This window comes from Grampus griseus (genome assembly GCF_964374135.1).
Source record: "Grampus griseus genome assembly, chromosome: 14".
Taxonomy (NCBI): domain Eukaryota; kingdom Metazoa; phylum Chordata; class Mammalia; order Artiodactyla; family Delphinidae; genus Grampus; species Grampus griseus.
The window spans coordinates 39,149,554-39,430,552 of NC_139008.1; the positions used below are offsets into that span (position 1 = coordinate 39,149,554).

The window sequence follows — 280,999 nt, forward strand, 5'->3', positions numbered from 1 at the left end:
GGGATACGGGTTTGTGCCCCGATCCAGGAGGATCCCACATGCCGCAGAGCGGCTGGGCCCGTGGGCCATTGCCGCTGTTGGCCTCATAGAATGAATTGGGGAATATTTAATCATTTTATATTTTTCAGAAAGGGTTGTGGATTAGAATGGTCTGTTCCTTTAAAAAGTTGGGTAGAAAACCAGTCTTTCACCAATAAAACTAGGTGGGCCTGATGCATTCTTTGAGGAAAAATTTTTAAATAAGATTTATTAATACCTTGATGCTGGTGCATAAAACCCCAACATATTAGAGGAGGAGGGGACAGAGGGAAACTTCAGATACTGAGGTGACGTTTTGGGTAATGTCAACTGAAAAAAAACACAACAAACCACACACACAACATGAGAGCTGTGAGTTCAGTTTTATTTGCGGCTTACTGAGGACTGTAGCAGGAGAGACAGCCGGTCAGTGAGCTCTGAACTTTGGAATGGGGCAGGGCTGGGGGGCGGGGTCAGTATATATTATGTACATGCTTTTGGTGAGGGGAGTAATGTGCAATCAAGCATACATCTTGGTAGAGGCTGCTGCTAGTCATGAGGGGCAGATGTCTCTGTTAATTATTTTACTGCTTTTCTAGGTATGAAAAGATGCAAGAAATTGGGTTCATAAAGTTTTGTAATGAAAATACCTACCTATCTGAAGGCCTGTTCTGCCAGTTTTCCCAGAGCACAGAGGGCCTTGTTCCTGATCTTGGCCCTGAACTTCTTTCAGGGTGTGTTGAAGGTCAGCAACTGCAGTGGCTGGTCACCTAATCATTGTAGAGCCAGATGGAGAGCAACATTTTTTTTTTTTTTTTTTTTAATTTTGGCTGCACTGGCTCTTAGTTGCGACATGCGGGATTTGTTTTTCTTTTTCTTTTTCTTTTTTTTTCAGTTGCGGCATGTGGACTTCTTAGTCTTATCCACTGAGCCACCGGGGAAATCCAGGCTTAAGGCTTTTAAAGACTGATAGCATAAGTCTGGTTTTTGCCCCAAGATGGATGACACTTTAAATTTTTGACATTTCTGACTTGCTGTTCTTAAAATGAAGCACAATAACAGCCTTTTGACTCTTGAGAAAAATTATAATTTAGAGAAAGCAAAATAGAATTTTCCCTAGCATACAAGTGTGTGTTTTTTTCCTTTGTACTTTCACATACATTGTAATATTTAGAGTTAGAGCTTAATTTTATTAAGTGTATCTTAGTGTTTTATTTGTTTTTTCCATGGTCAGCAGTCTCCTCCTCTCTGGGGGTCTTCTTTCCCCTCTTCCTAGAGCTGCAGTAAGACCCCACTGTGAGAAGGCTGGACCAACGCTGGCTGCCTCTGCCTACCTGCTCCTGTGGACTGTCAAGGTCTCTCCTAGGCATCACATGAACCTGCTGGCCATCATCATTCTCTTCTTGCAGTTCAGATGCTTTTTCAGCCATCACACAAACTGCTGCAAGGGGCCTGAGAAAGATTTAAAATTACTCTTCTAGTTTATTTAACAATTACATGGCAGTTCTGACTTTATTGTTATTATTGTGTCCATTTTAATATTATATTTTTCCAGGAATTTTCCATTTAATACAAGGCTTCAAATATAGTGGCATAAAGTTCATAGTGTTCTCTTAGTTTTTAATTCCTTCTCTCATTGTGGTTACACTCCCATTTTATTCTTTGCTTTGTGCTATCTCTCTCTCTTCTTTTTTTTTCATCAGTTTCACCAGAAGTTTGTCTATGTTGTTAGTCTCTTCAAAAAACCACCTTTTGGGGCTTCCCTGGTGGTGCAGTGGTTGAGAGTCCGCCTGCCAATGCAGGGGAAACAGGTTTGTGCCCCGGTCCGGGAAGATCCCACATGCCGCGGAGCGGCTGGGCCCGTGAGCCATGGCCACTGAGCCTGCGCGTCCGGAGCCTGTGCTCCGCAATGGGAGAAGCCACAACAGTGAGAGGCCCGCGTACTGCAAAAAAAAAACCCAACAAACCCCCCCCCACCTTTTGGGACTTCCCTGGTGGCACAGTGGTTGAGAATCCGCCCGCCAATTCAGGGGACACGGTTCGATCCCTGGTCCGGGAAGATCCCACATGCCGCGGAGCAACTAAGCCTGTGAGTCACAACTACCGAGCTGGCATGCCACAACTACTGAAGCCTGTGCGCCTAGAGCCCTAGAGCCCGTGCTCCGCAACAAGAGAAGCCACCACAATGAGAAGCCTGTGAACCGTAACAAAGAGTAGCCCCCACTCGCTTCAAGTAGAGAAAGTCTGCGCGCAGCAACAGACCCAATGCAGCCCAAAGAAAAACCTCAGAAAAACAAAACACCACCTTTTGGCCCAGTTGATCCTTTCTATTGTATGTTTGTTTTCTTTTATGTTGATTTCTGTCTTCTTTTAGTAATCTCCTTTCTGCTTTATTCAGTCATGTTGTGTTTTTCCTTTTCTAACTCAAGTTGAATGCTTGTTAGGTCATGAAATTACTGCCTTTAAAACAATATTTTAAGCATTTAAGACTATACATTTACTTTTTTTGGGGGGTGGGGTGGGGGTGCCGTACCACGCAGCTTGCAGGATCTTAGTACCTTGACCAGGGATTGAACCCTGGACCCCTACAGTGAAAGTACCTCCACTGGACTGCCAGGGAAATTCCCTACATTTCCTTCTTTTTTAAAAAAAATACATTTATTTATTTTTGGCTGCATTGGGTCTCGTTGCTGCACGCGGGCTTTCTCTAGTTGCAGCAAGTGGGGGCTACTCTTTGTTGCAGTGCACGGGCTTCTCATTGCGGTGGCTTCTCTTGTTGTGAAGCACGGGCTCTAGGCGCACAGGCTTCAGTAGTTGTGGTGCATGGGCTCAGTAGTTGTGGCTCACGGGCTCTAGAGCGCAGGCTCAGTAGTTGTGGCGCACGGGCTTAGTTGCTCTGCAGCATGTGGCATTTTCCCGGACCAGGGCTCGAACCTGTGTCCCCTGTGTTGACAGCAGATTCTTAACCACTGCGCCACCAGGGAAGCCCCCTACATTTTTTTAAAATTGAAGTATAGTTGATTTACAATGTTGTGTTAGTCAAAACACTTTAAAAGGTGTATATTGAAATCCACTTTTGTGATGGTGTATTTGTTTTTCCTGCAGTTCTGTCATCTTTTGGTTTGCATTTTTTTTTTTTTTTTTTTTTTTTTGCGGTACTTGGGCCTCTCACTGCTGCGGCGTCTCCCGTTGCGGAGCACAGGCTCCGGACGCGCAGGCCCAGCGGCCATGGCTCACGGGACCAGCCGCTCCGCGGCATGTGGGATCTTTCCAGACCGGGGCACGAACCCGTGTCCCCTGCATCGGCAGGCGGATTCTCAATCAGTGCGCCACCAGGGAAGCCCTGGTTTGCATATTTTGAGGCTATTTGATTAGATGCATGCAAGATTAAAATAGTTGAATCTTACTGTGAACAAAACCCTTTTCAATACAATGACTTCTCCATACTTAATATTTTTTCCTTTAAACCTTATACTGTAACTATATCAGCTTTGTTTATGTTGGTGTTAGCCTACATATTTTCCCACACTTTTACTTTCAACCTTTACACGTCTTTGTATTTCAAGTGTATTGCTTCTAAATAGCATAAAAATGGATTTTCATGAAATCCTATTTGATTTTCTCTTTTAACTAATAAATTTAATCTCTTTATAGTTATTGTGACAATAACTTGTTTGAATTTGTTTCTACATACTATTTTTAAAATAAATTTTAATTTTGGAAAGATTTTAGATTTACAGAAAAATTGCAAAAATAGTACAAACATTCCCATATACCCTTACCCAAGATTCTCCTTGGGTTCATATCTTACATAACTATGATACATTTGTCAAAACTAAGAAATTAACATTAATACATTGTTATTAACTAAATCACAGACTTTTTTTTTTTTTGCACCATGCCGCATGGCATATAGCATCTTAGTTCCCTGATCAGGGATCAAACCCGTGTCCCCTGCATTGGAAGTGTGGAGTCTTGCCCACTGGACTACCAGGGCAGTCCCACCTTTTGACTTGCTTTGACCAATAGGTAATGGTAGAAGGAGAGTTCTGGGGGTCTCAGCCTAGGCCTTAAAAGGACTGACAGCTTCCACTCCTTCCCCTGGGGCAGCCAGCTGCCATACTATGTAGTAAGCTAGGCTAGACTTCAGAATGTTATGATGTCATGTACAGATACAGAAGCCACATGGAGAACCACAGAGGGGCCAGATCATCAGTGTAGCCTTTTTGGATCTTTGCTCAGCCCAGTTTCATACAAGCAATTTTGTGAACCAAGCCAAATCACCTAGAGCAGAGAGCCCAGGGCCCAGCTAAGCCCTGCCTGAACTCCACAGAATAATGAGAAATAATAAATCATTTTTGTTTTACACCACTGAGTTTTGAAGCAGCTTGCTACACAGAAATAAATAATTGACCTGCTTTACCATAAAATGGATTTCTTTATATGAGACAAAGTTGTGCAGGATTCCATGTCAGTAAATCAGGCATCCTGCAGACCTTTGGGTGTGAGGGCACTGCAGTCGGAACAAGCAAATACACATCTGGATATGTGGGCAGTTCCAATGGTATGAATCACGGTCCCCTACTGTCCGCTGTACGCATGTGTCAGAGGCTCATTGTCAGTCTCGGAAGTGGCCAGGGCTAGAGCAGTCTTGGTGGATGGCAGACTGTGAACTCAGGGACCACCACCAAGTAGTAGTCACAGAACCTAACAGGAACTCCATGCTTCATTTAACTTTCACAAGTCATGTGACAGGCACCATTTTCACAGGTGTAAAAAAAGTCTGAGAGTAGCTAAAGGATACATTCCCAGTTTCACGGCTAGAAAGTAAACACGGGATTTATTTCCTTGTTTTGTTTTGTATTTTTTGCGGTACGCGGGCCTCTCACTGTTGTGGCCTACTCCCGTTGCGGAGCACAGACTCTGGACGCGCAGGCTCAGCGGCCATGGCTCACTGGCCCAGCCGCTCCGCGGCATGTGAAATCTTCCCGGACCGGGGAACGAACCCGTGTCCCTGCATCGGCAGGCGGACTCTCAACCACTGCGCCACCAAGGAAGCCCTATTTTTTTGTTTTGTATTGTCTACACTTATTTCACTTTATTGCGGTTTAGCCTCAGCGGAGCACGTAAGTTTTGGGATCCACACTAAAATCAGGGTTGGGACTTTGGCCCCGCCCCTTGCACAGCTTGCTCGTTCATCGGAGACTCTGGCTCCGCCCCTAAACTACATTTCCCAGCAGGCCAAGCGCCGGCGCCGACGCAATTCCTCCCGGCGTGCCTCGCGGCGGGAAGAAGCCGAGCGGGTTCGAGGCCGACGCGACCCTTCTTCGTTGCCGCCGCGCTGCCGCCGTCGCCCCCGCCGCCGCCGCTGCCGCAGTCTGAGAGAAGCCGTCGCGGCCGCTCCTGCCGCTCCCTCCGGCCACCATGTCCGCCCAGGCGCAGATGCGGGCCCTGCTAGACCAGCTCATGGGCACGGCCCGGGACGGTGAGTAGGGGCGGCCGGCCAGGCGGGGGCTGGGGCGGGAGCGAGGCGAGGCCGCCGGGCGGCCTGAGGCGGGGGGCCGCGACCGTCTGCGCCTGCGCGGGCGTCCTCCCCTCCCCCGCGCGCCGACCGGGGGCGCCGGGCCTTTGTTTGAGCTCTTCCCGCAGGCTGGGTCCCCGGCGGGCTCCTCCCTCGGAGCCCGCGTCGTCGGTGGGGCGCCAGCCCCCTCCCCGCTGACCTTCCTGCGATTTCTCCGCCCCCCCTCCACCCCCGCGGCCCCCGCCGCCCCTCGAACCGGGAGTCGGCGAAGGGCTGCAGCCAGCTGGGGCTCTGGGCGCTGGCAGCGGGCTGGCGGAGCTCCTCCGCGCAAGGGAGCCGGATGGCCTGGAAACCCTGGCCGTCTTGTTCTGTACCGTTGCAAGGGGAGCCGTAAATTGAGCTTTTCTAACGTGGGTTCCTGCCGCGTGCTTTTCCAGCCCCCTTTTCCTCTAGCCACACAGGAGAGCCTCTGTTTAGCCAGTGCTTGGCAGTCGTTAGGTAGGTTGTACTGTAGGGAGGAGCGCAAGATCTTGATGGTTGTCTCAGGAGAAAGCGGTTGCATCTTTGCAAAACTATATACCTGCTGTGGTTTGTGTTTTCTTTTCTACCGAAGTAATGAAGTTGTAAGTTCACACTGGCACATTCGCAGGGCTGTGCAGATTGCTTGCACTTTATTTCATGGGCGAATAAGTGCTTTTTAGCTTTCTTTGTATATTGAGTTGCTTTTGAATTGCTTCCCATATTTTTATTTCATACAAACTGAACAATTGTGGCCCCTCTATTTTATTTATAAAGGTTCAGTGTATCTTTGCCTGCCTACATCAATCTGCAAGGGAGTTGCAGAAAAGCCTCATGTTCATCGAGCCGTGAGTCACAACCAATTTCTAAGCTGTTATAACAAAAAAGTGTTTGCTTTTTTTCACAAGTAACTTTAAAAGTGTAGTTTAGAAAGAAAACATTTTCAATAAAAAGACACTACATTAATCCTGGATGCTTGCAAATCCTAAAATATATTCCTCCTTTAGTATTACACAGCTCTGTGTCATATACACAGATTAGCTTTAAAATTTGTCACATTCCACTTTGCCTTTACTTTTATGTATCATTCCCCTGACTTCCTTACTGCAGGTTGGGCAAGAAAACTTTTCCTTTAAAACTTTTCAACAGCGGGCATAAAATTCTGCAGCTGAGGTCTTGAAGAATGCAGATGGGTACAGTATGTGTTGGAACTCACAGTGTGTATTGACTAACCTAGTTCCTTTTTTGCCTTTTTTTTTTTTCTTCTTGGTATTGTCTTGTTAAAAGTGACTCTCAGGTGCCAACTGTCTTTTTTAAGGGTGGGGGTTAAAGGGGGATAGGTAGACTAGGTTCAGATTATTTATCAGTCAGTAGTAGAGAGAGAAAGCTTTCTTCATATAATTTTGGCAAAATACTGCCTATACGTTGGTCTATAGCAAAATGATTAGACTAATAAATAGCTTTTGTTGGAAACTACCAGCTTTAAGTCATACATGGTGATTCATCGCCCTCTGATTAGCATGGGTTTTGGTATCTCATTGCCCACATGTATGTGTGGGGCTAATGGCTGTTTGGTGCTCAGCATTTTCCTTCTGACTCCTTGACTTCCTTGGCACAATGACGGAGTCAGATCTCTTTAAGTGTGATTCTTCATGATATATTTAGCATCAAAAATCATCTGTATTTCGTTCCAGTTGTAAATACCTCTAGATCAGCTTTTCAGTGTATTTGGTAGTCTGCAAATCATCCAGGTGAATTGTACCAGATATGCTTTTGTGCTTAATGTGATAATATTGTCTTATTTAAAACCACACATGAATTTCAGGAGACGAAACCAGACAGAGGGTCAAGTTTACAGATGACCGTGTCTGCAAGAGTCATCTTCTGGACTGCTGCCCCCACGACATTCTGGCTGGGACGGTAGGTACATTTGGGGGGGATGTCATAAGACACTCAGACATGGATGCTGTGTAGGCACTGAAGGTTTTTCAGGTTGAATTCTGTTTTTTTTTACCAGGCAGAAATTACCTACTGCCCTTCAAGTGATAGGTTCTGTTAGTGGGGTGGAATTTTATATAATGACATATTTCACTTCTATAAAATTCTCTTTGTAAAGTTATCAGGTTTTTGTAGAGTCATTTATACTGAGGTATTCACAGCTAAGTAGTGCAAATACTAGTCTCCTTTGGCTTTAGCAAAAAGTGTACTTCAGGTCAGCCTGTAGCTCTAAGATTCTGGGTTGGTTTGTTTTCAGGTTAAACACATGTTAGACTTTTGATCTAACGAGGTATGTTTCTTCCCCAGATTTTTAGATTTTTGAAAAATCAGGACTAACATCGATTTGCAATTTTGTGTTATGCCACCCTTTCAAGAAATCAATACATGATCCAATAAGTATAGACCTCTCTACTTCTAAGTAAAGTGTAAAATTCTAAGTGAAACTTTAAGTTCATTTCAGATGAAGCAAACAGATAAATGCTAGTTTTGCAGAATGTGCATTTATTCAAAATTAGGTAGGATTTAAGAAGACTAAAGAGTGTGGATTATCTACGGTGATTCACTTACAGAAAATTAGTTTTGTAAACACCATCAGCATTTTCAGATTTCACAGCTCCCTCCTGGAATGTCTACTCATTTTAAGGGTCACATGTGCATGTGCTGGGGAACGTTTTCTTCATAATTAATTGTTGCTTTTATTATTACCATTTTGGGGGAGCAGCGTCTGGCAAACTGCACAGGTGTATTGAATCTTCTCAAGCTGACTCTTCTGACAGCAAATAGGAAATGAAAGCCAAGCCTTGTGCCTTTGTTAGCTGGGGTTTTGCCAGTGGTTGACCTGGTATAGGAAAATATTATAACTACTGTGTGCTCCAGATTGTTGTGGGTGCCATCACTGTAGACTACTGGCTTCCACTGATCATAAGCAGTCAGTGGTAGGATACTCCTGTATGAGGCATCATAACCTGGAATTGCTGGTAGGTCTTAGTGGAAGAAGTCAAAGGGAGTAGAGGGACATGCACCAGTGTGAAGCAGTTCAACCATATTTTTCTTGATTGGATCCCTATGTAGCATTGTTCCAGAATGCTGGTGAATGAGGGCATTTCCTACAAATGTTTATTGTGTTAGGTATAGGTTCATTTGCCAGATATTTGTTGGACACATACTCTGTGCCAGGCACTGGGGATGTGGTACCAATAAGACAAAATCTTTACTCTCATCTAATGGAGGAACAGGACAGACAGTAAATAATGAATGAGTAGGTTCTGGACTGTTGGATAGGGTGATAAGGAAAGGCCTCTCAGGAACATGGGAGCAGAGACCTGAATGGTGAGAAAAAACACACGTGTGCGTTTGGGGGATTAACGCTCCAGGTGGATGCTGGAGCAGAGGGAAGCAGGGGTGCCTCAGGTGCCTCTGGGCTGGTGTGCTTCAGGGGGAGGGAGACAGAGGCTGTGGAACCAGAGCAGTGATGAGAGGCCAAGTACTGCTCAGCATCACTCCGTCCCGCGTGGGTTACAGGGCAGCTCAGACTGAGGAGGAGGGAGCCCAGGAGACCCATGTTCATGTGAGGGTGCCGTGAACAATTGTGTGGGGTCGTGAGGTCAGTTGAGGTGAGGGTTGGGAACTTGGATGGTGTTGTAAAGGTTGAGCCTTAACTGGTGTGGGCTATGTGGAGGTGGCAAGTGAGAGGTAGAGTTTGTGTTGTGTTAAATTGGAATGAATATAATTCTTTAGAACACAGCTGCAAGATGAAAATGGTTATAACCCTCAGCTTGCCAAAGGCTGCTCCATACCCAAATCTTTGCTCAAAACCGTCTCCTGTCAGTAGGGGTGAGACAACGGAGGAATGGAAGCAATCGTTTTATTGAGGCTTGATGGGAAAATGTATTGATTAGTAAGAGCGGAGGGATAGCTGGAGGGAAGGTAGTGTAACTTGTCTTGTGGTAGAACTTTGGTTTCCTGAAGGTTCTAGAAGGAGCCTTTATTTGCCCTTCCCTGTCTGCAGTGTGAGACCACTGGAGAGTAGAGAACACAGATGTTTGTTCAGTAAAAAAAAAAAAAAAAAGGGGGGGGGGGTCTGACATGCTGGATTTGACAGCCATTTGGAATATTTTGGAAGAAGTTTATGAGTGTGGTATTTCAGCTGTGCTTGGTGTTTGGCTGCTAGGGGAATTGGCCAGTACTTCCTTGCCTCCTTGGCAAAGCTGAAAAGCTACCTCCAGAGTAACCATGGAACCCCAGGCCTGTATTCCACTTGCTTTAGCTTGAGAGCTCCCACCTGAAGGAAGGTAATGGTGAATTTTGCTTTATATGTGGTTCCCTAATGTCGAAATTTTCTTGACAGTTGAAGTTTTTAGAATGGAAATTGATTTGCAGTTAAAATTATAGTACTAAGCGGTTTCGGTGCTTGCTTCATCTGGAGGTGGTTTTTCTTTGAGTAACAGAATTTTGTTAGCTTTTAAATAATTTCTGATAGCTATCTCTCATTTTTCAGCTGTTGCACTTAGTTTTGTTTGTGGAAGCTATATATTTTTAAAGAATTATACTTGCTATTTAAAAGAGTGAAGGAAGCAAAAGTTGTCAGCTTTACAGTGATAGCAATTTTAGCTGCAACTTTGGCTTTTGGAACTTGTTTCCCTACCTCTGGATTCCCCACGTAACCAACATGTGTAAACTACACATGACTTCGGAGTAAGCATAATGAAGGAGAAAAGAGCTTTTGGCATGTAGCCTTCAGTCAAAATGAAGATAAACTCCACCCTAGACAGTCCTCTCATGGCTCTGTCACTGGGATACTGAAGGAAATTTTGTTAAGAGCATGGCTGCACTTTCTGAGATTCGGACCCAGGAGTCAGGCACTGCGAGCCTCTCTCATGTGCCTAAAAACTAAAATGTTGAGGGTTTTGTAACCCATGAAGATTTTTTTGATCTCGTTTTGAACACACTTGTAGTTTGAGCTTAAAGGAGTTCCTGAACTCCATCATTCTTTGTTTGCTAGTCGTACTTGTGACCAACAGCTTGGGTTCCCAAGGTGTCTCCTCATTGGGCTGTTGGGTTTTCTTAACTTGCATTCTCTGACTTATTAGCCTGACCCTCAGCATCCAAACGTCCCTGTTGCTGTTTAGATGATCAGAGGCAAGGGTGGGGGTGGGGGTGTCCCTGTACAGGATCCTCTACTTAGGATTTAGATGAGAAATACGCACTGCTAATTGTTCTGTACATGCTCACAACATGTAATAGCACATCAGGCGAAATCTTACTGGTAACACAAATAATTTGTTTTGTTAAAAGAGCCTTTTGTTTTTCAAATGGGGCAAGTGAATGGTCCAGTCTGTGTTCCCAGTTACGTGTCCAGAGCCATTTAGCAGGTTAGGAGAATGTTTGGAGAATTGCTTTGGCTCTGAATCAGCCTGTTCTGCTTTATTTCCTTTGGTATACAAAGAGCTACACAAAGCCAGGTGTTAGGTTATGTTGTAATTTCCAAAACCTCGTTTTTCTCTGTTCTTTCTTTTTCCTCTTTTTGTCTCTGTAGCATCTTGAGTAGTCGTGGCTGCAAGAAGGAATGCATGGAAACTTGCTGCTATCAGTGATACTTTTGTTTCCTGGCCTCTTCCTTGCCACCCTCTCACCCCTCATGTTGCTATTCACCGAATAAACATTTCTTATGTGACTAATGCAATAATAAAACTGGCAAAAGCTAAATAATGAAAACATTACTAGTCTATTTCTGGTTCTGTAAGAGATATAAATCATTACACTTAAATGCACCTGTTCTGAGTGTCATATAGTCATGACGGTATCAATAAAAGGAAAATAAGTCTTCTTAGCCATATTATTTTTAAATTTTCTTATCATAGTTAATATCCAAAAAAGTTCTGTTTATTTTGATGACAGCTAAAACACCAGGTCACAGTGCTTCCTACAAATGGGTAGATGTTCATGTGTAAATTTTTGTTTCTTTCTCACAGCGCATGGATTTAGGAGAATGTACCAAAATCCACGATTTGGCCCTCCGAGCAGATTATGAGATTGCAAGTAAAGAAAGGGACCTCTTTTTTGAATTGGATGTAAGTTTTATTTTGTGTTAATTATTCCCTACTGTGAAGAGCCAAATACTGCACCAACAAGAATAATGTAACCTTTGTAAGTTATGAAGCAGAATAATGAAATAGATGTCATTCCACCGCTCTCTGGCTGGGAGCTAGAACGTGGCCAGTACTGATTTGTGTCTGTGTGTCTATCATCCCTATTCGGTTCTATGTTTTGTATGTATCATTTTCTTTAAAAATGTTTCTTATTACATATTTTATGATTCCTTGAACATTGTGTTTATTCTTCTCTTTGAGTCTTATAAAAATGGTTTCATAGCATAGGTAATCTTTAATAACTTTTTTCCTTCAGTATTATGTTCCAGTTTACATATTTTGTTGAGTGTGGTTTGTTTGTTTTCATTGCTGCTTGAGTATTCCCCAAACTATCCATTTTGTGTTCATAGACAATTGGGTTGATACTAGTTTCATTTTAATTTTTTATTCTTAAACTGTTATGAACAGTGTTATAAATGTTCTTGAATATCTTCTTGGTGCACGTGTACAACGGTTTATCTAGGGTATATTCCTAGGAGAGGTATTGCTGGATTGTAGGAGAGGCACGTTTATTCTTGAAAGATCTGTAATGTTGTCTTTTTCTTTTTTCTCCCTGTTTGAGAATGTGTATCAGTTTACAGCCCTAATAGCAGTGTACACATCCTCACTAACATTTGGTATTGTCAGACCATTAAATTTTTGCAATTTAGTGGTTATAAAATGTCATTTCATAACTTTATTGTCATTTTTGCCTCCCAAAGGAGCCTTTTTTAGACCTTTTCCCATAATTTGTCTACTTCCCCGCCATGAAATTTTGATACCACAGATACCCAGCATATCAGTTTATGTGATCCTTTCCGGGCCACTAACCATTGTAATATCTTAAGATTTTTTTCACTCTTCATGACAAGATTTCATCCCTGTCCCCATTGAGAATGCATGATTGTCACTCCATTCTATTTATTTATTTATTTAGATTTTTTTTTTTTGCCGTGCTGTGTTGCTTGTGGGATCTTAGTTCCCCGACCAGAGATTGAACCCAGGTCCCCTGCAGTGGAATCACCGAGTCCTAACCACTGGACTGCCAGGGAATTCCCATGGAGTCACTCTGTTAGTTTTTTCTTTTTCCAAGTCCTCCATCCCTGGTTTGACCAGAGGTCAGTGAGGGGTTTGATGCCATTCAGGTTCCTCAGTGAAGACTGGGAAGGCACTGAGCTTGGTGGGAGGAAGTCAGAGAAAAGCAAAACCAAGGAAAGACTTTTTTTTTTTCTGCCAATGGACATTTTAGAGATATATTATAGCTAGAGTCAATTCTACTTAAATCAGTAATCTTAAAAAGTGATTAAAATTATCATTTCTTTTTCAAGTACAGTCTTCAACATCAGCGTTGAATCTTTGAATTAACTAAAAATGCCTTTAGCAACAAACAGCTCAACTAATAGATGGGGCTTGGAGATGAAAGTTTTCTTTATTGTGAGTTTAAATTCTTCAGTACCTGAAAAACGCTTATGTAAAGAGACCATTACCTTGGGATATCAGAAAGAGTTAGATACACAGATGTATAGGTTAAATTTTCAATTTTAGTAACATAATTTTTTTGGATCACAAATCTAAGCATTTCTGCTACATGAGAATGTCAGTGTACTTTTTAAATGCCCTGATGAATTTATGCTGAAGAATAGATGAATAGAAGAAATTTAGACTACAGAAAGACTGAAACATATACGGTAATTTAGTATTTTATGAAAGGCATGTGTTCAGCCACTGTGGAGATGAGTTTTTCAATGAACACTATTAGGAACTATGGATTAGCTAGTTGGGGGAAAAACCAGGTTGGATCCCCCAAAAGAGAATTTTGTTCTGTCATCTTGACATGTTATAAAGCCTAGAAGCTATAAGGGAAAGATGGATACATTTTTCTGAGTAGGCACTTAAAAATATTAGCATATCAGAAATTCCTATACATAAAATAAGAATTCAACTGGGACAAAATATTTGCAGCACATATGACGAAGGGCAAGTATCCTTTGTATATAGAATTCATCATGATTGAGAAGAACTGTAACAATAGCTGAATAGAAAATGGGCAAAGGATAGAAAAGGACACTTTCTGGTAGGCATCTAATCCTATGGCAGATACTCACCCTCACTCAGAGCTAAGGAGATGGAGAGTTAAGTAATCCTGATACACCTCCTGGATAATTGAGCATCTGAAGGTGTGAAAGCACATCCCAGCAGTGCTAGTTCTGAGAGTATATCTGACCGATACTTTTGCATATGTACAAAGATAAATTTGCTCCAAAATATTCCTGCAGCATTAGAACTGCAGAAAGCCAGAACACTGTAGGCTTCTTCATTGAGGGCTTGGCTAAGTCATTGCTCTTCTTTACAATGGAATGATGTATAGCTATGGAAAGAGGATTGAGTTCAGTGTGGTTCAGTGTATGTTGTTGTGAAATTATCTTCAAGATAAAGAGGAAAAGCGAGTGTGATACGATGGCTTCTGTAGTGTGATTTTTAAAAAGGAAGGACATTTATACCCATTGACGTACCTAGATGTACAGAGTAGTTTTAGAAGAAACCAAGAGATTATGAACATTCTTTTCGTAGTTGGAGGGCTCAAGTGGGTCACGAGACCTTTTTGTATTGTGAAAATTTACCATTTGCAGGAATACCTTTTCCTGTTAAAGAGGTAACCACCTGTCCTTTCAACTCCTTAAAAATCATATTTGACCTAACAGATGGCTCATGTTGAAATGTTTCATGGCTAGTGCTGTAAACCTACGCAGGAGGCCTCCTGTCCTGAAGAACGAAGGGTGACTTGGAGCAGCTGTGTTTGTGGGAGGGCAGTCTTGTCAGGTGGCTCTCAGCATGTCAAATGCTTGTATACACTTGTTCCAGAACTCTGCTGGGACTGTATCTTAGTGATATGTGTTAATGGGTACACAGAAAAGGTGCCCATTGCAGCTTTTTTTGTGAAAGTAAAAGACTGAAGTAAAAAGAGGAGGATGTACTGGAAATGTTTTATTAGTGGGGGCTACTTGCGTAAGGTATGGTCCTGCCACACAGTGAGTGGTGCTTTGTGGAGCGCTAAGCAGGTACCTCTGGGTGTTAGGGAGAGTTTACCATAAAAAGTTTTTTTAAATAATGGCTTTAAGATACAATTCACTAGCCATAAAATTTACCCTGCCTTAAAATTTTTAACATATATATATATCAGTAGTGTTTAGATGTGCATGGGTTTATTTATTTATTTTTTAATTTTATTTTTGGCTGCGTTGGGTCTTCGTTGCTGCGTGAGGGCTTTCTTTAGTTATGGCGAGCGGGGGCTACTCTTCGTTGTGGTGCACGGGATGGGTTACTTTGATAGAGGTAAATGTGGCCTGACTTTAAAATACCAAACTAAAATAACTTTTTTTTCCCTTAGTTATGCAGAATAAACTTAGAAGGAAAAAATAAAGTGCTTTTCCAGAATATAGATTTGTTAAAAGATTTTGATAAAAATCCAATTTTTAAATCTCTTCGGTAGGAAACGTAACTGTTACAGATTCCAGGTGAAAAGTCTTCCCTTTCCACGTGACTAGCCATCCAGTACCTGTCTTCAGAGGTCACTTGTATCTTTCAAAGACAGGCCATTCAGGATGAACAGATATATATATATATACATATATATATGTATATATGTATAAATATATATATATGTATGTATATAGGTATATATGTGTATATGTCAGAAAGGCTAGTTGTGATTTTTCTTGTCAAAATTGCAATTTTGATAAATCAGAACACCTCAGAAGCTTTTCGGCCAGATGTGGCCAGTGGGCTGACTCTTGCTATCACTGACCTGTTGCTGCCTCCTGATGACCTGCTGTTGGTGCTAGGCTCCTAGCCTTCCACATATGTAGCCTGTGGACTGTTCAGTTCCCAGGCGTGGGACCAGCAGCTCCCATGTTGAGGTTGGTTTCTGGAGGGACTACAGTGTAGTCATCGCTATTGGAAGATGGACACAGGTTTTGTTTTCACAAGTTGTGAACCATCGCTAAATCATGACTTGTTCTGATTTTTCTTAATAACTTGTATTTATGTATCTCACCAAGTATTTTGGTAGAATATCTTCACTGTTGACGATGAATCTGTGAGGTGAGCCAAACATTTATCTCCAAAGTCTCTGAAAGTATAATAAGATTGATGCCAGAATTAATGCAAGCAGCATCAAATGACGCTGGGAGAGGAGTCATTCCGTTTAGCAGATCAGTCAGGGATATTTAGGAGCTATTTTTATCTAGGTTGTGTTAGAAAGACAGCTGACAAAAAAAGTACAGCATTTATTTTGTCTTCATGTTGAAAAAATTAAATATATTATTAATGTAACAGGCATTTGAATTATATTTTAAGCCATGTTTATCATGCAGGTTTTTTTAAAAAATTGATTTATTTTTGACTGCGTTGGGTCTTCGTTGCTGCGTGTGGGCTTTCTCTAGTTGCAGTGAGCAGGGGCTACTCTTTGTTGTGGTGTGTGGACTTCTCATTGCAGTGGCTTCTCTTGTTGCGGAGCACGAGCTCTAGGTGCATGGACTTCAGTAGCTGTGGCTCGCGGGCTCAGTAGTTGTGGTGCACGGGCTTAGTTTCTCCACCGCATGCGGAATCTTTCCAGGCCAGGGCTTGAACCTGTGTCCCCTGCATTGTCAGGTGGATTCTTAACCATTGCGTCACCAGGGAAGTCCCTCGGTAAATCTTTTATAAGAGGTCATCAGCCCTTTATACTACTTTCAGATATTTATAGACTTTGAGTCTCCTCTAAGCAATTTGTAAGAAATTGTCCTAGAAGAATAATTGCCTGTGTATGAGAAGACTTAAGATGTTTATTGCATCATTTTGGATTAGTGAAAAGTGAAAAATTGCAAATGTGTATTCATTGTGGAATGGTTATAGTTGTGTTGAAATACAGTGAAACACAGCTATAGATACAGAAGATGCGTGTATTGATGTGAAAAATGAAAAAAGCTTGAAAAACTCCTAAGTGGAGTAAAAATTGTTTGCTTTTATATGCGTTTTGATACAATTTTAAAAGGTATATACCAAGCTCTTAAGTGATTATTTCTTAGGGGAGGAGAAAGAAATATGCTTTCTTTTTTTTCTTTTTTGACTCATGGTGTTCAGGATCTTAATTCCCCAACTAGGGGTGGAACCAGTGCACCCTGTAGTGGAACCACGGAGTCCTAACCACTGGACCACCGGGGAATTCCAAATTATGCTAAGTCGTGAAAAGTTATTAGGTCCAGTCAGGTTGCTAAAATAGTAGGCAGAAATGAAAATTTAAAGGTATTTCTACCTTGTAACTTACTTCTACAAATCTCTTATCTTAAGGAAGTACAGTGGCCTCTTAAACAACACAGGTTTGAACTGTGTGGGTCCACTTACATATGGATTTTTTTCAATAAATACATACTACAGTACTACACAATCCATCGCTAACCCCCTCATTGTTCAAGGGTCAACTGTGATTGAAAACACAGGCAAACACTGGTACACAAAGATGTTTGTGGTAGCTAGCATTGTTTATAAGATTGAAAAGTTGGATGCAACAAAAAAGGCTCAATGATGAATGAACAAATTATGATACACTCAAATGGTAGACTGTGCTCTTGAAACTTTGTGACACCTGTTCAATGACTTAAAATTCCTTAGGAAATCATGAGAAAGACAAAGATAAAATTGTGTATACTGAAGATTTCTGTGTGCTCTCCTTGGAAGCATGTGGCTGAATCAGAATTCATTGACTATCACGGAAAACGCCAAAAGCCCCCTTTCCCTGTGCCCCTCCCGCTCCCTGGAGGCAGTCCCTTACCACAGCTTTAAGGTGGAAGGAAGCAACAGCTTGCTGCTCAAATGCTACAGGCTGACCTTGGATGGTCAGGGTTTTTTGTTTGTTTGTTTTACCATGGAGAATCTCATACATCAAAAGGAGGTGTAACAGTATAATGAATCTCCATGTACCCATCACTCAGCCTCAGGAATGATCAGCTCAGGACCAACTGTGTTTCATCTTTGTGTACCCACTTCTCACAAATCTCAAAACAAACCTCACACATCCTGTCATCTCATCTGTAAATATTTCAGTGTTGCCATTGGCTTTTGAAGTTCTCTTTACTCTGCATACAAAGATCTGGTATTATATTTGGTTGTGACAGAATCTCCTTACTAGCATGTTGTTTGTTGTTTTTTTTTTAACTGAAATATAGTTGATTTACAATGTTGCATTAGTTTTTTGTGTACAGCAAAGCGATTCAGTTATACATATATATAAATTCTTTTTCAGATTTTTTTCTATTATAGTTTATTACAAAATACTGAATATAGTTCCCTGTGCTGTACAGTAGGACCTTGTTTGTCTATTTTGTATATAGTAGTTTGTATCTTATTAGCATTGTTTCTAAAAATACATTGAGGAAAAATTTAAACATGCAGAAGTAGACAGAATAATATAATGAGATCTCTGGGTTTCATCTCCCAGTTTTCAGTGATTGTTGACGTGAAGACTCTTATTTCATCTTTATTCTCGTCTTTCCACACTGGATTATTTTACAGTAGTTCCTAGACATAGAATTTCATCTGTAAGTACTGCAAATAGTACATCTAGAAGATAATTTTATTTAAAGTATTGGTAATTTAAGAAATAATTTTTTAACATTATCTAAGTCCTCAAATTTCCCAGACTATCTCAAAAAGTATTTTTTTTACTATCATTTGTTTGACTCAGAATTCAAAATAAGAGCCACACATTAGGATGTATTGTAAGTCATTTTAAATCTGTTTGTTTGAAGAAATTAATTTTTAAGTCTCTCATATCCTGGATTTTGCTGATTGCATCCTTATAATGCAGTCTTTTTAATGTGTTTTCCTTTATCTTTGAAACTTCCTATAACCTGGGAGTTAGATCTGGAAGCTTGACGGTCAGAATCAGGTTCTCGTTTGACAGAGTAGTGCAGGGGCCGGGACGGGCACTGGCTGGTGCGTCACCTTGGGTGGCAAAACGTCAGTGGAATTGGGTGGCACAGGCAGCCTGACCTGGTTGCACAGGCCCCCATCAGCCTTTGGCCTCATGCTTTAAGCAGCAGTTGAGGATTATTGCCTAGATCAGTTATGTCACTAGGGTTACTGCTTGTCAGTTGTTTATTTATTTATTTATTTGGCTGCATTGGGTCTTAGTTGCGGCACACAGGATCTTTCCTTGCAGCGCACGGGCTCTTTTTTGTGGCACATGTGTTCAGTAGTTGCAGCACACAGGCTCAATAGTTGCAGATCGCAGGCTCTCCAGTTGTGGCATGCAGTCTTAGTTTCCCCACAGCATATGGAATCTTAGTTCCCTGACCAGGGATTGAACCTGCATCACCTTCATTGGAAGGCAGACTCTTCACCACTGGACCACCAGGGAAGTCCTGTCAGTAACTTAAAAACATGTAAAACACTCACGTGGTTAAGAGTTTGAGATATGAAAGGTATGTTGTGAAGCCTGCCTCCTTCTCTGGTCTTTAGCCCCCTGGTTGGCCCCAGAGGTAACCAGTTGTTCGGTTTCTTCTCTTTCCTTCAGAGATTACGTGGATACCTGAGGGACATGTATCTCTACTTTCTATTTTATTTTATTTTTATAAATTTTATTTATTTATGGCTGTGTTGGGTCTTCGTTGCTGTGCACAGGCTTTCTCTAGTTGTGGTGAGCGGAGGCTACTCTTCGTTGCGCTGTGTGGGCTTCTCATCACAGTGGCTTCTCGTTGTGGAGCACAGGCTCTAGGTGCGCAGGCTTCAGTAGTTGTGGCACGTGGGCTCAGTAGTTGTGGCTTGCCGGCTCCAGAGTGCAGTATCAGTAGTTGTGGCACATGGGTTTAGTCGCTCCGCGGCATGTGGGATCTTCCCGGACCGGGGCTCAAACCCGTGTCCCCCGCATTGGCAGGCGGATTCTTAACCACTACGCCACCAGGGAAACCCTCTTTTTTTTTAAACACAAATAGTAGTCTGCTGTACACGTGCTCTATATCTGCCCCCCTTTCCCTTTTTTTTGGTTTAAGTTTTCAGCATATCTTTGAGATTATTTCCTATTGTATAGTGTACTTCATCCTTTTGTGTCTACATAGTATTCCACAGGATGTGTGTCTGTTTTATAGGACCATGCCCTGTTGATGGTCATAGTGCTGCATTGCACATTGGCACATTGTGAGTGTATCTAGGAAAGATCCCTAGAAGCGGGACTGTTGGCCCAGAAAGGATGTGCTTTTGTCGTTTTGGTAGTTAGTGTCACGGAATTCTCCAGAGGGGTGAATGATCCCACCAGTGATGTGTGAGAGTTCCCATTTTCACATCTTTACTAACAGAGCAGCGAGTTACCAAACTTTCAGTTTTTGCCAGTCAGAAAGGTGTAAAAAGGTATTTCTTTGTGGGCCTGACAGGGTTGTCATAAAGGTGTTTCTTTGTGTAGGTGTTCACTGCCTAGACCCTCAGCTTGGGCTGATGGCTGGGACCTCTGGCACTTTTCCACCCCAAATTCAGGTTATCTGGGAGAAAGTGCCTCACCATTGGCTCCTTCTAGCCCAGTACAGCCTCATTCTGACTGCACCAGGGCCAGGCCTTGATTTCTTGAGAGTGTTATGGAATTCCCTAGGAGAGGGAATTGGTCATCTCTGTAAATACATCTCAAGTTTTTCAACTTGAACACAGACACACAGAACATTAAGGTTACAGGACAGCCCATTTCTTCAGTGTTCACATGTGGAAAATGTAAAGATTTGCTTCTCTCTAATTCAGTGAAAATATGGTTCACTTTTCCCCCACATTGTCTTGCTTTGTGATGTTTTATTTGACAGGTTTCCAGAGCAACACACCATATCAACTAATGGGACCGGTTCTGCTTACACCTGGTCTCTGTAGGTGTGCAGTGTGACAGTCACGCTTTCCCAGTCAGGTCCTGGGTGAGAGTCCTTGTGTGACCCTGGGCAAGTTATTTTGCCCTTTTCTATTTTCTATAAACTGGGCTGGTGAAAACTGCCTCAGAACTGTGAGGACTAAGTGTAGGTACTTTGGAGTCAAACCACAGGGGGCTTTGCATCCTGATGCCATCACTCAGGAGTTTGGAGACTGTGCCTCCATTTCTTCATCTGAAAATTGGGTACCTTGAGAGCCCCTGCGTGGCTTTATTGAGGCACACGTTTGCTGTGACTGTTCTGCTGACAGCATGGGCTCCTCAGGCTCACTGATGCTGCTAGGCAGGCAGGGTCAGGGAGAGCACCTCATGGTCCTGTGTGTGGACGGACAGCCTCCAGCGGCAGTGAGACCTGTGTGCCCCCTGTGCCAGTGGTGTGCCCAGGCCCCCTGAGTAGTTCATGGTTCATCACACCACCCCTGAATTACAAAGGTGGATAACTTCCTAGTAAGTGGTACCTTGTGATTAGGACTTAATTTTTAGATTTGAGTACCTTTTTTTTTTTTTAATCATTTAAACCTGCTTTTTTTTTGGCTGCCTTGGGTCTTCATTGCTGCGTGCAGGCTTTCTCTAGTTGCGGCGTGAGGGGGCTACTTTTCGTTGCGGTGCATGGGCTTCTCATGTGGTGGCTTCTCTTGTTGCAGATCACGGGCTCTAGGGGCGCAGGCTTCAGTAGTTGCGGCTCGCAGGCTCTAGAGTGCAGGCTCAGTAGTTGTGCATGGGCTTAGTTGCTGCGTGGCATGTGGGATCTTCCCAGGCCAGGGCTTAGACCTGTGTCCCCTGCATTGGCAGGCGGATTCTTAACCACTGTACCACCAGGGAAACGCTAAACCTGCTTTTTGATTTAGGAACCAATCTGGAATTGAGAAGCACATTGAAGAGAGGGAGGGGCAGTAGGACAGAGCCATCTTTTAAAGAACATGGCAGTTAAGAGACGTCTCTGCAGTATGTCTAGTCTGTGTTGTGAAGTTTACCATTTAATTTTTAGCTTATCAGATGTCTGAGTCAGTTTATATTTTGCTTAGATGCAGCTGGTTGCCTTGATTGGTAAAGGCACTGGCAGAACTGTCAATGTGTATTCCCCACTCAACCCCTGTTGAGCAGATCCCTGGCTGTGTCAGGTGTGAGATCCCTCTTTTTGGGTAGACAATAGAGGAACTCTGCATCAGAGTCTCAGCACGTGTGCATGCATGACCCTTGCACCTCTCAGGCTGGTCTGTTAGGAGCTGTTGTTCCAGGTGAGCACAGATGGTACATGACCCGAGTCAGCTCACTGGCGCTCTGATCCTGGCAAGTCCCCACCTTGTCAGCAGAGCTGGTCAATTTGACATACTTCCAGGAAATGCAGTGCATGCATGCAAACAAATGCCAGTCATTGGCTTTCCTGCTCGTTTGATTTGAACATAGTGAAATGTTTATTGAGAATATTTGGGGACCAATGACAGGAAAGAGGTCCTGAGTTCCAAGTGTGTAGAGTGAAATCTGGGAGTTGGCCTTGTGGGCAGTGGGGCTTGGCACCATCACGAGCCTCTTCCCTGTCTTGACCTACTCCCAAGTATGCATTCATTTGAAAAGAGGGGACTGTAATCCTCTCCAGTGTCCCTACTGTCCATTCCAGTGTCACACCAATCCTTGAGGAGTGCTCTCTCCTGACCATATTTGGAGGAAGAGACATAGATTATCACTCCTTGGTCCGTTGGCCTAACTTTCACCTGCCTTATTATCATTTCCAGCCAGAACTTTCCTTTCTCTATTTTTCAGCGGTGGATCATTCACCCTGTCTAACCTGGTCATCCACTGCTAACCTCACTTGCTGTCTATGTAACATGATGCTGACTTCAGCAACTTGGGAGGTGCTACTTATCACTGGTCCTAGCCTGACAGTTGGGAAAGTGACGTCCTGTTTGTATGTTTATCTGAAGTTATGTTGGGGCCTTTGACTAATTACAGCAAATTAAGTGCTTAGCATATGTGACTGCTTATTAATTGGTATTTTATTGATTCCCACCAACTCTTTTCAGAGTGTCTTTTCCTTTACCTTTTTGGGTAAGTAGTAACCAGTTTTCCCGCTACTTTAGACGGTGGGCAATAACTAAACGTGTTCACAGCTCTCAGTAACATTTGTTCTATTGTTTTGTTTTGAGGTGGAAGGGGGAACTCTACCCTCAGAACATGAGGGAATAATATTTACGTGGCTCACAAAGACCAGTGAGTACATCATCTGCATCTCCCACGACTCACCAGGAGAGGGCCTCTGACATTAGCTCAGTCCAGCCTTTTCTGACCCTCAGAGACCACTGTTAGTTATGGCCAGGTGTTTTAATTTTCCTCAGAAATTTCTTGGAAACATTGTTGAGGGATGGGGGTTCTTTTACAAATTTTGGAAATAAATAAATCAGATGAGAAGACATGCTTTTGAGTGGTCATTTGGTTTAACAGAGCCCCTTAATTGAATGTGATTGTGGACATTTTAGCTGTAGTGTAGCTTCAGATCTTCCCACTGAACCTACAGGCTTTAAGAACCAACCCAGGACTGTTATTTCCTATCGAACACGTGAGTTCTGAGGTCGTAGGCATGTCACTGACTGTAGCTCTCTGCCTCTCCTGAGCTAGGCGATGGATCACTTGGAGTCCTTTATTGCTGAGTGTGATCGGAGAACTGAGCTTGCCAAGAAGCGGCTGGCAGAGACGCAAGAGGAGATCAGTGCAGAAGTTTCCGCAAAGGTATGCTGGGGAGGCCTTCGCCTCACATTGTTGTCCTAAGAACTGGTCTGCCACCGGGCTAGCAGTCACGGTCACTGCTGAGGGTGCATCTTTGGGATGGATGGTACCCACTGCCTTGGCTGTTCCCAGTGAGGAGGGAAGGCCGTCGCTGAGCTCTTAGCCCCTCCCCACACTGTGCGTGTGGGTTTTTTTGTTTGTTTTGTTTTGTTTTTTGTGTGTGCGCGCGCGTGTGCGTATGTTTTAAAGTTTCTTTTTTTATTTTTTTTTTAACATCCCTACATAAAACAGGAAATGAGAAAAGTTAGCAGGGAAATGGTTAAACTGTGGTGCATCCATATCATGGAAGAAGAAAGTAGATCTGTGTGGAATTGGCCTGTGTGTCATCTGGATGACCCTTGTCTCCTCTTCAGTGGAACTCTCTTCAGTGTCTTTTTTCCTTTCAGTTTTATAAAAGCATTTCTTAGGAAATAGACAGTTGCAAACTGGATCAACGGTGCCGTTTTATTTCTGAAAGCAAATCCCAATAATTAGGCATTTTGCTTACAGTATAAGTGTATGCATTTAGACCCATGCATTTTTTTACCCTTACCCAGAAGATTGAACTGTAATAGAAGGCATAAAAAGAGATGGTCTAGAAGCTGACCCACATGATGGTCCTTGCAGCCTGTTGGCAGTAACAGCGGTGCTACTGCTTTTATTGGAACGTGGTGCACAGGTCTAGTTATGATCAGTCTCAGTGGTGGCGTTAAGGATGTCGTAATTGTTAGAATTCACATGTCATCAGTGAGGGTTTCCAGCTGTTCTAATATTTTCAGTGGAACAGACCAGAAATGCAACAAGAGAAACACTCGTTTTCTTTGCATTAAAAAATCTGTTGTTTTTAGATGTCTCCTTACCTGATTGTTTCTCTCTCCTAGGCAGAAAAAGTACATGAGTTGAACGAAGAAATAGGGAAGCTTCTTGCTAAAGCTGAACAGCTAGGAGCTGAAGGAAATGTGGATGAATCCCAGAAGATTCTTATGGAAGTGGAGAAAGTCCGTGCAAAGAAAAAAGAAGCTGAGGTTGGTGACAAAAATGTCTTAGAGAGGGAGGAAGTAGTAACTCCAGAGTTGACCTTTTGGGCTAAGATTAAGCCATGCCTTCTTTTTTTGTATACATATTGGGAAGAAGTTGGAAATAACGTGGTATATTGTCAGGATTATACGGTTTAGAGTCAGCACACACTGGGGTTTGTGTCTTCACTCTGCCCCTGTGACCCCGTGTGGCCTCAGACTAGGCACTTGCCAGCTCTGCGCATTATTCCCACGTGTAGAGTGCGTCCTGAGTATAACAGTCAGCGGAGGAGTGTTAGTGAGCACCTGCCGTCTGTCCATCTGGCTCCCAGGGAGGGGGCAGCATGGTGGGTGTTCACCTGGTGTAATTGGGCCAGACTTGCATTGCAGATGCTATGTACAGTGAGGCCTGGTGCTTAGTGACACTGTGTCCTCAGTAGAGAGACCCGTGCAGGTTGCGGGTGGTACCCAGGTGGTGTCCGCTAGGCTGCCAGGCCAGGACACACTGCTGTGTGGTGGAGAAGCTGAGTCAGGGACTCAATGTCTGTATCCGTGACAAGCGTTTTCCTCCTAGATGATTTCCTCTGTTGCATACTCCCTGGTTCTCAAATCTCACTGCTGGAATCAGAGATGGCTTGGGTAGGCTTCGAGAACGGTGGGAATGGTAGTCAGAGGAAGACGGGGCGGGTGTGTTCCTTTAGTAAGTGCTTGTCAAACTCCAGCTATGGGCCAGGCACTTCTCTAGTTGTGAGCAAGCCGGAAGACTCCCTCTCCTGTTGGAGATGATACTGCTGTGGAGAGGGGGGCCAGGCAGAAAGGAATGTGAGCAACGGATAAGATTAATTCTGATGAAGATGGGTGCACTTGGGGGGTGCAGGGCGTGTCCAGGTAGGACAGAGGGACCCTGGAAGGCCCTTAGCTGAGACCAGATGAGAAGGTTCTCAGAATGGTGGGTAGAGGTGAGATGGTGGGGTGGGCGGTGCCCCAGTGCAGGGCTGATTTTGGTTGTTGCTGCACCCCCGGCTTGTCATGGTGCCTGATACATAGTAGCAGCTCAGCGATGACACGACGATTCTCAGCTGAATACACGAATACTGCTGACTGCCTGTGGGTGTTCGAGCGAGGCCCACTCAGGCAATGACGTGTGCATGAAGAGTCGCAAGTCCTGCGTAGAAATCCTACATGGCTGTATACTAAACCCCTGTGTACTTAAATGGGAAATTTATGTTTACATGTAAAAAAAAAAAGTCAGGCTCCCTCGGTTGCTGACAGCTCCAGCAGAAAGGCCAGAGGGTCAGGAAGGAAGCTCTGCGGCCTCTTAGCGAGTCCTGAGACCAAGCCTTCCTGCTTTGAAGAGCAGAGCAGACACCAGAAACCCGTGAGATGGCTCCGAGATTTATGCATAGGCTGAATGATTGTAGATGTGGGGTTCACCACTTGGATGTCTGCAGACAGCCAAGAGGGCAGCAGGATAGGGGACCCATGGCAACTTGTGCCCAGGACTCCAAGCATCCTTGCTAGAAGGCAGGTGCAAGGATGCTCACAGCAGAACTGGTAAAATGAGCAACCGTCAGTAACCTGGAAAACCACCCATGGACAAACAGCCATGTGCCCCTGAAATGGAGTCCTGCAGCAGTGAACGAACTGAACACATCTGCCTGCAACATCCTGGAGAGAGCTCTCCAGCAACACAGGTGGGAGAAAGACCTGTAGTGCTGACGCAGGACTTCTAAATGCCCCAGGTGCACACATGGTTTATGGGTCCACATGTGCAATGAAGTACAGAGACAGCACTGAAGATTATGCTGAACGCACACGAATGCCTCTGGGGAGGGAGAGAACAGACACTAGAGAGGGAAACATCAGGAACTGAATTTCCATCATAATGTTCTATATCTTTCATTAAAAGAAAAACAAAAACCTTAAGCAGAAGTGCTGAATATGGTGGGTACACTATTTGTGATATTATTCTGCCCCTCTCTGTAGTTGTAAAACTTTGAATGCCTTCCTCTAATCTCTTTCAAAATCAGTTGTAATTATTCTGAGTGAAAAAAGTCAATCCCAAAGGGCTATGTGGATCTGTTATATAACATTCTTAAAATGACCAAACCATAAGAATGGAGAGCAGATTGGTGGTCACCAGGAGTCAGAGAAGTGGGTGTGGCTGTGAAGGGGCAGCAGGCAGGACCTGTGTGGTGATGGATGTTCTGAACCTTGACTGTATCACTGTGTTCTTTCTGTGATGTTGTGCTATAGTTTTTAAAGATAGAACCATTGGGGGAAACTGGGTAAAGAGTACGCAGCACCTCTCTGTATCATTTCTTAGGATGACGAGACAGCCTTGCCTCCTGCTAAGGGGAGGAAGAGCACCCTACCCCATCCTGTTCTGTCCTGTTCTGAGGAAGGCCTATGGGGGGCACTCAGGTGATGAGGATGGGGACAGTGGCCGGAGTAAGGACAGTGGGGGTCCTGGGCACTAGAGTGCCTTTCTGTACCTTTGCCGGTTTAGTGAGTGATGTGATGTCTTATTTTGATTTGCATTTCCTAGGGAACATTTTGAATGTGTGAATTAATGGAAGATTACTACATTCAGTCTTCCCTTTAAGGGCAAATGATTATTGAAATGCATTTCTTAAACCTAGATTTTGAAGGAATGTTTTAACTTGAGCACAAGCGGCAGTAACCATGTTCTGGTTCATTTTCTTTTGTGTTTCGTGTATTTTGCTTTGAAGCCGAGTGACTTTTTTTTTTTTTTTAATTAATTTTTGGCTGCATTGGGTCTCTGTTGCTGCACGCAGGCTTTCTCTAGTTGCAGTGAGTGGGGGCTGCTCTTCATTGCAGTGCGTGGGCCTCTCATTGCAGTGGCTTCTCTTGTAGTGGAGCACGGGCTCTAGGCGTGCGGGCTTCAGTAGTTGTGGCGCACAGGCTTAGTTGATCTGCGGCATGTGGGATCTTCCCAGACCAGGGCTCGAGCCCATGTCCCCTGCATTGGCAGGCGGATTCTTAACCACTGCACCACCAGGGAAGTCCCTAGTGACTTCTTAGGATTAGACTCAGACTGCACTGGCTGCAGGAGGGAGTGTGCTTTGTTCCATTTGGCACACTTCCTCCTTTGAAGAGAGTGTCTAAAGTATTTGTCCTTCCAAATTTTAGCTTTTGGAGCTGTGTTGGGATACAGTTTCCTGAACATTGGGACAATCTCCGTAGATACTCCTGTGTTTTTTGCTTGTCTCTTTGGTTTAGGTTTTTTGTTTGTTTTTTAAGACCCCTGTTGAAGATTCTCTCCTCTTGTTTCTTTGGTCTTTGCAGAGCTCTCCACCATAGCAGGGACTCACCTTCCCTGCTAGCCTTTTAGCACACACAGCATCCTGTGTGTCTGAGTGTTCTGAATACCCCTTGTTGCTTTGAAATCATGACTGGTAGTTCATTTCTTAAACAATTAAAATTGGGCTGGTTACAAGAATCTGAAGCTTTGTAAACGATTCAGTTTTTATGTATTTGAAAGTCATCTCGGACTTCCCTGGTGGTGCAGTTGTTAAGAATCCACCTGCCAGTGCAGGGGACACGGGTTTGAGCCCTGGTCTGGGAAGATCCCACATGCTGTGGAGCAACTAAGCCCATGCGCCACAACTACTGAGCCTGCATGCCACAACTACTGAAGCCCGCATACCTAGAGCCCGTGCTCCGCAACAAGAGAAGCCACCGCAACGAAGAGTAGCCCTCGCTCGTCACAACTAGAGAAAGCCCGCGCAGCAACGAAGACCCAACACAGCCAAAAATAAATAAAACGTTAAAAAAAAAAAGTCATCTCTAGGGAATTCCCTGGTGGTCTAGTACTTAGTACTTGGCACTTTCACTGCCAGGACCCCTGGGTTCAATCCCACATGCCACGTAGCCAAAAAAAAAGTCATCTCTGTAGTCCCTTCACATACTTCCATTTTAGGGGCTGAGTAGACAGTGACATTTGACTCTCACTCTCTTCCCATTCTCCAGGAAGAATACAGGAATTCCATGCCTGCATCCAGTTTTCAGCAGCAGAAGCTGCGTGTTTGTGAAGTCTGTTCAGCCTACCTTGGTCTCCATGACAATGACCGTCGTCTTGCAGACCACTTCGGGGGCAAGTTACACTTGGGGTTCATTCAGATCCGTGAGAAGCTCGATCAGTTAAGGGTATGTTAATGTGTTGCGTTTCTGAAGAAACCCGAGAAGTTTTCTGATTGTCTTCACATCTCTTTGCTTTTAGAAAACCTTGTGTTCTTTTTTGTTTTGGTTTTTTTTGGGGGGGGGGGTTGGTGGAGGTACTGAAAACCTTCTGTTCTGATTCTAAGATCATGCCTTGGTTTTATACTTGAGTTTTACAGTGAACTACTCAGATTTCATCCATATGTTCCCACAAGAGATCTAAGATCTCAGAATCCAGCAGAGCCTGGGATATTTATTTAGTCTGCTACCCCTTGTTTACAGAGGAAGATGGCAGAATTCAGTCCCACGGTACAGAGAGTTCTCGTACCCCTCTGAAAACACTTCTGTTGGTGATGGGAAAGAGCCAGTAGTCTGCAGTTTTTTTTCTTGGACAGAGGCGGACACATGGAGGGTGGTCTGGCTGGAAGGATGAGAAGGTGATGGGGCATTTTCTGATAGCCCTGCCCCACTGTTGGATGCCTGTGTCCCTTCCTCGGGGCTCCTCATTGTTCTGGGTTAAGCTCTACAACATTCGACATCTTGGGTACAGAATGCCAAGGAGGAAGATTAAATAAGTTTGTGATATTTTGAATTGTCTTCTTCAAATGGATGGTGCTTTCCCTAATTGTGTACTGGGACCCTATGATGGGATGCTGGGAAATGTGCAGGCCTTTTATCCAGACACCTGAAATCTATTGGAAGGACAGACACATGGCACCTGACTGTAGGACACCACAGTAGTCAAGGCCTTGGGCCTTGTGTGCCCCCAGGAAGGAGCAGCGGGTGGCAGAGCCCTGCATCCAAGGACGGTCCCCCATAAGTGATGTGTGACTCGGCCCTGGGAGAGGGAGCTGGGTGGCAGTCTCAGCACTGTTCTTGAAACATTTGCTCCTGTGCTCCCAGTAGAATTTTGAAAAATGATATTCTTTGTCACACATTTTTAAGTTGGAATTTTTTTCTTATAAATTTATGGGTATAAAACACATAAAAATATTTTATATGTAGTCAGTAGAATGTAAATAACAATTTGGTGTCAACTACCATCCCCATTAAAAATCTGCTCCTTAGGGAATTTCCTTTAAATTGTCTTCCCATTCCATAACGCCCCAGAATTTTGTCCTAATGTTTCTTATATCTGAAGCCTTTTGTTTTTTTCTTAAGATGTACCTTTGCTTCAGAATACATTGAAACCTTTAGAATTTAAGTATTCACTTGATCTAGAAGTCATGTATTGTCATTGCAGTTATGAGCAGTATATAGTTGATAGAACAATCCAACTAAGTTACAGATTTTGATAAATAGCTGTTAAACTATCAACAGAAAATGTATTTGGAAGTGCACCTCTTAACGATAAGGAAGGTGGGAGTTGTGTGCCCTAATCAGAGATGGGTTCACTCCCAGTGGTACTGGAGGTGTGCACCTGCCCTGGGCTGTGCACCCCCTGGGCCATGCTCCAAGGTGGATGCAGGGTGAGAAGAGTGAGGACTTTCCTCAGGTGGGGGAACCTAGTGTTTTAGGGAGTGGGGAGGGTTTGGGAAGGAGGTGATGCCAGCCCACAGGCCGGTTCTCGGCCTCTCCTTGTCCTGGCCACGCCTTCTCTTCCTGGGGCCTGGCTCCCATCCGAACTGAGATTTAAGGTCACCCTTTATGCCCTCTCGGGCCTTTGTCTCCTGGCTCTAAGTTCCTCCCCCTCAGGGCCTTCCCTTCAGCAGCGTGAGGAGGGGCATTGAAAGGCTCCGAGTTGATTTTGGGGTGCTCTGAGCTAGCCAGTGGATAGTGCTCTGGCAGGGGGGTTGCTAGGCCACCTCCTGCCTGTCTGCCTTCCTTGTCCACTGTGCTCACCATGACCCAGCCTGATGGGACGTGTGGAGCTTGCTGTTCCCAGGAAGCCCCGCCAGCACCCCGGGGCAGGCTGCAACTTGGCAGGGCAGATTGGCTCCCGCAGCAAGATGGATTCGGTCAGATACATGTTTTCTCTTTTACATGAAGTTTGTGGAGTCTCCTTGGAGTAAAAAAATTAAATTTATGGATTGATTTGAGCAATATGATAAAATTTCTGTGACTTAGATGTACAGCACTTAGGTATGTAGTTTGTCACTGAACTTGTAAAATGATAAAGGGTTTTTTTTTCCCATGTATTTTCCATTGTTTAAGAGGTTTTATGAAGAATGTGTTCCTGTTTCCTGAGTTTCTCTTAGGTTCTTAAATTGCCAGTATTGAGGTCACATAAAGGTGCTTTGTTCAATAATGTTCACTCTAGTGTGTGACTTGTTCCTCCCCCATCTTCCAATTTTTTGTTTATTTAGAAAACTGTGGCTGAAAAGCAGGAGAAGAGAAATCAGGATCGGCTGAGGAGAAGAGAGGAGAGGGAGCGGGAAGAACGACTGAGCAGGAGGTGAGCACGTGCGACCTGAGGACACCCCACTTCTTCCTGGCAGTACTGCGTATTTACTGCCCTTGACAGTTGAGGTCTGCCAGTTACCTGGGTGGCTCTTAAAAGAAAAATAAGCAAACACATAGCACGTTCGGTCAAGCGAGGTTCTGGCTGGTCCAGGAGGACCTGTGTGCACAGCTGTGTGGTGTGGACAGGACACCCAAGCCGCTCGAGCAGCTGTGGCCACCTGATGCTTACCTAGAAAGATGTGGACTCCCTGGCAGGAGTGGAGGGGGACCTGTCACAGCACCTCCTGTGGAGCAGCCCTTGACCAGCAGGACAGGCAGGAACTGGGACACCAGAGAGGAACATGCTCTCACGCTGCCATGCCTGCTGTGGGCAGGACCCACCAGGGACGGGCTCCGGTGTGGGCCCAGGCTCGTGGGTGGTAGGGTGGAAGCAGAGAGAACGTGAGCTAGCTGGGGTCCAGGCCAAGGAGGTGGCATTTCGAACCCTGTGAGGGCCAGGAGGGAATGATGTGTTCTGGGGGTGGAGCTGATAGGATTTGCTAGTGGACAGAGCGAGTTGTGCAAAGGGGGAGTGGAGCTGGCTCAGGGTTTCTGACCAGGAGTGGCCGCTTATGGCGGTGGGGAGACTGGGAATGGTGTGTTGGGATGAGGAGGAGGTGGGGAGGAGAATTTGGCTGTGGCTGTATTTGAGCCTAAGAGACATCCTTTCAGCCTAAGAGACATGCAGGTGGAGACAGTGGGTCTGGTCAGAGTTCAAGGAAGAGGCTGGAGCGCCGAGTAACCACGCTCTCATATTGGGCACAGAAACTGGGCTTTCCTGGAGGAATTCCTTAGTGAATAACTCAGGACAAATAATCCTTTATTGTATCTTTTGTGTTTCTTTTCATTATTTTAACTATCTAACAGATTCTGATTATAAATAGACTCAAAACAGTGTAAAAATATATTAAGTAAAAAGACACAGAGGTGACGACAGTCGCTGGACATGTTGTGTGCATGGGTATATGTGGGACCCTCCACATGTGAGACCTTCCCATAGCAGCTGTGCTCTTGAAGGCTACACAAAGTCCCTACTATGATGCTGTAATTAACTATATCCTTTTATTCTCCCACCTTCACCCCTTTTGTCCACCCCCATTTCCCTACCTCTGGCAACCACCAGTCTGTTCTCTGTATCTATGGGTTTGGGTTTTTTTCGATTTCACATATAACTGAGATCATACAGTATTTATCTTTTTCTGTCTAACTTATTTCACTTACCATAATGCTGTCAAGGTCCATCCATATTGTTACACATGGCAGGATTCCATCTTTTTTGTGGCTGAATAACATCCCACTGTATACGTACAACCACATCATCTTTATCCGTTCATCTATCAGTGGACACTTAGGTTGTTACCATGTTTAGGCTACTGTAAATAATGCTGCAGTGAACATGGGGGTGCAGCTATCTTTTCAAGACTGTGATTTCATTTCCTTTAGGTAAAAATACCCGGAATTGGAATTTCTGGATATTGTAGTTCCATTTTAATTTTTTGAGGAACCTCCTTTCTGTTTTCCATAGTGACTGCACCAATTTACATTCCCACCAACAGTGCACAAAGATTCCCGTTTCTCTGCATCCTCACAAACAAGTGTATTTCTTGTCTTTTTGATGACAGCCATTCTGACAGGTGTGAGGTGATATCTCATTATGGTTCTGATTTGCTTTTCCCTGCTGAATAGTGACGTTGAGCAATTTTTTATGTGCCTGTTGGCCATCTGTATGTCTTCTTTGACAAAATGTCTATTCAGGTCCTCTGCCCATGTTTTTACCTTTTTTTTTTTTCCCCTTCTGTTTAGAGTTCTTTTTGTGTTTTGGATATTAGCCTATTATCAGATACATGAGTTGCAGATATTTTCTCCTGTTCAGTAGGTTGCCTTTTCATTTGTTGATGGTTTCCTTCACGGCGCAGAAGCTTGTTAGTCTGATGTAGTCCCACTTGTTGACTTTTGCTTTTGTTGCCTTTGCTTTTTATGTTTTTTAAAGCCTTTGCTTTTTTTTTTTTTTTTTTTTTTTTGCGGTACGCGGGCCTCTCACTGTTGTGGCCTCTCCTGTTGCGGAGCACAGGCTCCGGACGCGCAGGCTCAGTGGCCACGGCTCACGGCCCAGCCGCTCCACGGCATGTGGGATCTTCCCGGACCGGGGCACGAACCCGCGTCCCCTGCATCGGCAGGCGGACTCTCAACCACTGTGCCACCAGGGAAGCCCAAAGCCTTTGCTTTTTAAAAAAATTTTTTGATTAAGTTTTTATGAAACTATTTTTGAACAAGTAATCTAGTGACCATCTTTGTATGAGTTTGAGGGTTTATAACATTCCTTAGAATTCCTGGGATAAAGGAATATAATATATAAATATTGGTAGCTGTTACAAAAATTGCTTTTCAAGAGGCTTTGTCACATCACCCTCCAGACATAATGTGTGAGCATCTTTTGTCACTTCCTCCTTGAGCACACGTTGGTGGTGATCTTGTAAATTTCTGCTTGGAATGAAATGAGACCTCATTGTAAAGTGCATTTCTTAGTTGTTGGTTGTATAATGTTTCCCAGGGAGCTCATGTGACACTCACTGGCAGTGAACCTGTGTTTGCAACTTGGGTGTCCTGCCCAGCCCTGCACCTGCCATGTGACTATCTGTGTAGCTGAGGTGGTGTCCACTGTGAAGAGTTTGCAGAGCCACTGGTTCAACTCAGTGCAGCATGGACCCCTGGGTGCTGGTCTCTGCGTTCTGCCTCCAAGCAGCTGGGGCTGGAGGCGGGCCTTATAGCAGGTCCTCTGGGAAGTCGGCCCTCCTTCACCACGTGAACTTGAGGCACCTCCCCTCAGCTGTAAGGGATGGAGCTGTTTTGGGAAAATTGTTCATCTTTTTTTCCATTTTAGGTCTGGATCAAGAACCAGAGATCGCAGGAGGTAGGTTTTCCATTTATGTGTTCTCAGTGAGATGTTCTTTTCTGTATGCACTTAATACTTAACCTTTATAGCTTCACAGTTATTATCTGGTGGTCAGGTCTGGCTCATGAAGGGCACAGGACGTGGGTGAGACTCCAGTCCCGTTTGTAGCTGGCATTGGCTGGGGCTTAGTGCAGCGTGGGAGTGGGGACCCACTGTCAATGAGAGGGACAGTCAGGGCGCTGCTGGGGCCTGCTGGGCAGGCGGGAGTTTCCTGGCCAATGTACAGGAAGCGTCAGCGGGAAGGGTCTGGCCGTAGTTACCAGAGAGTAGTTGGTGGGATTATTGTGAACCCAAGTTGTAAGTTTGTGGGAGGAGGGGAGATAACAGTAAAGCATCAGCAGAACATCTGCTGCAGGTCGCGCTCCCGGGACCGGCGTCGGAGGCGGTCAAGATCTACCTCCAGAGAGCGGCGGAAGTCGTCCCGGTCCCGGTCCCGAGACAGACACCGGCGCCACCGAAGCCGTTCCCGGAGCCACAGCCGGGGCCACCGCCGGGCATCCAGGGACCGGAGTTCGAAATACAAGTAACTACTCTGACTCCTTCAGTAGCTGCGTCCAGGAGTGAACCCTTCTTTGTGTGCCAGGGTCTGGGGGTCTGTCATCTGTGGGACAGAGTGTTAGGGCCTTGAGGAGTCCTGAATGGGGCCCAGGGCACTGAGAGCCCTAAGCCGAGGGCAGCAGATGGCTTCAGGGCTGGGACGGTTGAGAGACTGAGGAGGTGGTCGCACGGGGCATGGCCATGCTCGGGCTGCACACTCACTGTCACTTTGGTACACAGAGCCCCTGACTAGGCCCTGCTTACCTCTGTTGTGGTTTTTTAAAGGAAAAACAGCAACAACAAAAAACACCACTAATGATCATATTCAGAGACGACCACTGTTAGCTTTGGTATGATGAATTTTAAATATCTTTTTTTCCATTGTGTTTTTACATAATGGATCGTATTCCATGTGTGGACTCTTGTCGTATTTTCCTTTGCAGTGTTCACATTATAGTGAAAGCTTTTCCTGTTACTAGAAACCTTTGCAGATGTCACTTTCTAGTGGCTGCCCAGCCCTCCCTGGGCAGTGGGTTGGGCACAAGATGGCAGGCCTGGCACCGTCTGGTCTGCTAGGGCCCTTCCAGCCGTGGTGGGTCCTACCCTTACCTGGCCTGATGCTGAGGGTCCAAGGTGTCAGTGCCTGAGGAGCAGCCAGGAGGGAGGGCCAGCCCTTGCTGAGCCTCTGGTTCCTGTTTCCCAGGTTCTCCAGAGAGCGGGCCTCAAGGGAGGAGTCCTGGGAGCGCGGGCGGAGTGAGCGGGGGGCCACCGACTGGAGGCTCGAGAGCACCAATGGAAAGACTGCGTCACGGAGGTCGGAGGAAAAGGAGGCCGGCGAGATCTGAACCCACGCCCAGGCGCTGTAAATAGTCCGATACATGTTTGACACAGCCTAACGTTACCCTTTATATTTGCTGAATACAACTCATCTTTTGTAGTTTACCATTTCTATTGTTTTGGAGCTAGCTGTGAGTTTCTCGAGATGTACAGAGTTGCTCCTGTGTTCTGGGTTATGTCAAGTGGGAATAAATAGCCTGACAGACTGCTTCCTGACGGCCGCGGTGCAGTCTCTCCTGTCCCCAGTTGTGCTAGACTTCGCCGTGGCTTCCGCAGGTTGGGGGACACACCAGGGGTCATCTGACTTGAGCTTAGAAATGTGACTTACGTTGGACTCCCCTTTGACTTTTGGCATATGATTTGCTGTGCACCTCCAACACCCAGACTGGCTGGGGCCGGATGTGCCCGGCCGTCTGCTCTGTGGGCTCCACATGTCTTTCTGAAGTCTGAGCTGCCCTCTTACCGAGGACTGCCTGTCTGGTTTGTGGTAAGCAGCCTCAGCATGGCACTCGAGCTCAGATGAACTACAGTTCCCCCTCTCGGAGTTACTTAGGGCCAAGAAAGACCCGTGCATAGTATCTGCATGACAGCCACGAGGTCTTCAGAGGGGGGCGTGCTGACTTTGGGGTCAGGTGTGGTTTGACTCACCCTTGGGGGGCCTGGTGGTGTTACCCACTCTCCCTCAGCCCTTTTGCACGTATTGCTAAAGTGAGCCCTTCAGAAAAGTATAACTGGGAGCTCTTTTCTTGTTTTCACTTTTGTGGGGGTATTTTTGGAGGGAGCTTCTGGCTGGGCCAGAACATGCTGGAACATAACCCTGCTCACAGTGGGAGACCACTGGGAAGCCAGGGGTGAGTATCTGTCTGGTAGGTGGGTGGAGGTGTGCCCTCCCAGGTGGGAAGTGGATACAAGTTGGCAGAAAGCCTGTGTCGGGGGCGGGGCAGGGGGTGTAAAGGTCTCCTGGGAGGGGAGAGGCAAAGGGGGTGAGGGCTATGGTCATGGGTTCCCGACTCAACGGTGTAGCCTGGCCAGTGACGGCGGGGGCTGGACTGAGCGGGAAGCCAGGGGCAGGGCTGCACAGCTCCTCACACCTCCATTCGTCACCTCCGGAAGGGATGTTTTGGGGTTTTGTCCTGTTTCTATTGTCGTGCAGTACATATACATTTACCACTGTAACCATTTGTGAGTCTACAGTTGAGTGGCAATCACTGTGGTGGCCACTGTCCGTAGAGGGGTGGTTTTGAAGAGGCAGAGGGCAGATGGTGTCCCTGTACTTAGGAGGCCTGGGGTCCCAGCCAGAAAGCAAGGTCAAGACGCCCAGGAGGGCCTGGAGGGCGGCTTCTGCTCCCCTTACACCTGGACGCTCACCAGTCAGTCCAGGACGAGGCAGTGGGAGCCCTTGCTACCTGGCTCTTCCAGCCTCAGTGCTGGAGGCACCCGCCTGCCCCTGGCACATCACAGGGCCTGAGAGCCTGGTTTCCCTGACCCCTGAGCCTTGGGTTCTCCGTGTTGGCCCAACTCCTGGGCACAGGAGTGCAGCAGACCGGCCGTGGCCCTCTGCTCTGGATGGGCAGAGGAAGAGGTCAGACTGGTGGGGGCAGTGCACAACCCAGGACACCGAGACTGCTCTGAGGACGCCACAGCGCACCCTGGGTGGGTTCCAGCAGAGGGCCTGGTAGGTGGGTGGAGGACCCGGAGGGTGCTGAGAGGAGGGGACTGGGGCCGGAGGGGGCCACCTACCTGAGCCCCCTCACTCCTTGTTAAAATACTGATGTGGGGAATCACTTATTTAACAGGGAAGAGCAGGGATGGAGGTAGGGAGGTGATTGCAGTCCTAGCAGAGAGTTGGGTCGGCCCAGCCAATAGGTGCAGATGCTTCCGGTGCCCATGGTGATGGTGGGCCCTAGGCCCCTGGGGTCAACCCCAGGGCTCTGTGGTGCCCTCAGACCCTCCCTGTCACCAAATTCTCAGGGACTCACACACACACACACACACACACCATGCTTCTGGCCACTGGCAGGGGTGGGGTGTGGCATGGTGGTAGCACCTTGTGTAGGTTGTGGAGTCTCCTAAGTGCATGGAGGCCCCAGGCTGTTGGGGGGGCAGGGCTGTTTCGGCTGCTCTCCCCTCTCTTTCTAGGGATCTCTAGCCAGGCCCAGAGCTACAATCTAGGGAAGGGAGGGCTGGAGGATCTGTGCTGGCTCTGCTGCTGCGTGGGAGCCCATTGCATCCAAGGCAGCTCCCAGGCTCTCGCTGCATCATGTGGATACAGGGATATCCTCCCAGGATGTAGCTGGGTGCTCTTGGTTGGGGCTGTGGGGCCGTGTCCAGCCATGGTTTGTGTGATTTGGGGAGGGGGTGTGCACAAGCAGTGCCTCTGGTGGGCCCCCTGCCTGGGAATGGGATGGGGGCCACAGTGGGGCTTAGAACCCACACGTGGTCCTGCTCTGGGGAGACTGGGTCAGCTAAGTGGTTTTTGGACTTTATTGCATGTCATTGTCATCTGGAGGACTTGTTAAAACAGGTGGCTTCCCCCACCCCCACCCCCCGGAGACTTTCTCTTGGTCTAGGGAGGGGTCCAAGAATGTAGACTTTTTTTTATTATTTTGCAGGTAGATTTTTTTGATTGAGATAAACGCTCCTACCATGAAGTTCAACATTTTAACCACTTTAAAGTGTATGGTATAGTGGGTTTTGTATATTCACAATGTTGTGCTGTCTAGTTTATTACTGTGTAGCTGTAGAACATTTTTATCACCCCAAACCCTGTACCCATTAGCAGTTACTCCCCCTTCCCTCTGGCCCCAGCCCTGAACAACCACTAATCTACTTTCTGTCTCTGGAATCACACGATGTGACCTGTGACTAGCACCTCTTACTACTGAGCGTGGTGTTGGAGGGTTCATCCACCCTGTAGCCTGTATTGGTACCAAGAATGTAACAGTTTCCTTGGGCTGCTGGTGCTGCTAGTCCGGAACACACTGAGAGCTGGACTGGGGGCAGCAGGAGGGGTCCCCGACAGCTGGGCCACCAGCTGCAAACCCTCAGTGGCATATCTCTTGGGACATGAACTGAGCTGCTGTCCAACTCCTTAGAGCAGGGCTTCAAGCTCTTGCCACCAGGGCACATGTGGAAAATTACACTTGTTCTGTTTGGACCGGAGGAAAAGAGGGTTGAGTCCTGTCCACAGTTGCTGGCGCATTGTATTCCTTTATGTCCACTGCACAGGTCCTAAGCCCAGCCCTCAGACAACCCTTCCTCCTCCCACACCCCTGGGCACACTCCAGCACAGGAGGCTTTGGTGCCACGTGGCCCTGGGCGCGGGGTCACAGGCAACAAAGCTGATGGCTGCTTGAGGACCTACACGTCTGCCACCAAGTGCCAGTGATCCCTGGTCGGAGGCGACCCTCCACCCCCTGCGCCGGGGCACCTGGGAGTCCACTGGGAAAGCCCGAGGGGTTCCTGGGGGTCCCTGCGTGTCCTGAGCACCCACAGCTCTCTGGCGCTTTCCGGCCTCTTCTGCTCTTCCGTCTTTCCCTCACTGAGGCACCTGCTCCCCGCCCTCCGTGGCTGGCTCCCTTCCCCATGTCATCCCCACTGCCTGGCCTGCCTGATTTCCTTGCCCAGTGACCATCGGGCTGGGGGTCCCCTCCCAAGGAGGTTGTGCGAGGAGCAGTGTCCTCACTGTCCAGGAGAGAAGTCGCGAGCGGCCAGCCAAGGTGACTTCCCCCACCTGGATCCCGACCACCTTCATATTTTAATTTTTATTGAGATGTAATTGACAAATGTTATGTTTCAGGTGTAATGATTTGATATATGTATATATTGCGACATGATTTTTTTCTTGTGGTGAGAATTTTTAACCTCTACTCAGCAACTTCAAACATATAACACAGTATCATTGTATATATAGTATGATGCTTATAATTACATAATAATGTGATATATTATAATACAGTATTGTATTGTCCCGGGCCTCCTTCTGAAGCTGCTAGTGCCTCCTTTGGAGCCCCACCGAAGTTCAGCCTGCCTGGGAATCCAGGCCAGTCAGCCCCAGGCCAGGCCCAGGCTCTGTACAGAAGAAAGCACAAAACACTTTGTTTAGAGAATGAGGAGCAGGCCCTGCATGTGCACCCAGGTCCAGAGATAGGACATCTCCAGCTCCTGGGAGCCCCCAGCTTCCCCCACAATCCCTGTCAGAGGTCTCTGCTCTCTTTGAAAATCACTTACCACAAACAACACACATTTATTGTCCCACCGCTTCTTAGCATCAGGGTTCCCAGAGCTGCAGTCAAGGGCTGTCATCTGAGGCTGTACTGGGGAAGGGTCCTCCCCAGCTCACCTGGTCGTGGCAGCAGTCAGCGGCTTTCCAGCTTTGGCAGGAGGCCCTCCACAGGGTGGCTCAGGGCAGCGGGTGAGGGAGAGGGTCTCCTAGCCAGACAGGCAGCACCTCAGTCCTGGGAGTGCCTTCCCATTCCCGCCCCAAATCCTGTGGGTTAAAAACAAGACAAGTGGTCGGGGGGTGGGGGTGGGGGAGCGCGGGCGAGAGAGACATGGAGACAGCAAGTGCTGGAGAGGGTGTGGGGAACAGTTACCACAGAGCCCAGCAGAGGTCCACTCCTTGAGACACACTTGGGAGAGCTGAAAGAGACTCAGAAATCCTTGTACAAGCGTGTTTATGGTATTCACAGTAGCCAGAAGGTGGAAAGAACCCATATGTAACAGATACAGGGGCAAACAAAACCCAAAATGTCTGTTCCTACAATGAGATATTGCTCGGCCTAAAAGGGACTGGAATTCTGATGCATGTCTAACATGAATGAGCCTTGAAAACCTTATGCTGGGTAACAAGCTGGACACAAAAGACCATGTACTGTATCCATTTCCATGAAAAGTCCAGGATCAGTAAATTCACACAGACAGTAGGTGAGTGATTTTCAGGGGCTGAGGGGGGAGAGGCATGGAGGGTGACTGGTAATGGACACAGGGTTTTCTTTCAGAGGATGAGAAAGTTCTGGAACTAGATAGAGGTGATGATTGCACACCATTGTGAATGTACTAAGCACCACTGAATTGTACACTTTAAAATGGTTGAAATGGTAAATGTTATGTGTATTTCACCATATTAAAAATAAAAAGCTTGGGGGAGGGATGGATTGGGAGTTTGGGGTTAATAAATGCAAACTATTATATGTATGTATAACTGAGTCACTGCTGTACACCAGAAACTAACACAACGTTGTAAATCAACTATACTCCAATAAAATAAATTTCAAATAAACAAAAAGCAAAGCCACACTCAAAGGGAGGTGACAACACAGGGGGAGAACACCAAGAGGTGGGGTTACAGGCTCCACTCTAGAGTCTGTTTCCATCATTGTTATTAGTGACACTTGTTTTTACTCTATTTGTGCCTTTTGTCTGAAAGTCCTTTGTCGGATCTTTATCCTTTGGATTAGTTAAGTCATAGTCGGTGTAGTTAACAATGTTCTTGGTTTTGTTGACACTGTCTTTTGTGGGGGGCTTTCCATTTGTCATACCCATTCTCTTTCCATTTTTGCCCCTTTTTGGGGGGATTGTTTTATTTTAACAGTGTTTTTCACTCTGTTAGATTGGAAGTCATATGCTCTATTTCTATTCTTTCTATTCTTCCCCTAGAATTTTACAACATGCATACTTGATATGTTGTGGTTGGCTGAATGATAGCCTCCAAATATATACAGGTCTTAATCCCTGGGACCTGTGAATATTCCTTTATATGGCAAGGGGATTTTGAAGATGTGATTAAGTGAAAGATTATGAGATGGAGGTGATTCTGGATTATCCAGGTAGTCCTAATGCAATCACAAATGGGAGACGGAGATTTGGCCACCAAAGAAGGCCGGGTGCTCCTGGCTTTAAAGCTGGAGGAAGTGTCCAAGAACCAAGGAATGCAATTCTAGAAGCTGAAAAGATGAGAGGATTTTCCCCCAAAGCCTCTCGAGGGGCATGGCCTGCGGACATCTTGATTTCAGCATAGAGAAACTGATTTTGGTTGTCTGCTCTCTAGAACTGTAAGAGAATAAACTTGCGTTGTTTTAAGTCACTGAGTTTTTGTTATACCAGCAATAGGAAACTGAGTCTAAAGTTAATGAAGACATTGTTTGCATGACAGATGGTACAAGGACTTAAGAGGACTTGAGGGCTCTGAACCCCTTCTTGCTTAGTATGGGCAGGTGTTCCGCGTCTGTGTAGGGCTTTTTGGTGTTTTTTTTTTTCTTGACTCCATAGACATTATAACTTTACATACAATCAGTGTTTGTATTTATCAGTGTTTTTGTTATTCACTCTTCTTACAGCTCAGACTTCTCCTGAAATATATCCTTCAGTAGAGTCAGGACAGGGTGGGGCAAGTGAGGCACCCGAGGCATGACATTCAGGGAAGAGCTGGGAAGCTACGTCCCTGGTGGTCCAGCGGTTAAGACTCTGAGCTCCTAGTGCAGGGGCCATGGGATCTATCCTTGGTCAGGGAACTAGATCCTGTATGCCACAACTAAGAGCCTGCGTGCTGCAACGAAGACCCGGTGCAGCCAAATAAATATTAAAAATTTTAAAAAAGGAAGAACTCCTGCTTGGTGTTGTGCAGGGTCTTACGGTCTTGATAATTGATGACTTAATTTTTAAGTTCACTAATTCTATGACTGTGTTTTGTTAAGGTTATCCATTGCATTTTTTTTTTTTTTTTTTTTACGGTACGCGGGCCTCTCACTGTTGTGGCCTCTCCCGTTACGGAGCACAGGCTCCAGACGCGCAGGCTCAGCGGCCATGGCTCACGGGCCCAGCCGCTCCGATGCATGTGGGATCTTCCCGGACCGGGGCACGAACCCGTGTCCCCTGCATCGGCAGGCGGACTCTCAACCACTGTGCCACCAGGGAAGCCCCATTTTAATTTTTGATGGTTATATTTTTCATTTCTAAAAGTTCTTTTTCACATGTGCTGTGTGACTTATTATATTTTATGGTTCCCTGCAGATATTTGAAATCTTGTCTTTAAGTTTCTGAACAAGCAAAGTTGTAATTGAATCTGACACTTCGGCAGGTCCATTCTGCTGACTCATGTATCTGCTGGCTTTCACGCACGATGTCTTCTTTCCCCCTGTGCCTGGTGAGTTTGCTAGTCCTGGCCCTTTGTGGCCTATGGTGATTTCTTCAAGGGAGGATTTGTTTGCCAGGGGTCGATGAGGGAGTCCAGGATCATTTTACACAAAATTCACAGCCTGGAGATTTTGGTAAGGGGAGGACCCCTCTGGTGATATGAACTTGGTCTGCAAAGCCACAGGTATCAGCATGTGATTTCAATTTATCAGGGCATTGTTTTCCCTTTTCTGCTGAACATAAGGGTTTTTTTGTTTTTGCTTTTTTTTTTCTTTCTTTGCTCGTTTTTCCTAGTCCCTGTGTTTGGGGAAAGGATACCCAGTGGGGTATCCTTTTAGGGCCCCATGTTTATGGGGAGGAGTCACCTTTTGGGTACGTCACCTTATACTGGCCCTTTTAACCTATGAGCCTGTAAGGAAAAAAAATCCCAGCTCAAGTTTGCTAGTTTCAGCAAGTACATCAGAACGCAGGTGGTATAGGTGCTGTGACATTTCTGAATTCTCACATTTACTTGGTTTTTGGTCTGAAAATTCCTTATCATCTTGCTTGCCCTTTGTACTGTTGAGAAGATGAAAGGCATCTTATCCAGTATTTTAAATTGTCATAAATAAAGCTGTAGCCTCTTTTCTTGCCAGGTTGGAAATGGCAGCACTGAGCAGGCAAAGCCTTGGAGCATGACAGGGCCCAGAGGCCTGAAGGAAGGGTTGGGTATATTTCGAGGAGAGACTCCCCCCAAGAAAGACAGAAAAAAATGGGCAAAGGCGTCAGGTCCGCAGACCTGACAAAGAACAAACGCCACCCTGGGAAAGTGGGTGATTCTACAGAGAAGTCAAGATGGAGCAAGCAGCGTTCACCTTCACAAGTAATGAGCTAAATGAGGGCTGCGGGCTGGGGGGTGCAGGCTCTCGCCTCCTGCTCACGAAACTCAGGAGGGCAGTTTTGGAAATTTTATCAAAAAGCCATAGCAATGGGCATACCAGAAATTGCACTTCTATAAAAATCCCCCAAGGAAAATTATGTTTGTGCATAGAATTTTTGCTACAAATGCTCAGGGCAAGGTTTTCTGCAAATTAATTGTGAAAGGGCGAAACACATACACATAAATGAATAATCACTCATACCGCCACCACTTTCCTTTTCTGGGATTAGATCAGGTATTACTGACAGCTGTCTTCTCTGCCTCCCTAGTCCCACGCCCATGAACTGCTGCCATCACTTAGTGTGTGTTGTTTTCAGTTTTCTTGTGATTATGTCAATATGAACCTGGATTTATCCTCTACAGTGACCTGCTGTGTATTTTGTTCCATGAACGTCTTGGCATTGTTCACTGTCTGTGCCCAGAGGCTGACCTCCCTGTGTGCCTCTACCATAATTTTTTTTAAATTTACTTTATTGAAGTATAGTTGACTTACATGTTAATTTCTACTATACGACAAAGTGACTTAGTTATGTGTACATATACATTTTTTTCATATTCTTTTCCATTATGGTTTAACAGGATATTGAATGTAATTCCCTGTGCTATGCAGTAGGTCCTTATTGTTTATCCATCCTGTATATAATAGTTTGCATCTACTAACCCCAAACTCCCAGTCCATCCCTCCCCCATCCCTGCTTTCCCCTTTGGTAACTATAAGTTTGTTTTCTATGTCTGTGCATCTGTTTTTCTTTCACAGATAAGTTATTTGTGTCATATTTTCGAATCCACATATAAGTGATATTATATGGCATTTGTCTTTCTCTTTCTGATTTACTTCACTTAGTATAATCTCTAGGTCCATCCAGGTTGCTGCAAATGGCATTATTTCATTTTTTTTATAGTTGAGTAATATTCCATTATATATGTACCACATCATCTTTATCCATTCCTCTGTTGATGGACATTTAGGTTGTTTCTGTGTCTCGGCTGTTGTAAATAGTGCTGCTGTGAACATTGGGGTTCATTTATCTTTTTGAATTATAGTATTGTCCAGATATATGCCCAGGAGCGGGATTGCTGGTTCATATGGAAACTCTATTTTTAGTTTTTTTAGGAACCTCTAGACTGTTTTCCACAGTGGCTGCACCAATTTACATTCCCACCAACAGTGTAAGAGGGTTTCCTTTTCTCCGCATCCTCACCAGCATATGTTATTTATAGGCTTTTTTCTTTTTTTTTTCTCCATACCTCGCGGCTCTTGGGATGATCCCTGACCAGGGATTGAACCCGGGCCACAGCAGTGAAAACACTGAGTACTAACAACCTCACTGCCAGGGAATTCCTATGTTATTTTTAGACTTTTTTATAATGGCCATTCTAACTGGTGTGAGGTGATACCTCATTGTAGTTTTGATTTGCATTTCTCTAATTCGAGATTTTGAGTATCTTTTCATGTGCCTGTTGGCCATCTGGCCATCAAAAGAGAAATGTCTTTTTAGGTCTTTTGCCTATTTTTTGATTGGGTTGTTAGTTTTTTTTGTTGAGTTGTATGAGCTGTTTGTACATTTTGGAAATTAAGCTGTTGTTAGTCACATCATTTGCAAATATTTTTTCCTGGTCCGTAGGTTGTCTTTTCGTTTTGTTTATGGTTTCCTTTGCTGTACAAAAGCTTGTAAGTTTGATTAGGTTCCATTTGTTTATTTTTCCCTTTATTTCTATTGCCTTGGGAGACTGACCTAAGAAAACATTGGCATGATTTATGTCAGAGAATGTTTTGCCTTTGTTCTCTTCTAGTTTTATGGTGTCATCTACCATAATTTTTAAACTTTTCTCCTATTGATGAATGTGTTGGTTGTGCACCATATTTTTTTCTTATTTTCTTTTTATTTCTCTGCTCTGATAAACAGATCTGCAAAGAACGTCACTGTGCATACATCTTCATGTGTGTGCCTGTTTTCTGCAGGATAAATCTCAGAATCAGGACTGCAGGCCTAGAGAATTTGCACTTTTTGGATTTAAAGGATACAACCATCATTTGCAGATATTTTCTACCATTCCGTGGGTTGTCTTTTCATTTAGTTTATGGTTTTCTTTGCGAAAGCTTTTGAGTTTAATTAGGTCCCATTTGTTTATTTTTGTTTTAATTTCCATTACTCTGGGAGATGGATTGAAAAAGATATTGCTGCAATTTATGTCAGAGTGTTCTGCCTATGTTTTTCTCTAATAGTTTTATAGTATCTAGCCTTACGTTTAGGTCTTTAATCCATTTTGAGTTCATTTTTGCATATAGTGTTAGAGAGTGTTCTAACTTCATTCTTTGACGTGTAGCTGTCCAGTTTTCCCAGCACCATTTACTGAAGAGACTGTCTTTTCTCCATTGTATATTCTTGCCTCCTTTGTCATAGATTAGGTGCCCACAGGTAGGTGGGTTTATCTTGGGCTTTCTGTCCTGTTCCATTGATCTGTATTTCTTTTTGTGCTGGTGCCATACTGTTTTGATGACTGTAGCTTTGTAGGATAGTCTGAAGTCAGGGAGCCTGATTCCTCCAGCTCTGTTTTTCTTTCTCAAGATTGCTTTGGCTATTTGGGGTCTTTAGTGTCTCCATACAAATTTTAAGATTTCTTTGTTCTAGTTCTGTAAAAAATGCCATTGATAATTTGATAGTAGATTGCCTTGGGTAGTATATTCATTTTGACAGTATTGATTCTTCCAGTCCAAGAACATGATATATCTTTCCATCTGTTTGCGTAGTCTTCGATTTCTTTCATCAGTGTCTTATAGTTTCCAGAGTACAGGTCTTGTCTCCTTAGGTAGGGTTTATTCCTAGGTATTTTATTCTTTTTGATGCGATGGTAAGTGGATTGTTTCTTTAATTCTCTTTCTGATCTTTTGTTGTTAGTGTATAGAAATGCAACAGATTTCTGTGTATTAATTTTGTATCCTGCCACTTTACCGAATTCATCGATGAGCTCTAGTAGTTTTCTGGTGGCATCTTTAGGATTTTCTATGTATAGTATCATGTTGCCTGCAAACAATAACAATTTTACTTCTTCTCTTCCAGTTGGGATTCGTTTTATTTCTTTTTCTTCTCTGGTTGCTGTGGCTAGGACTTCCAAAACTATGTCGAATAAAAGTGGTGAGAGTGGACATCCTGCTTGTCTTGTTCCTGATCTTAGAGGAAACGCTTTCAGCTTTTCACTGTTGAGTATGATGTTAGCTGTGGGTTTGTCATAAATGGCCTTTATTATGTTGAGGTGAGTTCCTTTTTTGCCCACTTTCTGGAGAGTTCTTATCATAAATGGGTGTTGAATTTTATCAAAAGCTTTTTCTACATCTAGTGAGATGATCATATGGTTTTTATTCTTCAGTTTGTTGATGTGGTGTATTATACTGATTGATTTGTGGATACTGAAAAATCCTTGCATCCCTGGGATAAACGCCACTTGATCGTGTATGATCCTTTCAGTGTATTGTTGGATTTGGATTGCGAATATTTTGTTGAGGATTTTTGCATCTATGTTCATCAGATATTGGCCTGTAATTTTTGCATCTATGTTCATCAGATATTGGCCTGTAATTTTCTTTTTTTGTGGTATCTTTGTCTGGTTTTCATATTAGGATGATGGTGGCCTCATAGAATGAGTTGGGGATTACTTACACCGACAAAGGATTAGTCTTCTAATTTACAAACAGCTCATGTGGTTCAGTATCATAAAAACAAACAACCCAGGCTTCCCTGGTGGCGCAGTGGTTGAGAGTCCACCTGCCGATGCAGGGGACACGGGTTCGTGCCCGGGTCCGGGAAGATCCCACATGCCACGGAGCGGCTGGGCCTGTGAGCCATGGCCACTGAGCCTGTGCGTCCGGAGCCTGTGCTCCACGACGGGAGAGGCCACAACAGTGAGAGGCTCGCGTACCGCAAAAAAAAAAAAAAAAAAAAATCAAAAAATTGACAGAAGACCTAAATAGACATTTCTCTTGGCCATACAGATGGCCAAGAGGCACATGAAAAGGAGTTCAAAATCGCTAATTATTGTAGAAATGCAAATGAAAACTACAATGAGATATCACTTCACACCAGTCAGAATGGCCATCACCAAAAAATCTACAAACAGTAAATCCTGGAGAGGGTGTGGAGAGAAGGGAACTTTACACTGTTGGTGGGAATGTAAGATGGTGCAGCCGCTATGGAGGTTCCTTGAAAAACTAAAAGTAGAGCTACCATATGATCCAGCAGTCCCACTCCTGGGCATGTATCTGGAGAAACACTTGGTTCGAAAGTATACATGTACCCCAGTGTTCATAGCAGCACAATTCACAATAGCCAAGACATGGAAGCATCCTAAATGTCCATCAAAAGATGAGTGGTTAAAGAAGATGTGGTACCTGTATACAATGGAATATTACTCAGCCATTAAAAAGAATGAAATAATGCCATTAGCAACAACATGGATGGACCTGGAGATTATCGTACTAAGTGAAGTAAATCAGACAGAGAAAGACAAATGTCATATGATATCGCTTATGTGCGGAATCTTAAAATGATACAAATAAACTTACAAAACAGAAGCAGACTCACAGACTTAGAGAACATGGTTACCAGTGGTAAGGTTGGTGGTGGGGGGATAGATTGGGAGTTTGGGATTGACATGTACACACTGCTGTATTTAAAATAGATAACCGGGACTTCCGTGGTGCTCCAGTGGTTAAGACTTTGTCTTCCAATGCAGGGGGTGCGGATTCGATGCCTGGTCAGGGACCTAAGATCCCACATGCCTCGTGGCCAAAAAACCAAAACATAAAACAGATGCAATATTGTAACAAATTCAATAAAGACTAAAAAAAATGGTCCACATTAAAAAAAAAAAAAAAGAATCCACCTGCCATTGCAGGGGACACGGCATCGATCCCTGGTCCGGGAAGATCCCACATGCCGTGGAGCAACTAAGCCCGTGTGCCACAACTACTGAGCCTGCGCTCCAGGGCCCGAGTGCCACAAATACTGAAGCCTGCACACCTAGAGCCCGTGCTCCACAACAGGAGAAACCACCACAATGAGAAGCCCGTGCACTGCAGCGAAGAGTAGCCCCTGCTTGCCACAACTAGAGAAAGCCCGTGCACAGCAGCAAAAACCCAATACAGCCAAAAATAAATAAATAAATATAGATAACCAAGAAGGGCCTACCAAAATATGTATATATATATATGTAGTTGTGAGGCAAATTTGGTTATATTAATGAGTTCTGTAGATGAACAAGGTGAACATGAGGTTGATTTGGTCATTGGAACATCCTGATGATGGGTGAATTTTGAGATTGTCTTTCCCTCTTATTCCAGAATAACTTTTTGTGATAATGACAAATTATATACTGATTTTTTTTTTTTTTCTGTGTCAGGTCTTAGTTGTGGCACACAGGATCTTCATTGAGGCATGCGGGATCTTTCGTTGTAGCGCACAGGCTTCTCTCTAGTGCTGTGAGGGTTTTCTCTTCTCTAATTGAGGCGCGCACGAGCTCGGTAGTTGCAGTGTGTGGACTTAGTTGCCCCATGGCATGTGGGATCTTAGTTCCCCGCCCAGGGATCAAACCTGCGTCCCCTGCATTGGAAGGTGGATTCTTTACCACTGAACCACCAGGGAAGTCCCTATATACTGATACTTGATGTAGATTTATTCCTAGGTAAAGAAATAAATTTAATATATATTTTTTGTAAATTTATTATTTTTTTTAATTTTATTTTTGGCTGTGTTGGGTCTTTGTTGCTGCGCGTGGGCTTTCTCTAGGTGTGGTGAGTGGGGGCTACTCTCTGTTGCAGTGTGCGGACTTTTCATTGCAGTGGCTTCTCTTTTTTGTGGGGCATGAACTCTAGGCACATGGCCTTCAGCAGCGGCACATGGGTTCAACAGTTATGGCTCGCGGCCTCTAGAGCACAGGCTCAGTAGTTGTGGTGCATGTGCATCTGCAGCATGTGCGATCTTCCCAGACCAGGGCTTGAACCCGTGTCCCCTGCATTGGCAGTCGGATTCTTAACCACTGTGCCACCAGGGAAGTCCAAAAGAAATTTAATATTTTAAAAAAATAAATAAAGGATACAGCCAGCGGTGTGCTGGAACCTGCTTGTATTGGCTCAGGTTAAGTTGTAGGAATTTTGAGAGCTTGTTGTTAAACACAACCACTATTAAAAATTAAGTTATAGTAATTTACAACTAAATAGGTCATGTGAAAAACAGGTAATAAATACTGAAAGCCAGTTACTTCCTAATTATGTTACTACAGTTTACTGTCATCTATGTTTACATCTCTTATATCTGGACAGTGGAAATATGACACAATGGCAGCTACTATACATCTCTTCCTATTTTTTTTTTTTTTTTAAAGGTGAAACCGAATCACTCTTTTTTTTTTTTGCCAAGCCATGCAGCATGTGGGATCTTAGTTCCTTGACCAGGGATTGAACCGGCACCCCGCTGCAGTGGAAGCACAGAGTCTTAACCACTGGTCTGCCAGGGAAGTCCCTATATATCTCTTCCTAATTTCCCATTCAGTGATAACCTGTTTGATAGCCTGGATCAACCATGATGGCAGTAGTTACATCACGGAAATTGGCATATGCTACAAATCAGTTCCCATTCCATTCTTCCTGAGTGCCAGTTATTTAAATATTTACCAGCCCACAACTGTATACAACTGAATTACCCTCCCAAAAGGTTATACTAAAACTTCCACCAGGAGTGTATTTGATCTTGCCTTTTTAAATATTTCCATGACAGGTGTCTTGTTAATGAGCATTTTAATTTGCATGTCTTTATGTATCTTTGCAAATGTCTCTTGGTCATTGGTATACTATGAGTTGCCTGTTTGTCCTTTGGCTTATTTTTCTATTGGGTTGACTGGTGTTTTAAAAAAAAAAAAAAGTAGAGGGGGTGGGAAAGAAGAATTTGGATCTTGTAAAGAAAAAAATAATAACCCTTTGTTATTTGTGGCAAATATTTTTCTCCCAGTTCCTCTTTTAACTCTGTTTATGGTGTCTTTTCCTCCCATACCAAGTTTTTGCTCTTTATATCATCCAGTGTGTTCATTTTTTCCAGTGACACTTTGAGGATACCATTTCTTAAGAAAATCTCTCCAAGGAACTTCCCTGGTGGTCCAGTGGTTAAGACTCTGTTCTTCCCCTGCAGGAAGCATGAGTTCGATCCCTGGTTGAGGAACTAATATCCCACATGCTGCACTGCACGGCCAAAAGAAAAAAAAAAAAATCTCTGCAAATGTGCCTAGAAGGACCTGGAAGACTTACATTACATGCTACCGTGTCACATGTCTCTGTGGGGCTGTTCTGCCTGTGGGTGTTTGCACCTGTGTGTGTGTGTGGTATGTCTATTCCCTTTTTATTTTTTTTTAAATTAAGTTTTTGCTGTGTTGGGTCTTCCTTGCTGCACATGGGCTTTCTCTAGTTGCAGTGAGCAGGGGCTACTCTTCGTTGCAGCGCGTGGGCTTCTCATTGTGGCGGCTTCTCGTTGCGGAGCATGGGCTCTAGGTGTGCGGGCTTCAGTAGTTGTGGCACGTGGACTCAGTAGTTGTGGTTCGTGGGCTCTAGCGCGCAGGCTCAGTAGTTGTGGCGCACGGGCTTAGTTGCTCCGAGGCATGTGGGATCTTCCCAGACCAGGGCTCGAACAACCCGTGTCCCCTGCATTGGCAGGTGGATTCTTAATCACTTTGCTGCCAGGGAAGCCCTCTATTCCCTTCTTATCCACTGTTTCACTTTCCATGCTTTCAGTTATCCACAGTCCACCCAAGTCCAAAAATGTTAAATGGAAAATTCCAGAAATAAACAATTCATAAGTTTTAAAATGTGCATTCTAGTATTGTGATGAAATCTCCGGGTGTCACACTGCATCTCGCCTGGGATGTGAACCATCCCTTTGTCTGGTGTGTACCACCCATTTGTCACTGAATAGCCCTCTCTGTTATCAGATGGACTGTCCCAGCATCTCAGTGCTTGTGTTCAAAGTGACCCTTATTTTACTTAATAATGGCCTCAAAGCACAAGAGGAGTGATGTGCCAAAGAGAAGACCTCAAGTGCTTCCTTTAAATGAAAAGCTAGGGCTTCCCTGGTGGCGCAGTGGTTAAGAATCTGCCTGCCAATGCTGGGGACACGGGTTCTAGCCCTGGGCGGGGAAGATCCCACATGCTGCAGAGCAGCTAAGCCTGTGCACGCTACAGCTACTGAGCCTGTGCGCCACAACTACTGAAGCCCGCATGCTTAGAGCCTGTGCTCCACAACAAGAGAAGCCACCGCAATGAGAAGCCTGTGTAACGCAATGAAGAGTAGCCCCCGCTCTCTGCAACTAGAGAAAGCCCGCACACAGCAACAAAGAGCCAACACAGCCAAAAATTAATTAACTTTTTTATAAAAGCTAAAAGTTCCAGACAATAAGGAAAGAAAAAAATCGTATGCTGAGGTTGCGAAGATCTATGGTAAGAACGAATCTTCTATCTGTGAAATTGTGAAGAAGGAAAAAAATTCATGCTGTTTTGCTGTCGCACTTCAAACTGCAAAAGTTAGAGCCGCAGTGCGTGGTAACTGCTCTGGTATTGAGATGGAAAAGGTATCAAATTTGCACGGCAAGATATTTTGAAAGAGAGAGACCACATTCACATAACTTTTATTACAGTACATTGTTATCGTTGTCTTATTAGTTATTGCTGTTACTCTCTTACTGTACCTAATTATAAATTAAATTTACTATAGGTGTGTACATATGGGACAAAACATAGCATGCTTCGGGTTCAGTACTGAGGTTTCAGGCATCCACTGGGGGTCTTGGAATATATCCCTCAGGATAAGAGGGGACTTCTGTCTGTGCATGTCACACATGTACTCTTGGATGGGACTCCCATGCCCTCCATTGTTCACACAGTTTCCCCATGTGTCAAGTGGGGAGTGAAGGAATAATGGATGTGCTGAGCCCACTGGGATACACAGGCAGGTGCAGCATGTGGAGTAGTTCTCCGAATTTTTTAAAGGAAGACGCTCTGAGGTCTGCTTCCTGAGAAGTGTGGCATGTGGGCAGGGCTCTCTGCCGGCTCCCTGGTCCGCCCTGTCCGCTGCAGGAGCCACCTCCTTCCACCAGGTCCAGAGTCTGGCAAAGGTGCCTTTGACCCCAAGCCTACCGGCGCAGTTCCGGTCCGCGCCGGCAGGGGCGCCGGTCCCTAATTTTCTCCCAGGCTGTGCCGCGCGCTTCTAGGTGGATCTGAGGTGTCCGAAGTGGGCAGTCCGGAGGAGGGTCCGGCCTCGCCAGCTTGCGACCATGACCGCCACCTGCCACCCCTTCCCGAGTGGCCGAAGCCCCGGGTCTGCACCGCTAAGTGGTCGCGCCCTAAGAGCATGGCTAGTCGGGGTTTACCACTTGGGATTTGGGACCCGCTGTCCAGACTTGCCTCAGGCTGCCGGGGTTCGGGGGGCGTCCTGCTGGGATCTGACAATTGGTAGTGTGAGACTCGGGCTTCCTCAGACCCCTACTTCATTTAGGAGGGGCGCCCCCGCCCCGTCAGGCCCAGGGCGCGCTCCCCTAGAGAGAACACTTGCGCACCCGAGGCTTTGTCCGCGGACTTTACTCAAACACGAGCCCCACGCGACCACCCTTTCAATTTAGTGACAGTTGGGGGCCAGCACCGAGATCACGTGGCTCAGAAACTTGTTGAGCGAGGCCTGCAGGGAGGGGCTGAAGTCTCCGGGGTAGTGCCGGGCGAGGGTCACCAGCAGGCAGTGGACCAGCAGCTGCGGAGAGGGAGTCGTTTCCACGCGGATGCACCCCCCCTTCCCTGACGGGAGCCCCCTCCCCCGGCGACAGGGGTCAGACCCCGCCGGCGAGCTCACCTGGAACTTGACGGGGTCCACGCGCAGCTTATGCGCGTGCAGCTCACGCAGAGCCGACAGGGCGCTGGGCAGGTCGTCCAGGTGGTCCACGGCGAGGGTCAGCGCGTCGGCCACTTTCTGGCCGTGCGCTCTGACCTGGGCGGAGCCGGGGCTCAGGTCCAGGTGGAGGAAGTAGGTCTTGGTGGAAGGGAAGGCCAGGAAGGTCCTGCGGGAGGAACGGCGAGTCAGGCTGGGGAGGAAGGAGGACGCTTTCCCGAGCGGGCTGAAGGCAGGGGAGCCCGGGGCCTGTGCGCACCTCTCCAGGGCCTCGGTCGTGTAGACGCCGACGTTACTACCCAGCTTCAGCCACAGCGCGCGCACCGCAGCCCGGTCCGCCGCTTCCAGCACCATCGTGGAGCCCGCCCGGCCGCGCGCTCGGAGCCTTGATGAAGCCCGGGTTGCGCCTGCGCGTATCGGCCCGCGGTCCCCTTGGCCTCCTGGGTTCGCCGTGCCTCTGGTCGCAGAATCTGGCCCCAGGGGCCCGGAGCGCTCCACGGAGCGTCTGCTCCGACCTGGGGCCTTCCTAATCGCCCTGGACCCTGAGGCCCGTATTTTTGAAGGTTTACTCTATGGAAACTAATATTTAGTATGTATCAATATTAGGTTGCCCTGAATTTTAGCGTGGATTTTGGCATTGAACGTCAGCTTATTCTACCTCCCTCCCGAGTCTATTATGACACCTTTCTGAGTCTATTTTCTCATTTATGATATATAAGGAAGGTAACAATTTCTTCTTTCCAAGGTTGTGCCTGGTTCATAACAGACGCCCCTTTCTGACAATGAGCATTTATAGTGGGTGCCTAGGATATATCCCAAAATAATAGCTAATACCTATGCAGCACTCATGCTGTGCCAGGCATCACTATACATCCTTTTGTTTTTTTTAATTGCGTTGAAATTCATGTAACATAAAATTTACTGTCTTAGCTATTTTAAGGTGTACAATTCAGTGTCTTTAATTACATTCAGAGTGTGTGCAGCCATTACCACTGTCCAGTTCCAGAACGTTTTCATCGTCCCAAATAGAAACTCTGTCCCCATTAGCCGTCAGTCCATAACCCCTGCCCTCCAGCCCCTGGCCATTACCAGTCTTTCTGTCTCTGTGCATTTGCGTATTCTGGACATTTCATGTGAATAGAATCATGCAATATATGGTCTTTTGTGTCTGGTTTCTTTCACTTAGCACGTTTCCGAGGTTTATCCATGTTGTAGCATGTATTGACACTTCGTTGCTTTTTATGGACGGATAACATTCCATTTTATGGATAGATAGATCACATTTTGTTTGTCCACTCATCTGTTGATGAACATCTGGGTTGTTTCCACTTTTAGCCCAGGCCCTCATTTTTCCTAATAATAAAATAAGGAAGACTGCCTCTTACAGAGCTCATACTGTGCCACCAGCTGTGCTAAAAGCATGACACACTGAGTCAGGGAACCTGCCATCGCATTTTCTGAGGATGACACTTGGGCCCAGGGAAGAAAGGACACTGCTCTCAGTCGGGGGCTCAGGGCTGGACGACTACCAGGACTGGGCACTAGGGGCATTCTCCATGGGAAGGAAGCACATCGGAGTGCAGGCGCCCACACCCCCACCCCACCCCCCGGGCTCTCTTCTCCACTGCTGCACTGGGGTGAGTCAGTGGGCCTCAGGGTGATGCAGTGGATCCTGAGCTGGGCCCCCCAAATCAGTCCTTTAGACCCTGTGAGTGTCCTGGGGGTGTACCAGGTGAAAGAGGCATATCCAGGAAATTGCCTGGCTCTGCAATGGCACTGCTCACCCCAATTTCCTCTAGACTGTGCATGTACTTGGGAGGCACTTGATGGAGAGGGGGTACTCAGTGAGCCTCTGAAGAAGTGTGATCTCTGTGTTCTCCCCACCACCCAACTCTGGGAAGAGCCCTGGGAGAGCTCCAAGGTCCTAGGCTGGAGGTCCACCAACTCTCAGCACAAGTGTGTGTGCCATAAAATGTAAAGACAGGAAACAAACCCATTATTTGAGCAAACCCGCGATGAATATGCAAGTCTCTGGAATTCGGTAAAGGGCGGATGTACTCAGCAAGTCACTCCAGGGTGAGGGTGAGGGCTGCCCAGAGAATCCCAGGCAGTGGCAGTGGGGACCGGCTCCGCCCCTCTTCTGTACTGTTTTCCCCTTCCCTCTCTTTACCTGCCTCGGAGAGTTGCTTGGTCCAAGGCAAAGAGAGCCACCCCGACTCCTGGCACGGTTCGTGGACACAAAGAACCGAGGCTACAGAGGCTGCAGCCCACTCAGACTTTATTCAAAGATCGGGAAGTGAGGGTGCCCAGAGCGCCAGAGGGCCCCAGGCCAGGGTAGGAATCGCGGAGGCTCCAGCTTAACGGTATTTGGAGGTCAGCACGGTGCTCACACTGGCCAAGAACTTGTCCAGGGAGGCATGGACCGAGGGCGTGAAATCGGCGGGGAGGTGGAGAGCCAGGGTCACCAGCAGGCAGTGGCTCAGGAGCTGTGGAGAGAGGGGGTGTCAGGGGCCGCGGGGTTGGGGGAGTGCCGCCGTGCTCCACCTCTGGAACCCCACCGCACTCTCTGCCTTGCTAGCTCAGATCTCTTCCGACCCGGCCCGCGAGCTCACCTTGAAGTTGACCGGGTCCACACGCAGCTTGTGGGCGTGCAGGTCGCTCAGCTCAGACAAGGCATCGGGCAGGTTGTCTATGTGGCCCACGGCTTTGGTGAGCGCGTCGGCCACCTTCTTGCCGTGCCCCTTGATCTGGGCGGAGCCGTGTCCCAGGTCGAAGTGGGAGAAGTAGGTCTTGGTGCTGGGGAAGTTTATGAACATCCTGAGTGGAGAAGAGACGGGAGAGCCGGGCTTAGGCCGGTCGGCCCAGGACCAGGATGCGACGGGGCGACCGGCCCCAGTCCCAGCCGGGCAGGTGGGCTGCTCACCTCTCCAGGGCCTCTGCGCCATATTCTGCACTGTGGTTGCCAATCTTAGACCAGGTGCCCTTGACGTTGGTCTTGTCGGCGGGAGACAGCACCATGGTGGGTTCTCTCTGAGTCTGGGTCAGGACCAGAAGCGTGCAGGGCTGGCAGTGCGCGAGCCTTTATGCCTGGGGCGCGAGGGGCACGCCCGATCGCGGGCGCGCTCATTGGCTGGCGCGGGGCCGGGATGCGCCTATGGACCTGGACAGCAGGAGGCGCGCGGCGCAATGTCTGCGCCTGGCTGGGCGGTGCGTGCTTCGCTCCCAGTTTGGGGAGGGACCTGGAGACTCTGGCCAGGGTATTCGCCCTCCCACCGGCTGCTTCCCGCCCACTGCGTCCACCTTCCCCGGAAGTGCTATCCTGGTCCCAGCTGGCGGGGGCCGGTTTGTGGAGCGGGGTGGATGTCCGCTCTTCCACCCTTTAGAACCCCTGAGGGATGGAAGAAATGAGTAGGTCAGCCCGTCCCACCCACCCTGGACCTAGGCTTGGCACACGCTAGGCATTTTAAATTTGGGCAGAATCAGTGAATGAATGGGCGATTCGGTGCGTCTAGTTCAGGCCAGAGACGGATGCACACAAGACGTGTGCGCATCGCTGACATGTCCTCAACAAATCTCTACTGGAATCCCTCCGGCTGGGGGGCTCCGGGTTCAAGTTTCTTCTTCCAGGGTGGTAGTTGCTGCACCCCAGCCTTTTTTTTGGGGGGGGTGAGCCGCGGGGCACGCAGGATCTTAGTCCCTCAACCAGGGATCGAATCCGTGCACCCTGCACTGGAAGTGCGGCGTCTTAACCACTGAACCGCCAGGGAAGTCCCCACCCCGGCCCTTTTAAGGCAAGATTTGAGGAACATTTCTCAGCTGATGTCTTACATTCACAATATGGGAAGACCTCCCACAAAGATATAAGGAAAAGACAAATGACTTATGAGAACGATTGACAGAGAATTTTAACAGGAAATTAATGGAAATATCAAAATGACCAACAAATATATGAAGTGAGACAGAGCTGAATGAATTGGCCAGAAGACAGGTAGAGGAGACACAGTTCAGTGAGAAGAGCAGGTTGAAGAAAAATATGCCTAAGGTAGAATAGTATTTTTGACCAAAAAATAAAAAAAGTACAGTTGTAGATGTAGCTGTGTCCCCTCAGCACAGGATAGGAGCCAGTGGGGTCAGTCCCAAACTGTGAGCCTTGGCTCTTTCTGCGGGGGTTAGGTGGACAGGACAGAGGGATTCTCTCTCTCCTTTGAATCACACAAAAAGGGTGTGCGTGTGTGCGTGAAAAAAACCATGGGTAGATTTTAATTTAATTCTTCAGTGTTTTTCTATATTTAAATGAAAGCGAATTGGGCTGTGGGGCAGAGGAAGAGTGTGTGGTGGAGAGGGGGAAACCACTCCCCAGCTGTTCGAAGAGGTCCTTGTCCAGAAAGAAAGTGGTGAGCAGGGGCCCCACCACTCTCCCCAAACTTTTATCCAGCGCTGGGTGTTGCCCTGAAGATGGGGGCTTGGCTGGAGGTGCTAAGGGCTACAGGGTGGGTGGGGTGTGCAAGGTTCCAGCGTGGAGTCCAGGGCACTGGCGCGCGGGACGGGGGCCTTTGTGAAGGTTGCTCACAGCACCAAGGCAGAACTGCCGGGAGACCCCACAAAAAGCCTATTTGTGTGGTTTGTTGTTTGGATCTAACTGTATCTTTTTTTTTTTTTTTTTGCGGTACGCGGGCCTCTCACCGCTGTGGCCTCTCCCGTCGCGGAGCACAGGCTCCGGACGCGCAGGCTCAGCGGCCACGGCTCACGGGCCCAGCCGCTCCACGGCATGTGGGATCCTCCCGCACCGGGGCACGAACCCGCGTCCCCTGCATCGGCAGGCGGATTCCCAACCACTGCGCCACCAGGGAAGCCCCTAACTGTATCTTTAAGGGGGATCAGAGAAACTGCAAAACAGGGTGCCATTTTAGGACTACCCACCTCGGGCAGAGCCCTTGCAAGTCAGAGCTTGGTTCAGCAGATTCTGGGAGGCCTCAGCCTTAGCTCCCATCCCTCCTCAGCCCTCCCATTCCTCGTTGCTGGGAACCACCCCGACCCCGGCACGGTTTGTGGACACAGAGAACCGAGGCTACAGAGGCTGCAGCCCACTCAGACTTTATTCAAAGATCGGGAAGTGAGGGTGCCCAGAGCGCCAGAGGGCCCCAGGCCAGGGTAGGAATCGCGGAGGCTCCAGCTTAACGGTATTTGGAGGTCAGCACGGTGCTCACACTGGCCAAGAACTTGTCCAGGGAGGCATGGACCGAGGGCGTGAAATCGGCGGGGAGGTGGAGAGCCAGGGTCACCAGCAGGCAGTGGCTCAGGAGCTGTGGAGAGAGGGGGTGTCAGGGGCCGCGGGGTTGGGGGAGTGCCGCCGTGCTCCACCTCTGGAACCCCACCGCACTCTCTGCCTTGCTAGCTCAGATCTCTCCCGGCCCGGCCCGCGAGGTCACCTTGAAGTTGACCGGGTCCACACGCAGCTTGTGGGCGTGCAGGTCGCTCAGCTCAGACAAGGCATCGGGCAGGTTGTCTATGTGGCCCACGGCTTTGGTGAGCGCGTCGGCCACCTTCTTGCCGTGCCCCTTGATCTGGGCGGAGCCGTGTCCCAGGTCGAAGTGGGAGAAGTAGGTCTTGGTGCTGGGGAAGTTTATGAACATCCTGAGTGGAGAAGAGACGGGAGAGCCGGGCTTAGGCCGGTCGGCCCAGGACCAGGATGCGACGGGGGCGACCGGCCCCAGTCCCAGCCGGGCAGGTGGGCTGCTCACCTCTCCAGGGCCTCTGCGCCATATTCTGCACTGTGGTTGCCAATCTTAGACCAGGTGCCCTTGACGTTGGTCTTGTCGGCGGGAGACAGCACCATGGTGGGTTCTCTCTGAGTCTGGGTCAGGACCAGAAGCGTGCAGGGCTGGGAGTGCGCGAGCCTTTATGCCTGGGGTGCGAGGGGCACGCCCGATCGTGCTGTCCTCATTGGCTGGCACAGGGCCAGGAGGTGCCAGCCTGGAAAGCTCGGTCTCGAGAGGGTGCGGGAGTGCTGGAGTCCGAAGTGGGCCCCACCCAGTCCTGGGGCCCACTCTTTTCCCGCTCCTGTGGGTCTGGGAGCTCACACACGTTTCCGAGCCACGCAAACCCACTGGCACCCGAGTTTGTCCCCAGCTGGTGTAGCCTCGAGGTGTCTATTTGCCAGTCTTGGAGAGGAGCACAGTCTTTTCCGAAGTGAAACAAGCTGCTTTCGCACTAAACTTTTCCCCAGGATGAAGAGCTGTAAACTGCCCATGTAAATAATGTGGGTGCAGGATGTAACAGGGGGGAAGTACTTTAAGCATCGTACCCACGATGGTGGGCAGGCCCTGGCACAGATCGGGTTAGCAGGTGTTGTCATGGACAGTGGGGGCATTCCACTCAGCCAGGGTCAGGGCTTGGCATCCAGCAGCCCCTCCCCACCCCCTGCTTTGGACTTGGTCCCCCACTTCCCAGCCCTGCACAGATGTGAGATTATCAGCCGGGGAACCATTCTCATTCAGAGTTTGGAGAGCTCCCAGGGTCAGGCTCCTGCATTTGCAAAGGCTCTAAATGGAGCACTAAGATCCCTGCACCAGTGCTGCAGAGGGAAGAGAGGTTGACAGGGCACGTGTGTGTGTGTGTGTCTGTGTAAGGTGGGCGCCATGGCCTAGGGACCCCAGAGACTGAGCGGGGCGGCTGGAGCTGGGGTGGGTTTTGGGTGGCCGTGGGCCTGCCAGGCACCCACCCTGCATTAGGATCTTCTAAATTATTTAAAAGACCCAGCGCGGTTGGGGATTTTCCGTCGGATGCATCAGGCTCAGCTCGCTTAGGGACAAGCCTAGTATCGCACCTCATGTTGACGTGACATGGGTTGTGGCCGTAGAGGTCTTCCTTCCTACCCCCACTCCCTGCCCCAGGAGATTCAGAGGAAGGGACTAACTTGGACCAGGGCAAGGCAACTACAGAGTGAGTGCTGGAAGTAGGGGAGAAGATGGGAAAGAACAGAGATGAGGGTCTGTGGAGCCCTAGGCCACGAAGTCTGTTTGGCCTCAGGCCAGGAACTTGCCCCCTAGGCCTCGGTGCCCCGCCTAGCTGTTAAAGAGGCGAAGATTCAGGCTTGCGGCGCCTGGAGTGAGGTAGGGACGGAGACGAATTAGTGTGTGAATGAGAACGTGCTTTGCAAATGGTATGTCACCGCACGGGTGCCAGATGCGAGGTGAAGCCGAAGACCCTTCCCCCATCCGAGCACGCGCTCGGCCCCACCACATTCCCCTGCCCCGGGAGGGCAACTGTTCTGTGCAAGCCTCTGGGTGTACACACCCGGCCCGGACCCCCAGACTGTCAGACCGGGAACTGTCCTCGTTCAGGGTTTGTTGAGTGCCCAAGGTCCCGTTCCTGTGCCCCTGGTTCCATTGTCAGCAAAGGTTGGGGATCCTGCCCTAAGATTCCGCGAGGCTCCCCTCAGGACCCGGAGCTTCTCTGCCCGCAACTGTGACGTCAGTCCGCCTGCTCCCCAAAGACCACACCTGCGCGGGGTCCAGACTTTTGAGGCTTGTTTATTGACATGCGCAGACCTAGACCCGGGGCACAGAACTCAGTGGTACTTCTCTGTCAGCACTACCGCCAGGCCCGTCAGGAACTTATCCCACACCACCTGCATCTCCACCGTGAACTCGCCCTGCAGGTGGGAGGCCAGCACCACCTGGAAACACTGGATCAGCAGCTGCGGGAGAAAAGGCCGGTGAGAAAAGCTCTGTCCTCGCCAATTCCTTGCCGAATGCCTCCCCACCTCGGCTGCGCGCGCGAACCCTGCTACGTCCCGGGGTGGCTCACTGGGAAGTTGGTGGGGTCCACGCGCAGCACATGTGCGTGCAGGTCGGCAAGCGGGCTCAGGGCCGCGCGCAGGTTGTCCATGTGCCGGACGGCCACTCCCACCGCCTCGAGCACACGTTGTCCGTGGCTCAGCAGCTGCACCTCGTCAGGGCGGTCGCCCAGGTGCTTAAAGTAGGTCTTGGTGCTGGGGTACACCGTGAAGAGCCTGCGGGAGCAAGGGTGAAGAGGGAGGGCGGTCCCTCCAGCGTCTGCGCCGCCCAGACCCCGCGAACCCCCGGTCAGGCCCGCCCCCCTCCCGACTCAGGCCCAACACCCCAGTCTCCGCCTCGCTACGATTCTGGAGACCCAGCCCCAACCCACCTGAGCAGAAGCTCCGCCCCGAAGGGCGCCTCGTGGCCGGCGATCAGGTCCCAGACCTGTGCTACTTGGGCGCGCTCCTGGGCGCTGAGCATGGCGTTGGCGTGGCTGCTCTGGGTGCCGCGCCCGCAGTCCCGGCCTCCTTATAGCGGCCCTGCCCCCCGGCGCCCTGCCCGCCCTTATCTTCAGGAGCGCGGCGGGAACCTGGGGACCCTGGTTGCCAACCCAGGTCCCTGTCACCGCGGAGGAACTGAATCACGCCGTGTGTGTGTGTGTGTGTGTGTGTGTGTGTGTGTGTGTGTGTGTGCGCGCGCGCCTTGGCTGCAGACTTCAGGGGGATCTACAATTATTCCACAGGGAGCTGATGGAGGGATTGGGAGAAAGAGCGCGGAGGGCCAGGAGGTGTCAAGGGTCCTCTCAGTGCCTGAGCTGTGACAACAAGCTTTGAGGAAAGGCCCCTGAGTCCCTACACATACCCTACACATACCCTACGCATACACACAATACGCTGACTGAAGCGACAGACTGGGTGATTTGGGAGGCGGGAAAGAGGCACAAACTCAGGTCTGACCCGAGAAAACGGCGTGGGCGGTCCTGGGCTGTTCTGCTCCCTCCGGTCGCGACTCTGGGGTCCTCAGGACCAAGGACCGCCCCCAAAGCACCCTTGGAGTGACCTCCAGGCCGGGGGTGACACTAGGGTCGGCAGTGTTCCTGCGAAGCCTCCATTCCCTCCCTTCATTCTCCTCCGCTTCCCCCAATACTGAGACGCACAACCAGGCTCCCTCCATCCTCATCCATTTATTGGGGGTCCCGGGTGGAATCGTAAGAGGGTGCAGGGGAAGGGGAGGGCTCGAAGCCTGCCCTGGGGGTCGGGAGGCATCCTCAGCGGTACTTCTCGGTCAGGACGCGGGACACGATGGACAGGAACTTGTCCCAGGCGGCGTGCGCGTCGGCCGTGAAGTCAGCGGGGAAGTGCGAGGCCACCGTGACCAGCAGGCAGTGGGACAGCAGCTGGGGCGACAGGGTGGCTCAGGGCGGGCGCGGCGCGAGCGGCGGGCACCCAGCCCCGTCCCCGGACCCCGCCCCGCCCCGGGCCCCGCCCCGCGCCCACCTTGAAGTTGACCGGGTCCACGCGCAGCACGTAGGCGTGCAGCTCGCTCAGCTTGGAGAGGGCGCCCGCCACGTTGTCGATGCTCTTGACCGCGTCGCCCACGGCGGCCACCACCTTGGAGCCGTGCGCGCGCAGCTGCGCGGAGCCCGCGTGCAGGTCGAAGTGCGGGAAGTAGGTCTTGGTCTGGGGGTAGCTGGAGAAGAGCCTGCGGGCGGGGCGGGCCGGGCCGGGACACGTCACGTTTGCACGCGGGAGTTAAAACGTAAATATTAGGGCAAAAAGTGCAACTTGACCCCAATATGAACATTTTAAAGACACACAGGATCGGTATCGCGGACTTCAGCTGTTGCCCCAGCTCCAGTATGGCCCGGCCCACCTCACCCTCACCGCCCTGTCCTCCAGTCATTCGTTCCATCCTTCACTCACTCATTCAATCAACAATGATTGTGGAGACCTGGGTGCTGGGCGCTGAGGGAGGGACACGATCGACCCTCGTCACCCTCCCCATGCCCCTTCTCTTGCTCGCTGACCGCCGAGCACCCGCCCCACCGCTGCTCGTGCTCACTGAACCTGCATATGTGCCCTCCTCACTGACCCTCCTCACTGCCCCCTCCTCACTGTCCCTCCTCACTGTCCCCTCCTCACTGTCCCCTCCTCACTGTCCCTCCTCACTGTCCCCTCCTCACTGCCCCCTCCTCACTGACCCTCCTCACTGTCCCCTCCTCACTGACCCTCCTCACTGTCCCTCCTCACTGACCCTCCTCACTGACCCTCCTCACTGTCCCCTCCTCACTGTCCCTCCTCACTGTCCCCTCCTCACTGACCCCTCCTCACTGACCCTCTTCACTGTCCCCTCCTCACTGTCCCCTCCTCACTGTCCCCTCCTCACTGACCCTCCTCACTGACCCTCCTCACTGTCCCCTCCTCACTGACCCTCCTCACTGTCCCCTCCTCACTGCCCCCTCCTCACTGACCCTCCTCACTGACGCTCCTTGCTGACCTATCCTCCCTGACCCCTCCTACTGACCCCTGTCCTCAGTGACCCACACTGTCCCCTACCAGGCTCCATCCCAGCCCAACTGGTGCTCACCTCTCCAGGGCCTCGGTGCCGATGATGTCTGCCTGTGTGGAGATCTTGCCCCACATGGACACGATGATGGTCCTCTCAGCCCTGGTCAGAGACATGGTGGCGGCTGAGTGGGAGCTGGGTATGCTGAGAACTGGTGTCCGTGGTGCTCAGCCCCCAGGGTCCCCTTATATATGTGGAGCCAGGGTGGGGGCCAGGCTGTGGTCATCGCTGGGAGAGGGGAGGGGGCCATGGGGGGTGGGTCTCTTATCAGATCCAGTGGCAGTGGGCAGTCAGGGCCCGGTGGGCCTGGTGGGGTGAGGGGCTATCACTCCGGCTGCCCTTGCTGGGCCTTAAAGGGGGCGTTGGCCGCAGCCTGACCAGACTCCAGGGGAGATAGGGGCCCAGGCAGCCCAGTGCTGCACTGCCCTTGTCCATTTCAGAATCACAAAATGGGAGAAGCCAGAGGAGCAGTGCCCACACACCCTCCTCGGCTGGCCTGTGCCCGTGCTGCCTGCATTGCTCCTCGGTAGGTCCTGTGGCTGGACCCACATGCCAGCATCCCCCCCGCACCCCCCTCCCCCACAGACACTGGCTCTAGGATCCCTGGGTTTCCTCCAAGAAAGCAATGGTTTTGCCAAGTGGGCCCTGAGGAGGGAGGTACTGACTGGTTCTGTTCCTGAAAAACTGGAGGAGGTGGCTGGTCAATAAGAGAATCCTAATGTCATGTGCTTTGGGGGACTGCTCTGTTGCTCACCACGTTATTATTTCAACATACAATACAGTTGATTTTTTTAAACGTACTGCTCTGTGAATTTTGACATGTGTGTAGATTTGTGTAACCCCACCACAGTCAGGACACACAACAGTTCTATCAGCCCCAAAACTCCCACAGGCTGCCCCTTTGCAGTCTCACCTTCCTCTGTCCCCTAAACCCAGACAACCACTATAATTCTGTCTTTTTCAAGAATATCCTATAAATGGAACCATACAGCATGTCATCTTGTAGGACTGGCTTCTTTTACTTAGAATAATACCCTTGAGATCCATGCATGTTATTGCCGGTATCAGTAGTTGGCTTCCTTTTATTGCAGAGTAGTACTCCACGGTACTAATGTTCATTCATTCTCCCACTCAAACATGTGGGCTTTTTCCAGTTTGGGGCTATTACAAATAAAGCTGCTATGAACATTCTTGTGTAGGTCTTTATGTGAACATAAGTTTTTATTTCTCTGGGATGATACCATATCTAGGAGTAGGATTGTTGGTTCATGTACTAACTGTATGTTTAACTTTGTAAGAAACCACTAAACTGTTTTCCAGAGTGGCTTTACCGTTTTGCATTCCACTCAGCAATGAAGGGAAGTCCTAGTGTCCGTGCATCTTTGTCAGAATCTTTACATGTTAGTCGTTCTGATGGTTGTGAGAAAATATATCATTGTGGCTTCAATTTGTGTTTCCCTGATGGCCAGTGATGTGCAGCATCTTTTCATGGGCTTATTTGCCATCCATGTATTCTCTTTTTAATTAATTAATTAATTAATTAATTTATTTATTTATTTTTGGCTGCGTTAGGTCTTTGCTGCTGTGCACAGGCTTTCTCTAGTTGTGGTGAGCAGGGGCTACTCTTCATTGCGGTGCACGGGCTTCTCATTGCGGTGGCTTCTCTTGTTGCGGAGCACTGGCTCTAGGCATGCAGGCTTCAGTAGTTGTGGCTCGCGGGCTCTAGAGCGCAGGCTCAGTAGTTGTGGCACATGGGCTTAGTTGCTCCGCTGCATGTGGGATCTTCCTGGACCAGGGCTCGAACCTGTGTCCCCTGCATTGGTAGGCGGATTCTTAACCACCGCACCACCAGGGAAGTCCCATATATTCTCTTTGGTGAAATATCTCTTCTGGTCTTTTGACCATTTTAAAATTGGGTTGTTTGTTTTCTTATTGTTGAATTTTGAGAGTTCTGTATATATTCTGGATACAATCATTTGTCAGATATGCAATTTGCAAATATTTCCTCCTAGTTTGTAGCTTGTCACTTCATTTTCTTAATAGTGTCATTTGCAGAGCCAAAGTTTTATTTTTTATTAATTAATTAATTTATTTTTTTGCGGTACGCGGGCCTCTCACTGTTGGGGCCTCTCCCGTTGCGGAGCACAGGCTCCAGACGCGCAGGCTCAGCGGCCATGGCTCACGGGCCCAGCCACTCCGCGGCATGTGGGATCTTCCCGGACCGGGGCACGAACCTGCGTCCCCTGCATCAGCAGGCGGATTCTCACCCACTGCGCCACCAGGGAAGCCCCAAAGTTTTATTTTTGATGAAGTCTAATTTATCAAGTTTTTCTCTTAAGATTCATGTTTTTAGTCATGCCTGAGAATTCTTTGCCTAATCCCAGGTCACAGAGACTTTATCTATGGTTTCTTCTAAATGTTTCATAGTTTATATTTTACACTTAGATCCATGATCCATTTTGAGATAATTTTTGTATGAAGTGTGAGGTTTATGTCCAGGTTTTTTTTCTTTGCCTATGAGTGTTCAATTTCTCTAGCACCTTTTGTTGAAAACACTATACTTTCTCTATTGAATTGCCTTCTCTAATTCATTTGTAAAAGATTAATTTGACATATTTCTACAGGTCTATTTCTGTACTCTCTATTTTGTTCCATTGATCTATGTGTCTATCCTTCACCAAAATCACACTGTGTTTATTACTGTAAACTTTATGTTCGGTCTTAAAATTAGATCCTGTCCCAAGAATGGGAGAAAACATTTGCAAATCATACATCTGATAAGGGACTGATCCACAATATAAAAAAACTTACAACTGAAAAATAGAGACAAAAAACTAATTGAAAACTGGGCAAAGGACTTTAATAGACAATACTCTAAAGAAAACATACAGATGTCCAATAAGCACATGAAGAGGTACTCAGCATCGTTACTCATTAGGGAAATGCAAATCAAAACCAAACAGAGCACACTCACTAAGATGGCTATAATCAAAACCCCTAACCCTGAACTCTAACCCTAACCTTACCTACACCTATTAGAACGGCTATATTTAAAAGACAAATAACAAGTGTTCGTGAGGAGGTGGTGAAATTGGAATCTTTAGACACTGCTGGTGGGAATGTAAAATGGTGCAGCTACTGTGGAAGACAGCCTGGCAGTTCCTCAAAAGGTTAAACATAGAGTTCCCATATGACCCAGCAATTCCATTCCTTAGTATACACCCAATAAAATGAAAACATACATCCACTCAAAAACTTGTACTGTGTTCATAGCACCAACCACTATTTATAATAGCCAAAAAGTGCAAAAAACCCAAATGTCCTTCAACTGATGAATGGATGAATCAAACATGGTATAATCTATGCAATGGAATAGTATTCCATCAAAAAAAGGAACAAAGTACTGATACATGAATGAACCTTGAAAAAATACATATTGTGGGACTTCCCTGGTGGCACAGTGGTTAAGAATCCACCTGCCAATGCAGGGGACACAGGTTTGATCCCTGGTCTGGGAAGATCCCACATGCCGTGGAGCTAAGCCCATGTGCCACAACTCCTGAGCCTGTGCTCTAGAGCCCACGAGTCACAACTACTGAAGCCCACACACCCTAAAGCCCACATGCCGCAACTGCTGAGCCTACATGCCACAACTACTGAAGCCCATGTTCTCTAGGGCCCATGTACTGCAACTACTGAGCCTGAGTGCTGCAACTACTGAAGCCCGCAGGCCTAGAGCCAGTGCTCCACAACAAGAGAAGCCACCACAATGAGAAGCCCACGCACCACAACGAAGAGTAGCCTCTACTTGCTGCAACTAGAGAAAGCCCGAATGCGGCAACAAAGACCCACCACAGACAAAAAAAAAAAAAAAAAATTAAAAATACATATTGTATGATTCCATTTATATATATGTCAAGGACAGGCAAATCCTTAGAGACAGAAAGTAGATTAGGTTGTCTGGGGCCGGGGTAGTTGGGGGGTGTGACTGCTAATGCGGATGGGTTTCCTTTTGGGGTGATGCAAACGTTCTAAAATTGTGCTGATGGCTGCATAACTCTCTGAATATACTAAAACCTGCTGAATTGCACACTTTAAATGGGTGGAATATATGGTATGTGAATTTTATCTCAATAAAGGTGTTAAAAGACTGGGTGATGTCATTCCTCCCTCATTATTCTTTTCCAAAATGGTTTTGGTGATTCTGGTTCCTTTGCCTTTCCGTATGAATTTTGGAGTTAGTCAAAGAGTTATCTGCACAAAAGCCTATTAGACTTTTTACAGAATGGGTAAACGTTTCCCGCGTGGAGAGTTCTGATCACAGATATTTTGCTGAACTATTCTTAGAGAAAATTGTGAGGCTCAGACAAGCCCTCTGATTGGAAAATGTGTACAAGAATAAGCAAGGATCGAGCACCTTCTGTATGCCAGACACTGTGCTTGGCACGTTATTGTGCCACGATGTTGGTCTCTTCTACGTCCAAGCCGGGCTTGATGGGAGTGTGGAGGTTTGAATGCAGGAGCTGAGTCCAATGGATACCTCCCCACTGCTGAGCAGAGAGGGCGGGGATCTCACCTGGGCTGTTGGTGCCTGTCTGTGGCCTGGAGGTAGAGTCTGCCTTCATGGAAGCCCCTTCCCGGTCTCTCCCTACTTTCATTTCACACCTGTGCCCCTCTTCTCCTGTGACAGGGTCACCCTCTCCCAGGGAGGTGCCCTGTCCTTAGGGCACCTCCTTAGGTGCCACTGGCCTTAGGCTTCTTGCTACCTCTCCTGGCAGTGCTGACTCCAGGGCCCCAGGTGTTCACAGGGAGTGTGGCTTTGTCTCTCTGGGTTCATTCCAGAATGGGATGAGCCTGGTCCTCCCCAGTCACCTCTGGCTGTTGCTTGGTTCAGAAGGAAACTCCAGGGCCACCACCAGCATATGGGCCTTCCGTAAGGGTATGTAAGCCTGATCCTGAGGCTTCAGCTCCTAGAAAGGAGAGGTGTCAGCAGGGAGACAGACAGAGACAGATGGACAGACTGGCAGAGAAAACAGACTGAGCGAGGGAGACAGAGGAGGCTGAGCGCCAGGTGGAAGGTCACGCAGAGGGAGGGAGTCTGGAGGTCCTGGGTGAGGCTGGAGCTGGCCTGCCATGTGAAGGTATTAAGTCTGCCAGAGGGGGAGGCACAGTAGGGTCTCAGTGAGGGATGTGTCTGGGAGAAGCTCCCCAGCTGCAGTGTCTGGGGTCTGTGGCCAGGAGCCAGCGTGGGAGGTAATGAGTGTGGACTCTAGGCCTCCCACTATGGGGCCGGTCCTCCCCTCCTCTCTGGCCTCAGGGCCTCCTGTTTCTCTCCCGGCAGCACCTCCCCCCATCCTTGGCCTCCATAAGAGAGGGAGCCACAGGAAGCCACTTTGTTTCTGAAACTACCAAGCCCTGCAAAGCATTGGTGTGGGCAGGAGCCCTTTTCTTTTTTTACTTTTTTCATTGTAAAATATAGCACAAGATTACATCATAGCCTAATGAATTATGTCATAGCCTAATTAATTATTATAAGGCACATATTCAGCAACCCAATCCTCCCCAAAGGTGACCCCTACCCTGACTTACCTTCTTGCTTTTCAATAACTTAAAAAAAAATTATTTACTTATTTATTTAGTTTTGGCTGTGTTGGGTCTTTGTTGCAGTGTGTGGGCTTCTCACTGCGGTGGCTTCTCTTGTTGAGGAGTATAGACTCTAGGCTCACGAGCTTCAGTAGTTGTGGCTCTTGGGCTCTAGAGCGCAGGCTCAGTAGTTGTGGCGCACGGGCTTAGTTGCTCTGCGGCATGTGAGATCTTCCTGGACCAGGGCTCGAACCTGGGTCCCCTGCATTGGCAGGCAGATTCTTTTTCTTTTTTTTAGTACTTTCTTTTTTTTTTTAAGATTTATTTTATTTATTTATTTATTTATTTTATTGGCTGCGTTGGGTCTTCCGTTGCTGTGCGCTGGCTTTCTCTAGTTGCAGCAAGCGGGGGCTACTCTTCGTTGCGGTGCGAGGGCTTTTCATTGCAGTGGCTTCTCTTGTTGTGGAGCACAGGCTCTAAGGCACACAGGCTTCAGTAGTTGTGGCACACGGGCTTAGCTGCTCTGCGGTATGTGGGATCTTCCTGGACCAGAGCTCGAACCCGTGTCCCCTGCATTGGCAGGCGGATTCTTAACCACTGTGCCACCAGGGAAGCCCAGGCGGATTCTTAACCACTGCGCCACCAGGGAAGTCCCTCAATAACTTTTTACTACCCAAATATGTGTCCTTAGTCACTTTAGTTGGTTTTGCCTGATTATGGCCTTCAGGTACATGAAACAGTACAGTGTCTTCTGTCACCCATGTTTGTGACATGCCAGAGATGCTGTGGGTGTTCATTGTCATCTCTGTGTTGTATTTCCTTGTAGGAATATATCACAAAGTTACACAGGGTACTGGGGAATGGACATTTGGATTCTTTAGTTCTTGGTTGCTGTGAATGATGCTGCAGTGAACATTCTGTCAGATATATTCCTAGGAGCGGGGCTGCTGGGTCTAGGGCATGGGAATTCTCAGCTTCAGTAATTAATGCCAGACCGCTTTCTGGAGCAGCTGTACCACCTTGCATTCCCCTAGTGATGGTTGAGTTCCTCGTTTTCCACATCCTTACAAACGTTTGCTGTGGTAGGTCTCCTGGTCTCAAATTTTAGCTATTCTGGTGGGTGTGTATTAGTTTCTCACATGGTCTTAATTTGCACTTTCCTAACGCTGATGAGCTTGGGCCCCTGTTCACATATTTGCTGTCCTTTGGATTTCCTCTTTTTTTTTTTTTTTTTTTTTGCGGTACGCGGGCCTATGGCTCACGGGCCCAGCCGCTCCGCGGCATGCGGGATCTTCCCGGACCGGGGCACGAACCCGTGTCCCCTGCATCGGCAGGCGGACTCCCAACCACCGCGCCACCAGGGAAGCCCTGGATTTCCTCTTTTTTGAAGTTTCCAAGTCATGGCCATTTTTCTACTGTGTTGCCAGTCTTATTGATTTATAGGAATTTTAAAAATATTCTGGATATAAGTTCTTGTCAGTTTCACGTGTCTTATATCCCCCAGGTCTGTACCTTGCCTGCACGCCCTTAGCACTGTTTTTGAATGGAAGTTTATAATTTTAATGCAATAAAATTTAGTGATTTTTAAAATTGGGTTTAAAAATGTTGTACCTTTCGGGCTTCCCTGGTGGCGCAGTGGTTGAGAGTCCGCCTGCCGTTGCAGGGGACACAGGGTCGTGCCCCAGTCCGGGAGGATCCCACATGCCACGGAGCGGCTGGGCCCGTGGGCCATGGCCACTGAGCCTGCGCGTCCGGAGCCTGTGCTCCACAACGGGAGAGGCCACAACAGTGAGAGGCCCGCGTACCGCAAAAAAAAAAAAAGTGTTGTACCTTTCTATACACAACAGCCAAAAGGTGGAAACAACCCAAATGTCCATCAGTGGAGGAATGGATCAACAAATCATGATACTTCCGTACAATGAGATATTATTCAGCCATAAAAATGAAGCACCAACACACCCTGACATGGATGAACCTTGAGAACATGATACTAAGTGAAAGAGGCCAGACGTGAAAGGCCACATATTGTGTGATTCTACTTATATGAAGCATCCAGAACGGGCAAATCAAAAGAGACAGGAAGTGGATGAGTGGGTGCCAGGGGCTGCGGGGAGGGCAGTGGGGAGGATGGGGAATGATGAAAATATTCTGGAACTAGTTAGTGATGATGGTTGCATCCATTACGAATATACGAAATGTCACCGAATTAACTGTTCACTTTCAAATGGTTAATTTTACGTTGTGCAAATTTTACCTCAGTTTTTTAAGCAAGTGGAATAAGCGTTGGACTGAAGGCTTCAGTGAAGTGAACCTTCTGTATTACGTTTCTAAGAACTTTACTGTTTGGTCCTTTGAGCTGGGCAACAGTCCACCTTGGACTGATTTTGTGTGGTGTGAGGTAAGGTCTGTTGTGTGGCCCTAGCTAACATTTACCAAGTGCTTTCTAAGTCCTGGGCATAGACCGATACTCTTCATGTTGGGTATTTGACCCTCACAGCTCTGTGAGAGAAGTTTTATTTTATTATCATGACATGTTTTAAGATAAGGAAACAGAGGCTCGGGAAGGTTACGAAACACGTTCAGTTTCAGTAGAGGGGGACCAGCCCCAGTGGGCAGAGGAGACCAAGGTTTGTTGTGGGCAAGGTCTTCTGTCTCTGGGCCTTGCATTCCCCGCCTGAAACAAGAGGAGCCTGAGCTTGTGCAGGACTTCAGGGTGCTGAAACCTGCTGGCCTCTGGGCCGAATTCCAAGCCCCAGGCTTGTTCTGAGCTTGTGCAGTTGGGCCTGAGTTCAGAGGGCCCTGGTCTCAGCAGAAGACGGAGGAGGTATCTGCATACCCTCACCCAAAAGCAGCCCCAGGTGACCCTGGGCAGGGTCAGGTACCTTGTGAGCCCCAGTTTCCCTGGTTTAACCTCGGGTGGGGGTTAGAATAGCCTCCACCACACTCTTAAGAGGGATAAGCTGTCACCATGTGACCTTGGGACACAGCAGCATGAATTCAAGATTATTGTGGTTCCTATTGTAGGTGAATGATTCTTTCTGGGCAGAGATGGTGGAGATGTCAAGGTGGGTCTGAGATAGGGTCTGTGAGCCCCGCCTGGCCCTCTGGCAGTCTGTGGTGGCTCTATCAGGCCCAGACCAAGTGGCAGGACTGATAAGGCCTGGCCGTCCAGGGAGCCTCCTGGCCCTGCCCCGGGGAGTGGGGGGAGAACCCAGGCTGGGAGGAAAGGTCAAGAGTTTCTGTTTCCAAGAATCCACTTACCTTCCAAAAAGCAGGTTACTAAAGAGAGTTATTTAAATTTAAAATGAGGACTTAGACGTGTGGGATGCTGGCAGGGAGGAGTCTGAGGACATACCCTGCAGTGAGCAGAGGCTGGGCCTGGGCACATCATTGTTCGGGAGACCATTTGTTCCCACTGCTGTTACTGGTGAGGAACCTGAGGCGCAAAGTAGGGCCAGCCTACCCTCGGTCCCTCTGGCTGCCGGCACCAGGCTGGATTGGCCAGGGAGTGACCATGAGCCCTGGTTTCCCTAACAGCCCAGTGAGGCAGACAGACAGACAGACAGACATGGACTGAGATACTGCCAGTGAAGGTGATGTGGGACTCGGACCCCGCTTCCTCCAGTCCAGCCCTCCGACAGCCCTGCACCTGGGCCTTGGGAAGGGTTGTATCCAGGACCTCTGGGAGCGGGGATCCTGGTGAGCTCCCATCACCATTCATGGATTCCAGTGCTTGTTACAATAAAAAGACATTAGCCACACAGCCAGAAAAATAAACAATGGATACTTTTGTGAAGGTTGCTAGCAGGGAGAGGGCCCTGAGTGGGTAATTGAGGAATGATGGTTTCTCCATGTCTGGGCCTTCCCCCAGCCCAAGGACAGCCAGGTTCTGGGGCCATAGGACCATCCAACGGGGCAGCAGCATGTCCAGGGAAGTCGGAGGAAGGAGGCCTGAGTCAGAGTCCTGGTTCTTATGTCTGGGCACCCGCAGATTCCCAGCATCCCCGTGGGGAGGCCCCCATTACCACAGCTAGCCCATCTACCCAGCTCTCCCAACCTCACATACTGCTCCTGTGCCCTTGTCTCCATTCTGGGGACATTCATGGGAACTGGGGGAGAACTCAGAAAACTTTTGATGATACATAAAATCAATATATTCTAGACTGGGAAAAAGGCTTGCAGAATCTGTAACAGAGGGTAACTAACCCTCGCAAAATAAAAATACATCAAAGAAGGACAAACAAACCAGAAGGAAACATGAAGGCAATTCTTACGCTCTGGCAAATAATCAAGTGATACAGTTAGTTCTTCTCCGTAATAAAAAAATGCAACATAACACACTATTTCCTTTTTTTTGAAATTTTGGGAAAAAATAAAGTCCATGCTATGCAGCCCTGGGCAGGGCAATATGTTGGTGGGCAACGTCTAAGACATTTCAGATGCATGTACCCGTTATCCTGGCAGATTCAACCCATGAATCTGTCCTGCAAAATACACGTTTGTGTCATCTTCAGTGCAAGAGGTTACTTTGGCAATGAAAATCTCATTCCTTAGCCCATTGGTTACTTTCTCATGCATCTGATGTGCTTGAAAAGATTTGGAAACAGTTGCAGTAGACTGTTCACTACAGTAATCTCCGGGGGAAGACTGGGATGGGGTGGGTGGGGTGATTTTTTTTTACTTTTTAAAAACAGCTGTACTGTGAGATAGAATTCACGTATCATACATTCCACCCATTCAAAGTGTGCAGTTCAGCGGGTTTTAGTATATTCAGAGAGTTATGTGACCATCACCACAATGTTAGAACACTTTCATCACCCAAAAGAAACCCCATCCCCATTAGCAGTCACACCCCCCCAACTACCCCAGCCCCAGACAACCTAATCTACTTTGTCTCTAAGGATTTGCCTATTCTGGACATTTATATAAATGGAATCATACAGTATCTATTTTTTCAAGGCTCACTCATGTATCGGTACTTTGTTCCTTTTTATGACTGAATACTGTTCCATTGCATAGATTATACCTTATTGGATTCACCTATTCATCAGTTGGAGGACAGTTGGGTTGTTTGCACTTTTTGGCTATTATGAATAGTGGTGCTATGAACACAGTACAAGTTTTTGAGTGGATGTATGTTTTAATTTTATTGGGTACTCTATGTTTAACCTTTTGAGGAACTGCTAGGCTGTCTTCCACAGTAGCTGCATCATTTTACATTCCCACCAGCAGTGTCTCAAGATACCAATTTCACCAACACTTGTCATTTTTCTTTTGGATTATAGCCATCCTAGTGGGTGTGATGTGTTCTCTTTCTGGTTTTGATTTGCGTTTCTCTAACGAGGAATGATGTTTGAGCATCTTTTCACGTACTTCCAGGCTACTTGTCTATATTCCTTGGGGAAATATCTATTCACATCTTTTGCCCACTTCTCAGTTGGCTACTTGTCTTTTTCTTGTAGAGTTGTAAGAGTTTAAAATATATATATTCTGGATACAATTCCCTCATCAGATATATGACTTGCAAACATTTTCTCACGGTTCGTGAGCGCTGTTTTAACTTTGTTGGTCTTGTCCTTTGAAGCACAAAATTTCGCAACTCTATTCAGGACAATTAACTTCTTCTTCGGTTGCTCGTGCACTTGGTGTCGTATTTAAGAAACCTCTGCCTAGCCCCAGGTCACGAGGACTTAACCCCCGTGTTTTCTCCTAAGAGTTTTACAGAGTCAGCTCTTACATTTAGGTCCGTGATCCACTGAAGTAATTTTTTTTTTTTTTACTTTTTTATTTTAGTCCTTTATGTTTCTAAGAAAGAACTTTCTGCCCAAAGCAAGTGTTCCTTTTATAACGAATAAAGCAACATTTAGAGAAAGATTCCTTGAACCGTACGACTAACCCAGCCACACAGTCCCGCTAGCCTTCCCGCTGGCTCTTCTCCCCACTCCACAAAGGGACCGCGTCCCGCATGCGCACGAGCACAGCACCCAGAGACGGCCTCGCGCCTGCGCACACGGCAGCCTGCGCCTGCGCAAACGCCTTCGGTCCGCGCGCAAGCATTTTATGCGCGTTTGCCCCGTGCTGTTGCGCGAATCTCGCGAGCGTTGCCGGCCGCGTTAGGGGGGCCTGGTTTGCGTCACTGTCGCGCGGGAGACGTCTGCTTGGCTCCCCTCGGCCCCCGCCCCCAACCAGTCCTTAGAGCGCTCTGTTCCGCGTCCCCGGCCCGTCCACCTGGGGGTCCCCACCGCCCCCCACCCCCGTCCCGTCCCGGCCTTGGCCCCGGCCCGACCCCTCCCCAGGCCCCCGGCGGGATGGGGGACAACACCAGCCCCATCAGCGTGATTCTGGTGAGCTCGGGGAGCCGGGGCAATAAGCTGCTGTTCAGGTACCCCTTCCAGAGGAGCCAGGAGCACCCGGCGTCCCAGACAAGTAAGTGGGCGCCGGGCGGAGGGCCTGGCGCCGCCTCCCTCGCCGTTAGCGGAGAAGTCGTTTCCTTTTTCCTTCTTATCGTACGGGCGGTGCCTTCTCATCACAGAGTGTTGGGGAAAGATAGAAAAGTAAAAAGAAGCAGGGAAAAAAAAAATCACTCATACTTTTAGCATGCCAAAGCCACTCCTGCTAACGTTTCATCGGTGTCTCTGGCCTTTTAAAAGAGCTAAAGCACCGTATGAATGTATTCAGCTTGGATTAAGTACGAAATCCAGGTACATCGGAAGTTTTCTTTGACCTCTTCCCCCCAGTTCTGCTGCTCCTCCCTCGCTTGCAGGGATCACCACTTACCATGTTCATAATTGTTCCTCCTGTACATAGACACCAAATATACCTCCATAGAAAAATAGTTTATTGCTTTGGGTTTTTTCCCCCTCTCACATAGCTGTATTGTTCTCAGTCGCTCTTTTTTCCATTGGGCCATCTGCCTTGGAGCATTTTCCAACCTAGTAAACAGATCACCTCCCTTTTTGGTTGTACACAGCTGCCTGGTAAGAACATGCCCTTTCCCTATGGGTGGACGTGTAGGTTACTTGCAGTTTTTCACTATCATGAATGTTCAATTTGTAATTTATGTGATTTAAAAAATTACTTTTTAAAAAAATACATTTCATTTTTGGCTGTGTTGGGTCTTCGTTGCTGCACACCGGCTTTATCTAGTCACGGCGAGCGGGGGCTGCTCTTCGTTGCGGTGCGCGGGCTTCTCATTGTGGTGGCTTCTCTTGTGGAGCACGGTCTCTAGGCACGCGGGCTTCAGTAGTTGTGGCACGTGGGCTCAGTAGTTGTGGCTCGTGGGCTCTAGAGCGCAGGCTCAGTAGTTGCAGCGCGAGGGCTTAGTTGCTCCGTGGCATGTGGGATCTTCCTGGACCAGGGCTCGAACCCGTGTCCCCTGCAGTGGCAGGCGGATTCTTAACTACTGTGCCACCAGGGAAGCCCTAAAAATTACTTTTAAATTTCTAACTGTGGTACAAAGTTTTAAAGGTACAAATGGATTTAGATTATGAAAGGAAAGTTCTTTCATCGATCCTAGCCACCCACATCCCCTTGTAGGGTCAGGTGCTGTTACCATTTTCTTGTGCATCTTTGCGAAACCTTCTGTGTAAATACAAGCATATACATGCATTGTTTTATTTTCTAAACACAGGTGAGCACACAATTCACACTGTTCTGTCCTGTTTTCATTTTCACTTTACATCTTGGATATAGATTCAGAATTATCAGAATCATGGGAGGAATTTGCTGTGATTTAGTCATCCAGTCTTCTGTTGATGGGCATTTAAGTTGTTTCCAATCTTTTGCTAATACAATGTGAATGTCCTTTATGGATATATATTTTCATTCTGCAGAATATATGATCAATTCACAGAAATGGGGTGTTCATATCCAAGGGATGATCGGCTGTGTTTTTTTGTTTTAATTTATTTTATTTTTGGCTGTGTTGGGTCTTTTGTTGCTGCACGCGGGCTTTTCTCTAGCTGTGGCGAGCAGGGGCTACTCTTTGCTGCGGTGCATTGGCCTCTTATTGCGGTGGCTTCTCTTGTTGTGGAGCACGGGCTCTAGGCATGCCAGCTTCAGTAGTTGTGGCTCGTGGGCTCCAGAGCGCAGGCTCAGTAGTTGTGGTGCACGGGCTTAGTTGCTCTGTGGCATGTGGGATCCTCCCAGACCAGGGCTCGAACCTGTGTCCCCTGCACTGGCAGCCGGATTCCCAACCACTGTGCCACTAGGGAAGCCCCTCCGCTATGTATTTTTAATAGATCAGATTTTTCTATGTTTGTTAATGAGATAGGTGAAAAATTGTATCTGATAGTAGTTTTAATGGGCATTTGCCTTCCAGCTGAGAGTGATCATGTTTTCCTGTTTTCAGAGCCATTTGGATTTCCTTTTTAGTGAACCACCTATTCATAACCTTTGCCTAATTTCCTCTTGGATTGCTTGATTTTTTTTCTTTACAGATTTGAAGGAATTTTTTATATACTTAGGATAAAAATAGACCTTTTTGACAAAGCTGTACATATTTAGCCAGTTTGCCTGTGAGTTTTTTTTTAATAATAAATTTATTTATTTATTTATTTATTTTTGACTGTGTTGGGTTTTCGTTTCTGTGCGCGGGCTTTCTCTAGTTGCGACGAGTGGGGGCTACTCTTCATTGCGGTGCGCGGGCTTCTCATTGTTGTGGCTTCTCTTGTTGCGGAGCACAGGCTCTAGACACGCAGGCTCAGTAGTTGTGCCTCACGGGCTTAGTTGCTCCGTGGCATGTGGGATCTTCCCAGACCAGGGCTCGAACCCGTGTCCTCTACATTGGCAGGCAGATTCTTAACCACTGCGCCACCAGGGAAGCCGTGCCTCTGAGTTTTGATTTTTATGGAGTCAAGTTTTCAGTCTGTTCTTTAGTGGTTTCTGAGTTTTGTTACACATAGAAAAGGCTTCTGCTCTCCAAGATTATTAATGAAAGGAGTCTCTCATGTTTTCCCGTGGAATGTTTATCTTCTTGTTTTAAAAATGTGTTTCTTTTGGTGTAAGGTGAAGGCTCCTCCCTGGAGCTGGTATTTTCTGGGCACTTGCTGAGAGCTGTGTGTATGCCCCCATTTGCCTCCTGGAGCCTTGTGGGGCAGGCGCTGAGATGGATGAAGAAAGATGTGGGAACATGTGGCCCACACACGGCTAGAGAGGGGTTGGCTCAGAATCAGTATAATTTTCTCTTCCGTGTGGCTGCCTAGTCCCAGCATCATTTTATGGACTCATTCACGTTGCCCTCCTGATTAGTTTTGCTGCCTTCATGGCATACTAAATTCCCATGTTTATATGAGTTTGTTTTCTGACTTTTCTTACCTCTCCCAATAATCTATCTATGTGTGGGTTCCACACAGATGAATTATTGTAACTTTATAGTGTGTTATACCATCAGGTAGGATTAGTCATTTATCATCACCTTTCTTCTTCAGCATCATCCTGGTGTTTCTGCTTGCTTTCCTTGTAAACATTAGCAGTGACTGTGTTAGATCCCACTCCCAAGCCATTGCTATTGTTTTGGGGGTCACATTAAACATGGTGATTAAATGGGGAAAACGGGATCTTTATGTTGAATCTTCTCATTCAGGAACATAGTCTGTCCTCTTTTCATCCTCATCACCCTTGTTAGCATTTCTGTTTTCTTCTTGGGCCTCTTGTACGTGAAAAACTTGCCTGTGATAAATGTCCTTAAGTCTCTTTTTTTTTTTCTTTATTTTTTGGCTGCATTGGGTCTTCGTTGCTCCGTGCGGGCTTTCTCTAGTTGAGGCGAGCAGGGGCTACTCTTCGTTGCGGTGCACGGGCTTCTCATTGCAGTGGCTTCTCTTGTTGCAGAGCACGGGCTCTAGGTGCGCGGGCTTCAGTAGTTGTGGCATGCAGGCTCAGTAGTTGTGGCTCACGGGCTCTAGAGCGCAGGGTCAGTAGTTGTGGTGCACGGGCTTAGTTGCTCCACGTCATGTGGGCTTGAACCTGTATCCCCAGCATTAGCAGGCGGATTCTTAACCACTGTGCCACCAGGGAAGTCCCTGTCCTTAAGTCTTTAAATGTTATTATTTGGGTAAAATATTGTTGTTTTTGTATATGAAGGATATTGCTGTATGGACATTTAAAAATTCTTTCTTTTACCTGTGCTTTTTCCAGCCTAGTTGCCAGCATACACTGAGAGCGTGTGTGTGCGCATGTGTGCGTATATATATAAAATCCCTTTTTTTTTTAACTTAACATAGTAGCAAGAACATTTCCCATGTTATCACAGCTTCTTGGAAACTATAATTTAAAACTTTTTTTTTTGTGGCCGTGCCATGTGACATGCAGGATCTTGGTTCCCTGACCAGGGATTGAACCCACACCCCCTGCAGTGGAAGCATGGAGTCTTAACCACTGGGCCACCAGGGAAGTCCCAGTACCATGCTGTTTTGATTACTGTAGCTTTGTAGTATTGTCTGAAGTCTGGGAGGGTTATGCCTCCAGCTCCATTCTTTTTACTCAGGATTGCTTTGGCAATTCTGGGTCTTTTATGGTTCCATATAAATTTTAGGATTATATGTTCTAGTTCTGTGAAAAATATCATGGGTAATTTGATAGAGATTGCATTAAATCTGTAGATTGCTTTGAGTAGTGTGGCCATTTTAACAATATTAGTTCTTCCAATCCAAGAGCAGAAGCCATCACTTTTAATGGTTCAACAACCTTCCTGTATGTGAATGGATCCTGTTTTCTTAGCTATTTTCCCCTTTTTGCCTTCACTCAGGTAAGCCTCGTAGCAGATATGCTGTCAACAGCACCAGAGAGCATGCCGAGGACCAGGACGGCGACTCCAGGTACGGGCTCTGCATTCACTCCGTGGCGGGCCTGGTCCTCCCATTGACCCAGATGTTTTTTCCCCTGAGGAACCCCGTGTTCTCTTTTCCACTTGGTCGGGGGTTTCAGGCAGACAGCGGTGGGGATTGTGTTGCCAGTCTCTGGCTTTCTGCCTAGTTTGGCTTTATGGTCCTGCTGTGGGCTGTGTGGTTGGTAGGGCAGGTTGGAGAACAGATGAAGCCGTGTCCCTGCAGGACATTTATCTCCCATGAGAGGAACGTGCAGGACAGCAGATTGCAGTGCTGTCCTCAGACCCTAGTCGTCAAGCACGTGTCCAGAGGTCAAATGTAGGTGCTTGGGTGCAGCACAGCCTGTCCAGGTGGTGAGGTGGCCTGAGAGCCAGGGCAGTCGTGACCCTTGCTTTTTAGGGCCCGGATGAAAGGCAGGTCCTGTTCCTTCCTGTGCATGCTACCCCTCTTCTCTCTGGGAAGTACTTTCTGGGTGGCAGCCTTGAGAAATGACCACTTCTGCCTTCTTATGTTCATTTTAAAGCTTAATGAATTGTAACTCAGGCCCAGATGAAGGAGAAAAGATTGTAAATTGCCAGTCCTGCGTGAGGTAACGTCTGTGGGAAAGTAGCTGAGGTCCCCATGCTGGGCCCTCGCCATGCAGTGCGTTAGTATGGTTTCCCTCAGTTCTCTGACATGGCACCATGCCTGCCATAGTGCTGTGTACTTCCAAGAGGGGATTGTATCCCTTTGTGTAAGGGTGTCAGGGACCTCTGGCATGACCAGTGACTGTCTAACATCCATGTGATGCTTGGGCTTGGATGCTGTTGTGTGTGCCCATTAGAGGCAAAAATGTTCCCATGGGGTTTATATGACACTTCTCTGGGAGGCAGGGATACAGTGGGGCCCTCCCATCCCCGACAGGGCGTACCTCCTGGGTGTTGGAGGTGCACAGAGCATCTGGGAGCCCCCAGAACGGGAGGGGGCAGAGTCGAGCTCTCTTCCGTGCTGTCCCTTCTTTTTTTGGCCAGGTCAGAGAAAAAGCCCTGTTCCCAAGTGTCTCAGCAGGAATGGAAGGTCTTGACTTGTCTTCCAGCTAGGCTGATTCATCTTTCTAAATGTGTTTTCTTTCTTAATCTCTAAATGTTAGTTTTTGTAGCAGCGATTTTATTGTGTTACAGTATATTTACCAGACCTTTCACCATCAAAACAAGGGAAAAGTATTTTTCTAAATTTTGGAAACAACAAACAAATATTGAGGGAATTCCCTGGCGGTCCAGTGGTTAGGACTTGGTGCTTTCACTGCCAGGGCCCAGGCTCAATCCCTGGTCAGGGAACTAAGACCCCTCAAGGCATGTGGTGTGGCCAAAACAAACAAACAAACATTGACACTTGTTTTTGTTTCAATTTGCTATTTATGGCAGTTATGTCATGATGGACATAGCTTTGTCTTTGTGCATGTTATGTCAGCAGATGCTGTGTAAAGTATAAAGCCACTCAAGTGTTTTTTCTGTCATCAGTGTGTAATATTAAGCTCTGGTGAGTGGATTTCTCTGTGGGCCAGACTTGCTCAGACAAGCAGAGTGGCCAAACAGCAGAGGGACCTCCCTGAGTGGCCACTTAGGGCAGTGTGGCTTTTAACTTGAGCAGCACCTGGCTTTCTGGTTGGCTGCTTTTGGAGACCCCGGCCTCTCTGGGCCCAAGCGGGGAAAGCGCTTTCTGTTTGGCCTTTGGATTTGGACATTTATAGTCGTGAGCTAGGCCACCACTCCTTGCCTCTGAATCTCAGTCCCCATCCCACAGCCCGGCTAACTTAGGTTCCTGGAATGGTGGCTGAGGGCCAGGGCTCAGGCCCATCTGAGGCTCTTTGTGGCAGAGCAGAGGTTTTTGGTGGAGATTTTTGGATATCACAGTAAAAAGTGAAGTCTCTGGGGTGGCGGGAGGTTGTTTTTCTATCTGTTATTGGTGTGTCCTGAGTCAGTGGGTGGCAGAGTAGAGGGAGGTGTTTGTTCAGATAGGGCGGGTAGTGTTGGCACTGGGTCAGGCTCTAGGGCAGCAGTGTTTGTTAGGTTCCACCACACTGGGCCCTCCGTCACCCTAACTGGGCCCTCAGATGTGGCTTCCTGGGCAGAGTGAGCCACTGGGGGCTTTTGAAGAAAGCATGTAACGATTCTGGTCTAAGACACTGGAATCTTCCATCTCTGGTTTAATCACTCCAGGGAGCAGTATTCCAGGGAGGAGACACCCACAGGGGAGGCCAAGGGCTCTGGCTGTGGGGGCCGCGTGTCCCAGAATGTCTTTGATGGTATCGGTGTCAGAAGGTCTGACCGCAGCCCAGACTGTGCAAGTGGAATGGCAGCCCATTCTGACAGACCCTCTGCATCTGGTTTGTTTGGGAGCCACAGGGCGACTTAGGATGCCTAGAAGACCACGTCAGTCCTGGAGGAAGGCTGGACACCAGCGTGACCCCCCCCCAGGCTCCCCACCCTCTGGAGGGGAGAGGCTTGGGAAGTCCCGGGCTTTGTCTTGCTCGGTGCAGGTCGAGCGTAGCCAGGCCCTTGCTGCAGGTGGCTCCGAGTCACTCCTGCATCGGTTGGTGAGCCCTGCAATGTGCGAGGAGCCAGGAGCCAGTGGTCCCTCTCCTAGATCTGTTTATCCTGGAGGTGTTTGCTGTTTTGGAGTTGCAGCAGTGTGCAGCACCCTTCCCTTCTCTGAAGGGTTCTGGTGTGAAGTGCTTCCCTCCCCCTAGAGCAAGGGCCTCCTGGAGAGAAGTATCTGGTGTGGTGCCCGTTCACCACAGCTCCTCGGGAAAGCCCAGGACTCAACGCTGAGTGTTTGTCCTTGATGGGCTCTTTAGGACAGCATGCGGCCCCAGGGAGGCTGGAGCCCCTCTCAGCACAGCCTGTCCTCCGACCTGCGTGATGGAGATGCTTTCCCAGGTGGAGAAATGAGCACAGGACTTGTCTGCCTACTGGCTCCAGGTTAGACACGGTGCATCCGAGTTTCCAGAGTGGAGGCCCCGAGCCTGGGCTCTGAGATAAGAGTCTGCACTGTCCTCTCCTCCCTGCAGTGACTCTCCCTTATCTGATCCCCCCCCCACCCCCCAGGCAGGAAGGAGACCTAAAGGTGCAGAAGAGCCTGGAAAAGGGGCAGTTTTACAGGGATCATATCCAAACTGCTCTTACCTGCACCCAGTCATTCCTCCTCCATGGTGTCCAGCCCTGTCCATCCCTCCGTCCATGTCAGTCAGTGGGTCTGCACATCTAGTGCGTCTGGAACCTTTCTTCCCTAATAAAAGCTGGAAGGTTTAAGTGTTGAGGGTAAGGGAAGGGCCCGGCAGCCGAGCTGTGAGGAGAGTGATCAATACGCTGCAATTCGTGCTTCCCCTCGGCCTTCGCACAGCACTGAGGGGTGGGGGTCCCGGGAGCTGAGGGGAGCAGCCCAGCACGCCTGGGCCGTTGGGGAGGCCCCCAGCCTGACAAGCCACGCAGGCTCCCGCAGCTTCCTCCTCTCCGGGCAGGTGCCTTGCTCCTCCTGCCTTCCCAGGTGGGCGGGGGCCAGGGTGGCAGCACGCACCTTCCGCCTTGTAGTTCTGGTGACTTTGCGACCCTAGTCTTGGGGATTGCTTCAGAAGGGAGACTGTCGGGGGACTTCCCTGGTGACGCAGTCGTTGAGAATCCGCCTGCCAATGCGGGGGACGTGGGTTTGGTCCCTGGTCTGGGAAGATCCCACATGCCGCGGAGCAGCTAAGCCCGTGAATCACAGCTACTGAGCTTGCACTCTAGGGCCCACGTGCCACAACTGCTGAGCCCACGTGCTGCAACTACTGAAGGCCGCGCACCTAGGGCCAGTGCTCCGCAACAGGAGAGGCCACTGCAATGAGAAGCCCATACACTGCAACGAGGAGTGGCCCCCACTCGCCACAACTAGAGAAAGCCCACGCACAGCAGCAAAGACCCAATGCAGCCAAAAATAAATTAAAATATAGGGACTTCTTGGTGGTCCAGTGGTTAAGACTTCGCCTTCCAATGCAGGGGGTGCGTGTTTGATCCCTGGTCGGGGAACTAAGATCCCACATGCCTTGGGGCCAAAAAACCAAAAACATAAAACAGAAGTAATATTGTAACAAATTCAATAAAGACTTTAAAAATGGTCCACATCAAAAAATAAATAAATAAAAAATAAAGGAAAAATCTCCAATGTCCAAAAAAAGAAGGGAGACTGTCAGAAGCTTCCAGGTCAGCAGTGGGGGCAGAGCCACCCTGCACGCAGCTACCCCCTACCCCTGGGGCAGCAGGTCTGGTGCTGTGGCACTTGGTTAACTCTCTTCCACTCTACCTTTTTTTAATTTTAAGGTTTTCAGATGTCATTCTGGCAACAATTTTGGCAACCAAGTCTGAAATGTGTGGGCAGAAGTTTGAACTGAAGATTGATAACGTGCGTTTTGTTGGGCACCCGACGCTGCTGCAGCACGCGCTGGGCCAGGTACGCCCTCCCTGGGCTGACGCGGGCCTGTAGAAGGCAGCCCCGTGCAGCAGATCCCATCAGGTGCTTGCCTAGCTGCACCTCCTCCTGGGCCCTGAGGGCCTGGCAGAGAAGGACACAGGCGTCCTTGCCCTGGTGTCTCAGCCCCTGCCCTTAGCTTTTGCTGTTTGCGTCCAGCCTTTCTCCTGACTGTGGCCTTCTACTTTGTAGATACGATGCCGGTTTCTGCGGGGAGGCCAAGAGAACGAGTTAAGCAGCGTTTGTCAGATTCTTGAACTTTATATAAAGTGGTACAAGCATTTCTTCTTATTAAGTGATATCATAGCCAATATTGTTATTAATTTAGCTCTTACTGTTGTGCCACACCCTCTCTATGCGTTCTCTGATGGGGCCTGAATGCACTGTTGTTACCCAAGGGAATTTGCACACCAGAAGCTGCCAGTCAGTCCTTTGCACACAGTGTCACTTAGATTCTGAAGGGTTTTGATGTGACAGCACAAGACTTAGCTCCACTTACACAATCCAGAAATCCCGTGAGGGTCTGGGTTGTGGTCCTCGGATCTTCTCCATGACTAAGCCCACAGGAGGAGCTTCTGAGACATGGAGGCACCAGGGCAGGGGGCCATGGCTGAGGAGACGGCTGTGGTGGCACCTATGCTGCTCAGACAGGCTCAGCCCCACTGATGGCCTGTGGGTGACGGAGGGGAGCTTTGGCAGTACCGGCCTGGAGACATGGAGGGACAGGGATGGTGACAGGCCTGATTGAGATGGCCCAGGGACTCCTCTGCCCTCTGGTGGCAACACTTGTAGGCAGCTTGGTGTTTGGGCCCTGGGCTGGCTGGGTGCCCCAGCGGCAGCCCTGTCTCTCCTGGGTGGGAGCATTGTCCTGAGTACTTGTCCTGCCTGGGAGGACTCAAGTGGGCACGGGGGTTGGCGTGGGGAAGGGAGGGTCTGCTCAGGGAGCACTCCAGCCACTTGAGCACCTCTCCACCTTTTCTCCTCTGGGCACCTCAGCTCACTCGAGGTGACTGGGACAGTCTTGTCACTTTGGGTCACAGCACCTTCCTGCTCCTTTCTCCACTGTGACTGTCTGTCCATGCAGCCAGCACTTGCCTGTGCAAAGGCGCTGGTCGCTTATCAGAGACCTAGGGCTCTGTTTTTCTCTGGTTCTGCTGTATTCTGGAACACTTTCCCTGCCTGAAGTAATAGCTCTAAGTGCTTTTCTTGGGAGGTGGTGGCTCTCATTCACTAGAACTGTGCCTCTTTCACAGGTCTCCAAAACAGATCCATCTCCGAAGAGGGAGGCTCCCACCATGATTCTTTTTAATGTGGTATTTGCACTGAGGGTGAGTGTATAAATGGCTGAAGAGCAGATCAGGGAGGCGGGGTGGGGAGGAGGGTTGGGGAGGGCGGTGGGGAGGGGGTGAGAGGGCAGAGCTCATTTCCAGTGACCGTGTTGTTGACTTAGAGCTCAGACCGCTGTGGGCACGGCACTGGCCCTCCTGGGGGCTGGAAGAGTCTAACTTCATTGTTTCCCTCTTTTTTCTTTTTTTTTTAAGTAAAATATACATAACATCGAATTTACCATTTTAACCATTTTAAAGAGACATTTTGGTGGCATCTGGTAGCAGTGTTGTGTAACTATCACCACTATCCAGTTTTTGTTGCCCCAAAAGGACACCAGTTATTCCTCATTCTCTCCCCTCCCCCAGCCCCCAGAAACAACCAATGTGTTTTCTCTTTCTGTGGATGTACCTGTTCTGCATGTCTCATATAAAAGGGATCCTACAATATGTGACCTCTGGTGTCTGACTTCTTTCACTTAACATAATGATTTTGAGATTCATCCATTTTTTTATAATCTTTTTTTTTAATTGAAGTGTGGTTGATTTACAACGTTTCAGGTGTACAGCAAAGTGATTCAGTTAGGTATATATATGAACTATCTTCAGTATCTTGTAATAATCTATAATGGAATAGAATCTGAAAAAGAATATACATGTATATCTATAAATACATATATATCTCTACTGCTATACAGTAGGGATATATAGCAGGTCCTTGTGGGTTTTTAAAAATTATTTTTAGTTTTTTAAAAAAATAATCTTTTAATTGAATCATCGATGTTATAATGTATATCAGTACTTTATTCCTTTTTGTGGCCCAATCATATTCCATTGTACGATAGACCATACTTTATCTGTTTATCTACTGGTGAACTTTTGGTTTGTTTGTACCTTTTGGCTATAAGAACAATGCTGTTAAGGACATTTGTGTACAAGTTTTGTGTAGGCAGGTTATCCTTTCCCTTGGGGTCGATAGCTAGGAGTGGAGTGCTGGGTCACGTGGTGACTCTATGTTTAACCATTTGAGGAGCTGCCAGGCTGTTTTCCACAGCAGCTGCACCGTTTTACATCCCCACCAGCCATGTACGAGGGTTCCAATTTCTCTACATCCTTGCCAACACTTGTTATTTTCTGTTGTTTTATAATTAAGTGTAATTATTTCTTTTGGCAGTTCCCAGCACTGTCTGAAGTTGTGTTTTCACTAGTTACAGGGAATTTCTTTTCAATAAAGCTGTCAAAATACAAGGGATCTAAATAAATATAAAAAGCACCCCTGGGTAAGGACTGGCTGGTATTACTATGAAGGGACTTTGAAATTTAGGAAATGTATATATTCCATACTGTTAAATAATGGCATTCCTCAGACATATCCCACTATCGGTTTTCACCAAAGAATCCAGTAGTTCTTTCTGGCTGGGCACATGTGAGCTGCACGACGGCTTTTGTACAGAAGTGTCAGTGAGAAAGTGGCTAGATCTTGGTGACAAGGAGCAGTGTGCTCTGTACCCTTTGCTGAGGCGCGGGTGAGCCTGAGCAGGAGGGAGCCTGTCATATCAGGTGCCTTAGTCTCAGAGTGTTTTTCCCACTGAGGCTTTTCTGTTGTGGAGACCACAGGTCTCACTGAAGAGTTCAGAATCAGAATAATGCTAGGGAAGAGCTCCTAAATGGGGCTTCCTCCTCTCTGAAGGGAGTTTAATCCTTAAAACTGGCCCACCTTGTTGATAAAGAAAGAGCTGCAAGTTAAAACAAAGCCAGCTGTTCCTGATGGCTGTCCCAGGGCTTGAGGTTCCGAGAGGAGACTCTTACTTTCTGCTTTGTGTACTTCCATAGTGTTTGCATTTTCACAGTGTCCCTTTATTACTTATATCATTACGTAATACAGACATCCACAAAGAGAACTCAAGTTAAAGACAGACAAACCAAAACCATGACCAGTGCTCTCCGCCCGTCAGCACTGATAGCCCCTGTGGGGTGGGCCATGAGAAGCAGCCTCGGCCCCACCCTGGATGTTGCTGGCAAGCCCTCATCTCTGGGGAGCAGGGTGTGATAGCGGAGTGTATGACACCCATGGACACGACAGTCAAGAAAACAGGCAGATTTTAAAGTTGTATGAAGATTTTTATAATAAGTAGGCTGGAAATAATCCTGGTATCCAGTAGTTGGGGAATGATTAGACAGGATAGTGGTTTTACACACTGGAACATCCTGTGGCCACTGAAGATGAGAAATGGGGGCGAGGCCAGACCCTGGAGCGGGTGGGTGGCTCACTGCCAGGTTAAAGCAGTGGGAACAGGGTAGTGTAGGATTTCAGAGCACAGAGGCCGTGAGGTGAACAGTGGGAGGAATTTAAAATAGCATAAAGGGTGGGCCAGTTTTTTTCTTCTTTTCTGTAGTTATTTTAAAATGTACATGCTAAAAAAAAAATGTGCACCCTTTTTACTTTGAAAAGTTGTAAACAAACCCTGAGCTAGTGACAATAGATTGATGGTCCTTGCACACCTGTCTCTGAGATCCCACAGCTGCTGCCTTGCACCCTGGCTCCATCTGCCCCCAACCCATCGCTCAGGTATTTCAAGACAAGCCTCAGACCTCATGTCTGCTCACCCCACACACTTCAGAAGGCGTCTCTGGAAAAGGGGGGCAGCTATTTTATACCATACCTGACAGAGCTCACCGTAAGCTGGTATCAGCTAGTACCTGGTCCATGGAAACGTGCCCTAGTTGCCACAGCGTTTTTTCCCGTTGACCTGTCTGAACCTGGGTGAAAACCAGAAGCCAGCCCACACAAGCTTGGGGCTTGTGTCTCCAGGTCTGACTCGCCCCTCCTTTGTCCTGTGAAGGGTCCACGGTCGGACCCATCTCAGTGTGCAGTCAGGCTTGCTCCATGTCCGTGTGTTTCCCGCAAGCTGAACGTTAGCTCTGAAGGCCTGACTGGATTTGGGGACAAGTTTCAGGGTGAGAAAATCTCGCAGGCAAATCCCTACACTTCACTGTTGCTTCACGTTGCGTGTGGGGAGAGTGGGTGTTTCTCAGAGCTCCATTCAGGGCTGACACGTCCTGGGTGGTCGCTTTCTCACTGTGGCCCCACGTAGCCCAGGCTCTGTGGGCACCCTGAGCCAAGCCTGGCCTGTGCAGCCGGCTGGGACACCCAGGCTCGCTCCATCCTCGCTCATCCCGGAGTGTGAGCGAGCGGCCCCAGACGCCTGACTTGCGACACCGTTGTGCCCTAGCCAGTAGGAGCATGATGGAGGCTGAGGCTCTCAGGTGTGACTGGGCTACTTCTTCAAGGGAGTAACCACGCGCCCAGATCATTCTCCTCTCTCTGCTTTGCTGCGGGGAGGAATTTTACACAGATTTCTCTAAAATCGAAAGCAGAACATTTTGTTCTGAGGCAGTTGTGTACACCCTATACCCCAGACCCTCCGTCCCGTGACCTTGCAGGGACACTTGAGGGGCTGTCCTGGGCTTGGGGCAGGGCTGCTGCCCGTAGGTGGGCCCGGTCCCCACACAGGTGTGCTGCCTGGGGTGTGTTCTGTTTGCGAACATGGGTCTGTAGGAGCTCAGAAAGTGTCTCCAGCTCCAGGTGGTGAACGGGTTTACTGAGTCAGGTCAGGGTCAGGCCCAGGAGCCTGGCTGTGGACACTCACCGCAGGGCCCTGCCTGTAGATAACCGGGAGCAGGGCGACCAGAGGTTCTAATCGTGGGCACCACTCCTCCCACCTCCACCCACGGGATGACTCAGCTGTTCTGGCGGCCTCCTGGAGCGCTGAGTCACTGTGGCTGGTTATCTGCTCCGTGTCCCATCTTCACAGACCCCACAGCTGCCTGCCCCACCCTTGGCCTGGGTGGATGCGGCCGCCTGGCCTGGCTGTGGCCCCTGATAGGTCCCAGAGTGAGCATGGGCGCGGAGGGAAGGGGATGGCCTGGCGCCTCCTGGCTTCTCTGTTAGCCAGGGTCTCAGGAAGAGCTGTTTACCCTGAGGACAGGTCTTCACTGAACAGTGGGCCTGGTGCTTCTGTTTCTCACACTGTGTCCTTGTTGTAACATGGGCTGTGTGACCAAATTCTCACACAGCCGATCCTGTCCACTAGCACTCAGTGGCATATTGGTGACCGCAGACACTGCCAGGGGTTTTGCTCTGTTCTGAGCACTTGACATGTTGACTGATTGCTGAGAGAGGGGCCACTGTTCTCCTTTCTCAGATGAGAGCCTGTGACCCGGGGTCGCACAGCAGGTGGCTGATGGGATCTGTGCCTTCCATTGTGCCACTGGGCTGCCTCTGTCACGTCCAGAGTGGGTGCCTGAACATCTTCTGCCTTCCTGCATGGCCCTGGCCTGGGGCCCTGAGCATGGGCACCTCTCTCTGCTTGTTAGAAATGCCTGTGTCCCCCCTCCCTCCCCACCGGGGACCCCCACGGAGCCATCTGTGTTCCGTCCAGGCGGCCGTTCCATGCCCACGTTGCTGGGACAGGCCCTAGAGGGGACCCGGGACTGGGGACAGTGGTGGCACCCAGAGAGGGGCTCTGAGTGTTGCTGTATGTCCTCCCCGAGTGCATGTGCTACGATCGAGTTGGCTGTGGCCTCTCTCCTGCAGGCCAACGCTGACCCATCGGTGATAAACTGTCTGCACAACCTCTCCCGCCGCATTGCCACCGTGCTGCAGCACGAGGAGCGCCGCTGCCAGTACCTCACGCGGGAGGCCAAGCTGATCCTGGCGCTGCAGGACGAGGTGTCTGCCATGGCTGACGGTGAGGGCGGCGGGCGGCTTCTCTGGGCAGGGACCTCATTGGGTGGGCCGATGTGGAAACTAATGGTCTGTATGGTGGGCTGAGCACGCCCTGGGTGCACAGGAAGATCCCCAAGGGACACAGCTAGACCCGGATTCCTGAACTGATGTTCCAGGAGTGGCTTCCCAGCCCAAAACGTTCCCCTCCCCCCAGACCCCTGCACGGTGGCTCTTCGTGCAGGTCAGGCACCGCCTGCCCCGCCCTGGTCCTGCTGGGCAGTCCCCTGAAGCAGGGGGCATGCAGAGGGGCAGCAGGAAGATTGAGCTGGCGGGGGGGGGGGTAGTTCTTTGCTTTCACCTAAATTGAAGGGGGACCCAACTGAGTTATCAGCTGACCAGTTATTAAAAGTAATGTCTGATGATAGATCCCCATGAGGCTTTGGTGTACTGTCAACATTTCAGAGCAGAGAGATGCCCACCTGTCACAGCCTGTTCACCTCCGTCTTCTCGGGTCAGCACCTCCATAACAGAAGAGAAAACTAGGAACAGATTTGCCAGTGAACCTGGGCTAATTTTAGCAATAAGTAGAAGTGTACATGAACTCTGTCACTCGGGTGCATTTTTTCAGTAAAAGTTATCTTTTGTTGTTTGACAGTTAGTTGTCAAAATGTGTAATATATTTGTTTTGCCCAGTTATGTACTAGCTAATAACAATCCAGAAGTTTTGTTTTTTAAACATTCTCTTTAGAATCTGTGACTTTTTCACAGGAAATTTTTAAAAGTTCAATTTAAGTACATATATTTTTTGTTAGACATTTATGAGAAAAGATTAACAAGAGACTTTGGATCATGAAAATAAATTGCACTGGTGTAAGTGTGTGGGGGAAGGAGTGGGGTGAGGCAGGGAGTGATTGGTCTGAGGTGGGGGTGGCTCTGGCAGCCTGCGGGGAGCCTGCAGGGTAGCTGCAGAAGGGTTTCTTCCTGTGAGGGCTGTGGCTACAGGGTCAGGTTGGGCCACTGGTGAAGGGTAAATCCAGACATCCCGTATAAAGACGGTTGAGCACACCAGTGGAGAATTTCCTGATGTTTGGTTTACAGCCACTTAAAATTCTTTTTAGGTTAAGCCTGTCTTCTGGCCTGTGCAAGCTCCTCGCTGTGCAGACTCTGAGTCCTCTGTTTTACAATTCTTGCAGCAAATGATGGGCCTCAGTCCCCGTTCCATCACATCCTGCCCAAGTGCAAGCTGGCCAGGGACCTCAAGGACGCTTACGACAGGTGAGACGGTGGTCTGCTTCCCATGGGCCTCCCCGGGCTGGTGCCGTTTCCCTGCTGTGCCTGAGATGGGGGGAGGCTGGGGAGGAGCCCCGCTGGGACGGTCACCTCCAGACTTGTCTTTAGCCAGAAAATGAAGCTGAAGAAAGCTGAGCATGGGACCTGAAATGCACGGTGATGCTGACTGAGCGCAACACCGTGCCAAGTTCCAGGCCCACCTTCGTTAGGCGCGGTCACTGTCGCCACCTCACCCACGAGGAGACTGAGGCTCGGGGGCTGGGGCTGGGGTTGGCTCTGCTTCCCCCGCACCGGGGTTGTGGGGGTTTGGGACCCTGAGTGTGTGAGGGCAGCAGGCGTTGGAGACACTGCTCATATTAGTGGCTCAGCACCAACTCTCTTAAACGTGGACCAGCAAGGCACTTCTCTTCTTTTTTTTTCTTTTTTTTGCGGTACGCGGGCCTCTCACTGCTGTGGCCTCTCCTGTTGCGGAGCACAGGCCCCGGACGCACAGGCTCAGCGGCCATGGCTCACGGGCCCAGCTGCTCCGTGGCATGTGGGATCTTCCCGGACCGGGGCACGAACCCTTGTCCCCTGCATCGGCAGGCGGACTCTCAACCACTGCGCCACCAGGGAAGCCCCACTTCTCTTCTTTTTAAAGAGCGTCCGTGTGGCTCTGACCACTGCTCCCTGGCCCTGGGTCTGCAGTGGGGATGGGATGGGGAATGGGGGTGGGGGGCTGTCTGCCCAAGTGCACCTGGCCAGTTGGCTCACCAGGGGCCTCTCAGGGCTGAGGGGACCTTGCAGCACCAGGCATGTTGCTGGACAGATAGTGTGTAGGTGCAGGCCTCTCTCCTCTCCACCACCCCCAACTTCCCCACATTCTCCTCTGCTCCCGCACCTCCCCCGCCCCGGCTTTCTCGGGGCTTCGTTCTGTCCAGTGGACCCACATTCCTTGCTGGAGGTGGACCTGATCTGAGAGCTGGGGCCACAGCACCATCGGGGATCTTCACTGCAGCGTGTAGGACCTTTAGTTGCGGCGTGCGGGATCTAGTTCCCCGACCAGGGATTGAAGCTGGGCCCCCTGCACTGGGAACGTGGAGTCTTAGCCACTGGACCACCAGGGAAGTCCCTTTCTTTTTTTTTTAATGTTAATATTTTTTCTGATTTCACCAATGATATGTGTTTATTATAGACATTTGGGAAATATAAAAAAATATAAAGGAAATAAAAATCATCTATAATCCCATACCCAGTGATAATCACTATGACCTTTTGGTAAGTTTCCTTTTTTTTAACTTAAGCCTTTGAAAAGGTCACGTGTCCTTTGAGTTTGAAAGTCAGAGCACAGAGCTTCTTTCCCGTTGCGCCCGCGCCAGGTCTCCTTCCTGGTGGCGGGGTGCATTGCACCAGGCGGCCTGTTGTGCGCCCTGTCGGAAGGTGCTAAAGCACACACGGTGAGCCCTTTCGTAGCCAGAGCGCAGAGTGCACAGGTCGCCCTTTACCTCCTCACTTGAACGCGCAGCTTACCGACAGACGTCTGTCTGTTGGTAAATAGGGACTGACTCCTTGCTGCACAGCTGCCTGCCCCCTCCCTGGGGCATCATTGACTCCAGCTTTTGCTGCTGAAAGACGTGCTGCTCAGCTATATGCGTGTTACTTCGTGCGAGTGCTTGTGCATCCATGAGATAAATTCCTAAAAGAATTGCCGGGCTGAATAGGTCAGGTGTGCGTGTCATTTGGAGGCACTTCCTTCTGTGGCTCGGTCTGCATTCCCATCAGCAGCACCTGAATCAGCAGCACCTGAGCTTTGCCAGCACAGGGTCTTGTGAGCTTTTGGGTTCTGCCCACCGTGATGTGTGGAGGACGGGGTCTCAGGGCAGCTTTATCTGAACGCAGGTGTGCACGACTTCACGTGTGGAACATCCCTGTTTCCTTTTCTGTGAGCGCTCTGCTCCGACTCCTCACCTGTTTTGTTTTTTTTTCTTTTTTGGCCCAGCTGCACAGCTTGGGGGATCTTAGTTCCCCGACTAGGGGTTGAACCTGCGCCCTCTGTGGTGAAAGCGTAGAGTCCTAAACACTGGACCGCCAGGGAAGTTTTCCCCCCTCACCCGTGTTCTGTTGGGGGCACAGGTGCCTTTATGTGGGAGGGAGAGCTGTCCTTTGGGGTGTGCGTCCGGGCTGGAGTTTCCGTTTCTTTATTTCGGTGACCTCTGGGCGTTGGGGGAAATCAGAGCAGCGTGAAACGCCCCTTGCTGCATGATTGCCTTGGTTTCTGGTCCCTCCTGCTCTGGAGACCTCTTGGCGAAGCCTTGGTCTTGACCCAGAACAGATTTCTGGTCTTGTAGTCTGACCCTGTCTCTTTTTATCCACATGATCACATGGCAGTTTTTCCTGCAGTAAGAGAATTACTGCCCTCTGGTCTGGGTGGGCTGGTATGAGAAACCCCTTCCTTGGAAACTGTTGCCATTTTCTGAGTGGGAGTTTGCATGCCTCAAGTAGGATTAGACTACAAGCGAAGTCCACGCTAACGTGGAATTACAATAAAAAGCAGACCAGAACCAGACTTTATGTTCCTAAGTGAATAATGAGCTGTGATTTCTTAGGTTTGAATTGTGTTGGAAAGTTGGAGGGAATGAGGCCCTGGAGAGTTGGCTGCTTCCTTGGTGACCTGCTGGGCCGGCCGAGCTGGGGCTTGGGGCAGCCCAGCACCCTCTAGTGGCACTAGTTCCAAGGACAGGAGTCAGCGTTTGCGGCAAAAACAGCTGCCAGGGTCCACCATTCAGCACTTAGATTCCTTCCAGAACCGAGGTGTGTCAGTTTCCTCCAGGTGAAACCACCCCATCCTTCCTATTTCCAGACCTCACTCTGACCAAGTGGGGTCTGGAAACAGGCTCCTAGGTCCTGGGTCCGGCCCCAGTGAAACCGGCGGTGCTTCTCCCGCAGGAGTCCCGGGGGCATCTGTGTCCTCCCCGTCCCCTGTCCCCGCCTGGCAACAGCAGCGGCTCTGAGACTTCCCAGGAGCCCCGTGGTCTGTGGCCTTCCCTCTGACCCACCAGGTCCATGTTGGCCTCGAGGGTCTGGCCTGGCCCACTCTGCTCCTGCAGGGTGGACTGCACCTTGGAGCTAAGAAGGGGAGGCTGCGCAGGCGGTGGGGAACATAGAGCTCTTTCCTGGTGGAGACTTGCTGGCTGACCCCTGGGAAGGGTGTTCTCAGAGCAGAAGTGAGAGGCTGGAAGCTGTGAGAACTGGTTGAGCTTAGGGGTTGGGGTGGGACTTTGCAAAGGAATGGCTCTGGATTGGCTGCTTTAATTAAAATCCGGGTTTGTGGTGTGGCCTGGCGGTCCTGTGCCCCGGGACTTAGGCGCCTGTGGCCGCCTCAACTTGCCCAGCACCTGTGTCTGCCTGTGCAGCTTCGTGACTTGAGTGACAGCACCCCATGAGGTCAGGGACATCCCCTCGCTTTCTGTGACACAGCCCTCGTGCTCGGCATGTGGTTGAAGGGATGAGTAAACACGAGTCCCCTTGATGTGGATTCCGTGGGGCTCAAAGGAGTGCTTGTTGAAGAGTTCTCAGAGCTGACAGGGCCTGTGGTGGGCCCGGGAGGCTGGGAGCCTGGGGAAGCCACCCAGGTCCGGGCCTGCGGGCGGTGCTGTGTGCGCTGGGGATGCTGCCTCACTGCTGCCCATCCAGAACAGGGGTGGGCCCACAGACACGTCCGCAAGTATCCTGGGCATTTCAGTCCCTGTTGCCATGAAACGCACTTAAACCTAAACTTAAACATTTCAAGGTTGGCCTTTTGGAGCCCACCCAGACCTCGTGGGTCATGTGCAGTTTCGTCCCAGTGCATGTTGTGTTTGGACCAAAGGGTGTAGGGCTGGCTTCGAAGGTCTCTGGCCTGGGGCAGGAAGAAGGGTGACCGGTCCGAGGCTAGAGGAGGACGTTAGGTTAGGAATTGAAATTCTCTCTAGGATGCTGAGGTGTGAGCTGATGAAATGAGCTGGTGCACAGTCGTCTGGGGTGTGAAAGATAAGAGCTTGTTGGAAGGCCGGTGTGGCCGCCTCAGGACGCGGGCTCTGGAGGAGCATCTATCTCAAGTCGCAGGCGGGGCGGCGTCTCGGAGCTGTGTGAGGGGCCGGATAAGCCTCACACAGGGGCAGTGTTTTTCCTCAGAGTTCCCAGACCCAACCGTTAACTGCTGGCAAATGGAAGTGAGAGCTTCCCAGGACCCATTTCGGGCCCAACTTCTACTCTGCTAGTCTTGTCTTAAAGCCGCACACACTTGAGAAACAAGGGCAAACATCTCTCTTTCCTCCTCCTGACAGACCTCAGCACAGCTCCGGGCTCACCTCTTGATGGCGGTGGGGTTTATAGGACATTCCCAGTGCGGCGCCCTCCCTCCTGGCTTGTTCCAGGGTGTCCCGGGGTTCGCCTGGGCCTGCAGCTGGCCCTCGGGTGCTGCTGGAGATGGCGCTCAGGGTCCGCACGCTACAGAGCTCCGTTTGTTTGTAAAGAGGCACCGGCCTCAGTGCCAAGTGCCCCACGGGAGGCGGTCGCCAGTGTTGGGAACACGGAGTAAAGTCCACGTGGAAACTAGGGACCCAGGGAGGGCGTGTCTCCCCCCAGAGAAGAGGACCCCATGCCAGCATGTGCCCAGACTGTGTGGCCAGGGCTCTGGGGACAGTGACATGGTGGAGAGTCTGCACAGGCCTTGACTCTTCGTTTCCCTGGTACCCAGATTCGGCACTTGCAGCTGAGTCTCCATGAGGCCTGTCCCAAGCCCCCTCCCAGCCCATACACACCCCTGCACCCTCCCCCCATCCCTTTTCTTACCACTCTCTTGGGCTTCTCGTGTTCACACAGTTTGCTTACGATTCCCTGTGTCTTTCTCGGCACCGCTGAGTGGGAGCCCCCAAGTGCAGGGCTGTAAATTGTGCCCCAGGAGCCCGAACCAGTGCTTGGGGCCTCTGCATGTGCCGTGTGGCTCGACAACCTGCGCGTGGCATCCCTGGGCTCCTTGAGGAGCCCACACGGCTACCTCTGAAATGAGAGGCCTCTCAGTGTTTACTTCTGACTCTGCGGCATTCATTCTAGCAGGCACTTTGAGCCGTGTCCTAGAGGGGAGCTCAGAGACAGGAAGACCTTGATTTTGAATCCACCAGCCTTTCCGAGCAGGGGTGAAGTGAATGGAGGAGGAGCTGGCGCCCAGTTTCCCCTGCCTGCTTCCCTCATACACAGATGCTGAGAGCATAAATGTTGCCCAGGCAAGTGGAACCACTACCCTGGGTCCCCTTCGTGTGACTTTTGATCCCTGAAGACGCTGTTTCCCAGGGTTTGACGTGAGCCGTCCAGCCCACAAAGGCCCTTGGCCAAGGAGTGGGGAGGCTCCAGGAGCCTCTGTCTGCTCAGGTGTACTTGCTTCCTTCTGGAAGAAGCCAAGAGCGGTGTCCTCCACTGGGACCTGGGGAAGGACCCGGGGTCTCTTCCCCAAATTGTGACAGTCACCAAACCCGTGCCTGGGTTTCACCTTAAGGGGCTGTGTCATCAGCAATGGCCAAACCTTTGCCCTCCAGACTCAGCTACAGCCTGCAGCTCAGAGCCTAAGACCGTCCCTTGAGGGGGGCTCTTGGGGGCCTAGTTCTCCTGACGCCCTGGTGGCAGGACAGGCAGAGGGAGCAGACGCCAGTGTTGGCAGGAGTCCTGGGGCAGTTGAGGTCACAGACGTGCTCTGTGTTCTTCCCACGGTCCTTTGCCTGTTGCCCATTCCCTGCTGGAGACAATGAAGGCTTATTTTTACATTTGAAACTGCTGACCATGGATTCTGCCGTCCGTCTGGGCGGAGCTGTGGGGAGAGGCTGTAAGAACGGCCTGTGGGTGCGGGGGGGGGCGCCGCGGGGCCACCTCCCAGCACCCTGCATCTGTGTGCCTGAGAGCCCTGAGACCTGGGCGCCAGCGGGGCCAGCAGGGTGGGGCTGGAGTGTGACGGGGAGGGTACCCCGGGCAGGGCAGGCGGGCCTCAGCTGGGCACAGACCCCCTTGCCCTCTGCTCCAGCAGTCTCTCCCCCCACGTCCACACCAGGTGCCATGCCACGGAGCCATGGCCCCAGCTTTGTGTGTGGTCCCCCTGCACGGCGCCGCTAGGCGACTGTTCTCCTGGCAGGGTCTTCCTGAGAGATGGTCCCCCCAGAGCGGACACATGTTCCTCGGGCCTTTTCCTTCCTCCATTCAGGAAATGCCCTCAGTGCCCCCACGTACCCCACCATTACCGGTTGTACGGTGAGCAGTACACCTTGTGACTGAATTCTGGTCGGGAAACAGCACTGACCAGGAGACGGCAGGTCGTGCTGCTGCCCAGTGCACAGGACACACGGGAACTGTGAGCAGCCTGTGGGGCCTGGCTCATGGTTGAGCCACTGAGAAGGTGGCGCTTGAGTTGAGATCTGAAAAGGGGGGAAGGAACCCCGGGGCACCTGGGGGAGAGTGTGTAGCCAGGGCAATTACATGGGCCTGGAGAGCCGCAGGGCAGCCTATTTTGCTGGACCCATGGGAGGCGGGGAGGAGACAGGGTCGGAGAAGAGTGGGCAGGTCCCACAGGGCTCCGGCACTCTGGGGTCTTGGTTGGGACTGCTTACGTGGGAGCCCTGGGGGTCTGAGTGGAGAGGGCGGACAGAGGGGGCTGGAAGGGAGAAGGTCTGGACTTTGTCCCTGCCATGAAGCAGATAGGATTGACAGATGGTTTGAGGTGGGATGTGAGAAATGAGGGTCAGACACAGAGTTGCCATGTCTGGCCTGAGCAAGGCCAGGGCTTGAAAGAACCAAAGTTCCATCACGGAGACGAGGGAAGCAGAAGGTTTGAGCCGAGGCTGGCATTGGCGGTGGCCGTGGAGCCCCTGGGGCTGCTGGTGTCTGCAGGGGAATGGGCCCCTCCCCGGCAGGACCTTGCTCTCCTGCTCACCTCTCCCTTTTGGTGACAGGCCCTGCCCTGCCAGGCAGCCCGCTGTGATGGAGCCTTCCTCAGGTGTGCAGAGGCGGCCTCAGGATACCCCTGGTGCACTGAGCCTGTGGGACAGAGATGGGAGCCCTGGCTCTCTAGTTGGACTAGAGATTCCAGGGCTGGCCAGGAATACAGTTTTTGTGGGTGTTCCTAATACTTTTTCTTCTCTTACACATACTGAGGTCCGGGACAAGATGCTTTCTTGCTCTGGAAGTCTCCCCCTGCAGTTTCCTCCGTGTGCTGGGAGGAGGCGCCCTCAGGGGTGTCTGTGTGGCTTGTGTGCACGGCTGGGAGCTGCTATGTGGGTGGCTGACGGCCCGCTCTCTGCAGCCTGTGCACATCTGGCGTGGTGCGGCTCCACGTCAACAGCTGGCTGGAGGTGAGCTTCTGCCTGCCCCATAAGATCCACTACGCGGCCACGAGCCTTATTCCCCCCGAGGCCATCGAGCGGAGCCTGAAGGCCATCCGGTGAGTGCCAGCCCCACGCACACCCTGCCGGGGCCCTGCTCTCCTGTGTCCTGAGGTTTACCAAGTACTTGGTTCCAAAAATCGTCTTTTCCTCTTCCTGCCACAGAAATTGGCAGGTAGGGCGCTGCTGTTTACAGAGTAAAAATACACGCTTTTGTGTTCAGTTTTATCTAGAGATGACCACCCCAGGTTCCCCACGGGCCCTGTCAGCACTGCCTGGCCAAGCGGGGCGCTGTGCTGCGGTCCCAGACGAGGACCTGGGCAGGGCTGTGGGGCTGAGCATCATGGCAGGGGCCAGGAGCCAACCACGGGAGACGTTGTGTCTTCATGGTGTTACTCACCGGACCTCCTGCTCAGATCAGAACTTGTGAGATCTGTTTCTTCATGTCACTGATTTCCTTCAAGGAAAGCGCTGAGCCCAATCTTCTGCCTCCCCCTCCTCCATCAAGTCCTTTGTTTCCTTAAATGTTTTTTAACCAGAAAAGGAAATCTGGGTACATAACAGAAAATGTTGAGACGACAGAAAGCAAAGCACTGCCTGGTCCCTCCTCCCTCCCCAGGCCTGTGCGCCGCCCCGGGCTTCCTTGCTAAGCGTATTTCTAGGTAGTTCTGTTCATAGTCTGCAGTGGGGATTATGCTTTTCCCATATTTGGGACTCTTTCCTTAGGAAAGATTCACTCGTTTTCGAACGAACATTTGCTGGGCAATCCCAGAGGTGGGATGGAGCCAGGTCACCCGTCAGGCCTTCCTCAGTTTTTTCTGTGGGTGATCCTTGCAGGTTTTTAAAGGCCTCAGGGCACAGCACTGTCTTCCGCTTCCTCCCCGGCCTCTTCTCTACAGATGCACACCCAGGGCAAGGGCCTGTGGCTCGCTGGTTGTGATGACGCGTGTCTCTGCCCCACAGCCCATACCACGCCCTTCTGCTGCTCAGCGACGAGAAGTCCCTGCTGGGCGAGCTCCCGATTGACTGCTCCCCAGCCCTGGTGCGTGTGATCAAGACCACGTCTGCTGTGAAGAACCTGCAGCAGCTGGCCCAGGACGCAGACCTGGCCTTACTGCAGGTACCCTGGGGGCTTGAGGAGACACCCTGGGTGGGCAGGATGGGCAGCAGGGAGGGGCTGGACGCATCACAGCTGGCACCTCAAGTCGCCTCCCTAGGGCCTCCATCCAGCCGAGGGCTGCTGCGTGGCCTGCTGTGGTGGTGGGTGGATCTGGAGTCTGACCTGGGATCAGGCCTCGGGATTGACTTCCTCCTCTGTGGAGGGGAGGGGGCAGTGAAACTGTGGCAGAGGAGTGAGGCCATTGTGGTGCCAGCTGACGGGGCCACACAGGACCACAGCCAGGGCTGGGGGCTTGCAGGGTTGAAGCAGGGGTACGCAGGGTGCCTTAGCCCACGTGGGAGCCATGCAGAGCCAGCACCAAACCCAGTGGCCTTGATTCCCCACGCCACGCCCCACGGGCACACAGGCCTGTGTTACTGTGCAAGGTGCCACCTCCTTGCCGAGCCACGTGCTCATGAGCTGCCCTTTCTGTTCAGATGGGGGCCCCTTCTCCCTGGCTGTGGATCTGGTTTGAACCTGGGCAGGGGCTGGGGCCAAGGAAAAGCACAGGGAGAAGTTGAAGGCCAGGGGCAGGGGGCCTTCCAAGCGACAGCCTGAGGGTGGACTCAGGGTCTGGAACGGGGCACTGTGTGACCGCCAGGGGGCAGCAGGGCCTGGCCCAGGGACCAGCGGCTCCTACAAAGGCCAAGGGTGGAGCACCATGAGGCAGGCCACCTAGGCCCCTGCGAGGCACCTCCAGGGAGCCCTTGGCCTTTGCTCCTTAGCACGTTAGGGGAGCTTGTCTACCAGGCCTGACTCTCGGGCCATGTTCCCCAAAGCAGCCTTTCTGAATTCTTTCGTCCCAAAAAAGCCCTTCCCCCATCTCTACCCCATGACCTTTGTCCACCCCATCTGAAAGTGTTTATCAGACGCTGCCTTCGTGTTTCACGTGGGCTCCTGGACTGCCTTCCTAGCACCCACGAGACACAGAACATTTAACGCGCTAGCTGTTGTGTGTGTACTGCGGAGTTTGTGTTCTGACCAGTACTGGCTGATCAGCAGATGCCTGTGAGTGTGCAGCTCTGAGGGGGTGACCCTTACTGTCCCCTGAGGCTGCCCAACGCGGAGCCTGTTTGGACACTGTGCCTCACAGTTCCCCCAGACACAGACAAAGCTCTGATGATGTCCCCTTCGCCTCTCCCCGGCCTTGCCATGGGGTCCCCTTGCTGTTTCCTTCCATGCCCCTTCCCGCTGAACCTGGTGCAAATCAGGGTTTGCCGCTGGTGTGGTCGTGCAGACGCCCCCTGGGGCCCAGCCCTGGTGGTTGACCTTACCAGCCTCTGGGACTGCTGCTTCCTGCAGCAGACCACCTAGCAGAGGCCCCCGTGGGGAGGGAGGCCAGCGAGCCCAGCTGGAACCTCAAGCACAGGTGTGAATGTCACCAGATGATTTAAAATCACTCATGTTCCATCCTAGGCAAAAAAGCTCTGCAAGTATTTTGAGGGTTTTTTGTCATGATGAAATTAATATATTCTTATAAAAATTCAAATATCGTACAAATTATAAACAGAAAAAGAGAAAGTCCCCATAATCCCATATCCTAGTAGTAACCTAGATTCCTCCAAGCTTTTTATATACATATTAACACATAATCTCTGAATAACAAAATTAGGATCACACATTACTTGTGATTGGGTGAACAGTGGCCCCGTAGACCTAATCCCTGGGACCTGTGAGTGTGACCTTCCTTATGTGGGACTTTGCAGATGGGAATAACGCCCTTGAGACAGGGTGATGATCCTGGATGATCTGGGTGGGCCCTTCTGAGAGGGAGGCGGGGATGTGACCATGAGGCAGAGATGAGACGTGTGGTCACAGCAACTTGGAAGCAAAGAACAGTCTCCCTGCTGACAGCTTGACTCCAGCCGGGTGATCCTGATTTCAGACTTGTGGCCTGCAGAGGGCGCTCTGGCTGCAGAGAGGTGGGAGGTGGAGCCCATTGGGCGAGGGTGGTGGCAGAGATGGAAGGAAGGGGGCCTGTGTCCTTTAGAGCCATCAGCACTGGGACTTGGGCTGAGAAAGAAGAGGGTCAGCGATGGAACTGAAATTTCTTCTGTGTTTGATTTGGCTGTGGCACTGGAGGCCCTGTTTGCCGAGACGAGGTAGAGGTGTCCCCGGCACTGTCACAGGTGTGCATGCACCCTCAGAGGCGCTTGTCCGTGGTGCTGCAGGATGAGCGGTGCCCGTTGCCGTGGTCTCACCCTGGCTCCCTGTCCTGTCTTCATGGTGTGTGTGTCTTGAGAGTCAGGGCAGCAGGACAGTGGGATGTTCTCCAGGGATGAGTGTGTGGAGGGGGCAGGTGCAGTGACCCACATCCACTGTCACGTGGAGCCCCGTCTCCGTGCTGGGCGCCGGCTGGGCTGTGGGCTGGCCTCTGCTGGGATGTGCAGCCAAGCCCCTTGATCAGCTGGACTGGCCTCATCTCGGGTGCCCCAGCGTCCCTGTGCTGGTGCCAGCCAGGACGGCTCAGGGACCAGTGACGGAGAGGCTTGTGGCCATGAGCCAGGGGGCTGCGTGGGTTGGCCTCCCCAGCATTGTCCTCCCGGCCCTCTGCCCGCAGGTTTTCCAGCTTGCGGCACACCTGGTGTACTGGGGCAAGGCCATCATCATCTACCCGCTGTGTGAGAACAACGTCTACATGCTTTCTCCCAACGCCAGTGTGTGTCTGTGAGTCCCCCTGGCTGCCAGAGCCCAGGGCCCCCGAGTGGGCAGGGGAGTGGCTGGCAGGGCCGGCCAGGCGGTGCTCCCCAGGGCAGCTGGGCCCACGTTCCAGTTCTGGCCTGGTTCAGCCCTGCATGGCACCCCTAGCCTGTGCTCTTCCAGCACCTACGGCCTCCAGGAAGGGTCTGCGCCTGCCCGTGCCTGCCAGCCAGTGGGTGCTGCACGGGGCACCTGGTGGGAGGTCAGGAGCCTTGGCCTTGACTAAGGGGCTCATAGGGGCTGTGGTGTGGGGAAAGCATCTGGCTTCTGTCCTCATTGCACCCATCCTGGCCCACCCACCAGGCTGCGCCCCCTCCTGCCCACCACAGGCTCATGGCGAGGGTGCAGACGCCTGAATGGTGGGGAGGTCTGCTGAGCTCACGGACCCTCACCCCCTGTCCCCAGGTACTCTCCGCTGGCTGAGCAGTTCTCACGCCAGTTTCCATCTCACGACCTGCCGTCTGTCCTCGCTAAGTTCTCCTTGCCGGTCTCCTTGTCAGAATTTAGGAACCCCCTGGCCCCCGCTGTGCAGGAGGTGAGTCTCAGGAGCTCAGGGAGCCCAGGAACCACCCACCTGGGTCAGTCCCTGATCCCAGGCTCTCGGTGCTGCCGTGCTTTTAGCCTTGGTTTGGGGGGAGGTGCTTGCTGTGTATGTGGTACCTGCCCTGCCAGGGTGACCAGAAGCCGTGTCCCTGGTTAGGCCGCCTGCAGACACTTGAGCATTGCAAGTCCCTCCCCCCATGGAGCCCCCCTGCCCCTGGTGGGCACTTCTTAGGGTTAGAACGCAGGTAAGAGGCCCAACTGGCAGGAGATCGGTGACCTCTCCTGGGAGGACAGAGCCACTTGGTGCCCCCTTCTGGGCCTGGGGATCCCATAGTTGGGGGACGCAGAGGGGATTTTGTTTTCACTGAGTCTGGTCCCTACACTCCTACTCCCTCCCCTGCCTGCCACGGTCCAGGTGGCCACAGGGTCTGTGGGTATAAGTCCTGGGCTCACTGATCCCCAGAATCTCCTCATCCAAGGGGTCCTGGGTCTTGGTCAGGGCGAGAGGCAGGCAGGGTGCTGGGTGTGGTGGCCTGGCCCCCAGGGAGGGGTGAGACGTGTGGAGCAAACTGGTGAGTTCTGCGTTTGTGGCAGGGTTGAGTGTAGCCTGGATCCGAGAGGCTTTGCCTCCTCCCCTCCACTGCAAACCTGGGGCTTTGGGGCTCTGGGCAGGGCCAGGTGGGACAGGTGTCAGATATGGGTCTGGGTGTTCTCAAGGCTTTGTCTTCAAAAGTAAAGTATTTGCTTTAATAAGTGCCAGGTCTGTTAGGCAAAACCAGTCCTTAAAAGCTTAAAAGGGGGCTTCCCTGGTGGCGCAGTGGTTGAGAGTCCACCTGCCGATGCAGGGGACACGGGTTCATGCCCTGGTCTGGGAAGATCCCACATGCTGCGGAGCGGCTAGGCCCGTGAGCCGTGGCCGCTGAGCCTGTGCGTCCGGAGCCTGTGCTCTGCAAAGGGAGAGGCCACAACAGTGAGAGGCCCGCGTACCGCCAAAAAAAAAGCTTAAAAGGAAACCCTTTTCCTCAAGTTGTGAATGAGGAGGAGACCCTGTTGGTCCGCTCATTTAGATGCCAAGCGTGACTGTTCTGAATGCTGTCTTTCATGGCACCTTTGGTTTCCAGGAACTGTGCCAGGTCGTGCCAGCTGAATAAAAGACACACTTTGCATGTTCACCCTCTCCCCTCCCCAGCGGAAACTTCCCAATGGTCCGGATGGCGGGTGGCTTTTCTAGGCCAAGCCCGAGGGGCCCGGATGGAGCCAGTTCTGGTTCTGCTCAGTCCCAGGGTGAGGCCACCTGCCTTCCATACCTACTACTTCAGGCCCATTCAGAATGTGCTCAAGTGCTGATGAAGTCTCTTAATATAATTTTTATTTATTTAAATTGATTGATTTATTTATTTTGGCTGCGCTGGGTCTTTGTTGCGGCACGCAGGCTTAGTTGTGGTATGTAGGATCTTAGTTCCCCAACCAGGGATCGAACCCGGGCCCCCTGCATTGGGAGCAAGGAGTCTTTTTTTTTTTTTTTTTTTTTTTTTGCGGTATGCGGGCCTCTCACTGCTGTGGCCTCTCCCGTCGTGGAGCAACAGGCTCCGGACGCGCAGGCTCAGCGGCCATGGCCCACGGGCACAGCCGCTCCACGGCATGTGGGATCCTCCCAGACCGGGGCACGAACCCACATCCCCCGCATCGGCAGGCGGACCCCCAACCACTGCACCACCAGGGAAGTCCGGGAGCAAGGAGTCTTAACCACTGGACCACCAGGGAAGTCCCTTATAATTTAATTATTTTACAATCCTTTTCAATTTTCTTTGGTGTGACTGGGTCACATATGCCCCTATTTCCATGCCCGGTCAGCCAGCCCCTCCCAGCAAGGGACCCCCAGGGATGAGCAGGTGGGTGTGTGGGTCTGAGGATGTGGACGCCATGTGCACACACACCCCCACTCAACGGCTGCTGGAGCACCACCTGCACAGGCTTCCCGGTCCCTGGGCAGGCTTTCAGGTTGACCCAAGGGGAGGACTTTTTTGCTGTCAGGGCAGCTGCCAGCAGCCTCTTTCTCAACAGTGTCCAGGGTCCCCACAGAGGCCAGTGGGCTGGGGAAGAGGAGGCAGAGCAGGTCCTCTGCGTCACAGGTCCTGCTCCTCAGCTCTGGGCAAGAAAGGACAGCCGTGGGCAGCCCGGGCGTGTGATGGAGCAAGGGCAGGTGTGGCCCCGCTGCCTCCTCTGGACGGGAGTTGGGGTTGCAGAGCGGCTGGCGGCTGGGCGCTCCCTCTCTTGAGGTGTGGGGCCTCACCCTGACCTCCGGGGTGACCTGGGGGTCATGTCTCAGGCCTGCCCGTCCTGCAGACACAGCTCATCCAGATGGTGGTGTGGATGCTGCAGCGCAGGCTCCTGGTCCAGCTGCACACCTACGTTTGCCTGATGGCCTCGCCCAGTGAGGACGAGCCCCGCCCCCGGGAGGATGACGTGCCCCTCACCACCAGGGTTGGCGGCCGCAGCCTCAGCACGCCCAACGCCCTCAGCTTTGGCTCCCCAAGTAGGACCCCCTGCCCAGGGCATCTGTCTGGTGGGGGGTGAGCACCTTGGGCGCCCTTGGAAGAGGCAGGCGGCCAGGAGGCCCAGTTTGGGCGCCTCAGGGAATGACCACAGCACCTTCACAGGGCTGCACTCGAAAACGTGCACACACAGTGTCCGTGGGCGGCTGTGTCCCCGAGGACGCCACTTCGCCCAGCTGGGCAGCTCTCCCTCGGGGAGGTCCCCTCCCCCGCCTCCCTGAGGACGAGGCTCTACCTTGCTGAGTCAGGAGCAGCCTGGCCCAGCCTGGGGTCAGAGCAGACCACACCCCGTCCCTGGGAGGACCGTTGAAACCTCCACGCTCAGGGCCTGAGGAGACAGTGACTGTCATAGTCCCTTTTCGAAGGAGCTGTTTTGGCCACGGTGTGCCCCCTAAGGCAGCAGCCCCGAGCCCCAGGTCCCTGGCTTGGGGAAGACGAGGGGCTGGAAGGCTTAGGGGGAGGCACCTCCCCAGGCTAAGGCGGGGCCTTGGACATCAGGCTCAGTGCTGGACCTGCCTGCTCAGGGCTCCTGTCTTCTGAGTGGGTGGGACGGGTTGGATGACCAGGCTGGCCTTGGGGTGAGGGGCTGCTCCCCAAGGGCACAGCAGTTATTTCCCAGGTGGGCACAGGTGACTCGTGGGGTTGGGGGCAGCCGCTCCCTGACTATGCCCGTCCTCAGCCAGCAGTGATGACATGACCCTCACCAGCCCCAGCATGGACAACTCCAGTGCAGAGCTGCTCCCCAGTGGGGACTCGCCACTCAACAGGAGGATGACGGAGAACCTGCTGGCCAGCCTCTCCGAGCATGAACGGGCAGCCATCCTCAGCGTGCCCGCGGCACAGAACCCTGAGGACCTCCGCATGTTTGCCAGGTAGAGCAGGGGCCACATCTAGGGACAGGACAGAAAGTGGATCTCAGCTTAAATCCCGATGGCAAACAGCCCTCACTGGTTGAGGTGGCATCTCCAGTACACAGCCGTCGCTACCTGGCACCTGCATGTGGGGGTCTCTTCTGTACTTCCTGGGTGTTTCTTGTCACGTCTTGGGAAGCAGCAGCAAGTTCTTGTCCTCATGGGGATCGGGTGGGGCCCTTGGTCTCCACGCCATAGGTGACACAGACTTGTCACACCCAACCCTGAGTTGGGTGCACTGGGTGTATGGTGTTCTGGGAGCGTCAGGTTGTCAGGGACGGAGCCCCCAGCCGAGGTGCCCGAAGAGCCACAGCAGCATGAAGCAGAGACGCTGCCAGCTGACCCTGCACTGCCCTCACCTCCGTCAGGGCACTGAGGCAGGGTGACATTTCAGGGGCCACGGTGGGCAGCGGATCCAGGGCACTGCTTGGAGCAGGGGCCTGAGGACCCCCTCCTCCCGCCAGCTCCGTAGTTGTGCTCATACCCACCCTCCACCCCCCAGGCTCCTGCACTACTTCCGCGGCCGCCACCACCTGGAGGAGATCATGTACAACGAGAACACGCGGCGCTCCCAGCTGCTCGCGCTGGTGGACAAGTTCCGCAGTGTCCTGGTGGTGACCACCCACGAGGATCCGGTCATCACTGTCTTCCAGGCCCTGCTCACCTGAGCTGGGGCACCGGAGGAAGCCTCCCCCACCCCAGGCTCCTTCCCTCCCCATGGGGCCCCTGCTCTCCACATCCTCACCCGCCTCCAGTCCTGGAAACAGCCTCAGGGGCTCTGAGCTGAGAAGGTGAGGCTCGAGCTGGGAGAGCGTCCAGGACTCTTGCCTCGGAGTGAGGCTTGCATGCTGCCCACACCAACTTGGCCCGTATTTCTCTCAGAGCCCCGCTCCCCATCCCGTGTTCCCCGGGCCTGGGCCGTCCAGAGCTTCAGGTCCGAGGGCCTGGCCTGGCCTGTATGGCCAGCACTGGCCGCCTGCAGGCACCCTTCCCTCCAGCTTGCCGGTGCCTGGCCCGGCCCCTCCCCGCCCCCCACAGTCCTGTGTTAGCCACCAGGAGGCCATGGCCAAGCGGTCGCCCCCGTGCCACCTGAGGCACGAGGACCTGGGCTAACGGTGTCCCGCAGCTGTCTTAGCTTCCCCTTGGCCGGGGCGGGGGTGGGGTGGGGTGGGGAGGAGTGACTGCACCGCTGCTCCCCACACACGGCTGCCTCAGGCCTGAGGAGGAAGTGCACCTGCTGGCCCCGGGTCCTCCCACAGAGACGAGCTGGCCACAGACAGAGGCTCCGGCTGAGACACAAATGACAGTTTTCTATAAACACAGCATTTATTTCATTTTTAAACAATTAAAAATCCTCATCCCGGCTGGCCTTTGCTCTGGCCTGTGTGTTCCGCTTGGCCGCTCTGTCTACCACACTGACCCAGGGGCTGCCCTGCACATAGAAGCGCAGGGGCTTCAGGGCCCACTCTCCTGCATAGCCGACGCCCACTCGGGCTGCTGCCACCACAGCTGGCTCACTGGGCCCCAGGGGGCCCCGCTCCAGCCACACAGCCTCGTCTGTGGCCAGGTCCCGCTGGTCGAAGCTCTTGTCGATGGCCAGGGCCTGGCACAGCTTGGAGGGACCGTTGCAGAGCTCAAGGTCTTTGAGGGCTCGTCCAGCAACACCTTTGCGGAGGGTGTGGCGAAGCTGCCGCATGGCCTCCAGGCCCCCCAGGGGCTCCAGCGCTCGGAGCAGGACACATGCCCCATCCCCTGTGGAAGAGATGAAGCCTCCCAGGTTGTCGCCCCACTACCCAAGGCCCGACCAAAGCTTTGGGGGTGACACCTGTGCTCACTCACCATCCAGACCCTCTGCCTGCCTCCCCCTCCCGCACACCTGTACCCCCAAGGCACCTGTGCTTCCTATGGGCACCAGCTGGGGAGGCATGGACCTCCCTAGCTCCCTCTGTGAGGTCAGCAAAGAAAACCCCAGGGTCCCCCAACCACCCCCCGCACTGGCTGTTGGGGAAGCTGGAAGCCTGGCTTGGAGCAGCCACCAGTGTGCACAGGACGCAGGTGAGCCCCACCCTAGGATCCAGTGCGGAAACTGACAGAGCAGGAATAGCCCCCCACCTCCGTGGGGTCCCCTCCCCAACCAGTTCAGGCCACTTGTGGGACGGCAAGCAGACACCCAGGCCCAGGGATTCCCTCGAGAAGACATCTCTGTCCAGACCCCCTTGGATTCCTGGCTGGGGACAGTGATTACTCCCTGCGCCCTGGACAGAGGCGCCCTGACCCTCCAGCAAGGCCACTGTCCTGGGACACCTGCTCCCCTGACTCTCAGCCCACTCACTAGCTGGGAGTCTGAGGGGCTCAGCCTGAGGCGTGGCCAGGCCAGTCCCTCTCTCAGGCCTCAGCCGCACAGGCCTTCCCATCAGCACCCAGGAGCTGGCCTCCTGCACAGCCAGCAAGTGTGGGGGTGTGTTCGACCAGATGTCCCTTAACCAGCCAGCTTTCAAAGCACTTCAGGATGTGCCCAAGGGCACCTAAAGCCTTGAGTTTTAGTCCCTCTGTGATTCCCGGGTAGCTCCCCTCACTGGCCTCAAAGCTCTCTCTGGTTCCATCCTGAACATAGTGGGTACCACCTGCAGACAGGTCTGGAGGAGTAGCTGACCCCTCCTCTCCTGGGATGCACCTGAGTCCAGACTCCTAACGAACAGAACACCCCTACCTCATCGCACCAGGCCTCCCCATCACCCCCCGCCAACCCCGTCTGCCTGCACCAACCGCGCAGCCCCAAGTCCCGGTCTCTGCATGGCCTCCACCCCACAGGCAAGGACTGTCTCAGCTGCCCCTCTCCCTTACTCCACCTGGATGACCCTTGGCCCTGTCTGTACCCATGTGGTTTTCAGCTCCCCTAACCTCGACATTCCTGGGGCATCCTGGTCACGTCACACCACCTCCCACATCTGCTCTGTCCACTGTACCCGCAGAAACTTGGGCTCCTCCCTTTCCTCACTGACTGCAGCCCCTTGTCCAAGTGCAGTCTCCTCTCACGTGAGGGGTTGGTTCTAACGCCAAAGAAAAGCTCAGCGACCGGAATAAGCTCTGCGCCTGATAACAGGGCCCTCAGGGGCAGTCCCTATCACTCAGTTTCACACAGCACCTGCCTTCTGCTGGGCACAGGGCCAGTCGTGGATTCCCTGTGTCCTCTGGCCCTGTGGCTCTGGCATCAGGCATCCCCAGCTGTCTATTCTGGGCAATCACAACTCACATGTTAATGGAATCCTTCCACATGTGTGACCGGCAGCCCCTTATTGTCCTCGAGCCTTCATTCATCTTGCGTCGGCAACGGGAGGCTTGGCAGATGGACGCTAGGACCGGCTAGCCAGAGTGGGCTGGGCAGACCACCCCCCCACCCCCCGCTGCTGGTCAGCAGCGGCTCTGGCAAGACGGTGCTGGGCACTTCCTTCCCAGCACAGACCACTCAGAAAACACAGCTGCCTACCCACGAAAGACCCAGTGGGTCCCCCAAGGTGCGTGGACCCTCCCGGGAGCTTTAGACCAGCATCCCTCCCATCGGCACCACTGACCTCTGGGGCCATGAATCTGTGGAGTTGGCCGTCCTGTGCACTGTGAACTGCTGAGCATCCTCCCTGGCCTCCACCCACTAGAGGCCAGGAGCATCCCCACAGATGTGATGACCAAAAATGTCTCCAGACATTGCCTAGTGTTCCCCAGGGTGGCAGTATCATCCCCAGTTGAGAACTGACCCAGACCCCATAACTGGCCGCCTGGCGAGACTCCTGCCTGAGCCCAGCTCACCCCAAATCGATCTCACTCTTGTTTCCCCACATCAGCCCCTCCCGAGTCCTCTCTGGGCCGGCAGTGACACCAGCACTGAGCTCTGGGGCCAGCGGTGGGCTCGTGAACCCATGCGCTCTGTGTTCAAGTCAACCCATGACCTCTATTCTGTGGGGCCCCTGGCACCTCTAACCACCATCCGTGCAGCCAAAGTTCCTGAAACCCTCGCCTAGCCTAGCAAGGGAACCCCCTGCTCAATCACCTAGCCAACCCGGTCCTCCCGGGGTCTGCCAGCTGAGGGGGCTCTGCCCAGGCCTCCTGCTTCCCCAAGCCCCAGCACCACGCACCTTGGCTGGAGACATTCATGCAGAAGTACATGCCATAGATGAGGTACACATACAGCGTCCCTGGCTTCATGAACATGCCGCGGTTGCGGGGGGTCTGCCGGCCGCCCCTCGAATGGGCAGCTTCATCCTCTGGCCCCAAGTATGCCTCAGTCTCCACGACGCGGCCACGGAGCTCTGTGCCATCATCCAGCCGTCGGACCAAGACCTGCTCAGCATAGGAAGGAGCCGGGTTCGCTCCACCCTGACAGTCCACAGCCTGGACTCATCTCCCCAGCTCAGGGTGTACAGGTACAGGACACCCAGGTACAGCTGGCTCTTCCCCACCATCCCCTCCATCCTGCTGGACCACTGGACCACAGGCCCTGCTCACCAAGTGTCCTGTCCACAGGGTGCAGCCATCTCAGGCCAACCAGGGCTGGGCTGGGCACCAGCACTAGTGAATTCTCACACTTCCTCTCAGCAGGGTCCCCTTGGACTTAAAGCTTAGCCTGGGGCCGAGCAGTGTGAAGGGCACAGGGCCCTGCCTGGGATTCCAGAGCCTGTGGAGCCCCCTCCCCCTGGACTAACTGCAAAGGACCGTCACACTCAGCCCCCACCCAGCCAACTCTGAAAGCAGCAGGACCAGCTGCCCAGCAGTGCCCCAGGCCTGGCCCACAGCCCTGGGGGTAACGAGCTCCACAAGGAGTGGGTCAGCGCAGGCAGCAGGCCAGGAAGGCAAGCCTGGCGACGGTTGCCTCGGACAGCACCCTGGGCAGGGTGGGCACAGGAGGGGACAGAGGGCCCAGCCGAGGACAGGGCAGGGGGCAGGTGTCAGGGGCTGTCCCCAGAGGGGTGGGTGCTCTCAGGCCAGCAGAGCACCTAGGAGAACAGAGTAGGCCACAGGAGAGCCAGGCAGGGCCTGCGGAGCACTGAGTACCCCGGGAGCTGAGTCCTCCCCCGCCTGGAGCCCCTCTGCCCTTCGCCATGCATCACCATGGTACGGCCCCAGGAATGGCCAGCAGTCATGCCCAGTGTCCGGAGCCCCAGGTCTGACTCAACCAGGGTTCACAGTGGAGTTTCAGGGGCCAGCCACCTCACCAGGGCTGTCCCTAGCACCTGCCTTGTCCTTAGGCCAGAGCCTCAGGCAAGTTGGACGGCCAGGCCACCATGCCTTAGCCCACGGAGCTCAATGTGTCTGCGGCCAGGGTCAGTGTTGTGGGGGCAGGGAGGGGTGTGCTGGAGGCTGGACTCGGGGTAAGGGTTAGAGGAGGCCTTCCTGGAGACAAAGCCCACAAATCCCTATATGTGTGCACAGGTGGGCTTGGCCAGAGCACCTCAGATGAGGCCTCCCTCCCATCTTCCCAGGAGACGAGAGGGAGCATTCCCTGTCAGCCTGACACCTCCATGGGGCCTGGGGAGGAGCCTCCCACAGCCCTTTCCTCACTGTCTTCTTTCCTGTCCTGAATTCCACTGATATCATTTCCAGATAGCAGGTGGTGGTTGCCCCTCACCCCCATTATACACATCTCCTCCTTGCTGGTGGAGGGTCCTGAGAGAGGCAAGACCCTTCTCAGCTGAGAGGGTGACACAAGAGTGGTCTGGGTTGTCATGGCAACTCATTGCTCCTTGCAGTGACCTGCTTAAGGATGAGTGCATGACCAAGGCTGGTCAAGAGGTCTGTGAGGACGTCCACTGAGGGGTAATGAAAAAGGCTCTCCACCCTAACCAAAGGCACATACAGGGTGAGACCCGCCCTTCTCTGCTGGACATCGCCCTGTCTACCCTCAGGCTCAAACAGGCGTGATGCGAGCCTAGGGGAGCCTAGGGGGAGACTGTGACACACTGAGGCCCTTGGGCCTTCTACCTGATGCTGGACCCACCTGCCCCATGTGCCCTTTCACATGAGATCATAACCTCTCCTGACTTAAGGTGCTTTTACAAGGACCTTCTGGCCCTTGCAGCTGAAAGCTTCCTCATGTAACAGACTCTGGTCGCTTCTCAATGAGGTCACACTTTAGGTCACACTCCACTAGCTCACATTTTAGGATCTCTTCCTGGCACCAATTTTCTATTAGCCACAGAAACTGACTCTCCTTGGCCATTTTAACCTAAAAGTAGGCTCACTAAAGGACACAGGGTAGCCATGGAACCTCCAGAAGGACCAGAAAGCCAGGCCTAGCCAGATGGTACTCCAGATGGATGTGGCCAAAACTCTGCTGCTGCGGCACATGCCATGTACACACAACATGGTGACGGGCTCCACCCGCAAGGGCCCTGGGCGGTCCTGCTTCCCACCCCAGAACTTGGAGCTGCAGGGGCTGCTGGGAAGCCAGCTCCGGCACTGTGAGCCACTGTGGGGAGAAGGAGGCTGTCCTTCATCAAGACAATCCCGATGCTGGGCAGCCCGTAGGCCATGGCCTCAGCTGCCATGTGTCTAAAGCTGCTACACACATAGACAAGCTCCAGCAGGGGCACTGACTGTGTCAGGGGACGGGGCAGGCAAAAGCAGCCCCTCACAGACAGGGGGGCCAGCATTGACCGTGGTCCTTGTAAGAAACCTGCCCTGAGGGCAATCCCAGGTGGACCAGGGGTAATGCTCCCACAGCCCCAGGGGGAAGTCTAATGTTGTAGCTGCCCCGTCCTCACTGCCCAGAGCAGGCAGGCACCCCTAAAAACCTTGGCATTCTTCCCAGCTGACCCTGGACCCAGAGGCTGCCCCAGATGACTGAGGTGAAGCTACCCAGGAGCAAATGTGGGCAAAGTGGCTGACTGCACGCGGCCACGCAGGGCCAAGTCAGGGACGTGAGCCCAGCGGGGAGAGGGCTGGGGCCCACAGACGCTGCACGGTGATGACCCTTCAGCAGAGGCCACGCCGCTACATTTCCATTACCTGTCCCAGAAATGCCCGTGCCAGGGAGACGGCAGGCTGGTCGAAAAACTCTGATCCCAGGCGACCAGGGCGGCCCTTTAGGCTTGAGAAATAGATGCTGCGCTGGGGGCCGAGGGTCGTGGGTGGCTCCAAGCGGGGCTCCTTGGGGGAAGATGTCCGGGTCCCATCTGGCGGGCTCTGATGCCGCTTGGCCTCCAACAGTCGCTGCTTTTTTTGCCCCATTCTTCAGGAAAGCTGAAACGGGAAAGGACAAGATAAAGGGTCTGAAGAGGAGAGGACAGATGGTTGTGCAGTGAAGTCGGGAGCTCAAGGACTCATTCAACTGCCTGCCTGTCTCCTCATATGCAAAAAGAGGGCAACCAGCCTGTGCAAACAGAATGCCATACTTGAGCCATACCTGGCATGCTCAGCCCTGCGCTGGGACCCAGGAAGACTTGGGAAATGACGGCACGTGAAGGCAGGCTGGTGGCAGCAGTGACTGGTAGCCACTCTGCTGCACGTGCCATCCACAAGCAGGAGTGGCAAAGGGCTGCAGGGCCTGGGGAGGGGACAGTGGCACCCAAGCCTGGGACAGGAGGGCTGCTGCCCTCTGATTGCCACTCATCACGTGGTCTCCAAATGAACTTCTGAGCTTCTTTCTGGAACCCTTCCCTTTGCACCTGCCCCTAACCAGGAATTTTAAAACAGCTGTGACCTCAGTGGGGCCTGGCCGAGGAACGGATTGTGGGTCACTGTGTCATCCACACCCCTCCCCAATGCTGGCAGGGCTCCCACTGTGCCAGACCCCTCCTAGAATGGCCCAGAAGGCCTGACACACGCACATGGGTGAGCACCAGGCAGACTGTCTACTTGGCCCCATTCCAAGCGCTCAGAGTATGACCCTCAATGAGTCCCCAGCTGTCCTCTGTCTCATGACCCAGGATGTCAGAATAAGGATAAGTGAGGCAAAAGTGAGGTGTGAGGAATGAGGAGGATCTGCCGAGACCGGCACACGGTCTGCCTCCCACCTGCTGCCACAGGGCCTGGGAAACCTGACCACACACCCTTGGCCGTTCGGGGACCAGCTGCTCTCCAAGGAAAGGAGCAGCAGGTGAGCACTGGGGCCTGGAAACACCCTCCTTAGGGGCTGATTCTCATACCTCCCTGGCATGTGACAGACCCGTTATTTTTAGCGTAAGTGCTGACATTCTATGTTGTCCGGAGCTGCAAGCCTACTGAGAATGGATGTTGATATGACCGTGTCTGCAGCCAGGCGCATTTGCCAACACCCACCACAGGCTGACTCCAGGACGCTGCGGCCCCTGTTCTCCACCCAGGTTTGGCCCCCGGCCTGCCGCGAGGCTCTGGGGTGGCGCTGGGTCTCTGCTCTGACCCACCGTGGGCAGTGGGGGTCGGCTCATGCAGATGCCCTGGGACTGAGGCTCAGAGAGGCCTTGTCTCCCCCTCTGCAGACCTAGGATTTGAACCTGCCTCAGAGCCTCAGGCTGAAGAGTGGGGTGACCCTGCCGTCGCACCCAAGGATGACCACTGCCCCAGAAAGTGACCTAAGGTGTCTGTGCCTCTGTTTCATCTGCAGAAAGGGAAACAATATTGTCATACAAGATGGTTCCGGGAATAAAATGAGAAGCCGGGTAAGCACTTGTCTGGGTACAGCGAGCGCTCACCAGTTAGGAAGAAACGCAAAACCTGGGGACAAGGGTCACTTCCCAGGCTGGGCCCAGCCAGTGGAGGGCAGAAAACAGCAGCCTGGATGGGGACACCCAAGGGACCCGCCAGCCCTCCATCAAAACCTGGGCAAAGAGTGGGTTAGTAAATAAAGGGAGAGCATTTATCCGTGTGGGACACTGAAGGGAGGAGTGTGGGGAAGTGGCCCCTCGAGGCAACCCTATGGTCATTTCTGCGGCAGGCGGGCTCGGGGCAGGGGGCGTCTGAGCCAGGCTGAGCGCCCAGCACGTAAGCAGGAAACCGGTGGCGGGCGCTCCTCTCAGACCTCACTGGCGACCACGGGCAGGGCCTCGGCTTTGTTTCTGGCAAATGGAGCAGCCGAGCCGGCCCAACCCCGCCGTCAGGCGCTCGTCTGGGAACTGCAGACGCCTAGGGGCGGCCCGTGCGCACATTACTGGCTCCCACTCAGGGCTCACTGCGGCGGCGGTGCGACTCCGGGGGGTCTGCCCCCGAGCCAGTCCTTCGGCCGTGCGTCCGGCGAGGAGCACGCTCACCTGGGCGCGCACTCACCTGAGCCCCGCGGCGCGCAGGCAACCGGCAGTTCCGTCAGGGATCTCGAAACTTGTACCTGCCGGCGCGGAGCCCAGCCCGGCCCGGAATGCACCCCACCGCCCACCCGGAAGCGCCGCCGGGTCCCGGGCTGGAGCCGGCGCTTGCGCGGAGAAGGACGGAAGCCCGGCGGGGGTAGGGGGCGGGCGCAGGCGCGGATCCGCCCCGGGGGTGGGGCCGGGCTAGAGATCGGAGTTCCCCGCTGTCGCCCCTGCCCCGCGCCCTGCCTCCCATCCGGGACAAAGGCCCGGGGCTGCTGGGACAGTTGTGGTGTGAGGAGGGGGAGCAGGCAGCTGGGGTGGAGGGAAGCCCTCCGCCCCGCGCCCCTCCCAGTGACATGCCCCCCGCCCCACTTGCACCCTGGTCCCGCCGCAGCCGCAGCGCTCACTCCACCTGGTGACCTCCAGCTGGTGGTCAGACCACCAAAAAAGAGGCTTGGTCCCTGTGAATCTTGACTAGGCCCTAGAGGGGCCCCGGCTGGGGGTGTAGTGGTTTGGGGGTGCCCCAGACGGTTCGGTGGGGTGCGCGTGGAATGTGCGTGAGGGAGGTGGTGTCGGAGCCCCTGGTCCTTGGGACTGCGGAGGGGCATTACTTGCTCCATACCTGCGGAGCATTTGGGTGGAGGGGACAGATAGGGCGGGGGAGTGGGCCAGGAAGACTTTGTCCTGGAAGTGGACCCAGGCCTTTCTGGAAGCACCACCACTCCCATCACAATATGGATGGGTCCTGGGATTCTGTGTCTGCAGTGGGGCCCCCACCTTTCCCACCACGGAAGGATGCTGAGAGGAGCCCGCTCAAGTCCAGGGGTGGGCCTGCTGGAGCATGGCCAGCCTCCTGAAGAGGCTGAGGTGAGCAGGAGGGCTGTGGGGACCCAGGAACACCCCTCCTGCAGGGCAGTGGCTGGGGGCAGTGTGAGGTATGCCACTGCCCTTTGGGGCAGCAGGGGGAACGCCCCTGCCCTGGACCATGTCCTGAGCTGTCTGACTTGTGTCACCCTGGCCCTGTGAGGGGTACCCGTGGGGCCTTGGAGAACAGTTGGGCAAAGGATGGTGTGTGTGTGTGGGGGGGGCGGGTGCTGGACGGGCCATGTGACTGGGGCCCTGGGATGAGCGAGTGTGGCACCTGGTCTCAGGGCAAGTCCAGCTGGGGGAACCCTGGTCTCCAACTCCTCCTCCTCCTCCTTGGACCAGCCCAGGAGCTCAATTCCAGCCCAGGCCCAGGCCCAGCTGTACTCCCCGCTCCGCCCAGGGCCCCAACCAGGACTTCCTGCGGAGGGAGGGGCAACAGCCTTTTAGCTCCTGCCGGAAGCCACCCAGCTGTCTGCGGCACTTTGTGCCGCTTCCTTCCGGGGCTGGGCGGTGTGTCGTCAATGAGTGCTTGTGAGGCGGGCCTGGATGTGACTCCCACCCCTTTCTTTCCTCCTTACCCGCTGCAGCCATTCTGCCCGAACAATGACTCCCCCTCCTGCCTTCCTGTGTGCCCAGCCTCCCTTCCCTCCTCCCTTCCCCCTCTCCCTGTTCTGGGAGGGAAACTGAGGCTACAGTTGGGCCACTCCCCCTGGTGGGGGCAGGGGCAGGGTGGGTGCGGTTTTGTCTTCATTTTCATTTCACATTTCTGTCCTTCTCTCTATGTAGGGACAGCTAACACCGTGAAAGGGGCAGCACCTTCTGGGGGTGACATCTCAGTAGGGCGGCCTCTGGGGCCCTCTGCAGCTGACGGGTCCTGGGGGCTCGGAGGCTCCTTGGGCAGAGTGAGCAGCTGTGGGCTGCATCTTCCTTTCCTGGGGCTGTGCTACCAGTGCTGCCGGGCCCTGAGGCCAGGTACTTAAGGGCCCCCCTTGCCAGGCCCCAAGACATGGGGAGGGGCAGCTGCCTCAAATAGACAGTGACTTCAGGCCCTGGCTGGTCTGGCCCACTTCTGCCTCTTCCCCAAATAGCCAGGGGCTGGTCCCGGGCCCATTCAGGCCCCCCAAAGCTCAGGCTGACCTGCTGAGCTGATTCCAGAGTGGCTGGTGGGGATTGCTCTCAGTGGTCAGGACTGCCACCCCCTCAGGTCCTAGAGTGAAGTGTAGTCAGGGGGTGCTCCAGATACTTGCCCATCCCCAGTCACCTGCACACATACTGGGCAATTGCAGCTGATTTCTGGGGTTTCCGTGTCAGGCCCTCCTCCACCAGAACACAGGGCAGTGGGCCAGGTGTGAGACAAGAGCACATGTGTGTGCACACACGTGTCCCTGTGGACTGGGTCCAGGCCTCTGCTCATACTGTCCTTCTGATACCCGGGTCCTCGCTCAGGAGGCTCGGTGGGCTCAGAACCTGGGGATTCCTGGGTTTGCCTGCCAAGGTGTACTTGGGAGCCACACCTGTGAGGGGCAAGGGTTTGCAACAGAGGCTGCTGGGGTCCCACTGGAGCTGAGAGGGTCCTTTGGAGATAACCTGAACGAATGAACCAGGGGGAAGCCACTTACCTGTGACTGGACACACAGACCACCCTCTCTGGGGAGGGGGTGTTACTTGGGGCAAGGCAGCTCTCATTCACTGAAGGTGACTCCAGGTGGGGCGGGGGTTGAGGTGGGGGGGGACTGGGGGATGGGTGCCTGTCTCAGCTCTGAGCCAGCTACGGCTATGCTGCTGGCAGCTGGGAATGAGTGTCTGGGTCATGGAGGGAGCCTGGGTACCCTGCAGTACCCACTGCAGGAGACCTGGCGGCACTGGATGCCTGGCCACGGCAAGCTTTGGAGGTGAGCCCAGGCCCTGGACTCCAGAGATGACACCACTGCCGCTGGCCCTGCCAGCCCAGGCTGAGCGTCCAGGTGGCGGGGGTTGAGAATGCCAGGCATGGAGAGACTGTCCTTTCTGTGGCTGAGAGCCTGGCATGGGAGGGGTGGCAGTGTGGGCAGCCAGAGCCCTAAGCATCGGCACTGGGCAGCCTTCAGCCTTCTTCTTGCCTTGTGTCCCCAAGGCACTTGTAGTCACCACCCCACCCCGCAGTGAAGGAGTCCTCTTGCAGCCCCTCCAAAGCTTCCATTGTCTCCCTCTACCTAGGAACTGTGTTGATATACTGAGTTCGTAAATGACCCGGAGTGTGCAGGCACCACTCTGCCCTGAGGATGGATGAGGAGACAGTTGGAGGATTCTGTCCCTTTCCCAGGCTCCTGGGCCAACTGTGAATTGGCTGCCACCTCAAGTTGTCTACTTTCTGTGTAGCCAAGGACCAGGGCTTTGTCTGCGGTCATACCCTGGGCATAGCTTGCTGACCTGATCGTGGCAGCACCTCTGTTCAGAGAGGACCACTGCCTCCTGGTCCCAGACCAGCAAAGGGCCTGTGAAGACACACTTGTGGACCCTCCAAAGCTGGAGGGGCTGGGCCTCATGTGCCTCAGTATTCTGGTTCCCAGCAGAAGGGTCCTTAGGACACCCATGGTCCCAGTTCTGCGCCCTACGGGGTGGAAGTCTGTGCCCCTCCACCACTCACAACTCCTGGTCAGCCCTGCCCTGCTATTGGCACCCCTCCCCCATTCCCGGGTCTTTCTCTGGTGATTGTGCCCCACCAACTCCTGCAATGTCAGGAGAGAGGGAGAGGAATGTTGGAAAACTCCCACCAGCGGCCTCAGCCTACAGCAGATGGGCCATTTTGTGTTCGATTCAGGGAGTGCAGGGATGGGCCCACAGGGCTGGTGGGTGAGCCCTGAAAGAGGGAGGAGCACAGAGTGGTCGCCGGAAATGGTGCTGCCGCCTCTGCGCCTCTGCTCCAGGGGTTCCAGCCTGGCCTGGGAGTGCCTGTTGGGGGAGCAGGGATTCAGCGGGTGGGGAGCACAGGGGCCCCGGGAGGAGGTCACTGCTCTGATCCTGCCTTTGGTGCGGGTGCGACTGAGTGTGCATCAGTGGTTGTGTGCACGTGTGTAAATGGGTGAGAGTGAGCATGGAGGTGTTACAGTGTGTATATGCAGAGGTGTGTGTATGTGAGTCTGTGTAAACAGGTGTGGGTAAAGGAACACGTGGGCGAGCATGAGTGTGAGTGCGTACAGAGCGTGTGTGTTTAAGTGCATGAACGCAGGGGCATGTGTGTGCGAGTGAGGCTCCCGTGCGGCTTAGGGTGAGAGACTGGGCAGCGCGGCCTTCGGAGGAGGCTGGCGGTTCGGTTTACGGTAGATCCAGGGCCGCCTCCCCCCTCCCCCTCCGCACAGCGCCCCCCGCCCACTTCTCAAGCACAAGTCAAAGCAGAATAAGGTCAGGACTCACTCGGAGTCCGGGAGCGGCTGACGCTGACCATCAGGTTCGGTCCAGCTGGGCCACCAGGTCCTCCCTCCCCGACCAAGGCGCTTTCGACCCCCCAGCCGCAGGTGTCCCCGCCGCCCTCCCGGAGGAGGTGACTCGGGCCGGGCGGGCCGCGCGCATTCCTGAGCCTTGAGTCAGCGCGGCCGCCCCCTCCGGCCGGGCCCGCCCCCGGCGCGCACGCCCCTCGCTCCATGGCATTCCCGGGCGGGCGGGCGGGGACTCGGCGCGGGTGCCCTCGGGCCGGCGGCGGCAGCCCCTCCCCGAAGCCCTCAGGACCCCCGAGGCCCCGGTGCCGGCGGCGGCGGTGAGTGAGCGCGCGGGGCTAGGGGCGCGGGGCGCGGGCCGGGTGGGTTCCGGGGCTGCGTCCGCCGCGCGCGGGGCCCGTCCCCACCCCTCCACGGCCGAAGCCGCTCGGAGCGGCCGGAGTCTGGCTGCGTCCCGGCTTCGGGCGACTCTCCGCCCGAGGCGGCCGGACTTTCCTTCCCGGAGTTTCCCGAGCCGCCCGAGGAGGCGGCCCAGCCCCGGATTCCTAACCCGGCGCGCCGCAAAAATAGCCCGTGGCCGGATTAGCGCGTCCCGGCGGCCTGACCCGGCCGGACATCTCGGCTCCATCCCCCGCTCGACAGCTGAGGGTCCCGGGAGCGGGAGGGCTCGGAGTCCGGGGGTGTCCCCAGGCGCCTCTGAGCTGTACCCTCCCCCCCTTACGCTTTCCTTCCCGGCCACCACCAGTGGGTGGTGTCTCCAAGTCGAAACTCCAGCTCAGAGGGTGGGACTTCTCCGGATCATCCCTGTCCCAGCCGTGTTCCCTGGGGATGGGAATAATTTCAGCAATAATAGCAGTAGCTGTGGAACTGGAGGGGGGGCGGTGGGCGGTGCGAGGAGGGAGTGACCCCACCTTCCGCTTCACAACCCAATCTCCCCGGCTCTAAACACTGGAGGCTGCCGGGCACTTTCCCTACCCTGTGCTCAGTGGCCAAGAGGAGCAGGCCAGGGCTGAGCCTGTGGCCACCACACGGTGCCTCAAAGCAGGCCTGCTCTTGGCTGAGGAGATTGCTGGACCCCAGGTGCTCAGGGCACTGGGGGAGGGCCTGGCTGTCTGCCCTGCTGGGGGCATGTCTGTGGGGCTGGGTGGGGAATGGGCAGGGGAGCCAGACGGTCCTGAGCAGAGTTCCTTCTTCTGTGTGTGCAGTTTGGGGTGGTGCGTCTGTGTGTCTCTCTGGGTGGGCGAGGTCTGCGTCTGGAGGCCCTAGCCCTGTGCTGGGAAAGGCCCCCCCACCCCCACCTGGGGACTTCCTGGCAGAGAAGATTCAAGGATGAAACTGGCTTTTCAGGTTTGGCCCAGCCAGATGCTGGGTTCTCCCCACCCCTGTGGAGCCAGCCCTAGCCCCCTTAGCCCCCACCCAGAGGCTGGGAGGAAGCTCGGCCACCCAGCAGATGGTGGGGGCCCAAGGGGTCCCTGAGGCTGAGCCCCCTGCAACCAGGGGTTATTCTGGGTCCTTTTCCTTGAGAAAAGCAGGGGCTACTAGTGGGGCATAAGAGTTGAGTGGCCCTGGATGGTATGTGCCAGGCCCCAGGCTGCTTCCCAAACCCTCCAAGCAATCTCTGCCCATTGCACAGGGAGCTGACTGAGAGCACCAGAGCTGGAGCACTGCAGTGACAGCATCCCCCGTCCAGCATTAGTGGGCCGGCCGGCAAACCACTGCCCTTGGGAGCTCCAATTCTAGGGGAGCCCTTGGTTCAGAGGGAGTCACCCAGGCCTCACCTGCCTTCCTGGGCCCACCCTCAGGGCCTCTGGACTCAAGCTGCTGCTCAGGGCACCTCCTGTAGCTCCTCTCCCCAGATGTGAGGGGCTCCCCCTGCCCGCACCTCCCCAGCTCCAGTCCCTCCATGTCATCGGTGTCTGTGGCAGGATCGACTTTCAGCCCAAGGATCAGATTCCTTAGCTTCTGCCTGTTTTCTGGGTTAGGTGTGTTTGAGGGTGACTCCTTCCTCCCTGAACTGAGATGCTCTGGGTGGAGGCGGGGTGGAGTGGTGGCCCAGAGGGGCCTGTTAGCCCTCCCCAGCCTGAGGAGCCCAGATGGTCTGCCCCTCCCCTGGGGGGCTGTGGCCACCTCCCCAGCTCCTGGGCAGACATGGCCCCAGGCTTTGAACCCCCCTGGAGGCTTGGTGACCACAGGTGGTGACTGGCCTCTCTGAGCCTCAGTTTCCTGATCTGTAAGATGGACACAGAGGACTCCTGCAGGGGTGGTGACAGGTCAGTGGGGCTAGCCAGAATCAGGTTTGAGGCAGGTGTGCCAGGCTTCTGCTGACTGAAGCCATTTCTGCTCCGATAATCGACTTCAGGGGCTTGGTGTCCCCTCCCGCGGCCTTACAGATACTATCCAGCAGCTGACGTGTCCTGAGAAGGGTTGCTAAGCCAGAGGGTATGTGGGCACCGGGAGCTCGTGTGGGGGTGGGGGTTGGTCCGGGGCACTTGTGGGGCCTCTGACTGGTGACTAGGCTGCTCATCTGCCTTCTGTCCAGGCCTGTTGCTGGGATGTGGGTCTTTTCACTGTGTAGCTTGAGACAGGCTTGCACCTAACTCCCGAGGTCCAGCTAGATCCCAGATTGTCCCACCCAGAAGCTATAGCTGAGCCCCTGCCCTACCCCACTGTGGCACGGACGGGTCCTCTGACCTTTCTGAGCCTGGGGCACCCCGACCCCAGGGTGCGTCCACCCTGCCAGACCCAGCCGGGTCGTAGGCTTTAATTCTGGTGGCCAGTGACCCTCTGGGTCATAGTCTGCTGAGGCTTTGGGCAGCGCCCAGTCCACAGGGCCAGTGCTCCCTTTCCTGCACCACCCTCCCAGGGCAGTTACCTTCAGGGCCTCCTGTGCAGAGAGCCTCCTGTGGTTCTGTTGTTGGATCCCTGCATTCCTATCATCTGGGGTGACAGCTGGTGATGGGCGCCTTGGGGGGGCAGGGATCCGATGTGTCCTCCTGGGGACAGCACGGGGCACCCAGCAAGCCATTGGCCAGGTGTCAGGTCTGCCCTGCTCCCTTCTGAACCTCATATCTTCCACAGGAAAGTGGAGGGGTCTCTGGGAGGGGTGAGGGCCTGGCCAGGATCATTCCCGACAAGATGCCGGTTACTGATGGTGAGGTCAAGAGGCACAGAGCAGCCAGCTCACTTTCGCTTTGCCACATGGTAGCACGTAGTGGAGGACTGAATTCTAGGCTGCCAGACAGCTGGTGATTCCCCCCTCCCAAGGGAGACCTGGGGCTGGGCATCAGACTAGGGGTCAGACAGGACACTGAGGGTCAGAGGTCAGGGTTCACGTGGGGAGGTCAGAGGAGCTGACGCATCCTGGGACCATGCTCAGGTGAGCTGGGCACACGTCTGGGCAGGTGTCCTGGGGTGGGCCCAACTGCTCCAACTGACATGGGTGGCCAGTGGTCCCCTGGGCAGGGTAGGCCCCAGGCTTGGTGGGTCTGGTCCTGGGGCCGGGCCGCTTGCTTGACCTCCAGCTGCCCTTGGTCTGTGTTGTCCCTCAAGTGTGTGGGGCAGGCCTAAGTGCAGAAATAGAGGGTCCAGCTTAACCCCGGCCACAGCCTGTCCAGGCCTGGGTGGGCCAGAACTTCTCCCCAGTCTCCTCCTGCCTCTTGGCTACACCTTCCCAAACTGGGCCTCCCCAAAGGGTGTGGCCTGGGTCCTCCCACGCCTTGTGCTCTGATTGAACGCGCTCCCAGGCCCTCCTTGGGGAGCTCCCCACAGCCGGCAGGCATCACCAGCCTGCTCGTTTGTTTGTTTGTTTGTTTCTTTTTAGTTGAAGTATAGATGACTTACAATATTATATTCGTTTTAGGTCCAGCCTGTTTTTTTTTTGATTCAGCTGCTGCTTCTCGAGCACCTACTGTGTGCCCAGCACTGCTGTGGCCCCTGATTTTCAGAGGGGAAAATTCAGGCTATCTCAGGGTTGCAGGTGGTAGAGGGGAGCTGGGTCAGTGCACAGTGTCTCAGGCCAGGCTCCCCGACACCGGCCTGCCTGCACTGGCTCCTGCTTCTGGACCCCCCTGGACCCCTGCCCAGGGTCCCCCATCATCCCCAGAGCAGGCATGGCTGCTTCTCAGGGCTGCCCCACAGCCCTCCACCCTGCTGGCTGCAGTGGCTCCCCCTCCCCTCGCTCCCGCTTAAAGCAGCCCTGGTGGTCCCGGGGGTCCGGGAGGTCCCGGAGGTCCCTGCGGGCCCTCCCTCTGCATCCCCTCCAGCCTCACCCCACACTCCTGAGCTGCTCAGAGCTCCGTCCTCACAGTTAGCTTTTGCTTCGTCAGCCTCCCCACTGCGCTTCTAGTTGCCTGTTTGGGTGTCTCCTGGTGGGTCTGGGCCCCGGGTGGGCAGCCACGAATGTCACCAGAGTGACTCAGACAGCAGGCAGGCCCTCCCTGGGCTGTGGTCTCTCCCTGCACTGAGGGGCAGCAGAGCAGAGATGCTGTTGGGATTCCCCCTCAGGGACCGTCTAGGAACAAGAGCCCACTGTGCGCCTGGGGGAGACCCAGACACTGAGCCACTGTCTCCTCTGGGCAGGCGCTGTGCCCCTTCCCAGCCCAGACTCTTTGTCCGGTCTGGACCCAACCCTCCCCCACACCCTCAGGGTCCACTGTGGAGCCACCCCCGACCCTGCTTGTGAATCCCACCCCCTTGATGCCCAGATTGCCGCAGGGGCACTGGGGGATTGGGCACACAGGGGTGGGTCAGGCCGGGAACCCATAGCACTGAGGGCAGGGAGCTGTGGGGGTTATGGGGCACCCTCCAGCCTCTGCCCCAGACACAGGAGGGATCTGGTGGGGTGAGGGCCACCGGGAGGTCTGTATGTCCAGGCAGGGAGCTGGTGCCTCCCTCGTGAGGTGAGCGGCTCCTGTGTCTGGTGGGCCCAGGCCAGCGGGGGTTGGGGGGGCATCTGGCTCCTGTGTGTGCTCACCACCCGCTTCCCACCTCCTCGCTTGTGCTGTTTCTGTTCCCACCGGTCATGTGGTAGCTCCTCCTCCCAGAGCCAAGTGAAGGGGCATCTTTGGGAATTTGCCGTCACCCCACTTCATGGGGACTGGCCCCTGCTAGCTCGTGCTCTGAAATGACAGTGATCATTCAGCAGTGGCTCTGGAGCAGCCCTGTCCTAGGCACTGTGGACCCGGCATGACAGGACCGGACCGCACACACGTGGGTGTGCTCCCGACTGTGCCAAGGGAATCCAGGGCCTGTCAGGGAGGGGCCGCCTGACTGAGGCGGGGGATCCTTGAACACGTGGGCAGAATGCGTGTACTGGGAGAGCCAGGTGTGAGGAGAGGCTGTGGGAGCACAGTGGGAGCCAGGGAGGGTCGCAAGTGTATGTGTGGCGCTGAGCCAGTCAGCTGGCAACGGTTCCGGCACTCCTGAGTGGAGAACCAGCTTCTGTCACCTAGAGGTGCTGGGCGTGCGCAGGCTCCTGTAGGGGCTCGTCCCTGGCACCCAGCCTGCCGGGTACCAGCAGTGATCCCAGGTCCACACTTGGCCTCTCTAGACCTCACAATAGCTTTACCAGGAGCGTATGAAACTCTGTGAGGCATGGGGTGCTCGGGTGGCAGGGGCAGACTTAAGGTACCATAGCCTCCCCCATCTGAAATGCTAAGGGGGTCCCCATCCTGTCTGGCCCCTTCCCAACAAGGCCCCATGGGCACAGCACCATCTGAGGAGTCCGATCGCCCGGATCTCCACCTGGCAGGCCCGGCCCGCCGTGGCTCAGAGGGTGCACCCAGGGTGCTGTCCCAGCCCTGCAGGTTCTGGACGCGCCTCTCAGCACCTTCTGCCTTCTCGATAAGCCTAACACCGTCTGAGGTTCCACCATTAGTGCTTGAGACCTGGAGCTGTCCTGCCCAGTCATTTCCTTACCAGCAGGGAGAGCTTACAATCACCTTGGTCTGTGAAGGGACGGCTGGCGGATGACAAGGAAGATGCTGCCCTCCCAGGATGCTGACCTGTGGCCTGGTCAGCCACAGCCGTGCAGGGCTGGGCTGGGTTGTGGAGCGAGTTGGATGCCGAGTGCTGGTTCCAGAGGGACCCAGTTCTCAGTCAGGATGCCTTCATGTCAGACGCTGCCTCCATCCCCTCCAGGGACCCTCCATCTGACCGCAGCTTGTGGGGCTCAGTGTAGGCGGGGCCAGGAAGGGATTTCCAGAGATGTGGGAACAAATGCTGCCCTCAGCCCTTTTCCTGAGACCAGAGCAGGTGAGGGCAGGGGAGAGAGGCTTGGCCCTGGGAGCTATGTTGTGATGGAAAGACTCCTGGAACGTGAGGGATGGGCCAAGAGTCAGAAGGCATCCCCGGACTGCCTCCCTCCAGGCCTGTTCCTGGTTGGGGTAGGGCCAGTGGGAACCGTGATTAGTGTTCAGGCTCAGCCCCATTTGGTACAGGGCCAGTAGGCGCTGCCAGCTGCATCCTGGCCTGGTCTACAGTCAATATAGGGCCAGTAGGACCTGTGTGCTGGGTCCCGGGCCGGTCCCCGATTGTCATAGGGCCAATAGAAGCTGTGAGTGTTGTCCTGGGCCTACCCCTGGGTGGCAGAGGGCCGCTAGGAGCTGGGAGCAGCATCCTGGGCTCTCCGTGTTTTGTGAGCAGCACAGCAGTGTTCTGTGCCATCCCGCGTCTGTGTCATGGGGCCGGGGGTGGGGGGTGGGGGGGGGCGGGATGAGCAACATCCTTGGCCGTTCCCAGGTCCATAGAGAGCTGGGGGTGGTGGTGGCTCTGAGCAGGGTTCTGGACCCCTGGACCTTCCCTGATCTGTAAAGGGCCAGTAGTAACTGTGTCCTTAGTTGTGCCGCCTGAATATGTGGCCTTGGGCAAGACAGGCCTCTCTTTCTAGGCCTCAGTTTCCCTGTTTGTAAAGTATTTTCTCTGTATCTCTCCAGGCAGTTGAGAGGGAGGCTCCGAAGTAGAAGCTGTTTCTAGCGGCCTCAGTGGATGGGTCACAGACCCCGCAGGTCGGAATCTTCAGGGTCTGGAGCTCTGAGAGGCTGCGGAATTTTGGAGTCTCCACCACGCCCCTGCTATCCTTGCCCCCGTAGTTCTAGGAACCCTTCTAGTCTTGGATATCCTGTTTCCAGGCCCTGTGATCCTTCTCTGGGGCCAGGGAAGCAGATACGCCCTGAAACTGCCATTTCGTAAAGGAAGAATTAAGTGCCAAGGAGCCATGCTTATGTGGCCACTGCCTCCCGGTCACGTGGCCAGGCTGGGGTGGCCCAAATCAAGCCCTGGCCTCTCTGCTCTGGGTCCTGGGCCCTCCCCCTGTGCCCAGGTAATGTGGGACAGGGGTCTCAGATGCTTAAGGTGGCACAGAGCAAGGCGTCTCGGAGCACTGTGGGGCTTTGCTGCTGTTTCTGGGCCTGTGGCGCCCCCTTGTGGTCACAGCGGCCTTTTCACCAGGTAGTTTCCAGGAGGTCCCTTGGCTATAGGAGCCCTTGGCCCCTGGGAAGCCAGGTGGTCCCTCCTCTGAGAGATGGAGGGACCATGCACCCTGTCGTGGGCATAGTGAGCCCTCTGTCTCTGGAGCAGCTGTCATGGTGGTTAAGAAGCTGAGGCCTGTGTCCAATAGGCTTGAGATTTGCCCCGTGTACAGACCGGGCCAGCCCCTAGGCTTGCCTCTGCCCTCGTGCTTATTCATACCTCTGCACTGGCCATTCCCAGTGTGGGGAACACCCTGCCACCTAACCTTGCTCACTAGATCAACTCGAAAGCCTTTGCTCAGACGTCACTGCACAGAGAGGCATCGCTCCTCTGACGACTGTAATGTGCTGGTTTTTGCTTTATCTTTTAATTAACTTTTAAAAAAATTTTACTTATTTTTGGCTGCGTTGGGTCTTCATTGCTGCACGCGGGCTGTCTCTGGTTGCAGAGAGCAGGGGCTACTCTTCGTTGTGCGCGGGCCTCTCATTGCGGTGGCTTCTCTCATTGCGGAGCATGGGCTCTAGGTGTGCGGGCTTCCGTAGTTGTGGCACGCAGGCTCAGTAGTTGTGGTGCACGGGCTTAGTTGCTCTGTGGCATGTGGGATCTTCCTGGACCAGGGATCGAACCCATGTCCCCTGCATTGGCAGGCGGATTCTTAACCACTGCGCCACCAGGAAAGTCCTAATGTGCTGTTTTATCCCTGTCACACGTTGCAGCCTTTAGCACAGTGTATCTACACGTGAGCTTATTGTTTGTCTGGACTCTAAGCTTGAGGAGTGCAGGGATTTTGTCTGTTTCGGTTTCCCTGCTTCTCCACCAACATGTCCCAAGCACCTAGGAGTGGCTCATAGTAGGTCCTCAGCTATTCGTCACAGGAATGCATGTTGTTTGAGGACCTAGTGTGTGCCTAGCCGTGTCTTTCGGGACGACAGAGGCAGGAACCAAGCGCGTGGGTGCTGAGCCCATGCTGGGACTCTGGCAGCGGAGCCGTGCCCACGCCTGTTGGGCTGTCCCTGCTTCTCCCTCCTCCTGTGTCTGGGCCCCGTGGACCCTCAGAGATCTGCCAGTGCTGTTTTTTGGCTGCGCCATGCAGCTTGCAGCATCTTAGTTCCCCGACCAGGGATTGAACCCGGGCCCCCGGCAGTGAAAGTGTGGAGTCCTAACCACTGGGATGCCAGGGAAGTGCCTGTCAGCGCTGTTATTGAATAACACACCACGCCCCCTAGGCCCCCCTAGCTCTGCCTGGAACCATGGGTGAGGCCCGCAGGGACAGCACCAGCAGCCTGCAGCGCAAGAAGCCGCCGTGGCTGAAGCTGGATATCCCGGCCGTGGTGCCCCCGGCAGCAGAGGAGTCCAGCTTCCTGCAGGTAGGCCCTGGCCAGCGGGGGCTGCAGGTGCAGCCCATCCAGCCGCCTCACTGGGTCCCCGTTGCCCAGCCCCTGAGACGCCAGGCGTTCCTGCGGAGTGTGAGCATGCCGGCCGAGCCCACCCGCGTCCCCTCACCCCACCAGGAGCCCCGGCGGCCGGCGCTGCAGCGCCAGATGTCCATCACACAGACCATCCGCAGGTACTTCGCTGTCCCGGCTGCTCCGCGGCAGGTTGGGGGCTGGGCCGGTGGGACAGAAGCAGGCATACAGGGTCCCCTTCGGGCACTGGGGCTGGAAGTGGGGCAAGGGCTTTCTCCTCCATCCCGTCCCCTCATCACCCTGTCCTCCTCCTGCTCTGGGGACTGACTGCTGTCACCTACTGCCTTTCTCTGCTCCCCCCAGAACTTGCTCTCTCCTCTCTCTCTCACCCGCCCCCCCCACCCAATGCTCTGGTCCCCCCTGAACAGCCGACAGGTGCGCTTTGGGCGTGTCCACACTCTGCCCCTGTTGGGTGCCCCTGCTGCCCGCAGGGCCCTCACACAGCGCTCGTCTCTCTCTTGGTCCCTGCTCAGGTACCTTGGGCAGGGCATGAGTGTGTTGGCGTCAGCTGGCGTGTGCATGGCTTGTGACCTCTCGGGAGCTGCCAGCGTGGTTGGTGTTCCCCGGGGGCTCCTGACGGCAGGTGCTGGCAGTGTTTTTGCTTGCATGTCCAAGGACTATGGGCAGCCTGCCTGGGTGTGCGGCGCCCCCTGCCTGACTTCTGTGGTGTCCAAGGTCAAGCTGCTGCCCAGGGCCACGCTTTCTCTGGCTGAGCTAAGGGCTGAACTCTGACCTCTGTCTCCAGACTCAGTGTCTCCCCACAAATGCCCGTCTCAGGGATGGAGTGAGGGCCTGTGTGAAATACTCACCTATTTCACCAAGGCCTGCCATCTCTGGTGCTGGTGGCAGCTTGGAGCTGGCTAATTGTTTAGCGGGTGGCCAGGGCCGAAACCCACCTATCCTCTTAATCAGACCCAGCCCACCTGGACCCCAGACCCTGGAATGTCCAGAGGCTTGGGGCGGGCATGCTGCCCAGGTGGAGTGCCTCTGAGGCCCCTGCTGGGGAGAGGGGACAGCTGGCCTCCCCTTGCTGAGTCCCTCCCCTGGCAGGGGCACTGCTGACTGGTTTGGAGTGAGCAAGGACAGTGACAGCACCCAGAAGTGGCAGCGCAAGAGCATCCGTCACTGCAGCCAGCGCTACGGGAAGCTGAAGCCCCAGGTCATCCGGGAGCTAGACCTGCCCAGCCAGGACAACGTGTCGCTGACCAGCACTGAGACGCCCCCTCCTCTGTACGTGGGGCCATGCCAGCTGGGCATGCAGAAGGTATGCCCTCCCGCTGCTGCCTCCCACAGTTCCCTCACTCTGCTGCCCTGAGCTGGGGCTGGGGACACAGCCAGTCTAAGCACAGAGGTTGCTTGGAGCTCACGGTCTGGGCGGGTGGTCGGATGGTCCCGTAAAGGCACCTAAGATACTCTCTGGGAAGCGGGGCTTGGGGGAGAGGACAAGTCCTGGGATTGTACCACAGGCCAGCCTCTGGGTGGGAGAGCATCCCAGGATGAACAGCAGCGTAAAGGAAATACAGGCGGAGAACGGAACCCCTCTGGTGCAGTGGGGTGGGGTGGTACCCACTCAGCTGTCCAGGGAGCCTCTGGGCAGCGGGACGAGCAGCAGCTGTGTTCTCCATGGCGGGGCCGGGTGGGGGAGGAGCCCCCTTGGCTATGACCCAGCCCCCGACTCCTGCATCTCCTCCCCTCCTCCAGATCATAGACCCCCTGGCCCGGGGCCGGGCCTTCCGCTTGGCGGATGATGCCGCCGATGGCCTGAGTGCCCCGCACACGCCGGTCACGCCGGGTGCCGCCTCCCTCTGCTCCTTCTCCAGCTCCCGTTCGGGTTTCAACCGGCTCCCGCGGCGGCGCAAGCGCGAGTCGGTGGCCAAGATGAGCTTCCGGGCAGCCGCTGCGCTGGTGAAGGTGGGTGCAGGGGCCGGGGTGGGGGCGGGGGCTGAGCCAGTACCACGCTGCGTCCTCACCCCCTCGCTGGCAGGGCCGCTCGGTTAGGGATGGCACACTGCGCCGGGTCCAGCGCCGAAGCTTCACTCCTGCCAGCTTCCTGGAGGAGGACACGGCTGACTTCCCCGACGAGCTGGACACATCCTTCTTTGCCCGGGTAAGAGCCTGGCACCATCACCCATGACCCCTGTGCCTATGCTTCCCACACTGACCACGCGTGTTTGCTCAGGAAGGTGTCCTCCACGAGGAGCTGTCCACATACCCAGATGAGGTGTTCGAGTCCCCATCGGAGGCAGCGCTTAAGGACTGGGAGAGAGCCCCAGAGCAGGCGGACCTCACGGGTGGGGCCCTGGACCGCAGCGAGCTGGAGCGCAGCCACCTGATGTTGTGAGTGCTTCCTGGCGGGCTCCGAGGGGGCCGGGGGGCAGGTCCTGCGGCTCTCAGGAGCAGCTGGCCCCAAAGGCACGACCCTAGAGGGCCCCGGGGGGAGGTCATCTTGTGGACTGGGAGCCCAGCTTGGCAACTGTGTTTGGGGGACCCAGGGGTGGGCACCATTCGAGTCTGGACTGCCCACACCTGGAAGAGGATCTCAGTCCCAGGGCCCACAGGCTGGAGAGAATCTCGGGGGAAGGAGGAGGTGACGTAGTTAACACTTGCAGATTAGCCAGGGAACCTCATGTAGGTCCGAACCCACCTCCCTGCCATGCCAGGAGCAGCCGGGGATCATGCTTTTACTGGTGAGGTGTGGGCTGACATCAGCCTGTCACATAGTGTCTTCACCGCTAGTTGGGAGCAAGACAGACACGGAGTGTCGCCCATGTCCCGCCGGGGATGGACTGCGGCAGGTGGGAGGTCTGGGGCTGGGAGTGACGGCACCCCTTCCCCCAGGCCCCTGGAACGTGGCTGGCGCAAGCAGAAGGAGGGCGGTGCAGCGGCCCCACAGCCCAAGGTGCGGCTGCGGCAGGAGGTGGTGAGCGCCGCGGGTCAGCGGCGGGGCCAGCGCATCGCGATGCCGGTGCGCAAGTTCTTCGCCAGGGAGAAGCGGCCGTATGGGCTGGGCATGGTGGGCCGGCTAACCAACCGCACTTACCGCAAGCGAATCGACAGCTATGTCAAACGCCAGATTGAAGACATGGACGACCACAGGTAGGCGTGGAGGGGATGCGGCTTCGGGGAGGCAAGGCTCCAGGTGGGCGTGGGGCTCCGGGTTGGGGATGCCGCCTTTGCTGACGCTTTGCCCCGCAGGCCCTTCTTCACCTACTGGCTCACCTTCGTGCACTCGCTCGTCACCATTCTAGCCGTTTGCATCTATGGCGTGGCGCCCGTAGGCTTCTCACAGCACGAGACCGTAGACTCGGTGAGCCTCGGCGCCTTCCCTGGCGAGCCCTGGGCTCTGGGCTCCCTCCCACCCATTCTGGGAGGAGAGGGCTCGGCTGAGCTCCGTCTGATCTTTCTCCCCAAACTTCCAGGTGCTGCGCAACCGAGGGGTCTATGAGAATGTCAAGTACGTTCAGCAGGAGAACTTCTGGATCGGGCCCAGCTCGGTGAGGGTGGGGCCTGGGGGGGCGGGGCCCCTGGGCTGGCCGAGGGCCCGGCCGCAGCTGCACATCCTCTTTCCTGCAGGAGGCTCTCATTCACCTGGGTGCCAAGTTCTCGCCCTGCATGCGCCAGGATCCGCAGGTACATAGTTTCATCCACGCTGCGCGCGAGCGTGAGAAGCACTCGGCCTGCTGTGTGCGCAACGACCGGTCTGGCTGCGTGCAGACCTCGGAAGAGGAGTGCTCGGTGAGTGCCTGCCCGCAGCTCAGCTCGCACCCTTGTCTGCACCTTGTGTTTGTGGTTACCTTGGGACTTCAGAGCCAGCTGGTTATCCTAAACCCCTAGTTCTCAGCACATTATGCCGTCCGTCTGTGCCAGGCCCCTTGCATAACATTTTCCTTTTTTCCCGCACCTCTTCCATCTCATGCCGCTCACCCTGTAGACCCTGTGTCCTTAATTTTTTCTTTTTTTTTTTTTTTTTAATGACCGCGCTGCAAGGCTTGTGGGATCCTAGTTCCCCGGCCAGGGATCAAACCCAGGCCCGGCATTGAAAGCGCCAAGTCCTAACTGGACCGCCAGGGAATTACGCATGTGTCCTTAATTTGGGTGTGCTCTTTCCACACGTGTCCATCTTGTTTTTTGTGCACGTGTCTTAAGTTTCTATAAATGGTATTGCCTTTTCCCACTAAATTAAAAAAAAATTTTTTTTTGAATACTTTTTTGGCTGCATCGGGTCTTATTTGCGGCAGGCGGGATCTTTGTTGTGGCAAGTGGGCTTCTCTCTAGTTGTGGCATGTGTGTTTTTTCTCTTCTCCAGTTGTGGTGCGCGGGCTCCAGAGTGCGTGGGCTCTGTAGTTGGTGGCACGCGGGCTCTCATTGAGGAGCACGAGCTCAGTAGTTGTGGCGCGAGGGCTCAGTTGCCCCGCTGCATGTGGGATCCCAGTTCCCCGACCAGGGATCGAACCCGTGTCCCCTGCATTGGAAGGCAGATTCATTACCACTGGACCACCAGGGAAGTCCCTGAATTTTAAAAACTTTATCCACGTTTTTATCATCTTATTTGGAGGTGCCGCAGTTTGTACCAGTTCTCTGATTTTGGACGCTGGTGGTTTCTATTTTTAAGCTAATAGGAACTATGCTGTTGAATTCCTTATAACCATCTCCCAACACGCGAGCAATTTCCAGACTTTAAGATCAGAGCGGTGGGGGTGTAGAGCCAGAGGGAGGAGCTCAGAATCAGTGCTTCTGATTCCTCCCGTCTGGGAACTGTACCGGGACGTGGGCTTTGACCAGGGCTGAGCCCGTGTCCTCCCACAGTCCACGCTGGCAGTGTGGGTGAAGTGGCCCTTCCATCCCAGCGCCCCAGACCTTGCTGGCCACAAGAGGCACTTTGGCTCTGTCTGCCACCAGGACCCCAGGTCAGTCCTACTGGCCCCTCCCTTACTTTCCTTTGTCCACGTCTCCCTTGGGAGTGTGGGTGGAGAGAGGTACAATGGCTCTCCTTGTTGTCCAGTCGGGCAGGAGGGGGCTAAGCCAAGGGCACAAAGCAAGGACTGACCACATCCTGGGCTCGTGCAGGGTGTGTGATGAGCCTTCCTCCGAGGACCCCCATGAGTGGCCAGATGACATCACCAAGTGGCCGGTGAGCCGGGGTGGAGGGGTTGTTTGGGAGTCACCCTTATCGTGTGGGGGAGGAATCCACACCTCATCCATCAGCGATGCCACAGAGGTCCCCGTTGGGGGACCACCCTGTGCTTCCAGATGCTTTGCCCTGGCTGTTAGCCAGCCTGTCCATCCACCACAGCCTACCTCTCTGAGCAGAACCACGTGGAGCCTTGGGAGGTCAAATGACATTATTCCAATTTGACAGATGGTCAAACTGAGGCTTAGGGTGTAGTACCTGCTTGAAGTCAAAGGAAGCCTATTTCCCATCCTAGGAGCCTGTCCATCTTTGCCCCAACCAAGCATAGCGTGGGGCCCAAGGTTAGGGGAGACCCTGACCCAACTCACCCCCGTTTGTGACACAGATCTGCACCAAAAACAGCGCTGGGAACTACACCAACCACCCGCACATGGACTGTGTCATCACAGGCCGGCCCTGCTGCATTGGCACCAAGGGCAGGTAGGGCTGCCTGTGTGGGCATGTGCAGCTGGTCCTGGGCACAAAGTGTTGCCCTGGGGCTATGCCCTCTTCCCCTCCCCGGTCCCAAAATAACTCAAGATACCAAGGGGCATGGGGTGAGGAAGGGGCTAGGCCTATCCAGGGCCAACAAAGGTGGGCAAGTGGGGCTGAAACCTGGGCCTGGAAGCCCTCCCAACTCTGGCCTGACCTGCCAGGTGTGAGATCACCTCCCGGGAGTACTGTGACTTCATGAAGGGCTACTTCCACGAGGAGGCCACACTCTGCTCTCAGGTAGGCCTCCGGGGTAAGGGTCCCTCCCCGTCCCCGCAACCACGGCGGGTGCTGACAGGCCACTCTGCACAGGTGCACTGCATGGACGACGTGTGTGGGCTGTTGCCCTTCCTCAACCCCGAGGTGCCCGACCAGTTCTACCGCCTGTGGCTGTCCCTATTCTTGCACGCTGGGCAAGTGACACCATGTGGGCTGAGCGGGGTTGGGTGGAGTGGGTGGTCCCAGGGACCCCAGGAGTAGCTGGTGAGCCTTCTCCGCTGAATGCCCCCCCTCCCCACAGGATCCTGCACTGCCTGGTGTCTGTCTGCTTCCAGATGACTGTCCTGCGGGACCTGGAGAAGCTGGCAGGCTGGCACCGCATAGCCATCATCTACCTGCTGAGTGGCATCACTGGTAACCTGGCCAGTGCCATTTTCCTGCCATACCGGGCAGAGGTAAGGCTGCCCCCAGGGTGGGGCCCTCCTACGTGCACCTGCTGCCCAGCATGAACTGGTTCCACCACAGAGTCTAGTTCCTACAGTGCCCCGCCTGGGAGCAGCTCCACTTGGCTCCTGTCCCGATACACTCTGGGCGGAGGGAGGTGGGACGGAGCGACCCGCTCAGGCCCACCGGCTCACAGGCACCCACACGCCCCCAGGTGGGCCCCGCCGGCTCGCAGTTCGGCATCCTGGCCTGCCTCTTCGTGGAGCTCTTCCAGAGCTGGCAGGTCCTGGCGCGGCCCTGGCGTGCCTTCTTCAAGCTGCTGGCTGTGGTGCTCTTCCTGTTCACCTTCGGGCTGCTGCCCTGGATCGACAACTTCGCCCACATCTCGGGCTTCGTCAGCGGGCTCTTCCTCTCCTTTGCCTTCTTGCCCTACATCAGCTTTGGCAAGTTTGACCTGTACCGCAAGCGCTGTCAGATCATCATCTTTCAGGTGGTCTTCCTGGGCCTCCTGGCTGGCCTGGTGGTCCTCTTCTACTTCTACCCTGTGCGCTGTGAGTGGTGCGAGTTCCTCACCTGCATCCCCTTCACTGACAAGTTCTGTGAGAAGTACGAGCTGGACGCTCAGCTCCACTGAGCTGGTGGGGTGCTGGGGCCGTGTGCCCTGTGGGCCGGGGCCAGGCCTGAGGCTCGGGACTCCGCCTGCGAGCCCTGCTCCCCTTGCACAGACCCCTTGTGCCGTGTTCACTGCTGTTGAACCCCTTGTACTTCCGGGCATTTATCACAGTAGTTCCGAGATTGCCTTCTAACTAGCCTCTCGACGACCACCTCATGTGGCCAATAAATGGACCGGGAGCGTTTTAGCTGCCACTAACTTGACCAGAGCTGCCTCCTCCTTTCCGGGTTCTGGCTGGAGGCTGTGGAGGGAGGTCCTTCAGTGCCCAGGCCTCCCACTCACAAGTCCCCAGAACAGGGAACTCAGTGTCACGTACGCCTCCCAGGGAAGTCCTCAGCCAAGTGCACACACCCTGTCCCCGTTCTATAGAAGGACTGGTAGGCGACAAAGGGACAAGGACCTATGAATGCAGTCACACTTCCCCATCCACACTGAGAGGTGCCCCACCCCAGCCCTCCCTGCCCAGCTGGCAGCTCCAATTCCAGCCCCGAGCCATCACCCTTTCCAGGAGCTGGTGAAGGCACTGCTGTAGGTGAGCCCTTAGGCTGAAGCTGGAGGCCCTGTCCATGGCTGGGCTTAGACACAGGCCTTTGTTTCCCCACAAGCAGAAACAGAGAGCCAGCCGCTCAGCTTTCACCTTCTCCTCGCTGCAGAGATTACAGGGACAGGTGTGTATGGCTTGGGGAATGGGGTGGCCAAGGGCTCAGGTGCAGCATTCAGACCATGTGACGTGCCTGCACGTTCTCTGCCCTCGCCTCCTCACTGTGAGGGGCAGCGCCAGTCCCGCCTGCCCCCGTACAGTGGCTTGACTTTCCAAACTCAGAAGCAAATAGGTTTATTCTGTATACAGGGTCAGGCCCACAGCCCTGTGGGATCCGCCATGGGATCGGGGTTCACGTTGAGAGTCCAGGTGGGTCCAGCTGGGGTGAGGCTATCTCAACACTCTTCTGGGAAAATGGCACAGGGGCCAAGGCTTCCTCCTCTCGGGGAAAAGCTCGGCCACCAGCACAGAGGGTTTTCCATGTCTGGAGATTCACTTTTGTCTCAGCTTTTTGATGAAGGACACCTCATCCCGATTCCGGATACCATAACTGAAAGAAGTAAAAGCACAGAGCGTCCGATCTACCGAAGGGCACATTTGTGACTCCTCACCTGAGGCTTGTGAGGGATAACAGAGACCAGGTGGGAAGAGCATGGTGTCCGGGAAGGTGAGGAGGTGGCAAGGGCCATGCACACTCTTAATTCTCTCCTCCTGGTTCTGTGCAGCCCTGAACCACTGCTGGAGAGGAGCTGCAGGGCCCCTTCCACTGCTTCTCTGTCTCCCGTCCTGGCAGGGAGGCCTCCAGGGAGCTCCTTGCCGGAGGACCTCAGTCCAAACAGGGACTCTGCTGGTCTCACACATTCCCCAGGAACTGATTTAAGATCCCTCCTTCCCTTACGAGCCTCTGGAGAGGACCCCAGCCGAATGGCAGGGCATGGGGAATCAGAGGGCCACAGACCAGATACTTCCCTGCAGCTCAAGGCATAGCCTGAACTTACTCTCGGAGCTTCCTCTGGTCCTCTGCGAGCTTCTCTCCTGCAGAGGTCAGGTGGTACGTCCTCCACACATAGGACCTGCAAGATGGGAATTCAGTCAACCACGAGCAGGGTGAGCAGGGCAGCTGGGATGCAACTGTGCCTGAGGAGGGCTCAAGGCGCTTAGCTCTGCGGGGCCTGAGGCCACCTGCCTCCTCCTTGGGCTCTTTCCCTGTACCTTGTGTGTACCAGGCCTGAGGCAGGTTCAAGGACGCACTGCTCTCAAAGGGATGCATGGGGTGGCTGGGGGCCAAACCCACGTTGCTAATGAAACGGGTGGCTGTACCAAGACACAGTTAACGGGACACTTGATCCAGAAGGAGACAGAGCTGAGAGCACCCAGGCGAGGAGCTGGCAGCTGCACCATCTGTAACCAGGGAAACCACCTCCAGGCACACCGCAAGTGCCCTAAGGTGTCCTCACGTGAAGATACCCAGCTGCCTGGGTGGGGTGATGTCAGTGAAGAGCAGCTGAGGCAGGGCTCGTGGCACAGAAGCACCTGCCCTGGCCGAGGCTTGGGACAGGGAGCTCGTTGCTCCAGGCCACACTCTGGAGCAGAGCCCAGGTGATGAAAAGGCTCATGTCCAGCAAGAGGTCCTGTGAAGTCCAGCTCCTAGGAAGGGCTGCAAGGAGGAGCTGTGGCTGCACTCACCAGCTGATGTGCTGAATGCCCCCTTCGCGCTCCTGCCTGAGCTGCACGTATCTCTGGATGGCCTTCTTCAGGTCCAGGACTGTGGCGTTCTGGACTACAACCACAGCTGCACAGATGGGAGAAGATCCGTGGTGGGAATCCACAGCCACAGCCTCAGATTGCAGGAGAGGAACCCAGAAGCTTCTTCCTGAGGCTCAAAGCTGGGCAGGGGGAGCTTGTGGCTGCCCCAACAACCCTGGGCACGGCCCTGAGTTTCCACTGACCAGCCCTGCTAACATCTTCTCCCGTGAAGGTTCAGACTGCACGGCCTGAAGGGGAGGGCAGCACTTACGCATAACTTCTCCATCCATCTTGCACACTCGGACTGTCATTGCTTGGCCGTATTCTAGTGCTATTTGGGAATTGACCTCTTCCAAAGTAACCTAGAAAAGACCAAGGCTGGAGGTGGGAGCTCTCTTCACCACTCCAAACAACAAAGAAAAACAGCTGATAGTCTTCAAAAAGTGGTGCCACATTTTTGGGAGGTTCTTGCATATATGTTAGGATTTCCCGGTTTTTCAGCACTTTAATCTCATGTCTTATCCACGTTTTCTATGAAGTGGATGGACGCTCGGGAGAAATGGGCAAGGAGAATGAATCGCCTTGAGGAACAGCCCCTGGCTCCTCCGGGCCAGGTGCTGGGTGGGAGGAGGAACACTGGGCCCCACCTTCCGGCCTGAGAGCCCCCAATCATCAGGATCCAGGGCCTCCGGCAAGGCTGGGGCACCAAAAAACGGTAAAAGATAAACATGTCAATACAACCGTTAACAAAACAGAAGTTAATTTAAAAATTCCACGATGGGCAAAATAACAAGGACTTTAAAACATGACAGTGCCAAAACTCACTGAAGATTGAGGAGAAAGGAAAAACCAGTAACAGTGATCTTTTATTTGAAAATGATATTATTTTGTTTGCCGTAGGCTTTTGTAAACCAACTTTGCGTTTTAAAAACACTGATGAAAAGTCATGTGTGTTAACTAGTGGGGGTTTTTGGCGCCCCTTTAAATTCCGCGCCAGAGGCGAGAGCCTCGCTCGCCCCCAGGCCGGGCCGGAGCCTAGACCCTCGTTTACGACCGGAGACGCCATCCCAAGGCCTCTGGCCGCAGCCCCCATCGACACTCCGGGGTCCGTCCGCGCCCCGACGGCCCCCGGCCCGTGCGCACCTGGATCGGAAGGTCGCAGAGCAGCGGGTCCTGCACTACCATGGCCAGACCCTCCTGGAACACGTCCACTGCCTCGGAGTGCGGCAGCGCCTCCTCCTCGTCCTCCTCGTCCTCCTGCGGCTCCCGCCGCGCCGCGGCCCCCGCCTCCTCCAGGCTGCCTAGCCTCCCGCGGAGCGGCCGCGCGACCGTGGTGCGACACGCATGCGCGGGGACCGCCGCCGCAGACGCTCCCTCGGGGCGTTGAGGGGCGGGGCTACCTCGAGGACCAATGAGAAGTGAGTTACTGGGAGTCGGCCCGCCGCAATGCTCCCTGGGAGCGCGAAGTCGGCGTGACTATTGGTGGGCTGGTTGTGGCGGGGAGGCTGCCGGGACCAATGGGAGTTCGGAGCGTCGGAGCGTCGGCGCGCCGGCGCCGAACGGTCGCGAGAGCTGCCGGGAGAACCGGGCTAGTCGCCGCGATGCTGCTTTTCTGCCCGGGCTGCGGGAACGGGCTGATCGTGGAGGAGGGGCAGCGCTGCCACCGCTTCGCCTGCAACACCTGCCCGTATGTGCACAACGTCACCCGCAAGGTGGGCCCCGGCCGGCCGCGCGGCGCGCACAGCGCGGAGGCCGACCCTAACCTTCCCCGCCCATCCTCTGCGCAGATTTCGCGTCCAGCGGGCCCTCTGCCCGCAACGCCAGCCTCTCCGAGGCGCTCCCGCCCGGCACGGGCACTACTCCTGTAGCCTGTGCACGACTTTTCCGCCTGGGTCGCTCTTCTCCCCTAGGTACCCATGTCAGTCGTTGCTCGTGTCTTTGCTTAAAGGATTATTTAAAATTGCAGCCTCTTTCTAAATTTTATGCTCCTTCCCCTAATTTTATTTTTTCCGTAAGACTCATTTGCCTTCCAATACGCCTTGCAATTTACTTATGCGCTTTGTTTATTAATACTAGGGCATAAGCTGTAGGAGGGCAGGGATTTTTCAGTCTTGTTCCCTCTTATGTTCTAGTCTGAACAACTGGAATGTATTGGATGTTCATTACGTGAGTGATGCACACTTTATTACTCTCCCTCGGTAGTGCATCTTTCCTTTTTAGAACACCTTTAATTTTTAGAAGTAGAGCATGTTGGTACTACCTCATTCTTAATGTTTGTATACTATTCCACCGTATAGCTGTGTTGTAGGAGTTTAGAGTCTGAAACTATGCAAAAGGTGACATTTCAAGGACGTCTGGTAAAACTTGGAAAACAGAAAACTCTCTGCCTGGGGAGAGTGGCTGGACTTCTTTTTGGCTTCAGTTGTATTTGGTTCTCTTATCTTGGATTACCAAGTATTTTAGAGGTGTGGGAAAAGAAGAGGGTCACACCTAAGCCATTTTTTTCCTCCTACTCTGTTGCTTCATCCAATCCTTGCAGAGATCTTCTCACTTCTTTTGGGGACATCCCAATTGCGGATCCTCTAAATTCTGACGGAGCATCCTGCTCTGTGACAGCAGGAACTCTGCTTTCATTTAGTATTCCTCCAGTCTTGTGTTGAAGGAAGGAAGCGAAGGCTGGGGAGACACTTGAGGACGGGTATGGTTTGGTGACCCAGGTTTGTACCATTCACTTACTTGTAGAGTCTGAAGACCTGCTGTTGTTTATTAGGTAACAAATCGGAAGTATCCAAAGCTGAAAGAAGTGGATGATGTGCTCGGTGGAGCAGCTGCCTGGGAGAATGTTGACTCTACTGCAGGTGAGAGGGAAAACCTTTTCTGTTCCAGAGCTGTGGGTAAGGATGAGGCTGCTGGCTGTGCCACTCTGCGGCAGAGTCTGTGATGTACTTGTGTGAAGTGGGCTTCTAAAACTAGAAAGTGTTTTCTTCTCTAATAATGTATTTGTTAGGCAAACAATATTGGCACAAGCTTTGGAGTCCTTCAGACCTGACTTAAGAGTCTCAGGGTGTCCTTGATTTGTCTGGGCTAATCCATAGTCATAGATTGTGAGAGCACAAATGAGCGTTTGGCATATAGCAGGCACTTAGCAGATGTGATTGGAGTAATAAAAAAACAGTTTAAGGATTTTGTTCTAATACAGATTTCTAAAAGTTAATGATACAGAGTATTAAACTGCACTAAACATTCAGTAAAATAAATATTTATTCCAAGTTTTGATTCATTTCTGGTAGAGATTAGATGTGACCAAAGAAGGAAGGAGAGCCCTAGACATTACCTGTATTGAGAGGAGGAAGAGCTAGCACATGATCACTGCTGTATTTTTCCCCCAGGAAACATCCAGATCTGCTATGTTAAAAATCCAGCACTGGCAGAATTTGTCATTAGGAGATGAATTACTTACCAAAATGGTGTTTGAGAGTGTTTGAAGGCATTTCCATCAAAAGCAAGGTTCTCAAATTGAAATCTCAGTGAAAGTAAATACGTGCCTTGGGACACTTTGAAAAGGCGTGGGATGTATGTTGAGATCTTGATAGGAACAGCCTGGACAACTTCTGCCGAGACGGATCCCTAAATTCAAGGGGAAGTGGATTGGTCGTGCGTTGGGATTTCCTTTGGGAAGATGAGAGGGCCTGTCCATTACCAGGTGGTGGAGATGCACTTTTTAGGGGAATTTGCAGGGCATGGACCCTGTAATGCACACGGCAGCCGTGTCACCTTTCACATGGTGTTTCTAGCCAGTCTTCAGCCAGAGTTGAAGAAAAGGGACCCAGGGAAAGGAGGACTGTTTCCAAGATCACAGGTCTCATTCCCTCAGTGTGAGAGCGCAGTGGGAATGATAACGCTGTTGGTAACCTTAAATCTTGGTGCAGGGCACCCTGGGCAAGGGATTCCAGATGAGCTGTCTTTCACGTAACACCTACTTCTAACAAGTGTGTTGGTCACAAGCATCACTTTTTTAAGTAAACGTGGGTCACTTGTTTGTTTTTCTCATTGCCAGAGCCGTGTCCCAAATGCGAACACCCTCGTGCCTATTTCATGCAGCTTCAGACCCGCTCTGCAGACGAGCCCATGACCACCTTCTACAAGTGCTGCAATGCTCAGTGTGGACATCGCTGGCGGGACTAGGGCCAGGCTGGCCCAGCTGTGTCAGCGTCTGCTTACCGTATTCCCCAGGGTGGATTCCCAGCTGCGAGTGTGGCGGAAAGCTAACCCTTTTAGGGTGGCTGGCCAGGGGCTGAGGAAATGTAGCCCATCTCCCAGTCAGTGGATTAACTCATTAATGTCCAGGAGACTGTGTGTGTGGAGAGGAGTATCCATAACTTTAAGGTCCTGTTCTGCATCTTTTACATTTATTGGGCAGTTGACATTCTCTCACCATCAGCCGACACTCTTAAACATTTACATTGTTTGCACAACTAATAAAGTAAAACTTAGTAGTTTAGTACATTAGATGTCCCTCAGTATTTAAACTGTTAATTGCAAACTTATTTAATCAAAATTTATTCTGAAAATTTAATTAAAGTTAAAATTCTAATATCACCTTCTCAGTGTTTTAAATGCCTGAAGAAGTAGACATCAAACCCCAAAACAGGATTCCAAAACTGACTACTATACTTAGGGCCAAACTAGTTACAAAATTGTGAGTGACATGGATTTCTATTTCTTTATGATTTATATTCTTTTTTCCTAGGATTGCAATAAACTTAATAGGTAGTATGTTTTTTTTACACTTTATACTTTCTGTGTCTATTTTTCTACACTAAAGAGAAAAAGGACACCCTGGGCTAGCAGGGGACAGGATCTTGGTTATTGATGGATTGGTTTCTTGCTCAGACTTAATTGCTTTTTCAGATCTCTCTCTTTTTTTAGTTTATTGAAGTATAGTTGACTTACAACGCTGTGTTAATTTCTGGTGTACAGCAAAGTGATTCAGTTATGTGTACATGTATTCTTTTTCACATTATTTTTCATTATGGTTTATTACAGGATATTGAATGTAGTTCCCTGTATCTATTCTCTTCATAATGAAGTCTCACTTATGAAATAATGGGACTTAAATTTATGCCTCTGATACAGATTTTTACTTTTTTGAAACTTGTTATCTTTCCAAGAAACTATTAATCTGTATGGGTCACGTGATGGTTGACCAGGTCCTGAGCTCACTGTGTCCAATTTTTTCTGTTTCAGAGCAGTTTGTGCTGGATTTGCAAATGTGGTTTTATCCTGTGGCTGTTATCTTCAGTGTCTTCTTTCTGTGCCATTAGTTAGTTACGTTTCCTCAGATGCCTGTTCTCGTTTTTGTTGTTGGAGGCAGCGTGGATCAGTGGCGAAGGTCGTGCCCTCTGAAGTCAGCCTGCCTGCCTGTCAAGTTCGTTTCGTCCTGTGTAAAATGGAGATAATAATAGTCTATTTCAGGAGTTTACAACTTTTCCTGTAAAGAGCCAGATAGTAAGTATTTTGGGTTTTGTGGGTCAAGAGTCAAAATCTAGGAAAACACAAGAAAACAAAGTCTTATAAAGAAATTCAAAATATAATCCTACAATATTTTGTAATGCGAGTCCACTGATGAAAGGAATGGATACCATTTTGCGTAATTGAGGTTCAGAGTTAGTGTTCCTCGTCATCAGCGTTGCAAACGTGTATCTCATAGTGGTTCAGGCCATGAGAGCAGAGGAAGTTCACTGTTGACATTGCTGATGGATTCAGTAGATGCAATGTGGTGAGAGATGCAGATGTTTTCCTCAGCATATTTGTAGGTGAATAGTGCAGTGCAGACTCACAGCCTGTGAGCACTTTCTCTTTTTTTTTTTTAAAATTAATTAATTAATTTATTTTTGGCTGTGTTGCGTTGCTGCGCGTGGGCTTTCTCTAGTTGCAGCAAGCGGGGGCTACTCTTCATTGCGGTGCTCGGGCCTCTCATTGCAGTGGCTTCTCTTGTTGTGGAGCACGGGCTCTAGTCGCGCGGGCTTCAGTAGCTGTGGCATGCCGGCTCAGTAGCTGTGGCTCGCGGGCTCTAGAGTGCAGGCTCAGTAGTTGTAGTGCACGGGCTTAGTTGCTTCGCGGCACGTGGGATCTTCCCGGACCAGGGCTTGAACCCGTGTCCCCTGCATTGGCAGGCGGATTCTTAACCACTGCGCCACCAGGGAAGTCCAGGAATTCTGTTTTGTGTTGAGATTCGTGCCAGTGACGAGTGCTCGGTCTGGCAACGTCGACCATTGTGGTATCGTTGCGTGATAAACACTGCTCTACTATCCAGTTTGCTGACAAGATAGTCTGTACTGCCCTGTGCCTTAAAAACATGACATTCTGTGCCCACTTTTCTTATTTTGCCATGCTGGGTGTGCACTCATAGTAAGCAAAAAAAAATAAAATAAAATAAAGAGAATGGATACAGCCGTATGGTGGCCCTTGAAATGCTGTTAAGGTCACTGCTGAGTTGTGAGCCGGCAGAGCAAGGGCTGGAAGCCCTGTCACCAGTACTTCGCTGTCAGCACATGAGAGCAGCTGCAGATAACACGAGTGGGTGTTATGGTTGTCTTCCAGTGAAGCTGGATGCTGACATCTGAATTTCATAGTAGTTCCACATGTCGTATAATTCTTTAAGCTTTTTCCCCCCAACTATTTAAAAATGTATAAACTATCTTAATTAATTAATTAATTTCTGTGAGGCGCGGCTTGCAGGGTCTCATTTCCCTGACCAGGGATTGGGACTTTATTTATTTTTCATTTTTTTAAGATTTTTTTGATGTGGACCATTTTTAAAGTCTTTATTGAATTTGTTACAATATTGCTTCTGTTTTGTGTTTTGGGTTTTTGGCCGCAAGGCATGTGGGATCTTAGCTCCCCGACCAGGGATCGAACCTGCACCCCCTGCGTTAGAAGGCAAAGCCTTAACCACTGGATTGCCAGGGAATTCTCCGTATAAACTATTTTTAGCTCACAGGTGTTTTTTTGGGTTTTTTTTTGTTTTTTTTGCGGTACGCGGGCCTCTCACTGTTGCGGTCTCTCCCGCTGCGGAGCACAGGCTCCGGATGCGCAGGCTCAGCGGCCATGGCTCACGGGCCCAGCCGCCCCGCAGCATGTAGGATCCTCCCAGACCGGGGCACGAACCCATGTCCCCTGTACCGGCGGGCGGACTCTCAACCACTGCGCCACCAGGGAAACCCAGCTCACAGGTTTTTTTTTTTAAAGGGTGGGGTGGATTTGGCCTGTGGGCTGTAGTTTGCTAACCTCTGGTCTACCTCATAGGGTTGTGAGGATTTATGTAGCTTCACATATAACATCCTTAGGACATGTCTGACCAATGGTGTTTGTTATTGGCTGTTCCTTTCTTTCAAGGGGCTGGATTTCAGCAGGTATTTGGTGACTGGTTGTATGGTCTTTTACCCTCCATCTATGGATGTTGTTTTTCTTTTTATCTCCATTTGTTATGGGAGGGGGTGGGGTGTCAGGTTGTGCCGTCAGAACACTTCTGGGCAGAGGCACTGGCCTTCTTCCCACATCTAAGTGTCCATGATAACCCACCTTTGTAGCCTTGGTGGTGTCTCCTTGTGGGGTTGTGGTGTGGGTGGTGTGTGGTCTGCTGGTCTCAAGGTAGTAAGTTCTAACCTGACGGAGAGAAGGAAGCTCTTTGGATGGGATACTAGGGAAGGGATGGCACCAGTGAGTATGAAAGTACGTGCTTATAATAGGTAAGATAGGGGCCAAGCTAATTGAAATTGAAATATTAGAAAGAAGTATGATTACGCCCCTGGTCATTCTTAAGGTGTTTCATGGACTTGAGCCTTTGATTCCATCTCTCCATGGGTCCTGGTTTCTCAGACTCCAGAGAAACTGGAAACCAGCTCTGGGGTCTCTAGACTGTGCCTCAGTTGTTTTGATGCACAGAATACAGACATGCACACTCACACCTAAACGTAGGCACAAGGACACACTGAAATGTGACCTTATTTGGTACCCCAAAGAACACATAGCCAATAAGTGTATGAAAAGATGCTTATCTTCACTGATAATCAAGTGCAAATTAAGACAACATTGAAATGTCTTTGCCTATCAGATTGACAAAGATTTTTTTTTTTTTTTAGATTGACAAAGATTTAAAAGACTGATAATGTATACAGTTGGTGAGGGCTACAGGCTTGCTTACACATCTAGTGGGAGTAGAAGTTGGTACATTTTCGGGGGGGCCACTTGGCAATATCTATCAGTATTTTACAACGGTCAACCTTAGACACAACAGTTCCACACCTAGCCATTTTTAAAAAAAATAAATTTATCTATTTATTTATTTTTGGCTGCATTGGGTCTTCGTTGCTGCACGCGGGCTTTCTCTAGTTATGGCGAGCAGGGGCTACTCTTCATTGCGGTGCACGGGCTTCTCATTGTGGTGGCTTCTTTTGTTGCAGAGCACAGGCACTAGGCATGCGGGCTTCAGTAGTTTGGCACGTGGGCTCAGTAGTTGTGGCTCACGGGCTCTAGAGCACAGGCTCAGTAGTTGTGCATGGGCTTAGTTGCTCCGCGGCGTGTGGGATCTTCCCAGAGCAGGGCTCAAACCCGTGTCCCCTGCATTGACAGGTGGATTCTTAACCACTGTGCCACCAGGGAAGCCCCCTAGCCATTTTTTGTACAGTACTCATCCTGGTGATTAAAGATCCAGGCCTGGAATTGTTCACAACCTTCATTTAATTTCTTAAAAGTTTATTTATTTATTTTTGGCTGCCTTGGGTCTTTGTTGCAGCATGCAGGCTTTCTCTACTTGCGATGCGCGGGGGCTACTCCTCGTTACAGTGCCCAGGCTTCTCACTGCAGTGACTTCTCTTGTTGCGGAGCATGGGCTCTAGGCACCCAGGCTCAGTAGTTGTGGCTCACTGGCTGTAGAGCACAGGCTCAGTAGTTGTGGGCTAAGCATGGGCTTAGTTGCTTTGTGGCATGTGGGATCCTCTCAGACCACAGCTCGAACCCATGTCCCCTGCATTGACAGGCAGATTCTTAACCAGTGCACCACCAGGGAAGTTCCTACCTTCATTTAGAATAGCATGTAGCATATATATACCTGAAACTAAGATGATAACGTCAGTTTTATATATGACAATTAAACTGAAGTAGCGTATGTAGGTAACAACCCAGAGGTCCATCAGCAGGATTATTAACCATGGCCTGCACCGCCAGGAAAGGCGTGAGGTAGGTTTTTATGTAGTTCCCTAGAAAGATTTTGAAAAGAGCCAGAGCAGCAAGGAGGCCGCAAAGCTCAGAGTGAGGAACGAGGCCATTAAATGGGCATTTGTTGGGGCTTAGACGTGGTCTGGAGGGACTTGTGCCTGACTTCATACAGGGGCTGCCTCTCCGAGGTCAGAGGGGACTCCCATTTTTTATTTCCTTCCTGAACTGAGACTGCAGTACTTTTATGTTTAACACCCCCTCCACCCACCCCAGTGCTCACGGATCGCCTGAGCTGCACCTCCCAGAAAGCCTAGGAAAGGAGACCTGCTCTGTGCCTGGTCAGGGTTCTCACGTCCCGGCGCTAATTTAATATATCTCACTGGTGTTTCTTGAGAGGAACATGGTGGACAGTCATCCGCCAATCAGTGGATGGGTCACCAAAGTCCACGTTCAGCAACTTTTCTGTTCCTGAGGAGTGAAAGGTAGGATTTATGATTGGGGTGATGGTCGCCTGTCATCCCCACTTGGGACAGCTGCTCGGCTCTGCGCTCGTGGTTTCAGTTGTGGGTGGCCTATGTCAGCCTGCCGTGGGAGGCTCACGTCACCGGGCGGTGCAGTTATCTCCTGAATCAGGCTGAGGGACTTGCTGCAGATGCAGGGGTGGTAGGGCGACAAGTCACCTCCAGGGCTGCAGGGTTGGGGGCCAGTCAGACTTGCCATGGGACCTAGCAGATGCGTCTGGGAAGGTGAGTCTGTAATCTGGGCTTCTCAACCACTCAGGTCAGCGTGAACTTTGTGGGACAGAGAGACTGGTGGCCTGCCATCCCAGGCCCCAGGAAGAGCCTGGGGACCACACTTGGACGAGAAGGGCGGAGGGCGTTTGGGCGGCCACCCTCATCTTACCGCCTTTGATGTCCTGGCCTCGGGCATCTCCCAGAGACAGCAGGATTGCAGTGGTGATCACAGGATGCTGGGCTGCCATTCCCAGGCCTGTAGGGGTCATGGGTGCCTCTGGGCAGAAGGGCTCTGAGCTTGTCAGGCAGTTTGTAGGTCCTGACCTTTGTGGGGACAAGTGAGCGGGAGTTCTGGGGCCAGGTGGTCTCAGCCATGACAACCACAAGTGGAGCTGAGGCCCAGTCCTGAGTTTGGTAAAGCCCCTTCTCTCCACGGCACCTTTGGGGGGCTTTAGGACAGAAGAGGAGCTGCGAGTCTGTGGACTCCCCTTGGAGCTGTGGACGAGGCAGTGGGTGAGGGTGGGATTCTGGAAGGGTTACTCAGCTAAGCAAGGGAGGGGAGGAGAGGGTTCTGCTTGAATAATGTTTCAGAGCCCCCAGGGGACCTAAGGCGTTAATAACACTGTCTACCCCAGGCAAGGGCGGGCCTGTGGGGAGGTTCAGGATGTGCTTCTTCAACAGTGAGGGGCTGGGTGCAGGGGATGCAGGATAAATCAGACAGGTTCTTGCCCTGGAGGAGCCAGATGCAGGGGCGATGCCGGCTGAGCCTCGCTGCCAGGGCTGCAGGGGCAGCACGGGAAGAGCAGGGGCATCGTTTCCCCCCATTTAGCCCCAGGCCTGTGTCAGTGTCCTTCCAGCCCGTGCCCATAGCCACTACCTGCCCTGTCCCCGCCCCTGTCCTAAGCAGGCTGGGCCTGGCTCAGGGGTGTCTGCTCTGGCTGGGGAGACAGCCAGGGGACTCGGGGGCTTCATGAAGGCTCATCACGCAGAAGGCAGCTGGGCAGAGGGGACAGTGAGGGCTCGTCCTGAGGGACCTCAGGTCCTCTCTGTGCTCCTCCGACTTCCATCTTTGGACCTCCTCCTCCCTCTGCTCTGGGCCCCGCCCTCTGTGCCCCTGTCCACCCGAGGCCGCCCCTGGCTCAAGCCTGGCCTTTCCACATCTCCCGGACATCCACCCCACTGAGGCGGGCGCCCGTCCAGCTCAGCTCTCTAGGAAGGCAGGTGGCAAGTGCGCCGTGGAGCCTCCTCCCTCTTCTGCCCTCCGCGCCTTCTCCGCGCTCTCCCCAGCTGGCCTTGACCTCTTCTGCTCCCTGCCCTTCCCCAGCAGGGTTGGCACCACCATGGGAAGCAGAGCCCTCCAGCACTTCTGCCCCACAGCATCAGGTCCAAGGGTGCTGGAGTCGCCCACCTGCGCACGTGGGGCCCAGAGCAGGAGCCGCCTGCTCCCATTTCCAGCCTCATTTCCTGGCTAGTCCCCGCCTCCCCCAGGTTCCAGCTGCTTCTGGGGAGCCAGGACCTGGATTTCTTCCTCCTGCCCCAGCAGAGAGGACAGTGGTGGATAAGCGGCAGCCTCCATTTCACCCCCCTCTGTGTCTGCCAGCTTCTGGGGTGGGCAGGGAGAGTAACAGGGTACCCCTCGCTCTCCATTAAAAATACAGACTCTGTGAAAGGGGACAGAAAGTGGGTGCGGTAATTGCCATGAAGCCAGTCCGGAGGGCGTGCTGCGATGCACCAGCCCCATGACAGAGGCCTGCTCTGGCCGGGCAGTTCGCCTGGCAGCAGGTGAGCGCTCAGGGGAGCGGGGGGCTGAGTCCTTCTGGAGACCTGGCCCTGGGCTGGCAGCGTCTGTGGGCCCCGAGGCAGGGGTCCAGTGCACGGCGGCCCATGCCTTCATGTTGGGCCGGGAAACCAGGGCAGGCAAGCTGTGGGGACCAGTGGTCATTTGGGCCAGAACTTGACCCAGAGGCCAGGGAGGAGATGGGGTCCTGAGAAGGGGCCAGAGTGGTTGTGTGCTGAAGGTCCTGATGGAAAGGGACAGTGCTGGGTGGACATGTCAGCCAGGCTCCCAGCAGGATGGGAGGTGTAGTGGGCAGCTCTGCCCGAGGGCCCAGATTCTGGGTCCCATCCTCCTGCCATCACAGCCGTCCCGTGACCTGGTCTTGTCTGAGCTGTGATTAGGCCTCCCTGGGGCCATCCCAGTGCCTCTTCCAGGACCAGGGAGTAGTCAGGTGGGGTTTCTGCCCCACCTGGCCCGGTGTCTGTTGCCAAGGATGGGGGCAGCCCTGCCTCAGTATCGAGGCTTCCTGAGGAGAGAGACTGATGCCCCGGGGTGGGGGAAGCTCACAGGCTTGCGTGGGAGCTGGTGGGGCAAGTGCCCAAGCCAGGTGACCAGTGCCCCCAATCCTGCAAGTCTGGTGTCTCTGGGCCTCAGCCTCCTCGTCCATAGGAGGGTGGTGGCCCTGCTCGGCTCACTATGTTTGGACAGAATCGTTGTGCAGAGGAAAAGCAGGGACCCTCCCCCTAGATGGCCGAGTTGCCGTGTGCCCTGCCCACCTCTCCCCAGGGTGGGCCTGGCCTGCTACTTCGCACGAGTGTCCCGTGTGGGTCCTGTCCTCCCCACGCTTGCCCCTGGGGCCGGCTGAGCTTGGAGCGCCCCAGTCCACGCTCCTGAGTCAGCCTGTGGCCGTGCCGGCCCAAGTCTCACAGATGCAGGTGTCCCTCCACCGCTGGGGCAGTGGCCATCCCCACTGTGGCCTGGGTCAGCTCTTAGCCAGGCAGTGGTGGCTGTGCCTGAGCCGCCCCCATCCTGGTGCTCCCTCTGATCCTGTCCTCATGCGCCCTGAGAGCCAGCTGCTGCCAGGCTGCCTGTCTCCATCCAGTGGCCGCTGCAGCCTCTCCTGCTGTGGCTGGTTGTAGCAGGTGATGCTTCAGTCTAGGGAAGGGTGGGGTCTTCTTGACTGTTGGCCTTGACAGGGGTCCATCCTGTGGGTCCACAGAGAGGCTGCAGGGGGCGGGGTGGGAGGGTGTCTGCTACCGGGTGAGTGTGTGCGGGCTCCTGGAGCGCTTCCGTGCTGCGGTCTGTGCACGTCTGCTTCTCTTCTGCTTCCTTATCACTCATCAGGCTTGCATAACCAGGCTGGTCCTGCTTCCTGCAGAGGAGCTATCAGTGTACCATCTGGAGCTGCAAATGGGGTGACAGGGTGTTAGCGGCCTGTTCACCCCCAGGCGCTTCCCAGCACCCAGCCCCTGTCTCCAGGGATCCTGGGGCTGACACCCCTGCACTGAGCCCTGCTCCCGGGGGCGCTGTCCTCTGCAGGGCACCTGGGGACAGGCGTGTGACAGACAGCATGTGGGAGGTGTTGGCTGTCGCATGGACACCCCGCTGCCATCCTCCTCCACTTTCCTGGGGCAGAGCACCAGGATGGGAGCAGCTAGCGGTGTGACCCTGGGGTCCGCTCCCTTGTCAGTGATCAGGGACTGTCCCCCACCTCATGTGGCTCTGGTGGGAATTCGCGTGGGTGACGCGCCTCACACAGTCGGCCCAGGTGTGGGACCAGGGGGTCCAGCAGAGCTTCCCTGTGGTGGTTGTCCGCGACCCCATTCCCCCAACCGTGCCTCCCCTGCGGGAGGGGACCTGGGCCCAGAGAGGCGCCCGCTGGGCAGACCTGGACACGTGGCTGAGTCAGAGTCCAGTGACGCCGGGAGGCCTGAGCTGGAGGTCCTTGCCGGTGCTGCTTGGACAGCCGTGCTCAGCCTCCTTCACGGGACAGGGTGAGGGTGTAGGTGGTGACCCACTCGGAGTGCCCCTCACGGGAGCACCCACTGGGGCACTCCACACACAGCCCCTCAGCCCAGCCTCTTCCAGGTTGGACATTGCAGAGCGAGGTCCTGATGCGAGAGGTGGGCACCTGGCTCCTGACCTGCACCTGCATCTGCGCCTGGGTCGGCTTGGGCGTCTCTGTCCCAGGGGACAGAGGAGGTAAGGACTGGCACTGTGTGTGTGGGGGGGGCTGTGGGGGCAGAGCTGGGGACAGGGGTGCCCCCGTCAGGCTCCACGGGGAAGGGTTGGGTTTGGGCTGTGCGGGACCGGGGCTTCAGCCCCACCCAGGTTGCACACTCAGAGCCCATCCCCTTGGGGTCTCCCAGCCTTGCCCGCGGTAACTTCTCCTGGGCTCGTTCTCTGGGGCCTGCCTGTCCGAGGGGTCAGCTGCCACGCCCTCCCCCTCCCCCAGCCCTGCCCTGAAGCAGCCACTGTGGGCTTGCAAGGGTCACTGTTCCCAGGGCCTGGGACTTTCACGTGCCACACCAACAACATCCTCAGGATTGACTGCCACTGGTCTGCCCCAGAGCTGGGCCAGGGGGCCGGCCCCTGGCTGCTCTTCACCAGGTGAGGCCGGAGGGCAGGGGGTAGAGGGCAGGGGTGGGGGTAGGGAGCCGGGCTGGTGCAGTGGCCCTTTGGTGCCGACACGTGCCCTTTCCAGCAACCACGCTCCAGGCAGCAAGCACAGGTGCGTCTTCCGGGCCAGCGTGTGCACAGTGGAGCTGCCACCCGAGGAGGTGCTCGTGCCTTCTGACAACTTCACCATCACCTTCCACCGTCACGTCTCTGGGAAGGAGCAGGTCAGCCTGGTGGATCCACAGTACCTGCCCCGGAGACATGGTGAGGCCTGGGCCAGTGCGTTGTCCGGGAGCATCCTGGCTACATCACCCCCCACGGCCCAGTCAGTGCTCCCGGTCCCTGCTGACGGATCCAGGGCTAGCATCAGGCGGGGCCCCCGGGGAGGGGGAGGGTTTTGGAGGAGGATGAAGGTGCAGGGCTTTGAGTTGGGGCAGGAGCTGCAGTTTGAGTCACTTGCGATCTACTTCAGTCACAGCAGGAAGGACTTCAGTAAGACACTAGGAAGAACTTCCAGCAGCAGCTTAGATCTGAAACTCACCTTGTCTGGCTGCAGAGGCTGGAGGAAGTCACTGCTGTCTTGTCCCACCTGGGGCTTCTCTGGACCAGTTTTCCAGTGAGGCCTCTGCTCTGAGAAGGCCTTGGCCACGTGCCCCGTCCTTCCCGGGAATCTTTGCGATCCCCAGTCCTGGGCGTGCTGGCCCCCACACCGTCACACAGCTTCATTCTGTTTCAGTGAAGCTGGACCCTCCCTCAGACTTGCTGAGCAACATCACTTCTGACCACTGTGTCCTGACCTGGAGCATCAATCCTGCCTTGGAGCCGCTGGCCTCACTCCTCAGCTACGAGCTGGCCTTCAAGAGGCAGGAGGAGACCTGGGAGGTAAGGCTGGGTCTGCCTACCATGGGGGCCTCTCCTGGGAGCAGCAGCCAGGGTCACTCCTCGTCCCATCTAGGGTGGTGTCACCTTGGAATTGTGAGGAGGGAAGTGACCAGAGACAAGGGTAAGTGAGTGCAGGTGTGGTGAGCGTGCCTGTGTGTACGTGTGAGCGTTCACAGGGCGTGCCTGTGTGGATGAGTGTGCATGCACGTGGATGCATGTAAGTGTGTGGACACGTGTAAGTGTGCCCACGTGTGTGTGTACACGTCCTCGAGGGCTGATGGGCCCAGTCTCACCCCCAGCACCTCCTAACTGTTCACCCCACAGCAGGCTCGGCACAAGGATCACATTGTTGGGGTGACCTGGCTGAAACTTGAAGCCACTGAATTGGACCCTGGTTCCACCTATGAGGCCCGGCTGCGTGTCCAGATGGCCACACCAGAGGACGCGGTGGCGGAGGAGGAGCGCTATGAGGGCCCATGGAGTGACTGGAGCCAGCCCACCCGCTTCCACTCCCCCCAGAGACAAGGTGGGCGCTGCTGCCTTCAGGGGCCTGGGTGGGGCCTCCCCGCCCCCTCGCGTCCCACCCCTTACCCCTCCTGGGACCCCCTCCCTCGTGGCCCAGTTGACTGCCTTCCCCTGGAGGTCTGTGTGAAGGGGAAACACCTGCCAAGTGCTGGGCCTCCCAGGGAGCTGCAGCTCCCGGTCTCCTTGGAGCGAGTGTGGCCCCAGCTGCACAGCAGGCTGGTGCTGCTGTCTCTGGAGCCCGGGCAGGGCCTCATCTGCTTAGGGGGCTGGGCTGACTCTTGTGCACAGAGGTACTAGAAAGGATCTCGGACCCTGGTGATCTTATGGATGGGAAAGGCAAGGCCCAGGGGTGCGTGATTCACCCAGAGTACTCTCGGAGGCGCGACATAAACCTTCCATTTTGGCCTGAGGCGCCCATCCAGGTGCTTTTGCCAGGTGAGTTTGGAGGAACACAGCCCTGGGCCCTTCCTGCTATAGGTCTCCTGGTCCCAGCTTTGGGGCAGCGCGACAGCACCCTGGTCTCTGTGTCCATCTTTCTCCTGCTGACCAGCCTGACCTACCTGCTGTTCAAGCTGTCACCCAGGTCTGTAGCCAAGGAGTGTGTGTGGGAGTGTGTGCATGTAAGTGAATGTGTTATTGTACATGTGGGTGTGAGAATTCGTATGTGCATGAGCGTGTGTGTGCGTTTGTGGGTGTGGGGTAGGCGGTGCCTTGAGGGCCCAAACCCACACCCCCTCCCACAACGCTCCTGGGTGGGGAGGGGTTTTCAGGCCTCTGACCCGGACCAGTGGGGATGTCCCCAGTTGCCAGGTGCATGTGGGTGGTGGGCAGTGTGGCCCAAAAGAGCTCTGGAGGGACCCAAAGTCCCTGGGGCCGAGTCGCCTGAGGCCCTTGTCTCCTGCCTCTGGAGGTGCTTGGCACTGGCTCATTTGCACAGTGGTTTTATGCAGACAGTGTTGGGCATCTGGTTTTCACGGGGCCCTGTTTCCCGCCCTGATGGGTGCCACGGACAACCAGATGAACAAAAAAGCCCTCCTGAAACAAGCCATCACACATGGGGCCTTGTCCCGCAGGAGACCGGCCAGGCGTGGACGGGTAGCAGAGAGGATGAGAGGAGGTTGGACAGAGGCAGCCAGGGTGAGGCAGGGACGGGGTGCTGGGCCCGATGGGTGGCCAAGAGGACCAGGGAGGGCTCAGGCTTGCCCTCGGGTCCCAGGAGAGCGCCTGAAGCCTGGTCACGTGGGATGGGATCTGGTTTATGTTTTGAGAATGGAGTTTTGTGGTACAAGTGAGGAGGAGAACCTGTAGGGTGGCCAGGGGTGGGGTCCAGAGGGAGGCAATTGTGTGTGAGCTGGCGGGAGAGGCAGAGCTAGAGCTAAGTGCAGGGTGTGACAGGGTCTCAGGACGGGAAAGTGAGGGGACGTTGGGTGGATGCGATGTGACTCGTGGCCCCTGATGCCACCCTGGGGTGGGGAATCGGGACAGGCCCCTAGGGAGGCTGGCGAGGTTGATCTGGACTTGCTGGGTCAGAGTCTGGGGCGCCGTTCTCAGGGGAGGAGCAGTGGGTCTTGGGTGGGTAGATCCGGTGCTCGGGGAGAAGTCTGATGGGGTTCCCGGAAGTGCTGTCTCCCCCTCCGGCTGAAGACACAGCTGGTCACCCCCACCCCCGAACCCGCCATCACCACTCACCTTAAAGGGACCCATGTCTTGGTATAAATCAGTTCTGTGGGGTCATTAGCGAGGGGGCCGCAGGTGCCAGGTGTCAGGCCTGGACCCAACGAGAGGAGAGGGCGACAGCAGCACTAACGGGGCAGGGCTGGTCCCTGCTGCTTGGAAGGAGCCGTGTTCCTGGCAGTGACCTCCTGGAGTTGGGCCTCTGATTACTGTCTCCTGACCTCAGGATGAAGACAGCCTTGTACCAGGACGTGCCGTCCCCAGGCCCGTTCTTCCAGTCCCTGTACAGTGTGCACAACGGGGACTTTCAGGTTCGTGACCCGGTGGGCCTGGGGTGCCCAGATGTCTGGACCGCCCAGGCTGTGGGCTCTGGGTGAGGTTGGGGGCCTCTGTCAGTGCTTTGAGCTTTTTTGCTATATATAGTGGTATATATAGTATATAGGTAGTATATGTACGCACTGTGACTCAAAGGGGCCAAAGACAAATTAGCTTTATTCTCTATTGCCGAGTTCTTTTTCTTCTCATGTCTCTGATTCCATTGCTGATGGGAAAAAATGTCAAGTTTCTCATGACATTATCTCTGCCTCTTCTGGTTTGCAGCAGCCCTTGGAGGTAAATGGTCAGTTTAAGGTGCCAGCTCAGGGGGCTGTGTGCACCTGAAGGCATCTGTGTCTTGTGCTGCCCCTGGGGCCCTCCCTGGTCCCTGGGCTACTCTGGTGGCCGTCATGGAGTGCCTGGCCCCTCCCGGCCCCTGGGGTAGCGATGAGTTGACCCTACACCACCCCCCCATCGTGGTGCCCTGGTGGGCTCTCACAGGCCGCGACGCTGAGAACAGCCTGGAGGCCCCGTTGGACCCTCCCTGCTGGCCTGGTAGTTCCTGCTCCACAGGCAGGAGGAGGGGAGGAGGAGCTCCAATGGGTGGTCTCTGGTCCCCACTCTCTCGGGCCCCTCACTTTGGGCAGAGGATGGAGGTGGCGCTGCCCAGGTTCTCCCACACCAGCTTTGCGTGGCTGCCTTCCGCCTGGCTCTTTTCTCTCTTAACAGGGAGTCTAGTTTTCAAGCTTGTCATCCAAAAATATAATTTGAAGCTTAAAGCCGAGCACTTTGTCAGGGCTGCATGGGGAGTAAATGTTCTGATGCCTGCACTCATCTTCTGGGCTGCAGGCACCCAGCCCCTTCTCTGTAGAACCATAGTACCTGTCAGGGCTTAGTTAGCCCCTTGGGAGGTGGTCTGGAGCCACGGGCTGGCTCTCCGGGGGCAGGACAATGATGGAAGGTGTGGTGTGTGGTGCACTTGATGGAGACTCCTGGTCCCACCTAGGAAACAGCTTCCTTTTTTTTTTTTTTTAAATTCTTTTCCATTATGGTTTATCATAGGATATTGAATATAGTTCCCTGTGCTATACAGTAGGACCTTGTTGTTTATCCATCCTATACACACTAGTTTGCATCTACTAACCCCAAACTCCCAGTTCATCCCACCCCCACCCCCTTGACAACCACAAGCCTGTTATCTATGTATGTGGGTCTCTTTCTGTTTTGTAGATAAGTTCATTTGTGTCATATTTTAGATTCCACATGTAAGTGATATCATATGGTATTTGTCTTTCTCTTTCTGACTCACCTCACTTAGTATGATAATCTCTAGTTGCATCCATGTTGCTGCAAATGGCATTATTTCATTCTTTTTTATGGCTGAGTAGTATTCCATTGTATGTATGTACCACATCTTCTTTATCCATTCATCTGTTGATGGACATTTAGGTTGCTTCCATGTCTTGGCTATTGTGAATTGTGCTGCTATGAACATGGGGGTGCATGTATCTTTTTGCATTAGAATTTTGTCTGGATGTATGCCCAGGAGTGGGATTGCTGGGTCATATGGTAGCTCTATTTTTAAATTTTTTAAGAAACATCCATACTGTTTTCCATAGTGGCTGCACCAACTTACAGTCCCACCAACAGTAAAGGATGGTTCCCTTTTCTCCACACCCTCTCCAGCATTTGTTATTTGTAGAGTTTTTAGTGATGGCCATTCTGACTGGTGTGAGGTGGTAGCTCATTGTAGTTTTTTTTTTTTTTTTTTTTGCGTTATGCGGGCCTCTCACTGTTGTGGCCTCTCCCGTTGCGGAGCACAGGCTCCGGACGCGCAGGCTCAGCGGCCATGGCTCACGGGCCCAGCCGCTCCACGGCATGTGGGATCTTCCCGGACCGGGGCACGAACCCGTGTCCCCTGCATCGGCAGGCGGACTCTCAACCACTGCGCCACCAGGGAAGCCCACTCATTGTAGTTTTGATTTGCATTTCTCTAATAATTAGTGATGTTGATCTTTTCACGTGCCTCTTGGCCATTTGTATTTCTTCTTTGGAGAAATGCCTATTTAGGTCTTCTGCCCATTTTTCGATTGGATTTCTTTTTGTTATTGAGTTGTATGAACTGTTTGTATATTTTGGAAATTAAGCCCTCGTCAGTCGCATCATTTGCAAATATTTTCTCCCATTCTGTAGGTTGTCTTTTCGTTTTGTTTATGGTTTCCTTTGCTGTGCAAAAGCTTATAAGTTTGATTAGGTCCCATTTGTTTATTTTGTTTTTATTTCTGTTGCCTTGGGAGACCAACCTGTGAAAACACTGGTATGATTTATGTCAGAGAATGTTTTGCCTGTGCTCTTTTCTAGGAGTTTTATGGTGTCCTGTCTTATGCTGAAGTCTTTAAGCCATTTTGAGTTTAGTTTTGTGTATGGTGTGAGGGTGTGTTCTAACGTCATTGATTTACATGCAGGAACATCTTCCTTTTGGAGGTAGTGGGCCTCCTGTGGCCCCACAGAGGGTCCAGGTCTGCTGGCCTTGGCCCCAAGGTGCCAGGCCCAACAGCACCTCCTGTGTGTGCGTGCGTGCGTGCGTGTAGTGGGGTTTGGGTGAGGGTGCCTGGGCTCTGCAGCTGCTGGCAGTGTGTGAGGCAGCAGTGTCTTCAGCCCTGTCACCATCTGTACCCTGGTTCAGGCCTCTGTGAGCACAGGCCTGTGCTGGGAGCCAGGGGAGGGTCCTGAAGGGAATGGGGGTTCTGTGTTGAGGCTGGGCTGGCCCATGGGGGGAAGACAGAATGTTCTGGGCACAGGTGCTCTTGGTCTCTGGGAGTGGATTTCTGGAGAGCTTCCTGGAGGAGGGGAGGCTGCTCCCACAGTGAGTCCTGAACACACTGCCTGAGGCCTTCCCTCCTCTCGGTGCTCTGTTCCAGACCTGGATAGGGGCCCACAGAGCTGGTCCAGAGCCAAGCCCGGACTGCACAGGCCCCGCACGAGGAGCCTGGGAGACCCGTGTCCGGGAGGCCATCGCTTTGCTCACCTATGACCCGGTGGACGTGGGGCCGTTAGCGGGCCTGGAGGAGGAGGGGAGCACTGGCACCGGCCTCCCAGCAGATGCGCTGCCCGCAGGATGTGTGGAGGAGGGGGGGCCGCTGCCCGCCTACCTGCCACAGGAGGCCTGGGCCCCCGCAGGCCCTACCAGGCTGGCTCCCCCGCAGTCCCAGGGCAGCAGCAGCGACTACTGTGCCCTGGGCTGCTCCAGGTGGGGCTGCCCCTCCACCTTCACAGGAAGCGCGCAGAGCTCTGAGCCCGACGCTGCCTTGGCCTGTGGCCCTTTCTGTGACCAGCAGAGCCTGGATGCCCGGCCAGGAGGTAACTGTGCAGGCGTTGGTCACAGTCAGAGGCAGGACGCTGGTGGATGGGCCGCATGAGGCTCTCCTGCTCTCGGCAGACCGTGGGCTCCGTCCCCACAGTGCTGCAGCACGTCCATCCTGGGGAACATGAAGCAAAGTCCCTGGAGCCAACACTTGACTGGCACTGGACCTGCGGAAGGCCACCCATGCAGCGGTCACATGTCCGGTCCGGGTGGAGGCAGGAGGCTCTCCCCTCCTCCCCTCCCTCTGCATCTGTCGGGAGGGGGCTCTGCCCTCAGCATCCTGCCATCCTGGCCCCCTGTCCACCACTTCCCTCCCCGCTTCCTGGCTTAACCCCAGGGCCCACAGCCAGTTCTGCCCTCAGTCCCTTAAAGGGCCAGCCTGGGCCCCGTGGACCCAGGTGAGACACCGTGACCAGGCCTAGTGTCCTGTTTCTGTGCCTTCCTGAGGTCTCTCCCCTACTGAGATTAAAAGGGACATAGCAGCTGTTTCAAACTGCTGTTGGCTGGGAGAGGGGCCCAGATGACATAGGAAGGGTGGCGTCTGGCTATTCCTGGGCTTTCTGGGCTCCACGAATAGCAGGGGGAGGCTCAGCGACCAGCTCCAGGGAGGCCGCCTCCCCGCCCCTCCTTGTCGGCCCCCGGGGCTGAGTGCTGTGGCCAGAGTAACCACCCAGCAGTGGTCTTGGCCTCTGAAGGGCCCTGCTTCTACCCCCACCCCCGTGGTCTGGAGAGAGGGGGACAGAGCAGAGGGCGCCTGTGTCCGTCCCTTAGGGCTGCCATAACGAAGTCCCACAAACTAGGTGGCTTAGAAGGCACCAGGGAGGATCTGATTCAGGGTTCCCTGCACCTCTGGTAGTTTCTGGCTTGGGACAGCGCAGCTCCAGTCCTCACAAGGTGTTTTCCCTCTGTGTGTTCCTGTCCAAAGCCCCTCTTTTTATACCAATGTAATCATAGTGGATTAGGGCCAACCTGAATAACTTTATTTTGGCTGGATTATCTGTAAAGACCCTATTTCCATATATGGTCATGTTCACATGTACTGGGGGTTAGGACTTCAACATATGAATTTCTGGGCAGTGCCCCTGCCAGCCATGTCCACCTCTCTGCTGGCCTGAGGCGCCGTGGTCCCTCCCAGGGCAGCCCCGTCACTCTTACTCGGGGCCTCAGGCAGGAGACCCTATCCCGCCGCCGGGCTGCGGGACTTGGGTCTGGTGCTGGGATCCTCCACCCAGTGAGGGCTGGACCAAGACTGTCCTGGCGTTGGAGGTGCTGAAGTACTGAATGTGGGATAGATGGAGGTTTGTCTCCCTGGGTGCTGAACCAGAGGGGGCACCTCTCTGGGGGTCCAGGGTCCCCTGCAGCCTGAGCAGAGAGGAGCACATGCAGCCCCAGGCCCCCGAAGGCAAAGGTCCCCTCTGTGTGCCTGTGGAGCCCTGAGGTTTTGCGGGGGCCGCAGCAGAGCCAGATCCTGGTCAGCAGGGATGAAGAGGACCCCGCATGTATCTTCAGTATCCAGAGAGCGGAGGGGTGTAGATGGAAATGAGGCACAGGCGCCATCCGCTCTAACCAAGGGTAAAAATACCAGCGTGACTCCACTTCCTGGAGCCTGTGTATATGACAGCAGCTGCATGGCTCCTGTGGCTTCACGTGGACTTGGGCCCCCATGGGATTCCACACCCGGGGACAGTGTTCGTTTGACTAACACACTCGGTCCTGGTGGCGCCTGAGTGAGGAGCTACTCAGAGGCCGGTGGTTGTAGGTGAGCCGCGCCCGCCCCTCAGGACACAGGCCTGGCAGTACCTGAGCCAGGTGCCTGCATGTCGTGGGGCTCAGAAAATGCTAATTTCCACTTATCCGACGAGACGACCCTTGGAAACTGCACGCTGAGATCGCAACGTTTGAAAGACCCCGTGAGCCCTGGTGAGGGGTCGCTGATCCCCAGGTATCTAGGAAGGAGTCAGAGAAGGTGGCCTGGGACTCGATGAGGAAGCTGCTGGTGGAGGAGCTGAGTGCACGGTGTGGCTGGAGCACAAAGGTCCAAAATGTAGCTGGACCGGGGAAGACCTTGGAGGCCAGGCCAGGGCAGGGTGAGGGGAGCAAACTCACCCTGCTCAGGGGAGGCTGCGGGACGCTTTCTCTTTCTTTGGCTTTTGATGAGGTGAAGTTTACATAGTACGAAAGTAACCATTTTAAAGTGTACAATTCAGTGACATTTAGTACGTCTGTAATATTTGCAACTATCACCTCTATCTAGTTCCAAAACATTTTCACCCTCCAAAGGGAAATCCCCTGCCCCTTAAGCGGTCACTCTCCTCCCCACCCTCCCTCTGACCTCTCGCCACTACGAGTCCACTTTCTGTCTCTGGATTTACCTACTGTGGATATTTCATATAAATGGAGTCATATAATGCATGGCCTTTCGTGTTCATTTTTTTCTCCTAGCATAGTGTTTTTTTTTAAAATAAATTTATTTATTTTATTTATTTATTATTTTTGGCTGTGTTGGGTCTTTGTTGCTGCACACGAGCTTTCTCTAGTTGCGGCAAGCGGGGGCTACTCTTTGTTGCTGCGCGCTATTGTAATTTTTTTTTTTTCATTTCGAATTCCAATTTGTCCCCTACATCATTGCTGATTGCCTTAGTCCATCTGGGCTGCTATCACAAACTACCACAGACGGGGTGGCTCATAAGCAATAGCAATTTATGTCTTCCAGTTCTGGAGGCCGAAAGTCTGAGATCAGTTGCCAGCCTGGTAGGGTGAGGGCTCGCTTTCTGGTGGCAGACTTCTCCTTGTATCTCACATGGAGGAAAGGGGCTAGGGTCTCCTTTACAAGGGCACTAATCCCATTCCTGAGTATTCCACCCTCATGACCTAATCACCTCCCAAAGGCTGCCCCTCCTACCACGATCACATGGATGTTAGGATTCCCACCTGTGGATTTTGGGGGAACACAAACATTCCAACCATAGCACTGTGATATAGAAAATCAGTTGACTTTGGTTGACCTTCTACTTTGCTTTCCCTTACCTGTATATTTTCTGATCAAGGCACAGGACTGGTGGGCTCTACTTCACTTGGAATTTCTAAATTACGGCATTAAATAATCAGAACACTGAATTTCAGAGATTCACCAGGACTGTTGGAGGGGATGAACTGGCCACTGCTAAACTGTGAGTGGGGCGTGTTGGGCGCTGCATCCCGGAGGACACAGCTGGGATCGTGTTGGCAGCCCTGAGTTCGCAGTGGGGATGTGTGGTGTCCTCCCAGGGATGTTAGTCTTCTACGCTTGTCTCTTGGACTCTGCCACATGGTGTATCTCTGTTTCTCCTGGAGTATTTCAGCAGGACTTATTTCATAAAAGCATCCCTGCATGAAGGCTTTGGGCACTCTTACTCATGGCACCCTGTGGTTCTTAAAGATTCAGGGTGTTACGGAGAGAAGTCCCTGCAGAGAAAGAGGAGAAACTCTTGGGCCATGGGGATGGCAGTCCTGCGTCCACCTGAGGGCCAGATGCCCCTGTATTCTTGCCCTCAAGAGTGTTATAATGGTCCTTTTTTGTTACAGTGTTAACACAGTTGAAAAAATAAATTGACATGCTGAAAAGTAGGTGTATTAAAACTCGCAGCATTATTTAAGTTTAAATTTAACATTTAGACCCAAACCAGAATTTATTAAAAATGTACTTTTCTGGGGACATCCCTGGTGGTCCAGCAGTTAAGACTCCACACTCCCAATGCAGAGGGCCCAGGTTCAATCCCTGGTCAGGGAACTAGGTCCCATGTGCAATGCCTGATCTTGCAGATGTGCATGCCATGGCCCCGGTGGGCAAGGGATTTCCCAGGCTCTGTAGCAGGTGCTTTGCAGTCATGACTCAAGCTGGTGTCTTTCTTGCTGTCCAAGGAACAAGAGCATCAGTGGTCTTTGCGAGCTGCACCCCAGGCCTCCAGGTCTCAGGGACTGCAGTAAAGACGAGGCCTCCAATGCAGCGATGTCTGACCTCACGGGGCCCCCTCCTCGGCAACCTTTGTGCACTTTGGAAATGGGCCTGACATTAGCTAATTCAGCCTCATCAATGTCAATAAGATCAAATTAGGTTCTATCATATTACATTAGTTCATAGCAAATCAAATTAGACATTTTTGAAAATCTGAGTTGACAAGGCTACCCCCGCAAGGAAGTTTTCCAGAAAATAAGCCACGACTTATGGAGCAGCAACTCACAGCCCAGTGACTTGGCTTGTAGCTGAGGCCTTCCTATAAACTCCTCTCCGTGGCTCATGCCACATTTCCTGCTGCTGCCAGGTGGCGGTCAACCCCAGGGCTGGCCTCCATCCATGGTACATACACGCCTCAGCACAACCAGATGGGCCACTGGCATGGAAGCTGGAATGGAGACTAACAATCTCTGAGCCCAGATGTAACGTCCAAGGGGATCCAGCCCTCAGAGCAGAGCTACCTGGGCATATGGCTCTGACACAGACATCCATGGTGCTGAAATGACCCCCTGGCCTCCCCCTACCCCACCTCCTCCTGCCATAAACGGTTGACTAGAAATTCCAGTTCTAGGTGAGTGAGGGGCTATTAGCCCTGGGAGGTGGAGAGCAGCAAACTGTCCCAGGTCCGATTTCTCCCCCTTCTGGCCCATCCCTGGCAGCATCAAGTCATCTTCGGCCCCAACCTCCTGCTTCAGGACCAGATGGAAGGAGACCACTTGAAAAAGCCAATCTCACAGAATCAGCATTTCTTTCCAAGACTCCAAGTCACATCTGAGAAAGGAAAGATCAACTACAAGCAAAGAGCAGCTGTCAGCCCGGCGCTTCACACCAGCCCTGGCTGGTGCTCTAGGGTCCAGGGTTCCAGGGGGAGGATTCATGGGGTTGGGGAGGAGAGCTGCTTCCAAAGGTCTGGGTGTCTCTTCATCATCTCCACCACTGGGTATGATTTTCTTGGCTTATCCCCCTGCAGCCTGCAGATGCTCACCTGCTCAGGGTGACAACCTGTCCACCAGAACATGTGTGCTCTAGGGGCACTTCGGGGCTACAGAGGGGGCAGAGCACCCGCAGGCCTGTGTTCCTTAGAAGAGATGCCCCCATGGTTAGGATGTCCGCTTATCCCAGTGTGGAGGCTGAGGAGATAGTTGGTGGGGAGCGGGGGGTGGGGTCAGTGTGACCAGGGGAAGGGATGAGGTCCAGCAGCTGGAACCCCCTGAGACCTTGACACTTGGAGGGGCCTCGAGACGACATCCCTGGTAAGGCCTGCACCCCCTCCTTCCAGCCCACTTTACCCTGCTCAGACTCACCTCTCAGAGGTCTTCATGGGAGGGTCCCCTCGTAGGTGGCCTTTGATGTGTCAGGTGACCAGAGTGTCACCTAGAGACACATGCTGGGTGAGGGGTCCCCCACCCTGATCCCCATCCCAAACCAGGAGATGCATGTGGGTCTTGGGACTGCTCTCCTCCAGGAGGGCATGAGGTCCTCTGTGTTTCAAAGCTGCCCATGTGTGAGGGAGGTGCTTGGTGAGGGCTGCTGTCCACCAGTTCCCTGCTTTTCCATCCCTGCCTCTCCCAACAGGGGCCCTTATAGGAAAAGCTCCTCAGATTCTTCTCTTTCAATTTCACTCTGCTCGCCCTCATTTCGGAAGGTTCTGAAGCACATTCTCTCGTTCCTTTGTCAAGCTGCTGTGTCAGGGTTTGAGATACCACCAGGAGACCCCTGAGCCTGGCACTGCTGTGGCTTCATCAAAGGGGCTTGGGTGGAACACAGAACCACTGCAGCCCCGCCGATGTCCCCACTGGAATGAACCCCATCAGGGCACCAGGGCTCACAGACTTAAGGGGACCCCTGCCTTTGGGACTGGCTTTCCTCCTTCCTCTCACCTGCTGGTCAGAAGCCCAGGCATCCCCACCTTGGCTCCAGCCCCCTGGGACAGCTTTGGGGTAATTCAAGAGCCTCACACTCCTTTATCTGTCTGGGGATGAGAATTTTTTTTTTTTTTAAGATTTTAAAATTATTCATTTATTTTGGCTGCATTGGGTCTTCGTTGCTGCGCGTGGGCTTTCTCTAGTTGCGGTGAGCGGGGGGCTACTCCTCGTTGCGGTGCGCGGGCTTCTCATTCCAGTGGCTTCTCTTGTTGTGGAGCACGGGCTCTAGGCCTGCAGGCTTCAGTAGTTGCAGCATTCAGGCTCAGTAGTTGTAGTACATGGGCCCTAGAGAATGTGGGCTTCAGTAGTTGTGGCATGTGGGCTCAGCAGTTGCGGCATGTGGGCTTTAGGGTGTGCGGGCTTCAGTAGTTGTGGCTTGTGGGCTCTAGAGCACAGGCTCAGCAGTTGTGGCACACGGACTTAGTTGCTCCGTGGCACGTGGGATCCTCCCAGACCAGGGATCAAACCTGCGTCCCCTGCATTGGCAGGTTGACTTCCATCCAGTGCTCCACCAAAGAAGTCCCAAGAATGTCTTAAAAACTGCAACTGGCTGATTATGGAGGGCTGAGTGTGTGCTGCAGGTGTGGGTGGAAAGATGGGGTATGAGGTTCCTATGTCGGCAGGGTCTTCCAAGCGTGAAGATTTGTGTGTTTCCCCCAGCCAGTCGACTCCCCACACCGTCCTCCCAGGAAGCCCAGATCCAGGATTATGAGGGCAAAGGTTTTCCCCTTGCTTATCTGTAACTTCCACTCCTTCGTGGGTTCAAGTCCCAGTCCGAGTTGCACGGTGACATATGTAAGATTCATCCATGTTTTTGCATGGGTTGATGGTTCATTTCTTTCTATCGGTAAATTCCATTGCATGTGTATGGGAGGAAAAATAATTTTCCCTCTACCCTTCTAGGTTTGCTTGAGATCCCCTTACCCCCCACCAATAAAAGACAGATTAATAGGCGAAAAAAAAATAGAAGTTTGATAACATGTATACCTATTGTATACATGGGAGATACCCAGGAAAACTGAGTAACTCCCTTAAATGACCCAAGTTATTTCCTTAAATGCCATCTTCAGCTAAAACCAAAAGAAAGATGATGGGGTTGGGGGGGAGCCAGTAAGGGAGCTTATCAGGCAAAGCACAGTGAACAAGGGTATGATTCTTATGCAGATTTAAGTTCAGGCCTTCTCCACTGACAACAGTTTCATGTGATTTAGTCATCCTTAAATTCCCTGTGCGGAGAGGGAGAACCCTTTCAAATGGAGATTTGCATAAATGTAAATTTCCCTCCCAAAAGGGCAAATTCTACTCATTTTTCAGAGATTCTCCTGTGTCTGCTGTTTTTAAAAATAAATAAGGGAGCGCACTGCAATGAAGAGTAGCCCCCGTTCGCCACAACTAGAGAAAGCCCGCGCATAACAACGAAGACCCAACGCAGTCAAAAATAAATAAATTAAACAAACAAACAAACAAACAAATAAATAAATGAGGGACTTCGCTGGTGGTCCAGTGGGTAAGAGTCTGAGCTCCCAATACAGGGGGCTCAGGTTCGATCCCTGGTTGGGGAACTAGATCCCGCATGCTGCAACCAACAGTCCGCATGCAGCAACTAAGAAGCCCGCTGGCTGCAACTAAAGTCCGCATGCCACAACTTAAAAAAAAAAAAAGATCCTGCAGGCCTCAACAAAGATCCCGTGTGCCTCAACTGAGACTTGACACACCCAAATTAATTAATTAAATTAAAATTAATTAATTAAAAATAATTAAATTAATTAATTAAAAATAAATGAGCTCAGGGACTTCCCTGGTGATCCAGTGGTTCAGAATCCGCCTTCCAATGCAGGGGACGTGGGTTCGATCCCTGGTCAGGGTACTAAGATCCCACATGCCGCAGGGCAACTAGGCCCATGTGCTCTGGAGCCTGGGCACTGCAATGAAGATCCTGCGGTCCACAACTAAGACCTGAAGCAGGCAAATAAATAAATATTTAAAAAAAAATGAGCTCACAATAATCCTTATGCCAAAGAGACATATTTTGGGGTGGCACATTCTGCTCCCCTTGACATGTATGTGCCCCAATTTCCTTATGTATTCATCTACAGAAGGACATCTGATATCTTTAAGTTTTTAGCCATTAGGAATGTGCTGTGCATAATTTTTAAAAAATATTTATTTATTTAGCTGCGCCGGTTCTTAGTTGCGGCACGTGGGATCTTCGTTGCGGCGGCATGCGGGATCTAGTTCTCTGACCAGAGATAGAACCTGGGCCCCCTGCATTGGGAGCGCGGAGTCTTAACCGCTGGACCACCAGGGAAGTCCCAGGAGCTCCTCCTTGAATGTCGTGCCCCTGGTGCCTCACTAGTCCCACCCTGTCCTCACTCTACTGAAGGATATATTTCAGAAGTCTGAGCTGTAAGAAAGAATGAATAACAAAAACAGTGGTAAATACAAACATTGATTGTATGTACAGTTATAATGTCTATGGAGTTAAGAAGAAAACAAACAAAAAAACAACCAAAAATCCCTACACAGACCCAAAACAACAGTCTTGGGCTGTGCATAATTTTATGTTAGTTTTTGTTTGAATACGGTTTCTCAAAGCAGTCGTCTAAATACTGGAGGTGTGATTGTTGGCTCCTAAAGTGAGATTTGTTTAGATTTGGAAGAAACTGCCAAATTGACCTCCAGCGTGGCTGTATGTGCATCCCACCAGCAAGGAAGGAGAGTTCCTGAGGCAGGAGATAGATGGGCCCCAGGCTGAGCAGCTGGAGTTTGTCCCGTGTGGACAGATACTCCAAGATAGAGATAATAGCAGGAGGCTAATAGGAGAGGCTGAGCCCCGCCCAGATTAGAGATAAAAGACCACAGATTCCTCATTCTCAAGGTCAAGGAGACCTCTCCGACTACACATGTGCAGAAAGCCTCCTGGGGGTCAAATAGGGAGGGGGCGACACCCCACAGTAAGTGATGCCAACCTACCCATAGGCCTCTTCTCTAGACTACATCTTGGCTAAGAGATGCACGCGCACACATGGGAGGACCCTGAGATAAACCAAATACAGACTTAGAACCAGACAAAGCAAGATGATTGGCCAAAGGAAACCTGGAAGAAATGCCCCATAAAAGTGATTCAAACTACCATGAGGGCGCAAAATCTCTCTCTGAGCCTGCCCTTGTGTCAATCTACACGTACCCTTTTTCCTCCTAATAAACACTTTACTTGTTTCACTATTTTCCATCTCTATGTGGAAATTCATTTCTACACAGCTGATAGGCCAGGGCCTTGTCACTGGCCACTGGTCCCTGGTGGTCTAGTGGCTAGGATTCAGCGCTCTCACTGCCACGGCCTGACTTCAATCTCTGGCAGGGAACTGAAACACTGCTTCAAGCCGCTGCAGGCCGAGGCCACCCGCCATCACTGTCTAGTCCACTAGCTCGTATTTTTTAATTAAAATTTTATTATTATTATTTTTTTGGCTGTGCTGCAGGGCATGTAGGATCTTCGTTCCCCGACCAGGGATGAATCTGCGCCCCTCGCATTGGAAGTGCGGAGTACTAACCACTGGGCCTCCAGTGAAGTCCCTCCTCTAGAATTGTTAGTTTTGCGATTTAAATTTGTGGACAATTTTTTTTTTTTTTTTTTTGGTGGTACGCGGGCCTCTCACTGTTGTGGCCTCTCCCGTTGCGGAGCACAGGCTCCGGACGCGCAGGCTCAGCGGCCACGGCTCACGGGCCCAGCCGCTCCGCGGCATGTGGGATCTTCCTGGACCGGGGCACGAACCCGTGTCCCCTGCATCGGCAGGGGGACTCTCAACCACTGCGCCACCAGGGAAGCCCTGTGGATAATTTTGAGTGCCTTTCGGTGTCAGTTGTAAAGCTTCTGTCTGCATTCATTTCATTCCATATGGTTTCCAATTAGTTGCTCCTTAACTATGTTTTGAAAAGACGCGCCAGGATATTCAGCTCGATTTCAATTTGAATTTCCAAAATTTAGTGGGAGCAGCCCAAGGGCCCGCAGGGAGTGCGGCCTGGCTGAAAGCGGAGCGCTGCGGGGCCTGCACTTCCTGGGCGTCCCGCAGGGGGCGCGCAACCCACCCGGCTGACCCCACCGTGCGTGCGAGTTCCGCCCCCGGACTTCGGTTTGCGGCCGGCTGGCGGGACCTCGGCCTCCTCGGGACCCGCCAGGGCTTCGGGACAACGCGGGGCCGTGTCCTCGCTGACAGGAGTCCAGTCTCCTCAGGACCTGCCCGGAGGTGCCGACGCGGGAGGAAATTGTGAGGAGAAAGTGAGGAGACTTCCTGAGCTTGCGCACACGCGTTCCCCGCGGGCTCGACTCTGCGCCCAGCTGAGAGCAGTTGGGTCTCCTCAGGCACCGCCGGGGCTTCGGCCGGGACGCCCGGGTCAGCGTCTCTGCTGACAGAGCTCAGTCTCCTTAGGACTCGCCGGGGTTTCAGCTTTAGGACAACACGGGGCTGCGTCCACGCTGATGGGAGCTGGGTTTCCTGACGACCCAGGCGACGCCGGGAGGAAAAGGTGAGAAGTGGGGAGAAGCTTCCTCTGGGTGACTGACGTCTGTTTTCAGACGACCCAGAAGCGCTTGCTGTGGAAAGCTGGGTTTTTAGTCAGTTTGGTGTGTGGTGTAGATGGTGTCCAGTTTTCCCAGCACCGTTTATGGCGGGGACTGTCCTTCCTCTTGGTGTGTCCTTGGCCCCTTTGTCATAAATTAATGGACCCCCTCCATGTGGGTTGAATTTTGGGCTCTCTGTCCTGTTCCTCTGGTCCGTGCTCCTGTTTTTGTGCCAATTCCGCACTGTGTTGGTGACTGTAGCTTCATACCGGTAGTGTGAAGTCGGGAAGGAGATGCCTCCAGCCTGTTCTCCTTTCTCAGTGTTGCCTTGGCTATTTGGGGTCCTCTGTGGTTCCACACAGATATTAGGAGACTTTGCTCTATTTCTGTGAGAAAATACCATTGGAATTTTAGGAGGGCTTGCATTCACTGTGTACATTGCTTTGGGGGGAATAGACATTTTATTTTGATAAATTTATTTATTTATTTATGGCTGCGTTTGGGTCTTCGTTGACGCGCGCGGGCTTTCCCTAGTTGCGGCGAGCTGGGGCTACTCTTCGTTGTGGTGCGCTGGCTTCCCATTGTGGAGCGCGGACTCTGCAACAGTAGTTGTGGGCTTCAGTAGTTGTGGCACGCGGGCTCAGTAGTTGTGGCACGCGGGCTCAGTAGTTGTGGCTCGCGGGCTCTAGGGCACAGGCTCAGTAGTTGTGGCGCACGGGCTTAGTTGCTCCACGGCATGTGGGATCTTCTCCGACCAGGGCTCGGGCCGTGTCCCCTGCATTGGCAGGTGGATTCTTAACCACTGCGCCACGAGCGAAGCCCAGAATGGACATTTTAACAACAGTAATTCTTGCATTCCATGCGCACGCGGTACCTTTCCATTGATTTGTGTCTTCTTCAGTTTCTTCATCAACGTCTTAAAGTTTTCAGTGTGCAGGTTTTTCACATCCTTGCTTAAATTTATTCCTTGTTATTTTGTTCTTTTTGATGCAATTGTAAGTAGAGTTTTTTTTCCACTTTCTGATGGTTCATTATTAGTGTTTAGAAATGCAGCTGATTTCTGTGAATTGATCTGTACTGAATTCATTTATTATTTCTAATAGCTTTTTGATGGAATGTTGTAGAAAATTGGAATTCCAAAATCCCACTGTTTCTACCACATCCAGGTCATCCACAACCGGGAAGAAAGGGAAGTCCTTTATATTGGGAAGTCCTAATATAGTCTTCCCACAATGCCTCTAAATGACATGTGGACTTTGGGTGAACTGGGTCTGGGTAAGGCTTGGCCTCAGTATGGAAGTTTGATGTTTTCTCTGCTTTTCTGGCATGGTTTTGACATGGTGGTTTGAAAAGTAATTTACTTGCCAGTAATTTCAAATGTACAGACAACTTTACATACATAAAAGCAAGTCTTGTATCTTGATTAACTATATTCTTAAATATTAATGTTGACATTATTTAAAATTGTTTTCATAAGTTCTTTTTCAGATTATTTATTGCTAACGTATACGTATAAGATAGATTTTTGTGAATTGATATTTTGTCCTATAACTTTGCTGAATTAGTTGACTAGCTCAAATAATTTTTTGTTGTTACAGGATGTTTTATATATAAGATGATGTGATCTGTGTTCTGTGAGTAGACACAGTTTTAATTTTTCCATTCACACATGGATGCCTTTTATTTCTTTCCTCAAAACTCTGGGTAGAACTTCTAATACACTATTAAGTAACAGTGGTGAAGGCCAGTTTCCTGGCCTTGTTCCTGATTTCAGGAGGAAAGCTTTCAGTTTTTAACATTGAGCATGATGTTAGCTGTGGCTTTGTGTACTGCTCTTTTTCATATTGAACAAATTTCCTTTTATTCCTACTTGCTTGAGTGTTTGTATCATGAAATAGCACCGGATTTTGATTATAGCTTCTTCTGCAATAATTGATACGATCATGTGTTTTTACTTCACACTGTTATAGAGGTTCAATACATTGCTTAGTTTTAATATGTTGAACAACCTGACATTTCTGGTGTAGAGAGAGTTGCTTATGGCATCGTCCATTTCATGTTCCGTTGGTTTCATGTTGCTCTAATTTTGTGGAGGATGCATTCATATTTACAAGGTATACTGGTGTAATTTTCTTTTGTATGATGTATTTGTGTGGTTTGATTAGATCTGGCTTGGTGTTGGTGGTTTGGAGGGTTAGCATTAGGGCTGGGGCTGGTGGCCGTTATGTGACCCACATGTTGCAGACCAGGCCGCCTGCCTCTCACCTCCGCGTCCCGCCCACCAGCTCTGGCCCGGCCCTCAAGAGACTCCTCATTCCCTGGAGGGAAGGGCTGACCGCCTGCTCGGCGCCCTCTCGCCTCTGCCTGTCCATCTGTCCTCCCTGAGTCAGGACACCATGTCCTCCGTGAGGCTCCTGGCTTCCGGCCTTGGGGCCCCACCCCCACGAGCTGTGTCACCCACCAGGATAGGTCACCTCAAGAGGCCCTGGAAGACGGACTCCCTGGGACCTCAGAATGGGACTTTGTGGGCAGATGGGCCACCGCAGAGTTGCCCGGGGAGAGATGAGGTCACTGACCTGTGTGTGGGGAGGTCCTCATGGGCAGAGGTTTGGACACAGACACACAGGGGAGAAGGCAGTGTGATGGCAGAGACAGAGACGGGGCTGAGGGTGGCCTGGGACCGACTGACCCCAGAACCCGTGGGAGGGGAGGGCCCCCAACACCTTGATCAGGGCTCCTGGCCTGAGAGTAAATGTCCCCTGTTCCACCCCTGCCCCCCATCTGGTGTGCAGTGATGGGGCCGCAGGAAACCCACACCCGGCCTGGGGAGGGGACACTGTGCTTGTTGACACCCAGGACCGTCACTGGCCCCTCCCCTCTGGGCATGACCCCCACTCCTCCTCGGGGAGGGACCCAGGGCTCCCAGCCCACATGTCCCTGTAACGGCGACCTTCCCCCCGCCACCCCTGGGGCATCTCAGGCCCCAGAAAGGAGCCACAGCGACATGGTGACCACGGCGAGTGGCTGCAGGCCACCCCACCCCACCCTGAGACCTGAGCGTGGTCATCTGAGAAGTGACCCACCAGCGTCCCCGACCCAGGCTCCCCGTTTCACAGGGCAGGTGCTCGTGCCGAGTTCCTGGAGGGGGATGTCGAGCAGGGGTGACTGAGGGCTGTGAATTTGGGGGCCAGAGAGATCTTCCCCAGGAGCCCAGGCACAGCTAGGCCAGGACGAATCCATCCCTCCCCTCCTGTACCCCATGGAGTGAGGATGAAGCCCCAGTGACCCCCAAGAGGAGACATGACACCCAGAGGGCTAGAGCATCCACAGAGCAGGGACTAGTGTCCGCCTCATTCCCCCAGAGAGAACGATGTCTTCACCGGGGCCACCAGGCTGGCCCATGATCCCACAAACATCCAGCCTCAGTGAACCAGACAGACAGAAAACTCTCTTCCAGGGTCCCCTGTGTTTATAGGCCCAGGCTCGGGGGAGGCTGGCTGGCCCGAGGGAGGACGGACGTGCTCCAGCGCCGGACACTCACTGCCCGCCCCCTGCCCACCGCCTGCCCCTCTCCTGCGCCCTGTGGTCTCACCCCTCAGGAACTCCCCTCTCCAGGCTCCCAGCACCCACATTTCCCACCTCAGCCCCATCACTCTCCAATTCAATTTGCCTGTTTCCCCGCCGGGTGAAGAGGAGGGTGAATGCCCGGCACCGGTGTTTCCAGCAGTGTAGACGGGGCCTCCCTTCTCTTCCCGGCTGGGGTCTGGCCAGACACCAGGTGGTTTCCAGCTGTGCGGGTCTCAGGCACCAAACAGCAGGGAGCAGCCCTGATACCCGCGCCTGCAGCGCCGCCTGCTGGTCTCTCCGTCCTCCCGTCGGGCACAGTCTTCACCTTCGCCGCTGCCTCGGATGGTCCGTCTCCTTACTGTCCAGCCATCAGCCCCTTCTCCCCACCGCCATCACCCCCAGCTCCACACCCCTCGTCCAGCCTCAGGGATGACCCAGGACCCTCCCTGGGCTCCCCCGCCTGCCCACCCATGGTCGCTGTCCTCAATCCACCTGTGCAGACAGGTGAGGGTTCCCTCCAGTGGCCCCCAAACGCTTCATCCAACATCCTCCCCGAGGTCGGCCCCATGTCCCGTCGGATGTTCCACCGTCACCAAGCCCCCAGCTCCATGGCAAGGGCAGGTATCAGGCCTGCTGCATGCACTGCTGTGTGCCCTGCTCTATACACAGGCATGACCCTGCCCCAGGACGCAGGAAAGGTGGCCCTACCGCGGGATGCGGGGAGGTGGGACTGACCACAGGGAGCCCTGGCCGTGCTCGCACCCTCCCGGGGAGGACACTTCAGTGCCCTGGAATGACCGGGAGGTTGGCCAGCAGCGCCCCCACCCAACCTCACTGTTACCACAAGAAACAAAAGATGCCTCTGTGCAGAAAGACAGAACATCACCAGCCTGATGCTGTCCTGAGCAAGGCTGGGAACTGGGCTGCTGGAGTGGGTTGAATGGGGGGCCCCCAAAAGTTACGTCCATGTCATGCCCCCCAGAATCTGAGAATAGAACCTTATTTGGAAGCAGGGTCTTTGCAGGTACAATTAGTTACGGATCTGGAGATGAGGTCATCCTGGATTAGGGTGGCCCTAAATCAATGACAGTGTCCTTCTAAGAGACAAGAGGAGAGACAGAGAGGAGACAGCAGGTGAAGCTGGAGGCAGAGATGGGAGAGATGTGGTCACAAGCCCAGGGACGCCTGGAGCCCCCAGAAGCTGGAAGAGGCAGGAAGGACCTTCCCCTGGAGCTTCCGGCGTGAGCGCGGCACTGGGACACCTTGATGTGAGATGTCTGGTCTCCAGCACTGAGAGGACAGGTTTCTGTTGTTCTGAGCCTCCGCTTGTGGCCGTTTGTCACAGCTGCCCCAGGAAGCTAATGCAGCTGGTGAGCAGCTCCCCGCCCAGATCTAAACCCTCCCTCCTCCCGTTAGAGGCAGCCCCCTGCACCTGTGCTGTCTGCACAAACCATGTGGTTCACACCGAACCCCGGCTCCCCTTCTGGGCACTGGCATTTCGGAGGGTGAGGGCAGACAACACCACGTGACCAGCCCCCAGCCGGGTGCCAAGTCTCTAATGAGCTTCCCCAGGGGGACGGGGGTGGGGGTAACTGTCATGGTTCTGCCCTTCCTCACTGGGGGAAGAGACACCCCAGAGACCCTCGAGGGAAGGAGGGGGCACGAAGGGTCATGACGTGTCTGGAGCAGGGGCCCTCCCACCCGTGCATCCCTACTGTGCACCGTGACCCATCTCAGCCGTGAGCACACAAACGTGTGCTGAGTCCTGTTAGCCTCCCAGCAAGTCGCTGAAGGTGAGGGCAGCCCTGCAGACCCCACCCCTTTCCTCCACGTCTGGTAGGTGGAAGACCCACTTCTCCTTGCCATTCCAGAAGCGGTTCTGGAGCTGCTCTGGGAGTGGTTCTGGGGTTTTGCAGGCTGAGCCCCTGTTGCTATGCCCCCACTTCCCCACAGTAACATCCAGAACAAGCTGTTTGCTCTGTTGCCTGAATCCCCACCCCCCGCCCAATATTCTCGGGAAAGAATCGGAGAGGACACTCATTCACATGCCCCTTGCAGCGCACAGGGCTCTCGTGGGCAGGCACCCAGCAGCACATGGGGCTCGCGTGGGAAGACCTCTCTCAAGGCACAGGGTCCATCTTTGCAGGCCCCCCGACAGGCTCAGCACACAGGAACCGTGCACATAGCCCTCGTTGCAGAGTATCCCCAGCCCACCTGTTGGTCAGAGCAGGATGTGAACTAACAGCAGCTCCTGGATAGGTCTGTGACCCTGGGCTTCACTCACGCGCCTCCCTCCACCAGGTCTTCCAGAGGCTTCCACTGCCTCTGGGGCACTGGGCTCCTGTCTCCACCCACCACCCCTCCTCTCCCCGACTCCTGGGTTCTTCTCAGTAGGAGAGGGTCTTCTTGAAATTGTCTCCCACTCGTGGGCCAGATAAAATGATTAGAAAACAAGCCAGAGTGACAGCCCCATGTCCATCCTGATCTTAAAGACACCTGTTCCTTGGACTTGGCCAGTGCAGCAAGACCCATTTTCTGCAGTTACAAGCCCCTGATGGGCGAGGACTGGCTGAGCTGGGCAGCCTCCCCCGGCAAGCCAGCCGTCCCCAGGTGTGCCTGGATTGAGCTCTGTATAGACACCCTCTCCGGGCAGGAAGAGCACCGCAGCTGTACCTGAAGCCATACTCTCTGCCCCATCAGCTACCGCGGGGCTGGGCTTGTGGGAGGGAGGGAGGGGCCGCGGCCTTGTGGCCGGCCCGGTCTGAGTGGGGCTCTGCTGGACCTTCCACAGGAGTTGCTGGGCTGCTACCTGCTAAGGAAGAGGATGTGTCGCCCATAGCTGCCATTGGAAGTTCTCCCCAGGCAGAGGTGAGGAAGCATGAAAAAAGGCAGTGGGGGTCAGGAGAGGAGGGATAGCTCAGGTAGGTAAATGGAAAGCTCCCAGGAGAGCACCCGGGGCCAGGACCATCCTACATGGCCTGCGGGAGCCAACTCAGTAAGCGTGCTGCCACTGGCGCGCTGCAAGCCCTTTCCTCCAGCCTGTAAGGTCCTTGCACATATTTAGGTTTGCTTCCCTGTGAAGGGTGGATAAAGTCCAGGAGCAGCTGGCCTGGGGGTCAGCTGAGGTTTACTCAGAGACGCCGCCGCACCAGCTTTCCAATGAGGACGCTCCTTGGGGTGGGGGGAGCTGCTGGCTGCTTGAGAGAAAACTGCCCACCTCTGACCAGCTTGAGACTTGTTCATCGGTGAAGCAAGTGTCCTGATAGGCTTTTCATCTGTGTACCTGGCGGGTTCTTAATTAGCAGCGTGGATGGTGACATCAAAGGTCCTGAATCAAGACTGAAATACTTACCCCACACACGTACAGGTGTAAGAACCTGGGGAGGCCGTGTGCAGCCGGCACCCTTGGGGATGGGTTTCCGACTTGACCCCCAATATTCTGGTGTGCATCCACTGCTTTAGGGTTTCTGGGGGCCCAGTGCTGACTCTAAGGGTTCCTCAATCCAGCCTCTGTCTGCCTTTAGTGAGACCCCACTTCCAGGATCCTACAGAGCAGGGTCTGTGTGACTGTTCTGTGGCTTCTCTAACAAATGACCGCAAGCTGGGTGGTTTAAAACAACAGGAATTCATCCTCCCCCAGTCCTGGAGACCAGACACCTGAGATCAAGATGTCTCAGGACTGAGGTCCCTCCAGAGGTTCCAGGGGAGGATATTTCCTGCCTTTTCCAGCTTCTGGGGGCTCCAGAGGTCCCCAGGCTTGTGGCTGCATCCTTCCCGTCTCTGCCTCCATCTTCACGTGGCTTCTTCTCTGTGTCTGGGTCTCTCCTCTTCTGTCTCTTATAAGGACGCTGTCATTGGCTTTAGGGCCACTCTAACCCAAGATGACCTCATCTCGAGATCCTTAACTACATCTGCAAAGACCCTTTCCCCAAATATGGTCCTGTTAACGTGTTCTGGGGGGACACATCTTTTGGGGCCACCATTCAACCCATTGTCTGTGTATGAAACAACCCACTCATTTTAGGAGATTACCAAGGTCCTGTATAGACTGGCACAGACAGCAGCCATGTGGGTGGGGGTCTGGGGAGAATGAGGACCCAGGAAGCACCTGGAAAGGATCAAGGCCTGGTGAGCTCTTCCACGTGGGGCTGTGAAAACAGCCACTCCACTCTGTCCGTGGAAAGGAGCCCAGTGCAAGTGCCGAAGTGGTTACCTTGCAAAGCTGGCTCTTCTGAGATTTCATCATCAATAGCATCATGTAACCAATAACTACGGGCTTGGAGGAAACGCTTTCTGGTGTGTGATGACGACACTGTCACTTTAGGCTCATCAAGCCTAGAATAGGAATGTTTGAAGGAGAAGAGTTTGGGAGATCATGAAGGAAGCTTCTTTGGGAGATTGTGAACCAGTCTTCTTTGGTTGTCAAGGAAACCAGTCAGGTTTGTCAAGATTGTCAAGGAAACTGCTTTGAAGCACCATCACCTGAGTGGTGGTCTCAGCATGAGCTGTGGTTTGAGAAAAGTGTGATGAGATTAAGCGTTACTTTCTGTAACAGCTGGGGAGGGATTTGTAAAGCACCTTGGCTTTTAGGGCAAATGTTCGTTGCTGGAACAAAGGGTCTCCTCGGATGGGTTGAGGCTCAAGGTGTCTCTGTCCCCCTTCATGCAAGAGTCCAGGGCAGGCGCGTGTCAGGGCCCAGGCTCTGTCCCCCTTGCTTCTCCTCCCTGCTTCCAGGTGGAGAGCTCCAACCAGCACGGTGGGGTGACCACGTGGGCACCAAGCCCTCCATCCTAGGATGCAGACTGGCCAAGGCCCTCACCCCCTCCACCACTTCCCCTTGGTAACAGGAGATACTGCGCCCCAGCTGCAAGGGGTGAGAAGGCTGGGAGGTGCAGGGGAGCCATGAGCAGATGAAAGGAAAATGGGTTCTGGTGGGCAGCTGGGCAGCTCTGCTGTGAGGGTCGCCTGGAGACCAGTACACAGTCCTGGGTGCTGTGAAATGTGATGACACATCAGCATGAGCTCTTCGATGCTGGAAATCCTATAGGAGGTGGTTCACAGCAGGTGAAGCTAATGCTCTCAGTGGACGTGGTCAAGCCAAAGGTCTGCGGTTCAGACTGAAGGTGCCCATGTACACACAAGACAAAACCATCTCGTGTGAACGTAGTTCAGGCATGTTTAACGTGAATGCAGTTGTGTTATGCCTAAAATCTTCTATCTTGGGCCTCTCCTCGGGGACAACATCCTCAGTTCCTGAGATTCCTGTAACTCACGTACGGGGGAATGGAGAGTGGGCTCTGTCCATCTGAGACTTGAGTTACTACCCTATGTGTGAGTCTGCTCGGGGCTTCGCTAACAAATACCACAGACAGGGCAGCTTAAACAACAGACCAATCTCCCAGTCCTGGATGCTGTCTGAGATCAAGGTGTCTGCAGGCTGCTTTCTCCTGAGGCCTCTCGCCTTGGCATATAGACAGCCATCTCTTCTCCCCTTGTCCTCACATGGTCTCCCCCTGTGCCTAACTGTGTCCTAATCTCTTCTTGTAGGACATCAGTCCTATTGGATTAAGATCCAGCCTAGTGACTCCATTTTACCTTGATCAGCTCTTTAAAAACTCCATCTCCAAGTACAGACACATCTGGGGTCCTGGGGGTTAGGGATTCAGCATGTGAATCTGGGGGGACACAACTGAGCCCACACTCTCCTGCTTAGGTACCAACATGTGCCTTGGTCCCTCCTTCCCTCAAGTCACTCGAGGATCATGCGATGGCCCAGGGAGAGGCCACTCCTGCAGTGTTTGTATCCAAGCTGGGGAACCCTTCTCTGCTCTCTTTGATCACGCAGCAGCAGTGCCAGCCCCCTCCTGAGGTGAGCAGTTCTGGGGTTTTGTGCCGTGTCGCCTGGCCTGCTGAGGCACTCAGTGTCAGGGAACCCAGGAGCCACAGCCTAGCAGGGATGCCGGAGACTCTCAGGGCCTTGGCAGATGTCTTCTCACCAGACACCCAAGCAAATGAGGGAAAACTTTTGGGGGGAATCACAGGAGGGAGAGAGTCAGTCTCCTTCATGCTTCAGAAAGACCACATTGGGGTGGGACGTGAGACGCATCATGTGGGGGTTACGGAGTCTAAGCTGGCTCTGCTTGCTGCATGATAGACCAATAGATCAGAGACGAGGTGCTGAGGCAAGGAATACAACTTTATTTGGAAAGCTGGTAGACCGAGAAGATGGCAGACTAGTGTCTCTGAAAAACCATCTTACCGGGGTTTGGATGCCAGTTTCTTTTATAGAATAGAGAGGGGAGGATATGAGGAAGTAAAGTAAAAAGGCCATAATATTTGCAAATGTCCCCTGGAACGGCCAGCCTCAGGGAGCGATGTGTTAATTTCTTCTTTCTTGTAGCCATCCACAGGTGGACAGGGTCAGGATGTACAAAGGCACTTTGGTTTAACATTCTGGCAGAGGGGCAGGGTTCCCTGAGGCAGGCCATTCTGTATGATTATAATAACAAAGGCAACAAAAAGCAAAGGCTAAAGTCAGAGAAACAGATGGAACTTGGAGTATGATTGGGCTCTTCCCTGTTACAGAGGCGGGGCTTTGTCAGGGCCTGATGGTGGAATCAGGACCAAGATCGGGCTTGGGCCAGGGCTGTGGATATGGAGGGGAATTAGCGTGGGGACTGGCCACAGACTCTGGAGGAGGAGCTGACAGTCTGGGGCACAAGGGCAGTGGGAGCCTGGAGACCCCAGTGTTGCCGAACCAAGCGTGGTTCCACGTGCCCATGCCTGGTAAAGCCAGTCTACTGACACCAGGCTGTGGTGAAGGAAAGTGCAGTGTTAATTGTAAAAGCGCCAATGCAAGGACAGGTGGCTTGTGCTCTAAAAACCCCGAACTCCCTGAAGGGTATCAGCAAAGCAATTTTATTTTTATTTTTTTTCAGCAAAGCAATTTTAAAGGCCAGGTGAAGGTATCAGCTGGTGCACAATTCTCTGGCTAATGGTGAGGCAACGACGGTTAACATTGTAAATTCTTAGGCACTAGTAGCTCTGGGGCTACGTGTTCATGACCATCAAGTAGTTAATTCCTTCCATTTGGTGGTGGGTTTAGCATCTGTAAAACAACTCAGGAAGTGTGCATCAAATACTATTATCTAGGTACTTCAGAGAAGAGTTACAACAGAGGATATGGTAGAGGGGTCTGTCCCGGGAATGCCCCATAGGGTCCTGCTCAGTTACAGCAGGTGTCTGGGCTCAGCAACCAGGGGAGGTGGGTGCCTCCTGGGCGTGGGGAGCTGCAGGATCCCAGCCCTCTGAGGGGCCTGTTAGCCCCAGGGTAAGATGGGGATGCAGTGGCTGGACAGAGGCGTCTGGCCTGGGAGAGGGGTCCAGGCTGGAAATGTCACTGGAATCATCGCAGGGAGGAAGAAGAAAGACCAGGCTGAAGCAGGTGGGTCATAGCAGATTATGTGCAGGTGACAGTGGTCCTGACAGAAGCAACTCAGAGCCAGAAAGGAGTGGCCATCAGGGGCTCAGCTTCATTCTCTTGTTCCTTTGTAAAACTCCTATGACAGTTTGAAACACCGCCAGGAGACCTCTGGGCCCAGCGCTGCCATGGCTTCATCAAAGGGGCCCAGGTGGAAACCAGAAGCACTTCAGGCCCCGCTCATGTCCCCACTGGGAATGGGTCCCATCAGGGCACCGGGGCTCACAGACTTCAGTGAACCCCTTCCCTCAGGACTGGTCTTCCTCCTTGCTCTCACCTGCTGGTCAGTGGCCCAGGCACCCATATCCTGGCTGCACCCCCCGGCCCCCGGGACTGAGTAGTATGCCATTTTATATCTGTACAACATCTTCATTTTTCTGTCAGCGGACAATTTGGTGGTTTCTCTGTCTTGGCTATTGTAAATAATGCTGCCCTGAAAATAAGGGTGCACATGTCCTTTCGAATCATGATTTTCTCCGGCTCTAAGCCCAGGAGCGGGATTACCAGATCCAATGCGAACTCCACGTTTTGGTTTATAAGGAACCTCCATACTGGTCTCCATAGTGGCTGTACCAATTTGGATCCCCACTAACAGTGTAGGAGGATTCCCTTTTCCGCATGCCCTGTGCAGCATTTATTCTTTGTAGATATTTGTTGGCGATGGCCATTCTGACTGGTGGGAGGTGATACCTCACTGCACTTTTGATTTGCATTTCTGTAATAATTAGTGATGTTGGGTATCTTTCCATGTGCTTATTTTTTATACAGTGTGAGTAAAATTTACCTCTTGCAACTGGCTTCTTGGAAGTCAGCCCTGTTTTGAATTCTTTTCCGATGATTTACCCCAGGGCATTTCTTGAGGGCAGGTGACATTTAGAGCCCTGCAGGCCTTGTGAAGATTGTGTCCATCAGCACCGGGTTTTTTTTTTCTGCAGTACGCGGGCCTCTCACTGTTGTGGCCTCTCCCGTTGCGGAGCACAGGTTCCGGACTCACAGGCTCAGAGGCCATGGCTTATGGGCCCAGCCGCTCCACGGCATGTGGGATCTTCCCGGACCAGGGCACGAACCTGTGTTCCCTGCATCGGCAGACAGACTCTCAACCACTGCGCCACCAGGGAAGCCCTGGCCCTTTTTTTTGATTGCTTTTTTGTTGTTGTTGTTTGTTTTTGATATTGAGCTGCATGAGTTGTTTGTATGTTTTGAAGATGAATTCCTTGTGGGTATTTTCTTTTGCTAGTAATTTTTCCCATTCTGAAGTTTTTATTTTGTTTATGGTTTCCTTTGCTGTGCAAACGGTTTTAAGGTTAATAGGTCCCATTTGATTATTTTTGTTTTAGTTTTCATTATTCTAAGAGGTGGATCACTAGAGAACTTGCTGTGATTTATGTCAAAGCATGTTCTGCCTATATTTTCCTCAAGTTTTATAGTATCCATCCTTACATTTAGATCTTTAATCTATTTGGAGTTTATTTTTGTGTATGGTGTTAGGGAGTATTCTAATTTCATTTTCCTTTTAATTGTTTAGGGAACTTCCACACTGTCTGCCATAGTGGCTGTTACCAGTTTACATTCCCAGCATCAGTGTAGGAGGGTTCCCTTTTTTTCCACACCGTCTCCAGCATTTATTGTTTATAGACTTTTTGACAGTGGCCATTCTGACCAGTGTGAGGTGATACCTCATTGTAGTTTTGATTTGCATTTCGGTAATATTTAGCGATGTTGAAATCTTTTCATGTGATTTTTTTTTTTAACAGTGTGAGTAAAACTTACCTCCTTAAATTGGCTTCTTGAACGTCTGCCCTGTTTTGAATTCTTTTTCGATGACCTACCCCAGGACATTTCTTGAGGGCAGGTGTTTTTTTACCTACAGTCCCACAGGCCTTGTGAATATGAAGTGTCCATCACCGCTGGGTTTCAAGTTGTTGTTATGGGAAACGGCCATAGGAGGCACCATTTCTTCAGGCCCAACTTTTTTTTTTTGTAATTTCATTTTTATTTTATATTGGAGTAGAGTGATTTCCGATGTTGTATTTGTTTTAGGTGTAGAGGACCTTGATCCGGTTCTACGTGGACATATGTCTATTCTTTTTCGGGTTCTTTTCCCATATAGGTTATTACAGTGTGTTCAGAAGAGGTTCCTGTGCTTTTCAGTAGGTCCTTTTTGATTAATTATTTGATATGTATTAGTGTATATGTGTTAATCCCAGCCTCCTAATTTATCCCTCCCCCACCTTTCCTTTTTGATTAATTATTTGATATGTATTAGTGTATATGTGTTAATCCCAGCCTCCTAATTTATCCCTCCCCCACCTTTCCTTTTTGATAAGCATAAGTTGTTTTTCTGTGAGTCTGTATCTGTTTTGTAAATTAGTTCATTTGTATGAATTTATAGATCTCAGCTGTAAGTGACACCTTAGGATATTTGTCTTTCTCTTTCTGACATACTTAACTTACTAAGATTATCTCTAGGTCCATAGGTGACTGCAAATGGCATTATTTCATTTTTTTCATGGTAGAGTCATATTCCATGTGTACACGTATCACTTCTTTCTCCATTCATCTGTTGATGGACATGTTGTTTGCTTCCATGTCTTGGCTGTTGTAAATAGTGGTGCAGTGCACGCTTGGGTGCACGTGTCTTTTCAAATTCTGGTTTTACTCTTTATTTTTTAACATCTTTATTGGAGTATAATTGCTTTACAATGGTGTGTTAGTTTCTGCTTTATAACAAAGTGAATCAGCTATATGTATACATATATCCCCATATCCCCTCCCTCTTGTGTCTCCCTCCCGTCCTCCCTATCCCACCCCTCTAGGTGGTCACAAAGCACTGAGCTGATCTCCCTATGCTATGAGGCTGCTTTCCTCTACCTATCTGTTTTACATTTGGTAGTGTATATATGTCCATGCCATTCTCTCACTTCTTCCCAACTTACCCTTCCCCCTCCCCGTGTCCTCAAGTCCATTCTCTACGTCGGCTCAACACATATACTCTTAAAAGTGGGACTGCCAGATCATATGGTAGCTCTGTTTTTACCTTTTAAAGGCACGTCCATAGTGTGCTCTATAATGGCTGCTACCAATTACATCCCACCAACACCATAGGAGGGTCCCATTTTCTGAACTCCCACTCTCGCAATTACTGTCTGTAGTCTTTTTGATAATGGCCATTTTGACTGGTGCGTGGGGGTATCTCTCTGTAGTTTTCATTGGCGTGTCTCTAATAATTTGCCGTGATGAGCATCGTTTCATGTGCTGTTTTTTTTAAACAGTGTGAGTTGTATTTACTTGTTGATATTTTCTTCTTGATAGTTTTCCCTGTTTTTAATTATTTTCGTTTACTTGCCACTGGAAATTTTTTGAGGGCAGGTATCATTTAGAGCCCAGCAGTTCTTGTGAATATTAAGTGCCCGTAAGCAATAGTTTTCAGGTTGTTGTTGCTGGAAATGTCCACAAGGCGGCAGGATTTCTTCTGGCTAAGTCTGGTTAGTCCGGCTGCCAGAGCCTTAGTAGAAGGCTTTGGGGTTTTGGGGTTGTAATTTGAGTGGAAATTTCCAGCACCCAATAGTTCGTGTCTCATTAGTTCCGCTTTTTATTAAATTAATTTCTATTTCTTATTGGAGTAACATTGATATACAACGTTGTTTGTGTTGTAGATGTGCACAAAGATTCTCATTTATACATATATATATCTAATCATCTTTGGATTCTTGTTTCATATAGGTTATTAAAGAGTATTGATAGGTATCCCTTGGTGTGTGTGTGTATATATATATATATATATACACACATCTTTGTTGATTAGCTACTTTATTTTATTTTTTATTTTTTATTTTTTATTTTTTGTGGTACGCGGGCCTCTCACTTTTGTGGCCTCTCCCGTTGCGGAGCACAGGCTCCGGATGCGCAGGCTCAGCGGCCATGGCTCACGGCCCAGCCGCTCCGCGGCATGTGGGATCTTCCCGGACTGGGGCACGAACCCGTGTCCCCTGCATCGGCAGGCGGACTCTCAACCACTGCGACACCAGGGAAGCCCTAGATTAATTTTTAGTTTTTATTGGAGTAACATTGATATACAATGTTGTGTTTGTTGTAGGTGTAGAGAATATTTTTGTTATATATATACGCATATCTGTGCATGTTCAGCTTCTTTTCCTATATATGTCATTAAAGAGGGTTGATAGCACTTCCTTGGTATACATAGACCTTTGCAGAATATGTTTTATATGAAATAGTTTGTATTTGTTAATCCCAATCTCCTATTTATTCCTTGACCCCTTATGTCCCTTTGGTAACAATTTGTTTGCTTTCTAAGTCCCTGAATCACTTTATGTGTTCTTAATTTGTTCAAGGGTGTGTATGTATTTTTAGATTCCAGCTATAAGTGATATCATATGATATTTGTCTTTCTGATGTTGACTTACATTATTTAGTATAATTAAAAAGAAAAAGAAAAATAATGCGACTCTATTCCTCTCAGTCCTTGATGACCTGGGCTGTTGTTACATCCCTGGAGCCTGAGCAGGCTTGGGTCCCAAGGCTGGACTCTCGTGGGGCTGAGTGAGCTGGAGAGGATGTGCCAGCCGGTGAGCCCCCAAGATGGACTTGGAGTACCTGATCTGCTCTGCCTGAGCCCACAATCTCCAGATCCAGGCGGGCCCTCCTACATTGAAATCAAGCCTAGTGCATGCAAACGATGGTGGAGATTCTGGGCTGGAAGAGCTTTGAAAAGTGCCCTGGGTTCCATGTCTCCTGCCAAGTGGTGTTACAGGAGTTGGGATTTGTCCTGGGGGGGAAAAGGGTAAGGTGGATGAAGTACTTTGACACAAACCTTGGGTGTTTCTTCAGGCACATTCCACTCTAATTGACAACCCAGGAAAAGGACATTCCCTAAGGCTCTGGTTGCCCAAGTAACCAGATTTGGGCATGAAGAAATGCTGCCGCCTTGTGGCCACTTCCCATACAACAACTTTAAAACTGGTGCGGGTGGGCTCTTAACGTTCACAAGGCCTGCAGGGCTGTAAATGACACCACCATCAAGAAATGTACTGGGGGGCTTCCCTGGTGGCGCAGTGGTAGAGAATCTGCCTGCCAATGCAGGGGGCACAGGTTTGAGCCCTGGTACGGGAAGATCCCACATGTTGCGAAGCAACTAAGCCCATGTGCCACAACTACTGAGCCTGCATTCTAGACCCCCGTGAGTCACAGCTACTGAGCCCACGTGCCATGACTACTGAAGCCCACATGCCTAGAGCCCATGCTCCGCAACAAGAGAAGCCAAATAAAATAAAAATGAAATTACAAAAAAAAAAAAAAGTTGGGCCTGAAAATATGCTGCTGCCTTATGGCCATTTCCCGTAACAACAACTTTACAACCAGTGCCGATGCGCACTTAATATTCACAAGGCCTGTAGGACTGTGGGTAGAAAACACCTGTCTTCCAAAAACATCCTGGGGTAGGTCACTGAAAAAGAATTCGAAACAGGGCAGACATTCAAGGAGCCAGTTTCAGGAGGTAAGTTTTACTCACACTGTTTAAAATAAAAATCACATGAAAAGATTTCAACATTTCTAAATATTAGAGAAATGCAAATCAAAACTACAACGGGGAATCACATTCACACATGTCAGAATGGCCCTTGTCAAAAAGTCTACAAACAAATGCTGGAGAGCGTGTGGAGAAAAGGGAACCCTCCTACGCTGATGCTGGGAATCTAAGTTGGTAACAGCAACTGTGGCAGATAGTGTGGAGCTTCCTTAAAGAATTAAAAAGAGAATGAAAGTAGAATACTCCCTAACACCTTACACACACACAAAAACTCCAAATAAATTAAAGATCTAAATATAAGGATGGATACTATAAAACTCTTGAGGAAAATATAGGCAGAACACGCTTTGACATAAATTGCAGCAAGTTCTCTAATGATCCACATCTTAGAATAACAAAAAATAAAACAAAAATAAACAAATGGAAATTTGCTTTAAATTAAATTAGGAAATGGAACCTAATTAACCTTCAGAGTGTTTGCACAGCAAAAGAAAACCATAAAAGAAAAAGACAAATTTCAGGTAGGGAAGAAAAACTTGCAAATGAATATACCCACAAGGAATTCATCTCCAAAACATACAAACAGCTCATGCAGCTCAGTATCAAAAAACAAACAAACAAACAACCCAATCAAAAAATGGGCCAAAGAGCTAAATGGACATTTCTGCAAAGAAGGCATACAGATGGCCAGAAAGCACATGAAAACATGTTCAGCACCACTAATTATTAGAGAAATGCAGATCAAAAGTCCAATGAGGGATCACCTCACACCGGCCAGAATGCTCATCATCAAAAAATCTACAACAATAAATGCTGGAGAGGGTGTGGAGAGAAGGGAACCCTCCTGTGCTGTCGGTGGGAATGTAAATCGGTACATCCACTATGGAGAACAGCATGCAGCTTCTTTAAGAAACTAAACATAGAACTAGCATGTGACCTGGCAATCCCATGCCTGGACATAGATCCAGAGAAATCCAAAATTTTAAAAGACCCCTGCACCCCAATGATCATGGCAGCACTAGGTACAATAGCTAAGACGTAAAAGCAACCTAAGTGTAGAAGGACAGGTGAATAGACACTGAAGATGTGCGACACAGGCACAATGGAATATTACTCTGCCATAAAAAGGATGAAATAATGCCATTTTCAGGCACATGGATGGAAGTAGAGACGATCATAGTGAGGTAAGTGAGACAGGGGAAGATGAATATCATATGATATCACTTCTAGGTGGAATCTAAAAATGGATACAAATGAACTTCTTCACCAAACAGAAGCAACCTCACAGACTTACAAAAGAAACTGACGGCTGCCAAAAGGGAAGGGGGGGGCAGGGAGAAATTAGCAGGTTGAGATCAACATATGTACACTACAATTTATAAAATAGTCAATGAAGACCCGCTGTATAGCACAAGGAACCCTAGTCAACACTCTATAAAAACCGACATGGGAAAAAAACCCGAGAATGAACTCATATACGTCTATGTATAAGTGAATCGAGTGGCTGTACACCTTAAAAAAACAAAAACAAAAACCCACAGCATTGTAAATCACCTATATACTCCAATTCAAAATAAACATTAAAAAAAAAAAAAAAGAAGAAAAAGATGCTGACTCTATTCCCCTCAGTCCTTTGTGACCTGGGCTTATGTAACATCCCTGGAACCTGTGCAGGCTTGGGTCCCAAGCCTGGACTGTCATGCGGCTGAGTGAGCTGAGGAGGATGTGCCAGCCAGTGAGGCCCCTGGAGGGACCTGGTGTGTCTGTCCTGCTCTGCATGAGCCCACAATCTCCAGATCGAGTCAGGCCCTCCTACAGCGAAAGCAAGCCTAGTTCATCCAAAGGATGGTGGAGCCTTGGAGCTGGAAGAGCTTTGAAAAGTGCCCTGGGCTCCATGTCTCCTGGTGGTGGGCTCCCACCTCCAGCCTCCTTCCTTAGGGTCGCCCCACCTACGGATGACAGCACCCTCAGCAGAGTGGTGTTACAGGAGTTGGGATTTGTCCGGTGGGCAAGGAATTAGGGGGAAGAAGTAATGTCACACAAGCCTTGGGTGTTTCTTCAGGCACATTCCACTCTAACTGAAAACCCAGGAACAGGACATTCCCTAAGGCTCTGGTTGCCTGAGTAACCAGAGTTGGCCATGAAGAAATGTTGCCAACTTGTGGCCATTTCCCATAACAACAACCTTAAAACCAGTGCTGATGGACACAATCTTCACAAGGCCTGCAGGGCCCTAGATGTCGCCTGCCCTCAAGAAATGCCCTGGGGTAAATCATCGGAAAAGAATTCAAAACAGGGATGACTTCCAAGAAGCCAGTTGCAAGAGGTAAATTTTACTCACACTGTATAAAAAATAAGCACATGGAAAGATACCCAACATCACTAATTATTAAAGAAATGCAAATCAAAAGTGCAGTGAGGTATCACCTCCCACCAGTCAGAATGGCCATCGCCAACAAATATCTACAAAGAATAAGTGCTGCACAGGGCATGCGGAGAAGGGAATCCTCCTACACTGTGAGTGGGGATCCAAATTGGTACAGCCACTATGGAGAACAGTATGGAGGTTCCTTATAAACCAAAACATGGAGTTCCCATTGGATCTGGTAATCCCACTCCTGGGCTTAGAGCCGGAGAAAATCATGATTCGAAAGGACATGTGCACCCTTATTTTCAGGGCAGCATTGTTTACAATAGCCAAGACGGAGAAACCACCAAATTGTCCGCTGACAGAAAAATGAAGATGTTGTACAGATATAAAATGGCATACTACTCAGTCCCGGGGGCCGGGGGGTGCAGCCAGGATATGGGTGCCTGGGCCACTGACCAGCAGGTGAGAGCAAGGAGGAAGACCAGTCCTGAGGGAAGGGGTTCACTGAAGTCTGTGAGCCCCGGTGCCCTGATGGGACCCATTCCCAGTGGGGACATGAGCAGGGCCTGAAGTGCTTCTGGTTTCCACCTGGGCCCCTTTGATGAAGCCATGGCAGCGCTGGGCCCAGAGGTCTCCTGGCGGTGTTTCAAACTGTCATAGGAGTTTTACAAAGGAACAAGAGAATGAAGCTGAGCCCCTGACAGCCACTCCTTTCTGGCTCTGAGTTGCTTCTGTCAGGACCACTGTCACCTGCACATAATCTGCTATGACCCACCTGCTTCAGCCTGGTCTTTCTTCTTCCTCCCTGCGATGATTCCAGTGACATTTCCAGCCTGGACCCCTCTCCCAGGCCAGACGCCTCTGTCCAGCCATTGCATACCCATCTTACCCTGGAGCTAACAGGCCCCTCAGAGGGCTGGGATCCTGCAGCTCCCCACGCCCAGGAGGCACCCACCTCCCCTAGTTGCTGAGCCCAGACACCTGCTGTAACCGAGCAGGACCCTATGGGGCATTCCCGGGACAGACCCCTCTACCATATCTTCTGTTGTAACTCTTCTCTGAAGTACCTAGATAATAGTATTTGATGCACACTTCCCGAGTTGTTTTATGGATGCTAAACCCACCACCAAATGGAAGGAATTAACTACTTGATGGTCATGAACACGTAGCCCCAGAGCTACTGGTGCCTAAGAATGTTAACTGTCGTTAACTGTCGTTACCTCACCATCAGCCAGAGAATTGTGCACCAGCTGATCCCCTCACCTGGGCTTTAAAATTGCTTTGCTGAAAAAAAATAAAAATAAAATTGCTTTGCTGATACCCTTCAGGGAGTTCGGGGTTTTTAGAGCACAAGCCACCTGTCCTTGCATTGACGCTTTTACAATTAACACTGCACTTTCCTTCACCACAGCCTGGTGTCAGTAGACTGGCTTTACCAGGCATGGGCATGTGGAACCAAGCTTGGTTTGGCAACACTGGGGTCTCCAGGCTCCCACTGCCCTTGTGCCCCAGACTGTCAGCTCCTCCTCCAGAGTCTGTGGCCAGTCCCCACGCTAATTCCCCTCTACACCCACAGCCCTGGCCCAAGCCCAATCTTGGGCCTGATTCCTCTATCACACCCTGACAAAGCTCCCCGCCCCCAGGGTGCATCTCACATCCCACCCCAATGTGGTCTTTTTGAAACATGAATGTGACTGACTCACACCTGTAATCCCCCAAGTGTTTCCCCACTTTCGCTATGGTATCTGCTGGGAGAGACATCTGCTAAGGCCCTGACAGTCCCCGGGATCCCCAGTAGCTGCTAGCTCCTGGGTTCCCTGACACTGAGTGCCTCATCAGGCCAGGCGACATGGCACAAAACCCCAGAACTGCTCACCTCAGGAGGGGGCTGGCACTGCTGCTGCGTGATCAAAGAGAGCAGAGAAGCGTTCCCCAGTTGGGACACAAACACTGCAGGAGTGGCCTCTCCCTGTGCCATTGCATGGTGCCTGTGTGACTTGAGGGAAGGAGGGACCAAGGCACATGGTGGTTCCTAAGCAGGATGGTGTGGGCTCAGTTGTGTCCCCCCAGATTCACATGCTGAATCCCTAACCCTCAGGACCTCAGGATGTGGCTGTATTTGAAGATGGAGTTTTTATTTTTTCTTATTTTTTAATTAAAAAAAAATTATTTATTTTATTTATTTATTTTTGGTTGTGTTGTGTCTGTTGCTGCACGTGCGCTTTCTCTAGTTGCGGCAAGTGGGGGCTACTCTTCATTGCTGTGCACGTGCTTCTCATTGCGGTGGCTTCTCTTGTTGCGGAGCACGGGCTCTAGCCGCACGGGCTGCAGTAGTTGTGGCTCGTGGGCTCAGTAGTTGTGGTGCACGGGCTTAGTTGCTCCGCGGCATGTAGGATCTTCCCAGACCAGGGATTGAACCGGTGTCCCCTGAATTGGCAGGCGGATTCTTAACCACTGCGCCACCAGAGAAATCCCGAAGATGGAGTTTTTAAAGAGGTGATCAAGGTAAAATGGAGTCACTAGGCTGGATCTTAATCCAATAGGACTGATGTCCTACAAGAGGAGATTAGAAAAAAAAAAAAAAAAAAAAAAAGAGGAGATTAGGACACAGTTAGGCACAGGGGGAGCCCATGTGAGGACAAGGGGAGAAGAGATGGCTGTCTATATGCCAAGGCGAGAGGCCTCAGGAGAAAGCAGCCTGCAGACACCTTGATCTCAGACAGCATCCAGGACTGGGAGATTGGTCTGTTGTTTAAGCTGCCCTGTCTGTGGTATTTGTTAGCGAAGCCCCGAGCAGACTCACACATAGGGTAGTAACTCAAGTCTCAGATGGACAGAGCCCACTCTCCATTCCCCCGTACGTGAGTTACAGGAATCTCAGGAACTGAAGATGTTGTCCCCGAGGAGAGGCCCAAGATAGAAGATTTTAGGCATAACACAACTGCATTCACGTTAAACATGCCTGAACTACGTTCACACGAGATGGTTTTGTCTTGTGTGTACATGGGCACCTTCAGTCTGAACCGCAGACCTTTGGCTTGACCACCTCCACTGAGAGCATTAGCTTCACCTGCTGTGAACCACCTCCTATAGGATTTCCAGAACCACAAAGCATCGAAGAGCTCATGCTGATGTGTCATCACATTTCACAGCACCCAGGACTGTGTACTGGTCTCCGGGCGACCCTCACAGCAGAGCTGCCCAGCTGCCCACCAGAACCCATTTTCCTTTCATCTGCTCATGGCTCCCCTGCACCTCCCAGCCTTCTCACCCCTTGCAGCTGGGGCGCAGTATCTCCTGTTACCAAGGGGAAGTGGTGGAGGGGGTGAGGGCCTTGGCCAGTCTGCATCCTAGGATGGAGGGCTTGGTGCCCACGTGGTCACCCCACCGTGCTGGTTGGAGCTCTCCACCTGGAAGCAGGGAGGAGAAGCAAGGGGGACAGAGCCTGGGCCCTGACACGCGCCTGCCCTGGACTCTTGCATGAAGGGGGACAGAGACACCTTGAGCCTCAACCCATCCGAGGAGACCCTTTGTTCCAGCAACGAACATTTGCCCTAAAAGCCAAGGTGCTTTACAAATCCCTCCCCAGCTGTTACAGAAAGTAACGCTTAATCTCATCACACTTTTCTCAAACCACAGCTCATGCTGAGACCACCACTCAGGTGATGGTGCTTCAAAGCAGTTTCCTTGACAACCTTGGCAAACCTGCTCGGTTTCCTTGACAACCAAGCTTCACAATCTCCCAAACTCTTCTCCTTCAAACATTCCTATTCTAGGCTTGCTGAGACTAAAGTGACAGTGCCGTCATCACACACCAGAAAGCGTTTCCTCCAAGCCCGTAGTTATTGGTTACATGATGCTATTGATGATGAAATCCCAGAAGAGCCAGCTTTGCAAGGTAACCACTTCGGCACTTGCACTGGGCTCCTTTCCATGGACAGAGTGGAGTGGCTGTTTTCACAGCCCCACGTGGAAGAGCTCACCAGGCCTTGATCCTTTCCAGGTGCTTCCTGGGTCCTCATTCTCCCCAGACCCCCACCCACATGGCTGCTGTCTGTGCCAGTCTATACAGGACCTTGGTAATCTCCTAAAATGAGAGGGTTGTTTCATACACAGACAATGGGTTGAATGGTGGCCCCAAAAGATGTGTCCCCCCAGAACACGTTAACAGGACCATATTTGGGGAAAGGGTCTTTGCAGATGTAGTTAAGGATCTCGAGATGAGGTCATCTTGGGTTAGAGTGGCCCTAAAGCCAGTGACAGCATCCTTATAAGAGACAGAAGAGGAGAGACCCAGACACAGAGGAGAAGCCACGTGAAGATGGAGGCAGAGACGGGAAGGATGCAGCCACAAGCCTGGGGACGCCTGGAGCCCCCAGAAGCTGGAAAAGGCAGGAAATATCCTCCCCTGGAACCTCTGGAGGGACCTCAGTCCTGAGACATCTTGATCTCAGGTGTCTGGTCTCCAGGACTGGGGGAGGATGAATTCCTGTTGTTTTAAACCACCCAGCTTGCGGTCATTTGTTAGAGAAGCCACAGAACAGTCACACAGACCCTGCTCTGTAGGATCCTGGAAGTGGGGTCTCACTAAAGGCAGACAGAGGCTGGATTGAGGAACCCTTAGAGTCAGCACTGGGCCCCCAGAAACCCTAAAGCAGTGGATGCACACCAGAATATTGGGGGTCAAGTCGGAAACCCATCCCCAAGGGTGCCGGCTGCACACAGCCTCCCCAGGTTCTTACACCTGTACGTGTGTGGGGTAAGTATTTCAGTCTTGATTCAGGACCTTTGATGTCACCATCCACGCTGCTAATTAAGAACCCGCCAGGTACACAGATGAAAAGCCTATCAGGACACTTGCTTCACCGATGAACAAGTCTCAAGCTGGTCAGAGGTGGGCAGTTTTCTCTCAAGCAGCCAGCAGCTCTCCCCACCCCAAGGAGCGTCCTCATTGGAAAGCTGGTGCGGCGGCGTCTCTGAGTAAACCTCAGCTGACCCCCAGGCCAGCTGCTCCTGGACTTTATCCACCCTTCGCAGGGAAGCAAACCTAAATATGTGCAAGGACCTTACAGGCTGGAGGAAAGGGCTTGCAGCGCGCCAGTGGCAGCACGCTTACTGAGTTGGCTCCCGCAGGCCATGTAGGATGGTCCTGGCCCCGGGTGCTCTCCTGGGAGCTTTCCATTTACCTACCTGAGCTATCCCTCCTCTCCTGACCCCCACTGCCTTTTTTCATGCTTCCTCACCTCTGCCTGGGGAGAACTTCCAATGGCAGGTATGGGCGACACATCCTCTTCCTTAGCAGGTAGCAGCCCAGCAACTCCTGTGGAAGGTCCAGCAGAGCCCCACTCAGACCGGGCCGGCCACAAGGCTGCGGCCCCACCCTCCCTCCCACAAGCCCAGCCCCGCGGTAGCTGATGGGGCAGAGAGTATGGCTTCAGGTACAGCTGCGGTGCTCTTCCTGCCCGGAGAGGGTGTCTATACAGAGCTCCACCCAGGTGGAGGGCTGGCTTGCCGGGGGAGGCTGCCCAGGTCAGCCAATCCTCGCCCATCAGGGGCTTGTAACTGCAGAAAATGGGTCTTGCTGCACTGGCCAAGTCCAAGGAACAGGTGTCTTGAGGGTCAGGATGGACATGGGGCTGTCACTCTGGCTTGTTTTCTAATCATTTTATCTGGCCCACGAGTGGGAGACAATTTCAAGAAGACCCTCTCCTACTGAGAAGAACCCAGGAGTCGGGGAGAGGAGGGGTGGTGGGTGGAGACAGGAGCCCAGTGCCCCAGAGGCAGTGGAAGCCTCTGGAAGACCCGGTGGAGGGAGGCGCGTGAGTGAAGCCCAGGGTCACAGACCTATCCAGTAGCTGCTGTTTGTTAGTTCACATCCTGCTCTGACCAACAGGTGGGCTGGGGATACTCTGCAACGAGGGCTATGTGCACGGTTCCTGTGTGCTGAGCCTGTCGGGGGGTCTGCAAAGTTGGGCCCTGTGCCTTGAGAGGGGTCTTCCCACGCGAGCCCCATGGGCTGCTGGGTGCCTGCCCATGAGAGCCCTGTGTGCTGCAAGGGGCATGTGAATGAGCGTCCTCTCCAATTCTTTCCCGAGAATATTGGGTGGGCGGGCATTCAGGCAACAGAGCAAACAGCTTGTTCTGGATGTTACTGTGGGGAAATGGGGGCATAGCAACAGGGGCTCAGCCTGCAAAACCCCAGAACCACTCCCAGAGCAGCTCCAGAACTGCTTCTGGAATGGCAAGAAGTGGGTCTTCCACCTACCAGACGTGGAGGAAAGGGGTGGGGTCTGCAGGGCTGCCCTCACCTTCAGCGACTTGCTGGGAGGCTAACAGGACTCAGCACACGTTTGTGTGCTCACGGCTGAGATGGGTCACGGTGCACAGTAGGGATGCACGGGTGGGAGGGCCCCTGCTCCAGACACGTCATGACCCTTCGTGCCCCCTCCTTCCCTCGAGGGTCTCTGGGGTGTCTCTTCCCCCAGTGAGGAAGGGCAGAACCATGACAGTTACCCCCTCCCCCGTCCCCCTGGGGAAGCTCATTAGAGACTTGGCACCCGGCTGGGGGCTGGTCACGTGGTGTTGTCTGCCTTCACCCTCCGAAATGCCAGTGCCCAGAAGGGGAGCCGGGGTTCGGTGTGAACCACATGGTTTGTGCAGACAGCACAGGTGCAGGGGGCTGCCTCTAACGGGAGGAGGGAGGGTTTAGATCTGGGCGGGGAGCTGCTCACCAGCTGCATTAGCTTCCTGGGGCAGCTGTGACAAACGGCCACAAGCGGAGGCTCAGAACAACAGAAACCTGTCCTCTCAGTGCTGGAGACCAGACATCTCACATCAAGGTGTCCCAGTGCCGCGCTCCCTCCGGAGGCTCCAGGGGAAGGTCCTTCCTGCGTCTTCCAGCTTCTGGGGGCTCCAGGCGTCCCTGGGCTTGTGACCACATCTCTCCCATCTCTGCCTCCAGCTTCACCTGCTGTCTCCTCTCTGTCTCTCCTCTTGTCTCTTAGAAGGACACTGTCATTGATTTAGGGCCACCCTAATCCAGGATGACCTCATCTCCAGATCCGTAACTAATTGTACCTGCAAAGACCCTGCTTCCAAATAAGGTTCCATTCTCAGATTCTGGGGGGCATGACATGGACGTAACTTTTGGGGGCCCCCCATTCAACCCACTCCAGCAGCCCAGTTCCCAGCCTTGCTCAGGACAGCATCAGGCTGGTGATGTTCTGTCTTTCTGCACAGAGGCATCTTTTGTTTCTTGTGGTGACAGTGAGGTTGGGTGGGGGCGCTGCTGGCCAACCTCCCGGTCATTCCAGGGCACTGAAGTGTCTTCCCCGGGAGGGTGCGAGCACGGCCAGGGCTCCCTGTGGTCAGTCCCACCTCCCCGCATCCCGCGGTAGGGCCACCTTTCCTGCGTCCTGGGGCAGGGTCATGCCTGTGTATAGAGCAGGGCACACAGCAGTGCATGCAGCAGGCCTGATACCTGCCCTTGCCATGGAGCTGGGGGCTTGGTGACGGTGGAACATCCGACGGGACATGGGGCCGACCTCGGGGAGGATGTTGGATGAAGTGTTTGGGGGCCACTGGAGGGAACGCTCACCTGTCTGCGCAGGTGGATTGAGGACAGCGACCATGGGTGGGCTGGCGGGGGAGCCCAGGGAGGGTCCTGGGTCATCCCTGAGGCTGGACGAGGGGTGTGGAGCTGGGGGTGATGGCGGTGGGGAGAAGGGGCTGATGGCTGGACAGTGAGGAGACGGACCATCCGAGGCAGCGGCGAAGGTGAAGACTGTGCCCGACGGGAGGACGGAGAGACCAGCAGGCGGCGCTGCAGGCGCGGGTATCAGGGCTGCTCCCTACTGTTTGGTGCCTGTCCTGTGCGGACAGCCGGAAACCACCTGGTGTCTGGCCAGACCCCAGCCGGGAAGAGAAGGGAGGCCCCGTCTACACTGCTGGAAACACCGGTGCCGGTGCCGGGCATTCACCCTCCTCTTCACCCGGTGGGGAAACAGGCAAATTGAATTGGAGAGTGATGGGGCTGAGGTGGGAAATGTGGGTGCTGGGAGCCTGGAGAGGGGAGTTCCTGAGGGGTGAGACCACAGGGCGCAGGAGAGGGGCAGGCAGTGGGCAGGGGGCAGGCAGTGAGTGTCCGGCGCTGGAGCACGTCCGTCCTCCCTCGGGCCAGCCAGCCTCCCCCGAGCCTGGGCCTATAAACACAGGGGACCCTGGAAGAGAGTTTTCTGTCTGTCTGGTTCACTGAGGCTGGATGTTTGTGGGGACATGGGCCAGCCTGGTGGCCCCGGTGAAGACATCGTTCTCTCTGGGGGAATGAGGCGGACACTAGTCCCCGCTCTGTGGATGCTCTAGCCCTCTGGGTGTCATGTCTCTTCTTGGGGGTCACTGGGGCTTCATCCTCACTCCATGGGGTACGGGAGGGGAGGGATGGATTCGTCCTGGCCTAGCTGTGCCTGGGCTCCTGGGGAAGATCTCTCTGGCCCCCAAATTCACAGGCCTCAGTCACCCCTGCTCGACATCCCCCTCCAGGAACTCGGCACGAGCACCTGCCCTGTGAAACGGGGAGCCTGGGTCAGGGACGCTGGTGGGTCACTTCTCAGATGACCACGCTCAGGTCTCAGGATGGGGTGGGGTGGCCTGCAGCCACTCGCCGTGGTCACCATGCCGCTGTGGCTCCTTTCTGGGGCCTGAGATGCCCCAGGGGTGGCGGGGGGAAGGTCGCCGTTACAGGGACATGTGGGCTGGGAGCCCTGGGTCCCTCTCTGAGGAGGAGTGGGGGTCATGCCCAGAGGGGAGGGGCCAGTGACGGTCCTGGGTGTCAACAAGCACAGTGCCCCCCTCCCCCCCCCAGGCCGGGTGTGGATTTCCTGTGCCTTCGTCACTGCACACCAGATGGGGGGCAGGGGTTGGAACAGGGGATGTTTACTCTCAGGCCTGGAGCCCTAGATCAAGGTGTTGGGGACCCGCCCCTCCCGCGGGTTCTGGGGTCAGTTGGTCCAACTCCTCTGGGATGACAGGGCATCAGGGACAGGGCCTTCCTGGTCCAGCCCTGGACTGTCTGCCTCCAGACCCAGCGTGAGGGATGCCAATCCGTTTGCCACTCGGCTTTGGGGCCCTTTGTTGCAGCCACTGAGCCTTATCCTAAGCAGGACAGCGGACCTGGAGGGGACATTTCTTGTGGTTCCCTTGGGTCTGACTGCTCCCAGGACCACAGGTGTCTGACGTTTCCAGCCCTCCATTCCATGAGTGACAGCCAAGCTCAGCTCCATCCCACTCTCCGGGTGCTTTTCTGGAAACTACTGCGTGAAGATCAATGCTCCCGACTAAACGAGTCTGGAGCTGATATCTTCCTGGGGCACCACCCTCACTCTCTCTCAGAGATGCAGCTTGTTTTGAAATATGCTGCATTGACTGTTTTCCTGCTAATATCTGTAGATTCTAATCAAATAGCTCAGGGAACAGGCCGTCTCGTGTGTGGTGTAACTTGATTATTGCTGGAAAGATGAGTTTGGAACCGACAGCTTCCCTGCTAAGCTGACAAGTGTAAAACCTTAATTTGAAAAACCACCCAAATTCCACTCACAGTGTGAAGGCAGATACTGGGACTTGGTCAAGCCTGGGCCTGAGCCCTCAGTTTGGGGAGACAGATAGTTAGGACCTCACAAGTGTCTGGTCCTGTCCATGTGATTTTTATATGCCCTCCACCCGGATGGAGCCTGTGATTTTATGGGAAAAGGAATTCTAATACATATTAAATTATTAAACTTGATGATATTGTAAAAAGGTATATAGTTCATTTGTTCTTCATTTGTTTACTCTGTGTCTGCAAAGTGCCTCGTAGGCTGGTTTAAAATAGAACGTTTAGTAGAAAATTTGAGGTCAGTAGGCCAGCAGATCAGGAGACAACTGCCATTTAAAAGAGAGTTTTGGGGCTTCCCTGGTGGCTCAGTGGTTGAGAATCCGCCTGCCAATGCAGGGGACACGGGTTTGAGCCCTGGTCTGGGAAGATCCCACATGCCGTGGAGCAACTAAGCCCGTGCTCCACAACTACTGAGCCTGTGCTCTAGAGCCCACGAGCCACAACTACTGAGCCCATGCACCACAACTACTGAAACCCGTGCGCCTAGAGCCTGGGCTCTGCAACAAGGGAGGCCACCGCAATGAGAAGCCTGCGAACCGCAATGAAGAGTAGCCCCCACTTGCTTGAACCATACTTTAGACCACATGGGCCTAACAGACATATATGGCGCGTTCCATCCAACAGTAGCAACATACACTTTGTTCTCAAAAGCACACGGAACATTTTCTAGGTTAGATCATACGACAGGTCACAAAACAGGTCTTAGCCATTTTAAGAAAATTGAAATTATACCAAATATTTTTTTCTGGCTACACTGGTATGGAACTGGAAATCAGTAAAAGGAGGAAAGCTGGAAAATTCACAAATATGTGAAAATTCAAAAACACACTTCTGAACAACCAATGGGTCAAAGAAGAAATCAAAAGGGAAATTTGAAAAAAAAAATCTTGAAACCAGTGTAAAAGGAAACAGAACATATCAAACCTATGGGATGCTAAAAATTTGGTTCTAAGAGGGGAATTTACAGCAGTAAATGTATAAATAAAGTAAAAAGTAAGATCTCAAACAACCTAACTTTACATCTCAAGGAACTAGAAAAAGAAGAACAAATTAAGCCCAAAGTTAGCAGAAAGCAGAAAATAACAAATATCAGAGCGGAAATAAATGAACTAGAGACCAGAAAAACAGAAGAGATTGATGAAACTAAGAGCTGGTTTTTTTTGTTTTTTTTTTTTTAAGAGCTGGTTTTGGAAAAGATAGAAAAAGACAACCCTTTAACTAGACTAAGAAAAAATAGAGAAGACAAATAAATGAAATCATAAATGAAAGTGGAGACATTACCACTGCTACCACAGAAATGCAAAGAATCATAAGAGACAACCGTGAATAATTATATGCCACAAAACTGGACAACCTGGAAGAAATGGGTCGATTCCTAGAAACAAACAACCTATCAAGGCTGAATCATGAAAGAGAAAATTGGAACACACTGATAATGAGTAAGGAGATTGAATCAGTAATTTAAAAAATTGCCCAACAAAGAGAAGCTCAGGATCAGATGATTTCACTGAGCCATCTGTTTCGATTCTACCAAACACTTAAAGAAGAATTAATGCCAGTCCTTCTCAAACTCTTTTAAAATTGAAGAGGAGGGAATACTCCCAAGGAGTATTTCACAAAGAAAATACCTGTAGAAGATACAAGAGTAAATGAAATCCATGGCTTTCAGGAAGTGCAGGCCAGGAGCTGGAAGCATTTCAGGGCAAGCCAACTAACTTCCACTTTCTCTAATTCTCCTCCCTCACCCTTATCCCTGTTCTCAGCCTGTCTGCTTCATCATTATTTCTCTGCAGACATTCTGTTCTGACTCGCAGTGTTCATGGCTAATGGTGAAAATGTCAGAGCTTCAGAATTTACACACCCTATGATCAAATCTCCCATGGGGATTCGTGACATCTCTGCATTTCAGTTCCAAATTCTTACAAGAGAAACTATCTCATTGGCTCAGTTTGGCTTTATTGATAAACCTGAACCCAAACATCTACCACTATGCAGGTGGTGCTGGTGGTTATAGTTTTGCAGGCATAAACAGAGCAGACAGTGGGAACTGGAAAAACACTCCAAAGTGCACCACGACGTCTCTGTATATTACTTAGGTATCTGCATAGACAGTATTGATGGCCCAGGGCAATCTGGGCAACTTTCCGTGTGTTTTCTTAAAATTCGCTTAGCTGATTGGTGACTTATGGATTGTAGAGTGATGGGGAAAGTCTGGTGATTTGTGCTTACAGCAAAGAAAGCTGTGTTTGAATATTTAAGCTGTGTCAGTATGAGGCAGAGAAAGGCATGATTTAAATGGTGTTATGAAGATAATTTTAGCATTTGTCGTTGTACTGAAGTAAAAAGAATAACCTTTGTTTTTAGAGGATAAGGAAGAGATAAGTACAGTTTTCAAAAACTGATTTTTTTAAACTTTAAGGATTGAGGTTTTTTTTTTTTTTTTTGGCGGTACGCGGGCCTCTCACTGTTGTGGCCTCTCCCGTTGCGGAGCACAGGCTCCGGACGCGCAGGCTCAGCGGCCATGGCTCACAGGCCCAGCCGCTCCGCGGCATGTGGGATCTTCCCGGACGGGGGCACAAACCCGTGTGGTTTAGAGTGGTTGAGAGGCGTGAAAGTCACTGCTTTTTGAGAAAATATGACTATTGAAGACAGTCTTAAAGACAAAAGAAGGAATCCGTTTATTTATGTCATGAGTGGTTAATTCTAAGTATGGGAGAAGGAAAGAAAGATTGCTGAAAGGTAAGAAAAAATAAATGAGGAGTGTGAGAAGCCTATTTGGCCAGTTTAAAAGAATAAATAAAGGGAAGGAAAAATCAATACAGATTTATTCCTCAAGTTCATCTGGAAGAAAAATAAAAGTAATTGGTGAAAATAGCCAGAAAGTTTTTAAAGAGGAAGAACAAGGAGAATAAAGTGTTTCTCCTAATATAAAAATAAACTGGAGAGCTACAAGAATTAAAGCCATGTGACACTGGTCAAAAACCTAAAAAATGTATCAAACAAAATAATGAGTCCTGAAAGAGACCCTAAAATTAAAAAAAATAAAACAACTTTGAAAATAGGATACAGGAAATATCACAAATCAGTGATGATATAGGATAGGGGGAAAAGGTAGATCCTTGATTTACATTATATGCTCAAATAAAATCCAGCAAAAAGGAACAAATAGAAACAAAAGAAAAGAAAAAAGTAATAGTTTTTGATAAACTAGTAGATGGATTTTAGCTGAATTTGGGTGGGGAATGACTTCCTTAACGTAAAAGCAAGGGAGGAAATCACAATTGCTCAGCCTTGCTGTGTCCCTCTACCCAGGGGAGAGCTAACCGATCAAAGTGAGAGCTGACTTTCTTTCACCTGCAGAAATTGTCTCCTGAAATAGGCAGGTCTGGATTGGTAGGATCAGGACCCGATGGCTCAAAACTGTTCCTCACACTGTGATCAGTAGAACAACTGCATCAAAATCTCCCGAGATAAACTGTTAATGAAGGAATCAAGGAAGGAAAGAGGGAGGGAGGAAGGGAAGGAGGGAGGAAAGAAGGGAGGAAGACAAAATATTTTTTAAAAGATTAAAAAGAAATTTAGATTCTATCTTAAACAAACTGAATTAAAGTCTCTGGCAATACAGCTCAGGACTGTCTGTATTTTAACCCACATTTCAAACACAATAGCAAGTTTTGAGAATTATTGGCTTAAAAGAAATACTACTAAGTGCACTCTAAGGAGAGTGTTTTAACTGAGGTGTTAGAACATTCCACAGTACCCCTACTGTGACCTCCCAGGGATGCCCACAGAAAGGTGTTGGGTTCTGGTTAAGGACAAGGCAGATTCTCTGCCTCTGACCCCTCCACCTACCCCTCATACCCCCTGCCATTCCGTCTGGGCTCACAGCAGGCAGTTGGCATGTTTGCTCACAAATCAATGGGTAAAAGTGCAAAAGAGAAATCTATATCGTATCTAGGAGGATTTCCCATCACTTGCAGAGAAAGTAAGCTATCTGCCATTTGTTATCACTGGCTTTGTGAACAAATTCCTGTTGACTAGGTCCAAAACAGAATTGCCTCATGCAATCTTCATTTCACCTTTCTTCTAAGTTTGAGAGGTTAGAAAGACAGACACTGTATTTTCCAGGCTTCTTTGCTGTTGGAGGTAAAGGATGAAAATTAGGTTCTGCAAATTGGATTGACTCACATGATATCCGGATCCTAGGAGCTCGGTGAAGGCCGTCTTCCCATACACTCTGCTGGTAAGCCAGGGGGCTCTGCAGCACCTCCCCAGTATACTTTCTCGTAGGTTCTCAGGGTAGAAACACCAGTGGCTTGTTGATTTGGGGAGAACTCCAGGGGTGGTCTCCGAGGAGGTAGTTCTTCTTGTGGGTCAGATCTACAGTGTTCTGACAACCAAGGTCCTCGAAGTCCAGCCTAGAACTGCTCCGTTAGGATCCACAGTGACTGTGTAAGCACCTAAGACCCTATATTAAACCCCTTCCTGCCTAAAATATGCAGAGTGGCTTCTGTTCTTACACCAAACTCTAAAGGACAGAACAATAAAGAGTGTCAGGGATTCACCTTTAAATGTCTTGATCAGGTTTAAAAAAGCCAGTTTCACTGAAGAATGACCTTGAAGAAGCAGAAACTATTAATTTTATTATTTACTCTTAAATAAATGTCTTTAAAGTTTTCTGCATGATGAAATGAGAGGTAGGCATAAAGCACTTCTGCATGGCAGACTGTTTGTCTAGAGGAAAAACACTTGTAAGGTTGTTGAGTTGTGAGATGAACTAGTTACTTTTTCATGAAACGTCATTTTTACTCTAAGTAACAACTGACAGATAAAGCAAGGTTATTCAGATTTGGGTATTGGCAGATATTTTCTCAAAAATGCACAAAATGGGGGCTTCCCAGGTGGCGCAGTGGTTGAGAGTCCGCCTGCTGATGCAGGGGATACAGGTTCGTGTCCCGGTCCGGGAAGATCTCACATGCCGCGGAGCGGCTAGGCCTGTGAGCCATGGCCGCTGAGCCTGCGCGTCCGGAGCCTGTGCTCCACAACGGGAGAGGTCACAACAGTGAGAGGCCCTTGTACCCCCCCCCCCCGCCAAAAATGCACAAAATAAATCTGTCATTGCAAGGAAAACCACTTGGTAATTGTTGCCAGTGACACAATTTGAACTTCAAAGCAAAAGTTAAAATTTTGGGAAACGTGTATCCACCACAGTGGGCTTGACATTTTCTCAACTTAAAGACTTTCTTTTTTTGATGTTCTAGTCTTTTATTGGATGAATGTTGATAACAGTAATTTAAAGAATTGTAAGCTCTTTCTAAATACATTGAACAGACATTTGCAGTTTGCTGTGAGGAGAAGAAGAAATGAGTAAGGTCATTGTTTTTGAGGAGTTTATAATCTAAGAGGGGAGGTACGTACTATACATTATGTAAACATGAGGACTGAGTAACCGTGATGTACAGTGGAACTTGATAAGTAGCGTAGAACAATGTCTGGGGAGTTGAGAGTGGCAGAAAAATATGGAACGCTTCACGAATTTGCGTGTCATCCTTGCACAGGGGCCATGCTAACCTTATCTGTGTCGTTCCAGTTTTAGTATATGTGCTGCCGAAGTGGGCACTAAAGACTTTTCTGATGACATTGGTGGTGAAATTACTAAATACAGTTTTTCCTATTGTAGGATGTAATGGAATATGTTAAAACCTGGGAGGTCTACATAACTGAACAGCCAGTGCTTTCCAAATGGTCCAGGGATAATGTTACAAAGCCATGCACGGCTAAAGATCCATTCAAAGTGCAATAGAGACCAACAGATTTTCATGTAACAGAGAAGGAGAAGTTCACTGATGTGTTTTCGGATTTCACAGAGCAACTAAACTTTAAGAACTGTCACTTGTCAAATTTCAATGTAGCATCAGAGAAGAACATACACGATTATTTGAAAAGCCTGTGTGTCTGTGAGGGTGGGTTTCTTCATGTACTTCAACCAGAGCAATGTCTCGAAATAGATTGAATGTAGAAGTGGATGTGAGAATCCAGATGTCTTTTATTAAGTTCTATACTAGATATGCAACAATTTAAAACAAGGCAATTATTCTCACCAATTTTCTGGTTTGGAAAACAATGATACTTTTCATAAAAATATGTTATTTATGTTAGTATATAATGCCTGTATTATTGCTATTTTAATACATAAAGAAATATTAACATTTTTTTGTTTTCAATTTATAATACTATAAATATTGAGTCTCATTATGGATCTTCAATAATTTGGGGGTGTAAAGGGGTCCTATGAACAAAAACCTTGAGAACTACGGTTTTAGTGTGCAATTCAATACCACATGTCACCAGGAGGTGGCGCCACGAACATACAGTGCACGCTCCCCAGCCCTGGCTTAAATTTAAGGCTTCGAGGATGGTCCCAAACCTGCAGGGAGGAAACAAGCACAATTTAGTGGCAGCACCTCCATTAGTGAGTGCTGGCCCATTTGCACCCGACCTTGAGGCTGGAAAGCATCTTTGGATTCCCAGCTGTTAAACGAGATCAGACTTTTCCCTGAAGGAAACTCTTCTACTTCTCTGGCCACTCTTTGCACCAAGAGAACGATTTCTTATTGTGAACATCAAGTTACTGTGAGACTTGGCCCTGGCTTTATCCTTCACTGTCTGCAAACTCAATTTCTCTCACTAAATTTACAGAAGCGGTTCTCTGCACGATAACTCACAATTCTGTAGCTATCATATACATAGAAATGCCAATTTCCTAGTATCATGAAAAAGTATATGATAGAGTATGTATTCATGCAGTGTGTTCCTTGGGAAATTTGTTCTGAAAAAGCCACATCATTCCAAAGATGTAATGCGTACCACCTGGAATGTAATTGTGATTATTGTAGGCTAAACTCTGTAAGGTCTCCATTTCTAATCATCCAGCCCCATGAGCAATGCTCTAAAATGTTGATGTTTCCCCTCCATGTACTGATGTCAGTGCATTCAGAGATCATCCATCCCTTCTAACTTACAGTTGCTCTAAACAGTGAAATGTGAGGATATTACTGTACTGAGCTTCAGTTCTGGAGCAGAGCCACATCCTTTACTGACCTTTTTTCTCTGTTTCCTGTTCTGCGTCTGAATCCCCCTTTCTGTGCTGGTGCAGGCTCACTTCTTTGTTCCTCCTGACTTTCATTCCTCTGCCTTCCTCAAGGGAATCCCTGTGCCTTGTGCTGACTTAACACCCCCTGGCCGTGCTCTGGATGACTCACACTCACTGCCCTCCACCTACCACCAGATGAGAAAAGGCAGTGGCTCTTTCTTCATCTGCAGAAGAGGAACCCCATCTATATCTGGCATGTATAGAAGAGAGTATAATTTCCTGGGGTAACTCACTTATCACAGTCCTTTCTACCCTGCCTTCCAGAGAGCCAGGTAGACTAACTTGACCATCAATGCCAGAGTTGGTTGATATCCAACCAAATCTATTGGACTGAGAATTTCTGGGGGCTTCAGTTTCTGGAGTCTTCTCAGCCTCTGGGCTCTGGCTTCCCTTCCTCCCGGTTCTGTTCTGTCCCATGATGTATGAACCTCAGTACCTTCTTTGTGTTTTACCAGAAGCCCGCCCGCTCAAAGCACTGGTGATCACTGTGCACTTGTGGGACACTTTAGGTGAGTTCACAGGAGGACATCGATAGAAATCACGTTGCCATGGAGTCGTAAGCTTTACCATTTTCCTTTGCCAGATCCCCCCTCACCTGGTCCCAGCCACCTCCACCTTGCTTGCTCTTTTCTCCCCATCCTTCCTTTGCTCTCATCTCTCCCTTGTCTTCCTGAATCGTAAGAACTTTTCCTTCTTTAGGAAGGAAGGCTGCTTTTGCCTTCCCTTCTGTGGCTTGGTCCCAGGAAGGACCCCCTCCTTTAAGGTGTCACCATTCATCCTGGTATATATCAAGTTATATTCAGAAAAACAAAACAAAACAAAACAAGAGAAGCTCTTTTGGCTAAGTAACTGATGACAGTTTTTCTACCTCATTATTATTTTAGCTTGCAGCTTCTATTAAATTGGGATCCCACGAGCAGACCTCGATTCAAGAGTTTTCACGAGAGTGGTTTATTTGGGAGGTGGCAGTGAATGGGAGGAAAAGCAATAAGAGCAGTAGAGCACTTACAGATGAAGGTGCTGGAACATTCCTGTTCAAGTCTTTATGGGACACATGCTTTCATTTCTTCTGGGAGATGCCTGGCAGCAGAATGGCTGGGTCATATGCAAGATTTAGGTTTAATTTTTTAGGAGATTGCCAAACTTTTCCAAAGTGGTTGTAACCTTTTACATTTGCATCAGCTGTGTGTGTGTGAGGGATCCAGTCTTCCGGGATCTGTATGCCGAAAATTACAAAGCAGTGCCGAGAGAAATTAAAGGAGCCGGGTGCGTGTCCGTGGGTCACAAGGTTCAAGGGTGTTAAGGTGTTCATTCTCCCCAAATTGATGTACAGATTCAATGCAATACTGATCAAAATCCCAGCAGGCATTTTTAGGAGTAAAAATTGATAATCTGATTTTAAAATTCATACAGAAATGCAAAAGACCTGGGACAGACAAATAGCTTTAAGAACAACAGAGTTGAAGGGATAATTTGAGCTAATTTCAAGAATTCTCATAAATATGGGCAATGTTTAAAAATTCTGAGGCCCAGTCCATGCTGCAGATGGTTTAAATCTCAGTCTCTAAGGGTGGGGCCCAGCAGCAGGAGGTTTTGAGGCCCCCTAGCTAATTCCTCTGTGCAGCCTGCACTGAAAATCCCTTTTAAAAGATTCTTAAGTGAATATATTTCATGAGACCACTAGGGGGCATCCTAAGCTTATGACTGCCAGGGAATTGCCCTTCCATCTAATAGAGGGTCACCCTGACAGCCTAATTTTTTCAGATAATCGGATAAGTGGGGGGAAGGAGGAAAGAATAAAGAAAATAAGACTGATGGTCACTGCCTTTGGTAGTACTTTAAAAAATGCATTAAATATTCACAGAGCATGGGGATTGAGAATGCCTTTATCGGTTTTTGATTCTGTGTTGATGGCATCTTGGTGTGAAAAGGAGCACCTGCTGCTTACAGATCTGGGTGGCTGATAGAATTTTAAACTTAGCCTGGTATTTGAAACCTTATCAAACTTGGTTCTAGTTTAAACTTCTATGCTCTTCAGAGCTCTCCCAGACCCCTACATAAACCCTCTGTTTCAGCCACCCTGAAGGGTGGTAAGGTCTAGTGTAATCACCTTTCTCCAAACTTGATGTCCAACTAACTCCCTCTGACCTTTGAGTTCCCCGGACAGAGGACGCTCAAGTTGCCAATGCCCAGGTCGCCCTCTGGTTCTCTCCAGCCCTCAGGGACCCCTCCCTCCCCAGAGCCCCATAACACCTCGTCAGGACACTCACTGAGAACTTATTACCGGAGACCTCCTGTAATTTTGAATTGCTTCATACCTTGTCTGATTGACCATTTCAGAAAGCTCTTTGAGTCCTGGAACCCCACCTTTAATTTAATAACCGTTGGTAGTGCTTGCATGTAGATGGTTGATTGACATTTGCTTGATGAAAAATTTTGTTATGATGAGTTGATTTTAAAGTGAGCTTCCTGAGAAAAGGGCAGTTTTTACCCTAGTGCTTAGCATCCTGCCTAGAACAGTGCGGGCCCTTGATACATGAACGTTGCCTTGAGATAAATGTGTACACGTTCAGTATTTCCTTGCTTTAAGCTGAGTCTTTTTTCTCCTCCTCCTCCTTTTTCTCCTTCTCTGACTCTTTTAAAAAGACAGCTTGGTGCAGTCTGCCTCTGGGCTGCCGTATTTCCTTCCCTCTTCCCTCTTCCCTCTTCCCGCCTCCCCTCCCCTCTCCTCTCTCTTTCTTAATACGTGTGCATCTGCGGTAGAATAAAAAACATATGTTTGGTCTCTGCCCCCAGTTTCTGGCACAGAGCTTCCAAAACCCTTTTAACTTCCTGAGTGACAGGGATGCTGGGAGCATCTTTTGTTCTAATATTGGGTTTTTGACCCCAGTTCCTGACATGGACCTCCTGAATTCCTTGGATTTCTGGGGTGATAGGAGCATATTTTGTTCTAATGAGGTGACTCTGGGCGGGCTCCCGGATGGCTTCAGGATGGAGGCTGGTCACCAGAAAGACAAAGACATGATTAGAAGCTTGGGACTTTCAGCTCCATCCTCCATCCTCCAGGAAGGGAGACTGGAGATTGAGTTAATGATGGATCATGCCTACATGGTGAAGCCTCCATAAAAAAAAATCCCTAAACTGTGGGGTTTGGATAGTTTCTGGGCTGATGAACACATCCACGTGTGTGTGGGTGATGCGCCCCAACTTCACAAGGACAGAAGATCCTGAGCATGGGACCCTTCCAGACCTTGCCCTATGTACCTCTTCATCTAGCTGTTCATCTGTATCCTTTATCATATTCTTTATTATAAACCAGCAAATGTAAGCATCTCCCTGAGACCTGTGAGCTATTTCCACAAGTTAAGGAACCTGGGAAGGGTTGTGGGAACCTCAGATCTACATCTGGTTGGTCAGAAGTACAGGTGGTGTGATGACCTTGGGAGTGGAGACATCCTTGTGGGGCTGGTTCCCTAACTGTGGGGTCTTTGCTGATTCTGGGTAGTTAGTGTCAGAATTGAATTAAATTCTAAGACACCCCCTACAGCTGAGGTCGGGAGAATGACGGTTGTTAGAAGAAAAACCGTGCACATTAGTGTCAGAAGTACTGTGAGGGGAGAAACTGTTTTCCTCGAGCTTTTTTTATTAACACATTAAATGACAAGATTGAAGTAGTGATAAGCAGAATAGTCGAGATACTTACAACTCTGATGGGGACTGCACGTAGTTTGATGTTTTTGGTGACAGAGTCACAGGAATCACCAATGCTACTCTGGTTTATCAACTGACATTCACGGTTGAAAGGAAGGAAATATTGAACAAAATGTTAAATTGTGGTAGAATTCAGTGAACATAAAGATGTAATTTCTCAGGACTTCCCTGGTGGCGCAGTGGTTAAGAAGTCGTCTGCCAGTGCAGGGAACACGGGTTCAATCCCTGGTCCAGAAAGATCCCACATGCCGCAGAGCAACTAAGCCCATGTGCCACAACTACTGAAGCCCGCGTGCCTAGAGTCGGTGCTCTGCAACAAGAGAAGCCACCGCAATGAGAAGCCTGTGCACCGCAACAGAGTAGCCCCCGCTCACCGCAACTAGAGAAAGCCTGCGTGCAGCAACGAAGACCCAGTGCAGCCAAAAATAAATAAATAACTTTAAAAAAATGTAATTTCTCCCCATATATGCTCAAGAATCCTCTCCATTCTATCTAGAAACCTTTGGTGCCAGGGGAGAGATCTGTGGTCTCCCAGGTTAAAAACCTCTCTTGTAGCACAATATGTTGAGTACATATTTTTCTTTCATGGTCAAATGAATTCTCTTTTTCTTTTTATTAAAAAAGTTCAAATCTTCAGAAAAGTTTCTAGGCTGCTACCTTTGAGTGTAAGGTCACATGGGTAACCTGAGGCCAACATCGGTGGTTCTCAAACTTAAGCATCAGAATCACCAGGGCTTTTCTCCTAGGACTGCTGATGCAGGTGTGGGCTGAGAGTCTTCATTTCCAGCAAGTTTCCAGGCGATGCTGCTGTTGCTGGTGTGGGATGCTTCTTGGAGAACCACACCCTTATAAGAGTTTGGTCTTCTGACATGCTGAGGGCTGGAATTGGGCGAGTGACCAGCTGGGAAGGAGGGTTGGACACAGTCCAGGTGAAGCAGGAAGAGCTGTGTGTGCTTGTGACATGAGGGGGCTTTGGTGGTGGGTAGCAGAGGGGATGGGCTACATGTGCCACTGGAGACAGAGCCGGGTGGCAGGTGACTTGGATGTCCCACCTTACTTTGCCAGCAGCTGGGGCTGTCACCCTCCAGCCTGCTGACATTGTCCGGAGCCAGGACTTCCACCTGCATCACCTGTGCCCCTGCACACAGGGAGAGTGGCACCCTCAGTGACAGTGTCTACCCATCAGGGTCCCTGAAGATATTCCCAACCTCCCTGTTCCCACACCCACGTGCTTCCAAGTGGCTTGAGAGCCTGCCGCCCACAGCAGGGACCCACTCACTGCATCTCACTTTAACAGCCACCTCGGCCTTTCCTGTCTCACCCTCTCCTCTCTCTCCCCCCTGCTTCCTGGAATCACCTTCCAAATAAAATGACCCGCTTCCCAGTGCTTGCCTCAGGGACTCTTTGGGGGAAACGCAACCGAAGATGTGCATTCAAATCCTGGCCTGCCCCTCACTCTCTGGGTGCCCCAGGAGTGAATCAGTCTCTCGAGCTCCGTTTTTGCATCAGAACCTCGGGGACCACACTTCCTACTTCCCAGTTATTGCCAGGATGGATTAACATCATATTCAGGAAGCACCCTGGGCCAGTGCCTGCAGTGGGTACAGGAGCTCAGGAGCATTTAGTCCCCTCCTCCTTTGAGACTGGCTGCAACCTGGGAGGAAGGAGGAAGAAGTCAGAGGAAAGAATTAGTCAGATCCGTGAAGTCCGCAGGCGTGGGGTTCGCATCCCTGCAGTGATCCGGTGTGAGTGTGCAGGTCGCGGCTCTATTCCCCGAGGATGCAGCTTTCACTCTTAGAGAATCGGACTGACAGTAAAAACATGCATGGTGGCCTTGCATGCTTTGAGCCATTCTGCTTCTGTCCTGGGATTTAAAAATCCTCATCTGCAGCACCTTCTCCCACAAAACATATTAGGTTTTAGCTGTTGAGTTTTGAGTGGGGAAGATTGCCTCATTGATGATCTGACAACACGCCCTTGCCTTTTCCCTCTCTACCCCATCTTACTTCAGGAAGTGGGTTTGCCTTTTAAATTTTATTATTATTTTTTCCTTTAACATCTTTATTGGAGTATAATTGCTTTACAATGGTGTGTTAGTTTCTGCTGTATAACAAAGTGAATCAGCTATACGTATACATATATCCCCATATCCCCTCCCTCTTGTGTCTCCCTCCCACCCTCTTTATCCCACCCCTCTAGGTGGTCACAAAGCACTGAGCTGATCACCCTGTGCTATGCAGCTGCTTCCCACTAGCTATCTATTTTACATTTGGTAGTGTATATATGTCAATGCTACTCTCTCACTTCTTCCCAGCTTACCCTTCCCCCTCCCCGTGTCCTCAAGTCCATTCTCTACGTCTGTGTCTTTATTCCTTTCCTGGCCCTAGGTTCATCAGAACCATTTTTTTTTTTTTAGATTCCATATATATGTGTTAGCATACGATATTTGTTTTTCTCTTTCTGACTTACTTCACTCTGTTTGACAGACTCTAGGTCCATCCACCTCACTACAAATAACTCAATTTCGTTTCTTTTTATGGCTGAGTAATATTCCATTGTATATATGTGCCATATCTTTTTTATCCATTCATCTGTTGATGGACACTTAGGTTGCTTCCATGACCTGGCTATTGTAAATAGAGCTGCAGTGAACATTGTGGTACATGACTCTTTTTGAATTATGGTTTTCTCAGGGTATATGCCCAGGAGTGGGATTGCTGGGTCATATGGTAGTTCTATTTTTAGTTTTTTAAGGAACCTCCATACTGTTCTCCATAGTGGCTGTATCGATTTACATTCCCACCAACAGTGCAAGAGGGTAACCTTTTCTCCATACCCTCTCCATCATTTATTGTTTGTAGATTTTTTGATGATGGCCATTCTGACTGGTGTAAGGTGATACCTCATTGTAGTTTTTTTTTTTTTGCGGTACGCGGGCCTCTCACTGTTGTGGCCTCTCCCGTTGTGGAGCACAGGCTCCGGACGCGCAGGCTCAGCGGCCATGGCTCACAGGCCCAGCCGCTCCACGGCATGTGGGATCCTCCTGGACAGGGGCACGAACCTGTGTCCCCTGCATCGGCAGGCGGACTCTCAACCACTGCGCCACCAGGGAAGCCCTGGATAATTTTTTTGACCCTTGTTAAAGGTGTATATGCCTCTGAGATCAGTTCTTTATGAGCCTCATCCATGGTAATTCCACGCCTGTTACACCATTCTGAAGATTAACATTGGGCATCCCTACATTGGTATAATTCCCGTGCTGGGAAGTGCAAAGGGAACAGGGTGGGACTCATCGTTGGAGGTGAGGATGAGCCCACACATGAGTCTGAAGCACTTTTTGAGCCTAAGTGCAGGTCATTGAACAGAACAGCCACACGTTATCCAGTGAAACCTGAACGGCCAAACCCAGGACACCAGGACACTCAAGATGCAGGGGTGGCTTAGCGTACATGCACGCCGAGGGCACTGCCACGTTTCCTTCACCTTGTCTTAGGAATGCCTCCCATTTGCTCTCTCTGAGAACATCTGGGGTTGCAAGAGACAAATCTGAGCGTGCCCTGTTCCCCTTGGAAATTACTTTCTTTTAAGAATTCCCCTTTTGCGTGTCTTTTGTATCTTTAAGCCAGCACCTAATTTCATTAAGTCAAGAAGTGCCTTTTATACCTTATTATCTGTGGAGGGTCTGATATGTTTAGGACATTGCCGTGGAACTGATGAAACGCAGAGTCTGTTTGTAAATGTTTGAGAGACTGCCCTCCCCATCATAAACTTGTGGCCTGATTTTATGAAGGACTTTCATTTAAAGAGCTCATTTCAGCCTTACCTTGTCTTGTATGGTTAGTATGATCACCTCTGCCGAAGAGGAAAGCTACTTTCAGATCAGAAATAAACAGAAAACATTTTCTCTCTCTCTCTTTTTTTTTTTTTACTGAAAGAAAAATACGTTTGACAACCCTTTTTCCCTTTAATTTTTTTTTTTTTTGTGGTACATGGGCCTGTCACTGTTGTGGCCTCTCCCGTTGCGGAACACAGGCTCCGGGCGCTCAGGCCTAGCGGCCATGGCTCACGGGCCCAGCCGCTCCGCGGCATGTGGGATCCTCCTGGACCGGGGCACGAACCTGTGTCCCCTGCATCGGCAGGCGAACTCTCAACCACTGCGCCACCAGGGAAGCCTATCCCTTTAATTCTTTAATTAAGATGTAGTAAGATGTGGCCTTATCCTGTGGAATGCTGGGTTAATTCTTTAAAAAATACACACACACATAAACACACACAGTCAAACAAATGTCCAATCATCTAAATGGTAAAACTATTTGCTTAGGATCTTATGCCAGAATTTCTGAATAAAATTCTTGAGATTCTGCACAAAGTCTTGGAATTTGTTTTGTCGAAGAAGGAGAAGATAACTCTGTACTGGTTCAGAGGACATCTTAGACTAATGAGTGGAACTTATTTTAGGAGGCAGACTTCAATCTGATAAGTGAAAGAACTTTCTTAAAAAGATGACATGACTTCATATTCATAATACATTCTGTATCCAAAAAAAATCCCAGTTTCTAGAGCAGTCTTTATAGTATGATACTATTTTTATCAAAAGGAAAATGTGCATATATGCACAATAAAAACTTTAAGACTTAGTTTAAAATGATAATAGTATTTTTCTTTCTTTATATTTATCTGTGTTTTCTGATATTTATCCATGAGTCTGCATTTCTTGTGTCATAAAAATAATAATGCAGGGCTTCCCTGGTAGTGCGGTGGTTAAGAATCCTCCTGCCAGTGCAGGGGACACGGGTTCAAGCCCTGGTCAGGGAAGATCCCACATGCCGCGGAGCAACTAAGCCCGTGCGCCACAACTACTGAGCCTGAGCTCTAGAGCCCGCAAGCCACAACAACTGAGCCCACATGCCCCAACTACTGAAGAACGTGCGCCTAGAGCCTGTGCTCCGCAACAAGAGAAGCCACCGCAATGAGAAGCCCACGCACCGCAACGAAGAGTAGCCCCCGCTCACTGCAACTAGAGAAAGCCCACGTGCAACAACAAAGACCCAATGCAGTCAAAAATAAAATAAATTTCTAAAATAATTATAATAGTAATGCAGAAAAAAGTAAAAGGACATATTAATAGTTAGAGCTGTTCAAAGGTGGGGCAGGTTATAAGACAATAAAGCACCCATCAGCAGCGGTAATGAGCAGAAGTGAGAAGGTTAACTGACAGAAATTCCATAGAAGGAGAGCCTTTCATTTAGTTGCCACTGGGAGAAGATAGCCTCTAATCCCCAGTTCAGCCCCGAGGTCTATAACTTAGAATTCCTCTCATATGGGCTATATTTTTCAGAGCCAATTATAAATACTCTGACAGTCATGGCTCCTGGTCACTTGAAGTGAAGAGAGTGCTAGGTTATTTTTAACCAGTGCTAAATCTCAAATATCCTCGGTATGTATTTTTTCCTATGTGAGCAAAGTGAAAAAGGTACGATTTTGTGCAGAAACTGGGCTGGTTGCATAGTAGCTGCCAGTGTCCCCCAAACAGACCTGCCTCCTCCTGGTGAAATAAGCCAAGTTAGAATCCTCTTAATGCAGATTGCTAATTTCTTGATGAAGTAAATAAAATAATTGACAAATAAAGGATAAGCCAGATTTTCCTGGCACAAGCCAGTCTATCCTTTTTTTTAAACCTGAAAACATTTTAATTGGCAGTGATCTTCCTATCCAGACAGGTTTTAAAAAGAAAGGAAGGCCCCACAACAGGGCCTGTCCATGGGGGCCCTTGTTCAGCCACTCTCACTGGAACAAACACCTATCTATAGAAATGAGAAAAGCTGTTTGCAGAGGATCAAAGCAACGCTTCCTCGTGGGGCAGACAGAAGCTGAGGGGTCTCTGCAGAAGACTTTAACCATTTCGTGGGTCTCCCGAATCTCACCTTGTGAAATGAAAGCAACTCCGTGAATAGAAACCTCAACTCATAAAGCCCCGTACATGAATGAAAAGACACAAAACACTGAGTACATTTTCTTCACTTTCCTCCTATTTTTTTTTTTTTTTCTCTTAGGACAGTTTGTTAGGCTTGGTAGGACCTGAAAGCCTGGCTCCATACCCGCTGCTCCTTTAGATGTTCGGCAGTCCTCTGCTGGTCCTGAGTAATCTGTCAGAAATAACGTGGAGGTTGGCAGTGGCTGCTGTGCAGAGCGTAGTCGGCAGAGAGGGCATCTCTCCTTAAGTAACCCCACGCTTATTCTGGGAAAATTTCATAGGAAAAAAGAATGAAGTTCAGCCAACAAGAGAGAATTTTTGCATCATAGTTTTCTTTGCCATTTTTGTTATTTTTAGGCGAGAAGGGGAGTATGGCACAGTTTTTGTTAATTATGGGATATTTGGTGGGCATCTTGTGTCTAGTTTTGACACTGGGCTTTCCAACTGCACAGGGCAGTGAGACTTCAAAGCCCACAACAAGTTTAACTATGTTAATCGATTGTCCTAACCAGCGTTCTGAACTCAAGCCGCAGGCTCTCAGTGTATCTAAATCTTTGTGGGTGATTCGTTTCCATTTTTCCCCTCCATATACAGTGTATTGCACAGACAGTATTACAGCACAAAGGAAGGCGCCCTTTTTAACCAAAGAAATATGATACCACCCTACGGTATCAATTATTTTATATCATTGTGCTTCCTTCTGGTCCTTATGTATATTGCGTGTGGAGCATATGTATTTTACAGAGGTATTTGTAGAATAATCCAACTGTCGTTGGTTTTATATTATGCTATTTTCAGTTATCTTTGTGTCATAAACACCTTTTCCCATTTCTCATGGCTGTTTGTAACTACTCTGTGACATAATATCATAGGGTATGATGTACTGTAATTTCCCAAGCCTTCTCTTACTAAACTTTTGGGTCATTTTATAGATATTCATACTATTATAGATATAATATAAAGACAGGCTTTGTTTACATTTTAATAAAGACACAAACTATCACTTGACTCCCTAACGGGCTACTAAAGATATTACTAGCTGTGTAATTGTTTTTGAGTGTCTTCTGTGTATGATTATAATGCCATTAGCCCGTTGTGTTTAAGGCATACACTTCCTACTGATTGACTTTCTGGGAAACTAGAATTGAAACATGGCATCATGAGGGCCACTCAAGTCTGAAAATGAAGTTTACTTATAAAAAGCAATTTAAGAAAATCCAAAAAGACCTTGATAAATTAGAACATTTGAGTGGAGAGTGTTCAAGTTAATTGAATTTCCTGATATTTGCTACAGCTGTTATTATTAGCTTATATTTAGAAGTTAAAAAACTATTTTCATGATATAATGTTTTAAGTCATGTATCTTGGGGTTGGTAAAAAAAACCTTGTTCCTTCTTTATCTTGGTTCCCAATATTGCATGTGAATGCATGTGTCTCTTTGTGTCAGGGCAGTGCCACAAAATGTCTCTCATGTGGTGAGTGTAGTCCCACTCCTTTGAGAGGGTGCCTTGCAGACTCACTTGCTGTCATTCTGAACACCTGAGGGTGTGACATCGTCCCTGCAGTTGGAGTAAAGGGACCACAGTATGGTGAGACTTGAGGATTAGCCACAGGACCCAAGGCACCCTTTGCATGCATGACTGTTTCAACAAAATTCCAGATACAAGTATTTGGGTCTGTACATTTGCTCTTTCCCATCACAGTATATTGCCACAAAAGTCCCAGATAATCAAGGACTTCATCATTTAAGGTCTGTAGAACTCCAGAACGTGTAGAGACTGTGATGATCATCCAGGTGAGGAATTTGAAGCCCAGAGGAGTCATGAGTTTCCTTCAAAGATTAGGACTTGACTTGAAACCTTAGAGTTGTGATTCCTTATCCAGTGCTCTTTCATCACCTTGTGGTGGTATTTCAAGTTTTATTGCATATACTCTGGGATCTTTTTTTTTTAAACAGTCAGAAGCAGTTGACAGGGCATCACTTAAAACATTCACTGATCTTATTCTTGGTTTTGCTGTCAACTCGCTTAGCAGGACTGCATTAAGTAATAAAGCAAGAATATTTGACTTACTGTCATTCTTCTGTTAAATTTTTATTGTGTATCTATGTTGTGTTAGGGTAGGAGCTGGGTGCTCAGAACACAGAGACAAAGATAATTTGTGAGGCAATTTGGTGTGGTAGTCAAACAGACCAGGGCTTGAACCCCAGCTCTGCCATTTATTAGCCATAAATGTAGGGAAATTACATGACCTCTCTATCTCTGTAGAGAGTCACAGAAGAAAGTCCAGAAGTCCATTTTATTTCCTCTCCAGTGCTCCATCTTCCTTGCCTTCTGTATTGAGAAATATTTGAGACCATGGGTCTTTGGGGGGGATGGATTCCAGTCTGCCCTATGTCACCTGAGAACATGTGATGCTTGGGTATCTCTGACGAGAGGAATGGGTAGTGTGGTGACAGAGGACCACCCTAGAGACCGAAGGATTCAGGAATACACTTGAGTCTGTCTGTTGGGTAGCACTGGCCCCAAGGAGGGAAATTGTTTCTGGTGCCAATAAAGCTTTCCCTGGAGGTCATTTCCTGTCTGCCAAGAACTCTACAGGCCGACTGGGCTTGATGTCTTCTTGACTGAATGTGACCCGGAGACATCATCTCCTACAGAACCCTGGGATTTTGAAAAGATTCTGCCCCAGCAACCATCCCGTGTGGCAGCTACAAGTGTGGCCACGTTCTTGACTTTCTTCTGTTCCTCTCTACATAGTTAGACAGGTCAAGAAATCTTTGAATTTTTTTAAGTTTAGGGAGGCTAGGAAGAACTTCATAATCCTTGGACATCTATTATAATTTTTCCTTCTACACCTTTTGAGAAAAACCTGCCCCACCTCTTGGTATGCAGTGCTGGTCAGTAGGGTGATACTCCAAGCCCAGGAAAGGAGGATAGGGCCTCCCGGGATAGCAGGAACACTGGATTCTGCAACTTCCAGATTAGAAGACCAGTCACTGTGACTCAGAATGACTGGCCAAAATCCAGAGAAATAAGGGCCAAAGCAGGATAGGACTGATGGAGTAGGCCTAGCACTGATCCTGGGGGGATGCACAGGTGGTTGTTCTAGATTCCAAAAGTGGCTCACACAGTCCTCTTGAGAGCAATATTTGAAACGTATAAGATTACATAATGCTATAATTTTATAACTACGTGTGTGAGAGTGTAACTGAGAAGCTCTGTCTCGATATGTTTTCGCCACAGCCCATATTAAAGTATAACCAGCAGCTTCCCTCATGAAGAAACAACACACAGTAATGAGGATCATGAAATGCAATCTCTGGGAGGGAGTATCCTTTGAAGGACGCTTTGCTACCCATCTTTGCACAGTGGATTCACCATGCATCTAGGGACCAAGACTCAAACCTAGAAACCATCTTACATACTCATTTTTCTCCCCCCATCTTTCAGTTAACATTCCTTCATTGATTTCCCTTACATTGTTTTGCAATAGTCCTACTGCCCACTCACCAGGACTACTTGCTGATCCCAAGATACCTTTTTCTTCACTCCATGCATCTCCTGACGTCTTTCATAACTTCCTTATACATAGCTATGATAAGGACCCTTTCTTGCTAAAGAGTCTGGGTTGGATCTTGACCACAGAAGAAACTCTAAACTCCTTTGTCTAACATTTTGTCCTCGTTCACCTATCTGGCCTTTGACCCCACTACTTCCCAATACTTCCTTTACTGCATTCACATGTTCCCTAAACTTCCACTAAATTTGCCTAATTTGCCCTGTGGTTTTCTGCTCCTGGGGCACCATCTTCTCCCTGTTCTTGACTTTTGAAATCCTGCCTTCAATATCCTGTCCTCCTCTAGGAAACCATCTTTGATCTGCATCTCCCCTCTAATCTGGAAATAATCTCTCCTTCCTTTATACTCTCATTGTGAGTCATTTGGACATTCTCCCATGTAACCTCTTGGATGCAAGAGTCAAGAAACCAGAAAGGACACCTATGCTAAGAATATATGTTTGAGAGTTTTCAGCCTATATACAGGGTTTTAAGTCATGGGATTGGATGAGGTCACTTAGGACGGAGTATAGACAGGCAAGTGGGCGAAGAAGAACACCAGCGTTTAGAAGTCCTCGTTGTGTCAACTTCATGGGATCCTGTAAGTCTAGCACAGAGCAAGCATCAATCATTGGCCATTGAAGTGAATTGAAAATTGAGTCAGTATTTCTTTATAAAATTTTTTTTAATTGGGGTATAGTTGTTTTACAATGTGTTAGTACAGTGAAGTGGAGTTCCCTGTGCTATACAGCAGGTTTTCGTTAGTTATCTATTTTATACATATTAGTGTATATATGTTAATCCCAATCTCCCAGTTCATCCCCCCACCGCCCTCGCTTTCCCCCCTTGGTGTCCACATGTTTGTTCTCTACATCTGTGTCTCTATTTCTGCCTTGCAAACCGGCATATCTGTACCATTTTTCTAGATTCCACATATATGCATTAATATACGAGATTTGTTTTTCTCTTTGACTTACTTCGCTCTGTATGACACTCTCTAGGTCCATCCACATCTCTACAAATGATCCAATTTCGTTCCTTTTTATGGCTAATATTCCATTGTATATATGTACCACATCTTCTTTATCCATTCGTCTGTCGATGGACATTTAGGTTGCTTCCATGACCTGGCTACTGTAAATAGTGCTGCAAAGAACATTGGGGTGCATGCGTCTTTTTGAATTATGGTTTTCTCTGAGTATATGCCCAGTAGTGAGATTGCTGGGTACAGATGGCCAAGAGGCACATGAAAAGCTGCTCAATATCGCTAATTATTAGAGAAATACAAATCAAAACTACAATGAGGAATCACCTCACACCAGTTAGAATGGGCATCATCAGAAAATCTATAAACAGGGACTTCCCTGGTGGCACAGTGGTTAAGAATCTGCCTGCCAATGCAGGGGACCTGGGTTCCATCCCTAGTCCAGGAAGATCCTACATGCTGTGGAGCAACTAAGCCCTTGTGCCACAACTACTGAAGCCCACACGCCTAGAGCCCGTGCTCTGCAACGAGAGAAGTCACCACAATGAGAAGCCTGTGCACCGCAACAAAGAGTAGCCCCTGCTTGCCAAAACTAGGGAAAGCCCACGCACAGCAATGAAGACCCAATGCAGCCAAAAAAATATAAATAATTAAAAGAAAAGAATATCTGCAAACAATAAATGCTGGAGAGGGTGTGGAGAAAAGGGAACCCTCTTGCACTGTTGGTGGGAATGTAGATTGATACAGCCACTATGGAGAACAGTATGGAGGTTCCTTAAAAAACTAAAAATGGAACTACCATATGACCCAGCAATCCCACTACTGGGCATATAACCAGAGAAAACCATAATTGAAAAAGTCACATGTACCCCAATGTTCACTGAAGCACTCTTTACAATAGCCAGGTCATGGAAGCAACCTAAATGTCCATTGACAGATGAATGGATAAAGAAGATGTGGTACGTATATAATGGAATATCAACCATAAAAAGGAATGAAATTGGGTCATTTGTAGAGTCAGTATTTCTTGAGCATTGAAGTTTCAAATGTTTGGGGTGTCCCTGTACTAGGGATGGAAGAGGGGTCAACTATACCCTTTTCCAGAATGCTGGTCCACGAGCCATGTCTTACCCACCTATCACTGCCCTAAGGAGCAGTGGGTTATTGATAGATACCTGTATTCATTCACAAACATTTGGAGACCGCTTCTGTAGCATGCAAGTGGTGAAAGAATAGTTAATACAACAATAAACTGATGAGATGTTGAAAGAGTGTGAGGCCCATGGGAACAGGACAAAACTCATCATACTGTGTAGTTAAATGCTACCAATGGGGCAAGAACAGCATGGTTGTCTCTCATCTGCACATGGAGGAGAGTGGAAACATGCAGTAGGGGATTTGTCCAAATCAGTGTGAAGACACCATTCTCCAACAGGCTAGTGAAAAAAAGTGCCCCTTGAATCCTGATGTTCAGTCTTCCTCCAGGTTTTGAGAGGTGTAATAGTGCAGGGCTAACAGCCTGAACATTAGAGTCAGAGAGATCCGGGCTCAGTACCCAGTCTTGTTACTCATATGTTAGCTGGAGTGAATATCAAATCATCTTGAAACTCAGGGCTGTCATGGTGGTCTAACAGTACCACTCCTTGTGGTTCTAAGGTGGGATTGATTTTTATTGTTTTTGATGTTGTTCCTATTCCCTTTACATCAGGTGTAGCAAGAGGAGTGGAAAATGAGTTAGACACTCTCTTAGCTCTCAAGGGTGTGCTTTTCTCTACAAGTTGAAAATTACCTAAAATCTGCGAAAGTGAAAAGAAAAAGAACTTGTAGCTCTTTTTGAGTGGATGGAGGGGTGAGGAGCCTTTTTCCTTACACTCAGGCACACTGAGTGCTGACTAATAGAAGTTTTATGATGTTTGTATGTGAAGTTAAATGAGTGATGACTCAGGAAGCCGCGGTGAATGAATGATTGTGAACCAGGCAAAATATTTCTGTGTACTCCTTCCTAGTTTTTTATTAAATGAGTCACAGAAAGGAAATATGAAACTGACTCCATAGAAGCCAATCTGTTAAATAAAAAACCCAACCCAAAGCTTAGCAACAGGAAAAAAAAAAAAGGACCATAAATTACTCTCCCGAATGGGAGCTCGATGACAGTGTGGGGCTAGTGTTCACTGTTTTCAAAAGGCAGAACAATTGTGCTACAGCCTTTCCTTCTTCTCAGATAATAAGGAATGGAATTGCAGTTGGAAAGGAAGCTTTCTGAAGTTGATTTACTCTAAATGAATGCAATAGTGCTGTGCAGCCCCACATGCCAGAGACCAACATCCCTCCAGATTCATGGTCTAGACGGTTCTAATGATTTATTTCTATGTAAGAAACACTCCCAATCTTCACTGGCTTAAAACAATTAACTGTCTATCATGTCTTATGATTTCTTAGGTACTTCAGGATAGGTGCATCTGGGTAGTTCTTCTGTTCCATGGGGCGTTGACTCAAGTCACTTGCTGGTATTCATCTAGTAGAAGGGCTAGTCTGGAGGGTCCAAGGTGGCCTCACTCATGCATCCAGCATCTTGGCTGGGGTTGTGGAGAGCTAAATTCCACTGGGTCTCTGGAATGGAACACCTACACATGGCAATCCCAAAAGGCAGTCTCAGGACAATCAGATTTCTTCCATGGCAGCTCAGAGGTTCTGGAGTGAGGACTCCAATATGAGTCATAGCTGAAAGCATTCATCTGTGAAAGCTCAGCTCATAAGTCCCAGAACGTCAATTCTACTATATTCTATTATTGGTCAAGCAGCTCACCAAGTGCAGCCAGATTCAGAGGGAAGGGAGTGAGAATTGACCTCTTCATGAAAGGAATAGCAGAGGATTTGTGGCCATTTTTATTCAATTATAAAGACTTACACCTGGGTTATAAATGCTAGGGACAGTTCAAACTCAGGTTCCTCATTATATACCATTGTTTAGCTATGGATAAACATCTTTCTTTGTACTCTGATGGCCTCTTACTGCAATCATCTGTTACTCTCTGCCTAAGAGTTTTCTCTGGCCACAGGTTTTTTTCTCAGCCCAGTCGAGGATCAGGCTGGAAGACCTGGGTATTTAGTGCTTTGCCAGTGATGGATGGGAGGTGGTAAGTTGGTATTATTGTGTTACAGAAAATCATCATGCTGGACTCATTTATCACTGAGGCTGTTTAGAATCACTAACACGCTGTGTTGAATACAAGTAGTGTTAGTGAACATGCCTGTTTAGCTCCTAGGTGAAGAAACAAAACATTAACAGTCACCCCAGAAAACAGTATGTCCCCTCATCCTAGCTGCTATCCCTCTCCCAAGGGGCACCACTCCCCTGACTTCTAACCCCTTAGGTTGGTTTTGCCTGCTTTTGAACTTCACCCGGGTGAAATTGTATAGCACGTGCTCTTTCAAGTCTGGCTTTTTTTCACTCAATATCACGTTTAATCGGCTGTTTAAATCATTGGTACATGTAGCAGCTTGTTCATTTTATTGCTATAGAGTGTCCCATTGTTTAATATACCACAGTTTATTTTTCAGTTCTATTTTTCAAATATCTACTGGCATTTGGGTGGATTTCTGGCTTTGGCTCCTGTGAATGTATCTTTTTGTGGAAACACACAGGCATTTCTCTTGGGTACCTACTGAGGAGTGGAGTCTCCCAAGCCTTCTTTGGACGTGCATTTTCCTTTCCTTTCCAGCCATAAGACCTCTGCTCATCTTTGCACCTTTAGTTATGTCTCTCTTGAGCCACTGCAAAACTTTCTGACTTAAGTAGGTCCCTTTTCCAATCCCATCTGTTTACACGTTCATCAGTTACTCTTCTAAAACTGATATTGCTTGATGTCCCTCTTCTAACCCCAAAACATCTGGTGGCCCTCCACTGTCTTTGAAATAGAGAGCAGTGTTGGAGGTCTTCCAACATCAGGCTCTGACCAATCCTCCTAGCTTCCACCAACCTCTGCATCCTTTGGCACATTCTGTTTCATATTATCTTTTTGTAAAATTTATTTATTTTTGGCCACGTTGGGTCTTTGTGGCTGTGCGTGGGCTTTCTCTCTAGTTGCCGCAAGAGGGGGCTACTCTTTGTTGCGGTGCGCAGGCTTCTCATTGCGGTGGCTTCTCTTGTTGTGGAGCATGGGCTCTAGGCACGTGGGCTTCAGTAGTTGCAGCATGCAGGCTCAGTAGTTGTGGTGCATGGGCTCAGTTGCTCCTCGGCATGTGGGATCTTCCCGGACCAGGGCTTGAACCTGTGTCCCCTGCAGTGGCAGGTAGATTCTTAACCACTGTGCCACCAGAGAAGCCCTAGTCATATTATCTTATTCACAGTTCCCCAGTCACACCAGTCCCATTCTTTGGGGGTATTTTCTCAGCCTAAAATACTTGCTATCCATTTCCCAGTTCTCAAAGTTTCAGATAAACATTTGTGGCACAAAATAGTACTTGCTGTAGAATCCTCAGAGTGGGTAACGTAGCTGTAGAATAGGCATCCCCAACTCTTGAGGATCATCCCCTACCCGCTTCTCCTCCACCCTATCCCAGCCACAGGCACCTCCCATGGGCTCAGCTGCTCAACTCAGAAGCCACCTTTGTGTCCTCCTGGCCTCCTCCTCTCCACATCCAACTCCTGAGTGAGTTCTGACCTCCTGCTCTCTCTGCAGACACATCCCCAGCTCTGACTCTGGCCTCCCCCCCGCCCCCCATCAGTCTTGTAGCAACCTCATCACCTCCAGCCTGGACCATACTGACGCCTCCCTACCTTCCCACAGGTTCCTCCTCTTTCCTCCTTGCTTCCTGGAGTCGTTCTCCACAGCAGCCCAAGTGATAAAAATGAATCCATTCATATCATTCCACAATTCTTGGGCTTCCCTGGTGGCGCAGTGGTTGAGAGTCCGCCTGCCAATACAGGGGACGCGGGTTCATGCCCTGGTCCAGGAAGATCCCACATGCTGCGGAGCGTCTGGGCCCGTGAGCCACAGCCGCTGAGCCTGCGTGTCCGGAGCCTGTGCTCTGCAACGGGAGAGGCCACAACAGTGAGAGGCCTGCGTACAGCAAAAAAAAAAAAAACAAAAACACAATTCTTAAAACCCTCGAGTGTTTCTGACTTCACTTGGCATAAAACCCAGCCTCCTTACTGCCACCTAGAAATCTGCACGACGTGCTTCTTCTCAACATCCAGTCCTCTTCCCAAATGTTACTTCCTCTGAGATGGTGCCTGAGCCCCTGCAGCTCACTCTATCCCCTTGCCCTGCTTTAATTTCTAGAGTGCGGTAGGGTGGCCAAGGACTGAAACAATGCCTGCTTGTTTGTTTTTGGTCTCCTCTCACTGGAATGTAAGCCCTGAGGGCAGTGCTTCATCTTGGTCATCTCTGCACCCCCAGGGAACATCATGGTGCCTGGCCCATAGTAGGCATTGAATAAATACCTGTTCAATGAGTGAATATGTGAATGAATAAATATATCAATAAATACACAGCAGCATAATTCCTCCACTCATGTCAAGACTCAGGATAAAGGCTCTCATTCTCCTGCCATCTTCCACAGTGCTCCTATGAGATCAACTTGCTCCTTCCCCTGGAGTAATTTATACTAGCTTTTAATCTACTACTTATTTCATTCAGTCTTATAAAAATGTTACCTTACTTGTCAGCCTCCCCTGTGGGTTATAGGTTCCTGAGTGCAAGGCCTTGCCACTCACGGCCATCCCTGTGTCCTGAACAGGCCCTGCATGTGGGCTTCCAACCTTCCAAGGTTGTTGATGTGTCATTTAGAGCCATCGTGTGTTATGGAAAATAATTCTGCTGTTCTTGGTTCTAAAAGGAGGTGCCTGAGATGGCCCTAGTTTTCTCTTATGTGAATTTGGAGGATAGATATGCAAAGTAAAGGTCACCTCTGCACGGTACCCACAAAATTTATTTATTTATTTAATAACATTTATATTTTAATAACCAAAGGGAGTAAGAGGGATACAGGGACATCTTTTTCTCTTTGGAGATTTTCTTTTTCTTTTTTTTTAAAGTAATTAAAAAAACAGAAACTTTATTGTCTGTATCATGCTCAGTGTGTTTAAGAGCCCACTTAATTAGGGGGCTATTTTAAATAAATCATACAAATTTTATTGTGGTTGTATCTTTTGAGATTTTCTGATAGGACATTTCATGAGAACTAAAGACGCTTCATACGTAAAGACAGAACTATAACTTTTCAAGCCATGTTTCAATTATTTTTAACAATCAACTAGGGTTTCTTTCTTTTTCCCCTTCATTATTCTGCCGTCCTGTAAATAGGACAGATAATTATGTCATCAGAATAACAAAAGGAAGTCTGAGGTAAAATCCCATTAAATTGCAAATTCCTACATTACTGCAAATGTAAAAAGCAGCAAAGCAGCTGTTTTATATGAATTTCTCTTAAGTCCCAAGCTATTTTAGAGATCATAGCCCTATCTATAAAATAATTTGAGACATACAGATATGTCTAGAACTTTAATCATACGTCAAATCATTTCATCATATCTGTAAAGCCAAATTAGTGCATTTATGTTGAAGTTTACGTAGAGTGACAATAGCTTGATACAGGAATGATATTGCAATAATAAACATCTATTTGGGGAATTTTACCCTAAAATTTAACCATTTACAATTAAGGGGATATAGGTGTGACACAGCTAGTGGTTAAAAGCAAGTCTTTCCTTTGATAACAGACATAATTTTTCTCCAGTCTGGCCTCACCATTTACTAGCAAAATAAACTTGATGAAGTATTTGGCTTTGATTAGGGTTCTTGGTTATAAGCAGCAACTAAGACTCTGCCTTACTTAGACAGGGAGGGAATTAATTAGAAGGATAACAGATAGGAAGTCTGGGAAACCAGGGAGAGGAAAACACACAAGAACAGGGAAACTAGGCAGAACCACAGCCTCTGTCCCACTCCAGGAGCATCTATTGAGGGGCTGCTGTCACGATGCCTGGACACTAGTTGCCACCGTTGCACCGGATGCTATCAGAGTCACCCTGGACTTGGGTGTCGTAAGCAATGAGCGTATTGAAGAGGCCCAGTTTCAGTCCTTGGTCTTCTCATCACCATCTGCACTCAATCCCTTTGTAGTCTCACCTGGTCTCATGGCTTTAAATATTACCTCTATGATGCTGACTCGCAAATTTACATCTCCACTCCTCCTCTGTCCTGAGCCCTAGACTCATACCCCGTTGCCTACTCAACTTCTCCGCTGGGATGTCCGAGAGAAAACTCAACACAGCATGCCCAAAACTGGACTTCTGTTCTTCCTCGTTTCAATTAAACTTCACTCCATTCTTCCACTTCCTCACTCTTCTTTTTCTCACACTTCCCCTTCAGTCCACTGGGAAATTCTCCTTGTTCCATATTTAAAGTATATCCAGAATCTGACCTCTGCCCTTCTTTACTCCCCCCACTCTGATCTGAGGACCATGATCTCTCATGGTGATTACTGAGCTGGTCGGCTATTCAGTCTTCCCGCCTCTACCCTTGACCCGCCACCCCTGCCACAGTCTGCTCTTAGCAAAGAAGCCAGAGCGATCACGTTAAATGTTAAGTCCTTACTAGTTTCACGCTCATTTCTCACCACAGCAGCCCCTCCGGCTTCCTCAGGGCACTGGCGTGGACCGCTGCTTCCATCTGGATGATTTTCCTCTAGATCCACGGTGTCTACGAGGTGCACTCAGGTGTCTGGGGCACTGACTCCAATTCACAGAGGTGCTAAGGGCTATTTTTCCCAGTTTTATTGAGATGTAATTGGCATACATCACTGTATAAGCATAAGATGGACAGCAGAAATACAGTGGGAAATACAGCGACATCTGCTGGACACGCCACAAACTACTAACTTAAGGTTCTTAGCAGTTTTAGCGTTAGATTGTGCCACATTACTTTCTGTGACATGCCAGTTGTGGAAAAAAAAAGTATAATCTTGGAAGTTAACAAGCAAGCACTGAGTGAAAATGAACTTAAAACAAGAAATGAGATAGTCCTTTTCTAATCCAATTCCAAGTCTGGAAGTTGTTTCATGCCCAACAGGACACCTGAAAGTAATCCCATTAGAAAGCAATTGTGATTATTTACGAATTCAATAACAATTTTATTTTTTTCTATTAAAGAAAGCTAAGTAACTATGCCAACGTCCTTGCATAGAAATGATCCCAGGATTGCCCCTTCCTCAGCCTTCACCGATGGGTGGTGGGGTCAATCTCCCATTTGAATTCATACAACAGAGACCTTCCTAGAGTTAGGGAGAGTGCAGAGACACTGGATAACCAACATTTTTAAAAAAGGTTCACACTATGATATAAACTCTCCATGCTTCAGTTTACTTGCAAACTAAGTGGAACTTTCAATAGCATCTACCTTTCAAGGTATTTTGAGAATGAAATGATCTGATGCCTAGGAAATAGCAAATGCCCTGTACTCAAGAGACTGCAGGTCATTTGAATGAGTACTTTGTCTTTAGGACCAAAATAGCCCATTTGAAATGATAGGAGCTGTAGTTGGATGAAGTCATCAAGAGAACTTTAGAAAACATGAGAACTCTCATACCTCATGCCCACCTCAGCTACCTTTAGAGTTTCACTTTTCATAAAGTCTTCAGGAAATGGCGGTATTTGGTTTTGGTTTTATAATTTTCAAGAAAAAATATAATCTAACAGTTTTGAGTGTTCTGCAAGTTGAATGGATGTAACCATTGAGTAACCATTCAAGTGAAGCATAAGACTATCTCTTTTATTGAACACCTTATAATCCGAAAAGGACGATAATTCACACAGAAAGTAGAATCTGATTGAGCACTCATGCATGACCATAAAAGTATAAGCAGTGGACAGAAGGAGAAATCAGGTTGGGTTGGAACAGTGGAAAAAAGGTTTTAGTGACAAGCTCATTCTTAAGATGGTTCCTGGATCCGATCCTGTGAGCATTTGGGGCTGTTGATATTTGAAGTGGAAGGTGCTTATGACGTTGAGATGTGTATATTTGGAAGGAGAGGCTGAGAACATCAGCAGCTCACCTGCTTCTCTTCTGAATACATCCCGGTTAATTCTGCACTGACTTTCTCCAGTTTTTTAAATGGCACTACCACTTTCCTGGTGCACTGGGCACAAATTGTCATGGCATCTTGGATTTGGGAACTGTTTTGTTGGTATGCCTTCAGGATTATTATCTGTCTCAAATTTTCTTCCTTGAACTCCAAAAGGTTTGTGTGTGTGTGTGTGTGTGTAGTATTTAAAATTGTGATGTAATTTTCTCTTGCTTTATGTAATATTCTAGTCACTTCTGTTCTTATCTTACCCCCATATTTCTTGAAGGCAACGCTATTCATATTCATCATTGAGCCCCCTGAAATGTGTGACAAGTGTCTTGTCCATCTTTGATGCTCAGTAAGAATTTGTTGGTTACAGGGGAAGAATCAATTATGTCCTCTTGTGAACATTGATTTCTCTCCTTTGTGCTGTCTGTAGAATTTGAGCTTCTACTTACTTTGCTGTTTTGTTCTATCACTCCCTAATCCATAGCCTTGCTAACAAGATTCCCAGCTGCTTTAAAAGATGCCTTGAGTAAATGCCAGAAGGTACAAGTGGCATTTACTCAGAAAATATTTTTAGAGCAGCTGATGGTGTTTACAGTTAGAGCGATACTTGAAGGCATCGTTTTCAATTCAAAAGCAAGTAAACAAAAGGGTCTTCTCAGCTTGAGATGTGTTGCCTTTATAAAACATTTGTCTAGCTTGGAGAAGAACAGCAGTATTGACTTACTTTCACCTCCACTGTCTGCTTGACACCAGCAGACACATAGTCAAACAGTTTGAGGTTAATTTGTTTTTTTGTTTATTTGTTTAATTAAAAAATATTCTGGGTAGGTAAAACACAACAAAATATAAAAAGTGCGGACTCCCCTGGTGGCGCAGTGGTTGAGAGTCTGCCTGCCAACGCAGGGGACACGGTTCGAGCCCCGGTCCGGGAAGATCCCACACACCGCGGAGCAACTAAGCCCGTGCGCTACAACTACTGACCCTGCGCTCTAGAGCCCGTGAGCCACAACTACTGAGCCCGCCCACCACAACTACTGAAGCCCACGTGCCTAGAGCTCCTGCTCTGCCACGAGAGAAGCCACCGCAACGAGAAGCCTTCACACTGCAACGAAGAGTAGCCCCCGCTCGCCGCAACTAGAAAAAGTCTGCACACAGCAACGAAGACCCAACGCAGCCAAAAATAAATAAATAAATATAAAAAGTACAAAATGTTATATAGGGGAAAGTAAAGCTATTTCCCACTCCTGTCTAGTTTCCTTCCCCAGAGACAAACGTTGTTAGTGGTTTCTTGTGTATTCTTACTGCTAAATTTTACATGTATGTAGGCATACTTTACTTATATGAATAGTTTCCAAATGGCATACGCTGTCATGTATCTTAATTTTGTCAATTGACGGTATGTCTTGGGGGTCCTATTACACCATATATACAGACCTGGTTTATTCTTTGTAACGCTGGTGTAACTTTCCACCATGCAGCTCAACTGTCATTTATTGAACCTGCCTCCACTGATAAACACTTACGTAGTTTTACTATTGCAGGCAGCCCTGCAATTAATATCCTTGCATGAGTCATTTTGCATATCTGTAAAATATCTGAAGATAAATTTGTAGCAGCGATTTTCTGAGTCAGTGGGTATGTGCTGCTGAGTTTTTGTAGAGGCAGGAGGCCCTCGTTAGGTATGTGTTCATTTGCATGCCCACCAGCAGGCCGGCTTCTCCAAATCTTCCCTAAGCCTGTTACCAAACGTGATGACTTTACCAATCTGATAAATGAGAAAATGGAATTTCACTGCAGGTTAATTTGTGCTTCTCCTGTTGTAAATGACATTGAACATCATTTCATGTGATTTAGGGGCTTTGAGATTTCTTAAGTGTTGTTCATGCCCCTTCTCCATTTTTCTACGAGTGCTTGCTCCCTTATCAACTTGATTTTGGGGACATCTATATATTTAGGAAAATAGCTCTTCTTGTGATATGGGTGGCAATTTTTTTATTCATAGATTGTCATTTGCACTTTGACTTTTTAAAGAATGTTTTTGTGATGCTGAAATTCCTCCATCCTTCCCTCCTCCTAATGCTCCCCTCCTCTCTTCGTTCCTTCTTTTCTTTCTTTATGCTTAGAAGGACTTTCTACACTTCGAGATTATGAAAAATCTCCCATGTTTTAGTTTAGTGCTTTTGGGACTTTGTTTCTGCATTTATGTTTTTTAATCTATCCAAAATTTTTTTAGCACAGGCAGAGACACAACACATATCTTACCCAGAAGCTGCTTGGATGTTTTGCACCATTTGTAGATAATTCATCTTCCCCCACTGACATGCACTATTATCTTTATCACATTTACTCTGTAACTTTTTTCTGTTTCATTGTGGTCTTGCATTTGAGGCCTGCGGTTGTACCTATAAATAATATGTTCTAATACCTGGTTGGGATAGTTCCACTTCATTCACATTCTGGCTATTTTTTTTTTTCGTGTTAACTTTAGAATCAGCTTTAAATAATTTAGAGTTCATTCTTTAAAAAAAAAACGTTCTGCGTATTATTTATTTATTATTATTTTTTTTGTGGTACGCGGGCCTCTCAGTGTTGTGGCCTCTCCCGTTGCGGAGCACAGGCTCCGGACGCGCAGGCTCAGCGGCCATGGCTCACAGGCCTAGCCACTCCGCGGCATGTGGGATCTTCCCGGATGGGGGCACAAACCCGTGTCCGCTGCATCAGCAGGCGGACTCTCAACCACTGCGCCACCAGGGAAGCCCTGCATATTTTTTAATGAATTAAAATATATTACTGATCCTTTCTGTCACAAAACGGGGCATGCATTTTTTCATGTTCTCATGTAGCATTTTAGTGTTTTCTCCATATAAATCCTGTACGTCTTTTTGTTAAGCTTATTGCTATATACTACGTGTGTCTTCTATAATCTACATATATTAGTACTTTAATTCCTTTTTCTCCTAACTTTTCTTTTCTTCCTCCTATTTTCCATTTGGTTGTTGTTTATATAGAGCAGAGTACTGATTTTTGTATATTAATGTACCCAGGCCACTTACTGATAACTTTCCAGTCTATTCTCTTGGGTTTTCCATGGTAAACAGAGTATATAATTCATAATAATTTCACCACCTCCTCTGCAATTTTTAAATATCTATTATATATAATTCATAATAATTTCACCACCTCCTCTCCAGTTTTTAAATATCTATTATTTCTTTCTCTTGCTAAATGCAATGTCTAGGACCTCCAGAACAATGCTAATAATAGCAGTAACTCTGGACACCCTCGCCTAGCCACACTGTTATTTTTTCCCCATTGAGCAGGGTGTTTCAGTGTTTGCAGGAGATACATAGCATTAAGGATGTAGTTTTCTGGTCTTATTTAACTAAAAGGCTGTTTGCTTGCTGTTAAGAATAGATACTGAAAATGCTTTTCAGTATTAGAGATAGTCATATATTTCTTTTGATCTATTAATATGTTGAAATGTAATAATAAATCTCCTAATATTGAAACATCCTTGAATCCCTAAAATATACACCATTTATCCATGTGCTATTGCTCTTTAAATGTGCTTCCAGCTTCTATTTGGTAAGATTTTATTAAGATTTATGTATAAGGTTTTGGCAGCATTGTTATTTGTAAGTAGAACTTAGAATTTTTCCTTTTTTCAGTGATTTGAAGCAACTTAAATACATGCTGAGGTATCTAATTTTTAATGATTTGATAGAATTCCTCTGTGAAAAGCCCAGAACCTTGACTTTTTTTGTTTTTTTTTTTTTTTGAGAGAACATAGTTCTTTGAGATCTTTCTCAATTGTTTCCAGGGTTTTTAGTCTATTTAGATTTTTCTAACTCTTTTGGGGTCACTTTTGATAATTTCTGTTTTCTAGAAAGGCACCATTTCATCTACATTTTTAAGTTTTAGGGTTGAATAAAGCAATCTCTTATTAGTCTTTTAATTTACTTTCATTTGTATTGTTTACCTGACCTTATTTCTTACTTTGACTGTTTTATGCGTTCTCACTTTTTTCTAGGAGGAGTTAGCTATTTTACTGTGTTCCCCTCCAAAAAACATCAGCTTTTAAATTTATCTACTTATTTTTATATTATCTAACTTATTAATTAATTTTAATTTTATTCATTTATTCTGATTTCCTTAGTATTACATTTTTTTCTAACTCCCTGATTAATGTTCTTCTTTTTCTTTGTTCAGGTATACGACTATGAATTTTCCTCTGAGCACTTCCCCTGAATCCTATACGTTCTGATATATGTTTATACCTAAATCATACCTATATTTACATCCATATTCATATTTATTTGTATAATAGACAAATTATTTTACTATTACTTTTCTAGATATTCAGTAATTTTAATTTTTGATGCAAAAAATTTTTAAGCAGAAGTATTTTTAACTTCTAGGTAGATGAGCTTTTTTCACTTAAAAAAATTAAATACTAGTTATATTGCATTGTAGGCTGAGAATGTTGTCTGTATTGATTTTTAGACTTGGCTGAGATTTTGATAGTTTCATGGACACAAGACAAGAAGATGTATTCTGTTTTTAATGTGTATACTCTTCCGCAGTCCTATTTCCCCTTCTTCCCCCAGATGTAGCCTTATCCTAAATTTTGTGTTTATAACTCCTATGCGTGACTGTGTGTATATATGTATATATATATACATATAAATACATGTACATACATATGTATATTCACATATACATACATATCCATTTGTAAAAGGTACGTATTATTCTCGTAAAACTATTCCACATTTATACAAATGGTATTATACTTTACATATATTTTTCAATTTGCTTTTTTTAACTTATTCCATCTTGAAAATTTCTGTGTTGATATACATCACTGGTCTGTATTCACTTTCACAGCTGTAGTACTGCATTGTTTGAATATACACAGAATTATTATTTATACTTTTCCCCCGACAGGTGGACACTAAATTGCTTCCAATATTCTAAAATTACAATCAATGCTGATATATTTATTTCTGATACTTTAGTGGTTACTCTTAAAGAAAACTATGCCAAGTGTGATTAATACTCGTTTTCCTCTCTCAAACAATGCAAACATCTTTGAAGGGCTTAACTCTGTTCTCAACTCCACATCACACATAACACTGGGCTTCATGAATGAATCTCATTGTCTTTTTTTTTTTTAAATAAATTTATTTATTTATTTTATTTTTGGCTGCGTTGGGTCTTTGTTGCTGCACTTGGGCTTTCTCTGGTTGCGGCGAGTGGGGACTACTCTTTGTTGTGGTGTGCGGGCTTCTCACTGTGGTGGCTTCTCTTGTTGTGGAACACGGACTCTAGGCTCACGGGCTTCAGTTGTTGCAGCATGCAGGCTCAGTAGTTGTGGCTCATGGGCTCTAGAGCGCAGGCTCAGTAGTTGTGGCACATGGGCTTCGTTGCTCCGCGGCATGTGGGATCTTCCTGGACCAGGGCTCAAACCCGTGTCCCCTGCATTGGCAGGCGGATTCTTTTTTTTTTTTTTTTAATTTTATTTATTTATTTAGTTTTGGCTGCGTTGGGTCTTTGTTGCTGTGCACGGGCTTTCTCTTGTTGCGGCGAGCGAGGGCCACTCTTCGTTGCGGTACACGGGCTTCTCGTTGCGGTGGTTTCTCTTGTTGCGGAGCATGGGCTCTAGGCATACAGGCTTCAGTAGTCGTGGCTCGTGGACTCTAGAGCACAGGCTCAGTAGTTGTGGCCCACGGGGCTTAGTTGTTCCGTGGCATGTGGGATCTTCCCGGACCAGGGCTCGAACCCGTGTCCCCCACACTGGCAGGCGGATTCCTAAACACTGCACCACTAGGGAAGCCCGGTAGGTGGATTCTTAACCACTGCACCACCAGAGAAGTCCTCATTGTCTTTTTAAACCCTCAGTCTAGCCATTGTTGCCATTTTGTACAGTTGAGCTTTCTCAGATATACCCTCATGTCCAGCAACTTTTCCCCCATTTATTCTTGTATCTCATTCCCTTCCTCTGACTTTAATTCTCTCTCTCCTGAAGCTCATCCTTCAGTAGTTCCCTCAGTGATTGTCCAGTAGAGAAGCCGGAAGACTTGTGAGCTGCCTTCCAGAGCCATTGTTCCTGTGTAGTCTTTCTGAGCTTTGTTCCCTGTTGCTAAGAGTCCTTGAAATTAAAACCTGAGGTGGATTGAGTTGGTGGCTTTTTTTCTAATTATTAAAACTTGAGGAAGATTGAGTTGGCAGCTGTTCCTTGAAACCAGCGTCTTGACTAGACAAATGTGCACATGTATCAGAACTCTTTTCATTGATGTAACAGCAAAATCAACCAAACAGGCTTATGCCAAATGGGGATGCTTGGCTCCAGGCACCCAATTTGATCTGATTCAAGTAGTGTCACCGAGACTTGGTTCTCCTCTATTTATTTATTGTGTCAGTTTTCTAGGCGCTGCCTTTATTCGTGGGTAACTCTCAAACATGGGGTTTCAAGAAGACCTACAAGTTTAATGCTGGGAGAAAAGAGGAGACAGTTTCCCAGCAATCTTAGTAGAAGTCTCCTTGTGACTCACTGGGTATGATTGCATCACCTGCCCATCTCTGAACTGATTAATATGGCCAGAGAAATAAAATACTTTGGCCAGACCTGATTTACCTGTCTTCCTCTGGAGCCATGTCCACTGAATCCACAGTGGAATAAATTCCATTGAAAATTCATGAACTAGAGCAGGGCAGGAAGTGACTTCCTAGAGGAACAATGGGATACAGTTTCCAGAATAAGAGTGAATGGAATTAGGGCAGAATCAGAAACAAACAAGGATAAAACAAACACAACAGGTGTCATGACACACAGAACTCTTCCAGGCACTGTGAAGAAAGGTAGACCTATGTTATACAATCCCTACCATTAAAACACTTACTCGAAACTTTGAAAGACCAGCCCAGCAAACAGTATTGTCAGCTCCCAGAGCCAACTGCAGCTGCAGCGGACAGCTTCCACCAAGCTGAGAACTTCTCTCCTCAATGCCTCTATTTTTATTTTTTCTGCTTGAGGGTTTTCTTCAGCACCAAGGTGCAGGGCAGCTCTGAGATGCGAGGGAATGAATGCCCTTGGGGGCAGCTCTCAGACTGTGAGGTGTAGAAGTTGGTGGACAATGCCCCAGCCCCTCCAGCAGCCCCAGCCTCTGTGGAGTTGATTCTGAGGTGTATTGGACACAGTATCTCAGGAAGTTCCCAGCAGAATGGAGTTGAGGTTTCCCATAGAAGTAACCCACTTATTAATGTACTCGCTTGGCTTTTCTTCCTTCTCTGTTGCATTCTCCCCACTCCATCATTTATGCTTCTGGAATCACTCCCCATAGAAACTACATGCAACCAGTCCTGTCTTGGCGTATGTGCTGGGGGAATCAAGGTAAGACACAAGGTATTTTTTTTTTTAAATATATTTATTTATTTATTTGGTTGCACTGGGTCTTAGTTGTGTCAGGTAGGCTCCTTAGTTGTGGAGTGCTGGCTCCTTAGTTGCAGCATGTGGTTTCCTTAGTTGCGGCTCCAAGCCTCCTTAGTTGCAGCTCCCGGCCTCCTTAGTTGCGGTTCACATGCTCCTTAGTTGTGGCATACAAACTCTTAGTTGCAGCATGCATGTGGGATCTACTTCCCTGACCAGGGATCGAACCCAGGCCCCCTGCATTGGGAGCACGGAGTCTTATCCACTGCACCACCAGGGAAGTCCCAGACACAAGATATTTTATGAGAAACCACTGAAGAATGATATCTTTTTTTTTTTTTTTTTTTTTTGCGGTACGCGGGCCTCTCACTGCTGTGGCCTCTCCCGTTGCGGAGCACAGGCTCCAGATGCGCAGGTTCAGCTGCTATGGCTCACGGGCCCAGCCGCTCCACGGCATGTGGGATCTTCCCGGACCGGGGCACGAACCCGCGTCCCCTGCATCGGCAGGCGGACTCTCAACCACTGCGCCACCAGGGAAGCCCAAGAGTGATATCTTGTAGTATTGTTATGGAAGGATGGAGGTAAACACTGGCTGAAGGGAGAAAGAGATGAGAAGTATTTCGATTCTTAGAATGACTGGAACTCTTAGAAAGAGGGGGGAGAGAGAGAGAGAGAGTCTATACTCAGTGACTGAGTAGGAATATTCCAGAAAGATAGAATAGCATAAGCTAGATGGGATACCAGGAGTGTGTGATGCAAGAAGTCAGTGAAGTTATCCACAGATTAGCACATGTTTATTGAGGGAATACTAAATGCCAGGCCTTGTTCTAAGGGCTAGGCTGCAGTGGAGAGAAGACCCCAAAATCTCTCCCCATAGGAGTCTGTATTCTCACTGGCCACCCGGGTGTGATTCCTGTAGAACAGAAAGCTCTGGTATTTGAGAGGCACAGGGGAAGCAGTAGTTATAATGACTATGGAATTGGAGGCCTCTTGCTAAGTACAAATGATGCATTGGAAAAATTTAATGAACGGTCAAGAGTGATTAATCCTCAATTTAAGGCAACATGTGAAGGAACATGTGAAGTCAGAGGGCTTCCTTGCCATTGTGTGAAGGAACTGTCATATCCTGCAGCTAGAAGGCAGTAAAAATCTAAGGCCCAGGCCTAGAATTTAATGTAAAAAGTGGCAGAATTCCAGAGAAGGTGGTCAAATTATTACCATCTGGACATCCTGTATGTTGGTTGGACTATATTAACAAGGATTGGCAAGAGTACAGCGATCTTGAAAAGAGTCCTGTGTTCCAGATGAAGGAGTAAACCCTATAGAGGATTCAGGACCTCCTACATCAGTGAAATGTTTAGGGGTACAGTGGTCTGGAAACATGGAGGATATTCCATGCAAACTATTGGGTCTTCCAAAAACTTTGACCACTAAGAAGGAAGCACAATTCCTGGTAGGACTTTTTAGATTCTAGAGTAGCATGTCCAGTAGCACATCATATAGTGCTTATCCATTTTCTGGATGACATGGGAGACCACCAGTTTGGAGTCGATGCCAGAACAGGAAAGGATTCTGTAGCAGATCCAGACTCGTATAAATAACCCTGCTGCTTGGCCCATATGCTCCATCAGATCCTAAGGCATGAGGGGAATCTGTGGGGCAAAAGACACTACATAGACCTTGGCAAACCCCTCCAGGGACCAATCTGCTTCCATGACTAGGAGATGCAGGCATAAAAAAGCTGGTCCCCTTACCTCAATTTGTGATGTTTCTGAAGGGCCATCCAAGCTTCAGAGCCTCTCCTAGGGTCAGCCGAGCCTCTGCTGAGACTGAATCCATTTAACTTCTCCCTCTGCCCATCCCTCTTTCCCTCATTCTCTGCGATGGCTTTTAAGGTTTGTTCAGAAACTCTTTGGCATTTCTACCCTCAAGAGGTAGAGTTTAATTCCCCTCTTCTTGGGTGCAGGCGGGACTTACGGACTCATCCTGGTGTACAGATTCACAGCAGTAGGGATAGGGTGTCACTTCCTGGATTAGTTTATGGAAAGACGGGTTCAGTCTCGGGTACAGCCCATCCCTCTCTCGCCCTGTCTTATGCTCTTTCGGGGAGGCCAGCTGCCCTGTTATGGATACCGTGGGAGGCCCACGTGGCCAGGAAGGAGTTCTGCCAACACCATGCAGTGAGCTTGGGAGTAGATCCCCCGATGGATGGGCAGCTTGATGAATCCTCACGAGCGTCAGAGCCACACAGCTAAGCTTTCCTGAATTCCTGACCCACAAACACTGTGGGAGACAATAAATGTTTAATTGCTTTAAGCTGCAGAGTTTGGGGTAATTTTCTACGTGAGAGATAGTGAATACACTCCTTTACAAATGTCCTTGAGAGAACTCTCCAGAGAACTTCTTGCCTGCAAATCTCTGCCTCGGAGTCTGTTTCTTGGGGAATCCATCCTAAGAGAGAAAGCACAGGCATGTAGATGTTAAAGGCTTGCTTTTTCTGAGGGATGCTGAATAATTTATTGTGGCTGAATGTAGGAAAGCTGATTTATGGAGTGACGTGGTGGGGAGTGAGAAAAGAGGTCTTCTACACCAGGCTCATGCAATATAACTTTGCTTTACAGGCAGTTAGGGGGCTACTGAAGGTTTGGGGGCAAGAAGAACATTCTAGAAACAGAATGAAGGATGGATAAAATGAAGAGACTAGCAATAGGGAAACAAATCTGTAGCCTGCTGTGATGTTTGGACAAGAAGTAAGGAAATAAACTATGGATGAGATAAATAAAAAGTAAGGAAATAAGCTATGGATGAGACTAATAAAATAGGGATAATAACAGTATCTACCTGATAAGGAGTTATTGGGATTAAGTGAGTTGACAATGGTCAAGGGCTGAGAATAGCACCTGGCCTGTAGAATCCCTTTATAGTGTTTGTTAGATAAATGTGGGCTAGGCTGGGTGGCACCTCCATGGCCAGAGAATTTACCGGTCAATATTGGAACATGCCAGAGTTCAAGGGGGAGTGAGGGGCAGACAATGGTGTGATTTGGGGTAAGGTCAGTGTTCTAGGAAACTTACTAAAAAGAGAAATTGTGTTGGGTCTATGGTCACCATTCCAAGTTCAAGGCCTCCCTCCCTCCCTCAAATTCACTTTTTGCTCTTGATAATAAGGGCACCTGGAAAGAGAAGCAAAAATCCATCACTGTGAAAGTAAAAATAAATTCAGATCTTATGTTCTGCTGACATCTGATCAGCAACTCAGAAGCCTCCTGAGGAAACTGCAGGACGGAAACCTATCCATCACCGCCTGCCGTGACCTTACTCTGCTCTCTCTCTGCAAAATGGACCCATTGCTAGAGACTTCTAATGCCTTCAGGGCTGTACTGCATCTCCTCCAGGAACAGGAGGAGAGACTGTTGATGCTTTAACCTGGCAAGTTCTTGCTGCCTCATCTCACAGGTCACAATGGATTATTTTTCTGAAAGGCAATTTCCCACTTGCTCAGGGCTTAAAAGGCTTCCTCTGATATTTCATCTGCTGGCTCCAGCTAATGTGCCCGGCTAGCCAGAGCAGTTATTCAATATCTATGTAATTAAGAACGTATCAGATGTTACGTAGAATAAAAAAGAGGAAGTTGATGGCAAAAATATAAGATGGACCGATGCCATATAAAAACTCACTCAGAAGTAAGCCTCTTTAGAATGGTATCCTAAGATGAGGCTCCTTACCTGGTCTTGCCAAAACTGAGCTCCAGAATTTTGACTCTAAAAATGTAGGCAGGGGGGCTTCCCTGGTGGCACAGTGGTTAAGAATCCTCCTGCCAATGCAGGGGATACGGGTTCGAGCCCTGGTCAGGGAAGATCCCACATGCTGCGGAGCAACTAAGCCCGTGCGCCACAACTACTGAACCTGTGCTCTAGAGCCCATGAGCTACAACTACTGGGCCTGTGTGCTGCAACTACTGAAGCCTGCAAGCCTAGAACCTGTGCTTCACAACAGGAGAAGCCTCCACAATGAGAAGCCCGTGCACCGCAACGAAGAGTAGCCCCCGCTTGCAGCAACTAGAGAGCCCCACACAGCAACAAAGACCCAATGCAGCCAAAAAAAAAAAAAAAAAAAAATGTAGGCAGGGTCTGCCCAAACTATAGTTTTAGGTACAAAGCCATCTAATGGGAGTTCTTTAATGTGGGACTTTTTGAAGATGACAGGTGAATTTGTGGAGAACCACCAAGCCTACATTCTAGAGTGGAAATGACATACAATTTTCTCAGCTGGGATTGCCTCCTCAAAAGAGAGCCTGTGACTAGGGCTTGTGCAGGGAGCTTACCTTGGGGGGTGAGTTCGAGGACAGGAGTGGGGCCCTGAGAAGAGTCCAGATATACACACAGATGCTCTTACAGGGTGATTTTTCATGATTCAGCTGCAGGGTTCCCTCTTTGTGGATAAGTCATAATTCATTTAACCACGTTCCTATTGTTCAGTATTTAGGTTTATCCCATTTTTTTCTGTTAAAAAAATATTTTGAAATGTCCCTGTGCATTATCTTTGCAAACATAGCTGATTTCCCTAGGATAAATTGTAAAACTGAAACTGCTGAGTCAAGGATTTTGATGCAGATTGTCAAATTTTCCTACAGAAAGTTATACTAATTTACATGCTTACGAGCAGTGTATGGGAATGCCTATTGCTTCATAAGTGACACATTATTATTCTTTTCATTTTTTCCTGGATAGAAAATGAGATCTCAGTTGCTAATCTCTGATGTGAACATTTTAACTTTGAACAGAACATTTAAAGATGTACTTATTGGCCATTAGAATTTTTTCTTTTATGGATTTCCCTTTCATATCTTTTGTTCTTTTTTCTAGTGAATGTGCCAGAAGATTTTTCATATTTATTTTAACAAATTCTTTGTAATAAGGCTTTTAGCCCTTTGCAAAAAAATGTATATTCTTTCACCAGTTTGTTGCTTATTTTAAAATTTTGTTTATAACTTGATGCATGAAATTTTAGTTTATGATGTAAAATCTTCAAGTTAAAAATATTTTATGCTTTTCAACTAGAGTATGTAAATACATATTCACCTTATATTCAAGATATTTGCTTTCTCTTATAAATAGCTGTCAAAGTTTTATTTTCTAGTCATCTTTCCTTTCTCCACTGATCTGATGTTATCTTTATTATAAACTAAATACATACATTTAAGTTTGTAAAATAATCACAAAATGAGAAATACAGAAACTTGAAAGTTTAGAGAAAACTGTGTAACTCTGCTGATAAATGTGAAACTATAAGTGAAATAAACAGTTTTCTACAAGAACATGAATTTTCAAAGTTAATTCAAATAGAAGCCCTAACCAGATCAATAACCACTTAAGACTTTAAAAAAATTATTTGCCCTTTAATTTTATTTATTTATTTACTTTTGGCTGCGTTGGGTCTTTGTTGCTGCGTGCAGGCTTTCTCTAGTTGCGGCGAGCCAGGGCTACTCTTTGTTGTGGTGCGCGGGCTTCTCGTTTTGGTGGCTTCTCTTATTGCGGAGCACGGACTCTAGGCGCGCGGGCTTCAGTAGTTGTGGCATGCTGGCTCAGTAGCTGTGGCTCGCGGGCTCTAGAGCGCAGGCTCAGTAGTTGTGGCGCACGGGCTTAGTTGCTCTGCGGCATGTGGAATCTTCCTGGACCAGGGCTCGAACCCGTGTCCCCTGCATTGGCAGGTGGATTCTTAACCATTGCGCCACTAGGGAAGTCCCTAATCTGTGACTTTTTAAGAAGGTCACCTTGTCTTTTTTCCTTGAGCTCTGGATCTCATAAGACTTTAGTCAAACTCATAAAAATTCTGGCCTGACCACAGAGAAATGATCAGGCTCCCAGAGAGGGAACTTGAGCGCGACACAAAGAGCTGCATGAAATGTGAGTAAGTGCTCCTTAGCGTTGCTTCTGATTGTATTGCTGCTGTTCAGTGTTCCAGGAAGTTCTTGATTAAAGGGAAAAAAATTACATTTTTTACCAGTGCTTGTTCAACATAGGTTATTTTGACAAGGACATATTTGAGTAATTCTGGGTTATGGAGTGAAAGTGACAAGCTTTATTTATTAGCCTCAATTGGCAGTAAGATACACCACAGTGAATACAGCTCAGCATTCATGCGGGGCCGCCGCAGGGAGAGGCTGCACATTCTAAGCACATTCTCAGGGTTCTAATTGTATCATGAAACCAAAGACGTGATAGATATAGAATTAAGAAACATAAGAGATGTATATCTTATTCTCCAAGCTCAGCTGTGTAATAGATAAATTTGATTTATTTTGCCATGATTCAAATTAATATTTCAAGCCTGTTTCTCCCAGAGTGACTTGGAATAGTGTGACTTTTCTTTTCCAGCAAGAACTTATTTTAAGAGATGAGAAGAAAAAGAGAGATGGGAAAAACAATAAGGAAAGAGGGGCAAGAGGGTGGTCTTCAGGGCTCAGAGACTCCAGCCCTGGCATAGTCGAGACAGGAAGTAATCAGGAAGTGATCACCTCAAAGTCCACTCCGAGGGCAGAGGGGCTGCCGTGGGGCCTGTAGATGGTTCAGCCCTGGATGGTCAGAGTAGCACCAGCCAGGATACCCGCCTCTGAAAACTGGCTTCCAACACTCTCCTTTTCCACCTTGACCTCTGCAAGGCGTTGGCTGGCACTGGTGTTCCAGAGAATCTTCCTGGAGGAGCTGAAATTCGATGTTGTGGGTTTATCATTTGACCATACACTGATTATGCCCCATCCTGGTGTGGCTCTTAAATATTTTATAGAGTCATAGGAGGTAAGAGTTAGAAAGGGGCAGTTGCAATTCCATGATTTGCTGTCTCTTTCTCTTAATTGAGTTGTAGAGATCCCTATCAGTTGAAATCTTACTCAGAACTCCAATCTATAAAAGACAGTGTGAAGTGGGGAGAGGATAGGCAATCCTGACAAGCTAGAAGTTAGGAGACCCAGGTATCCATTTGGTCCAGCCTCCATAACACTTCCCACTGGTTAATAAAGTGCTTTCACACAGCATCACCTTATTTAACTTCTTGTCAGTCCTGTGAGAGTTAAGGCAGTGACAATGTTGAATTTGATCTGAAGTTTAAGAAATCCTCCAACCTTTTTGTGTTCTGGAAAATGGCTCACTGCAAAGGACCACCTTTCCCCACATGATTTCCCTAAAGGCTTATGAATGCCTCCCTTCTCTACCCGTGACAAGCCTACACGGTCCCTTTCTTTACCATAAATGATTAGCTGGACTGCTTGTCCCCACTGATTATTCGGAACAAAATGTTTGTTAGCCGAACTTTGATTACGGTTCTCTCCTTTGTCCAGGCCCCTGAAGTCTGACCCGCCCTCAGGCCAAAGCAGCAGACAGCCTGTCCTCAGGGTAAAACATTCTCTGATCTACTGTCCCATTACATGGCCCTTTTACCCTGCTTCCCCATGTCTGCTTCTTCCTAGCTTTATTCGTTCCTCTCTCTATAAAAGGGAACTCCTTTTTACCTAACTCTTGAGATGCTTGTAGAGCTTATGGGGTTACAGTGTTTTCCATATTGCAACAGTCCCCCCTCATCCTATTACAATAGACGCCCCCCTACAGCTTGCAATAATTCTTACTAAGTTTGGTTTTTATTTGACAGTAGGTATTTTGATGCCCATTCCGTGGAAAGGAAAGTTGAGGTTTGCAGAAGTTGATGCATGGCCTGGGTCTGGTGGTCAGGTTAATGAAATGTGGCACAGGCTGCATTCAAACCCACGTCCTCTCCAGACATCACTTCTGGGGCTTTGTGTACAGCCACGTGGGTTCCTTCTCAGTGCTTTGGCAGGTGGCTTCGCTTGTGTAAACTGAGAAGATTGGAATAGAGGTCCTCCTCAGTTCCGCCAGCCCTGAAATGCTGCAGGGACAATACAAAGAGGTCCCGTTGCGCAGGGCAGAGCCCAGAATATCCGTGTTCATTGAGAAGACCAGGCCCTCTGACACCTGAGAGCCCTCAGAAAGTGAGCTGTCTTCTCAGAAAACATTCCTGTCGAAAAATAAACATAGAAGGGAATTATAGGCTCAATAGAGGTAAGGGAGGTGAATTTGCCCATCCAGCCTAAAACCTAAACATAAAAACCCATTTGCCAAGTTTTCATATTAAAAGAATATATCAAATGAAATCTTGGGGTGTATTTTGGCTTGTTCATATCACTGAGGGCTACATCTGGCTCATTCTGGATGCCTGAAATTATCTTTTGTCTGGCCTGTCAGAGTGAATTCTTTCTAAGGAAGATCCGGAGAGAGCTGAAACAGTCTCCAAGTTCTGTGAAGGAGATTTAGGCAGTGCAGCGTGGTCCCAAGCCAGCAGCATCGGCGTCACTTGGGAACTTGTGAGTAATGCACATTCTCAGGCCCCACCCAGACCTCCTGAACCAGAAATGCTTGAGGGAAGACCCAGCCTTCTGTGTTTTGACAAGCCCTCCAAGGGATTCACGTGACCCTCCAGGGTGTCCGGGCTTAAGGATGAGGTTTCAAGTCAGGTCTGCCCTAGGTGACAATCCTGAGGGTGAAGGGAACTTTGCTGCCCTAGGTTCCTAATCCTCTGGCAGCTGTGTTCTACAAGGTACCTCATCCTCACCCCCTCTCAATCGCTCTCCCTTCCCAGGTGTTGTTCCTAAGTGTTTTTTCTAGAAGTTTCTGTATTCAAAGAAGGGAAAGAAGTCAAAACGTATTGCGTGTCCATGAATGTGCCAGGCACTTGGGCTTGGTACCTTTGATGAGTTATTTATGTAATCTTCACAAAAACCCAAAGAGTAGAAAAACATGTCCCATATTTCATACAGAGGGATATTTGAATTTTGTTAGAGGAACCCTTAAAGACCTAAAAGAATTTATGGCCTGGAAGGATTTCTATTGGTGGAATTTCATGCACTTTATGGAGGTGGGAGAGATATTTTTGTTGAGGAGGAAGGCCAGGCTGGCACGGGCACTAAAAGGACGGTGCTTCCAAAGGGCAACGGTCAGTTCACAGCGTGTGACTCAGCATTTCCACTCTGGGTTACAGTTCCCGAAGAGACTCCCCCCAGGTCCATAGGAAACAGGAAGGACAATCCCGCAGCGTGGCCCGTGTTGGTGGTGGGGATGGGGTTAGAGCTGGTCTGGATGCCCATCCCTGGGGGGATGCATAGAAGACACGATAGACTCCCGCTTTTGGGAGGGAAGGTCTGGAAGTGCCTACAGCAACACAGATGGGGTTCACAGATGTAACACTGCATCGGATAGGAGGCGGGGGGTGGGGGTAAGCAAATGGGTGAATGTGGTCAAAAGATACAAACTTCTAGGTATAAAGTAGGTGAAAATGTACAGCATGATGACTAGAGTTAACAACACGGTAGTGCATAGTTGAAAGGTACTAAGGGGGTAGATCTTAAAAGTTCTCATCACAAGAAAAACAAAAGGTGATGGATGGTAACTAAACCTATTGTGGTGATCATCTTGCACTATATACATATATCAAATCATTATGTTACACACCTAAAATTAGTGCAGTGTTAAATGTCAGTTATAGCTCAAATTAAAAAAGTAACCTGTGGGGACTTCTCTGGTGGCGCAGTGGGTAAGACTCCACGCTCCCAATGCAGGGGGCCTGGGTTCAATCCCTGATTGGGGAACTAGATCCCACAGGCGTGCCGCAACTAAGAGTTCACATGCCACAGCTAAGGAGCCAGCGAGCCACAACTAAGGAGCTCGCCTGCCACAGCCAAGACCCGGCGCAACCAAATAAATAAAATAAGTATTAAAAAAAAAAAGTAATCTATGGTTCCTGAAGATGTCATAGCCAAATCTCTGTTCTGATAGCATTAACTTAGTGCCTTTTCCTCTCTCTGCCTCAGGGGGGATTTGGGATCTTTTGGCAAGAGCAGAAGAATTCTCCTGCTTTCTCTGCTGGAAGGTCTGTACTGGGCCAGATTGTTCGCTGGCACCAGAGGGACCTTTAAAGTGGCTTTCGTTTTGTGAGAGAATAGTTGAGGTCCCAAGAGGAGGGGTAAGGTGAGTGGCAGAGCTAGATTAGAGCATTAGAGCTAGATTAGTCTTGATTCCTAGTCTGGGGTCATTTCTGGACCCCTCCCCCAATTTTATAATAAAGTCTGGAAACTGTTGAGAAAAAAACAGATCCCAGGGCCCCCCTACTGAACTTTGGATGAGTACGGCTGGGGGAAGGCTCAGGAACCTGTATCTCCCCAAATTTCTCCAGGGATACTGCCATGAAGCTGGGTTTGAAGACCACACTCTCCCACACTCATGTCCATCTGCAAAGGTGCAATAAAGGGAGAAGTCATAAGACTTTGGCCAGTCTGTTGAGCCTGTTTTCTATCAAAGAGCCCAAGGGAATTCTCTTGTGAAAAAATCTACAGGGTACCCCAAACAGGTATAGAGGTTTTTGGAGTCTTCTTATCTTAGGGGTAGTGCATTCCAACTACCAAGGCATCCTCTTCTCCTCTCTTTCTATTTCCCAGGGATGGACAGGCTCCTTGGTGGTGATCAACCTGTGTCCATGCCTTCCTACATTAATTCCTTAGCTAATTATTTATTGAATGGCAACTTGAAGCATACTACACTGGTGCCTGGGAGGCTGCATAGAAAGATGAGATGTGGAACCATCCCTGAAAGCCATCCAGGCCAGTGGTGGAGGGGTGGGTGACATGCTCCAACAAGGACAGAATGCTGGGGGACACCAGGGGACCGACGTGCCAAAGTCTCCCTCTGAGGTCCTGGTTTGCAAAATAGCTTTGAGTCTGTCTCAGGTGGTATTTTTATCGCACATTAAGGAATTATAGTTGGATACCCTCCATCTTTTTCTGAACAGACCCACAGACACAGTGGCGTTATCCCCATTGTGAGGTGCTTGGAAATTTGTTCACATTTATTTTTGTCTGCCTTTTTGTCTGCCCAAACCACACAGCACAGTTTTACAAGTGGCATAAGGGATATTTCAACCTTGAGATTATGAGGTTATTATGGGTATTCTGAGACCCTCGATCACCCTAAGATGGCTATGATGGGTAAGTTATCAGCTTCTGATTTGGTGTTTGGAGAAAGTCCTCAGGACCTCTCGTGGTCATCTGCAGGATTGCCTGGCTCGGGTACCTTTCCCTTCTCTCATCACAGCTAACGAAGCGCAGCCTTTTGCACAACATACCCCATCTTTCTGGCCTCAGTTAATTAGTCTAAGGATGGGCACCTGACCAGGATAGCCCAGCCAGAATCCCCGTGTGGAATTTTTGGATTGGGGACCAAGGGCAATGGGACTGTCTCTCTCTAATTTCTGAAGCAGAGTACCTGCTTAGGCCTCGACACTGTGCTGGGCTCTGAGGCTCTGGCACCGAATGAAAGAGAGGGCCTTCTTTCATGGTGAGTGGTTATAGTCTGGTGGGGGTGGGGAGACAAACACGCAGACAAATAAATATATAAGTGTAAAATATAGCCCAGAATTGGTCAACCATCACAATAATAATAATAATAATAATAATAATAATAATGAAAACTGCTATTATAACAAAAATAGTGAATATCTACTGAGCATTTACTCTGTACACAATGCTTTGCATGTATTAATACGTTTAATTACATGTATTAACTCACCCTAGGAAGTAAGTCCTATGATTAATCCCATTTGGGAGAAAGCTCTCATTTCAGAGAGAGGCAATGGTGAAAACGGTAAAGTAGGGAGACTTCAAGGTGCTGATTCTGCATTTAACAAAGGCCCATGGTGATTTGGTTCACATAGATGCTGAGGTTGTTCAGTGTTTCCTTGGTTTCACGAGTGAATAATTTCCCCCGGCCTTGAACTTTCACAAACTGAATTTCTGTCACCTGCAAACAAAGACTGCCAAGACATTCTGGAGACTCCTTAGCGTTTGTCGGGTGGCCTCTGCATGTGTGGCAAGAATGGGCCTTGCTGCTATGATGAGGGTGAACTGACAGCACCTCAGCTGCCGGAGTGGTCCACAGTCCAGTAAAGACACTGAGACGTCAGAGAAGGAGACCAGAAATGGACATCTGGCCACGTGATGTGATCTCATCCACCTCCAGTTTGCCCTCCTCTGAGACGGGTACCCCAAACCCATCACATCTCCTCTTTCAACTTTTTAATATTTATTTTTTATTGTGGTAAAAAATACATACCATTATATATACCATCCTAACTATTTTTCAGTACTGTTGGATACATTCACATTGTGCAACAGCCTTCTAGAACTTTTTCATCTTGTAAAACTGAAACGCTGTACCCACTGAACCCTAATTCTCCCTTGCTCCTTCCCCTCCCCAGCACACCCCCTCTTTTGTGCAACTGTGACCATCTCATCATCTCCATTACCAAGGTGTATACAGGCCCCCAGGGAGCAGGGCCTCATCTGTCCTGACTCCTGTTGGATCTTCTGATCTCAGGATCCCTTAAAAAATTTTTTTTTAAATTTTAATTATTTTTGGCTGCATTGGGTCTTCGTGGCTGCGTGCAGGCTTTCTCTAGTTGCGGCGAGCAGGGGCTACTCTTTGTTGCGGTGCGTGGGCTTCTCACTGCGGTGGCTTCTCATGTTGCGGAGCACAGGCTTTAGGCGCGAAGGCTTCAGTAGTTGCGGCACATGGGCTTAGTTGCTCCGCAGCATGTGGGATCTTCCTGGGCCAGGGCTCGAACCCGTGTCCCCTGCGTTGGCAGATGGATTCTTAACCACTGGGAAGTCCCTCCAGGATCCCTTTTGCACATGATTCCAAATTAAAAGAAAAAAAATTCCACCAAGACACGTCTGACAGCTGAGCATGGCCTTCCCCCTTCAACACTTGTTTTGAAGCTTTAGTAGCCCCTGTTTCTCATTCAAGAGTAATGCTGTCTCAATGGAATTAACTTGGCCATAAAAAGAACAGAATTTTGCCATCTGCAGCAACATGGATGGACTTGGGGGGCATTATGCTAAGTGAAATAAGTCAAAGAAAGACAAATACTGTATGATATCACTTACATGTGGAATCTAAAAAATATAGCAAACTAGTGAATAAAAAGAAGCAGACTCACAGATATAGAGAACAAACTAGCTGTTAACCTGGGGGAGAGGGAAGGGGAGAGGGGCAACTTAGGGGTAGGGGAGGAAGAGGTACAAACTATTAGGTATAAAATAAGCTACAAGGATATATTGTACAACACAGGGAATATAGGCAATATTTTATAACTATAAATGGAGTATAACCTTTAAAAGTTGTGAATCACTATGTTGTACACCTGTAACTTACAGAATATTGTACAGCAACTATACTTCAATTAAAAAAAAAAAAGAGTGACACTGTCTGCTAGGTGTGTGCAGGGTGGGGCAACTGAGAAGGGAAAACCCAGTCTGCCAATCCGGGTTTTTCTCCTTCCTTTAAAAGTGTCGCTAAACCCACGTCTCTATACCGGGAACGTGAGGTTGTCTGTGGAACAGGCAGAATGGCCTACGGGTGAGGATCTTGGGCTCTGGAGTCAGACCCTGATGAGTCAATGATCAGGACTATGACCTCCAGGGAACCACCTAACCATTCACCTCCAACTTCTTCACCTGGAGAATATAGTATTGGTGCTTTCCTCATGGCAGTGCTGTGAGGATTAAATGAGAAAATACATATGAAGTACTGAAATACAGCCTGACTGGCAGAAAGTACTAAAAATGGTAATTATCACTATTACTATACAAGGATAAAAATGAATAAATATTTGGATCTGTATGTTCAATGAGGGTAAGTCTCAAAAACATAATGTGTAAAAAAGCAAAAGAAAGTTGTAGTATTATACATAAATACAGTGTGGTATACTTTATGTCAAATGTCAAACGTGAAGCAGTATGATGCACTGCTTATGAATATATATTCAGTAAATCAACACTTGGGCTTTCGTGTGTGTGTGTGTGTGTGTGTGTGTGTGTGTGTGTGTGTTAGAAACCATAACGGCACACCCAGGAAATGTACATACTATCTTCCAGGTAGTGGTTACCTCTGGTGGTGATGGTGGTGGCGTGTAGGGGGGGTGTGTGTCTGTGTGCGCGCACACGCACGCACATAGGCAGAGCAGAGGTGGTCTGCATGCTTGAAATGCTTCATAATTAAAAATGTTGGAGAATGCATTATAACAACCTGCTCATGAGAAGGCTGTCGTGTTCATTTGTATTCTACTTGGCTGTTCAAACTTTCCTTTTGCTATGCAAGAGAAGTTGCAGTGTGATACCCATCTGATATGTGAATTAATGAGGCTTTTAGGCCTGGGATAGTTCCAGACCGAGGTTCTGTGGCTGGAGTTGGGGGGCAGGGTGGGAGAACAGCTAGGAAACTGGTTTTATGAATTTACATTGTACCTCCTTACATGATCTGGGGAAAGAAAGAAATTTAGAGTGAAACACCACCGACAGTTTGCGTAATCTCTCTCAGTACACTTCCTTCGCTATAAAATAGGAATAATAAATCGTATTTTATGAGGTTCCTGTGAGAAGTAAATAAACACAGAACATGGCACTTGGTAAGAATATAAAATACCCAGGGTTCTGACACCCAATTTACGTTCAAAGCTTATATGTGACCAACTTTAGAGAGGAAAGAAATATCCATCTCCTGCCAGGCTGAAAGATGATTTCTGCAGGGGTCAGAGCAACCAACGAAATCTCACCCCAGCCACCATCCTCCCCAAATCAGTAAGTGCATTGAAAACACCAGAAACAAAACGTCAAATAAAATCTTTCCGGATGCTTATGAAACCCCACCTATCTTCCCCTACCTTGTGACGTGTGAGAGCTCTAAGCATCTGTGTAGGCGGGTGGAATGGGGAGCTGGCCCCTCGCTGGGAAGGAGGACAAAGACAAGGCAGGGACCACAGGCGGATTTGGGAAAGGCGTGGGAGGGTCAGCAAAGCCAAGGGAAGGAGGGGTTCAGGGGAGACAGCATTGCAGGTGAGGGAGGGAGGAGCTGCGGGAAGGACAGAGAATATGTGAGTCACCCCGCAGGGGGCAAGTAGAAAAAAAGTGAAGGCTGAGTGAGGCTATCTGAGGTCAGGGATGATACAGCTGGATTACAGAGCACGGAGAGGAGAAATATGACCTCCAGTGGCGGATTGGATCTGGGGCGTGCTCTGAGTCTCCTGATCCAGCTTGTGACCTCTAGCTGGACAGCACAAAGGTGTTCTTCCTGTAGAGAGATGTAGTTCATCTAGCCATCAGGGAACTAATGTAGTAAGGACAGCAGAATGCCATAAATGAATCTTCAGTAAGGGGGCGATGTGCTCCCCACAACTGGAAAAATCAGAGCTCATTGGTATTGCCAATTCTGCTAATGATTCAATTCCTCCACTTTGTGACCCTTGTCCTCAATAGATGTAAACATTTTAAAAAACAGTCAAGGGCTTCCCTGGTGGCGCAGTGGTTGAGAGTCCGCCTGCCGATGCAGGGGACACGGGTTCGTGCCCCGGTCCGGGAAGGTCCCACATGCCGCGGAGCGGCTGGGCCCGTGAGCCATGGCCACTGAGCCTGCGCGTCCGGAGCCTGTGCTCCGCAACGGAAGAGGCCACAACAGTGAGAGGCCCGCATACCGCAAAAAAAAAAAAAAAAAAAAAAAAAAAAAAATAGTCAAGCTCTTTGGTGCCATTTTGACTCATACGTCACCATTTCAAAAAGCATTTTTGTTACTGATGCTTTTAGCCACAATGGATGGCAAAGGGAAAATGTGTAGACTCCATCAGGAGGCAGCTCAATATGGTGGGAAAATAGTGGATTTGAAGTCGGACACACCCAGGCTCATCCATCCATTCATTCATTCAACAAACATTTATGGAACATGTCCTATGTGTTGGGCTTGTAGTATTTACTTTCTGGTGGAGGGTGATGAAAAAGAAAGTAAGAAATGAAAGACAAGATGATTTAAGGTGTGGTAGAGCTGGGAAGAAAGTAAAGGGAGGTGGATCCAGAGTGGCCAGGAAAAGTGGGGGCTTTATAGTGGGTTTACTCTGGGCTGAATCCTCGCTACAAAGCAGCCGGCCCAGGGGAATGAGCATTTCATGCAGATCATGTAATGAGGTCTCTTAGTTTACTGCTCTATAGGAAGGCACTTAATTTTAGTGTGCCAATCGTACTTCTAAACATCTTACTGAATTTTTGTAAAATTTAAATAGTTTGAAGTGGACTCTATTGAGTTTTCTAGGTAGATAAATATATAACTGAAAGTATTAATTACTTGTCTCTCCTCCCCCTTTTAAAAATTGATTAGCTTGAATCCCCAAGGATAATTTTGCATAGTAGTAGTGACAGCTGGCATCTTTTCTTTGTTTCTATTTTAATGGAATTGCTTATGATGTTTCCACATTTAGTGTGGTGTCTGTTGAAATGCTGGTAAATATCTTTCTCATTTTGGTTTATGAAGAATTAGTTTTATTCTAATTTTTTTTTCTGACATCTATGGCAATTGTTACAGTTTTTTCTTCTTTAATCTGTGAATGTAGTAATTTACGTGAATGCTTTTCTAATATTGAAGAATACTTACTTTTCTTGGGTAACTCTTTCTCAGTTACGGTCATTTTGTCTTAATATGTATTCAGTATGCTGATATTTTATGTAAAACTTCTCCAGTCCACGTTCATAAGTGAGGTTGGCTTATGACCTTGCCCTTCCTTTGCAACCATTTTATGGTTTATGCATTAAAGGTTGTACTTGTCTTATTTGAGTTGGGTGGATGCTCTGAAATAAAACATTTAAGATGGGAATTATCTGTTCTTAAAAGTCTAGTGGAATACTCCTGGATCTGTTGCCTTTCTGGGGAATAGGTCTTTCACTACAGTGACATTTTCTTCTATAATTACTGATCTATTCAGATTTTCTAATTTTCCTGTCAAGTGTGATGATTCATATTTTTCTACTTTATGTCGTATCAGTTATCAATATAGCTTTGTATGTAGTAGTTTCTTATTTTTATGTCTTCTATATTTGTCAGTTATGCTTTTTCCTATGGGTGTATATTTCCTCTCTCTCTCATTCTCTTTCTCTGTCTGTCTTAGTTATACTTGCCAAAGATTCATCTATTTTATTAGTCTTCAAAATTTACATTTTTAATTATCTTAACTATATTGCATTTTTTTGTTTTGTATTTGTATTAGTCAGGGTTCTTCAGAGAAGATATATAAAATATGAACAGATATAGATAGATTTATTATAGAAATTGGCTGAGATTATGGAGGGTGAGAAGTACCGTGACCTGCTGTCTGTGAGCTGGAGAACGAGGAAAGCTGAGGGTGTAATTCAGTTTGAGTGTAAAGGCCTGAGAACCGGGATCCCCAAGGTCCGAGGGCAGGAGAAGGTGGATGTCCCGGCTCAACGGAGAGCAAATTCACCTTTCCTTGGTCTTTTTCTTCTTTCTATTCAGACCCTCAAAGGATTGGATGGTGCCCACCCACATTGGTGAGAGTGGCTCTCTTCACTCAGTCTACTGATTCAAATGCTAAAATAATGTTTTACCAGCTATCTGGGCATCCTTTATCTCAGTCAAGTTGACACATAAAATTAGCCATCACAGTATCTTATTATTTTCTGCTTTTATCTTTATTATTTTCTACCTCTACTCTCTTTGTTGTTCTTTTTTTTTCACGGTACGCAGGCCTCTCACTGTTGTGGCCTCTCCCGTTGTGGAGCACAGGCTCCGGACACGCAGGCTCAGCGGCCATGGCTCATGGGCCCCGCCGCTCCGCGGCATGTGGGATCTTCCCGGACCTGGGCACGAACCCATGTCCCCTGCATCGGCAGGCGGACTCTCAACCACTGTGCCACCAGGGAAGCCCTGTTGTTCTTTTTTTCTGCCTTCTAATGTTGATGAAGAAATCATATTCCACACCAAGCCACAAAACCTACTAACAAAAAAGTCAATAAACTAAGTGGTCTGAATGTTCTACTGAATAAATTTCATGACCAATTTCAAATGTCTTAGATTGGACCCATTTAGAAAAGAAAACTGTGCTTTGATGTTAGCTGTATATAAAATTCTATGATTTAATTATTTTCCATCAACACTTGGAAGATATTAATCTACTGTCATCTTGCATTTGGTTGTTGATCTGCCTGAATATGGACCAGCTTTGGTGACTTGCTTGTAATGAATAGAAGCTGATGTTGCTTAACTGTTTTATTACCTGAATAAAAGGCCTACATCTGACCTCTCTCAGGGTGCTTGCTCTTGGAACCCAGCCACCATGCTGTGAGGAAGCCCAGGGCATGTGATGAGGCCGTACACAGCATTCCAGCAGATAGCACCAAACTGAGGTCCCAGCCAACAGCCAGCAGCAGCCACCAGGAGAGTAAGGAAGCCTTTAAGATGCCTGCAGCGCAGCCATTGTCTGACTATGTGAAAACCACCTAGTTAAACCCAGTTGACCCCCCAGAAATCATGAGTCGGGCCTCCCAGCTCTGCCATTGACTAGCTGTGTGACTTCGGACAGATTATACAACTTAAAATGGTGCCAGTAATACCTACACCAGAGGGTTGTTCTGAGAATTAATCAAAATAATACCTCTCCAAGGTAGTATTGTTAGGCTTATTTTACCCATGAGAACACGTACCAGGAAAGGTCAATTAATTTATGCAAAGTCAGTCAAACATATAATAAGAGACAGAATGTGAGTTTGAACTTAAAACCGATTCTCTTTACCATTGTTCAATTTCATTACTAAAAACATCACCATAGCAACTCATTAACCCACCTAGTCTCACACAAGGTCCTAAGGAAACAATACCATCCCTTTGCATGTCGAGGTTTATTTTCAATCAGACTAGGCAACAGGCAAAGTTGCAATGCCATTTAAAGCAAAAGAGAAAAACATTTGTACCATAGGTTTTGAATACCTGAGCACATCACACTGTGCCAGTGTGAGGGAGAACAGCAAGTTCTTTTTGGCCTCACTTTCTCATAATGCTGTTTTGGGAAAATGATTTTTACCAAAATAGCATGCCATGTATGAATCTTGTTCAAATGCCAGAGTCGCTCTTGGAACCAGAACGTAGTTATATTGTGTCTATTTGTAGAGGTTTCCAGCACATGGTAACGAGGTAAAGGAGCTGGGTAACAGAGGGGTGTGGTGGGGTGAGCAGAGTCTTCATGCAGGAGTAGATTTGCATGTGAATCTCATACATCAGCCTGGGTTCAAATGACGTCGCAAAGTATAAAGATGATCAACACCAACAGCAAAAGTCATACTGCATCTGAACGTACACCTTGGAAGCACTGTTATGAATTCAAAAGATAATGTCAAGGCTCTACCTTTGTCACGTGGAGAAATAGTGAGAATTTGTTTTAGAAAGGGAAGCTGTGTTTCAGAGTCTCTGCTTTACCAGTGATTTGCTGCTGACAAGTTGATTTACCTCCCCATCAGTGTCATCATCAGTTACTTTGTTGAGCACTTAATATACTTAATATGTAAGAAAGTTACTATGTAATTTACTTACTATGAAACAGGGAGAATTCTTAATACTTTTCATATATTGTCTCCTTTGATTCTCGGAACAAAGTATGTTGTAAATACTTTTTAATGCACGTTCTACAAATGAAGAAATTGAGGCTCAGAGAAGCAAATTCAGCTGCCAGGGTAGGAAATTTGGTATGTGCAAGGAGATGAAGTTCAAATCCAGAGCCTATGTTCTTAACTGCTCAGCTATTTATTAGTGTTATTAATATTAGCATTATCATTATTTAAAAAATTTTAGGGCTTCCCTGGTGGCGCAGTGGTTGAGAATCTGCCTGCCAATGCAGGGGACACGGGTTTGAGCCCTGGTCTGGGAAGATCCCACATGCCGCGGAGCAGCTAGGCCCATGAGCCACAACTACTGAGCCTGTGCGTCTGGAGCCTGTGCTCCGCAACAAGAGAGGCCGCGACTGTGAGAGGCCCGCGCACTGCGATGAAGAGTGGCTCCCGCTCGCCGCAACTAGAGAAAGCCCTCGCACAGAAATGAAGACCCAACACACCCAAAAATGAATAAATAAATAAATTTAAAAAATTTTTAAATTACATATTTTTAAATTTTTTGGCCGTGTCGTGCACCGTGTGGGATCTTAGTTCCCTGACCACGGATTGAACCCACGCCCCCTGCATTGGAAGCATAGAGTCTTAACCACTGGATCACCAGGGAAGTCCCAGCATTATCATTATTAATTATAAATATCATTTACTGATATATGTGCCAGGCTAGATGCAAAGCCTTGACCAACGCAAAGGGACAAAAGAGAGTGAAAAGGAGATGATTTTCCTCAGTGTGTGAGTCAATGTTACCTAATTCCTTGCCTCTTTCCTTACTATTCCTTAGTGAATCCTTTGGGTTCCTTGTTATAACATTTAAACTCATGCGTTCACAGAAAGCTAGAACTGTGCTTTTTCTACTAGCTCCTTAATTTAACAGATGAGATCTGAACATCTGTATATCATGAGGACTGTGCTCTCTGTCCTCTGGTGGCGGGAGTGAAATTACTCAGAATTATTTTCATATACCAGGCTCTGTGCCCCTGACTCACTGTGTGACCCTGGCCAAGGTGTCTAATCTCACGGGGCCTTAGTTTTCTTATCCATGTGAGGTTGGTCTGTGACGTCTTAGATTCTTCATAGCCATTGTCTGGGTGGAATGTCTGTGTTGTGGCCATTTTATCCCAGTATCAGGAGATAAAGCACACGCTTATACAAAGATTTCATTTTTCTGTAAGTCCAGTCAGACTGTACTGTCCTAACCAGTGCTTCCCAAAATATGGGTTAAGATCACCCACTGAGAGTTCTGATTATAAAAGAGAAAGGGACAGGAATTAAATGACATGGAATCACATATTTCTCTTTTGGTCTTTCTACCTTCATCAAGGTGAAGGTCTCACTTTGAAGGTAATGTGTCTTTATCACTCCTCTAGCACTTACCTCTCTTTTCTAAAAAAGAACCTTCCCAGACAACATATCTAGCCAAATTGTAGTAACATTCTTTAGTGTTTTCATTGTATCTGTTTTCGGTTAACTTCTATTTTTTGTCTGTTTGCACAGTGCTACAAAGACTATTTAAAAATTAAGTTATTTAAATGGAAAAGTTGCTTTAGAGAAAAATGTTGAATACCTAATAGTAAGGATATTTATTGGTTATTTATTGCTATATCACAAACCACTCCAAAAGTCAGTGGTTCAAACTAGATCCATTTCATTTATCCTATAACGTGGGTGGGCAATTTTGGCTAGACTCAGCTGAGTGGTTGCTCTGGTACCAGCTGATTCTCTCATTATTTGCAGTGAGTTGAATCCGATGGATTCCTTCTCAAAATAGTGTTCTTAGAGGCATAAAATACATAGAATTACAAAGGAAACCAATTATATTGAAATACAAGTGTCAAGACATTACAAATTTTTTTATATCGCAGTGTATGGATTCTTTATTAACACATGGAGTACCAAGATCCAGTGGCCGGTCAATTAACTGCTATAATTTTGAATAGTGGTGAGTGTAAACAATATTTTGAGATCTCTGCAAAAACTTTAATGTGGTATATCTATTATTTCTATTGGTTCCAAAGTCACGGATTCTAACAATATGACTGTCATCTGTTGCCTAAATTCATAACAGAAATAAATGTTAAATATCATTTCAGAAGATGTGAAAAATCAGGATGCAGATTTCTTTTATCCATTCAAGTTCATTATTCTCCTCTATGTAAATGGGGAAATCTGCTTATGGGTTATGGCTGCACTCTTCTTTCCTTAAGAAAAGCAAAGGTGTGAGTGTCAAAAATCTGGGGAAATAGTGATTCCATTTTGATGAATGCATGTTCTTTCAAATTTTTGTTGGCTGTTATTACTTGGAGTTTTTTTTTTTTTTTTTGCGGTCCCGCCGCGGAGCACAGGCTCGGGACGCGCAGGCTCAGCGGCCATGGCTCACGGGCCCAGCCGCTCCGCGGCATGTGGGATCTTCCCGGACCAGGGCACGAACCCGAGTCTCCTGCATCGGCAGGCGGACTCCCAACCACTGCGCCACCAGGGAAGCCCTGCTTGGAGTTTTTAATGGGCTATGTGTTGTCTTCCAGTGTCCAGCGTAACAAAATGTTCTTCCTAACTCAGATGTGAGGTTCTTTGGCATTCTGCTAAAGCTCCCGGGAGCTCTCTTTGACCCTTCTCTTATTTTCATAGGACTTACCTGAGCCTTCCTGGACATTATATTTCCAAAGGATTCTCTGATGCTTGAGATAAGTGTCTTCCATTCTAACATATTTGTAGTTGGTAGCCTGAGGATGAAGATTGTTGGGGGGGGGGCGGGGAGGAGTGAGACCGGGAAGTACATAAATAGGGAGGGATGAAGAATGAGATGAAAACCCAGTTCTTCTGGGATGACAAAGATGTTTTCTGGTCAGTGTTTAGGGGAAATGTTGGAGGGGCCGGGTGTTAGGGCTGCTGATGCAAACCCAGAAAGCAGCTATGTTTCATCCTATTCCTCTGCCTTTTCTGGGTAATTCTCTAAGTATCGTGGGGGACATCACAAAAAGATCTAAGGAATGAAAAAAGCCTGAAATAACCAATCCCTCTTTTCAAAGGATTTTAGTAGGTATTTATCATGCTTTGCTATGTGGGATTCATTAGGGTGTGGAGACCGTTTATGCCAGGGCATCTGACTCCTATATTACTGTTGAACTGTTTGCAATATACAAGAGTATTTCCACTTGGAGTAGACTTAGGTAGTGAAAATATAAGAATTTTAAAAAGCAAAAGACTGTGCTCATTATCTATAGCTGATGACCAGTATTGGCTAGGAAGTTTTTTTAATCTCCTCAGTAAAGCTGCAAATAGAACTCTCTGCAGAAGGAAGAGTGATACTACAAATACAAAGACATATAGCCAAGCAAGTCAGCCAAGAACACTGTTATTTTGGGGCTAATTGAGAATGCAGAGGTTCCAGTGGCTCTCATAGGGATTAAAAAAAAATGGAACTAGCATTTTCTCCATGCAGGGTTAAATAAAGAATGGTACCTGACTAATTCAGTGTCAAAACTAAAGGATCATTTGTACCCAGTAGACTATTTTTTTCTACTGTGTCATCAAACACCCATGATTCATGCAAAGCATTGCTTGTTTTACTTGTTCATCTTTTAGATTGCATAATTAATAAATGTTTGTTGCAAAAACCCCGCAAACAATACAAGTAAAAAGAGAAAATTCTTTCCCCCTACCAATCTCATCCTTCAAGATAATAGCCTTTAACAACTTAGTATGTACACTTCCTTCCTAGATTTCTTTCTCTCCCTCTTTTTTTTTTTTTTAAATAAATCTATTCATTTATTTTTGGCTACGTCGGGTCTTTGTTGCTGCAGGCAGGCTTTCTCTAGTTGCAGCGAGTGGGGCCACTCTTCATTGTGGTGCACGGGCTTCTCATTGCAGTGGCTTCTCTTGTTGTGGAGCACGGGCTCTAGGCGCGAGGGCTTCAGTAGTTGTGGCACTCGGGCTTAGTAGTTGTGGCTTGTGGGCTCTAGGGCGCAGGCCCAGTAGTTGTGGCGCACAGGCTTAGTTGCTCTGCGGCATGTGGGATCTTCCCAGACCAGGGCTCAAATCCATGTCCCCTGCGTTGGCAGGCGGATTCTTTTTTAAAATTTTTTAAATTTAACATCTTTATTGGAATATACTTGCTTTACAGTGTTGTGTTAGTCTCTGCTGTATAACAAAGTGAATCAGCTATATGTATACATATATATCCCCATATCTCCTCCCTCTTGCGTCTCCCTCCTAGCCTCCCTATCCCACCCCTCTAGGTGGTCACAAAGCACCGAGCTGATCTCCCTGTGCTGCGCAGCTGCTTCCCACTAGCTATCTATTTTACATTTGGTAGTGTATATATGTCAGTGCTACTCTCTTACTTCGTCCCAGCTTACCCTTCCCCCTCCCTGTGTCCTTAAGTCCATTCTCTACGTCTTTATTCCTGTTGGCAGCCAGACTCTTAACCACTGTGCCACCAGGGAAGTCCCTCTAGATTTCTAAATGTGCACATCCACATACAAGTGTATATGCATGTACAAGCAAAATAGGATTATTCTATACATTAGTTCTGAACCTTGCTTATTTCACTTAAAATAACCATCTTCCGTCTCTTCATGTCTATATTAGAGGGAAACTCCTATTTTTTTACAACTGTGCTGTGTGAAATTCCATTGTATGGCTGCCCTACCATTTGTTTAATAGTCTCCTAATGTCTGGCATCTAGGTTGTTTCCCACTCAACAAATATTAATTGAAAGCTTGTTATTCTCTAGAGATGCCACAGGAGTACAAGATATATAGATATATAAGGAGCTACCTCTTCTCTCGAGGAATTTTAGACTGAATATGTGAGTCAGATAGACTGTGTAACAAATAGCCTTCACATTTCAGCAGAAGATACTAAGAATTCCAACGTCGCAGAATCTAATGGCAAACCGAACGAAAATAGTCCCTCCAAAGAAAGACATTGTACAAGAGTATTATATTTTTACAAGAGCATTTTATTGGTAGAAAATCCAACATATCAAAACAGAATGGTTAAAGGTCAATTATGGCACAGAATAAAGGTTTTTTTTTTTGCAGTACGCGGGCCTCTCACTGTTGTGGCCTCTCCCGTTGCGGAGCACAGGCTCCGGACGCGCAGGCTCAGCGGCCATGGGTCACGGGCCCAGCCGCTCTGCAGCATGTGGGATCTTCCCGGACCGGGGCACGAACCCGTGTCCCCTGCATCGGCAGGTGGACTCTCAACCACTGCACCACCAGGGAAGCCCCTAGATGACTTTTGAATATGTGATCCTATCATGTTTCAAGAAAAAAGGACAAAGTAAGAGCATGTTTCTGTCCTACAAAATGATTTTGTTGCCTCTAGTTACAGAAGCTCATAACTGGGCTTTGTTAAGTCTAAGGAAAAACATAAATAAAAATAACTAACATAGAAGGAATGTCCTTGTGCACAGATGTGAAAAGTTCTATTGTTATCCTGCTTCTTTTTAGAAAACATTTTCTTTTTTTTAAGTTTTTGACAAAATAATTTCAGATTTACAGAAAACTTGCAAATATAATTCAGAGAGTTCCCATAAGCCCTTCATCCAGCTTTCCCTAATGTTGGCATCTTACAGGGTTCTGCTACAGTTATAAAAGTCAAGAAATTAACATTGATATAACCTGCAGACCTTATCTGAATGCTACCAGTTTTCCCATTAATGACATTTTTCTGGTCTAGAATCTAATCCCACATTGTAATTAGTTGCTGTATCTTTAGTCTTCTCCCATCTATGACAGTTTTTCTTCCTTTTTCATGGTCTTGGAACTTTTGAAGGATATTGATCAGTTATTTCATGGAGTATCCTTCAATTTGAGTTTTTCCAGTGTTTCTCTCAGAATTAGAGTTAGGCTGTGCATTTGTTATGGACTGAATGTTTGTGTCCCCCGAAATTCATATGTTGAAATCTTAATCTCCAATGTGGTGATACTTGTGTGTACTTTGCCCTTTCAGTGTATCATATTGAGGAAACGTGGTGTCGACCTGTCTTATCTCTGGCAGAGGTTTACTCGATTACTTGATGAAGGTGGTACCTACAGAGTTTCTTCATTGTAGATCCTCCTATTTTCCCTTTGGTAAAATGCTGTAAGAACATACTTTGAGACGATGTAAATATTCTTGTTGTTCATCATACTTTCATCTGTTAACTTCAGAACCCGTCGAAGATTCTGTCAACAATTATCACTGTGGTGTCTACCTAAGATGATTTTCCATTTTAATCATGTCCCCTGCGTTTTCAATGTTTGTCAGTTGGAATTTGACTCTGAGGCAGAATTTAGCAAGTATGTTCTAAATGTCTGTGCTGTGAGGGCAGCAGTTCAGGGAACCAGCCTTCCTTCTGTTCTTGGAGGGTTCAGTGCTGGTCAGTTAAGCTCCCGTTGGCTGTTTGATCCCCAAAACAGCAGCTGCAGAGGGAGGAGGAGAGGATCCGCTTCCCTGGGCTCTTTGCTGCCCTCTGAGTTCACTCCTGCTGTTCCTTACACCGGGCGCCCTCTGCCTCCCCTTCTAATTGTTCTACTGGCCTCAGCTCTGGTAAAGACTTAGTAGGGAGCTTTCTTATTCTTCTTCCTCCACAACCTTAGCACTTCTCCCGGCTGACTCTGTCATAGCAAAGAATATGCTGTCCTAAAACAGCCAGATTTTCTTGTACGTTCCCCAGCACACTGTGAGTAAAGACCCCACTATTTAGTCCAGATTTCTGAGCTGTTGGGCAGCACCTGACAAACATGACTTGCCTGGGGAGGATCTGATAGAGAAGGAATGAAAGTAAAATAGAGTATTTGTCACAAAACCCTTCCTTACATTTAACATTTAAAAAAATATTTTAAGGTATGAGTTGTATACAGTAAAGTTCATTTTTTGGATGTACCATTCTATGAATTTTGACAAATGTATATACTCTCAGGTAATCGTTACCACATCAAGAGACAGAAATCTCACATCCCCTCAAAAAGTTCCCTTGTGTCCTCTGTAGTCATCCATCCCCACCCCCACCCTTAGCCCCTGGCAAACACTCATCTATTCTCTGTTCTTTTAGTCTTGCCTTTTCCAGAATGTCATATAAATGGAATTATAAAATATGTAGCCTTTAGAATTTGACTTCTCTCACTTACCATAACACTTGTGAAATTCATTCCTGTTATTGTTGCTCTGAGTACTTCAGTTCTTTTTATTATTGAGAAGTATTCCATTTTATAGATTTATCACAGATTGTTCATTCACCAGCCACTGGACGTCGAGTTGTGTTCCGTTTGGTGGGTTATGAATAAGCTACCACAAACATTCATGAACTAGCTTTTGTGTGGACTTAGGTCTTCGTTTCTCTTGGGAACATACCAAGGAGTGGAATCACTGGGTCATAGGGTAAGTGTGTGATAAACAGACCTCTTTCCAGAGTGTCTGTATCTTTTTGCATTCTGACCAGCGATGTATGAGAGTTCCTCCCCCTCACCAGAACGCTCAGATAACTGCATGCTTTCATCCGCATTACTTTAGACCAGTAAGTGTAAGCATCTTTTCTTTTCTTTCTTTTTGGCTGCACAGCTGCTGCATGGCATGCAGGATCTTAGTTCCCCAACCTGGGATGGAACCTGTGCCCCCTGCAGTGGAAGCGCCAAGTTTTAACCACTGGACCGCCAGGGAAGTCCCGGTGAGCATCTTTTCATGTGCTTATTTGCCATCTGTATATCTTCTCTACTGAAGTGTCTATTCAAATCTTTATGCGTTTCTTATTGTTTTTTTTTTGCGGTACGCGGGCCTCTCACTGTTGTGGCCTCTCCCGTTGCGGAGCACAGGCTGCGGACGCGCAGGCTCAGCAGCCATGGCTCACGGGCCCAGCCGCTCCGCAGCATGTGGGATATTCCTGGACCAGGGTACGAACCTGTGTCCCCTGCATCAGCAGGCGGACTCTCAACCACTGCGCCACCAGGGAAGCCTCTTATTGTTTTTTTAATTTCCCTATTATTGACTTTTTAGAGTTCTTTGTAAATTCTAGATATGTGACTTGTAAATATTTTTTCATAGCCTTTGGCTTCTCTTTTCATTATCTTAACAGTGTCTTTTGAAAAGCAGAACTTTAAATTTAAAAAAAAATTTTTATAAACATCTATTGGAGTATAATTGCTTTACAATGGTGTGTTAGTTTCTGCTTTATAACAAAGTAAATCAGCTATACATATACATATATCCCCATATCTCCTCCTTCTTGCGTCTGATTATTAATTAAATAACTAGCTTAAGTTAATTAATTAAAATTAAAATGGAATGTAATTAAAATTTTCTCCTGGGGGGAAATTAAAAAACAAAAACAAAAACATGTTGAGAAACATTGCCTTAGAGCCTCCTCAGATGACCCATAAGAGGGCTTGTTTGATGATGCTCCACAATTAATTTTAAAGAACTCCCAACCATGTTTTTGTCTTATTTTAAAGTTATGGATACTTCTTCTTGAACTAAGAGAGCCATAGAGTAGAAATGGCTGTCCATCACGTCTAGATAGAGAGGGCCAGAGGCATCTAGCTTCAGACTCCCTGGAAAGGGTGGGAGCAAAAACATTCTTCTGTGGAATTCAAAGAGCCTAGGATTCAGCTGAGGGGTAGTCAGACCTGGGGTGGACCCGAGGCTGGAAGTGAGAGATGCAGTGGCAGCAACCATGCTCAGCCCAATGTATGCCAGTGCAGGTAGACCACGTCCAGTCCAGCCACACAGAGCGCCCCAGCATTCTCACGTCCTTTTGGACTGTACCTGCACCCGTAGCGGTAGGGTCAGAGCTGGCTGTGAATTGAATTCGATTACATTTCCACCAGATAGTCCAGTGGGAACTCAAAATAGAAATAAAGTTCAGGTAAAGAAGAATATAGCACATCACATTTCCTATATCCCTGCATTTTTGGCCTGAGATTTTGCCTACTATGTGTACTTATGAAGAAACGCAGGAGAGAAACATCCGATAATGTGATGGGGACAGAATGCTGGATCCCCTATATTTCTTGAGAACCTGAAACAGCTGATGAGCAGAACCGCAGAAGAACATACACTGGGTATAGGTGGAAATTCTTACACGTGACATGGGTGCATAGGGATTGTTAACTTCTTCAAGCAAAAGCTAAAAGTTCCAGTATTGAATTGGCAGAGATGGTGGTCTTTCTCCAGAAATTTCTGCTGGCTGCCTCTTCTCTTTTTCCCACTTGTCATCTTTCCAGGTGGTAAAATCCTGTCTGAATTTTAGTGCTTAGCATTTTCCTTTGTGAGCTACTTGAATCCCAGAAAAAAAGCCCTGAGCACTGTAAAGGGAGCTCCCATGAGTAATCCTGCAAAATTTTACTGCCAAATAAGATATTCAGCAGAACTTTAAACTTTTGATGAAGTCCAGTTTATCATTTTTTTCTTTTATGGTTCATGCTAACATTTATTTGTTTTGTTTGATTGGTGTTGGTTAAACTTCTTTGTCTGAATTATTTTCTTCTTAGAGAATTTCTGAAAAAAAAAAAAACAAGTCTTGCTTTCTAAAGCCATAGCCAGGACAAGTCACTTAGCCTTTTCTTAGCTGTTAAATGGGAACAACAGTCCTGTCTTCCTTGGGAAACATTTGTGTTGCCTCTAGGATAAAAGCCAGAAGACATGTGCCTGAAGTGAAAAGGCAAAGAAATGTTTGGGCTTTGAGAGTTTTACATTAGCAGCAACAGGTTGAAGAGGCAAAAAGGAAGTGAGCATTTACAGGGGAAGAAATGATGGAATAAAGTATTGTTGGAACCTTACTTACAGGAAGACAAGAAGCAGCAGTAAGCAGAGAGACTTCCCCTTGACATGGCTAGACTCCAGAGCAGGAAGAGAGAAGTCTGGGAAACAGATATAAAAAATTATTAATATTCAATAAATGTAAGAGAAAGTCCCCAAATTGAAAAGTAAAAAAAAGCCAGGTGTTTTTATTCTTTGATGATGTAGTTAGCACGTCCTTTGGAAAGGTATTTTTCTGTGGAAGTATTGTCTGGGCTTAGTTCCCTTTAGAAGGTTGATAAAAAATTAAACAAGAAGATCCCATATACTGAATCCAAGGATTCTTGTGTAAGAAACTTTGCACACCTCTCTGAGTGCTCACACCTCCCCATGGGAAGTCAACTTGTAAGGAGGCTCAGTCCCAATAACTGCAGATGTAATCGATTATGAGTGAACCTCATCATGCAGTAGGACTGAAAAATTGAAGGGACCCTCTTCAGAAAGCCAAAGTTCATTCCTCCTTATCACACTTCAACACACCAGGCTTCTTTCTCTTTCTAAAGACAAGTGGGTCCTGAGAGAAACGCAGGATTCTTGATGCCGTAACCGAGTAACTCTGTTCAGACAGAATGGCTTCTCAACATCCTGTTTTATTACATTCCATACTTTGATAACAGTTCTTCTTAAAAAGATGTTCTTCTGTGGCATTGCTTGCTTAAGGAGATTTTAGGTACCAGGGTGGTCCTTCTACCCCAGTCCGCTGTAATGAACTGCTGATTAATTCTTTACCACCCACTTTGCAAGCGAACTGTGAGTTGTGTTTAAGTAGGATGGGATAGAATCTTATCAGACAGGACTTCACCAGCTGGAACTAGAAACAACTCCGTCCATCTGGCCTGGGCAATGTGCCCTCCTGGAAAATTACTGAACAGCACCCAACTCCATAAAAATACATTCCTTAAAATGCCAGCAGAAGGCACAGACTTATGGTGAAATGAAGAAATTATGCAGCCTGTGCAAAGCTCAATTCATCACCAGGCTTGGATAATGGAAATAAATGCTCACCCAGACTTTGTGCCAGGAACATTAATAATTAGTTGGTGGGGACTGTCATGCAGGAAGGTCCTGGCTGTGATTCAGGTTCTGGGCGTGAAAGTGTGTGATGTAAACCCTGTGAGACATTTGGTCCTGGGTGGGCTGGGAATCAGCAGCAGCCCCCTCTCTGTAGGGAGGCAGTGAGAAGCGATGGCTTTGGGGATGTCTCTCTGGGTTGAGGAAAATTTGCCTCGTTTAATCTGGCTGCCTTTCCTTTTCCCTTACTGCACCCTTTACAGAACTTTGGCTGTGGCTGTCTTCCATCTTACAAAGGGGAAAGCCAGCAGACTAAGTGTGTTGTGTGTCCCTCGCTGCCCTCCCATGGCCACTGTCTGTTCCCAGGTGCCGTGATGTCTGCTCACTGTTCTTCCCCCAGTTGTGGTCCTCAGGCAGGTATGGGTCCCCTTCTGCATGGAGCCCTCCTTGCTCTCCCAGCTAAGAAGACACCTCCCGCTTTTATTCCATTTTTTTGTGGCACATGTTATTTCTACTTCACATCCTAAATATCCCGTGAGGCTGGGAGCCATGTCCAATTCAAATTTGGTTTCTCCTCATCCCCATCACACTGCTTTGCAAGTTGTAAGTTCTCTACCAATATTTGTTGAGTGAATCAAAGAAATAACCCGTGACTGATAATGGCTGTGTGACCTCCTGGCCAGGAGCATTTTTGTTTCAAATGTGTTTTAAAAGGTGGCATGGGGTGACAAAAATGTCCAGGTCTTTGTGATCAAACAAATCTGGCTACAAACGTCAGCTAGCTAGACCACATACTCTTATTTAACTGCTTTTATTTCACTTATCTCTAAAGAGTTATTTCTACCTGTTGTACAGGGTTCTTGTGTGGATTAGAGAAGGTAACACGCGCAAAGACCGTTTAAAATTTAAAATGTTCGTTCCCCTCAGAATGGAAGTGCTTAACCTGAAGAAATAAAGTTCCAACGAGAATTTTAAGCGTCAGAGGCCCCTGGCTGGGACAGCCACCTCTGCAGGAAGCACCATCCGGGAGCCCACGGGCTGCCCCTCAGCACACGGGGTGAACAGCCAGCTCCTCTCCCCTCCCAGGCCGTGAGTGCGCTGGGAAGCAAGGTGGCGGCAGGGGAGCCTCCCAGGAGTTCAGACTGATGTGAGCGCTCCAGACCCCAGGTGAGAGCCTCGCTGTGTGAGCCCAAAGGGTCCCCAGCTGGTTCACCCAACCTGGCTCCATCATCCACCAGCTGCCGAACCACAAGGGGATAAGACACGTGAAGTTCCGTTCAGTTCAGCAGATCTTTAACACGTGGCTGCTCCCTGTGGATCTGCAGTGCAGTCCCCGATCTTCAGGGGTTGCCCATTGTGGGCACAGACAGTCACAGAGCAGGGCCGGGAGCCGCAGGCACAGTGAGTCTCCTCCTTCCTGGATTCCACATTGGCAAACTCACCTACTTGCTGAAATCTGTTACCTCAACATCAGTTGTCGTGATGTTTTTCTGGTCATTCACAGATGTGTGTAGAGCAGGGAAAACACCTGAGTCCCTCGACAGGCACGTCCCCAGGTGAGGGGAACCAGGTGATGTTTCAGTTCTCATACCGTAAACAAGTGTCCTTTTCATGGTCTGTGTACTATGCCACCTTTCCCCCGTTTCTGTGCTTTTTGTTGGTGATTTTACTGTTCAGAGTAGCTCCCCAGCACAGCGCCGAAGAGCTGTCTCGCTTTCCTAAGTGCAAGAAGCCCGTGGTGTGCCTCAGGGAGAAATACGGTGCTGGACAAGCTTCACTCAGGCGTGAGTTACAGGGCTGTCGGCTGTGCAGTCAGTGTTAATGAGTCAACAATACATGTTAACATAGGGTGTTTTAAAACAGAAAGTCACATAAAACAAGGTACCTGCTGATCAGCTGATGCAAATGTGACCAGAGGCTCCCAGGAACTAAACCCTGTATTTCCCCTGGGAGCAATGGTTCAATAATCTCTAATTCATTGTTTGTGGTGACTTTATAGAACACAACGACAGCAAATAATAAGGACTGACTACGTTTTAAAAAATATTTATTTATGTATTTTGGCTGTGTCGGGTCTTAGTTGCAGCATGTGGGATCTTTTGCGGCGGCGTGGAGGCTTCTCTCTAGTTGTGGTGCGCAGGCTCTGTAGTTGCGGCACACCGGCTTAGTTGCCCCGAAGCATGTGGGATCTTAATTCCCCAACCAGGGATTGAACCTGTGTCCCCTGTATTGTAAGGCAGATTCTTAACCACTGGACTACCAGGGAAGTCCCAAGAACTGACTACATTTTGGTGTGAAGTAGAGTTCAGGGTTGGGAGGGATGGGTGGGGCTGGAGAGACACAAGCGAGGAAGTTTATTAAACGGCAGGACTGGGCCTCGTCTTGCTGCTGGAGCGTCAGTGGCAGTGGCACACGGTTAGATTAGATTTTACACTCTGCTGCCTGGAAGAAGGATGGATTTGAAGAAGGATTTTGGCAAATGGAGTCAGGTTTAAAACTACTCTCCAGGAACCTTTTACCTACATCGGCCAGCCACACACAACTTGTAGGTACACATACACTTCTAAAAGTGTGATTCTGTGTGTGCTATGGACCAAACTGTGTCCCCCACCCCAAACTCAGACATTGAAACCTTAACCCCAAATATGATGGTAGTAGGAGGTGGGACCTTTGGGAGGTAATTTGATTTGGTCATGATGGTGGAGCTTTCATAATGGCGTTAGTACCCTTATAGGAAAAGAAAAGCACTCTCTCTCTCTCTCCCCCTACTGTGTGAGGACGTAGTGAGAAGGTAGCTGTCTACAAGCCAGAAGAGAGCTCTCACCAGAAATCTACCATGCTGGCACCTTGATCTTGGACTTCTAGCCTCCAGAACTGGAAGAATATAAATTTTTATTGTTTAAGTCTCTAGGTCTATGGTATTTTGTTATGGCAGCCTGAGCAGACTAAGGCAGTATGAAAGCTCTAAAATTGCTAAAGATGCTAAAGAAGAGGCAGGCAGGCACCTTTTTGTTTGGTTGGGATAAAAGTCACTTTGGGCGTTGGATGTATGGTCATCTTTCTACTGAAAAACCATGAGATGAAAAACAATTGGATATTTTCTAATTTGAATTCTTTCCTTTATCTGATTAATTACACACACACACACACACACACACACACACACACGCATTCACATTCAAACACTTCTCTTGACTTTGGAACACGTTAGAAAGAGCAATGAATTGGGAGGCGGGTGATTTGAGTTCAAACCCCAGTTTTGCCACCAGCTAAATGTGTCTTCAGGCCTCAGTTCCTCAGTGCTTAAGTGAGTACAATGATGTTGTGTTAGCTCAACCCAAATCAGAGGGTCATTTCAGTGAGAGGAACAGACCGTAGATGTAAAAAAAAGTTAAAAGGCTATATGGATGCAAAGTATGAACATGGCAGAAATAGAAATTGCTTCTGAATTGCTGGGAATCCAAGCCTGAAATAATTCTTGGAAGCAAGAAAGTCATTTGGGACTTCATAAGTGTCACATTGCTCTTCATGGTTTAAGAACACCAGAGGAACTAAGACATGTTACTAAGAAAATGCATTCCTACCACTTGATAATAGTTGTTTTTATGGAACTCCATTTTTACTCTCATCTGTATGACAAATATACCCATATGCAAACTAGGTCCAACTTCAACTAAAGTTCCAGAAAAAAAAAAAAAAGAAAACTTAGGCTAGAAACTGAAGTGGCTAATGAATTAATTTATACTGTCCCCAGATATCTGTGAGCCCTTTACGTGCTAAGGATTGTTTGGAATGTTTGGGGAGGTGCACAGCAGCAAGAGGTCAAATCCCTGCCTTTGAGAAGCTATGAGAATGACACTAAGAGCTGCTAGATAGAGCAGGAAATTCATACAAGCGATGTCACGGGCAGATATATGACAAGCGCTGACAGTAAGTCAAGATTTCAGAGAAGGAAGAGATGAGTGAAAGCTGAGCTCCTCATTGAATTTCCTGTTGAAAAGCAGGGACTTGAGGATCGATTAGGATTTGGATGAGAAAAGAAAACAAGGCTGGCTTTGCAAGTGGAAGGAATGTGCAAGTCAGCTCGCTGGGTCCGCCCAGGCAGAGCCTTTACGTGCAGTGTAACCCACGGTACAGCTGGACTCAGACCGTGATCTTGGATACACTGATGGCAGAGCTCAGGCTGGAGTCCTCACTCCTGCTTGCTTTTGGGTCACAGGGCCTTCAAAGTGCACGAGCCCTTGAGATTATAACTTACAACAGCGACGCCCGCAGTGAGTTCCACGGAACCTTGGTACCTTTTGAAGTATATCAGTAGGTCTTGCCCTAAAAATAAAGACATGTGGGCAGAAAAGTTTAGGAAACACTACCTACTGTGTCCCTAACAGAGACGTTCAATACCCATTAGTAGCTTTGCCAGATTGATTTTGGTAACTCCAACCCATTCCTGCCCCCATTTTATTTTTTTATTTTTTTTTATTTTTTTATTATTATTTTTTTCGCGGTATGCGGGCCTCTCACTGTTGTGCCCTCTCCCGTTGCGGAGCACAGGCTCCGGACGCGTAGGCTCAGCGGCCATGGCTCACGGGCCCAGCCGCTCCGCGGCATGTGGGATCTTCCCGGACCGGGGCACAAACCCGCGTCCCCTGCATCGGCAGGCGGACTCTCAACCACTGCGCCACCGGGGAAGCCCTATATTTTTATTTTATTTAAAAAAAAATGTATTTATTTATTTGGTTGCACCAGGTCTTAGTTGTGGCATGTGGGCTCCTTAGTTGCGGCATGCATGTGGGATCTAGTTCCCTGACCAGAGATTGAACCCGGACCCCCTGCCTTGGGAGCCCAGAGTCCCAACCACTGCGCAACCAGGGAAGTCCCTACCCCCATTTTATAAGACATAAAGATTCCATGATAGCAGGGCACAATACAGGGACGCTTGGCTAGATGAAAGCAAAACTCTGCCACTTAGCGCTCCACAGGAGAGAAGGCTGTCACGCAGGGCTGTGCAGCGGGTTGCACCTGGGAACAGGATGACAGCAAACTAGAGATGTTGGGGCAGCAGGCTGGGGTTTGCTAGGTTTCACAGGCTCTCTGTGAACTGGCTCATTTGAATAATTCCATGGGCTCTAGAGCATAGGGGCTGCCCTTCATTGTCTGGTACCAGACCCCAGGCGACTGGGGTGGGTGCATAATGGCCCAAAGTGTGAGATCCTGGCGGGGAAAAGGGTTGGGATGTGGACATAATCAGGGGAAACTGATAGGGCCTCAAAACTGGGTTAAGAGAGTAATTCCAAAAACAATAACAACAAAATATGTCACTCCCTTTTGTGATGTCTGCAAAATTTAGGGACTAGAAGCCTGATAAGTACATTATTGAGATTCCCTAAGGGACAGAGCTCTGAGTAGATGCTGCCATAGAGAGACACTTATCAGAGAAAGAGAAGACAGAAGGGAGAGAAGACCTACTGTCTTTTCTCCACAGGCGGCAGGTGGGCGGCAGGAGCGCGGACTAGCTTGGGGGATGTGAGGTTTCACAGTCTTTTCCAGAGAGCCCCCTGAACGTTTGTCTCAGGGCTGGAGATGGCAGTGGTGTCTGCTGCAACTCCCCACCTCTTTGACCCTTGGACCTCGCGGTACCTTCACCTGATCTTGGCAACTCTAGCCCTTTCAGTGGGGTCGTGAGTTCCCCATGTCCTGCGGTCCGTCCTTCTCTGCTGGAATCCTAATGTGGTTGCTGCTTTTTTGACTGGGCCCCAACAGTATGACATAGATAAGCTTCTGAGAAATCTTGCTGTAAGACAAGACAAAATAGTTTAAACTAACACTTCCCACATACTTGATCACAGAACCTATCCCCCCATCCTACTCTAGCCCCTGTCCCCCAAAAAACACCTTCTAATATCCGGGGGAGTCTGTGTTCCATGGTGCACCCTTTGGAAGACACCCGAAGGTTTGTAGACTGAGCACTAGGAATCCAGAAACATGGGCTTCATCTTAGCTGTGTGACCTTGGGTAATTCACATCGCTTCTCTGGCCTTTAGTGTTGTCACGGGATCAAAGGAAGAATTGGATGAAGTTCACCAGCAGCAGTTTTCCCAGCTCTAACATTTTTTGATTCTGTGAGAAATGGTGTCCTTAAAAAACAAACACTGTTCAGATAGTAAAAGCAAAAAAAACAAAAACAAAAGCAAAAAACAAATCCACTGTACAGTATTTTGCTTTTTGCTTTGCCTTCTCTTCCTTTTTGGCTTAATTTGCATGAATATTTTGAGATTTGAGCTAGGAAAATCCCAAGAGACTGGCAGCGAGTAAAGAAAGGCTGGATTGCTCTTACTGAAGTGATGTGGTACTTTTAGAATTCCAGGATATTAATGCTGACCCTAGAAATATGGCCCCTTCTGAACAGATTTACTTTTACATTGCCAGAGCACAGAAAGAAGAGATGCAAGGAGGAAAGTTCTACCACTCGAACTGAGCCATTTTAATAGGCAGCAAGTTCCCCGTCACTGGGAGCATTCAAATGGAGGCTAGATGTTAGCTTGGCAGGAGTAACAGAGAAGAAATTTTGTCTTTTCAGAGTGTTGTGGCTGAAAGGGATGGTACAGATTATCTACACGGGTCCCCACATTTTACAGATGAGGAAACAAAAGATCAGAGAGTTTATATGGATTTCCCAAGGTCACACAGCTAGTCAATGGCAGAACAGGGAGAAAGACGCAGGATGTTCCTTGTTCTCCACTGCATTATTCTGCATGCCTGGAATTCATTTTAGTTTCTTTGAGAAGTAAATTCTCTCTCTGAACCTCTGTTTTCTATCTCTTTAAAGAAGCAAAGTCATTTAGTTTGCACTGGAAAACTCTTGAGGTTGCCAGGTACTGTGGGAGGCTGACAAGACTGGAAAGTTTGAAGTCAACCTTTTGCCCTCAGAGTTCTTCTTTGAGCATGGCAGACCAGCCACCAGGCTTCCGATGGCTGCACAGCACCCTTGATCCTCTGAAAGACAGTCCCACTTGCTTCATTCGTGCGATGTCCGTCTCCACGGGCAGCTCTGAAAAACCAACCTGAATACAAGTCTCTTCTGCACAGTTTGAGAGCAAACCACTGCCCCCAGGGAGGCCACAGAAAACAGCCTGAAGGCAGCGCCGTTTGTGGTGTTGGTGTCTTGGAGCTGGGGTTTCCTTTGCTATCTGCTTGACAGAATCCACGTTTGCTTTCTCAGTGCAGCTGGTAGTGGGTGTGTGTGCAGGGTAATGGCCTTTTCCTTTATTATCCGACTGCTTTTATTATCAAAATGCTCTTGGAAGGGGGGGGAACCAAAAATTGCTTTCAAAGCAGAGAGCTGTGGCTGTGACTGCAGAGGAACAGGTGCCTAACGCAGATCTGATTTTATCCTGAGCTTTTCCCCCAAGGCAACCCAAGAGTGGTCAAGGAAAACGGAATGAAATGCTAGAAACTTTTGAGGTTTTCTCTTTTCCTAAGAATGATAGAAACAAAGACAGAGGAGCCTCTAGTAAAAATATTTGAGTTTTAAATAAGCTATTTGTTCCTTTTATGTTACAGGGTATGGGATTCAGTTAGACCTCAAAAGAGCTTCTCACAATGAGGAAGCTAGGGACCTTCGGAAAAAGACAGCCCTGACTATCTGACAGGCTGTGCCTGGGGTTTCTGCTAAGTCGAGAGGGCAGGTTAGATTAGGAGAGATGGGCCTTATTTTTATTTTTCCAGAGTTAACACTGAAGCACTACCTTTAACCCTACTCTGATCTCTTGGTCCCTGCACTGTAGTGACCACAGGTTCTGTTGACAATTTCCCTTTGATCCCACACCTACAGTCATTCCCTAGTTCAGCTCACCACCATCACTTGCCACTTGTACTCGCATTACTGGTTTCTCACTGGCATCCTGCCTTCATTCTCCACATGCTACAGTTGGCTCCTGAAGACAACCTTCTCAAGACCAGACTTAATTCTGTGAGCCCCCTGTTCAAAATTTTCTGATGTCTTGGCCCTCAAGGCCTCTTGTGACCTACCAGTTCTCCTCCCTGCTGACTTAACCTCGGAGCAGACCCCATCTCCAGTCTTTTTATTGTTGTTATCTGAGATCTGTGGACCTTCAGAGGAAAGCTGTGGCTTAATCCACACTCTCCATACTTGAGGATTATCAACCACGTGACCAGGTTTAGCAGTGTGTTCCCACCCCTTGATGCCGTCCTATTTATGGTGCAAAGGGAGCATCATGATTTCTCCTCTGAGTAGGACAACTGGCTTGAAAAATGTTTATTCATCTGCTAGATGTCTGTTTAGACAGCAGGCTCTATGCTAAGTTCCCAGGGTACATTAGCAAAGCAGACAAGCAAGATCCTTGCTTGTGGGCAGCTTAAATTTCAGTAGGAGATACAGAAAACTAATAGCTAACTAAATAAAAGTGGTAATTATGGGTGGAGCTTACCCACGTGGTATGTTGTATCAGAGTAGGGAGGAATGCTATGTAGACTTGTCATCAGTACTTCATAGACTTGCTCTATGGCAAGATGTTATTTAACTTGAAGTACAAAGAATAAGAACTTACAGAGGACTGTCTTTGGAGAGGGAATGGACCTGGAGAAAATGGTGGCAGGCAGACCACACACAGTAGGAAACGGCATTGTGCCAGCTGACTCTTCCCTTCTTCTGGGAGAGGAACAACAGAGGAAAGCCCACAAGGTAATCTGCCACCTTCCCTCCTTCTATTCAACATTGTAATTGAAGTCCAAGCCAATGCATTAAGGCAAGAAAAAGAAATAAAAGGTATAAATATTGGAAAAAAGAAGTAAAACTTTATTTGCAGACAGCATATTGTATATATAGAAAATCTAAAGGAATTAACTTCTAGAAAAAAGTTAATTTATCAAGGTCAAGGTCACAAGGTACAAGTTGAATATAAAAATGTCAAACATATATCTATGCCAGGAACAAACAATTGGAAAAATGACAGTAACAATAACATTGTTTACATTAGCATCAAAAAATATGAATTACATTACAATAAATCTAATAAAAGATGTGCAAGACCTCTATACTGAAAACTACAAATCTTACTGAGAGAAATTAAAGAAGTCCTAAATAAATAAAGTGAAATACCATGTTATGAATTGGAAGACTCAATATTATTAAAAATGGTAATTCTCTCTAAACCAATTTATAGCTTTGATGCAATATTAATAAAAATTCAAACACGATTTTTATAGGAGTTGACAAGCTCAAAAATTTTATGAAAATGAAAAATCTCTTAATTTTGTCAAAATGAACAAAATTGGAGGACTTATACTACTTGATTTCAAGACTTATAAAGCTATAGCAATCAAGACAGTGAAGTAATGATTGACATGTAGATAAATGGTACAAAATAGACAGCCTAGAAGCACAATGGTACGTATATGGCGGAATGATTCTAAACAAAGGACTCAGTGAGATTCAATAAAGTAAAGAAACTCTTTTCAACAAATGATGGAACAACTGGACATCTGTGATATTGTGATTTAGAAGAAATATATATCTGGTCATTCAGATGATCGAAATATATTTCTCATATGTATTTGGTCTTCATTCATGGTTCCTGGCCCACAGCTTCCCAGACCTTTAGAATTTCCTAAGCAATAGAACAATGGGAGTAGCTTTTGTCATAATATTTTATCTCTTGTCCTCAGTTTCTGAAATCACTTCAGATCCCTAAAGGTGAAATGGGCATCTTGTTTGTTATTCATAACAAGCCAGTTTCCACCATAAGTGGGTTTATGTCAATGAGTTGACTTTTGGAAAACATCTGAGAAGGGGGGCTGGTTGCCAGGGAAACCAACCAGGAATGGAAGGTTGGAACTTTCAGTCCCACCCTTTCTGGAGAGGGGAGAGAGGAATTAACCACCAAAGACCAGTGATTTACTCAGCCACACCTCTGTAATAATGAAGCCTCCACAAAAATCCCAAAGGAGGGGGTTTGGAGAGCCTCCGTGTTGGTGAACATGTAGAAATTTGGGGAGAGTGGTAAACTCTGAGAGAGCAGGAAGCTCTGTCCCTTTCCCCCCCTTATTTTCTAGCTCTTTTTCTGTCTTTGTTTCATCCTTTTTTCCTTGATCTCCACCTCCTTCCCTGGTGTTTTTTCCCCCCACTCTGTCAGCACCTCAGAAAAGGAAGGGATACATTCTTGACCACAGATCACTTTGGGAAATTCATTGCTCTGCAATTCTCCACTAAATCCCTGATAATGGGCAAGTAGTGAAGGGGAAAGGCCACAGGTAAGCAGAAACATGACTGAATAAATGCACAGGAAATGCTGAATTGATTTGGAAGAAGTGCCCTAGCAGGGTGCCGCCTGAGGTGCGTGTTCCACAAACCACATTAAGATTACTCATAGGACACCTTGCTTGCTCCATCTCAAAGAGTTTGAAGTATTAATTAATGAGCCATTAGTTAAGCCTCATTAGTTATCGCTCTAATAAAATGGGTGCTGAAGCACGAATCTCAACCAGTTTGAGTGTGTTATTGCTATTCTACCAGACCTCTCTAATTCGACAATTAGGAAGCATGAAATGTAGTTTAATAGACATAATTTGATGATATAAAATTGTTCATCTGGTGTGAGCCGTTCATGTTCATTAATACGTCTCAGGTCACGTGGAAAATGACTCTTTTCAATTGGACCTACAAAGTCTGTTTGTTTTTCCTCCCTGTCCTCTAAACTACCTGTGCTGGGAAACCAGGGGCGAGGTTTTTCTGATGCAATCTCTGTTATCAGCTCTGCTCTTGGGCAAGCCACACCATCTTGTCAGGCTGGACGATTTTGTTGAAGTGCCTGTCTTGACTGCACAATAAAATCAAGCTCTGGGCATAGAAACCCCAGTCTTATATCTCATGTGTATCCCCCTAATGCCTAGAAGTTATGATTAACAAGTATTTTGAACTAAATTAAACATTGAATTTCAATCACTGAATTGAGTCAAAAACAAAATGAGAAAACCTTCATGTGGAATTCAGTGAGTTCACATAAACTGTAGGTAATTTATTGTCATGTGTGTTTCTCTGTGCAGTGGTTCCCATTTCACTTAGTCTTAGAGAATTAACAGTTTTATAGCTTCACAGCTTCTTTTTAAAAAAATTTTATTTATTTATTTTTGGCTGCATTGGGTCTTTGCTGCTGCATGCGGGCTTTCTCTAGTTGCGGCAAGTGGGTGCGTGGGCTTCTCATGGCAGTGGCTTCTCTTGCTGCGGAGCATGGACTCTAGGCGCACGGGCTTCAGTAGTTGTGGCTTGTGGGCTCCAGAGCGCAGGCTTAGTAGTTGTGGTGCATGGGCTTAGTTGCTCTGCGGCATGTGGGATCTTCCCAGACCAGGGCTCGAACCCGTGTCCCCTGCATTGGCAGGCGGATTCTTAACCACTGCGCCACCAGGGAAGCCCCCTCACAGCTTCTTTCATTGATCCTCCACTGGCTTCCCAACACACCACCAACCAGCCCTGACACCCTCCTGCCTCCTTCATCTGCATTTGAGTATCCACCATCATCTTTGTCAAACATAAAATCCCTGGTCAAGCTTCTTTCTGTTTTGGCCTCCTCTTCTTCAGTTCCTGGTTTTATCGTTCATGACCCTTTGGAAGTTGCTTCTCAGAGAAACTTTGATGATTAAATAGAACTTAGGGCCTGCATCCACCTGCACCACCTGCATCTCTATTTAGTGCCTCAGTCCCCAGTGTCCAAAACCAAACTCAGCATCTGCCTGCAGAACCTGCCACTTGACTTGTTTCATAGTGTGGCTAATTGTGTCGCCATCTTGGTCACCCAAACCTAAAACATTGAAGCTGTTTTGGACTTGGGTGGCCATGTCCCAGTTTGGATAGAATCATCCTGGTTTACATCTATTGACCCTGTGCATTAGTTTCCAAATACTACAAACTAGGTGGCTTAAAACAATAGGAATTTATTTTCTTACAGTTCTGGAGGTTAGAAGTCCAGAACTTGGTGTCTGTTGGATTGGGTCCTTCTGGAAGCTCTAAGGGATGATCCATTCCACGTCTCTCTCCCAGCTTCTGGTGGTCGCCAGCGATGCTTGGTGCTTACAGACACATCACCCCAGCCGCTGCCTCCACGTTCACATGGTGTCTTCACGTGGTGTCTCTTGGCTCTTATAAGGATGCCAGCCACTGGCTTTAGAGCCCACAGTAACCCAGCGTGACCTCCTTTTAACTTGATTACAACCCTATTTCCAAATGATTAAGACTCGAATGTACCTTTTCAGGAGACGTGATTCTAGTCACTACCCTATGCAACGTGGTTAAATGTCCCTTTTAGTCTTCAATGTGCCTGGTTTGGGTGGTAAATTGTATTGTCACCAAAAACTTTGATGCCCCACCCCTTCCTCATCATCTCATCCACTCGCAGAGCCAGGAGGGAAGGTTTCTTGGGTTTTATTTCTGTAAATCTGCGCCCACACCAGGCACCTTCCTTTCTGACAGCTCCCACTCCGTTTTATCTCCCAACATTTGCCCCCGTTGGGCGCCCCCTACTGACCTGGTCCTAATCTCCAGCTTCAGTTTTCTGGCTAACACACCAGTTCCTCATTCCCAGGTTGAACTACTAGTCGTCTGCATGGCAGATCAGCCTCTTCAATGGTCTGTTTATCTAAGGGAAAAATCATTCATCCTTTGAGTAATATATAATTTGGAATTCGCATATTTGAACCTCTTTCTCCTCCTATGGGGATAATGCCTGGGACTATAAAATATTCTGCTGCTTTTTTTCAGGACTAAATTAAGTATATATACCACGGTTGTTGATATTCATTCTTACATCCTTAGGGCTTCTCTTTGAATTCTTGAATGAAGAGTAGGATGAGGAAAAGAACTGGACACAGAAGAGGGACCGTCAGCCGGAGCTCAGACATTGGCCAATTATTTAGTAAATAGAATATGATGTGCTTCTCTGGGTAAATATCAGAACGTTGAGTAAAGGGCACTCACGATGTTCTCGATTCTACTTTTTAGTTTGTAACAACTTGGTGTAGCTTGCTTTGTGTTCCTAAAAATCTGTGAGATCATGTGGAAGCAGATTATTTCAGAACCCGAGTGGTCCTGAGCCAGAGACTGTAGGAGGCACACATGACGTCTGTCTGCTTTTTCCTCCTCGCGACCAAGATTGTAGTGTTTCTGACTGAAGAAAATTTGAGTGGTTTCTAAACAGCCAGTCTGCCCTGAATTCTGCTACATAAATGCATAACAGGTCACCAGCAGGCAGGACAAGATGGCTGATTGTTTTAAAAACCTTCAAAAGAGGGGTGGTGTGTTTCTCTTATCTAGTACCTCAAAATGAATGCTTTGAGAGAACCAGCCAGCTCTGAGTGCAGCTTATCCTGTTCAATTGTATTAAAAATAGAATTAAAAAAGAGAAACATCTTTTAGGAACAGGTTTAGGATGGACTGGAGGATTCTGACATGGTTAAGTGTTAATCTTTGGCATTTGGACCTAAGTACTACATTAAACCAGCTAAGCTTCAAAGGACAGGACACTCTGACTGCAGTGTATTCCAGGGTGATTTTCTTTTGGCTCTGGCCAAATCACTTGGAGCAAAGAGGTTTTCCTAAAAGAAAAGAAAGTAAGAAGAAAAAGAAGGAAAAGGGAGAAAGAAACCTTTCTGGCATAGTCAGAAGAAATG

The 280,999-nt window shown here is 49.6% G+C and overlaps 12 protein-coding genes across 14 annotated transcripts; 5 read left to right on the plus strand and 7 right to left on the minus strand.

The window, feature by feature from the left end:
• Positions 1–5,313: 5,313 nt before the first annotated feature.
• LUC7L (LUC7 like) lies at positions 5,314–40,576 on the plus strand. 2 transcript variants are annotated; one of them, XM_082670093.1, is made up of 10 exons: positions 5,314–5,503; positions 7,383–7,477; positions 11,527–11,625; positions 23,231–23,341; positions 24,259–24,402; positions 28,387–28,563; positions 30,882–30,970; positions 33,899–33,928; positions 34,326–34,493; positions 35,211–40,576. In XM_082670093.1, the coding sequence occupies exons 1-10, from the start codon at positions 5,443–5,445 to the stop codon at positions 35,350–35,352; spliced, it is 1,116 nt and encodes a 371-aa protein (XP_082526219.1). In that variant the 5' UTR covers positions 5,314–5,442; the 3' UTR covers positions 35,353–40,576. The 2 variants fall into 2 exon arrangements, with proteins under 2 accessions (XP_082526219.1, XP_082526220.1); XM_082670094.1 differs by having other exon boundaries at positions 5,371–5,503; positions 6,335–7,477.
• Positions 40,577–53,041: 12,465 nt separating this feature from the next.
• On the minus strand, positions 53,042–53,665 carry LOC309832832 (hemoglobin subunit theta-1-like; the record flags this gene model as incomplete). Its single annotated transcript, XM_082670826.1, has 1 exon — positions 53,042–53,665. The coding sequence occupies one exon, from the start codon at positions 53,663–53,665 to the stop codon at positions 53,048–53,050; it is 618 nt and encodes a 205-aa protein (XP_082526952.1). The 3' UTR covers positions 53,042–53,047.
• A 1,907-nt stretch (positions 53,666–55,572) lies between these two features.
• Positions 55,573–56,385, minus strand: LOC309832924 (hemoglobin subunit alpha). Its single transcript, XM_082670977.1, has 3 exons — positions 56,235–56,385; positions 55,924–56,128; positions 55,573–55,797 (listed from the first exon to the last, which is right to left on the minus strand). Exons 1-3 carry the CDS (start codon positions 56,327–56,329, stop codon positions 55,669–55,671), a joined length of 429 nt encoding a protein of 142 aa, XP_082527103.1. The 5' UTR covers positions 56,330–56,385; the 3' UTR covers positions 55,573–55,668.
• A 2,004-nt stretch (positions 56,386–58,389) lies between these two features.
• On the minus strand, positions 58,390–59,178 carry LOC309833073 (hemoglobin subunit alpha). Its single transcript, XM_082671207.1, has 3 exons — positions 59,053–59,178; positions 58,741–58,945; positions 58,390–58,614 (listed from the first exon to the last, which is right to left on the minus strand). The coding sequence occupies exons 1-3, from the start codon at positions 59,145–59,147 to the stop codon at positions 58,486–58,488; spliced, it is 429 nt and encodes a 142-aa protein (XP_082527333.1). The 5' UTR covers positions 59,148–59,178; the 3' UTR covers positions 58,390–58,485.
• A 1,666-nt stretch (positions 59,179–60,844) lies between these two features.
• On the minus strand, positions 60,845–61,580 carry HBM (hemoglobin subunit mu). Its single transcript, XM_082671208.1, has 3 exons — positions 61,481–61,580; positions 61,121–61,325; positions 60,845–61,010 (listed from the first exon to the last, which is right to left on the minus strand). Exons 1-3 carry the CDS (start codon positions 61,570–61,572, stop codon positions 60,882–60,884), a joined length of 426 nt encoding a protein of 141 aa, XP_082527334.1. The 5' UTR covers positions 61,573–61,580; the 3' UTR covers positions 60,845–60,881.
• Positions 61,581–62,313: 733 nt separating this feature from the next.
• Positions 62,314–63,773, minus strand: HBZ (hemoglobin subunit zeta; the record flags this gene model as incomplete). The annotated part of the gene is made up of 3 exons (XM_082671288.1): positions 62,314–62,488; positions 62,589–62,793; positions 63,679–63,773. The coding sequence occupies 3 exons, from the start codon at positions 63,771–63,773 to the stop codon at positions 62,360–62,362; spliced, it is 429 nt and encodes a 142-aa protein (XP_082527414.1). The 3' UTR covers positions 62,314–62,359.
• Positions 63,774–75,536: 11,763 nt separating this feature from the next.
• Positions 75,537–107,807, plus strand: NPRL3 (NPR3 like, GATOR1 complex subunit; the record flags this gene model as incomplete). Its single annotated transcript, XM_082669721.1, has 13 exons — positions 75,537–75,666; positions 79,985–80,054; positions 84,398–84,527; positions 85,799–85,873; positions 90,468–90,621; positions 91,793–91,874; positions 99,193–99,330; positions 100,235–100,391; positions 102,991–103,097; positions 103,536–103,665; positions 106,020–106,209; positions 106,908–107,100; positions 107,642–107,807. The coding sequence occupies exons 1-13, from the start codon at positions 75,549–75,551 to the stop codon at positions 107,805–107,807; spliced, it is 1,710 nt and encodes a 569-aa protein (XP_082525847.1). The 5' UTR covers positions 75,537–75,548.
• A 551-nt stretch (positions 107,808–108,358) lies between these two features.
• Positions 108,359–120,800, minus strand: MPG (N-methylpurine DNA glycosylase). 2 transcript variants are annotated; one of them, XM_082669723.1, is made up of 4 exons: positions 120,654–120,800; positions 114,139–114,372; positions 111,270–111,474; positions 108,359–108,891 (listed from the first exon to the last, which is right to left on the minus strand). In XM_082669723.1, the coding sequence occupies exons 2-4, from the start codon at positions 114,358–114,360 to the stop codon at positions 108,485–108,487; spliced, it is 834 nt and encodes a 277-aa protein (XP_082525849.1). In that variant the 5' UTR covers positions 114,361–114,372; positions 120,654–120,800; the 3' UTR covers positions 108,359–108,484. The 2 variants fall into 2 exon arrangements, with proteins under 2 accessions (XP_082525849.1, XP_082525848.1); XM_082669722.1 differs by lacking the exon at positions 120,654–120,800 and adding an exon at positions 116,374–116,527.
• A 107-nt stretch (positions 120,801–120,907) lies between these two features.
• On the plus strand, positions 120,908–136,791 carry RHBDF1 (rhomboid 5 homolog 1). Its single transcript, XM_082671209.1, has 19 exons — positions 120,908–120,993; positions 129,367–129,507; positions 129,577–129,707; positions 129,975–130,079; positions 130,657–130,870; positions 131,308–131,517; positions 131,591–131,713; positions 131,786–131,943; positions 132,445–132,702; positions 132,802–132,913; positions 133,026–133,100; positions 133,180–133,341; positions 134,413–134,513; positions 134,674–134,737; positions 135,123–135,217; positions 135,433–135,508; positions 135,581–135,681; positions 135,789–135,942; positions 136,146–136,791. Exons 2-19 carry the CDS (start codon positions 129,391–129,393, stop codon positions 136,563–136,565), a joined length of 2,676 nt encoding a protein of 891 aa, XP_082527335.1. The 5' UTR covers positions 120,908–120,993; positions 129,367–129,390; the 3' UTR covers positions 136,566–136,791.
• Positions 136,792–137,423: 632 nt separating this feature from the next.
• Positions 137,424–140,259, minus strand: SNRNP25 (small nuclear ribonucleoprotein U11/U12 subunit 25). The gene is made up of 5 exons (XM_082671453.1): positions 140,035–140,259; positions 139,163–139,253; positions 138,832–138,937; positions 138,144–138,218; positions 137,424–137,695 (listed from the first exon to the last, which is right to left on the minus strand). The coding sequence occupies exons 1-5, from the start codon at positions 140,074–140,076 to the stop codon at positions 137,638–137,640; spliced, it is 372 nt and encodes a 123-aa protein (XP_082527579.1). The 5' UTR covers positions 140,077–140,259; the 3' UTR covers positions 137,424–137,637.
• A 195-nt stretch (positions 140,260–140,454) lies between these two features.
• On the plus strand, positions 140,455–143,490 carry POLR3K (RNA polymerase III subunit K). Its single transcript, XM_082671553.1, has 3 exons — positions 140,455–140,603; positions 141,662–141,749; positions 142,949–143,490. Exons 1-3 carry the CDS (start codon positions 140,493–140,495, stop codon positions 143,074–143,076), a joined length of 327 nt encoding a protein of 108 aa, XP_082527679.1. The 5' UTR covers positions 140,455–140,492; the 3' UTR covers positions 143,077–143,490.
• A 9,205-nt stretch (positions 143,491–152,695) lies between these two features.
• IL9R (interleukin 9 receptor) lies at positions 152,696–160,576 on the plus strand. The gene is made up of 8 exons (XM_082671381.1): positions 152,696–152,823; positions 153,126–153,231; positions 153,326–153,504; positions 153,977–154,122; positions 154,447–154,648; positions 155,125–155,230; positions 156,548–156,632; positions 159,558–160,576. The coding sequence occupies exons 1-8, from the start codon at positions 152,736–152,738 to the stop codon at positions 160,053–160,055; spliced, it is 1,410 nt and encodes a 469-aa protein (XP_082527507.1). The 5' UTR covers positions 152,696–152,735; the 3' UTR covers positions 160,056–160,576.
• The last annotated feature ends 120,423 nt before the right edge of the window (positions 160,577–280,999 follow it).

Excerpts from the sequence above, each read along its gene's own strand:
- LUC7L (XM_082670093.1), top strand. The coding sequence starts at position 5,443 with ATGTCCGCCCAGGCGCAGATGCGGGCCCTGCTAGACCAGCTCATGGGC. Across the intron at positions 5,504-7,382 it reads CATGGGCACGGCCCGGGACG|GAGACGAAACCAGACAGAGG; the intron begins GTGAGTAGGGGC and ends CATGAATTTCAG. Across the intron at positions 28,564-30,881 it reads AGAAGCTCGATCAGTTAAGG|AAAACTGTGGCTGAAAAGCA; the intron begins GTATGTTAATGT and ends TTGTTTATTTAG.
- LOC309832924 (XM_082670977.1), bottom strand. The coding sequence starts at position 56,329 with ATGGTGCTGTCTCCCGCCGACAAGACCAACGTCAAGGGCACCTGGTCT. Across the intron at positions 56,129-56,234 it reads GGCGCAGAGGCCCTGGAGAG|GATGTTCATAAACTTCCCCA; the intron begins GTGAGCAGCCCA and ends TTCTCCACTCAG. Across the intron at positions 55,798-55,923 it reads TGGACCCGGTCAACTTCAAG|CTCCTGAGCCACTGCCTGCT; the intron begins GTGAGCTCGCGG and ends CTCTCTCCACAG.
- LOC309833073 (XM_082671207.1), bottom strand. The coding sequence starts at position 59,147 with ATGGTGCTGTCTCCCGCCGACAAGACCAACGTCAAGGGCACCTGGTCT. Across the intron at positions 58,946-59,052 it reads GGCGCAGAGGCCCTGGAGAG|GATGTTCATAAACTTCCCCA; the intron begins GTGAGCAGCCCA and ends TTCTCCACTCAG. Across the intron at positions 58,615-58,740 it reads TGGACCCGGTCAACTTCAAG|CTCCTGAGCCACTGCCTGCT; the intron begins GTGACCTCGCGG and ends CTCTCTCCACAG.
- HBM (XM_082671208.1), bottom strand. The coding sequence starts at position 61,572 with ATGCTCAGCGCCCAGGAGCGCGCCCAAGTAGCACAGGTCTGGGACCTG. Across the intron at positions 61,326-61,480 it reads GGGGCGGAGCTTCTGCTCAG|GCTCTTCACGGTGTACCCCA; the intron begins GTGGGTTGGGGC and ends TTGCTCCCGCAG. Across the intron at positions 61,011-61,120 it reads TGGACCCCACCAACTTCCCA|CTGCTGATCCAGTGTTTCCA; the intron begins GTGAGCCACCCC and ends TTTCTCCCGCAG.
- MPG (XM_082669723.1), bottom strand. The coding sequence starts at position 114,360 with ATGGGGCAAAAAAAGCAGCGACTGTTGGAGGCCAAGCGGCATCAGAGC. Across the intron at positions 111,475-114,138 it reads CACGGGCATTTCTGGGACAG|GTCTTGGTCCGACGGCTGGA; the intron begins GTAATGGAAATG and ends TATGCTGAGCAG. Across the intron at positions 108,892-111,269 it reads CATGAATGTCTCCAGCCAAG|GGGATGGGGCATGTGTCCTG; the intron begins GTGCGTGGTGCT and ends TCTCTTCCACAG.
- RHBDF1 (XM_082671209.1), top strand. The coding sequence starts at position 129,391 with ATGGGTGAGGCCCGCAGGGACAGCACCAGCAGCCTGCAGCGCAAGAAG. Across the intron at positions 131,944-132,444 it reads GAGCGCAGCCACCTGATGTT|GCCCCTGGAACGTGGCTGGC; the intron begins GTGAGTGCTTCC and ends CCCTTCCCCCAG. Across the intron at positions 135,682-135,788 it reads TCCCTATTCTTGCACGCTGG|GATCCTGCACTGCCTGGTGT; the intron begins GCAAGTGACACC and ends CCCTCCCCACAG.
- SNRNP25 (XM_082671453.1), bottom strand. The coding sequence starts at position 140,076 with ATGGTAGTGCAGGACCCGCTGCTCTGCGACCTTCCGATCCAG. Across the intron at positions 138,219-138,831 it reads GGCATTCAGCACATCAGCTG|GTCCTATGTGTGGAGGACGT; the intron begins GTGAGTGCAGCC and ends CCCATCTTGCAG. Across the intron at positions 137,696-138,143 it reads GACCAGAGGAAGCTCCGAGA|TTATGGTATCCGGAATCGGG; the intron begins GTAAGTTCAGGC and ends TACTTCTTTCAG.
- POLR3K (XM_082671553.1), top strand. The coding sequence starts at position 140,493 with ATGCTGCTTTTCTGCCCGGGCTGCGGGAACGGGCTGATCGTGGAGGAG. Across the intron at positions 140,604-141,661 it reads TGCACAACGTCACCCGCAAG|GTAACAAATCGGAAGTATCC; the intron begins GTGGGCCCCGGC and ends GTTGTTTATTAG. Across the intron at positions 141,750-142,948 it reads GAATGTTGACTCTACTGCAG|AGCCGTGTCCCAAATGCGAA; the intron begins GTGAGAGGGAAA and ends TCTCATTGCCAG.
- IL9R (XM_082671381.1), top strand. The coding sequence starts at position 152,736 with ATGCGAGAGGTGGGCACCTGGCTCCTGACCTGCACCTGCATCTGCGCC. Across the intron at positions 152,824-153,125 it reads TGTCCCAGGGGACAGAGGAG|GGCCTGGGACTTTCACGTGC; the intron begins GTAAGGACTGGC and ends CACTGTTCCCAG. Across the intron at positions 153,505-153,976 it reads GTACCTGCCCCGGAGACATG|TGAAGCTGGACCCTCCCTCA; the intron begins GTGAGGCCTGGG and ends ATTCTGTTTCAG.